The sequence below is a fragment of the Tamandua tetradactyla genome, chromosome 7 (genome assembly GCF_023851605.1).
Source record: "Tamandua tetradactyla isolate mTamTet1 chromosome 7, mTamTet1.pri, whole genome shotgun sequence".
NCBI lineage: Eukaryota > Metazoa > Chordata > Mammalia > Pilosa > Myrmecophagidae > Tamandua > Tamandua tetradactyla.
The window spans coordinates 116,115,405-116,403,762 of NC_135333.1; the positions used below are offsets into that span (position 1 = coordinate 116,115,405).

Here is a 288,358-nt window from a genome sequence, read left to right on the forward strand (position 1 = left end):
TAATGAAGGAATAAACCATCTAAAATTATAGAGGCTATTTATTTATTAAAAATCAGTAACAAACATTTTGGAACTGAAAAAACACTAAAGCGGTTGCTGTTGAAATAAAGAAAATATGGGGATGCTTACTATCTCCACTATTATTTAATATTGTTTGGAAGTTTCATCTAATGTATTAAATCTAGAAAGAAATAATCAGAATTAACATGGTAAAAAAGAGGAAATTTATTTTAATTAGTAGATTTTATGCTGATTAAATGATTACATTTGTAGAAAACCCAAAGAGCAAAACTAGTAGAATGATAAAAGAACTTGGGAAGGTGTTTAGATATAAAACAAATACAAGAAAAGTCTTAGCTTCTCTCCTTCTCAGAAAAACCCAGTTAGAAATGAAAATGGATAAATATATATTTTCTCCAATATTGGGGAAATGCGTGAGAACTTCTACATTTTGAAAAAAGTAGAATGATGAGGGGAGAACAGTGCAGTTCCAGATATTAAAACTGACTCCAGTTTTGGTGCCTGCCCATGCGAAAACAACCACCACCACAATAAAAAACTGACTCCAAAACTACTATAACTCGTTCATTTATTCAACAAATATTTTTGAGCACATCCCATGGAAAGCCCCTCTACCAGGCATTGGGAATATAGCAAAGAGAATAAAGTCCCCTTGGTTACGGAAGTCACAGTGTGATTTTGACATAGGAACAGGCAAATAGATTTCAATGGAACTAAGTAAAGTCTACACTATATGGCAAAACTCTCATTGGAATTCAGTGGGTGAAATGATGCTTCATTTAGTAAATGATACAGATATAATTGGCTTCATAACTAGAAGAAAATACTGTTAGTTTCTTACCTTACTGTTGTAGTTTGCTAGCTGCTGGAATGCAATATACCAGAATCAGAATGGCTTTTAAAATGGGGAATTTAATAAGTTGCTAGTTTACAGTTCTAAGGCCAAGAAAATGTCCCAATGAAAACAAGTCTATAGAAATGTCCAATCAAAGGCACCCAGGGAAAGATACCTTGGTTCAAGAAGGCCAGTAAAGGTCACAGTTTCTTTCTCATCTGGAAGGGCACATGGCGAACACAGTCAGAGTTTCTCTCTCAGCTGGAAGGGCACATGGCGGACATGGCATCATCTGCTAGCTTTCTCTCCTGGCTTCTGGTTTCATGAAGCTCCCCAGGAGGTGTTTTCCTTCTTCATCTCCAAAGGTCGCTGGCTCGTGGACTTTCCACTTTGTGGTGCTGCTCTTTCTGAATCTCCCATTCTCCAAAATGTTTCCTCTTTTATAGGACTCCAATAAACCAATCAAGACCCACCCAAATGGGTGGAGACATGTTGTCACCTAATCCAATTTAACAACCACTCTTGACAAAATCACGTCATCCAGGGAGATGATCTGATTACAGTTTCAAACATACAATATAGATTAGGGATTATTCTACCTTTATGAAATGGGGTTTTGATTAAAACATGACTTTTCTAGGGGGCATACTTCCTTTCAAACCAGCACACTAGCCTTATTCCAGATGATCTGAAAATCTAAACTCCCCCCTCCCCAAAAGTCTAGATGAACATTTAGGAGAATTTGCAAATGCTGTGGAGGGGCAAGAGGAGGAGAAAAGCTATCAAGAGAAAATAAAAAAAGAAAACAAGCATTTATGATTAACATAATTAAAAATTGTTTATGTCAAAAGATACTTATAAACTTCAAAAGATAGAAGACAAATTGGAAAATATTTTTTGCTGTGCATATAATATTGAGAGGGTTACTATCTTTTTTATATAAATAATTTCTATGAATGATAATAAAGGAAAAATAACCACCAAAAAATGGGCCAAGACTATGAAGAAGAAATTAATTGAAGAAAATTACAGATTGCTAATAGAAATATGGAAATTTCTACCCCATTACGGAAATGAAAATTAGCACCAACAAGGAGCCAATTTCCACTCATTATATTGACAAGAAATAGAAAATGTGAAATATGCGGGGAAATAGCCATTCATATTTTGTTGATGGGAATATGGATTGCTGTAACCTTTTTGGAAAATAAACTGACAATATCTATGAAAATTAAAAATGCATATATCATTTGACTTCACATTACCAGATATGAGAATCTATCCTATGGAAACAAAAACATACAAACATACATAAGGATGTATGTATGAAGATGTTTATCAAAGCTGTGTAGTAGCGAACATAAATATACTTAGATACATGCAATAAGAAAATGGAAACCAAAACTAAAAAGAAAATCCAGAAAATGCCTGTGTGTGTCTATTAAAAGGTTTGTATATGGCGCAATTGAATGTGGAGTGCTATGTAGCTGTTAAAAGAAGGAATTGGATGTCTGTTAATACCAAATTGCTAAATGAAAAAAAAAGTTATAGATAGCACACAGAGTAAAAGCTCATATTTGAAACAAAACAAAATCGCACATACATTTTCTTGGTATGATCTTAGAGAAAGGTGTGGAAAAATATATAAAAAATTATTCACATGTTTTACCCAGGAATTAGTATTAGAGAATGTGGAAGAATGAGAGATTATGACATTTTACTATTTGTGTCATGCTGATGTATTATAGCAGAGTGAGGAGTTTTTGTATTATCCTTTGCTGCCTCTTTAGTTCTAAAGAACATGGGAGGCATACTGGATATATTCAATAAGATTCTTGAATAAACTAACACATTATTTCTTAAATTAAAAGAAAATAAGAAAGCATATTGTATCAGACAATGAAGAAATGAGAGTAGAAATAACTCAAAAGAAATGTGGGGTTGGTGTGATGGTGGCTCAGTGGCAGTGTTCTCACCTGCCATGTTGGAGACCCGGGTTCAATTCCTGGTGCCCGCCCATGCGAAAAAAAAAAAAAAAAAAAAAAAAAAGAAATGTGGAGAGGGATTATTTGCAGAGATGAAAACTCTCTTCCCAGAGGAACTTGAGGGACTTTTAAGTTAGGAATAAAAAAGCACAGGGAAGAGCCGACCACAAGGGTGATTATAAGGGTAATTAAGCAAATAACTCCCCCCAAACAGCTGGGCCAGCCCTCCCTGCTCCCCTCCACTCATTTACAAAGTGGCTGGTTCAAGGGTTTGCTCCCAGGCCAAATGCGATGAGACCCCTGGTATAAGAGATCAGAGAGAGGTGGAGTAGGATATGATGCAACTCTGGATTTCCAAATTAGTCACAGATGGTCTTAGAGAGAAATGAGATATATTAAAGCCAGTCCCTTAGAGCAAAATCTTTCTGTTACCAGATTAGGGCCCTGGATTTTTTTTGCCCAAGGCATTCGAATGACTAATTTTTTAGAAGCTGGGATCTCAAATAGAGAGTTTATGCTAGGCATGAAACAGAAGAACAGATGGCCTGTCTGCCCCCAAATCCATCTCCCCGAACTGCAGTAATTCTGATAGTGTCATAGCATCAAAAGATGGGTAGGGTTAGGATAATGAGCACAGTGGCTCTAGGTGATGTAATTAGAGGTGATCTAATTATTGAGCATGTGCAGGTTGATGACATGCTTAGTCACAACATATGCAAGAAATGGCGACCTTAATTTGATGACGGGTATGATTTTTAGTATTGTAATGGAGTATAGTTCACTTATAGGTTGAAGCTTAAGCTATTGCGCATGTCAGGCAGGCCCGTTTTGATTACATCTAGCCTCGGTTACCAAGACAACTTTGGGATTGGGGTGGGTTAGTTCTGGGCTGACCCAAGGCCCTTCATTAATAACATTAGGGGCTGTCTTTAGTGATCACAAGACTCCAAAGTTGAAAAACCGGATAAAATGGGTACAAGTGAGAGTCAGTCATAATGTTTTCACAATCACAAGGGCACAAGATAAAAGCTGTACAATCTTTATCCGACGTCAAGGTCATTGGATGACAGTTCAAAGATTTCAGGCATTTCCCTCTGTCTACTCCAATATACCAGAAAGCAAAAAGCAATGTCTATATACTGATTCAGTAATTATAATCACCCCGTAAATCCTAACATCTTGGTTACAGTCTCACAATGCTTGCTTGCTTCCCACCCCACACTGTAAGGGAATTCTCTCTCTGTCCTGCACCCTCGTGCTCTTTAACTGTAGTTTCTCCAGGGCAGACAGTCCTGGGTGAATGCTGAAGGGCCCAATGACTGCAGCCTACGGCATTCAATTAAAAAAACCACAAAACTTCAAAAACTGTAATTCCTACCTTCAGAAAATATTGAGAGGATATTATGAACACAAATCAAAGGCCAATCATAAAAAATTCTTACAAATAAAAAACATCATGTGGAAAGAGAGTTCTGAGAAATGAGACTACAGATTACCAGGGCAGGGGTAGGGGTGGGGAGTGAGGATTTAATGATCAATTCGTCAGAGTTGCAGTTTGGGGTGATGGAAGAGTTTTGGTAATGGATGGTGGTGATGGAAGTATGACATTGTGAATTTATTTAACCTTACTGAATTGTATAATTGGAAGTGCCTAAAATAGAATTGTACAAAAGAGTGAATCCTAATATAAATGGTGGACTCTAATTAATAATATAACAAAAATATTTCATCATTTGTAACAAAGGTACCACACTAATGCAAGGGAAAGCTGTGTGTAGAGCGGGGAGGGAGGGATGTGGTATATGGACATTTGGTACTGCTACATGATTTTTTTGTAAACCAACAACTGTTTAATAAAAAAAATATGAAAGAAAAAGTTCTGAGTTATTGGAAGACGTGGTTGAAAAGTGAACTACTGACTTGGAAATCAAGATATGCTCCTATAACACAGACCAAAAAGACAAGGAAATAGATATTATGAAGATAAAGATAAGAGACATGAAGGATTGGTCCAAGAGATAAAATATTTATTTTAAAGAAGGTTAGGAGCATAAAACAAAAGTAATAGTTAAAAAAAAAAAGGAAAACTTTCAAAAATGTATATACACTTAATACTTCTAATTAAAACTGTCCACTGACAGTGGGAAGGAATGGTAAATAATGTCCACATATTTAGCTAAAATTTTTGAATTTTAGGGCTAAAGATAATAACTTACAAGTTTGTAGGAAAAAAACCTGCAAAGAAAAGCCAATAGGAATGGCGTAAGAATTATTATTATTATTATTATTTTTTACTTTTTTTTATTTACTCTTCATTTAAAATACATTAACTTTTAAAAATTTATTTATTAATTAAAAAATAAAGAAACAAAATAAAACAACATACATAATCAGTAATTCACAATATCATCACTTAGTTGCATATTCATCATTTCTTAGAATATTTGCATTAATTCAGAAAAAGAAATAAAAAGACAATAGAAAAAGAAATTAAACGAACACAGGAAAGAAAAAAAAAGATTATACCTACCATACCCCTTACCCCTCGCTGTCATTGATCACTAGCATTTAAACTAAATTTATTTTAGCATTTGTTCCCCCTATTATTTATTTTTATTCCATATGTTCTACTCTTTTGTTGACAAGGTAGATAAAAGGAGCATCAGACACAAGGTTTTCACAATCACACAGTCACATTGTGACAGCTGTATCATTATTCAATCATCCTCAAGAAACATGGCTACTGGAACACAGCTCAACATTTTCAGGCAGTTCCCTCCAGCCTCTCCATTACATCTTGAATAACAAGATGATATCTGCTTGATGCATAAGAATAACCAGGATAACCTCTCGACTCTGTCTGGAATCTCTCAGCCATTGACACTCCGTCTCATTTCCCTCTTTCCCCTCCTGGTCGAGAAGGTCCTCTCAATCCCTTGATGCTAAATCTCAGCTCATTCTAGGGTTTTTCTCAATCCCTTGATGCTGAGTCTCCATTCATTCCTAAAATATATTAACTTTTGGCATAAGAATTATTATCTACATGATGTAAAGCCAGTGGGCAAGGGGGCAGAAGTTACTTGATTTTGAAGAAAAAGAATTGAAAAACTGAATTTCTGTAGTTAGAAAATATTTTTAAATGAGGGCAAAATATAGGGCTCTGCAAATGCACCACTCATGTACCATTTCTGAATAAACTACTCTTAAGAGATGGAAAATTCAAGACAGAAGATGAAGTAGATTAAAATAAGTCACAGTTAAACTTAATAATAGTCATTGTTAATATTATATTTCATACAATTAGTAAAAACTGATTCTTAAAATAAAAGAATATATAGGACAAGAATTGAACGTCATTTGGAAGAAAATTGGGAGAGGGGATTAAAAATGTGATCCATACGGTTGATCAAGAAATAACAAACTGAGCTATAAGAGCTCAAAGGAATTTATTTGGGCGGGGGGGGGGCGGCGGCGGTTTTAGAATTGCAATTCCGGAGCATGGGTTCAGGTAGCAGCGATTGTGTCCTGTCTTGGCACTTCCAGATGAGGATTTTTAAAGAAAAGGAAGATTGCATAAGTCGTTTGTGATTGGTGGATACTCAAGGAGCTTCACGTCTCCTTCAGTTTACATAGTTTCCTGATTTCTTTATGTCGTGGTTTGTTTAAGGTGTCCAGATGTTCTTAGGGTCTTGAGGGACCTTGTTGCTTTAGGCTTTGCATAGTTTAGCAGTTTGTGATATCCGTCTGAGACATGCATGAGAGTAACTTCTTGAATGGTCTCTTGATTCCATTTTTTTTTTTTTTTTTTTTTTACGTGGGCAGGGACTGGGAACTCTTGATTTCATTTTAAATCTTAGCCATAGTAGCTCAATTTTCTATCTTTCCACAATATCTTATTTATTGTGAAGGGAGATTATAGTGATTAATTGTTGGTTCTTATAGAGAAAGACCTTTTTTATTAAAAAAGTAAATGTTAACAGTAGCAGAGTGTCTGTGGGATGCAGATTTTGACTGAGATTTCAGTTGCCTGTCCCATGTCTTTTCTCCTCTTCTTCCTCAGAAATAGAATTCTGGTTTATTCAGGCCAGCACTATGTCTGGCTAAAAGACCGTATTTTCCAGCCTCTCTAGCAGCTAGGAGTGCCCACGTCCTATGTTCTGGCTAATTAATCATGTCAGAGTGCTGCGGGGCAGTTCAGGGAAGCCTCCTTCAATGGGGCTCATTAACTGAGACATGCGTTTTTTCGCCCTTCTCCCCTCCTTCCTGTAGCATGGAATTTGGGCATCATGGTTGGAACTAGCCTTCAGAGAGGAAATTACTTTCTAAGAATGATAGCACAGAAGAGAGTGGGAGCCTGGATTCTTGATGACAGTAGAGACTCCATCTCAGCCCTGGAATTTTTTACTTGTGAGAATATATATTCCTATTTTAGGAATTCTGATTTACTTGGTGGATTTAAGTACTACCTGATCTACTCTATAAAAAAAATTGAAATGACAAGTAAAAACTCAATCCAGGAAAGGCGATTAAGTGAAAAATAAATACAAAAAGGAAGGGAAAGATGCAATATAAAAACATAGTAGATGGCAGAGTCAAATAGTATAATCCAGCTGCATATTTTTTATAAGAGATGCCCCGGCAATAAACGGATACAGCAAGGTTGAAAAATAAATGGATGGAGAAATATATATGGGCTAAATGCTAACCAAAAGAAAAGGTTAGCTATAGAAGTGTCTGACAAAGTAAAGGCCAAGAAACTAGAATAGTCACGAAGTTTTAGAAATCAAAACTGCCACGCACTGACACACACACACACAAAAATCTGATAAAAGTATAAGGTAAAAAACAACAAGCATGGTAGGGGGCGTTAGCATACCTCTCTCTCTCCCACACACACAGATATCACAAAAAACCACAGAGGATTTGAGTATCAAAAAAGCTCTGAAGAAGCTTTATTATGGTTTTGTACACAATGAACGAAGAATGAACATTATTTTCAACTTCCGTGGGGCCTTAAAACTGGGGCATCGATCAATCCTAGGTACTAAAGAAAATCTCTATAAATTCCTTAGGTTGAAAATTTACAGGCCACATTTTCCAATACAGTGCATTGTAAGTATAGTTCAAAACAAAACCATAGGCCCAGGTCCGCCCCGCTCGTTCCGGTCCGGGGGTCCATCCCTGCAGGTCCCCGCGCTCCGGGTTTTCGAGTCGCTGCAGCGCACCCGCCACACGCCTGTACCGCGGGTCTGGGGACTGGGGGCTGCGGGCGGGCGCCTTCAGGAAGCTGCGCCCCGGCCCAGTCTGCTCTGGGTGCGGAAATTTACAGACAGACATGAAGGGGTAACAACAGGAAATGGTGCTAGAAGAGTGGACTCAGCAATTTTGCACTAGAAGCTTTGGGAGATTTCATTTACTGTAGTCTTCCGGAGGTTGGGATAAAATTGAACGAATAAGGGGAGTTTGGTGCTTTGGAAAGTGGGAAAGCTGCTAGTGAACTTTATTCTCCTCTATCAAGAGAAGTAGCAGAATTAATGAAGCTCTTGCAGAAAATCCAAGACTTATTAACAAATCTTGTTGTGGAGGTGGTTGGTTGATCGAGATGACATGGAATAAATCCTTAGAGCTTGATGAACTAATGAGTGAAGAAGATATTAGAAATACATAAAATCTATTGAGGAGTGAAAATGGAACCCCTAAGTAACTAGTCTGAAACAACTTAATCCAGCAATATTTTGCATTATTAGTGGATAGAAATTTATAAAAGCAATTTTTAACTATATCAATAGGAAGACAGAAACTACTCGTTCTAGGAATGCTTTGAAAGAAAATACCCCTTAACTCTCTAATGATAGCAGATAAACACGATGTGCGTCTTTTCACACCATCCAATAAAATAGACTAGATCTAGTTATTATATTCAGAATTCATGAAATTGAGATAAAACTACTTGTTAAAATTATGTAATTCATGGGTAACATTGTTACCTTAAACCTTACATAATATTGTAACTTGCTTACATAATCCCTGGATTTGGGTCAAAATACTTAGTGATATTTTTATTGGAAATAGTTGGGAGTGGAGATAAGTTTTTGTTAGTTTACACTGTTAAGTGAGGAACAGTATTACACCACATTTGCTGGTGCTGTTTTCATACAGTGAGGCAACAGTGTCGCAGTAAAAGAAGAGACCCTTTAATAACAACAACAATAAAAAACTCAACTTCTCAAAAAAATAAATTTTTTTTTAACCATTTGGCGTTATAAAGAAAAGCAGTATCTAAATATCTCTTGGTCAAAGGGAAAACTGAGTGTTAAGTTCCTGGTGCTTTGGAAATTGATAACATAAATGCTTCACATCTTTACATGTGGGTTGCAACCAGTGTGGTTGAAGTCTTCATTTTTAGTGATTTTTATTGCAAAATCAGATGTATAGAAAGTAAGTGAACAAAGCATTTAACTTTAGAAACGAGAATATAAAAACCAAACGGACCTAAAGAAAGCAGGAGGGAATTAATAGATGTAAGAACAGAAATCATTTAAATAGAAAACCACAAACAGACGGAAATGTGGTTCTCAGAAGACCCCTCTTTCCTCGGAGACTTCTGCTGTGCCACCTGCTCACTCTCGGCGCCCAGGTTGGGTGGTGGAGAGCACAGACACGCGGGTGCCTTCGTCTGCACGGACCTTCCGGACCTTGGCTCACTAGCGACCCCTGCGGCCTGGCTGACCCTCCTCAGCGCTTCGTCTGCTCACCTCCCAGTCCCTCCCCTTGCTTGCTTTTTTAACTCTGGGATCACAGTCTTGTTTTCTGTCCCATTGTCCTTCCAACATCCCAGCTGATTTAAATTTTCTTGTGCCTCCCAGTTCTTTGACTTCCTCATGTCCAAGACGGTTAGCTTAATTGCCATGGTCACACAATAAACCCAATTCATTACCTAAATTTGCTCAATGTCTGAAATTTTACCTTCAAATATCCAGCCTCCCCCCACTTCCACAACCTCCTATTTCCCTAACTTTCTTGTGTGGATATTCCTTCATGCTGCTTTCTTCTCTGTATATATCGGCTACTCTTGTCTTTACAATTTTCCCTTTCTGCTTTAGATTTTATGCTCCATCACTTTTTGATCCAATGCACTTGACCCATTGAATGTGGAAGTTGTGGTTTGTTTGTGAAAAGTGAGTAACTGATTTTCCTCACTTTGTCATCGTTCTGTTGGGTGTGACCTCAGCAAAGTCACTAGCCGATCTATTGCAAACTAAATTCTTAAATCGGAGTCCTGAGAAGACATCAGGATTCCTGAAGAATCATCACACTTTGGGGAATGGGAGATAATCTGAGAGAAGTTTCCTGGAGGGAGAGGCCCGAGGAATGGGTAGTGTGGAACTTGGCAGTAGAGTGGGAATCCCGCAGGGGGGCCTTGAAAGATGGAAGGGTGAAGCAAACTACTGAATGGGCCAAAATAGCATAGTGGTCCTATTAGGGATTCTGAAACTGAACATTTACTTTACTTTAATTATTTCGGGGGATGGGGGATGAGGCCAGGTAGGAGGAGACTGGATGGGGGAAGTAAGTGCTGGGGCTGGAGTAGGGGTGCAGCACCATCTCCCGATTCCTCTTGTGATCCCAGGAACTCCAGGCAGCGATGGAATCCAGGTGGCTCTAACTTGCCACGTGGCCTAGATCCCTCCTGTCTTCAAGCCTGCTCCAGATTTACTTCTTACGAATATATATTTAACAAAGAAGGAAATGGCTTTATAACAGACATAGGCACAATTGGAGGGAGAGGTACTCAGCAAATTACCCCATCAGTACTCTGCTCAGGTAGGAAGAGACCAAGTTGCCACTTGGTTCCTTGCGTTCTTAGGGGGTCCTGGCGGCAGGGTGAGGGTGGAGGCTCCATTCAGTCAATTGGGCAGTCAATCCACTCCCTGTCTTGAGACCTTGAGAGCTCTCTGTGCCTGGCTTCAGGGCAGGAGGGGGCAGTGAGGAAATATGGACACACTAGAAGTCAGGGCACCCACTCAGGCTGACCTTCGAGGCTCTTCATAACCTGAAAAACTGTTTTCAGCCTCGTTTCCCACCTTTTGCCTTCAATCCACTCCATGTGCAGGACACAGCCAACTGTTCCTGAACATTCCAAGGAGGCTTCTTGCCCTCACTCACTACTCCCTCTTCCTGGAATGCTTTTTTCTACTTTTTCTCTTGTCAAAATCCTACCCATGGGCGGGCCACAGTGGCTCAGCAGGTAAGAATGCTTGCCTGCCATGCCCGAGGACCCGGGTTCAAATCCTGGTGCCTGCCCATGTTAAAAAAAAAAAAATCCTACCCATTGTTCAAGACCATACATAAAAAGCCATGTCCTCTGGGGATTCTCCAAGCCTCCCGGGCTTGGAGTTAAATATTTCTTCTTGGCACATTACACACTTCTCCAGCTCAGCACTGAGCTCTGAAATTACATGGTGTAGATACACGTGTGTTGACCTCTGTTGTGGACAGTGTGCTCCTTGAAGGCAGAAATTTTTGTGTACAAAACTGGCACATAGTAGGTGCTGAATAAGCATTTCTTGAAATGAAATAATTCTTGCTCATCTGTGTCCTGAGGGCTAATAGACATAAACGGAAAGTAAAATGGGCTGGGGCTGGAGGAGAAGAGTCTCAGGAGGGCTGGCAGAGACAGGGGAGAAGAACCCTTCTGTATGTAATGGGAAGAGACTTCCCCAAATTTAGATATATTGTATATGGGTAATGATTGAACAATGACTGATATGATTCCTGTTTTTTTTTGTATACCTTTAGGCCAGTAATTGGAAAAAGGCCATTGTATGTTTATAGGTGTGCATACATATGTGTGAGAGAGAGAGACAGGGACAGAGCACAGGGTGAAGTTTCAGGGAAGGGTAAAGGAAAGACCCTGAGCTGAAGTGGGCAGTCTTTCTTCAAGCCAGCACTGGCTGTGGCGGAGTATGTAAGCACTGTAAGCCCCTCTCCTAATCTTTGACTACATTACCTTCCATGGCAAGGGGGAATGAACATTGCAGGGAAAATTAAGGTTGCTAATCAGCTAACCTCAAGACAGAGAGATCCTCTCAGGTTATCTGGGTGGGCCCAGTGTAGTCACGAAGCCTCCTTGTAAGTGAAAGAGGGAGGCAGGAGAGTCAGAGTAGGAGCTGTGACGACGAAAGCAGAGCTTGGTGTGAGGCGATTGCTGGCTCTGAAGATGGAAAGGGGCTATCGGCCGACGAACACAGGCAGCCTCTAGAAGCTGGAAAAGGCACAGGGACAAATTCTCCTAGAGCCACCAGAAGGAATGCAGCTCTGCTGACACCTTGATTTTAGCCCTGTGAGACCCATTTCAGACATTTGAACTTTAAGATAATAAATCCGTGTTGTCACGAGTTAAGTGGTAAATTTTTTGGAGCCGTAACAGGACACTAATAAATACACCGAGGCAGGACTCTTGGCGGGCTGCTTTGTCCAGCTGCCCCAAAACCTAGGAAGATTCTTCTTCTAGTGCAAAACCTTAAGCAGTTCTGAGCTTTGAGCTAATATAGGAGGATAATTCTCTCCAGTCCCGATGAAGGTGGTGGTGGGAGGGGAGCACACTAATGGGGCGTGAGGGCAGTATCTGTGTAATCATGTAAATAACCAAGGGAGTTGATTAGGCCTCATGTATAAGGACGGACTATTATGGAGTGTCAGATTCCCACTTTCCCCGGGTGCAATTGATTGTGTGACATGGCCCGGGAAGATACCTTTTTACTTTGGGCCTCAAATCCTCATTTGGAAATGAGGGGGGATTTGATTCAGAGTGGCAGCTCTGACGGTCTCAGACTCTAGTCTTGTGTCTGACTTAGTCAGTGTCTCTCTTCAGCCGCCACTCTCTCCTAACCCCGGTCTGGGGCGTTCTCACTGACACCCAGAAAATCCGGAGACAGGCGTCCTGCCGGGAGGGCTGTGGGTGTGTGCCCTGCACAGGCTGACACCTTTTCTCAAACTGGCTCTTCTTTTGCTTGGAAAAATCCTCCTGTACAGAATAATTCCCACCAACGATATGTTTATTGCCACATTCTCCACACCCCAAGATACAATACTCCTGGGACACAGGCTGCCTCCAGCTGGAGGGGAAGGAAGAAAAGTGTGTGGGAGAAGGTCCCGCTTTGGATTCTTCAGCGTGTTGATCTGTGCTGAGAATTGTTTGCCATAGCCTGTTTGGAACAGCAGAGGGCGCTGTTAGACAGCTAAATTTTCATTTGTTAAAGAAATGGCTGTGCGAATTTCGTTTTTAATAATTCTGATAGTATTCAAAACTGATTGATATTAGTCTAGCTTGTGAAATACTCAAAATAAGAAGACAAGAATAGAATAATATAATGAACACCCATGTTAGTAGCCACTGCCCAGTTAGATCAAATCAACACTATGTGAATTTAATTTTTTAAAAATTAAACAGTTAAGAATCAAGAAATTTTTAATTCTTTCCCTTTCCCAGAACTAGCCACAATAATTAATTTAGTGTTATCCCTCCTGTGCATGCTTTTAGTTATCTTATTGCATAATCCGGCATCTATTAATATACTGTAAAGCATTGCTTTACTGATTTGATATTAATGGTTTCACACTTTCGTTTCATTCTGAAACTTGCTTTTTTCCCCTCTATGTTATATTTTAGAGATTTTATTTCTGGTGATAAATATACCTCTAGTTCTTCTTCTTCTTTTTTTAACACGTGCAGGCACCTGGAAATGAGTCTCCAGCATGGCAGGCGAGAACTCTGCCTGCTCAGCCACCGGGGCCCGCCCTTTAGTTCATTTTTAAAACCTGATGTCCGGTGTATCAATTGCACATCACCGACTTATTTATGTATTCCACTGTGTTAATGGATGTTTGGTTCTCCATTTCTTTCTTTATTAAAAGTACTACAAGGATAGCTTTGTTCATTTCTGCTTGGGAAGATGGGTTACACTTTGCCAAGTTGTTCTTCAAAACGTTTAAACTAAAGACTGCACCTGTTGGTTTCCGCGAGGGCTTGACTGTTTCCACTGCCCCAACGCTTGATCCTAACGGGTTTTAATGTTGCTGCAAATATGATGGACATGGAAATGGCTTCTCATTGTTTTAACGTTCGTTTCTGTAATCATCAAAGAGATTCAGTGTCTTTTGATATGTTTAGTGGTCATTAGCATTTCTTCTGTGCTCATTTTTCCATTGGATGACTTGCCTTTTGTTTTAACTCATTCGTTTGTTGGCGTTCTCTATAATACCCAGGCTGTTATTCTTTTGGTGTATGAGCTGCAGGTATTTTCTATGTCTGTGGCGTGTCTTTTGGATTTATTTATGGTGATTATTTGATGCCATTTTAAATTTTAATGTAGTCAGATGAATCAGGTTTTCTCTTTATGATTTGTGCTTTTAGAGTTTTAAGACTTCTGTATTCCTCTATGTCATAGAGCCAACCGTTTATTTTTTCAAAAGTTTTAAAAATTTTTCACATTTAAGCCTTTAATATATCTGGATTAAGGTTGGTATCTAATTTTGTTTTATTTTTCCATGTGGATAATCAAGTACCCTGGAACCATTGATTGAATAATTCATTCTTTCCTCAGTGACTTGCAATGACATCTCTGGATTATATCATATTTCCTTATATGTAAACATCTGTGCTTGAGAGCTCTGTTTTGTGACAATAGACCATAGTTTCTAAGCCGAGGCACTGCTGACATTTTGGCTTCAGTAATTCTTTGTTGTGGGGGTGTGTTAGTTTCATTAACAACAGACGTAACAAATTACCACAAACTTGGCTGCCTAAAACAACAAGGAGATCTATTCGCTCCCAGTTCTGGAGGCCACATGTTGAAAGTCATGATGTTGTCAGGGTTGGTTCCCTCTGGGGGTTTGGAGGAAGAGTATGTTCCAGGCTTTTCTCTTAGCTTCTGGGGTCTGACGGCACCCGTTGGTGTTCCTTCGCTTGTAGCTGCATAACTCCAGACTCTGCCTCTGTTCGCACATGGCCTTCTCCTCTCTGAGTCTCTATGTCTCAATTCTTCCTCTCCTTTTTCCGTATAAGGACATCATCCTAAATCGAGGATCATCTCCTCTCGAGATCCTTAACTTAATTACACCTCCAAAGACCTTATTTCCAAATAAGTTCCCAATTACAGATGCCTGATGTTAGGACTTGGATATATCTTCTGAGGGGACAAAACTCAACCCACTACAAGGAGCTAGAAATAGGATAATTAGGAGAGTCCCTGGCCTCTCCTTACTAGATGCCAGTAGCATCTTTCCAGACGTGAGAGTTAACAATTAAAATAGTCTCCAGAAATTGATGGGGGAGAAAATTGGCCTTAGTGGAGAATAACTGTGTTAGACTAATTGTCTATCTCTGTACGAGTACTATAGGATATCTCTTTCCCACCCATTTATTTTCAGAAATATGATCAGCCTGTAAAGAAGGATTTTATAAAGCTTAAACAGTAGCTAACTTTTCTTAGGTAAAGAAGGATTTTATAAAGCTTAGCAGTAGCTTATTTTTCCTGCTTAATTTAGCTATTTACATATATTTTAGCTTCTGAATAACAGAAATATCCAGCAAAAACACTTGTGTCATCTTATATTCACTGCTATACATTTGGTGTGAGTTGAAAAGAAAAGAATTATGGGCCCCATCAGGCTGAAGATAAACAATCCTGGCGCCAAGATTACTTGTTAAGATTACTTGTTGTAAAACTGTTAAGAAATGCTTATTGTAAAACTGTTCTTATCTGCTTTTTTGCAAAACAGCACCTGTGACCCATGCTCAACCCCCACCCCCCTCATCTTACCCCTTAAAAGGCTTTTGCAAACTCAAACGGGGGTCTCTCTGTTCCTGCGTGTTCAGGGAGCCCCACACACGTGTGGAAAATAAACCCCTTGCATGTTGCATGAGAGAGCGTCTCTTGGAGTCCTCCTTTGCGTGGCAAAACTCTCAGATTCTCAAATTCTTACATTTGGAGGTCCCACCGAGATCAGCTCTTCGTAAGGGGAGGCTCCAACAGCTCTTTCTCTCGGGGTAAGTGAGGCCTTTTTGTCTGAAGTGCGATCGCTTAGTCTGTCAGACTGGCAGTGACTGTCGGAGAGTCACGTGAGCACTCCCTGACCGCAACCGGCAGACGTGTCCAGGGGTTGCAGGTCACTCTCCCGAGGGACGCCTCGGGATTGGGGGACCTCCAGGGATGCCTGGAGGCTTCCTACAGGGCCGACTCTGATTCTGTTTCCCTTCTGAAGGGGGAAACTCGATCACAGTCATCAGGCCAGTCTGAGCTGTGTCTCTGAAACCGTGTAAACGTGGTGTGCCGGCTCTGTGTGTGTCTGTCTGTATTTGTGTGTTGGGAATTGTTTTTGTTTTACCGAAGATGGGTCAGGGAATGTCGACTCCACTTTCTCTGACCTTAAGACACTGGTCTGAGGTCAGGGAAAGAGGTCAGAATCTATCTCTTATTATAAAAAAAAAAAAGGCAAATGGCAGACCTTCTGCTCGGCCGAGTGGCCCTCTTTAATGTGGAATGGCCTCGGGAAGGAGCTTTTCATCTCCCCTTGATTCGGGCCGTCAAGTCAGTCATCTTCCACCCTGACCCGTATGGCCACCCGGACCAGCAGCCCTACATCATGGTTTGGCAGGACCTGTGTGAAAACCCACCTCCATGGGTAAAGCCGTTTCTTACTCCTCTTGGTCAACATGACTCTCCCTCTGTACTTCCAATCAAGGAGCCGGGTCCTTCTCAAGCTCCGAAACTCTATCCTTCTTTGCCTCCTGCAGTCCTACCAGAATCCCAATCGGATCTACTCCTCGACGCAGATCCTTCTTCCCCTCCTCCCTACCCTTCAGCTCCGGCACAGGACCTCCCTTCTCTCAGCTCACCTTCTCCCTCCTCTAGTTCTCTCTCCCCGCTCTCTTCCATTTCCTCTTCACAGGTTCACCAAGAGATGATCCCAGATGAACCAGGACCGGCACATAGTACACGAAGCAGACGAGCACTAAGCCCATCTGATGTGGCGGTCACTCTCCCCCTCAGACCGTATGGGCCTCCAGTGGATGATGGACACGGGGGAAAAATGCCCGCTCTACAATACTGGCCCTTTTCCTCCTTTGACTTATATAACTGGAAAAATAATAACCCTCCTTTTTCTGAGGCTCCCACTAGGCTGACTGGATTGGTGGAGTCCCTTATGTTCTCTCACCAGCCCACTTAAGATGATTGTCAACAACTCCTGGGGACTCTCTTCACCACAGAGGAGCGAGATCGGATCCTACTGGAAGCCAGGAAGCAAGTTCCTGGACAAGACGGGAGACCCACCCAACTCCAGCATGTCATCGACGATCGGTTCCCGCTGCGCCACCCTAATTGGGACCCGAACACCTCTGAAGGTAGGGAGCATCTGTCCATCTATCGCCAGACTCTAGTAGCGGGTCTCCGAGCAGCCGCACGCCGGCCCACCAATTTGGCCAAGGTAAGAGAGGTTGTTATTCAGGGAGCGGACGAATCGCCCTCAGTCTTTTTAGAAAAACTAATGAAAGCATACCATAGGTATACTCCCTTTGACCCTCAATCAGAGGATCAAAGAGCCTCAGTGGCCATGGCCTTTATCGGCCAATCAGCTCCAGACATTAGACGCAAGCTGCAGCGCTTAGACGGGTTGCAGGACCTAGCCTTGCGAGATTTAGTCAAAGAAGCTGAAAAAATGTTTTATAAGAGAGAAACAGAGGAAAAAGAACAAAGGAGAGAGAGAGAGAGAGAGAGGAAAAAGAGTTGATAAGAAAGAAAAGGAGAACGAAAGAATTAACAAAGATCCTGGCCACAGTAGTCGAAAGAAACACTGAAGGTAGAGGACGAGCTGGAGAAAATCCCTCGGGTCGGCGTTATCGTACCCCTCTTAGTCCAGACCAATGCGCCTACTGCAAAGAAACTGGGCACTGGGCCAAAAACTGTCCGAAAAAACGGAGGGGTACTAGGCCCCCAAATTGGCAACAGCCGGCCACATTGGCTCTAAAAAGTGAAGACTAGGGGAGTCAGGGCTCGGCACCCCTCCCTGAGCTCAGGGTAAAATTTAATGTGGAGGGGGTACCAATTAATTTTGAAGTCGACATAGGAGCAGTAGTGTCGGCCCTCCAAGAACCTATAGGCCCGCTCTCTACAAAAAGGTCCTTAGTGCGGGGAGCAAATGGCAGTCGCTACCGCGCCTGGACTACCAAAAGAACCATGGACCTGGGGAAGGGGAGGGTTCAACACTCCTTCCTAGTCATTCCTGAGTGCCCTGCCCCGCTTATGGGAAGAGACTTGTTAACTAAACTGAGGGCGAGAATCACCTTCAATCCTAAGGGGCCAAAGATGGAATTTTTAAACCCGCTAGTAAGCCAACCTGCAATAACTGCCCTCACCTTGCCAGTCGAGGAAGAATATCAGCTGTACGTAAAACCAGAACAGCTCTACAGTTCTATTCCTCAGGCCTGGCTTGAAGAATTCCCTAATTCCTGGGCAGAAGTTGCCGGGTTAGGGTTGGCAGTCAATCAGCCCCCAGTAGTAGTGACCCTAAAGCCCACCGCCTCTCCAATTCGGGTAAAACAATACTACTTAAGCAAGGAAGACCAGGAAGGAATCAAGCCCCATATAAAGAAATTCCTTGGCTTGGGAGTACTTAAGCCCTGTCAATCAGCCTGGAACACTCCCTTATTGCCGGTCAAAAAGCCAGGGACTAGAGACTATAGACCGGTGCAAGACTTACGGGAAATAAATAGCAGAGTGCAGAATATACATCCTACTGTGCCAAATCCCTATAACCTGCTCAGCACTCTCCATCCTGAAAAGACTTGGTATACTGTGCTTGATCTAAAAGATGCTTTCTTCTGCCTGCCCTTGCATAAGGACAGTCAACCCTTGTTCGCTTTCGAGTGGATCGATCCAGAGACGGGATCCTCGAACCAACTGACTTGGACACGCTTGCCCCAGGGGTTCAAAAACTCCCCCACCATTTGTGACGAAGCTCTTCATAAAGACTTAAGCTCCTTCGGAATTCAGCATCCCAGAGTCACCTTGCTACAATATGTGGACGACTTACTGTTGGCAGCAGACACTAAGGAGGACTGTGAGTATGGGACCCGAAAATTATTAAGTGAGCTAGCCACACTGGGGTACCGAGCCTTGGCCAAAAAGGCCCAAATCTGTAAAAGGGAAGTAATCTTCCTGGGATATACTCTTAAGAATGAAAAGCGATGGCTCACTGAGGCTAGAAAGAAAACTGTAACACAAATACCCCCGCCCACGACCCGAAAGCAGCTACGAGAGTTCTTAGGGACAGCGGGATTCTGCCGGTTATGGATCCCAAGGTTTGCAGCCCTTGCTGCCCCATTATACCCCTTGCTCAAAGGGAGCGCTGATTTCCAGTGGGGAATAGAACAGCAGGAAGCCTTCGACAGCATTAAGAAAGCGCTCCTGTCAGCTCCAGCTTTAACCCTCCCAGTCGTGAATAAACCTTTCACGCCCTACATAAAAGAAAGGAGAGGCGTGGCTAGAGGGGTCCTAACACAGGCTTTAGGCCCCTGGAGGAGACCGGTGGCCTATCTGTCCAAGCAATTAAATTCAGTTGCCAGTGGATGGCCACGCTGTCTCAAGGCCATCGCGGCAGCTGCCCTCCTGGCAAAAGACACAGACAAACTCACTCTAGGACAGAAGCTGACCGTAATAGCCCCTCACGCCCTGGAGAGCATAATCCGCCAGCCTCCAGATAGATGGATGTCAAATGCCAGAATTACCCACTATCACAGCATCCTCCTAGACAAAGACAGGGTGACTTTCGGGGCCCCGTCAGCTTTAAACCCCGCTACCCTGCTCCCGGACGAGACCGCGGGACCTGTGCTGCACACTTGCCAAGAGATATTAGCTGAAGAGACCGGCATCCGCAGAGACTTAAAAGATCAACCATTACCTAACTTGGAGGTAACCTGGTTTTCGGACGGAAGCAGTTTTCTCCAACACGGTAAGAGGCGAGCGGGAGCAGCGGTAGTCAGTGGGACAAAAATTATTTGGTCTTCTAGCCTCCTGGAGGGAACATCTGCCCCAAAAGCTGAACTAATTGCCCTCACAAAAGCTCTAGAATTAGCAAAAGAAAAGCGAGCGACTATCTATACAGATAGCCGTTATGCCTTTGCTACTGCCCACGTACATGGGGTAATTTACCAACAAAGAGGGCTATTAACCTCAGCTGGTAAAGAAATCAAACATGAAGAAGAAATTCTTAAACTCCTGGCAGCAGTCATGCTCCCCCCCCCCCAAAAAAAATTAGCCATTGTCCACTGTGCTAGCCACCAGAGAGGCTCGGACCCAATAACCATGGGTAATAAGCGAGCAGATGAAGAAGCAAAAGCGGCAGCATTAAGGGACCCTGTAAACTTGGTCCTAGTAACCAAAGAAAACCAGCAACCCCCTGAAACACTATCTGACATTACACCCCAAGGAAAATCAGAAGCCCTAGCTTACATACAGCAGGTCCACCAGCTCACTCACCTGGGGACAGGGAAACTACAGCAGCTCCTGCAAGACCAGAGGGAATTGTACCCTCTGGCAGCCTCAAAAAGGAAAGAACTGGCAGATCGCGTAGCCAGAAAATGTCAGGCGTGTCAAATTATAAACGCCTACCCCACAAAAGCACCTAACGGAAAAAGACTAAGGGGAACTCGACCTGGGCAGTTCTGGGAAGTCGACTTTACTGAAATTAAACCTGCAAAATATGGACTTAAATACTTACTAGTTTTTATAGACACCTTTTCAGGATGGGTTGAAGCCTACCCAACTAAGAGAGAAACGGCCCAGGTCATAATCAAGAAAATTACGGAAGAAATTTTTCCCCGGTTCGGTCTACCAAAGGTAATAGGGTCAGATAACGGACCCGCATTTGTAGCCCAGGTAAGTCAGGGTGTGGCCAGGATATTGGGGATTAATTGGAAATTGCATTGCGCATACAGACCCCAAAGCTCAGGACAGGTAAAAAAAAAAAAAAAAAAAAAAATGAACAGGACAATTAAAGAGACCCTAACCAAATTAGCTATAGAGACTGGCTTGAAAGATTGGACCATGCTCCTGCCTCATGCCCTGTTCAGAGCCAGAAATACCCCCTCTGCTCTCTTGTGTAATCTAACCCCTTATAAAATCTTATATGGAGCGCCAACTCTAGTCAAGGACATGTCCTCCATTCTAGAAATTAATAGTTCCCTTCATACCCCCTTGCTTGACAGGCTGTGAGCCTTAGAAAAAGCCCAGCGGTTCCTGTGGCGGCAGCTCTCCACCTCCTACCAGCCAGGAGACAACAGAACTCCGCATCAATATCAGGTGGGAGACTTCGTCTATGTCCGCCGCCACCAAGTACAGACTCTTAAACCTCGCTGGAAAGGACCGTATCAGGTACTCTTAACCACCCCCACCGCAGTCAAAGTCGATGGCATCGCATCCTGGATCCATGTGTCTCATCTCAAACCTGCGCCTTCGCCCTCTTAGTCCCAATGAAAACTGGAAAGGACTGACAATCCTCTCAAGCTGCGGGTTCGTAGGATTACTACTCCTTCTCCTCCCTCCCCCACGGGAACCCAATTCCAACCCGCATAAGCCTTAGAAATGAACAATATCCAGATGGGAAAATGGGAAGACTAGGGAGGGAGCAGGGGAGCCTTCGTTCCTGGTACCCCCTTGTAATCTTACCACTCTGGGGGTAACTGTCGCTGCCGGTATAGGCACAGGGACTGCTGCCATTGTACATAGCAATCAACAAACCAGTCAATTACAAGCCACGATAAATCAAGACTTAAAAGAAATAAAAAAATCTGTCTCAGCCCTTCAGAACTCTCTAACCTCCCTTTCAGAAATAATTCTGCAGAATAAGTGGGGACTTGGCTTACTTTTCCTTAAAGAGGGGAAACTATGTGCAGCTTTAAAAGAACAGTGTTGTTTCTATGCGGATCACTCTGGTGTTGTTAAAAAGTCCATGACAAAACTCAGAGAGCGCCTTTGTGAAAGACAAAAAGAGTGAGAGGCGCAACAGGGATGGTTTAAATCTTGGTTTACTAAGTCCCCCTGGTTAACGACGCTATTATCTGCTCTCGTTGGGCCTTTAATTGTGTTACTTTTAATAATAACTATAGGACCATGTATTCTAAATAAAATTATACAGTTTTTACAGGGGCAGATTAGAAATGTCAAATTAATGCTCATCAGACAACAGTACTCAGTATTAAATAACCCAGAAAATCTCTAAGATTAGAGATATGTACAAAAAGGAGTGGGGAATGTAAAGAAGGATTTTATAAAGCTTAAACAGTAGCTAACTTTTCTTAGGTAAAGAAGGATTTTATAAAGCTTAGCAGTAGCTTATTTTTCCTGCTTAATTTAGCTATTTACATATATTTTAGCTTCTGAATAACAGAAATATCCAGCAAAAACATTTGTGTCATCTTATATTCACTGCTATACATTTGGTGTGAGTTGAAAAGAAAAGAATTATGGGCCCCATCAGGTTGAAGATAAACAATCCTGGCCGCCAAGATTACTTGTTAAGATTACTTGTTGTAAAACTGTTAAGAAATGCTTATTGTAAAACTGTTCTTATCTGCTTTTTTGCAAAACAGCACCTGTGACCCATGCTCAACCCCCACCCCCCTCATCTTACCCCTTAAAAGGCTTTTGCAAACTCAAACGGGGGTCTCTCTGTTCCTGCGTGTTCAGGGAGCCCCACACACGTGTGGAAAATAAACCCCTTGCATGTTGCATGAGAGAACATCTCTTGGAGTCCTCCTTTGCGTGGCAAAACTCTCGGATTCTCAAATTCTTACAAGCCCAATAGAAAGAGGGCAAAGACTAAAAAAAAGGAAGTGAGGAGAAAGCACTGTAAATAGAAAACACAAAATAAGATGGTAGAAATACAGCTAGATATGTTAGTCACAAAATTCTAAAAAGATTATATTGAACAGTTGAAATGCTATAGACCTTTATACTTGTTACAAAATAAAAAGTTACTATGCTATTTAAAAGTCATGTCTAAAGTGTGATGACATAGGATGCTGAAAGTAAAGAGATGGAATTTATATCCCCAGAAAATCTATAGCAATGGAGATCTTAGATATAAAACACTATTAAGGTTTAATATCTAATATAATATATTATTACAGATAGTATCTATAATAGGGCTGCCATAACAAATTACCACACTTTAATCTGGTGTCTTAAATTTATTCTCTCACAGTTTTGGCAGCTAGAAGTCTGAAACCAAGGTGTCAACAGGGCCGTGTCCTCTCCTACGTCACAAGCAAAGAATCCTTCCTTGTGTCCTCTAGGTTCTGTTGTTTGTCAACCATCCTCAGTGTTGCTTGGCTTGTGGCAGTATAATGCCAATCTCTGCCTCTGTCTTCACATGACCTTCTTCCCTCTCTGTGTCTGTCTTTGTGTCTCTCTAACCAAATTCCCCTCTTCTTATAAGGTCACCAGTCATTGGATTTAGGTCCTTCCATATCCAATATAAACTCATCTTAATTTATCTGCAAATAACCTATTTTCAAATAAGGTCACATTCATAGGTACTATGGATTAGGATTTCAACATATTTTAGGGGACACAAGTCAACCTACAGCAAAATTAATGTGGGCTATTCCTTAAGGATGAAAGAAACAATTCACCAGGAAGATGTGGACTTTGAATTCACCAAATCACATGTATCACACAGTCTTAACAAAGTATGTTACGAAAGAAAATAAGAAAAGTGATAGAATTATAAGAAAAAAATCAGCAAATCCATCACCGTGTGGTAGATTTTAATTCAACTTTACATCATGCAGATAAACTGACTAGGATATAGATAATTTGAGCAACATTATTAATAAACTTGATCTAATAGATATGTACAGCATCTTTATTCCAACAATAAGAGAATTCTCAAGTACACGTGGAGCATTTACAAAGATTAATTATGCACTGGGCTACAAAACTAGTATCAACAACTTCTAAATTCAATACCACACAAAATACATTCCCTATAAATAATGCAATGCAGTTGGGAACCAGTAACAATAGCTAAAATCTTCCCATGCATTTGGCAATAGCCTGATCCTCCCTCATGTTTATATAATTCATGACTCAAGAATTTATTCATAGTAATTGGAAAATATTTAGAATCAAATTATGCTGAAAAATTTTTGGTAAATTTAAATTTAAATTTAATTTAAATTTGGTAAATTAAAACCTTATTGAATTTTCGTAAATTCAAGGGATATTTATAACTTAAAATACATATATTGGGAAAAAAGAAAGATAGAAAGTCATGAAGGGAAGTGTACAATTCATGAAGTTAGAAAAAGAACAGCATGGTAAACCAAGTGAAATAGAAGCAAAGAAACAATAGAGAATATTAGCTAAACCAAAAGCTCTTTCTTTGAAAAGTCTAAAAAAATATGTAAATCCCTGAATATTTTCAAGAAAGAAAAAGAGAAGACCTAAATAAACAAAAAATGAAAGACTGAACGATTCATAAAGGAATACTGCAAACATTTTTATGGTAATAATTTGAAAACTTAGAAAAAAAATATGCCAAAACTGACTTGAGAAGAAATAATAAACCTGAATAAACTTTTCATCCTAGAAAAAATCAAGTTGATAGTTTAAAAATTTTCTCATATATGACCCCTGGCAGGCTCAGGTAGTTTCACCGTTCTATCAAGTCTCTGAGGAAGACGGAATTCATTCTTCAGAAAAACTGAGAGGATGGTAAAAAAATATAATCTCTTTACTTATTTTACGAGGCTAAAATAATTATAATACCAAAACTAGGAAAAGATTTTATGAAAAAAGGAAATTATAGGTCAACCTCACTTATAAACATAGATGCAAAAGCTCTAAAAAAAATTTACTAATCTGAATCTAGTGAGAAATAAAAAAAGACATGATGATTTACACTCTATTTCAGGAATGCAAGAAATGTTTAAAATTGTAATATCTATCAATGTTAAATGATAATTAACTAAAGAAAAATAACATATGACTATCTCAAAAATTCAGAGAAAGGATTTGATGTAATTTAATAGGCGTTAGCAAAGTAGGAACATGTGAGGACACCTGTAATCTGATAAAGTTAATTAGCCCAAAATGAACTTCAAAGATCATACTTAATAGTGAATCATCAAAAAGATTTTCTTTAAAGTAGGGAACATGATTAGGATGTCAGTTGTCACAACTTGTATTTAACATTTATAGGAGGTCATAGTTAATGCAATTTGAAAAGAAAGAGAAATGCAGTATGAGTATATGACATGATTGCTTATAAAGAATATGTAAGAGAATCTATAAACTATTAGAACTAATAAGAAAATCCAACAAATTCGCTCTGTACAAGGTGAAAGGTATGTCCACAGTGGCCCAGTTCAGAAGAGACTAGCCCACCCTAATGCTTTGGAAGGTGATATTAAAGGATGACCTGACATTAGAAAGAAGTTCCCATCAGGTCTTCCCTGCCTGTCTGCACCAATCACCCCCTAGAAGATGCTTCCTTGCCTTGGTGGACTTGAGAAGTCGAGATACATGGGCAGAGGGATCTCCTGAGATTTCTCAATCCTACCTTCTAGGGGAACTCCGTGGCACCCACAGTAAGGATCAGCCTTGCCCTTCCTGATGAAGATAAGAGGAGCTAAAGACTATTTGGAATAATACAAAAGAAACCAGGAAGACTTCCCGAGTGCTTCTTCAAGCAAGAGAACAAGATACCACCAGTAGAGCAAGCAGCTACCTTTACCCTGGGCCAAGGGTATGGGCAGTGGGATCCTTAATTTTATGGGCAGTGGGATCCTTAAAAAATTATTGACAGAACAATGGAGACAGCAAATCCCAAAGAACCAATGAATACATGTGAGCTGCATCTTGGGGATCCTGTTGCCTTAATACAGAAATTAGATCCTGTGTTCCATAAATTGACAAGATGAAATGTATACCATTTATGGAGCCCTTCTCAGAGTGAGCAGACTATGGCCAGCTCATAGAGATTACGGACATAGAAGAGAACAGTTGAACCCCCTGAGGTGCTGCCCTCAGGGTAGCCATATGAGATCTGGATGATGGTTCTTGATATTTGGGGTCTGGTGGGGAAGATACAATTTCCCCTCTTTTCTTAGGCTGGACTTCCAAACCCTGGGATGAAAAGCCAAACTCAGGTCAGAAACAGCTGGTGACTGAAGAGTCCAGTGTGTGATATGTTTCCATTCACACGCCCCAAAATGAAACCCTGGCTTCCTCTGAGGAGGAGTGATAAGTTCCCAAATGGAAGCTGCTCAGTACCATCTCCCTGAGTCAAAAAAAACAAACATATTCTAGGCAGACATGGAATAGAGACAGGGAAAAATAAATAAGGAAGACTTGTACCAGACCCTGAACAGGCTGTTGACTTTCTTGGGAGATTCTTGGGCCTCCTTTAAGGTCATCTGGTTTATTTCTCTTCTCTCAGGAAGCTCTAGACTCACATAATAGCCATGGCTGAGACATTTCTAATTGAAAATTTTTTCAAAGAGAATGATACCTTCACTGGCTACCGCTGCCAGATTAGGGGAGCTTGGACATCAGAAAGTTCCCTTTAGTATACCTCAAGTCCATTCCAGTACAGTTGAAGTGTTTTTGGTTATCATGGCCATAGGTCAAAAGGGGAGTGGGAGAGAAGTGACATCACTCCAGACTACTCTATGTGGTTTTTCTCCTTCACCAATAAAAGTTCATGAAGAGGAGATCCCTAACAGATAGTGAAACTTACGTCTCTTCTCTTCCCACATATGTAAAAGGCTACTTGGAGATTGAGAAACTGGGGAAGCATTGAAAGAAACCAACTGCATTCTTCTTTAGCAGCAGCTGTAGTGGCAGCAGGATCAGCGTTCTCCAGGGCAGATGAAATTGTGCGAGGAGTATCTAAGACTCAGACATCCCTGTTCCTCTCCTAGAACAGAAATAACTTCCACCTAGAGCCTGAGTATTTCAGACTCAGACTAGTCTCCTCTTTCTGCCATCTCTGCCCTCACACACTCTTCCTTGCCCAGTTTAAACTTCCCTCAGCCCCCCCCCCCCATTCTGTATGTAGCTTCATCCTTGGCTCAGTCCAGGAAGAGAAGTAACTTGGGATTTTGAGTTCAGTGAGCTCCAATGCTGATGTGAAGGACACACTCCCAAGATGTGGAGGTGCAAGAAAGTTTCCATGAAGAGGAATAACTCAAGCTGAGGTATCTCTGGGGAGGTGAATGTCAGCCCATACCAGTCCTACCTTTAGTCCAGGTTCCATGCATCCTTCTTTTCAGAATCTTCTTTCTGAACTGGGTCTTAAACAATCCAATGAAATGAAAAGCCTATAAAATCTCTTCCAGCCATGCCAGGCTCAAGTCAGGATCTGGAGGGGAAGTGTTGCTGGCTATTGCCACTTTAAGACTAGAGCTAGACTCCTCCACACTGTGAGGATGGGAAGCACCATACACACATGCAGAGAAAGATGTTTCAATGAAGACTTGGGGGTGTGTCAGCCCCTCATGGCAGCACCATTATCTGTATGAGATTGAAAGGGGAATGAGCAGCTGAAATGGAGGTCAGACTCTCTCCATGAATAGAAACACACAGCCTCTCTCAAACCTTATGTATCCAAACCCCTCTGGTCTGGTATCCAAATGCCCAGGTAACTGCCTTCATGTCTAACCACCTGCAGGCATTGCCTGCAGATTTGGACACCTTGGTCTGAGTCCCTCCTCAGCTCCTCAATGTGGCATTTGCTGATTGGCATTTGTTTGAAGGTTGTGTGCAAAAGTGCCTTAGGTAGTTCCCCCCCCCCCCCCGCATACTTCCAATCAGTTCTTCCTAATCAGTGCTTAAACACCTTGATTTTAGAGATTTCTCAAGCACAAAAATTGGTTCCTGGCCTTATTCTTGGAATTTTCTTTTGTAGTGAGTAGGACATTCATTCTAGCTGCAAGAAGGAAGGCCATTGACCATGAAAATATGCAGGGATGTGAATGAGCCCACCCTCCTTCAGGCTGCCCAACTCCCTTCCACAAATTGGAGTTCAGATGTGCCAAGGCCAGGCTGACCATGTGCCGAGGATGCATAAGCAAACTCCATTTGCTCGGAAGAATGTTTGTGTGTGGGCCTTCACTACGGCAGAGGTGTCTTCAGGCTTGGGGATCCAGCCGCCTTCTGGACAAAGAAAGAGAGGAATTGAAGCCTATAATGTAGCCACAAAGGAGAGAAGAATATTAGAACAAAGGCAGTTTCCAGTTATCTGCACCAAAGCTCCAGGGCCAGAGTCTTGGATAGTCCAAAACTGGCAGGTCCTAAAATGGAACACTGACTTAAAAGAAAATCTCATTTGCTTTTCTATAGTAAACAAATCTCCCTCCCCACCCAAATCCTGATATCTTTCCTGATGAATTTGTAATGATATTAATGCAGAAGTGAAGCTGTCTTCCTTGGGTATACATTGTTTTATGGTAAAGGTTGGGGGTCTGAGACTCAGGCACTGGTCTAGAGGGGTGAATGAACTGCTTCCATTCAAGAGCTGGGGGTCCTTCATTATTTTTTTCTTAATGTTTTCGCATCCTTGGTATTGAGGGTCTCAAAGCCTCTCTTGCTATCCTCCCTGATCAATCTGAATTCATCCTGAAAGAGCACCATTTACGGTTGACATCATCTGTCAACTCAAGTCTCCAATCAAACCAACCAGGAAAGTGTGTGCCTACCCATGCTTTCTGCTTTCAAATTTTGCTTGACTTCCCTTAATCTGTAATCTTGTCTCAAATTGCTGTTGACAGTTATGAATCTACAATCTCAGCTGATCTGGATTGGTAAAATTGTTCCGCTTTTATAGTTAAGTGACTGAAGGCACAGAAATAAAAATGAGATGATGAAATAAATAAAATCACAGTTTTATTTATTAGTATTTTAGTAAGTATTTATTACCACTTTTATTAGTATTTATTAGTGCTTTTGAATTAAATTGAGGAATGTTTTATAATAATTGTGATGATATGTATGAGTCTGTTTTTATTTTAGGTATGGACTCATTTAAGATAAACTGTCATCTTAAAGTATCAGCATATTAAATTTGTGATTTTAATTAGAAGAGCAAGATTAAAAAAAAACTAAACAAATGTAAAACTTAGTGAATTATTGTGAGCAGACATCTTTGTAATCACCACCACCTGTCTATCACAGTTCCTTCCTCCTTCTAAAAGTAGGCACTATCCTGACTTCTGTAGTAATTCCTTCCTTGTGTTTCTTTATGATGTTATTTTCTTCTTTGTGTTTCTTAATGATGTTATCACCCAATGTGCAATCTTTAGGCACTAGAGTTTAGTCTTTCTCATTTTTAACATGTTATGTCCTCTTGGGACTCTTTTAATCTCTTCATCTCTGTTTATTCTGTGCACTTCATTTGTTGAAGAAACAGGCTCTTTGACTTGTGTAGTTTCTTATGTCTGGATTTGCTGATTGCATATTCATGGCACAGGGCAATATATTCCTCAGTCTTTTGCATTTCCTACAAATTGGCAGCTGTACTAAATGATCTGATGGGTTGTAAAAAGTGTAAGAATGATTTGTTAAATCTGCAAGTTTAAGCTTAATGCATTTGTAAGAAATACCTTTGTTTTGCTCGGTAGCATTTAAAAAAATTTTATTTTTGTTTTGTTTGTTATATTTATAAGACTCCTTTTTCGATAGTTTAAATGCTTGAGAAAATGAGATTTAGAAATACTCTTGTTATTACAAGACTATGGGTATTGGTCAGGATTGAGGTACTTGGAAATTTCATCTACTGCAGGCTGGTGTGGACATTGTGACAACCTCCTTGGAAAACTGTTTGATATTATCTGCTAAAGTTAAAGATATTCTTAATATATGACCTAGCAATCTCACTTCTAGGTATATCCCTACCATTGATGTGCACACATGTGCATTAAAAGACTTGTACAAGAATGCTCACAGGGATGTTATTTATAATAGTCCTACACTGGAAAAAATCCAAATGTCCAACAAGAGTACAAGGGACAGACAAATTATGATATATTTATAAAATGGAATACATGCAGCAATGACAATGAACAAATGACTGCCGCATGGAATAACATGGATGAAAATAGCAATTAGACAGACAATAGATGTCCCAACAGCAATAATGGAAAATAGAACACAGTGGAATAATGTCTTCAAAGTGATGAGAGAAAATAACTGTCAATTAAAAATTTCATATCCAAGGAGATCATTGAAGAATAGAGATGAAGTGAAGATAGTGTTCTCCCTTTATTGACTCAAGACTGCTGGGAACAAATATGTTTTCTGACAAAAATCAGGTTTATTGGCCTTTTGTACTGGATTAAAAATATTCTAGGGTATGGTGTGAAAAAGGCAACCCAAAATATAAGAATATAATAACGTTTAAAAGAAAAGGATTGAATGTGTCAGGCAAACACTGGTCAAAAACAACAACAACTGATAGCTATATTAATAACAAAAACATGGGAGACCTCATACCAGAGGAACAATGGGTGCCTCATCAAAGAAAGAAGATAAAGCTATTACAGGGGAAGAGTGGAGTTCAGGTGAAATTTAAATGAAGTGATGTTTTGATGGGTGCAAAGCAAAGCAGACTTTTGTAAAGGGGTTAGCCTCAGGTCTGGACTGCAAAGTGAACCCAGGGTCCTGTTTTCTTGGAAACAAGAAAGTTAAGAAGGTCTTGGAATGATGTGTCCAGAAATCTCTCACCTGAAGCTCTGCACCTGGATTGTAAATCGAGGTTGCTTCTGTGACTTAAAATGACTTAGAACTTCCAAGCAAGAGTGAAGTGATTCATTCTTGCTGATATGGTCTCCAAATAGCAAAATTTCTCTAAGGTTTTAGAGAACGAAATTTCTCAGTGGGTAAGACAGTAGTAGTCACTCAAAGGAAGGGCTTACAATGACACTTAACAGCTGCAGCTGTCGTTAGAAGTATTGTTTCCCGTTATCTTTGCAGCTTTATCTCTGTCTGTTATCCCAGATGGATGAATGGCAGGGCAGATTTTTACTCTCTCAACATTTTCAGACAAACAAAAGCTGAGAGCGCTTACTGGCAATAGCCCGAAAAGGAACTTCTAAATGATATGCTTTAGGAAGAAGAAAAACCATCCCAGATGGAATCACTGAGATGCAAGAAGAAATGGTAAGCAAAGGAATTGGGAAATATGTGGGCAAATCTAAAGAAACATTCATTTCATCCAATGTTGATGACTAATTTATGGGATAAAAATCAAGAAAGAATTAGAGCACTGGAAACAGTACTCTAAAATATTGGAGGGGTGATTGGAAAGAAAATTTCCAAGATCCTTGTATTGTTCAGAAGTAGTATAGAGATACAGATTAATTTTAGGCTCAAATGTGTAAGTTAAAAATTTAACGGTAAACACTAAGGGAATATAAAAGAGTGTCTAACTTCTAAAATTCAAAATAAGTAAATAGTATAAACACTCAACCAATTTAAATGAAGACAAGAAAGGAGAAATACCCCTAGAAATAGCAGCGCAAATAGAAAGCACATAATAAAATGGAAATAACTCCAAATATACCAGTAATCAAAATAAACAACAGAGATGGTCAGATTAGAATGCTGCTTAAAAAGGCCACCCAAAATATAAGGACATAAAAACCTTTAAGTAAAAGAATTGAAAACGACAGGCAAACACTGGTAGAAAGAAAACTAGATGGCTATGCTAACGTCAACAAAACAGATAGGACAGAGTGCTTTTCTTTTTGTATGCTGTAAGGCGGGGTCACATGTCATTATTTTTCCATGTGAGTGTTCCGTTATTGTGCACCATTTGTTGAATTTTTGTTTGTTTCTTTGTTTTGCTTGTTTATTTGTTTTTTTGGTAAGTGTGTGGACCAGGAATCGAACCCTGGTCTCCCACATGGCAGGCGAGAATTCTACTACCGAACTACCCTTGCACCCCCATAGTGCATTTTTAGAGATTAAAAAATCCCTATATAATGATGAACTGTTCATTGTAGCTAGTTGAAGTGGGCATGCATCTAATAATATAGCATTAAAATATCTAAAACATACTCTGCAGTGTTACAGAGTTAATGGCAAATCCATTAAAGCAAGTAAAACATTTTTCTCAGTAATTGATAGATCAAGCTGACAAGAGAAAAAAAAAAGTTCTGTTATAGATGATTTAACAACACAAATAAAGCTGAAACAGTCTCAGACAGTTTTTACCAGCAAATGCTACCCAAACATTGAGGGATTAGATAATTACAATATGTATGAACTACCAGAAAATAGATAAAGAGAACATATTTCCTAAATCATTTTATTAGTTAGTATAACCTTGATAACAAAACAAGACAATTCGTTATGAGAAAGGAAATTTACATAAAAATCTTATTTATGTTCATAGATGTTCATAATGTTCCTGTGGAGAACATTAGCAAACCAAAACTCAGTATAAAACAAGTGTAGCGTGACCATATCGAGTTGCACAAATTACTTAATATTAGATAATCTATTGTGTAATTCAGCTCATTAAACTATATAAAGGAGCCATTCCAACTTATTTTATGATGCCAGCATAACATTTATTAAAACAAAAACACTGAAAGGGGCATTAGAAGAAAGGAAAACAATGGATTAGTCTCTCTCTCAGGAATATGATTGTAGATGTCTTAAACAACATGTTAGCAAACAAAATGCAGGGATATACAAAAAAAAAAAGATAATACCTCATAACCAAGTTGGGGCTATTCAAATAATGCAAAGTTGATTTAACCTTAAAAAATCAAGCAATTGTTAAATAAACCTAGGAAAAAGTGTTCAGCCTCATTAAGCATTAGGGAAATGCAAAGCGAAACCTTGGTGAGTACCAATCTCCATCTCCCAAAGAGGAATAAAATTTGAAAAATATAGGGACAATTCTAAGTATAATAAAGACATGGAGGAAATAGAACTCTCATATACTGCTGGTGAGCATGTAATTTAATATAATCGCCTTGGAAAACTGTTTGGCAGAATCTATTAAAGCTGAATTAATGCAAGCTTCTTCTCTTGTAATTTCACACCTAGGTGTATAGCCAACAGAGACACTCAATATTTGCACCAAAGACATGTAGACAAAAAGCTTTTGGCCCCAGTATTCCCAATAGTCTCAAATGGAAATAACCTGAGTGTTTAGCTAAATACCATGGATAAATAAATGTGATATACTCCTAAGAAGGAAATTATACAGCAATAAGAATGAATAAACTACTGCTTCATACATGTGGTTGAATTTCATAAACATAATGTTGAGTGAAAGAAACCAGATGCAAAAGAGTACATACTGAGCATGTAAGTGCTCTGTAACTATTAACAGAAGTGATAGAAGCGAGGGTGGTGCTTACATTTAGGGGCATTGTGATTGATACATGGAAATGATTATGTGAGGTATGCTGAGCTGCTTGGGCTGTGCTGTGCTGAGCTCTCTTCTGACCTCTCTCTTTTATGCCTCCAGCTAATTAAATTAAATTAAATGTCACTCATTGTGGAAGGCACTCCCCTAAGCTGACTGTGGATATAATCAGCCATAGATGAATTTCACATGCTGATGATTACAGAACCTGGCCCCATCACCTGGCCAAGTTGACACCTGAACCTAGCTATCACAGTAAGTGCTTTGGGGTGCCACGAACTGTGCCCACATAAGACAATAAATATAATCAATAAATGCTGTTTGTCTTTTGAATACTCCACCAACCAGTCTGTTCCCTGTTCCTCTCGCTCTCCTCGGGCTTCCCTAATCCTGAGACACAACAATATTGAAAATTCCTTTTAAAATATGACTGCTCAATGGCAATGCGCCTGTCACCCAAGAGATCTGATAGAGATGTGTGACGAAATTCATGTTGTTTTCCTGCCTCCTTATTCAACATCTATTCTGCAGCCCATGGATCAAGGAGTCACTTCAGCTTTTAAGTCTTACTATTTCAGAAATACATTTTGTAAGGCTATAGCTGCCTTAGCTAGTCGTTCTTCTGATGGATCAGGACAATGTCAATTGAAACCCTTCTGGATAGGATTCACCGTACTAGATGCCATTAGGAATAGTAGTGATTCAAGGGAGGAGGTAAAATTAATTGAGAAAGTAGCAGTGGGGTTTGAGAGAATTGACTCCAATTTTGAAAGAAATTCTATTGTGGGGGCAATTTGAAATCAGGAATAGTACCACTCTTTAGACCACAGCAAGAGGAGCCCCTGCCCTGGGCCATCAGCTTTAGAGGACCCTACTCTCACCCTTCTCTGGTGATATCCCTCCTCATAAGGTGAGATAGTAAAGAGACTGTATTAGTCAGAGTTTTCTAGAGAAACAGGACCAACAGGAGATATCTGTAAATTTCACATTTACAAAAAGTTTCACACAACTGTGGGCATTGAGAATCCAAAATCAGTAGGGCAGGCCACGGGCTGGCAGCTCAAATGAAGGTCTTCATGGACTCCCCAGGAGAGGCTGGCTGGCTGAAGAGGAAACAGAGATTTTCTCTTCTGAATTCTCCTTAAAAGCCTCTGGGTGATTAGATTAAGCATCAGTCATCGCAGAAGACACTCCCCATAGCTGACTGTGATATAATCAGCTGTGGATGCAACCAGTGTGGTCATGATTTATGTTTATGAAATGTCCTCACAGCAGCAGATAGGCCAGTGCTTGCTTGACCAGACAACTGGACACCATCAGCTGACCAAGTTGACACAAGAATCTGACCATCACAGGGACTAAGGAGACAGACTTTCTTGGTGACTGTGATCACTTCTAGATCACACTCTAGGAAACTAGGACACTGATGTTCCCTCCCCAGAAGTTCCCAATCCCAGAGAACAGTCAACACAACTGAGATATGGTCCCCTAGGCTTATCTCAGGAGAAGAAGCTAAAGGGTAGATGGTTCAGGATGTGGTTGGAATGTGGACGTGTAGGCGGGATGTGTGCATGAGACCCTTTGAGATATAAGATGGAGGCAGAGATAGGAAAAAAAGGAAAGAGTAACATGTGGAATGCACTGCCGCTCCAGGCATTGTCACATTCTTCTGTGGAATGCTGAGGTGTCTGTAAATTATAAATAAGAACCCACCTTACAGGTTCATTATAAAGATGTAATTGTCAAGATAGGAGATTAGAACACATTTTACTAACACTTTGCCAATTTGATTGATAACATCCCATACCCCTCACCCTCCCTCTCATTGTTATTATCTCCAGGGTAGTTGCTTATTTATTCTTTTTCTCAGCTGTTCTCTTTCTTTTTTTTAATGTTTAGTGTCTCTTATAATGCTGATTTTTCCCAATGTTTGGTGATTTTTATTTGTTACATGACTTTGAATTTGAAAATCTGAGTTAACTTATTGTTTTATTATCTAATCTTTAACCAGTGAGTGTGGACAACTTCTCACTATAAGGCTCTGCATTCCTCTGGGGGTGAAAATAGATGAGTGGAGGGCAATGCCTTTGAACCCATTATCTCCACAATTGGCTGCTGTCCAATGTTTTGCACAGGAGGAAAAGAAGGAAGGTCAGTGGACCAAATGGTCTTTATGAAGTTCTTTATTGATCATATTAATATACTTAAAGTTTATGTTCCTTACATCCATTGACTTTGGTTTAGCATTTTCCCGTCACTCTTCTTTTTCTTAGCTCTGTACCAGATGCGAGTAGCTCTCACTGTTTCCTTTTTTCCCTGTTATTTTTTGCTTTCTATTTTTAAAAAAAAGACTCTTAAAAAATTATGTTGCACTTTTTCTGGATTCTCAAACTGTTATGCATCTGCTCTTGTTTCATTTATCTTTTATGTTTATTCCTTGGAGTTGGGTTGAGAAGGAGGGCAGATAGCTGTCCTCAATTTGCCCTCTTGATCCAATCTCTTTTATTGTTGTGCATTTCTAAATATTCTATAATTATAATTCTGATTTTCATTTAGTAGAGTATGTAGAAATTTCCAAGTGTATTTTTTGAATATTAAACAATCAAAATATGTCTATGTATTACCTGTATCACAAGACACCAAATAAAGAAATTAATAGCAGTGAAACATTATCTACCAAAATTCTGACTAGAGAGGGCTATTAAATGCACTATTATTAAAAAAAAAGAGTGAAAATACAAGATTTAGTTTAGAGAAAGAACAGCTAAATAAACTTTAGGAATTTAAGAAAAAGAAGTATAGAAGAAAAAATCATAGATTAGTAGAATATCATTAAACAGGAGAAAGAAGTGAATTCAGGTATATTTTAAAAAGACCAATAAAACATCATAAAAAAGGCAAGAGACAAAATCTAAAACTGGATATTAGATGTGATATAACCATAGTTAGGGAGCTTAAAATTATAAGATCACTGTTTGCTAATCCATTTAAAAATCTCCAGGCAATTAGTACTTTCAATGAAAATATAAAGGCTTGACATTTACTCTGAAGAATTATGAGTACAGATATACCTCAGAGGCTGGGGGTGAGCAGTGTGCAACCTCAGTGGAGGTTCTGCTTGGGGGCCCAATGGGTCTGGTGGCCTCCAGGCTACCACTTGGGATGATCTTGGCTGTGGGACTAGGTATTTCAGCTGTCCCTGCCCACAGTCAGAACAGAAATGCTTAGTGGTTGGTCATGAGTCAAGCGGCTGGTTATGGGGCACATGGCTAGGCGTGCCTCCTTGTCGCTCCCTCTCTATCTGTGCATGCCTGAGGGCTCCAGACCTCTGTAGGGAAAGGGGAGTAGTGTTGCGTTAGTCTCTGTGCTGGCTTGAAAGGATTATGTGCCCTAGAAAAGCCATGTTTTAACCCTGATTCAGTCTTGTGGGAGTACATTTCTTTTAATCCCTATTCAATAGTGTAGGTTGGAATCTTTTGATTAGATTATCTCCATGGAGATGTGTCTCACCCAACTGTGGATATTAACCTTGGATTAGAGGGAGATGTGACTCCACCTATTCCAGTGGAATTTGATTAGTTTACTGGAATCCTTTAAAAGGGGACATTTTGGAAAAGTTTGACGATTCCGAGAGAGCAGAGCAACAGAGCGAGTCACAAGAGCCACAGAGCCCACACAACCAGAGAACTTTGGAAATGAAGAAGGAAAATGCCCCTGGGAGAGCTTCATGAAACAAGAAGCCTGGAGAGTAAGCTAGTAGATGTCATCATTGTTCGCCATGTGCCTTCCCAGTTGAGAGACTCTGAACTTCATTGGCCTTTCTTGAGTGAAGGTAACCTCTTGATGGTACCTTAATTTGGACATTTTTATAGACTTGCTTTAATTTGGAGATTTTCACAACCTTAGCACTGCAAACTTGTTACTTATTAAATCCTCCTTTTAAAAAGTCATTCCATTTCTAATATATTGCATTCGGCAGCTAGAAAACTAGAACAGTCTCTTTCACTGGCCAGTCGTCAGACAGACTCTACCCTGTGTGTACTCCTTTTCCCAGAGGGAGGACCCCCAGTCTCTGCCAAAAAACCCTGGCACCCCCAGTGGCCTGTCTCAGGGGTTGGGAGCAGGCACTGCGCTCTGGCATAGGGAAAGCATGTCTGCTAGCTTCCAGGATCAGGCGCTCCCTGCTGTGGAACTGTGAGGGAAGCTCTCCCCTGCTAGCTGTGGAGGTAGGATGGAGTACAAGAGCGTTCCTCGCCGTCAGGACCCACACTTCCCTGCATACTGCTGCTTGTCTCTGGGGGAGTCATGACTAAGTACACTCACCCCGTTTTCTCCATCCCGATTTCTCTACTTTTCCCTCTCCCCTTATGCAGTGTAGAATATCCTTACTAGTCACTTGCAACCTGGAAATGCAATCCCAGTCATTTTTCTGTCCCTTGTCTCATTCCATGGAGCAGGGGTGAACTCAGCTTATCCTATTCTGCCATGCTCCTGGAAGCCTCCTATGCTATTTTTTAAAAAATAAGTTTATTGAGATATCATCATGCACCATACAGTCCATCCAAAATATATGATCGATGGCTTACAGTATCATCACGTAGATGTGCATTCCTCATCATTTTGAGAACATTTGCATCATTCCAGAAAAAGAAAAAAAGAAAAAGAAACCCCCCTCACGCATTCTATACCCATTAACCTGTGCTCTCATTGGCCATAGTATTGCAATCTACCCAAATTATTTTTTACCCCTTATCCCCTCTACTATTTATTTTTTTGTCCTTATTTTTTTTTTACTCATCTGTCCATACTCTGGATAAAGGAGGCATCAGCCACAGGAATACAGGCTACTGGAATACAGTTCAACAGTTTCAGGTACTTCCTTCGAGTCACTCCAATCACTATAACTTAAAAAGGGGTATCTATATAATGCATAAAAATAATCTCCAGGATACCTCTTGACTCTTTGAAATCTCTCAGCCACTGAAACTTTGTTATGTCTCATTTCTCTCCTCCCCCGTTTGGTCAAGAAGGCTTTCTTAATCCCCTGATCCTGGATTCTGTCTCATCCCTGGGAGTCATGCCCCACATAGCAGGAGGGCGGTGGGTTCACCTGCCAAGTTGTCTTAGAGACAGAGGCCACATCTGAGCAACAAAAGAGGTCATCTGGGGGATGATTTTAGGCATAATTATCAGTAGGCTTAACCTCTCTTTTGAGGAATAAATTCCACAGGGGCAAGCCCTAAGATTGAGGGTTCAGCCTATTGAATTGGTTGTCCCCACTGCTTGTGAGAATATCCAGATTTCCCAGATGGGGAAGATTAACATTTTCTCCCCTGTTCCCAAAAGTGAATGTGCAAATATTTTTTTGTTTTCTGCCCAAATTAGTCTTGGATATATCAGGGCATCACAATAAGCTGTACAAACCAACAAGATCTCATTTCTTATTCAAGATTTCATATAATTATGGTGTTTGAATAAACTGGTCAACAAATTTAATTAGGTAATTAAGTTAAATTAGATAATGTGCTACCAATATATAAATTTTGCACCAAATGAACATCTCTTCCTTTGTTCTTACACAGGAGTTGAAGTTTTAAAATACAGACCATATCATCCATATCAGCTTCATTCATATCTCTAGTTGAAATCTGATCACTTTTTCAACTTAACACTTGTTGTATGGGGTAAATACTGACTTTCATAGCTTCAGAGTTCGAATTCTCAGTTTCAGGCATCACATGTATACCGGGATTTTCAGGGAATGACCAGATTATACACAAATCGCTCAGCATCTCAGAATTGAGAAATAACAGTCACAACTCTGAAATAGATGTGACTGCTGCAAGAGCTTACAATCTAGACTCTTTACAATAGGTCCCAATATGACTTGACCCCATGCCCTCAACTTCAATTCTCCAAGTTTGTGTATTATAGTTAGTACACATGAGGGAGGCATGATAATGTCTTTTTGTTTCTGATATTTCATTCAGCTTACTCTCCTCAAGGTTTATTCACCTAGTTGTATGCCTCACAACTTCATTCCTTCTTGTAGCCGCTCAGTAGTCCATTGTATCTACATACCACAGTCTCCCCTTCCATCCCTCAGTTGTTGTACCCTTAGGTCACCTCCATTCCTTGCAAGTCAGGAACACTGTTGCCATAAACTCCAGTGTGCAAATGTCCATTCATGTTCTTGCTCTCAGTTCCTCCAAGTATATACCCAGCAATGGGGTTGCAGGATCTTATAGCAACCCCAGCCCTAGTTCCCGTGGAACCACCACAGAGCCCTCCAGAGGGACTTCAGCACTCTGCTTACCAACCAACAGTGAATCCATACATCTCTTTCTCCACATTTTCTCCAGCATTTATACCTATCTCTGTTCCTTTTTAAACAGTTTTATTCTCACACCACGTTACCCAATCTAAGTAAAACATCAGTGGTTCCCGGTATAATCACAAAGCCATGCCTTTGTTATCACCATCTGTATGAGGACATTCCACAAGGAATCCCATACCTCTCCCCCACTTATTGACGTTTGGTTTTGATGTATTGCTTTTGTTACATTCAATGCAAGAATATTACAATGTTACTGTTGACTAAAGACCCTAGCTTGCAATGGTTGTATTTTTTCCCTGTATACCATCCCATTTTCAAGACCTTGCAATGTTGATGTCATTTGTTTGCTGTCATACAAAAACACTCTTATATTTGTACATTTAATCACCATCATTTTCAGCCCTATAAGATCATTGGCAGGTAACTGAGTCAGATAGAATTACCAAGAACTCTGTTTTGAGGTAATTTTTCCTATTTTATTTCCTTTAGACTAAAAATCAAAGACAAGTATAGATAAGTTAGAACTGTGCATATGTATGGCCATGAACAATTTTTTTTTTTACTGAAGCACTCCAAGGCAGAGAGTGACCTTTTTTTGATGAAGAATTCAATATTTTAAACAAAAACAAAAGCAGAGATAAAGTTAAATTTTATTGTAAATTTTATATCACTCAATGAATCTTAATTCTATTTTTTCTCTTTAAAAAGACCTATTGATTCTTTTTCTCTAATAAACTAGAGGATATTAAATTAGAAATAAAAAGTGATAAAATATTTAATATCATCTCTCTCCTAAATCCAATGGCCAACATTTACTACCTGACTTTTCCACTATCCACAACCATAGAAAGAGACGAAAATATTTTTAAAAAAGGGATGAAAGGAGAGATGGAGGGTAGGTGAATTGTGAAGTATATTCTTAACTATTAACTAAATGTACATGGAGGATGAAGAATAAAGTCTGTATAAATATAGGGCATCAAACTGTCACTGCAGAAGGAATTGCCAGCCACAATATTTAATCACCCAGACAGCATCTGAATTTAGCTCCCACTCTGTCACCTATTCTTCCTTGCTGCATAATATGCATGAATCTATAGGAGGGATAGAGAAGGAAGGAAGGAAAGAAGGAAGGGAACTACAGTGAGATAGACATAACCATTGTTAGAAAATATTAATATTTTCAACAATTAAGGTGTGCAGTCAATTATGCCATGCATTTTAATACTCGGAGAAGAGAAATAAAGAGAAAAAAGAACTATGTGGGAAAACATAATTATATAAATCATTGGATAAGGGGGAATGTCAATAGGGAAGAAATAGAAAAGTAAATAATGTGGTGAACAGGAGGTCAAGGATCTCAGCTCATATATTGTAGGATATTTGATACCTACAGTAACCAGGTTATTCGTGAAACTCTAGGTATAAGACTGTAAGTAACAAATAACTTGGGTATTGTGAAGGAGAAGAAAAAGGCAACTGTTAGTTAAATTGCATATCAAAATTTTGAAATTTGTAAAATTTCAAAATTTAAAAGTGGATATTCTGCAGAGACAACTGGACTAAGGATTTTATAGAGTAGATGAGGAAAGTTGGCAATCAATAACTCAGATTTTTTTCTCTCAGAGTTATTTACATCTCAAATTTTCAGAAGTTCTCTTGACATTAAGACTATTTTCATCATGGGATAGGAAGTAGGGGCTGGAAGCATAAGGCACCATTTAACAGTTGTGAGTTGATCAATCTGTATTTACTTAGAGAGTTGGGAGGGTTTTGATAGGTCAGTAGAAAATTTGCAGTCATTCAGCATCTTTCATAAAATATATTTGAACAATATTGTAATGACCGATGTGAACTTAAATTAATTTGGCTAAACAAAACTACATCACCAAGAAAATGATTGATGATCAATAAACTGAAGATGATGTACATGGGAGTAATTTTGTGGTCAATTAATTGATTGTGAGAAAGCCATATACATTCACCCATTACTGGTTTAGTATTGAAACACTTGATACTGTTGAGATTTAATTCTTTTCTCCAATATCAAATTATTTCCTTGTGATTTTTTATTACATCAATTGATGGTATTATGAATTCATTACATTCAATTTGCATTCTTTTAAATCTTTTTAATTTTGTGTACAAAGATGTTTCAATTTGCTAAAGTTGCTGGAATGAAATATACCAGAAATGGGTTGGCTTTTACAATGGGGATTTAAAAGTTTACAAATTTACAATTCTAAGGCTGTGAAAATGTCCATTTAGACATCAACAGGATGATACCTTCTCTGAAGAAAGTCTGATGGCATGTGGAGCTCCCCTGTTACATGGGAAGGCACATAGCAGCATCTGCTGATCCTTCTTTCTGAGGTTTCATTGTTTTCAGGTTCTGGCTCCTTCAGTTTCTATGGGTCTTTGCTGGCTTCTCCTGGGGCATTTCTCTCTGCAAAATTTCTCAGCTTTTCTGTCTCTTATCTCTTCTTAATTATGAACTGTTAGCCAAGGATCCTCAGGTGTTCATGGAAGTCTATAATATCATGGCACATTCTTCTGGGAATTCCAGAGCACTGAATATAGAATTAGCTAAGATCATCTAGTAACATAATTTAAAAAAGAATAAAAGAAAAGATAAAGATGGAGAGAGAGAGAAGCGAGCAAAAGAGAAAAAGAGAAAGAAAAAGCTATGTTTTTTAAAAAATGTAGATGATAATATTGTCTGTGAAATATTTTTCTTCATTCTACTTATCACTTGCACGCAATTCCCTATTTATTGCCTGTCTTTTTTTCAGGATATTATCTCTGTGAGTCCAAAGACTTGATACCTAGAACAGTACATCACATAGTATGTGCTCAATAAACATTTGTGGGATGAATCAAGTAATGGCAGTTGCTTAAATGCATTCCTTTCCACTCCTTATACTTCACTCTTTTCTGTTGCAATATAGCACTATAGCACTGTTCAGGTACTCTAGTCTATATTAGGTCATAGAGGTGACTGTGGGAATCATTTTCTTGCACCTGATCCTATAGGAGTGCATTTAATGATTCTCTATTATTATGCTATTTTTAGATGATTTTTGTTGTATAGCCTTTCCTCCCCCATTCTAGGTTTCTAAGTTTGTGGAGTAAAATTTCATCAATCCAGGCTCCACTCCTTCTCTTATAACCTAGAGACACTGCTTCCTCCTAATGGTATTTCTTCCTAGGAGTTTAAAGGTGAATCCCTGACCACTAAGTAAAAGTGTTGAAGTTTGAAGCTATGATGTACCCCAGAAAAGCCGTGTCTTTTAATCTTCATTCAGTATTGCTGGGTGGGATCTTTTTTATTGTTTCCATGGAGATATGACTTACCCAGTTGTGGGTGATAACTGTTGCTTAGGTGGTTTCCATGGAGATGTGTCTCCACCCATTCAAGGTGGGTCACTTACTGGAACCCTTTAAGAGGGAGCCATTTTGGAAAGGGCCAACAGAGCTGACAGAGTCACACAGCTAGAGATCTTTGGAGATGCAGAAGGAAAATGTAGGGAAGTCTTATGGAACGAGAAGAGTAAGCTAGTGGATATTGTGCCTTCCCAGCTGACAGAGGTGTTCTGGACCCAGCGGCCTAATTAGTCCTAACTGGTTTACTGGAGTCTTTGAGGGAGTTGACAGAGAGAGAAAGAGTTCAGAGCTGACACAGATAGAGATGGTTGGAGATACAGAAAGGAAATGCCCCTGGGGAAGCCGTTTGAAACAAGAAGCCAAAAGACCAGCAGATACCAGCTAGTAAATTTCAAGCTGACAGAGGTGTTCCAGACTTTGGCCTTTCTTGAGTCAAGGTATCCTTTTCTGGATGCCTTAGTTTGGACATTTTTATGGTCTTAGAACTGTAAACTTGTAACTCAGTAAATCCCCTTTATAAAAGTCATTCCATTTCTGGCATATTGCATTCTGACACCATTAGCAAACTAAAACATAGAGATCTGAGTTTTTTCATTCTTTTGGATAAAGACAGTAACCAAGCATAAAGTCCCCCCCAATTACCAGAGAGATTTACAATCAAATAAATGTGACAAATTGTGCTGTCAAGTGCTCTTACTTGAGGACTCATTATGGTTTACCATGAGAACACATATATACCAGATATGTCTGCCTCACTGTATAAAAAGGTGAGTGTGGTAGGGAGCAGTCCCAGTGTGACCTGCAGACCTTAGTGCCCTGAGCATATCTAAATATTTACTGGAGACAGTTGACACTGGTGGGCATCTTTTATGATATCCAACTCACACCCTGGTGGTATATCTGTCCCTGGCTGGGAGAGAACAGGGTTCCTGCACCGTGGCAGCACATGAACACGAGAGAGGGCTGCTGTGTGTAGAACATCTCCCATGGATTGAGACCCACTGACTTTGGGGAACTGATACCCACTGTAAAACGTCTCCCCACAGAGCATTTGTGAGTCATTATTTTGCTGGTGACCCTGACATCTGTCTTGGAGTGGGATGATATCTCTTTAGGTGTCTCTCCTTATGACTAACAGTGAGATTTCTTTCTATGCTTGCAATCTCTTTAGTGGGTGGCTGGTCACATTCTGGCTTAATGCTTATTCATAATAAAACTGTTTTTTTTTCTTCTATTTTTGGTGAGAGATGTTATGGATTGGCATGAGATTTTGTTTTTATCTTTCCCCAACAGAGGTTTGTGTGTCCTTTGGAGAGAGGAAGCATGCATATGGAAAGTTGGGTGGCCAAAGGGACAGCCTGTGGTACAGACTGCAAGTTAGTCCTTAACGTCCATCTTCCCTTTTTCCTCAGGAGCAGAACCCTCAAGTGTTGGCAGGTCATTGGCTGCTGACCTAAAGACAATTTCCCAGCTGCTACTGCTGCTATTATGGCCGGAAGGCTAAGTTCTGGCCAAGAGTATGTGAATAGAAGTGTTCGTTGCCTCTGCCGGACGATGCCCTTAGATGGGAGAATGGGAGTGCCCTTCTTTTCCCTTTTCCTCTTCCCTCCTGGCCAGAAGGAGGACATGTTCACTGGAGATGGAAAGATATCTTCAACCAGGAGGTAATATAGAAACCACATGTTAAGGATGGACATGTAAAAAGACGGAAGGAACTTGTCCTGATAATTGTGGAGCCTCTGTTTACTCATAGGCTGCTTATGCTTAAGGGAGAGAAAATTAACGTTTGCATTTATTTGGGTTTTACATCACTTGCAGGTCGGGCTAATCCTAAGGAATACACATTTGCCCCCAAATTTATATAGTCAGAAAAAACCCCAGCTTAGGAAGTTTTTACTGACCAAACAGATACATAGCAGCAACAACGAGACAGAGGGACCAACTTGAAGAGGAGGCAATAAGGATAGGTGAAAGGAAAGACTTGAGTTATTAATTGGTTTCAGTTTGACCGTGGTGTTTCCTTGTCTCTCAGATACCGCTTTATTTGAGTGACAGCACACGGTATATTGCTTGGGGCCTTGGGGGTGGGGGTACGGTGGTCCTGCTCTGCAACTTGACGGCAATGACACAGCAGGCACGGGACCCTGGTAAGGGCTGATCCTCCCCCAATGCTCTACTATTCTTGAACATTTTCACCAATGATATCGGTCATTAGCGAGCTTTTCTTTTTTCAACATCAGGCATACCTCGCATTTACAAACTGGCAAAGTAGGTTGATGCAGTGTTATAGGGCTACACATAAATAATTGAAATGGTACATAAATGCCACATAAAAGTAAAGTATTTTAAATAAGTTTGCAAGTTATCGGTCCAGTTATGATACCGTGTAACAAAATACGATATTGGTCATTTTACTTATAGATGTGCCGATTTTCTTTGTGTATTAAAAGTACTCGACATGCAGTCCATTATTCAAGTGAAATTATTATACGACATTGAAAAGTCTAATGCTAAAAGAGTAATATCAGAAGCATTGGAATGTCATAAACATTTCAAATATATATATGGAGATCAAAACATGATAAAATCCTTTGTTTCAAATAAAATCTTACTCAGAAGTGTGGTATCAGTGAAGCCACAGGTTGAGCCCTTCCTGGTGGAAGCCCTGCTGGGTGGGTGACCCCGGGCCCTGCTCACACAGCCTTTTCCCCAGGCCCAGCCTGGGCTCCCTTGGGACCTCAGGGAAATGCCCAGGGCTGCAATTAGACACAAACTTTTGGGGTTCTCTGATCCCCTTTAACATATGGGGTGACTCCAACCCAGAGGACAAGTTATGCTTTTTGAATTTTTCTGAGATTTCTTCTTTATCCGTTAGGCAGTAAGAATCTTTACTGAAATTGGGAATTTCAGGGGCTCTTTGTGTCATGGCTAGGGCTTCAGTTAGACAATGCTTTTTATATTACTCTTGAATTTGTTTGGTGGGTTTACTAGAAGGAGCCTGCAAGTGGGAGTGGGGCAGAGAAGGGAGAGGAGAGGTTTTAAGGGAAGTGATGGGGTTATTATCCTGAGTAATCAGATGAGAAATTTCCTTCTTCTTTTCCTTCTTCCATCAAGCCATACTTTTCAAACAGCTTAAAAAAAAACCCTCATATATCATAATATGAGTATATGTAAAAGATTTATTTAACTCACTAATGGGGGCACTATCAGGATAGGAGAGAATGGGATATTTGATAGAGAAAAAGAAAAGCCTGTAATCAGCTTATAAAATTAGAACCAAAACTGGTTAACATCCTACAGGACAATAAATCCCCAAACGTTGGCATTATCTTTTCTGCTAGACAGAAAATCATTTGCAATTTACCAATATTTTTCAAATAAACAACTAACTTAGAGTCTGGCCCTAATCAATAATAAATAGCAAGCCAAGCAGTACTATAATCCCTAGAGAGTCTGATGACCATAGGTGGGCTTGTCACACAAAGTCATACTAGGAGTCTTTGTGCCTTATTTACAAGTTTTGGTTATTAATTCTTTTTTCTTTTTTAAAATTTTTTTATTTTTTCGCATGGTCAGGCACTGGGAATCGAACCCGGGTCTCTGGCATGGCAGGCGAGAACTCTGCCTGCTGAGCCACCATGGCCCACCCTATTAATTCTTAATACCCTTTTCTTCCTAATTTCCAAACTTCTTTAATTTCTTCCCTGCTTTTTTTCTTTTAAAACCTATAGTCCTTTTAAAAATTGTTACAGATTCTGTTCTTGGGGATAGAACAGTGAAAAAGACATTTACCGGACTCTAACACTTTTCTCCAGCTGGTAGGGCAGCTGTACCTGCCACCAGTCTGGCTTTGGAGGTGCGTGAGGACAGCCTACCCTCAGGGGTTTCGCTACGCCATTCATTTGATGGGGGTATTCTGACAGCTCTCGCCTGATGGAAGAGGGAGCAGGAGTGTTACTTGTCGCTGATGACACAGATCCACCCCCAGTGAGTGGAGTTTATAAATAGACAGATTTTGGCTGCTGAAGAGGAAGACTTTTGCTCCCACTAAATAGCAGTGAGCGCCCCATCTCTGAGAGTCCTCAGGGGAAGGTTGGGCAGCTTTCCTTCTGTTAGTTATGCTAGATGGATGATCTTTCCTTCAGTGCAGCTTACACCTTTTCTGATCTAGATGCAATATTTAGAGTATTTCTGTTGATTTAATGATTTGGCTAGGTGTCACTTCCCACCCTCAATGAAAGCTATGTTTGCTCAATGTAGTGGCATCTGTTCCTCGATAACTGGGCCTGGTTTAGGGATTGGACAAACCACAAAGTGTCAGCCTCTAGAATTAGACCTGCTTACTGGGTTGGGGACGTGCTGGGGAAAGGCCATCGTTTCAGGCTAGGAGAAGACATCTACTTTGATGGAAGAAGGTGGTATCCTAGTGTTTTCTTGACAGACATTAGTACCGGCCCAGGCAATGGTTGGTGGGAATGCAAAGCAGCTGGGGCAGCAGCCGTCAGGTAGAAGACATAAGACCGGGTGCTCAGGGATGCGTGACGCCTGGCCATCCAGCAGACAGACAGAGGTCATCAGGAAGATCCACTGGCAGGTAGCAGGGCCTGACTGCCCTCAGGAGTAGGGCTTCAAGCCCTCAGTTGAGTGCATGCCAAGATCAAAACTGCATTTTAGAACCTGGAGGCTGGGATTCTGCACAGGTGTGGGGGACCAGAACTAAAGAGACGAAGGCAAAAGTCCAAAGTGTACATCTGGGGCAATGCGAGGATGTGATCTTAGGAAAGGCAGAGATTGTTCCTGATCTCTGGGGGTGAGGTAAGGGACCAGAGTGGAAAACCCACAGAAGCAACCTGACAGCAGTAGGGTGCAGATTCAGAGCATTCTCTTAACCGTAAGGAGTGTGATAAAGTGGTGAAAGCTACATTCTGGAATCAGACAGATTTGGGTTCAAGTCCTGGCTTCCTCTCTTGTAACATAGGTGATACTGGGCAAGTGTTGTAACCTCCCATGGCTCCGATTTCTCTAGGGGCATGGGGGTAGTCCTATCAGTGTTGCCCCCAGCGTTGTTTTCCTTGTCATGTAGTTGAGTTGAAGTTTATAAGCAATAGTCACGTGGCTTTTTACACTCCTTGGGGTTTGAAGCCAACTGAAGTGAACCCAGAATAGCTAGATGGATGGAGATGGATGTAGCCACATTGTCTGATAGCGGCGGTTAGAGAAGGCAGCTGGACCTGTGGCTGAACCAGGCTTTCTCCTATTTCCGCACTGAATTAAAATCCCGGAGCCTACCCTGGGAAGGGGGAAGAGGAAACAAAGAGAGATCCCTTTGTGAGTGCAGGGAGATCTTGAAAATACTAGGCCCAGAAAGGAGTGAGCTGGATTCCTCATTCCTTCTCCAACCTCACCAGTGAAATGAGTCACTCCTCTCTGGGTGTGAGTGAATAGAGAGAGGAGCCCGACACCTGGAAGGCGTCTCTCCTGCCTCCGCCCTCTGGGGCGAGTGCTGGTAGTTCCTTTCCTGGTACACCTTCTCATGGTGACTTCTTCCACAGCCAAGGTTTCAGCTACTGATTAAAATCTCCAAATTTTGATTTCTAGCTCATGGCTCTTTCATGGACTTCAGATAAATTTATCCAGATATTTACTATGGCTTTTTCTTTTTGGTTCCTTTTTACCTCTATATTGAAAGGAATTTTCAAAATACATATCCTAAAGTGTATTCGTTTTCCACTCTTCCCTGCCCCTTTACATTCCCAGCTCCTCAGCATTAGTCCCTGTGCTTTTTACAAACAAGGAAGAGCTGTTACTCCATTTTGTTAGAATGCAATTACACAACAAAGAACTTCCAAAGTATCTCTTGTGACAGACAGAAGAATGGTGACAGTTGCTCACTGTTTTTCCCTTTTCAGCCAGTAATTCTGTTAATTACTCTGTGTTTGATTACTCTTTGAACAAATAACTGGAAGTCATGAGCCAAATATAATGGTTACAGTTGTGTGAATTTCCTCATTGCTTTTACAGTTTATAAAATCTTCAGCCAACTTCAAGATGTTATTAGCTGCCTGAGACCCAGAAATTTCTCTGAACGCAAGAAAAGCAGAGTAAGATGAATTTATTATGAACCCACCTTTCTTTCCAGGTTTCTGATACACTCTTGTAAGATCTGAAGCAGAATATTTAATAGCATCACTGCTTGCTAGAATATCAGAAATTCTCCAAATAGGGAAGTTAAATATTGTCCCCTTTCTCCCCATTCCCCCAAGGAGACTTTGCAAAAACTTCTTTATTCACTCTCCAAATCTCTCTGTGCAACCCACTTTTTGTTTATGTTTTAGCTTCAACAGACTCAAAACTATAAGGCAGAACTTATTCCTGTAAAGTCTGTAGGTGTGAAGTCTGATTAAGCAGAAACACAGTGTGTTTTTTCAATATGCCACAACGTGTTCCTCTATCACTTTTCTGTTTTATTCATATCCTTCATATGCTTTATTATGGCTTGATTGGTGCTAGAAGTACACACACACACACGCACACACACACACTCACACACACAACCTGATTTGTATGTGAGTGCAGATGTGTTTGATAAATACCTGAAATAGGGCTTACGTGATTTGGGTATTCTTCCTTTTCATTAAGTTTTGAAATGGAAGAGTTGACATACTGTTTGTAATCTCCTTATCTGAAGTGAAGTACTCCCAAGAGGAAATAGGATTTTTTATTTTCCACAAAAGACCTGTACATTATATGCAATTTAAAGAGTAAAAATTAAATATGATTGTTAAAGATGATTTTGTTTAATGTAATGCATGTTGGAACACCAAACAATTCTACCAATATTAATCTTGGTTATCTATCCTTTTATTACTATTATTTAAAACTTTTAAAAATGTTTGTTGGCTCGAAAGTGATAAAATAGTCTTTCTAAATTCATCTAGCTAATGCACTCTCTTCATATTTGTCAATCTGTTTATTGAACTGTTTGAAAGGTCTTACTTATTTTAATACCAAAAGGAATGGACTTCACAATCATTAATCCTTGCAGAATTTATTCTTTCAACAGAATGCTTATGTGAGAGCTGGCAACGTTTCTGAATGACATGGCTTGTGTGTGTTGTTGTTGTTAGGCTGACTAGCTATGACGGTATCTATGAGATAATTGTCTTTGTCCGTGCAGAGGTTCAGCAAAACCAGAAATTGATGCTGACATCGATATTTAGCTAAAGGTTGAGGCTGAAGTCAAAGTTGAAGAGCAGATTCAAGACAGACAGGGAGTTCTTAGTTTTTATAGATTCCATAAGCTTGTGTCTTCCTCCTGCTCTCCATTCCCAGTACTGAACACTTGGGAGTTTTGTAAGTCCTAAAGGCCTGTTTCAGGTATTTAACAGAAACGGATTACATATAAACTAAGTATGTCTCTTTTGAGCACTTCTTATGGTACATCATGTATATACCTCTATTCTCCTGGAATATTTAAAGTGCATTTCTCTGTCCCTTATTTGTGTTGGTCTTTCTGGAAAGGTGAAATAATGAGGCATTATTAATATACTATCATCCTTCTCCAGCCTTAGGGACCCTAAGGGGTATATGTGTACTGGAGAAGAAAAAGTAAAAGCCAAGTAATTCTTTATTATTACCCAGGCCTTTAGTGAAATACTCCAGTAAGCTGGGCAGGATTGCCTGGAAAACTCTTCATAGTTCATTGATTCAATAAAATATTATTGAATCCTGATAAATTTATGTACCGAGTATAATTTTATATGATGGAGATATAGGAGTTGTCAAGCACAACAATCAGATAAGTAAGGAGATTGATTCTATTCAAACTATAGTAACAGGGGGAGCAGCCCAGATGTAAAGATCGGAATGTCTCAGCAGGTGGTTTTGACCAGACTTTCACAGGGAGCAGTGAGCCGGTTGCAGATGTGGTGATTTGCACCTACAGTTGTTTTGCAAACGAGGAAGTCTCAGTCAGTTACTGTAGCAAGAAATGCTTTTCACTGTGGCTATCTAGCTTTAGAGGGACAGACTGTTCTAATCTTAGCTAATCAATCATGGGGTAAAGAAGGCAGAAGTTGTAGGTTCTGATCTGGCCTTGCCAGAAGTTCAGACAAAAGGGTAAAGGTTTGAGCTTGGCCTTGTTAGGAGGAACAAAATAAAGATCCTGCCCTCCTATAGATTACATTCCAGTGAGGGAAGAGAGACAGTAAAAAACACACAAGCAAATGTATAAATACGGCTAAGTGCTTTGAAGAAAGGCAGAGTTAGATTGAATGTGATGTTTTCTTTATGATGGTTTGACCAGGGTGGACTTCTCTGAGGAGGTGACATTTAAGAAGTGAGCTGAAGGAACTGAAGGAGCAGCCACGTGGGTATCTAGGCAGGAGGAGCAGCAGATGTAAAACACCTGAGGCAGAGCATGCTTGCCTGTGTGAGGAACACCTCCACTGTAGGTGGAGGGCGGTGAGCAAGAGGGAAAGTGAGGGTGGCTAAGAACAGAGAGGTGGCTGGAGGCCAGATCACAGGGGGCCCTTGTGCAAGGTGGGAAGGCATTGGAGGTTTTTAAAGTGGTTTCTTCCTAAGCCAAGGCCATCCGTTAAGGCCTCTGATGAAATATCACACCCAAGATAACCAGCATAAAATGATCAGTGACACTCACTAGCAAAGACCTGTTTAAATTGTATTTTTCTGTCTACTCCTCACTGGCTCCAGTTGGTGTCCTGGAATTCAACCAACCAGAACCATATTTCTCCTCTATGGGCAAGAGTGAAGAAGGGGGTGGGGAGTGTTTACCTTTATTTTTTTCTCCTGTTATCCCATTGAGTTTAACAAATGTATGGTCAAGCCCTTGAAGGAGTAATAGTTAACACTTATTGGTCACTCACTATGTGCCAAGTACTGTTACAACTTACGTTTTAAATTAGCTTAATCCTTACAATTACCCTCTGAGTTAGGCACTGTTATTAAATAATTTTCACAAGATTTTCCAGAGGCCAAATTGGGATTCAAACCTGGACAGCCTGCCTTTATAGCTTGTGCTCTTTACTGCTGTGCTGATTTCAAAGGAGCTAGTGCTGTGGAAAATCAGTCATATCAGGTATATATTCACTGAGATCAAAGCAATTGACTATATGTCTTCTTTGATGTTGCCAGAGAAGCTCATGAAATGTGTCAAGGTAGAACTTAATTCAGTTAATTCCAAGGCAATACAAATGAAAGTTCACCTTTGCCTGTTGTCTCTTTCTGATTTTATATTTAGATGTTGTCTTACTCGGGTCACTGCACAGTTCTACAATGACCACCAGATGGCAGTATAACCCAACTTAATACAATGTTAATTAAAATAAAAATACCTTCTGTCGAAAATTTTGTTTTACTCCCATTTCCATGTCTCCACACAAAAACAACATCTCTCAATTGAATATTTTGTCTCTTGTTCCCACAGAGAAATAAACTGTCAAGAATATTTTTTCTCTTTTTCTCCACTACAATCACATGAGTCCTTCCTGGGGGACTGGATGGCTTCCCTGGCAGCTGTGGTGTGGCCTGGAATTCCACTAGTTGTGTTTTCATTTTTCAGTACTTACGTCAAGAGCTTTTGGTAAAATACATCCAATTACCAGGGAAATAAAATGTTTCATTTTTCAAAGCATTGCATTGAAATCATTAACATTATCTCAAATCCCCAGGGATTTACTGAGGCCTCCTTTTCCCTTTGGGAGGGGCTATATATGGAACTTAAAATTCGGATTTTTCTCCTTTCCTCGGGTTCCAGGAACCCTGGCCTCTCAGTGCTGAGATGGTGGCCACCACCGTGATCTTACATCACCTACAGCCGAATTCCCCGTTCAACAGTGTCGGCTTCTCCATTTCCTGAAGATAAATGAGAAGGTCCTGACATTTATGACTGCTATCCTAGCCTCCAAGGATGTTTTTTAGACCAGGAAAACCTAAGAATACGTTGGCCAAGCCATCTTTCTGCTGAGCAGAGTTCCCTAGGGAGATAAAGTTGCAAGAGTCAAGAAAAGCAAAGCTACGAGACTTTTGGTCCATAATTGACATAGTCCCTCAAGTTCACACCAGTTTGCCCTTTACTTTCCTGCCTTAACTCTCTCTGTCTTGTAGATTCTTATTCTCTTGTAGGGCTGTAAGGAGAGGTTGTTCATGACCCGCCCAGTGTATGTTCAAATGCAGAGCAGCTTTTACCATCCTCATTTTCAGACTTCCCCGTCACACACTGAAGAACTCAGGATTGCGTCGGGGTCATCCTCTCTACTGAGTCTTGATGTCATCATCCAATGGCCCTACCTACCCCTATTCGTCCTCTTATAGCTTTTTAGCTACTTCACTCTGGGAGGGCCCAAGCCATATCCTTTATCCTTTGTTGTACACTTTTACAACTTGCTACTTTGTAACCAGTTATTAAAAGTTATTGAATTAGATTGGTTGCACTATTTGGCTCTGAATTAGACATATCCAGTAAACTGGGTTACACCAATAATCTTAAAAGTGGGGTACGTGCCCAGGGGCATCAGACAGTTACAGAAAGTTAAAAAAGAGTACATTTCCAGATCCTCAATTCCTAAATTTATTTAGAACCAGTCAGTAATTTATGAGACTGAGTGGTTTTCTTTTCCAATCTCTCCATTCACAATTACCCTACTTCTTTTCTTTAAGAAGGAAAAGCATATCTCTCATCCATGCCAAACAGATGCATTACACTGATGGGTAAAATGCCTTAGGAAATCAAACAGTGGTATATTTGAAATATTGTGCTAATGTTAGGAAAGTGGGTGACTCTAATGATTTATAACCACTCCTTTTCTAAATCAAGTGGTTTCTAAATCTTTGCTAACTGATAGATCATTACTTTTTTGATAATATATGATTAAGTGATGCTCTTAAATGTATGACATAAATGGAGTTCAAGAATTGAGTGACATTGCAAAAACAAAAGTTTTCCATTTCTATCAACTAATGTATTTGAAAACATTTTCTCAATGCTTATAGTTATAAACAGAAAAACTGGAAATAGTATTGGTGCTGAACTCTATATCAATAAGTAATATTCATCCTGGGATACACAAACTAATTGGGAAAAAGTTCCATCTGTGAGATGCATTTTTAATAATATAGTTCTGTTTGATATTTGTTAAAATTTATAATTTACTCATATTATTTTGATCAATAATGAATAAATAACAATTATAATAATAACTGAATTAGAAGTAAATTTTTAGCACTTAACAGCTTTACAGTTACAGGAAAAATTTAGATTATATGCATAATTTTGTTGCAGACGAATATAATATAGTAATCAATAAAAATTTCAAACATAAAATATATTAGGATAAAATTCTGTGGGGGCGTAGAATGTGTTGTTAATACAAGCTCAAGGAGAAAAAGGAATTTTGTAAAACATTTAACTTTAAAATATCTTGTCTTTTAAAAATGTGTGATGGTGGGTGTCAAATTGCCATGGCATTTAGACTCCATTGGATACATTTAAAAGAGTGAAATAGCAGTTCTATTTAAAATGTCAATATTATAATGTGCTGGAAGTTATATCCTTTGCAACTACCTAAACTTAAATGTCAATTAAAAAATGTGTGAGAACACTTGCAAATCCTTTAAAGGTGCTTGTGGACAAAATGTTTAGGGGTCACTGAGGTTGGATTCCCAGGCCCAGATGACCTCCTCCTTCCCTTGCCTTTCATGATTTCCCTTGCTCAGTATTTGCTGATGTCATGATTGCCTATATAGAAAAATCCCAAAGAATCTACAGTTGATTACAATTGGTAAATCACAATTTCTCTATTTGTAAAATCCAGATAATAATGTTAACCATTTTTTATGAGAATTAACTAGGATGCTGTGTGTGGTCCCCACGATGACACTGGGCTTTACTTTCTCAGCCCCCTGTAGCCAGGAAATAGGCTAGTGACACAGGCTCTGCCAATTCTAGAACTTTCACAAGACTTGAGTCTGGAGATGAGCGATATGTTAAAACAGGGGCTTTCATTTTGGGGCATATATTGGCTGCAGAAGAATACAGGTTAAAGGTGAGGGTGGCAGGCAACGGTTGCATGATTGAATTCTGATACAAAGGCACATTTTACTGGGAGCACTTGCAGTTGCATTTATTCACATTTTCACATTTAATGCTCAGCAGCTCTGATGGCAGTGGTGGTGGCTTTCTCACCACATCATCCCGTGGCAGAACTTTTGGCATTGTTCCTGGAAGCTTAGACTCCATGTGTTTCTCCAGACCTCCTAATGATTCTAGTAACTATCTGATAGTGTTTATGAAGCTACTTTTCTGCTTAAATTAGCTTTACACTAGGCTAAGGTTCAATAAAGGCACTCTGGCCATTATACAATTATTTTCACAGTTTTTCTTATCTTAGTCTTGCATGATTATTTTACATAATTCTATTAATTGTTCATAGGGAATATTGGATTTCTATTTCTCCCTAATTCATTTTACTCTAAATATTATTTTCATACTGTTTGATTTTCATTGTTTTTCTTAAGTTTTATTTTAATGATTATAAAATAGTGCAACATTTTGTTAAATCTATTTTATTGTGGGACGATTAGGTTATTTCCAGATTATGATTATTTTAAACCACTGCTGCTATGAACACATTGAATTTTTTTCCCCTTATTTTGAATCTACTTTTAGGATCATTCCCATGTGTGGATTTTGTGTCTAGTGCTATCTTGCTTTCCAAAATATTGTGCATCCTTTCGTAACATAATTTCTAAGCCATGGGATGTAGAATATTATCAGAGAATTTTATGTTGATTGCCTTAATTGTGTATTGAAGAAGTTCTGTGCGTTTGACAAGGCAAGTTTTATTGACCCTTTTCAGTCAATAAAACTGAGCCCTGCCTTAGTCTGTCATGTGTCCAGTTTTACCCTGTAGTAGCAGAGTTGGCACCACAACCCAACACTCTTCCTATTTCTTTTTTTTTAATTATTTTTTTTTTTTTTTTTTTTTTTTTTAAAGGAAAGACAGAGAGAAGGAAGGAAGGATAGAAGGAAGGAAGGAAGGAAGAAAGGGAAACATCTTTAAACATTTTCTTGTTTTATTGTAATTTGTTTCTTTGTTTTTGTTACATGGGCTGGGGCCGGGAATCGAACCGAGGTCCTCCGGCATAGCAGGCAAGCACTTTGCCCGCTGAGCCACCGCGGCCCGCCCTAATTATTTTTTTAATACCAAAAAAACCCCACCAAACACAGACATTCTTAATTTTTTTTTTTTTTTTTTAAAGGAAAGACAGAGAGAAGGAAGGAAGGATAGAAGGAAGGAAGGAAGGAAGAAAGGGAAACATTTTTAAACATTTTCTTGTTTTATTGTATTTTGTTTTTCCGTTTTTTGTTACATGGGCTGGGGCCGGGAATCGAACCGAGGTCCTCCGGCATAGCAGGCAAGCACTTTGCCCGCTGAGCCACCGCGGCCCGCCCACATTCTTAATTTTTGATCATTCCATTCTACATATATAATCAGTAATTCACAATATCATCACATAGTTGCATATTCATCATCATGATCATTTCTTGGAACATTTACATCTGTTCAGAAAAAGAAATAAAAAGAAAACAAAAAAATTCATATATACCATACCCCTTACCCCTCCCTTTCATTGATCACTAGCATTTCAAACTAAATTTATTTTAAAAATTTCCCCCTATTATTTATTTTTATTCCATATGTTCTACTCGTCTGTTGACAAGGTAGATAAAATGAGCATCAGACACAAGGTTTTCATAATCACACAGACTGTGAAAGCTACATCACTATACAATCATCATCAAGAAACAAGGCTACTGGAACACAGCTCTACATTTTCAGGCAGTTCCCTCCAGCCTCTCTGTTACACCTTAACTAACAAGGTGATATCTATTTAATGTGTAAGAAAACCTCTAGGATAACCTCTCGACTCTGGGATCTCTCAGCCATTGACACTTTATTTTGTCTCATTTCACTCTTTCCCCTTTTGGTCGAGATCTTCCTATTTCTGATGACTTTTATTTCCACTAAAGGTATATGACATTTTAATAAAATAAATGACATTTTAGCCAAAACATATGATTGGGCTTTTCATGAAGCTCTTACCAGGTTTGGGACACTGTTGTAAGCCATGGAACAGCGGACAAGGACAAAGTGAACCGAGTTCTTACCTTCGTGGACCTTCCTTTCCAGTGGGAGAGGCAGACAAGAGACAAAGACGAGAGTTTCAGAAGATTGTGTTCTTAAAGTCAAGGCAGCTTCCATTTTGATGTCTTCATGGGGCGATAGTTTGAAATTCCTAGGGATAATCCTAGTTAGATTGGTAACAATCTTGCTTTGAAAATGTACGTGTCATACACAGGAACAGTCGATCCCTAGTTAGAGGGGTGCCCTTTCTTTCCCTGAATGAGTCCAGTAAGGACACATATGTCTGAGCTACCCAAAGACTTCACTCACTTGTTTATTCTTTCATTTTTTAAGCTTGCTTTTTCATCCACCAAAACTTTTTGAAAAGTTACCACTTTTTAGACTTCGTGCTGAACGCTGTAGATAAAAACTAAAATAAGATCTAGTTCCTGCTTAAAGAGCTAAGAGATAAATGGATTTTGGGATGAAATTTGTCATTTCAGTCTTGTGCCATTATCTGACTATAGTTTCTGGTGTTAGAAATTAAGATTGTTTGCCTTATACATCCCTCATGGTTTTGTTCAATCATCCCTTGTTTTGCCAAAACGGAGACCTTATTTTAACCTAACTTCTAGGCAAGAACAGTGCATACTCAGTGTTGCGTCCTTTAGGTTATCTTGCACAGGACAACCCTGGCACAGAACTATCCTGCCCAAAATGTTGAGAGTGCTGAGGGTGAGAACTCCTGCCTAACACTCAGGGATTTGCATTTTGTTTTTAATGGGGTGGCCAAGAAAGGGCGCTAAGGAGATGGTACCCCATTCTGTAACCAGTACTGGGAGCTAAGAACCTCAAATAATCAGGGAAAGCTGTAGGGACTGTAAGGAGTAGTATGAGGAAGGTTGATCCCTGGACCACATACTGGGCCTACGTAGGACCAGGAAATAGCCACTCACTGGACGGAGCCCCATCCAGGTCATTTTCTCATTCACTCTTTCATTTCTCAATCTGTCCAAATGCAAGCTCAGGCTTAGGGAAGCTTGCCAACAAGTCTTCATCAGATCTTAGAAAGCAATTATGTCTACCGAATTCATGATTCATTTTGAATAATTCTGTCTCTCCCCCTCATTCTCTTCTGTTAAGTGGGCATCAGTGACATCAGAGAAGATGCCAGTTGGGTCTTGACATAGGAGTCTGGGAAAACTGTTGATAGCTTGTTAGGTACAGATCTGGAGAAATACAGTGGGGGAAAATGGCAAGTGAGGCAAAAGTTTGGGTTAAGGAAGGGAAGAGTAAGGAGAAAAATGATTGCCCTCAATACTCTGTCAGGCCCTCAGTGTTCTGTTCAGATGTTACCACATTTCTTTGGCCCCCCAATGTATAGTTTTTTATTTTTATTTTTATTTTATTTTTTGTTTTTTTATTAATTAACAGAAAAAAAAAAGAAATTAACCCAACATTTAGAAATCATACCATTCTACATATGCAATCAGTAATTCTTAGCATCATCACATAGATGCATGATCATCGTTTCTTAGTACATTTGCATCGGTTTAGAAGAACTAGCGACACACCAGACAAAGATATAGAATGTTAATATACATAAAAGAAATAAAAGTAATAATAATAGTAAAAACAAAAACAAAAACAAAAACAAACAAAAAAAACCCTATAGCTCAGATGCAGCTTCATTCAGTGTTTTAACATGATTACTTTACAATTAGGTATTATTGTACTGTCCATTTTTGAGTTTTTGTATCTAGTCCTGTTGCACAGTCTGTATCTCTTCAGCTCCAATTACCCATTATCTTACCCTGTTTCTACCTCCTGCTGGACTCTGTTACCAATGACATATTCCAAGTTTATTCTCTAATGTCGGTTCACATCAGTGGGACAATACAGTATTTGTCCTTTAGTTTTTGGCTGGACTCACTCAGCATAATGTTCTCTAGGTTCATCCATGTTATTACATGCTTCATAAGTTTATCCTGTCTTAAAGCTGCATAATATTCCATCGTATGTATATACCACAGTTTATTTAGCCATTCTTCTGTTGATGGACATTTTGGCTGTTTCCATCTCTTTGCAATTGTAAATAATGCTGCTATAAACATTGGTGTGCAAATGTCCGTTTGTGTCTTTGCCCTTAAGTCCTTTGAGTAAATACCCAGCAATGGTATTGCTGGGTCGTATGGCAATTCTATATTCAGCTTTTTGAGGAACCGCCAAACTGCCTTCCACAGTGGTTGCACCATTTAACATTCCCACCAACAGTGGATAAGTGTGCCTCTTTCTCCGCATCCTCTCCAGCACTTGTCATTTTCTGTTTTGTTGATAATGGCCATTCTGGTGGGTGTGAGATGATATCTCATTGTGGTTTTAATTTGCATTTCTCTAATGGCCAGGGACATTGAGCATCTCTTCATGTGCCTTTTGGCCATTTGTATTTCCTCTTCTGAGAGGTGTCTGTTCAAGTCTTTTTCCCATTTTGTAATTGGGTTGGCTGTCTTTTTGTTGTTGAGTTGAACAATGTCTTTATAAATTCTGGATACTAGACCTTTATCTGATATGTCGTTTCCAAATATTATCTCCCATTGTGTAGGCTGTCTTTCTACTTTCTTGATGAAGTTCTTTGATGCACAAAAGTGTTTAATTTTGAGGAGCTCCCATTTATTTATTTCCTTCTTCAGTGCTCTTGCTTTAGGTTTAAGGTCCATAAAACCGCCTCCAATTGTAAGTTTCGTAAGATATCTCCCTACATTTTCCTCTAACTGTTTTATGGTCTTAGACCTAATGTTTAGATCTTTGATCCATTTTGAGTTAACTTTTGTATAGGGTGTGAGATATGGGTCTTCTTTCATTCTTTTGCGTATGGATATCCAGTTCTCTAGGCACCATTTATTGAAGAGACTGTTCTGTCCCAGGTGAGTTGGCTTGACTGCCTTATCAAAGATCAAATGTCCATAGATGAGAGGGTCTATATCTGAGCATTCTATTCAATTCCATTGGTTGATATATCTATCTTTATGCCAATACCATGCTGTTTTGACCACTGTGGCTTCATAATATGCCTTAAAGTCAGGCAACGCAAGACCTCCAGCTTCGTTTTTTTTCCTCAAGATGTTTTTAGCAATTCGGGGCACCCTGCCCTTCCAGATAAATTTGCTTATTGGTTTTTCTATTTCTGAAAAATAAGTTGTTGGGATTTTGATTGGTATTGCATTGAATCTGTAGATCAATTTAGGTAGGATTGACATCTTAACTATATTTAGTCTTCCAATCCATGAACACGGTATGCCCTTCCATCTATTTAGGTCTTCTGTGATTTCTTTTAGCAGTTTTTTGTAGTTTTCTTTATATAGGTTTTTTGTCTCTTTAGTTAAATTTATTCCTAGGTATTTTATTCTTTTAGTTGCAATTATAAATGGGATTCATTTCTTGATTTCCCCCTCAGCTTGTTCATTACTAGTGTATAGAAATGCTACAGATTTTTGAATGTTGATCTTGTAACCTGCTACTTTGTTGTACTCATTTATTAGCTCTAGTAGTTTTGTTGTGGATTTTTCCAGGTTTTCGGCGTATAGTATCATATCGTCTGCAAACAGTGATAGTTTTACTTCTTCCTTTGCAATTTTGATGCCTTGTATTTCTTTTTCTTGTCTAATTGCTCTGGCTAGAACCTCCAACACAATGTTGAATAATAGTGGTGATAGTGGACATCCTTGTCTTGTTCCTGATCTTAGGGGGAAAGTTTTCAATTTTTCCCCATTGAGGATGATATTGGCTGTGGGTTTTTCATATATTCCCTCTATCATTTTAAGGAAGTTCCCTTGTATTCTTATCTTTTGAAGTTTTTTCAACAGGAAAGGATGTTGAATCTTGTCAAATGCCTTCTCTGCATCAATTGAGATGATCATGTGATTTTTCTGCTTTGATTTGTTGATATGGTGTATTACATTAATTGATTTTCTTATGTTGAACCATCCTTGCATACCTGGGATGAATCCTACTTGGTCATGATGTATAATTCTTTTAATGTGTTGTTGGATACGATTTGCTAGAATTTTATTGAGGATTTTTGCATCTATATTCATTAGAGAGACAATGTATAGTTTTGTGACTCAAAGGTGACTGTGACCCACTGCCTTTCTGGAAACTCACACGGGCTTGCCATCTCTGAAATCCTGTACCAGTTATACTCAGCATGATATAATTCACAACTAATTCTTTAAAATGTCTTTCCCATGTATAGGGAAGGTAAAATAAAAAATTTAAAATAAATTATAGGATAGGTTAATAAAGAAATCATTCAGTTTCATACAATCTATATCTACCTATTATGGCACTGAATGTCAGTGAGGCATTGTTGTCCACTTCCAAAGGGAATCTATTTTTCTTTTTCTTTTATTAGAGAAATTGTAGGTTTATAGCAAAATCATGCATAAAATATGGTTAATACTCCCCCGTTATTAAGAGTTTGCATTAGTGTGATATACTTGTTAAAATTGTTGAAAAATATTACTATATGTTACTATTAATTAGAGTCCAAAGCTTACATTAGGGTTCACTGTTTGTGCTTTACATTTCAATGATTTTAAAAAATTCTTTTTTTATTGTGAAATATACCATATATACATGGGGGGGGGACTAATATTGCATGCTATGGCTTATAGTTAACAGGAAGACATCAACAGTATCACACGTTACCAGGAGTAAATAATTGGAGGGGAGGGACAAAATATTAGAGGAAGTTTAATTCGATATTCGATGAGGCTGTGTTTATCGGTTGTCTCTTTAGACCAATGAAAACTGTCAAAAATTCAAGGTGTTGGTAATTGCACAACCAAGTAAGACATGATTTGTTTATTATGAACATTATCCGTGATGTCCAATGGATGGAGGGGGCCAAAGGGTACAATGAGAAGCCAATACATATATGTGTGTATATTCCATCATATATTCCACCATATATATATATGATGGAATACCAGGCAGCTACAGAAAGGAATGATGTTGTGAGGCATATAACAAACTGAATAAACCTTGGGGACAATGTATTGTCCAACAATTTACAAATACATTTTAATAAGTAGTTACAGAACAGATTTCAAAGTTTGGTATGGATTACCATGGCACATTTTCAGATTTTTCCTTCTTGCTGCTCCAGAACACTGGAAGCTAAAAGAAATATCATTATAATGATTTCGGTAGTCATGCTCATTTGTTTTTTTAAATCTTATCTTCTCTGTTATAGCATTTCCTTCTCCTTTGATCCTACTCCCATTCTATAGGGGTCTTTGGGCTATGCCCATTCTAACTTTTTCATGTTGAAAAGGGGTGACAATAATATAGAATAGTGGGATGGAATTAGTTGATATTCTTGGAGAGGCTGGCCCCTCTGGGTTTAAGGGCTTATCTGGCCTAGGAACCCTTTGAAGGATATAGGTTTCAGGAAAGTTAACTTAGTACATGAAACTTTTGTAGAATATTAGATAGAACCCTAGGTGTTCTTTAGGGTTAACAGGAATGATATTGGTGGGGATATGGCAAACCATGGCAATAGCAATATCTAGCTGAAGCTTGCATAAGAGCAGCCTCCAGAATAGTCGCTTGACTCCGTTTGACTGCTCAGCCACTGAAGCCTTATTTTGTTACATTTCTTTTCCCCTTTTAGGTCAGGAAGGCATTGTCAATTCCATGGTTTTAGGGACAGGCTCATTCCTGGGAGTCATGACCCATGTTGTCAGGAAGATTTTCACTCCTGAATGTCATGTCCCATGTAGGTGAGGAGGATAATGATTTTCCTTGCAGAATTGGGCTGAGAGAGAGAGAGAGAGAGAGAGAGAGAGAGAGAGAGAGAGAGAGAGAGAGAGAGAGAGAGAGAGAGAAGGAGGCCACATCTGAGCAGCAAAAGAGGTTTTCTGGAAGTAACTCTTGACATAATTACAGTTAGGCTTAGCTTCTCTGCTACAGAAATAAGTTTCATAAGTGCAAGCCTCGAGAACAAAAGCTTGGCCTATTAATTTCGGAGTCCTTCGTGTTTGAGAAGTACCAGGGGTTTCCCAGATGGAAAAATTTGATATTTCCACATTTTTCTCCTGTCTCTCAAGGAATTCTATCAACGCTTTTTAATTATCAGCCCACCATAGTTTGGGGTGCATCCGGGTATTACATTAAGCTATACCAAAATACAAGGCCTCATTTCTGTTCTAGGCTCCATGTGTTAAGGTTGTTTAAATGAGCTATCCAACAGGTTGATGTAGATTGTGTGTTACAGAAAATTTAGGTTCTAGACAAAATTAACTTCTCTGCCTTTGGCCTCATACAGTAGGTGAAGCTCTACAGTACATACACTATCATCTTTTGCCGTGTATTCTGATTTACCTTAGTCCCAACCAGATTGGTTTTTTTTTTTAAATCTCTACTTGAAGTCTGATCTCTTTTTTCAGTTACTATAACTGCTATTGTACGTAGCAAGGTTGACTTTCAGAGCTGCAGAACTCCAGCTCTGAATTTTAGGTATTCAAAGTTCCAGGGAAATACCAGCTGATACACATATCTCAGAATCTAGAAATCCATTTACAACTTTGGACTCATTATGGCTGCTGTAAGAGCTTGTCATCTAGTTTCTAATTCTAATAAGTCTTTTCTAAAAGAGACCATGGCACATTTGTTCTTTTGTTTCTGGATTATTTTGCACAATACATTGTCCCCAAGGTTTATTCAGTTTGTTATATGCCTCACAACATCATTCCTTTCTGTAGCTGCCTGGTATTCCATCATATATATAAGGTGGAATATATGATGGAATATACACACATATATGTATTGGCTTCTCATTGTACCCTTTGGCCCCCTCCATCCATTGGACATCACGGATAATGTTCATAATAAACAAATCATGTCTTACTTGGTTGTGCAATTACCAACACCTTGAATTTTTGACAGTTTTCATTGGTCTAAAGAGACAACCGATAAACACAGCCTCATCGAATATCGAATTAAACTTCCTCTAATATTTTGTCCCTCCCCTCCAATTATTTACTCCTGGTAACGTGTGATACTGTTGATGTCTTCCTGTTAACTATAAGCCATAGCATGCAATATTAGTCCCCCCCCCATGTCCCTCTATTATTATCTCTCTGTACAAGATCAAACCTTTGAAGGAGTTCATGTGAGAATTTATTTATAATAGTAGAGTCAATTGGTCAGGTACATGGCACTATATATCCCCTTTCAACCATATTCACCTTCAATATGGCAATGTTACTTATCACCCCACTAATTAACTACTATCACATCTATCTGTTCCCTTATATTTAAGTTCAACATCATTGGATAAACTTTCCTGTGTCTAGCTTCTGTGTACCCATAGTCTCCTATGTTCTGCAGTATAAATCTTTGAGATTCCCTTTACCAGACTCATAATAGTGAAATCATACAGTATCTATTCTTTTGTGTCTGATATTTCACTCAGCATTATGTTCTCAAGTTCGTACATGTTGTCTAATGCTTTGGGACCTCATTTCATCTTACTGCTGCATAATATTACATCACATGTATACACCCCATTTGGTTTATCTGCTCATCTGTTGATGGGCACTTGGATTGTTTCCATCTTTTGGCAGTTGTGAATAGTGCCACTATGAACATCGTTGTGCAAATATCTACTTTGTGTCACTGCTTTTGGCTCTTCTAGGTATATACCAAGTATTGGTATTGCCAGATCACAGGGCAACTTGATATTTAGTTTTCTGAGACCACCAAACTGTCTTCCACAGTGGCTGTACCATTATATATTCCCAACAGCAATTAATAAGTGTTCCAAAATTCTTCAACATTTGTAGTTTTCTGTTTGTTTAATAGCAGCCATTCTTAAAGGTGTGAGGTGATTTCTTATGATAGTCCTGATTTGCATTTCCCTTATAGCTAATGAACATAAGCATCTGTTCATGCATTTTTAAGCCATAGGTGTTTGCTTTTTGGAAAAATGCCTATTTATATCCTGTGCCCATTTTATAATTGCATTGTTTGTTTTTTTATTGTTGAGCTATATAATTTCTTTATATACAAACCTATATCTGATATTTGGTTTCCAAATATTTTCTTCCATTGAGTTGGCTGCCTCTTCACTTTTTTTTGACAAAGTCCTTTGAAGAACAGAAGCATTTGTTCTTGAGGAGCTCCCTATTATCACTTTTTCCTTTCATTGCTTGTGCTTTGGGTATAAAGTTTAAGAAGCTATCTCCTATTACTAGTTCTTGAAGATATTTCCTCATATTTTCTTCTAGGAGTTTTATGGTACTGGCTCTTATATTTATGTCTTTCATGCATTTTGAATTAATCTTTCATTCTTTTGCTATTGATATCCAGTTCTCCATGCTCATTTATTGAAATGAGTATTTTGTCCCAGTTCAGTGGACCTTGGGGCCTTATTGACGATCAATTGACCATATTTGGTGCTCCATCTCCATACTCTCGATTCAATTCCATTGGTCAATAGTTCTGCTTCATGCCAGTACTATGTAGTTTTGACCACTATGACTTTCTAGTAAGATTTAAGATCAGGAAGTCTTAGTCCTCCCACTTCATTCTTGTTTTGGATATGTGTAGCTATTTGAGGTCCCTTTCCCTTCTAAATAAATTTGATAACTAAGTTTTCTAAGTCTCCAAAATAGGTTGTTGGAATTTGGATTGGTATTATATTGAATCTGTAGGTCAGTTTGGGTAGAATTGACATCTTAATGACATTCAACCTTCCTATTCACGAGCATGGAATGTCTTTCCATCTATTTAGGTAGTCTTTGATTTCTTCTAGCAATGTTTTGTAGTTTTCTGTGTACAAGTCCTTGACACCCCCTGGTTGACCTCGTTACTAGATGCTTGATTCTTTTGGTTGCTATTTTGAATAGAAATTTTTTCTTAATTGTCTCCTTAATTACCTGTGCATAGAAACATTACTGATTTTTGCACATTAACGTTATATCCCTCCACTTTGCTTAATTTATTAGCTCAAGTAGCCTTGTCATAGATTTCCCAAGCATAGAATCATGCCATCTGCAAATAGTGAAAGTTTTACTTCTTCTTTTCCTATTTGGATGCCTTTTATTTCTTTCTCCTGCCTGATCACTCTAGCTAGTACTTTTAGTACAATGTTGAATAATAGTCGTGGCAATGGTGATCTTTGTTTGAGTCCTGATCTTAGAGGGAATGCTTTCTATCTCTCACCATTAAGTATGATACTGGCTATGGATTTTTCATATATGCACTTTACGATAGTGAGAAAGTTTCCTTCAGTTTCTACCTTTTGAAGTAATTTAATCAGAAAAGGATGCTGAATTTTATTGAATGCTTTTGCAGCATCAATCTAGATGATCATATGATTTATCCCTTTTGGTTTGTTAATGTGCTGCGTTTCATTGATAGATTTTCTTATGTGGAACCACCCTTGTATTCCTGGTATAAACCCCACTTGGCTGTGATACATAATCTTTAATGCATCTTTGGGTTCTATTTGCTAGTATTTTGTTGATAATTTTTGCATCGATGTTCAATAGCAGATTGGTCCATTGTTTTCCTTTCTTGTAGCTTCATTATCTGATTTTGGTATTAAAGTGATATTAGCTTCATAAAATGAGTTATGTAGTATTCTTTTTTCCTCAATTATTTGGAAGAGTTTGAGCAAGATTGGTGTCAGTTCTTGGAATGTTTGATAAAATCCCCTGTGAAGCCATCTGATCCTGGGCTTTCCTTTGTAGGAACTTTTTTTGATGAGTGATTGAATCTCTTGACTTGTAATTGGTTTGTTGAGATCTTCTTTTTCTTCTTGAATCAGTATAGGTTGCTCTGGTTTTTTTTTAAGAAACTTGTCCATTTCATCTAGGTTGTCTAGATTATTGGTGTGTATTTGTTCATTGTATCCTCCTATGATTTTTAAAATTTTTGCAAGATCCATTTCTGCAAGAACCCCCTCTCATTTCCAATTTTGTTTATTTGCATCCTCTCTGTTTTTCCTTTGTCAGCCTCACTAGGGGTCTATCAATGTATTAGCTTGTAAGCTGCCAGAATGTGATATACCAGAAAGGAGTGGCCTTTTATAAAGGGAATTTATTAAGTTGCAAGTTTATGGTTCTAAGCCTATAAAAATCCCCAAACTAAGGTATCCAAAGAAATATACCTTAATTCAAGGAAGGTCGATAGGTCAGGAACACCTCTGTCAGCTGGGTAGTTGCCTGGCTGGCATTTGCTGGTCCTCTGTTCCTGTAACACATTGCTCTTAGCCTTTCTTCATGTGGCGGTTCCTAACCTTGCTTCTCTAGGGCTGGCTTTCATCTCTTGGTTTCCCTTGGCTCCCTCCAGGTTCTGGCTTTCTTAACTTCCCATGGGGAGGCACAGAGCAGTGTCTGCTGGGTTCCAAGCATCTCCACATGTTGGCATCTGTGTCAGCTCTGCTCCAACGGCTCTGCTCTGTCAGCTCTTGTCATTTCTGTGGTTCTAATCCTCTCCAAAATGTTTCCTCTTTTGAAGGATTCCAGTTAATTAATCATGCCCCACCTAGAACAGGTGGAGTCACATCACCATGTAATCAAAAGGTCACACCTACAATCAGGCGCATCACATCTTCCATGGTGATAATCTAATTTGAAGTTTCCAACCTACAGTACTGAATCAGTAGTAAAAGAAACAGTTGCTTCCACAAAATTGGATCAAGATTAAAATATGGCTTTTCTGGGGTACATAATATTTTCAAACTGGCAAAATCTTATTGATTTCCTCAAAGAAAAACTTTTGGTTTTGTTGATTCTGTCTATTGTTCTCCAGTTCATTTATTTCTGCTTTAATCTTCGTCATTTCTTTTTATCTATTTACTTTGGGGCTAGTTTTCTGTTCTTTCTCTGATTTCTTCAAATGACCAGTTAAATCCTGAATTTTTACTTGTTCTTTTTTTAAATGCAGGCATTTAGGGTAATAGATTTCCATCTCAGCATTGCTGCATCTCATAAGTTCTGTTATGTTGTATTCTTATTTTCATTCATCTCTAGATATTTAGCAATTTCTATAGAAATTTCTTATTTGACCCACTAATTATTTAAGAGTGTTGTTTAATCTCTATGTATTTATGAAAGTTCTGGTTCTTTAGTGGTTATTAATTTCCAGCTTCATTCTGTTGTGGTCAGAGAAAGTGCTTTGTATAATTTCAATCTCGTTACGTTTATTAAGACTTATTTTGTATCGCAGCATATGATCTATCCTGGAGAATGTTCAATGAGCATTGGAGAAAAATGAATATCCTGGTGTTTTGGGGTGTAAGAGTTTAAATATATCTATTAGATCTAATTCATTTTCACGTTATTTAAGTTCTCTGTTTCCTTGTTGATTCTCTGTCTGGTTGTTCTATCTATGAAACAGAATGGTGTATTGAAGTCTTATTGTTGAAACACCTATAGCTCCCTTCAATTTTGCCAATGTTTGTCTCATGTATTTGGAACTCCTTGATTGGGAGTATAAGAATTTGTGAGTGTTATTTCTTCTTGGTGTATTGTCCTTTTTATTAATATATAGTGTCCTTCTTTGTCCCTCATGAGATCTTTACATTTAAGGTCTATTTTATCTGATATCATTATTGCTACTCCTTCTTTCTTTTGGTTACAGCTTGCATAGAACATCTATTTTTCATCTTTTCACTTTCAATCTATATTATCTTTGGGCGTAAGAGGTGTTTCTTCTAAGCAGCATATAGATGAATCATATTTGTAAATTCATTCTGCCTATCTGTATCTTTTAATTGGTGAGTTTAGTCTATTAACATTCAAAGTTATTACTGTAAAAACAGTTCTTGCATCTACCATCTTACCCTTTAGTTTTTATTTGTCAGATGTATACATATATTCTTTTCCCTCACTCTCTTTCTCTCTTTTTTTTTAGTGGCCAGGCACTGAGAATCGAGCCCAGGTCCCTAGCAGGGCAGGCGAGAATTCTGCCTGCTGAGATACTGTGGCCCACCCTTCCCCCTCTCTCTTTTTATCCTTCGAATTACCCATTCTACCTTACTGGTATTCTTCAATTCTGTGTCCTCTTCCAGACCTCCTTCTCCTGTCCTTTTTTTTTTTCAACCAGTAGAACTGCCTTTACTATTTCTTGTAGGGTAGGTCTCTTCCCCCCGCCCCAATTAAGTTTTTTTTAAAAAAATTTATAAATAAAACCAATCAACATACAATATGAACATTCTTTTTTTTTTCTTCACATGGTTGGATATTCATCATCATGATCATTTCTTAGAACATCTGCATCAATTCAGAAAAAGAAATAAAAAGAAAACAGAAAAAAATTCTTACATGCCATACCGCTTACCCCTCCCTTTCATTGATCACTAGCATTTCAATTTACTAAATTTATTTTACAATTGTTTCCCCTATTATTTATTTATTTTTAATCCATATGTTTTACTCATTTGTCCATAAGGTAGGTAAAAGGAGCATCAGACACAAGGTTTTCACAATCACACAGTCACATTATGAAAGCTATATCATTATACAATCATCTTCAAGAAACATGACTACTGGAACACAGCTCTACATTTTCAGGCAGTTCCCTCCAGCCTCTGTTACACCTTCACTAAACAGGTGATATCTATTTTATGCGTAAGAATAACCTCCAGGATAACCTCCTGACTGTGTTTGGAATCTCTCAGTCATTGACACTTTATTTTGTCTCATTTCTCTCTTCTCCCTTTTGGTCAAGATGGTTTTCTCAATCCCTTGGTGCTGAGTCTCAGCTCATTCTAGGATTTCTGTCTCATGTTGCCAGGAAGGTCCACACCCCTGGGAGTCATGTTAGGACAGGTCTCTTGTTGACTAGTTCTCTCAGTCTTTGTTTGTGTTTGAAGATTTTAATCTCTCCCTCTACCTCAAAGGACAACTTGGCTGAATAAAGAATTCTTGGCCGGAAGCCTTTTTCATTCAGGATTTTAAATATATCATACCACTGCCTTCTCACCTCCATGGTGTCTGCTGAGTAGTCAGAACTCAGTCTTATGTGGTTTCCCTTGTATGTAGTAGATTGCTTTTCTTGTGCAGCTCCCAGAACGTTCAGCTACTCTTCAACATTTGACAGCCTGATTAGTAGGTATCTTTGAGTAGGCCTTTTTGTATTTATTCTATTTAGAGTTCATTGGGCTTCTTTGATATGCACATTTATGTCTTTTGTAAGGGTTGGGAAGCCTTCTCTGATTATCTCTTCAATTAACCTTCTCTTCTTCTTCTGGAACACCAATGATTCTTTATCTTTGTACACTTTTTGTTGTCCATCATTTCTCTGAGATCCAAATCCAATTTTCCATCTTTATCACCATTTTATTCTTAAGTGTGCCTGCACTCAATTGTTTTGTCTTCTAGTTTATTTATTCTTTCTTCCGCCTCTTCAAATATGCTATTGTGTGTCTAGTATATTTTTAATTTGGTCTATAGTATCCTTCATCACTGTGAGATCTGCTATTTTTCTACTTTATCTTTCTAATTCTTCTTTATGCTCTTCTGGTGTCCTCCTGATATCCTTTATTTCTCATAAATATCCTTGGGTTGTTATTCCATAGTCTGTGTCCTCTCTGGTGTTTTGATTTGGCCATTTAGCTGGGCTGTTTCTGCCTGGATCCTCATGTACTGTGGGATTTTCTGTTGTATCTGGGGCATTTGATTATCTTAATAAGGTTATTTTGCAAATTGGTTCCTTTCACTCATCTGAAGTTTTGTATTTACTTGGGTTTGTGTTGAAGCTTCCCTTTTTACACTTGGTTTGTCTGTAATTTCCCAACAAACCAAGGCCTGGGTCTCATATAGGGTATGTGACTCTGTTAGGGATCGACTAAAAGCCAGGTAGCAAAGATGTGTGGGTGGTTGAGCAACACAGTCCCCACCGATCACATGGGAGACCTGGGTCTGACTCCCATCCCATGCACCAAAAAAAAAAAAAAAAAAAAAAAAAGGGAAAAAGGGAAGAAACAAAAATACTTGAGGGTCTATTAAAAACTAGGCAGAAAAGGATGCACAGATGGCTCAGCAGTAAAAAGTTTACTTGTCAAGTGGGAGACCTGAGTTTGACTCCTGGTCTATGCACCAGCAAAGACAAAAAAGAAAGATGGTGGCATGCAGCTCAGCTAACATCCTCAGCCCCATTTCCTCATCCATGCATACCTGAGATCCCAGGGCCTACATGGGTAAAAGGGAGTGGGACTGGGACACCACAAGCCCCCTTCACTGGCCTGCCATTGGGTGACCTGTGCTCCACGTCCCCCCTCCTTCCCGGGGGTGGACCCCCCAGTCTCTGCCAAAACCACCCATGGGGTGGAGATTAAGCACCATGCACTGACCCAACAGTCCCTGTGCACAGGAGGAGCCAGTCCACTGTCCTCTCAGTTCCCCCTGGGAACTACAGGCCACAGGGCCACAAGGGAAGATCTCCTGAGTCTGCTGTGGAAGTTGGTGAGAGTGGAGGAGCCTGCTGCTCCCTCAGGACCTGCACCCCACTGTGTGCCACTTGCTCTGATGGGCTTGTTGTTGAGGACACTCACTCCTCTCTCTCTGTCCTAGTGTCTCTGTTTCAACTACAGTCCTAGGTGTTTATTTTTTAATTTTTCAGACCCTTTTTTTTGCCATTCCATGGAGTTTGGGTGAAGTCAGCCCACCCTACTCCACTATCTTCCCAGAAGTCTGTTTCTATGATTAAAATTTTTTTATTCTAGTAATATATATATATATATATATACTCACACAACCTAAAATTTCCCCTTTTAACCACATTCAAATATATAATCCAGTGCTGTTAATTATGTTCACAATGTTATGCTACCATCACACTACCACCCCAACTTTTCCATTACCCTAAAGAAAACTCTGTGCAATTTAAGCATTAACTCTCCATTCTCTATCCTCTCCCAGAATCTTTGTAACTTATATTCTAGTTTCTGATTCTATGAATTTGCTTATTCTAATTATTCCAGCTCTTCTGCAAGTGATTCTTGCCCTGGATATGTGGAACAGTTTTAAAGATCACTCTTTTTGTATGCAATTGTTTTATTTCCAGGAGAAAGCCTCCTTTCCTCTGTTCCTTCTTCAGGAATCTTGATCTGTTCTCTTTGTTTTTGTATAGAATTTTCTCCCCAGCTCCCATGACTTGTTTAAATTCTCTCCTTTGTTCTGGGCCCATCTTGTCTAGCAGTAGTTCAGTCATCCTTGCCTCCCCCATTTTTTTCCCATAAATCTTTTTGCCTCCAGTTTTTTCCCCAATTAGGGTAGCCCACCCTGGGGAGTCAGATTTAGTCAACTCAGAAGGGACAGTTTTGCATTTAGGTGGTACAGTAAAAGACTAGATTGAGTGTGTGCACCTCTTGCCATTAGGCATTTCTGTTTGTGGCACTCTTCAGCTGCTTGTGTTCCACACTGAGTCTCTGCAGACTTGGGTCCCTCTGCCTGGATATGCATGGGGTTCTAATCCCTCGCTCTGAGTGGCTCTATTGTCTGCATGCACATCAGTAGGGACCTGGACTTTGCTTCCTCTGTGCGATTCCCAAGCTGCACAGGACTGAGTGACGGGGAGGAGTCTAGACTGGCGGGTGAGGAATGCAAACCTTCTACCTGATTTTGGTGTTCATTTTCCTCTTTCTTTGATTCAGCATTTGTAGAGTTCTTCTCTAGTCTGTATTGTAGTCCAGAGATCCAAGCAAGTGGGATTTGTCCCTTTATTAACTGATTCTGACTGGAGAATTTACCATGGGATGTCTTAATTTTGCCACATTGATGATATCATGCCAGAAAGTGGTTTCTTGAAATGGACTCTTCTTCTGGTGAAGGTGTTGTGAATATTATTTAAATGCCAAAAAATATCACGTCCACTTAATTGATAAAGCAGCTGTAGGGTTTGAAAGGATTGACTCCAATTTTGAAAGAAGTTCTACTCTGGGTAAAATGCTATCAGACAACATCTCATGATACAGAGAAATCTTTCATGAAAGGAAGCATCAACCAATGTGACAAAATTCATTGCCGTCTTATTTTAAGAACTACCACAGGCACCCCAACCTTTAGTAAGCACCACTCTGATCAATCAGCAGTAATCAACATTGAGGTAAGACTCTCCAGAAGCAAAAAAGAATTACCACTTGCTGAAGTCTCAGATGATGGTTAGTGTTTTTTTAAAAATAAAATATTTTCAACTTAAGGTATGCACATTTTTTAGACATAATGCCTATTCTAGTTTGCTAGCTGCCGGAATGCAATATACCAGAAACGGAATGACTTTAAAAGAGGGGTATTTAGTAAGTTGCTAGTTTACAGTTCTAAGGCCGAGAAAATGTCCCAGTTAAAACAAGTCTATAGACATGTCCAATTTAAGACATCCGGGGAAAGATACCTTGGTTCAAGAAGGCCAATGACATTCAACGTTTCTCTCTCAGCTGGAAGGGCACATGGCGAACATGGCGGCATCTGCTGGCTTTCACGTGGCTCTACCAAAAGGGACTATCTCCAAAATGTTTCCTCTTTTAAAGGATTCCAGTAAGCAACTCCATCTTCAATGGGTGGAGACACACCTCCAAGGAAATCATCTGTAAAAAGTTATCACCCACAATTGGGTGGGTCACATCTTCATGGAAACAATCAAAATGTTCCCACCCAGCAATATTGAATGAGGATCAAAGGACATGGTTTTTCTGGGGTCCACCACAGACTCAGATTGGCACAATGCCATTGCACACTTAATAGATGATACTATAACTTTTATATGCACTGGGAAACATAAAAATGTACAATTTGCCTATAGTAATAGTCACTTTTTGTGGTCGTCTGGAACTGAACTTGGAATATCTCTGAGGTATGGTTATATAGGTTCAGATTTTTATTTGGAGTTCTTTTTATTCTGCCTAGAGGGTCTAATCTAACATTTCTTCATATCCTACATTATGGGTCATGTTTTCCTATTTCAGTGTACACCTGATAATCTTTGATTTAATGCCAGGCATTCTAAATTTTGCCTTGTTTAGTGCTGGTTACTTTTTGTATTCTGATCCATATTCTTAAGTTTTTTTCCCCCTGGGATGCAGTTAAGTTACTTGGAAAGAGTTTGACCCTTTCTGGGTCTTTCTTTAATGATTTGTTAGGTAGGTCTGGAGCGATGCTCAGATGAGGCTTAATTATTCTCCTCTTCTGAGGTGAGATTATCCTGAATTTATAAAGTTGGATGTTAGGAACTGGTAATATTTTTGGCTCTGTGTAAGGGTGGGCACTAGTCCTCTCTTTACCTCCAGTCTTGTAATTTTCTTATACATGCATGCTGACCAAACTGTGCTCAATACTCGATTGCAAATGACTGCAAGATCTTTGGAGATCTCTCTTCATGTAGCTCTCTCTTCTTTGGTACTGTCCTGTGTAGTCTAGTTGCCTTGGCCTCCTCAAAGCTCAGTTTAGTCTTCTCAAGCCATAGAATTCTCTGGGCTCAGCCTGGGTTTCCCGTTCTAGAGCTACAGCCCAGAAATGCTTTCAAGGCAAAATATTGGAGCAAACATGAAGCTTGCATCAAATTTTTCCCACATCACTGCCCCTCTTGCCTGATTTCCAGGCAAATATCCATATGTATGATTTTATTTTTGTTGTTTCAGGAGGGAGGAAAAATATGGTCCTTGCTATTCTAACTTGGGAAAAAGTAGAAGTTTGTCGATTTAAATCTAAATTTCAATGATGTAAAATTAAATAAAAATAAAAATTCATGTCCTTAGTGGAACCAGCTAATTTTCAAGCCTCCATAGCCGCAGTCACTAGTGGCTACTATATTGGACAGTGCAGAATATAGAACATTTCAACACCTCAGGAAGTTCTATTGGAAAACGCTGTTACAGAGGATATTTCTTCCTCAGCAGAGCCCTTATTTGGCTGTGATGTGGATGCCCTATTTTGTTTTAGTAAATATTTATTCAGTTGTGTTTACTTAGTAGCTTGGTTGGCTGTTTCATCTTTCCTAAATGAAGGGCATTTTGGCTGTTGAATCTTGGTGCATAGATGGGGCTTATTCAATAAGTGTAGAGGGCTTAGAGAGGCCAGATGGGGTTTGTACCTCCTGTCTGTTCTCTATGAAGCACACTTCAGATCCACATGGCTTCTTTCCTCAACTCCAGGTCTTGTTCAAATGTCACTTTCTTACTAAGGCTTTATTTAGCCATCCGATCCAAAATTGGAGTCCCATCCCTTCATCTCCACACCTAACAGCAAAATCATACTTGTCTATATTATTTTCCGCTATAATGTTATTGTTATCTAACATACAATAGACTATATTTCTCACTTACTTGTCTTATTTATTGTTAGGCTTTCTCCATTAGAATGTAATCTTCATGAAGGTAAGTGTTTGTGTCTGTGTTTATTTACTTCTGTCCCTAAAGCGGCTTAGCACTGTGATCAGCACCTAACAATCAATGCTCAAAAGTATTTGTTGAATTAATGAACTGAAGAAGCACACAGGTTAACTAGCAAATGAAACTCAGAGTTTTTTCCCTCACCCCTTGAATCTGAAGTTTTACTCAAGAGTTGCACATATCCGGGAAGCTTAGATTTGGTCCTAGAGTTCAAAAGTAGGCTCACTCTGTACATCAGTGCCAAATATCCTCAATTACATGTACTGAAGGGAGGCAATTGCTGGAAAAAGTATGGTCTAGGTTAGTGGATTTACTGGGACTGTCCTGCTATTTCCTGTTTTATGTTATCATAGGGCCAAACAATCTGTAACCTTGACACTTCTAATGTCTATGAAGAAAGCACTTCAGACAGGAGTAAATCAGGAAGCTTGTTAGGAGATGTATCCACATCGTCAGAAGGGCTGGTTATTAAGTGCGACTCTACTTCACAAAGGCAAGGGGAAACTGGAATGGAAGTTGAAGACTATAAAACTTTTTAGTTGGAAATCTTTTCAATTGAAACTTGTCTCAGAGGCTAGGCTTTGCGACCCAGGAATGTTCCAAAGGGCCTCCTGGTGAGCTGTTGATTCTTTAGTGGTTGCTTTGAGCACCAACAGTTTCTGGATTTGTGAGTACAGGTTCTAGTCTGGCAGCTCCTGATTGGTGCACTGTGCCTATATAGTGTCAGGATCTTGTCTTGGAGCCAGGACCTGACTTCCTTCTGTGCGCTGAAGCTCTAGTTCACTTTCCTACCCGTCCTCTCTGCTCAGGCACTCAGCGTCATGAAGCTCTTGGCACTTCTGGTCTTGGTGGGAGTTTCCACTTTCCTGGTCTCTGGCCGTGAGTAAAAGTTTTTACCTGGGAAACAACAACAACAAAACAATTCTGGAGGACAGAAGATAAGGATGGATGGCTCCTCCAAACACACACACCATTTGCTTCCAGCTCCATTATTTCTTGTCCAGCTCTCTTTGGTTAACAACTCATAACAGAGATGACTAAACCTTTATAGTTTTCTTAATTTAACAAAGATCTTTTTGTCCTTAAACCTCCCGGTTAGCTGGTACACTCTCATGGAAACTGGCCAGATTCATTGCTTTCTGTTTCAGAAAATTCTGTTTAGGAATATAATCAAACTTTATTTTCAGGAAAACAAAAAGTATGATTCCATATTTATTTGTGCTTTTTTTCAATGGGGGGTGGGCTTCTCTATTTGTGATCCTACTCTCCCTTGTGTGTCAAGTACCAAGAAGTCCTTGCAATCCTCATATCCTCCCTTCCCTCTACCCCAGACGGTCTTCTCTTCACCTTCAACTATTTTTTTCTTTACTTTTTTTAGAGGATTTAACCATGGCTACTCCATCGGATTCCTCTACTACTGGTGAGTTGGAATCCGCTCTTCCTATCCTTCTGTAAAAAACCTTTGCTACCTCATATTCTTCTTGAAAAGTTAGCTTAACACTGGAAATAATTGGGCAGAGTTTGAGTATGGGGGTGGCATTTAATATGTTGAGTATGATATTCACATCCCATTGTTTTCTCATTTGCAATGACTTATGTAATCAACACTTTTAAAATATTTCCTTCTTCTGTGGGGAAATTCCAAGTAGTAAACTTCTAAGAAGAATTCAGGGAAATCCATGTTCCTGATTCTGAAGAACACAACTGAACATAGATAAGCTATTTATTTATTGATTCACTATTACAGAATATCAAGCCCTTGAGATGGAATAGTATGAAATGTGGGCTAATCACTCCTTGTTTCCAAGAAAGAGGACTGGGGGATATTGGCTGATACATTACCTGAGAATTTTGGTGAGATATACACCAATATTTCCTGGCTGCCATAATTTGAAGGGATGAATAAATAGCTGTTGTGTAAAGTGAGGACAGGTGGTTGCAGAATGAAGAATGGACTACAATTTTTGAATTTTATGTAAGGATAGAGGGCAATTGTATAAGCATTAGGACCACTTGACAGAGTGGAATAGAAGACAGGGAAGGGGTCAGGTATAACAAGGCTTCTATAGTTGTGTTCTCATGATGGCTCCCACCTCTTCTCAGACTGATGTTTCTTTTGCAGCTTGACTTGGAAGAGAATGTCCTTTGGCAGCCATTGTGGTTGACAGAGGTCCCAGTCAGTCTTAAGATTCTCTCACGGCATTTTGAGCTTTCCTTGGTGTGTGTGTTCTGCTGGGGTAGAGATTATGAGACTCTCTTTTCCTTCTTCACCAAGTTCCCCAGGTTTTAAGAGAACCAGCTCTAGTCAGAGGCCACAGGCACTGCATCAGGAGTCTCACATGCCAGCTGAGATCCAATTTTAAAAATCTTCTCTGTCCTGATGGGGAACCTCAAAAAGCATGACTGAAATGTGAGGTGTGGAATTGTCCAGAAATCGAGGCCATTCTATTGACAAGAGGGAATTGGGTTGAATCTTGCTATGTGTATGAAGCTCAAGCCTAAGACATAGGGCTTGATAATTCTCACCCATCTATGTCATGATCTCTTTGAACATGGAGTTATTGTTGGGGGGAATTTTGCTAATTTGTTTTGTTGTAAGGTTAGAACCAATATCTCCATCTCCTTCTAATGGGTCTTATAATTTCTGGGGAAAAAGGGACCTCAGTTGTTTGATAAATTGTGATAAATGTGACAGTGAAAAGTAGGAGATACCATTATCTTTATCTGACACCAATTTCCTTAATCTTTGTTTTCTTTTCCTTTAGAAATGCTCCCCTGATGCCAACTTCATACATGCTTCAATAAAACGTATTAATTCTGGGCAGGGTGTAGGCTGTATCTATAAAGGAAGGATTATAGACAAAGGAATGTATGTTGAGGGAAATTTGCTCAGAAATGTGTGGGACTAATTTCTGTTCCATGAAAAGAGGCAAATATCTCATCATGATCCTTTCTTTCTAATTTCACTCACCTGTTTTAGAGCCCTACATTTCTGCTGAAACTACTATGACTACTGCTGCTAAGACCACCACTGATGGTAAGATCCATGATGGAAGTAGGTTTTGTTATATACCTCCTGCGCTGTCTAGGTGTCCCTCTTTCATAGTGGGCTGTATACACTGTATGGGCAGGAGAAGGATGAGAAATATCCTGCTTTCTCCTTGCCTTCTAATATTGTTTGGTTTTCCATATCAAGTAGACAGAGAATAAACGAGCATAAGATAATGCAGTTCTGGGTCATCACTTAGATTTGTTTTCTTTTAGCATGCAATCTGACCTTCATTTTTGCAGAATTTACCAGAAAGTATAATATACCAGAAAGTATAGAAAGAAGTGCAACCTTGTGGCCATGTGCCTGTATGTGGTAGCTGTAATTTTCCATGTTTCCTTTGGTAAATTTTCAAAAAATTGGAAGTAACTTTATGGTGGGATTTTCTTGGGACTGAAAATAGACCAGATAAATTTGAAGGTAAGTAAGGGCATATATGGGATTATTTAAATTCATTTTGGTTTTCTATTCTACGTTTATTTATTGGTCCTTTTCTTATTTTCATATAGATTTATAACAAACATTTTTTGGGTCTAAGAATGGTCCAGGCATCATCTGAAATATTTCACACATAAAATGTAATTTTAATCTCACATCAACTTAAGGAAGTAGTAAATTTTGAAGAGGAGACAATGGTTGTATAGAGACAGTGAGTAATTGTCTTTGGGCACATGTAGACTAAGAATAAGAACCTGTGTATGAAATCAAGAGATCTAAGTTATGAAGAGCCTTTTGCCAACATTGCTTTATGCAACTTCAGATTTAGGGTATAGCTTGGCATCTGGATCAATAATCTGTTTCGGAGAGCCCAGGGTTGAAATTTTTGCTTCTCTTCTTTCTTAGAAGAAGACAGTCTTGCCTTGCATATTTTAGAAAAACTCTTAAATCCTGGGATCTTTCCCATTCAAAGTCTTTCAGTCTGTTTTAGGCTTAGGCTACCATCCAGGGTTGTATAGACCAAATGATCTTGGACAGGAGTGGATCACCCCAAGTACTGAGCTCCAGGAACTCTAAACCTCGATCCTTTGGCTCTGTATTCAGCGCCATTAGATGCTGTTGCTTTCTTGCAATCCCAAATAAGGAAGCCACATTCTTCTGTTTCCCATGAAAATTCATCAACAATATCATTTCTTTCTCTTGCAGGATTTTGGGAATGGCTTTACAAACTAATATTTTTTGATTGGTGAAATCACTGAGATGGCATCAAAACATGTACTGATTGGCCTTCTTGCCTTTGGCCATTCTGGGTCAGAATATGTCTGTATTTCATCCCAACTAATTGCCTACATTTCTCTTCATGTCTTCTATTCCCAGCAAGTGTATTTGCTTTCAAATAAAGAATGATCAGCAGCAACATCAAAATTTGTATTTGTTTCTTCTTATAAAACAATTCAGATAAGAGATGGAGGAAGATGAGGGAACAATCAGAATTAGGGTTGCCCTAACTAAGAAGAGGGGTCCTTGTCTATAGAAGGGCCTTAGTTGGATGTCTAATTCCTTAATGGCAGGGGAACATTTAACCAAGAAGAAGGAGGGGATGGAAAAGTGTATTATTAGAATATGATTTCAGGAAGCTTACCTGCCTATTCTTGGTACAAAGTAGTAAAGTTCTTGAGAAAAATTAAAGAATTTAAAGCCTAACAAAGGTCTTTGGAGGAAATAGTTTTAGACCTTGGCTAGGTGGCTAGATGAATTGATATGGATTATCAAGCAAAGGGAAAGACAATTCTAAATTTCATTTCTTCCCTTTTACTAGTTTCCTCATAAGAACAATACCTTCTTTAAAAGAAGGGGCAATGGAAAAGGAAGCAACTTTGAGAACAATTTTTCTTTTATGAATGTAAATCCCTTGGAATAAGGCAGGATTCTAAGATAGTTTCCCAATATTCTACCATTGCATAAACACACCTTCTACTTTTTTTGATCAAACAAATTTAGGCACTGCTGTGTAGTGATTTTGTTGATGTAATTAAGTTCCAAGTCAGTTGATCTTAAGATATATATTTATATTATTTTGGTGGGTCTAATATCATTACAACAGCCCTTAAAAAAAAGGGAGTTTTCTCTAATAAAACTCCATTCTCTAATAGTTTTCAAAAGAAGTTAAAGAAGCATTCAGTGGTGAGCTTCTTATGGGGTCACATGGCAAGAAGCTGCAGGCAGAGCTGAGAGCTCTCAGAAGGAAAACAGGGAACTCAACCCTACAACGGCAAGGAAATGAATTTTGCGAACAATCAGTGAGCATAAAAGAGGACACTGAGCTCTGGAGGGAAGAGCAGCACTGGCTAACATCTTGTTTTCAGCCCAGTGAGACTCTGAATAGGGCAGATCAGAAATAGATCACATTTCTGATCTATAGATACTAAAAGATGATAAATTTGTGTTATAAGCTGTTAAATTTGTGATATTTTGTTGCACAGCCATAGAAAATGAATACATCTCTCTGTGGCTGTAGTTCTAAATAGAGAGCAATTTTGTGCTCCATGAAATTGCCAGACTTTTGGGGAAGCTTGGAGTCATTTTTGTTTGTAATAACTTGGAATCTAGTGGCATCTAGTGGGTAGAAGCCAGGAGTGCTGCTAAACATCCTTTATGTACTGACAGTGACAAGCAACAAATAAAATGATCTGGGCCAAGATATCAATAGTGCTGAGGGTGAGAATACCTGTTATAGGGTTATCTGGACATATGTTCCATTTCAAGTTAAGTAATAAAGTTAAGGCTATTGACTATGCAGAAAATTAAGGCTATTGTTTATGCAAATCAGGTGATATCTGAGTATAGCAAATATTCCTTTAAAGAACTGAAATATTTTACAAAGAAAACCCAGCATAAATCTGGTGATCTACTACAAGTATGAGTTTTTAGAATTTACAATTTTTATGTTACATAGCTAATTTAAGATATGATGGGTGCAAGAGATCCTGGGTTGTCTACCAGTCCCCAAGGGATTGCTTATTTTAGTGATTAACCTGCGGCAGAAGGTGAAAATGAAAGCTCAGCAAACATATCCTGAAAAGGCTACTTGTTCTATTACATTTTCCAGCTACATGAAATTCTCCTGTAGAGATGGTAGACATGATGGGTACAAGGGTACTTGCTCTGGCTTTATGCTGATAATAATGATAGACAAAGGATAGGTTTAGTGATCCAAGGGTCCTCATGCAATCTTACTGTTGTGGGAAAATGAGGACATTCAGGAGACACTGACACAGACTTAGTTAATGTGCGTTCAGGATATTCAGGAGTCACTGACACAGGCTTAGTGTGCATTCTACCCAATGATGGAAAGAAGACACCATTCAAAAGAAAATGGGTAAGAGGGGAGAAATTAAAAGGCAGAGACAAGAAATAATAACTGATCCAACTGGCTGTTTAGTTAGATTTTGAAAGCAGTGTAAAAAAGAAGAATTCCACATTATTTCTGCCATTGAATTAATAGACTAGTGCCAATATTTGGGACGTAAAGTGGGGGAGTTGCTCTGGGTCCACCACACTTTTTCAAGACCCATGGTAAATTTTGTCTATCTATTGTAATCTAGAGAAATTTAAATATAGCTGCCAAATCAGAAGAGGCTTAGGTTTCCCTAGGTTAAATTTGTATTGGTAAAATATTATATTTCAGAAAATTGTAGGATTTATGGTAGTCTCTGAAGATTTGTCAATGCCCTTACTGACCATCATTTTTTTTTTTTAACCTTAGGACAAACATTGATCAAACATCGATCAAAATCCTTTTGAAATTGTAATGCACTGTATCTCAACAGAGAATTGTACTCTCCTCTATTCTGATTTCATTGGTACCGTAATAAAATAATGACAGCCATTAATCTTTGTCATACATCTATATCTGCCTGTCTATCTATCTATCACCTATCCACCTATTAAATATATTTTGGTGCCCTAATGTGCTTAGAAGGCTCTGTTCTAAGCTGCAGACTGTAGTCGTATCTTCAACGAAAAAGTCAGACTTTGAGCCTGAAATTCTACCTGGTACTTTAAACTGTTGAATTTAAAAAATAGACATTTTCATACAAACTTCTGAACTAACTTCTGTTAGGCAACTTTCACTATAAAACTGGGCTAATCAAAATTTTCAAGACTTTTTTTTTTTTAAACAGAAGCAGATGTTTCATTAAAGCAGATTTCTAACCTAGGAACTAGTAGAACAGGATTTAATTACAGTGGACTGAATGAACTGATGAGAGAAATGCTATTGAGTTTATGTTTGGATTACACATGTTGTTTTACTCCTCTATTTTCTGGATATGTGAATAAATCCTGTCTTTTTAATGCTCTGTGTAACCTATGACTCTTACCTGCTTTTCACTTAATGAAATATTTTTAAATTATATGATTCTCATTGATACACCCCAGAATTTAGAAACTAAATCTGTTAACTTTTCATACTAATATAGTTATTTTTGTAGGTTCATTAAGAAATTGTCATTTCTTGTTACTGGAACATAATTGGATGAACCAATTGTGTAACCAAGATCTTACCTGGAGTGTCATATTTGAGAACGATGCTCATTTAATTAGGTATTACAAGCCATTATTATTGAACAAAGGTTGAATTTTCTTATGGAACCAATGTATGTAAAACCCTTCTTAATAAACAAAGAAAACAGGTCTGGAATCTGGCTTATAGTTTCTCACTCTTATGGGTAGAAGGAGGGTCATTTCTGAAAAGAAAAGTAACTTTAGGAGCTTTTGGAGACATTGAGAGAAGAGGAGGTAATGTAGGTAAAATATGGTGGAGATACAGGTGAAATACGACAGATTTCTTGGGCATGGTTTCCCAACATTGAAAAATCAAATAATAGAGGCATTTAAAAGGCCTCTCTGAGATTCCTTGTGAAAACATTCAGAAAGAAGTTAATTGTATATTCACAGTTATTGTTCAATATTGTATAGATTAAGACTTGCAAACAAACTTAAGAGATATGGTTAAATAACACTTTTTCTGCACCTATGTAAATGATCAGCAAACCCAATGCGACTGTGCCACTTTTTGGAAAAAATATTTGAGATTTTTATGATCGAAGGTGACACTACCAGAAAAATTGAGGGCCGAAATGGCTGACAAACATCGGATATCCCATCTAATGAAACTTTCCAGTTTATTTGCATTTTTATCACATTGAACTACTTTACAACTTTATAAATTGTTGAAAACTGATAATGACCCAACTTATTTTTGTCCATGGACTGAAAATGAATTTTGCTTGGTGGAATGAAATTGATAATTGCCTTCTGGACGTTGATCAAGTTTATATCTATTTATAAATTCATTTCAGTGTTCCTGATTACCTATACATATTTATGTCCTTTGAATTCTCTACTGAGATGCTTGTAATGTTACTGGATCATCATTAATTAAAAAATTAGACACATGTTGAATTTGCATTTGCGTGTTTTATGATTTTGTCTTTAATTATAATTGATTATTAACAATAATAAAATCTCTCAAAAGTGGATTTTAACCCCATGGAGTGATGCAATCACACTCTTTCCACATAAGCACATCATATCAAGAGAGTAAGTCTTTCAGATTTGGTATTGATGATTAGCAAGCATTAAGAAAAACTCTGAGATTTATTTACTTCAAGAAATGGATTAGATTTCCTGCTCCACTGCAAAGTTTATCTATCCACCATGCTCGGATAATCTGGGTGTAAGAAGAACTACAGTGCCCTCTGACCTCTCAAATTCCAACTAGTCAATTGTAGCAATAACTCAGTTCATGGTTTTAGGCTATTAAAGAAATGCTACCAATGAATTGGTTAGGGTGGAGGTTGCTGAAGAGCAGATTCTCGGAACTCTGTGTTGCCATAAATCCAAATTAAAAATTGCCAAGACAGTTACCAGGTTATAATAGAATAATCTGCCCAGCATGTCACAGCTTAATATGCTCCTTTGAAAATGTCAGGTATGAATATAGATGGAGTTCATTAAAGGAAAGTAGTTATGGGATCTGAACAGATGTAAAGGAAGTGAATTTGGGAGCCTATTACAGACAATTCTCTGAGGTTTTCAGGAAGTCTTCTGGCACGATTATATGGAGTTGTATCTAAATGTTCAAATTTCATCAGTTTGCGAAGGCAACAGCAAATGTTGTAGCTACATCTGTACTAATTCTGCTGTGTCAAGCATTGTGAGAATTTTAAGTACTGTGTCAGGTAAAATAACATTCTTATGGGCTCATCCTCAGGAAAAATACAAAAATAGGGGCACTAGAGGGAGCTCTGTATTAGAAGACTGCCCACAAGTAGGCATGGAGAGGCCCCTAAGATTGAATTGATTTGTATAATCGAAAATGACTTTATTTATCAATAGTGGTAGGATCAGACTTGTATACTCAACTGGGAAGGACTATTAGATTTTCTAATCATCATAGTAGAATGACTAGTCCACATAATGGCAGGATGTAACTGGATGTTCTGGCGTTTATAGTTTGTATTTAATGGCCTGCTTACCAAGGATAAAAAGGGAATTTCTCTTTCCTGTATTCAAGCAGTTGGAATAAGACAAAGGAACAAGTGTATGCCATCTGTATTGAGGTTAGATGGTAGCAATACATAATGACACTTGAAAGCCAGTTTCTATAAAATTCTACATTATGATACTTAAGACAGTGTTTCCACAAAGCAGGTAGTATCCAGAATTTATGAACAAGGGTCTGTAGTTAGTACTACATTCTCTGGGAATTTGTGGTACAAGGGAAAATGTAATTTCTGTTGGAAAGGATAAAGACTTCAATAACCTTAAGTGATGTATGGCGTGTCAAAACTACTTTATCTTTGCCATAGTCATATGGCATAACAAATACTTTGTAAATTAACTGATAAAATTAAATGAAAATGCAACATCTAAGTGAGGATCCTCAGAATAAGAATATATCTTGGAAACTTGAGTAAAGTCTCAAGTTGTTGTAAAACCTATGGAAATTAATTGCCAGAAAAAGAAATAACTTCAGGGTTATAAAAGTCACCAACTTAATATCTCTATCAACATATATAACAAGGTTTAAATTGCTATGGGCAATGAAATAAAAGGAGTAATAATTTGGTAAAAGAATATAAAAAAGACCCAGCAGAAGACACCCAAGGGGAAGAGGTAGAAGTATTTCAGGGGGTTGAGGTCATGGGGAACCATGTGGTGGCAATTCATCCATCAGTTCTGTGCCCAAAGGTCGAGACAGCAATCCATGCAGCTTACCTGACAGTACAGAATCAGAGCAGGCTGCAGACACTGATGCCAGCGAATCTCATCACACTACTAACCATCATAGGCGGTCTCATAGACGAAGGACTGAGGAAGGTGCTGTTCTAATGGATGGAATGACCATAAAAATGTTAATGAAAATAAGATAGTCACAGTTGCAGATTACATGTCTGGAACTGAGTCTCAGAGATGACAAAGAAACCTCTCAAGGGAAACTTTTGGTAAAAACAAGAAAGAAAAGTGGCAAAAGATATGACTGAAGAGCATGGTCCCTCAGAAAAGACAATAAATGGCTTGACTTGTGCTTCTAGCCATGAAATTTCTAAGCTACAGCACTCTCCAGGAGAGGAAAAGATTAATACCTTAGAAGAAGAAAATACTCAAGAAGCAGCAGCCCTGAATGGAGTTTCATAAACTGAAGAAGTTATTATTTTACAGTTCTTTTATATTATATTTTACAATAGTGCTTGTACAAGCTTTCCAAAGATAGAATATGGATCACCAGTCTTTACATTGCATTTTCAGTTCCTCCATTTGGAATTCAGAAAGGGGAGGTATCCTGAAGATGTCATATGTTAAACATACTTTGATGCCTACAGTGTTATAAAATATTTTCATCAGATGTGCCTTTAGAATAGTATATGTAACATTAAAAAAAGTTGCAGGCTATAGGAAATGTTATTTTGTTTTCAAAATATAGCAGAGATGGGAGAAGTGGGTGGTGTCGGATCCCTAACCTAATATTCTTTATGAACGAATTAGCTGCTTTTGTTACACTTTTAATATGCAACCACTTCTTCACCTGAGGAAAACTAGAACAAAAAGTATAAAATATTTTGCATTGAGTTGCAATTTTCCATTAGTTTAGTCTGGAAGCTGGTGTTTTTTTTTTTTTTTTTTTTTTTACCAAAGTTTCTCCCATGACACCACTTCAATGTTTTATTTTGAAATGCAATATCAACTTAAAAACAAAACAAAGCAGTGCCAGGGTAGTTCAGAAGTAGAATTGTTGCCTGACTTGCGGGAGACCAGGGCTTGGTGGGTAATTGGAGCTGAAGGGATACAGACTGTGCAACAGGACTAGATATAAAAACTCAAAAATGGACAGCACAATAATACCTAATTGTAAAGTAATCATGTTAAAACACTGAATGAAGCTGCATCTGAGCTATAGGTTTTTGTTTTGTTTTGTTTTGTTTGTTTTTTTTACTATTATTGCTTTTATTTTTTTCTCTATATTAACATTCTATATCTTTTTCGGTTGTGTTGCTAGTTCTTCTAAACTGATGCAAATGTACTAAGAAACGATGATCATGCATCTATGTGGTCTGTTTTAATGTGTTTTTTAAATGTTGGGTATGTAGAGGAAAATCTGCAGACCACTGGAATACATTTGTTAAACTCATCTACAGGGACACGGGGTTATGATATTGGCAGTGACTGTTCTACATTGAAGCTTTGTTTGGTTTATTTATTAAGGTGTACAGTATTTAAAAATCAAATATAGCTTGACTTAAAACACTAAGCTGAATTAGTCATGTCCCTTCAGATATAATCTGAACTATAGAAAGGTTTATCATAGAAGGTTTATTCTGTATAAACTACATGTTAGTTTTCAATAGAATATCTTTGTAAAAAAATTTGGTTGTATGATGTGCAGTATGTTTTTGTATGCAGATAGTAAATAAACTTTGATCTTAAAAAAAAAAAGGCCAACCGAAGAATACAGTGACTATTGAAGAGCTCACCACAGAGAAGGAATTCCTTTTTCCCATTACTTGGTTCAAATCCTGGAGTCATCAGGGTCTTAGCCTTATTTTGCCATATAAAATATTGCAGAAAACTTTGTGAGGCAAATAAAGAAAAGATGCAATTGACTATAGGCACTTAAAGCAAAATCAAACCTATTATGGACATGTTAATAAAATTTGCTGAGGATGTGAAGTGTGGAATGAGCTGTCACAATATTCTATAGTTATGACTTGGTTGAAAAGAGAAAATCAATTAAACTAAAAGTTGTTTAATTGAAATAGTAAAAATAATTGATAAACTTTTACCAGAATGATCTGAAAGTGTGTGTGTGTGTATGTGTGTGTGTGAGAGAGAGAGTGACAGAGACAGAGATACAGAGACAGAGACAGAGAGAAGCAGAGACAGATAGCAAGTGACAGAGAGAGAAAGAATATAAGTTACCACTGTATAGAATGAAAGAAAAAGCATTATGACAATATTTAGACAGTCAATGAGGAATGAAGGGCTTCCAATTGACCAAGGTGGTAGCATAAGACACTCCAGGGTGCCAATCATCTACAGAATCTTTGAACAGCTAGCAAAAACTGGCAGAACCATCTTCCTCAAAACTCTGGTAATCAGTTAAAGGGTTGCAGTAACAAGGTGAGTGGCAAATCAAGAAAACACAGCTTTAAAAATGGTAGGAGGAACTCATGGCACCCTTGCTGGCTCCTCTATCACCTCCTCCTCAGGGTGATATGGAGCCAGCTTCTGCTCCCATGTGGGTTCTGGCCCTGTTCTGGAGGATTAACTCCCATGTGCATACTGGGGTGACTGTCTGTCAATAGCAATCTAGAATAGAAATCTGTAAGATTTCACAAGGCACTCATCTCTGGCTCATGCTCCCAGGACTTATCCTGCATGAAGAAGCAATTTGCAGGCAGTGAAATCAGTGCAAGAAACTGTTAAGTCAAAGATGCCAAGGTAAAATGTTACTGGCTTCAAGACACACAATAGAACACTCAGGATGGAAAGGAGTCCATTCATGGAGAGTAAAGGGAGCATGCAGATTCCTTTAAATGGGAGAATTACTAAGGCCACAAACTGAGCACAGCATGCAGACTCATAAAAGACAGAAGGGCTTTGCAGTTCACTTTCTCTTTGGACAGATCTTTTCGATAGGAAAAGGGCTAACCCTGAAGGAGAGCACAAGTCAACGCAGAACCAATTTACAAAGACTGCTAAAAGGATTTATTTATTTTGCATTTGTTTGTTTTTGTTAGCTCATGGCACTCAAAGGAGTATCTGTCATATTACTAGTGGATGCAAACTTTAGAAACAGACAGATCAGGGACTAAATCCCTGAGTTAACATTTAAAAATATTAAATATACAGTGTGCAACAAAAGATTACAACTCAAAGAAACAGGAAATTATGGCCCATCCAAAAGAACAAGATAAAAATCCAGAAATCATCAGTGAAGAAGACAAAACTTTAGACATTTTGGACAAAAACCTTAAAAATGTATAAAATAAAACATGGAGGAAGAACTTAAAGAGCATAAAGAAAATAATGAATGAACAATATGAAGCTCTCAATAAAGAAATAGATATTTTAAAAAGGAATTGAACAGAAATAGTAGACTTGAAGACCACAATAACTGAAATGTAAGTTCCCAAGAGGGTTTCAGCAGCAGATTGGAGCAGGCAGAAGAAAGAATCAATGAATTCAAAGACAAAACAATTGAAATGATTTAGGCTAAGGAATAGAAACAAAAAAGAAGTAAAAAGGAAACAAAGCCTAAGAGACCTGTGGGACAACATCGAATTTGCCAATATACACATTATGGGAGTCTCAGAAGGCAAGACAGAGAGAAAGAGGCAGAAGGAACATTTAAAGAAGCAATGGCAGTAAGCTTCCCAAATTTAATGACAGACATGAATATGCACATTCAAGAAGTTCATGTCCAGAGAGATAGTAATCAAATTGTCAAATGCCAAGGACAAAAGGAGAGTACTGAAAGCTCAAAGAGAAAGGTGAGAGGTTATGTAAAAAGGATTCTCAAGAAGATTAAGAGCTGATTTCTGATCAGAAACTATAGAGGCAAGAAGAGTAGGATGATATATTTAGAGTGCTTAAAGAAAAAACTTGCCAACCAAGAATTTAATATCCAAAAGAATTGTCTTTCAAAAAAGAGGGAGCAGTTAAGACATTCTTTGACGAATGTAAGCTGAAGGAGTTTGTTACCACTAGCCATATCCTACAAGCAATGCTAAGGGTTGCTCTTCAGTCCAAAAGGAGAGGACACTAGCTAGAGAATTGGAATGGCATAAAGAAATAAAGACCTGCACAGGGGTAGTTATAAATGCAAGTCTCTATTGTAATGTAATTTTGGGTATATTACTCTACTTTTTACTTCTTATAGGTTTGAAAATACAAATGCACAAAAGTTATAATAAACCCATGGTTTTGGATATATGATATATAGAGATATAATTTGTAACAAGTACAATGAAAAGGGAGATAAGAAGGGATATGGGAAGAGTGTATGCATGTGCTATTTAAGTTTCCATCAAATCAAACATGATTGTTATAGATTTAGGATGCTAAATTTAAGACCCATGATAACCATAAAGAAAGTATATGAAAACCACATATTGAAGGAAGTGAGAAGGGACTCAATATAAAACAATTAAAAAAATCATATGAATGTGAAAGTAGGCAATAATGGAAGAATTGGGGGACTACAAATATAGAAGACTTACAATGTCTAAAATAGCAAAATGGCAGAAGAAAGCCCTGCTTTATCAGTAGTTACATTAAATGTAAATGGATTAAGCCATCCAGTCAAAAGTCAGAGATGGGCAGAATGGAATAGAAAAACATGATCCAACTATATACTGTACATAAGAAATTCACCTTAAATTCAATAGACAAGTAGGTTGAAGTGAAAGAATGGATAAAAATATACACCAGGCACAGTAACCAAAGAGTGCTGGGGTAGTTCTACTAATACTAGATAAAATAGACTTTAAGTGTCTTTCTTTGTCGATTGAAATGAAAGGGTCAATTCAACAAGAAAATATAACAATAATAAATATATATGCATCTGATGGTAAAGCCCCCAAATACACGAAACAAATCTGACAGATTTGAAGGCAGGATAGATAGTTCTATATTAAAAGTAGGAAACTTCAGCACACCACTTTCAATAACAGATAGAACACCTAAACAGAAGATCACTGAAGAAAGAGAAGACCTAACAGACATATATAGAGCATTTCATCTAACAGCAGCAGAATACACATTCTACTGTACTGCAGCAGGGTTCATTCTCCAGGATAGACCATATTTTAGCTCACAAAAAGTCTGAATAAATAAAAAAATATTGGAATTATATAATGTAATTTCTTTAACCACAATGGAATGAAGCTAAAAGTCAATAACAGAGGGAGAAATGGAAAAATTCACAGACGTGGAAATTAGACAACACGTTCTTATGCAACCACAGGTCAAAGAGGAAATCACAATGGGAAATTAGAAAATATGTTGAGGCAAATTAAAATGAAAACACAACATACAAAAACTTATGGTATGCAGCAAAGGCAGTGCTAAGGGGAAATTTATAGCTTTAGGTGCCTAAAGTAATAAAGAAGAAGACTCTTTAATCAGAGACCTACCTCACAACTGGAGGACCTAGGAAAAGAAGAGCAAGTGACTAAACTCAAAGTGAGCAGAAGAAAGGAAATAACAAATATTTAGAATGGAGATAAATGAAATAGGGAATAAAAATAATATATGATATTAATGAAACCAAAAGTTGGTTCTTTGAAAAAAAGATTAATAAAATGAACAAACCTTTAGCTGGGCTGAGAGAGGAGAGAGAGAGAATACAAATAATATATAATGCAATACAAACAAATAAAATCAGTAATGAAAAGAGGCAGTTGCTACAAATTCCTACAGAAATAAAAAGGATCATAAGAGGATAGTATGAAGAGATGATATTAGGAGGAGAAAAATCCCTAAGACCTGCATTTACTTTTCCAAGCTCATTTATATTTCTGTAGCTATCTAGTGGGATGTTCTTTTTCACTTGGTAATGTTACATAACTAAGGCAAAATATTCTACTGGTAGCAGGAAGATAAGATCAGCTTATTACTGACAACTGAAGGTCAAAGAATAGGTATTTCATAATCATAATTCAAGGATTCTGAGACTTTTTAGAATTAATAATCCTTCTCTAAATTTTAGATACTACTGTGGAAAGGGTGTTATTTGACTTGAAAACAGTGGTTGCAAACTTCTGTGAGCAGATACCATTGGATGTTAGGCTAGCTAATCTATTGCAAGGAGTGAAGGAGGGAGTCCTGGTTTCAGGGAAGTCAAGTCTCAGGTTGAAATAGTGTTAGAATGTGCTAGCAGTTGTGCAATGTCAGCATGTTCCAGATGACTTGTCTCACAGGTAACTAAATTGTCTCAGGCACGTGTGGGTGACTAACATATATAGACAAGTTAGCTTTTACTTTAGTCTTGTGCAGATAAGTTGGCTTTTGTTTTAGACATGTATGGACAAGTTGCCTCTAGACCCCTGTCAATTCATTAAACAAGACTTACTGTGAGAGGGATAATTGCCCTAATCCTTCACCTGCTCACAAAGAGGATTCTTCTGAAGAGGAGGCCGTCTTTTCAGTACAAAAGACTTTAGATTAGCCTTATTGTTGTCCTGGCTGTATTAGCTAGGGTTCTCTAGAGAAACAGAATCAGCAGGAGATATCCATAGAGGTAAAATTTATACAAGTGTCTCACATAATTGTGAGAATGCAGAGTCCAAGGTCTGTAGGGCAGGCTGCAAGCTGGTAACTGATGAAGTTACTTAATGAACTCTCAGGAGAGGCTGGCGGGACAACTGTGAGGTTGCTAGAGTCCAAATCTGTAGGACAGGCTGTGAAGCTGGTGACTCCAATGAAGGATCTGGATGAACTTCACAGGAGAGGCTCACAAGCTGAAGCAGGAAGAGTGATTGTCTCTTCTGAATCCTCTTTAAAAGTCTTTCACTGATTAGATTAAGCATCACTCATTGCAGAAGACACCCCCCTTAGCTGATTACAAATGCAATCAGCTGTGGATACAGTTGACATAATCATGTTTTTTTTTAAACTTTTTTTTATTGTATAGTATAGCATATATACAAAGCAAAGAAATAAAAAAGCAATAGTTTTCAAAGCACTCTTCAACAAGGAGTTACAGGACAGATCCCAGAGTTTGTCATGAGCTACTACATGATCCTCTCATATTTTTACTTCTAGCTGCTCCAGAATATAGGAAGCTAAAGGGCTTAAATTTTTTTTATTGTCACAATTGACTTTTTTTCCTTCTTTTTTTGTGGAAAATAACATATATACAAAAAAAGCTATAAATTTCAAAGCACGGCACCATAGTTAGTTGTAGAACAGATTTCAGAGTTTGACATGGATTACAATTTCACAATTTTAGGTTTTGACTTCTAGCTGCTCTAAGATACTGGAGACTAAAAGAGATATCAATTTAATAATTCAGCATTAATTTCATTTGTTAAATCCTATCTTCTCTGTATTACTCCACCATCATCTTTGATCTCCATCCCTCTCTTTAGGGGTGTTTGGGCTATGATGATTCTAAATTTTTCATATTGGAAGGGTCTGTCACTAATATGGGTAAGGGAGATGGAACTATCCAATGTTCTGGAAAGGCTGGACTAGGTTTCAGGACTTACCTGGACCAGAGACCCATCTGGAGGTTGTAGGCTTCTGAAAGGTTACTCTAGTGCACGGAATCTTGTGGAATCTTATATATTGCCCTAGGTGTTCTTTAGGATTGGCTGGAATGATTCTGGTTGGGGGTTTGCAGGTTATGTTAGGTAGCAAGATCTAACTGAAGCTTGCGTAAGAGTAACTTCCAGAGTAGCCTCTCGACTCTATTTGAACTCTCTCTGCCACTGTTACTTTTATTACTTACATTTATTTCCACCCTTTTAGTCAGGATGAAATTGTTGATCCCACAGTTCCAGGGCAAGATTCATCACTGGGAATCATCTCGCACCTTCCCAGGGAGACTTTCACCCTTGGATGTCATGTCACATGTACGGGGGTGGGCAATGAGTTCACTTGCAGAGTTGGGCTTAGAGAGAGTGAGGCCACAAAAGAGGAACAAATGAGGTCCTCCAGAAGTAACTCTTAGGCATGCCTATAGGTAGTCTAAGCTTCTCCACTACCTACATAAGCTTCACAAGAGTCAGCCTCATGATTGAGGACATGGCCTATTGATTTGGGGGTCCCTAAAGTTTGACAAAGTAGCAGGGGATTCCCTGATGGTAAGGTTTAGTAGTTCCATATTCTTTCTCCCATCCCTCAGGGAACTTTGCAAATACTTTTTGATTGTCTGCTTAATATACTTTAGGATGTATCCAGGCATCAAAATAATCTATACAGGATTAAAAGGCCTCTTTCTTATTCTGTGCTCCCTGTGTTTCAATTGTTCAAATGAGCTATACAGATAGGTTGAATTAGATTATGCACTATGGAAATTTTCAGTTCCAGACTCAAATAAACCTTTCTTCCATTAGTCTCAAAGAGTATGTGTGGTTCTAAAATATAGACACTGTCTTCCTTACTCTTATGTTCTGAATTACTTTAACCCCAACCTGTTCAGTTTCATTCTGATCTCTAAATATCAGGTATTATAAATAAAACACACTCTGAAAATTATTTAATAATTACAACTCCGGACTTAATGTGCCTGCTCTAAAAGCTCACAATCTAGACCCTGTTTTCTTATAAGCATTTTATAAAGGTGACCATACCATTCTTGTTCTTTTGTTTCTGGCTTATTTTGTCTCACCAAGTGTCCCACATGTTCATTTACATCATTGCATGCCTCACGACTTTGTTCTTTTTTGCAGCAGCACAACCTTCATTTATAAGCATACATCATCGTTCGCCAATCTACTACTCAGTCAGTACATCCTTCAGCCACCTGCATTCATAGGGCATCATGTATCAGATCCAAAGTTCACATTTTGTTGATCTACTTGTCTGCTGACGGACATTTAGTTGTTTTCCATTTTTGATGATTGTGAATAATGCCGCTATGAACATCGATGTGCAAATGTCTGTTTGTGCCATTGCTTTCAGCTCTTCTGGGTACATACCAAGTAGTGCTATTGCTGGGTCTTAGGGCAGGTCCATATTTTGTTTCCCAAGGAACCTCCAAACAGACCTCCACAGTGGCTGCACCAATATACATTCCCACCAGCAGTGCACTAGTGTCCCAGTTTCTCCACGTATTCTCCAACATTTATAGTTTCCTATTTGTTTAATAGCAGCCATTCTTATAGGTGTGAGGTGGTATCTCATTGTAGTCTTAATCTGCATTTCCCTTATAGACAATGAAAATGAGCATCTCTTCATGTACTTTTGAGCCATCTGTATTTGCTCTTCCAAAAATTGCCTATTCATATCTTTAGCCCATTTTATAATTGGATTGTTTGCTCTTTTGTTGTTGAGTTGCATGATTTCTTTGCAAATACAAAGAAATCCTGTATATACCTGTATATACAGGAAGACAAATCTTTTGTGATTCATAATCACAATGACAATCAAACTGATATGTGGTTTCTAAATATTTTCTCCCATTGAGTTGGATGCCTGGTTACCTTTCTGACAAAGTTTTTTGAGTTGCAGAAGCATTTGATTTTGAGGAGTTCCCATTTATCTATTATTTCTTTTGTTGCTTGTTCTTTAGGTGTAAAGTTTAGGAAGCCACCTCCTATTACTAGGTCTTGAAGATGTTTCCCTACATTTTCTTCTAGAAGCTTAATGGTGCTAGTTCTTATGTTTAGATGTTTGATCCACTTTGAGTTAATTTTTGTGTAGGGTGTAAGATAGGGGCCCTCTTTCATCCTTTAGGCTATTAATATCCAGTTCTTTCATGTCCAATTATTGAAAACAGTATTTTGTCCCTGTTTAGAGGATTTGGGGGCTTTGGTAAAAAATCAGTTGACCATAGATTTGGTGGTCAATTTCTGCACTTTGGATTCAATTCCATTGGTCAATGCTTCTATCTTTGCACCAGTAACATGCTAGTTTGACCACTGTTGCTTTATAATAGGTATTAATTAATTATACAGGCAGGTACTGGGAATCAAACCCAAGTCTCTGGCATGGCAGGTGAGGACTCTGCATGCTGAGCCACTATGGCCTGCCCTATAATATTTTAAAGTCAAGGAGTGTTAATCCTTCCACTTCATTTTTCTTTTTCAGGATGCTTTTAGCTATTTGGGCTCCCTTTCCTTTCCAGATGAATTTGTTAATTAACTTTTCCAAATCTTCAAAGTAGGTTGTTGGAATTTTGATTGGTACTGTGTTGAACCTGAAGATCAATTTCAGGAAAATTGACATCTCAACTATATTGAGCCTTCCTATCCATGAGCAGGGAATGCTTTTCCACTTATTTAGATCTCCTCTGATTTCTTTTAGCAGTGTTATGTAGTTTTCTGTGTACAAGACCTTTACATCTCTAGTTAAGTTCATTCCTAAGTATTTGATTCTTTTGAATGTATTGAATTTGATTGCTATTTTGAATGTATTTTTTTTCCTTAACTGACTCCTCAGCTAGGTCATGGCTTGTATATGGAAATGTTACTGATTTTTGCACATGAATTTAATATATTGCCACCTTAATAAGCTGAATGTGCTTATTAGTTCAAGTAACTTTGCTGTAGATTTTTCAGGATCTTCCAGATATAGTTCATATCACCTGTAAATAATGAAAGTTTTGCTTCTTTGTTTCCAATTAGGATGCCTTTTATTTCTTTGTCTTGCCTGATTGCTCTAGCTAGAACTTCTAGCACAATGTTGAATATTAGTGCTGACAATGAGCATCCTTGTCTTGTACCTGATCTTAGGTGGAAGGCTTTCAGTCTCTCTGCATTGAGTACAATGCTGGCTTTCAGTTTTTCATATATTTCTTTTATCATATTGAGGTAGTTATCTTTGATTCCTATCTTTTGGAGTTTTTTCATCAGAAAAGGATGCTGAATTTTGTCGAGTGCTTTTTCAGCATTAATCGAGATGATCATGTGATTTTCCCCTTTTGATTTGTTAATGTGCTGTGTTACATTAATTGATTTTCTTGTGTTGAACCATCCTTGCATTCTTGGTATAAAACCCCATTTGGTCATGGCGTATAATTATTTTAATGTGTTGTTGGATTCAATTTGCTAATATTTTATTGGAATTTTTGCATCTATATTCATTAGGGAGATTGACATGTAGTTTTCCTTTCTAATAGCATCTTTATCTGGTTTTAGTATTAAAATGATAATAGCTTCATAAAATGAGATAGGTACTGTTCCTTTTTCCTCAACTTTTTGGAAAAGTCTGAGCAGAATTGGTGTTAGTTCTTTTTGGAATGTTTGATGAAATTCCCCTATGCAGTCATCTGGCCCTGGGCTTTTCTTTGTAGGAATATTTTTGATGACTGATTGACTCTTTACTAGTGATCAGTTTGTTGAGACCTTCTAATTCTTCCTGAGTCAGTGTAGCTTGTTTTTGTGTATCCAGGAATTTGTCCATTTCCTCTATGTTGTCTTGTTTCTTGGTGTATAGTTGTTCTTAGTATCCTTTTATGATTTCTTTTATTTCTTCAGGGGCTGTGGTAATTCACCCCTTCTCATTTCTGATTGTGTTTATTTGCATCCTCTCTCTTTTTTCTTTGCAGTCTTACTAGTGGCCCATCAGTTTTATTGATTTTTTCAAAGAACCAGCTTTTGGTTTTATTGATTCTTTCTATCATTCTTTTGTTCCCCCATTCATTTATCTTTGCTTTAATGTTTGTTATTTCTCTTCTTTGACTGGGCCATATTTTCAATTTTTTGAGCGTGATCCGTTATCTTCTGCTGGCGTCTGCGCATTTAGACAGATTTCCCTGGGTGTTGGATCCAAAAGTTTGGAAGATTTTTCTGTGAAATCTCTGGGTTCTGTTTTTCTTATCCTGCCCAGTAGGTGGCGCTCGTGGCACACGTTTGTCTGCAGGTCCCACCAGTAAAAGGTGCTGTGGGTCCTTTAACTTTGGAAAACTCTCACCGTCCGGGATGTTCGCTAGCCGAAGCACCTTGGAAGAGTGCCAGCCGGCCCGGGGTCCGAACGCGGGGAGGGTCGCTGGCCGCCGCAGCCCGGGAAAGCGCCCGTCCAAATTTCCTAGTCGGCCCGGGGCGCCAAGCGTGGTGGGAGGGCGCCAGCCACAGTGGCCCGCCCAGGCGAGTGCACCGTTCCCAGGGAGTCATGGGTTTGGAAGGGCCCCCCCCGTCACCGTTCTCCACGGCCTGGGGATTTCCGATCCAATTCTCTCAGTTGGTCCGGGCGGCCACGTGTGGTGTGGGTGCCAGCTGCCGCAGTTTGAGGGGACCGCTTGTGCAATTCTCCCAGCCGGCCCGGGAAGGGGGAAGGGAGTGACTCCGGCCGCTTGCTGCCCCGCCCGGTGAAGCCCGCGCCCCTCGGCGATCTCACCAGAGCAGGTTCTCTCAGCCAGCCAGCTGTTCCAGGATGGGGTACACTGTCTTTTTTTATCTCTGTCGTGGCTTTGGGAGCTGTTCTGTATCGTTTCTACTCCCCTAGTAGCTGTTCTGGAGGAGAAACTAAAATCCGCGTGTCTTACTAAGCTGCCATCTTCTCTGGAAGTCTTCTAAATTTATCCGCGTTACTGAGGAGGAGGAGGCAGTTGGAGCGCGGTGCAGCGGGGCGACGGCGGGGCTGGGTGGGTGCAACTAAGAGTCTTACGATAGGGAATTAACCCCATCACCAGCCCGGACACCGGCTTCAGCAGCCCAAAATTTATATTTTGACTAGTGCATTTCCTAATATAACTTATGTGGGCAGCTTAATCGAACACCATAGTACTTGGAACCTTGAGTAGGGCATCTATTTCTCTTCTTTATATTTGTTTTGGAGTTAGTTTGCTCTTTTTTCTCAATTTCCTCTAGGTTTGCTGTTAAGTACTCGATTTTGCACTTTCTTGTTTTTTAATATAGGAATTTAGGGCAATAAATTTCCCTCTCAGCACAGCCTTTGCTGCAACCCATAAATTCTGATAGGTTGTATTCTCATTTTCATTCCTCTCCAGATAGTTACTGATTTCTCTAGCAATTTCTTATTAGGCCCACTGGTTGTTTAAAAGTGGGTCATTTAATCTCTGTCTATTTGTGAATGCTTTTGTTCTTTGGTGGATATTGAGATCCAGCTTCATCCCATTGTGAACAGAGAAAGTGCTTTGAATAATTTCAAGGTTTTTAAATTTATAAAGACTTGTTTTTTGTGTCCCAGCATATGACCTATCCTGCAGAAAATTCCATGAGCACTAGTGAAGAATGTATATCCTTGTACTTTGGGGTGCAATGACCTATATATGTCTGTTAGGTGTAATTCATTTATCAAGTTATTTATCTTCTCTATTTCCTTATGATCTTCTGTCTGGTTGTTCTATCTATAGACGAGAGTGGTGTATTGAAGTCTCCTACTATTGTTGTGGAAACATCTATTGCTCCCTTCAGTTTTGCAATGTCTGTCTTTTGTACTTTGGAGCTCCTTGATTGGGAGCATAAACATTTATGATTTTATATATTCTTGGAAAATTGACTCTTTAATTAACACATAGTGTCCTTCTTTGTCTCTTATGATGTCTTTACATTTAAAGTCTATTTTGTCCAATATTAGTATAGCTACTCCTGCTTTCTTTAGGTTATAACTTGCATGGAAAATCTTTTTGATCCTTTCACTTTCAATCTATTTGTATCCTTGTGTTTAAGATGAATCTCTTACAAGCAGCATATAGCTGGATTATGTTTCTTAATCCATTCTGCCAATTTGTGTCTTTTAATTGGTAAATTTAATTCCTAAACATTCAAAGTTATTATAGAAAAGGCTTTTCTTGATTCCACCATCTTATCTTTTTAATTTTATTTGTCAGGCATATATATTCTTTTCCCTGTTTCTCTTTGTAAATTATTCTTAGTGGTACTCTTCAATTCTGTGCCATCCTCTAGATCTCCCTCTTCTGTTTTTTTTCAGCTGGTAGAATTCCTTTTAGTATTTCTTATAGGGCTGGTCTCTTATTGACAAATTCTTTCAAGACTTCTTTGTCTTTGAAAACTTTACTTTCTCCCTCCCTCAGTTTTGAAGGACAATTTGTCTGGGTAAGAATTCTCGGCTGGACGTCTTTCTCTTTCAGGATTTTGTATATATCATACCACTGCTTTCTTGCCTCCAGGGTACTAGTTGAGTAGTCTGAACTCAGTCTTATTTGGTTTCCCTTGTATGTAGTAGATTGCTTTTCCCTTGCAGCTTTCAGGATTTTCTACTTCTCTTCATCATTTGATAGACTGATTAGTATACGTCTTGGGGAACAATTATTTGGATTTATTTTGTTAGGAGTTCATTGAGCTGCTTTGACTTGTATATTTATGTCCTTTATGAAAGTTGATAATTTTTTCCCCATTATATCCTCAACTACTCTTCCTAGCCCTTTACTCCTCTCTTCTTTTGGGACACCAATGATTCTTGTATTTGTGTGCTTTGTTTTGTCTATCATTTTCCTGAGATCCAATACAATTTTTTCCTTCTTTTTTGCCATTTGCTGTTTTGAGTCTTTGAAATCAGTTATCCTGTCCTCCATATCTCTTATTCTTTCTTCTGTTTCTTTAAAACTGGTGTTGTGTGCCTCTAGTATGTTTTTTATTTGGTCAAAAGTCTTTAATCTCCATGATATCCACTATTTTTCTCTTTATTCTTTCAAATTCCTCTTTATGCTCTACTACTGTCTTCTCGATCTCCTTGATGTCTTTTGCTATCTCACTTATTTTATTAAGTAGTATTGTATGAACATCTTTGACTAGTTGTTTAAACATCTGTGTCTCCTTTGTTGTTTTAATTAGGTGATTAGGCACGGCTTTATCTGTCTGCATTGTGATATGCTTTGTGATCTTCTACTTTCTTTGTGGCATATAAATATCTTGATTGATTCATTTTGGAGTTGATTTCTTTCAGTAGTCTAAGGCCTTGTGTTTGCGGGATGGTTGTACAGCAGGAAGCAGGCTAAAGGGTTGGGCACTCAGTGCAGTGATTTCTTTCAGGGAAGGTAGTGCAGGTTGGAGATGTTATGTTAATGCTTGTGAATGTGGGCACCCAGTGTCTGGGGAGGATGTAGCTGTGCAGGTGCACCAGTCTGGGGGGCATAACCTTGGTGTGCACTGGTCTAAAGCATAGGGCCCTTTGTGTGTATGCATAGAGCTGTGGCAGTGGGTTGGCATTATGCCTTCACAGATTGGAGGAAATGTGATTCGGCTGCACAGGTCAGCACTTTCTCAGAGCTGTGAAGTGTGACTGAGGGCCGTGTGCATGCATGGTTCTAGGACTTCTGTAAAGTGTGGTTCCCAGAGCTGAACGAGATAATTGGCCATAAACTGATGTGCAGTGCTCAGGGCATGGGGTAAGGCTGTGCAACACTATGGGCAAGGGGGCAGGTGTAGCCTGGGTATGGAGGTTAGTGCCCACAGCCTTTATGTGCTGCAACAGCCTACAGGGAATAGGTAGGGGGAGGTAGTGCTCCAGAGGGGTGCCGGAGCGGTGGGTTGGGCTGCAGTTGGGGTGGGGGTTTGGGGCAGGTACATGCACTGGAGTCTGGTGGGGTGGGGGTGGGGCCTGGAGCATGGGAATAGGAGCAGGTGACAGGGTTTAGGTGCATGGGGTGTGGGGTGAGTCACCGGTTACTGGGCTGTGCTGGTGAGTGAAGTGTTCCCAAGGAATGCTGCCTGGCTTACTTCCTCATCCCCGGCTCCCATCCATGCACTCTTGCAGGCTCTGTGCCTCTGGATCAGGCTCCAGCTTTCTGCCTCTCAGTTCCTTGGCCTCTGCAATCAGGGTTGCCCTGATGTGGTGCAGGAGGCTCTCCCAGGTCAGCCACACTCCAGAATCACAGCCTCATTCACCGGCCTGTTCCTTCTTTAACTTTTTCATGGAGCAGGGATAATCTTGAGCTACTCTATTTGGCCATCTTCCTGGAAGTCCATAATCACGTTTTTTTTTTTTTTTAATACATGGGCAGGCACCGGGAAATGAACCTGGGTCTCCAGCATAGCAGAAGAGAACTCTGCCACTGAGTCACAGTGGCCCTAGCCCCATAATAATGTTTTAAGCCCAGGAAATGTCCTCATAGCAATAGACAGGCCAGCATTTGCCCAATCAGATGACCAGGCACCACCATCTGGTCAAGTTGACGGATAACCTGACCATGATAGTCCACCCCTTGTCAATTTGGCAGCTATACACCTCACCTTAAACCATACTTAATCTCTAAATAGAAAAAATAACAGACACATTTTTTTCCCTCTCCTAATACTCAACTGTCCCACATACAACTGGAAACACATTATATTTCCCCAGAATAGGGCGTAAGTCCTTGGGTAATATTCACTCTTAAACTTGATATCTTACAACTCAAATACTATAACATGAGCAAAACAGCATTATAGTCCTCAATTCTGCAACTGATCACATGGTCTTTGTTCATATTTATCACTATCTTCTTCCATTACCCATCCCATGTTCCCTTTACTGTCAGCAAGTGCTTCAGCTGGCCGTGGTTCTTTGCCTGGTTGGGTGACCCATGCCTTCATTCCTCAAGTTTCAGAGCCATTGGTAGTCCTGCCTGGATTGAGTTGTTGCAGTTTCCATTGATTTTAATCGCATGGTAGTACTAAAAGACACTATAGGAGATCTCCTATATTCCAGGAAAACTCTTCTTTACCTCCATTGTGTAGTTGCAGTCTTATTTCCCCCTGATAGTCAGGGTCAATCACCCCAGCCAATAAGGTTATCCCCTTCCTGGCTTGTTGATCCAGGGGCATGAGTAGCACAAAGTGATCAGATGGCAGTCTTAGATTCCAGTTGAATTGAATCATTGATGTTTCTTCTGGTGAAATCACCCCTGCTTCTGGAACTAAAACATGTAGATCAGCAGAGCTCAAGGTCACAGGGACATGAAGCAAAACTTTTCCTAGTGAATTGCTAGGGGTAATAGTGAGTGGTGCCACTCTCATTTCCACCCTTTGATTCCTGGACCTGTGAATCTTGGTTGTGGGAGAAGCAACACCATACAGTGAATGTTGATTTAGAGAATACACAACCTCCTGGAGAACATCACTCCAGCTCTGCAAGGTATTGCCACCTAGTTGGCACTGCAATTGAGTTTTTAAAAGGCCATTCCACCGTTCTATCAACTAGCTGCCTCTGGATGATGGGGAGCATGGTAAGACCTGAGAATTCCATGAGCATGTGCCCATTCCTGCACTTCATTTGCTGTGAAGTGTGTTCCTTGATACGAAGCAATGCTATGTGGAATACCATGATGATGGATAAGGCATTCTGTAAGCCCAAGGATGGTAGTTTTGGCAGAAGCATTGCATACAGGGAAAGCAAATCCATATCCAGAATGTGCATCTATTCCAGTTAGAACAAATCGCTGCCCTTTCCATGAACGGGGTGGTTCAATGTAATCAACCTGCCACCTTGTAGCTGGCTGGTCACCTCAGGGAATGGTGCCATATTGAAGGCTGAGTGTGGGTCTCTGCTGCTAGCAGATTGGTCACTCAACAATAGCTGCAGCCAGGTCAGCCTTGGTGAGTGGAAGTCCGTGTTGCTGGGCCCATGCATAGTCTCCATCCTTACCACCATGACCACTTTGTTCATGAGCCCATTAGGCAATGACAGGAGGTGCTTGGGAAAGAGGTTGACTGGTATTCACAGAACAGATCATCTTATCCACTTGATTATTAAAAACATCCTCTGCTGAAGTCACTCTCTGCTGTACATTCACACAGGACACAAATATCTTCATGTTTTAGCCCATTCAGAAAGGTCTACCCACATACCTCTTCCCCAGACCTCTTTGTCACCAAATTTCCAACTATGGTCTTTCCAAGTCCCTGACCATCCAGCCAAACCATTAGCAACAGCCCATGAGTCAGTTTACAAACACACCTTTGGCCAGTTCTCTTTCTAAGCAAAATGCACAACTAGGTGCCTTGCTTGAACTTCTGCCTACTGGGAGGATCTACCCTCACCACTGTCCTTCAGGGACATCCTGGAAAGGGGTTGTAGTACTACAGCTGTCCACTTTTGGGTGATAACTCTACATTGCGCAGAAGTATTTGTGAACCAGGCTCAAGTTTTCTCATCCTCAGTCACTTCACTGGAAGGAACTCCCCAAGAGGCCATAGCTCTGGTTTGGGAAAGAGAAGTTAATGTGGCAGGAGTGCAGACCATGGGCATTTGGGCCACTTTCTCATGTAACTTATTTGTCCCTTCAGGACCTGCTTGGGCCTATCTAGAATATAACACTTCCATTTTATGGTGGATTGCTGCTGTGGATGCCCAATTTTATGGTTGGGTGGGTCAGACAACACCCAGCTCATGTTAGGCAACTCAGGTCTCAGGGCAACTTGGTGGCCCTTGGTTAAGCACTCAGTCTCTACTAAGGCAAAGTAGCAGGCCAAAAGCTGTTTCTCAAAAGGAGAGTAGTTATCTGCAGCAGATGGTAAGGCTTTGCTCCAAAATCTTAGGTGTCTGGGTTGTGATTCTCCTATTGGGGCCTGCTATAGGCTCCAGACAACATTTCCATTTGTCACTGACACTTCCAGTTCCATTGGATCTCCTGGATCTGTGGTCCAAGTGGCAGAGCAGCTTGTACAGCAGGCTGGTCCTGTCGCAGAGCCTCATCTTGTTCAGATCTCCACTCTATAATAGCTGCTTTTTTGGTCACTCAGTAATGTGAGTAGCACACCCAAATGAGGAATACATTGTTACCAAAATCCAAAGAGACCAGCTAGGTATTGTGCCTCTTTTTTTGGTCATAGGAAGGGCCAAATGCAGCAACTTACCCTTCACCTTTGAAGGGATATCTCAACATGCCCCACACTACGGGACACCTAGACTGTTCACTGAGGTGGAGGGACACTGTATTTTTGTTGAATTTATCTCCCAAACTCTTACATGCAAATGCCTTACCAATAAGTCTTGAGTAGTTGCTACCTCTTGTTCACTAGGTCCAATCAACATACTATAATCAATATACTGGACCAGTGTGATGTCTTGAGGAAGGGAGAAACGATCAAGTTCCCTGCGGACAAGATTATGATATAAGACTGTAGAGTTGATATACCCCTGAGCTTCGACCATGAAAGTATATTGCTGACCTTGCCAGTCGAAGGCAAACTGTTTCTGGCAGTCCTTACTTAACAGCTATTGAGAAAAAATGTCTGCCAGATCAATAGCTGTATACCAGGTGCCAAGGGATGTATTGATTTGCTCAAATAATCATACCACATCCAAAATAGCAGCTGTAATTGTAGTTATCACCTGATTGAGCTTACAATAACCCATTGTCATCCTCCAAGCTCCATCTGTTTTCTGCACAGGCCAAATAAGAGAGTTGAATGGGGATATGGTGGGAATCTCCACCCCTGAATCCTTCAAGTAACTGCCTTAAGAATGGCAGTTATCTCTGACATCCCTCCAGGAATCTGGTATTGCTTCTGATTTGCTAGGTATGGGCAGTTCTTGTGACTTCTGTTTGGCCTTTCCTACCATAATAGCCCTCACTCCATGAGTTAGAGAGTCATTGTGGGGATTCTTCCAGTTGCTCAGTATGTCTATTCCAGTTGTGTATTCTAGAACTGGCTAAATAACTACAGAATGGGTTTGGGGACCCACTGTACCCACTGTGAGATGGACTTGAGCTAAAACTCCATCAACCACCTGACCTCCATAAGCCTGACCTCTGACTGGTGGACCAGAGTGACATTTTGTGTCCGTTGGAATTAATGTCACTTCTGAACCAGTGTCTAGTAATCCCCCAAATATTTGATCATTTCCTTTTCCCCAATGCACAGTTACCTTGGTTAAAAGGCTATCAGACTCCTTGGGGAAGGCTTGGAGGAAGAGAAGCAGTATAAATTTGTGGCAGTATAACAGGGTCCTCCCCCAAAGGGACCTGGCTTCCCCCTTGTTAAGGGGTCGGTAAACTGTCTCAAGTCTGGAAATTGATTAAGGGGCCATGACTCTCTGCTTTGTAATTCAAGTTATACTTCTTTTCACTTGACCTAGAACTATTTTGTTTATGCAGCTCAAACAAGAATTTGGTAGACGGCCCATCTGTTGTACTTCTAGGTGCCCCATGATACAGCTTTATATTCTTCCCACCATTATCCCATACCCTTAAAATCCATTGCCACACATATTCCCCTGATTTTTGTCCATATAAATCGGAAAACTGATGCAGTTCTTATGGAGTATAACATACCTTCTCATGGGTGACACTTTGCACCTCACCTTTTGGGGCCTGTTGGGACTTTAGTCTAGGCATAGGTCTGGAACAAATGAGGGGTGGTGGGGGTGGGTCATGAAAAGAATGAGAAGATCTTTCAAGCCATTTGTTTCAGGGCATTCATTTGTTTCATCTGATGAAACATGATTAATCACTCTAGGGCTATTCTGCTCAAGTGGAGGCTGGGTGGCCAAATTCAGGGCAGGCTGGAGGTGGGGTGGCTATTTCCTCAGGGCAGACTACTACAGGGTTATCTATAAAAGACTCAGCATGACCTAGGGTTTCAAACTTTCCACCGACATTATCAACGCATATGTCACCATCCCAGTTTTCAGGGTCCCACTCCTTTCCAATCAGTGCCCTAACTTTAATGTCAAAAAACATGCAAGATTGAGATTTCAGTTTGTATTGTAAAGTTGCTGCTCTAGCAATAAGATTCTGAGTCTGATTTTTGGAGATCACAAGTCTATGGCTACAGGAAATAAGATTTTTCTTCAGTGCACTCATAGAAGCATTTATATCTGTCATACATTGTCTGAGCTTCCCATTTGAAGGCTTCAGCTCATCCCTTTCCCTCATTAATGTATATAGCATATCTAACAACAACTAGCAAACATCTCTATACTTCCTATTTCCATAAAACTTTGTAAAGGTGTAAAAAAATTATACCCAAGAGCCTGGCTTCATACAAGTGAAGCATCAGAAGAATCCAATGGTGATATTTTGACTATCTCTTTTGCCAACTCACCTGATGGATTGGCAGTTTCATTCCGACTGTGGGAAACAGAGTACTTAGGGCCTCTGAGTCCCAGTCAGAGTAGTAAAAGAATCATAAGAACCCATTTTTAAGATTCTGTTTCTTAAGCACCACCCCACTCCTAGTACCAAGCTGTATTAGAAGGATTCTCTAGAGAAACAGTATCAGCAGGAGATGTCTGTAGATATAAAATTTATAAAAGTCTCTCATGTAATTGTGAGAATGTAGGGCAGGCTGCAAGCTGGTAACTACAAGGAAGTTCTGTAAAGAACTCTCAGGAGAGGCTGGTTGGGCAACCATGGACATGTAAGTGTCCAAGGTCTGTGGGGCAGGTTGCAAGTTGGTAACTCTGATGGAGTTACTTAACAAACTCTCAGGAGAGGTTGGCTAGACAACCATGGGATGGAAGAGTCCAAATCCATAGGGTAGGCTGTGAAACTGGCAACTCCAAAGAAGGGTCTGGATGAACTCCACAGGAGAGGCTCAATGGCTGAAGCAGGAATAGTGACCATCTCTTCTGAATCCTTAAAAGTCTTATGCTGATTTGATGGATAGGAATTTTCCTTTCCTTAGTTTACGTTCTATGAATGTATATTCCTTATTGCTACATTTCTATTCTTAATGTTTCTATTTATAACCATAAACACAGATAAATATATAGATGAGAATAAATAAATTGTTCAATAAATATGTAGATGACATTGGAAATGATATTTCCTATAGCATTGCCACTCCATTCTTTGATCTCTTTCCAATATAAATGCCAAACATTACATAGTGATATATCATAAAACTACTTCTAATGATAAATCACACGGCTATTTGATTAGCTTCTTCATCAGTTTTGATGAAAGTGAATAATTGGAAACCTCCTGATTTGCAAAAGATTACTTATCAAGTAGTTGACCCTTCAGTTTCTCATCACTAAAATAATTATTTTATAGATTACTTTGGGAGCCTTGGAGTTTTTATTTGATATGGTGAATGCGCTATAGTATGACTCAATTTCAGATGGGGGGGTTAAGTCTTCGGTAGATAGGGAGAAGGAACATTGTGAAAGTGTGACTAGGAAAGAAGAAGATGGAGGCACATTCTTAGTCATATCAACTTGAGGAACAAAAACATAAATGTTTGTTGAGGATCTAGAACTTGTCTTCCTTTAAGTCAGCAAGGCTAGTGGACTCCTTGAAAAGTCTTTGTATAAATTTAAAATTTCTGTTTTATCTGATTGCTATATCCATATAGAATAATCGGACATACTGGGCTCCACTATGTTCAACTTTGTAATGAGCTGTCTGTAGAGGGGTCAGTTTCTGCTTCTTCATGCTATAAGTTGTTCATAGGTTTACAGTGATATTGGGAGGTAGTAATGCAATAGAGTGAGGCTGGTGGAGATTTGGGAGTTTGATTCAGGTCACTACTGTCTTGAATCATGCAGACACATATGTCTAATTCTGGGGTCCAGTATCAGACTTTGGCTTTCATGCTGTGCTACACTAATTTATTCTCTGTCAGGAAAAAAATTGATATTTTTGTTTCCACCTTTATTCTTTTTATTTTAAAGTTTGTCTCCCCTAAATGCCTAGATTATAGTAGACTTCATTAGAGACAGTCTTTTCATCCTCTGTCCTCAGCAGTCAAATGAGTAGCCCTTTTCTTTCACTTTGGGCTGAGTTGGTGGTCCAGGTCAGAAAGTAGAGTAAGAATAGAAGATATGTGAAAGAGTCCTGGGGCATCCATAATCAGTGGACAGGGAGTGGACTATGGGTAGTAATAAACAAAGAAAGGTATATGATAGTGTGTCCAGAAACCAAGAACTTTGCTTTTAGGATCTTTAAGGGTGGAGAAAAGATGAAAAAGAGGCAAGCATGTTCCTCACCTGAGACCCCAAATATCCTACAAGTGGGGTTTAAATTCTGACCAAAGGTATCCCAAGCTGTACTGAATTGGAAGACATTTCAAGGCCTTGCTTAGGTTTGTGCTTCAGCAGTCAGGAGGTCTATTACCTTAGCAAGTCCTGATATCCTATTATCACTCTGATACCTTTATTTCCCTATTTTTAATATCTTGACAATAAACCAAGTGCTATGGTTAGGTTTATGTGTCAACTTGACAAGGTGATGGTGCCCAGTTGTCTGCAAGCACTGGCCTTTCTGCTGCTGTGAAGACATTTTGTGGACTTAAATCATCAATACATTGTTGCATCTATGGCTGATTACATGTGCAGTTGGCCAAGGGAAGTGTCTTCCACAATGAGTGACATTTAATCTAATCACTTGAAGGCTTTAAAGGAGAATTCAGAAGAGGGGATTTCTTCCTCCACTTCAGCCAGACAACCTCTCCTGTGGAATTCATTGAAGACTTTCATCGAAGTTGCCAAGTTTTTGCCTGCCGTATAAATTTGGACTTGTGGATCCCCACATGTGCATGAGACACTTTTATGAAATTTCACATTTACAGATATCTCCTATTGGTTCTGTTTCCCTAGAGAACCCTAACTACTACATCAAGTGATTTTATGAGCATTAAATGTTTTTACGTATATATTCTCTGTATAAAATAAAGTGCCATAGTAATATAAATGATTATAATAATTTATTAATATAATTTTTCACATTATTTCCTACACTCAGTGTTTCCAATACTTTTTGAAGTAGAATCTGCTTTGGCACCCAGGCTGCTTCCTGATCTACACACTCACAAGGAGTGTTAGCCCAGAAACATTGTGTGTTCTCAGAAAGAAGCAATATGTTCTTGTTTCAAGGGCAGCTTCAGTTTATTTTTGCTTTGCCCAGAATGGCAGTTCTACCAGTTCTGGGGTTCTTGGAACACATTTGGATAATTATATCTCCCTTGAGGTTGGGAACATTCTCTTACTTCCTGGATCTTGTCTCTTGTAGATCTTTTTTACTGTTGAGAAATATTCCATCTATGGATGTACCACAGTTTATCCACTAACCCATTGGAAGACATTAGGATTATTTCCATCTTTTGACTATCACAAATAAAACTACTATGAACATTTTGTACAGTATTTTTGTGACCCTTAATTTTCATTTCCCTAGGGAAAACATAAAAGAGTTGAATTAAGTTTGTGTTTAACTTTATAATAGGCTGCCAAACCAGAAAATCCGTATTTTAACAAAAATTACCATTTAATTTTTTTTGGGTGCATGGTCCAGGAATTGAACCCGGGTCTTCCACATGCAAGGTGAGCATTCTACCACTGAAACACCCATGCACCCAAAAATTACCATTTAATTTTGAACAGTTTTCATTTTATTGGAAAAATAGTGAAATCAAAGGGAAAATTTCAGAATTTATGTTAAAGTGAAAATTACACAATCCATATTATAAGTGGTGGGCACTTGTAAAATTTTAAACTACCCATTATTTTCTAAATAGTTTTTCTATATTTGGTATATATATATAATTGCAACCTTAAAAGAGGTTGGAATACAGTTTCCCAACCATCTTTGTTACCAAAGTGCAGGCTTTTGTGTTAAATTCTGCTGATTAGAAAAAGTTTCTAGAATTCCAGAATTCTGGAGAATTATGTGCTAACAAGCTCTCCATGGAGCCTCTATTTTCCTTATACTGGCTGCAGAAGCATCCAGCTTCCAAGGCTGGAAATAACAAATCCTTGTTATTTCTTTTTCAGGATTTTCTGTTTATTGGATGATGCCATCTACAAATAGGGAAAGTTTTACTGCTTCATTTAATTCGGATGCATTTTATTTCTTTTACCTGCCTATAATTGCTCTAGCCAGAACATCCAGTACCACGTCAAATATCAACAGTGCCAGTGGACATGCTTGTCCTGTTCCTGACCTTAGGGGGAACACGTTTAGTCTTTTGCCTTTGGGTATGATGTTAGCTGTAGGTTTTTCATATATGTCCTTTATCACGTTGAGGAAGTTTACTTCTCTTCCTAGTTTCCAGAGTTTTCATCAAGAAGTGTACTGGATTTTACCATATGCTTTTTCCGTGTCAACTGAGACGATCATCTGTTTTTTCCCCTTTGTTCTGTTAATGTAGTGTATATCATTAATTGATTTTCTCGTGTTGAACTGCCTCTGCGTACCTGAGATAAATCACACTTGATTATGATGTATAATTATTATCATGTGCAGTTGGATTAGGTTTGTTAGTATTTTGTTGAAGATGCTGGCTTTCTACCAGTGAAATATTGAAGAGGGACACAGGGAAGCTATAGACACAACTTTGCTGAGTTTCTATTAAGGAAGAAGTTCTGGAGTTATTGGGGCAAGGTTATTAATGGCTACACTGTGTGTGAAACTCCTACTTTTACTGGTGTGTGTTGTTTTGAGTGTAATTCTGTGAATATTTAGACTCCTGGGCCCATTAATTTATGAGAAAACAAACATCTTGTCCTTAAAAGCAATTGAGATCTTTTACCAGCTAATTCCTTTTACAAGACTACATTTTGCCTAAACACTCTTATTTTATCTCATAATTCACAATCATAGCCCTGGTCCCTATATTCTTCTTTTCTCATCCATAACCAAGTCAGTTCTTACTTTTAATAGCCCCGCACTTTATTCCTAAACTTTAAAATATTCTTCTGATTATGTTTTTTATTTTTATTTATTTATTTTTAAACACTTTTTAAATTGTGAAAAATATTTTTATACATTTTTAAAATTGTGAACAATATCATAGATACCAAAAAACAATGAATTTCCAAGTACATTTTAGCAAGTAGTTATACGACAAATTTCAAAGTTTGGTATGGGTTACAGTTCCACGATTTTTTATTTTTTCTTCTAGCTGCTCCAAGACATTGGAAACCAAAAGAAATATCAATATATTGATTCAGCTGTCATACTCATTTGTTAAATCTTATCTTCTCTATTATACTCTTCCTTCTCTTTTTTTTTGTGAAAAATAACACACACAAAAAAGCAATAAATTTCAAAGTACATTGCAACAATTAGTTGTAGAAGAGATTTCAGAGTTTGGTATGGGTTACAATTCTACAACTTTAGGTTTTTATTTCTAGCAGCTCTAAGGTACTAGAGACTAAAAGAAATCTGAATATACTGATTCAGCACTTATACTCATTGTTAAACCCGACCTTTCTGTGTAACTCCACTATCACTTTTGATCTTTCCCTCACTCTTTAGGAGTGTTTGGACCATAGCCATTCAAACTTTTTCATGTTGGAAGGGTCTGCCAATAATATGGGATACAGGGATGGAACTAGCTGATGTTCTAGAAAGACTGGTTCCTTTGCATTTCAGGACTTATCTGATCCAGGGACCCATCTAGAGGTTGTAGGTTTCTGGAAAGTTACCCTCATGCATGGAAACTTTGTAGAATCTTATATATAATGCTCTAGGTATTCTTTAGGATTGACAGGAATGGTTTGGTTAGGGTTTGGCAAGTTATGATAGGTGTCAATGTCTAACTGAAGCTTGCATAAGCACAACCTCCAGAGTAGCCTCTTGACTCTCTTTGAACTCTCTCAGTCATTGATACCTTGTTCATTACATTTCTTTTCCCCCTTTTGGTCAGGATGATGGTTGATCCCATGGTACCAGGGCCAGACTCATCCCTGGGGATCATTGCCCATACCACCAGAGAGACTTTCATCCCTGCATGCCATGTCCCATGTAGGGGGGAGGGCAGTGGTTTCACTTGTAGAGTTGGGCTTAGAGAGAGTGAGACTATATCCGAGCAACAAAAGAGGTCCTCCAGAGGTTACTCTTAGGCATACATATAGGTAAGCCAAGCTTCTCCACTATATATATAAGCTTCGTAAGAGCAAGCCTCAAGATCAAAGGCTTGGCCTATTGATTTGGATGCCCCTAATGTTTGACCCAGTATCCTGGGTTTCCCCAGTGGTAAAGTTTCATATTGCTTCTCTCATCCCTCAAGGGACTTTGCCAATACTTTTTTATTATCTGCCTAATATACTCTGGGATGTATCCAGGCATTACATTAAGGTATAAAGGTGAAAGGCTCTCATTCTTATTCTGGGCTCCCTTTGTTTGGATTGTTTAAATGATCTATCCAGACAGGTTGAGTTAGATTATGTGCTACTGAAAACTTAGGTTCGGACAAAATAAGCCTTTCTTCCTTCTGTCTCAAAGAGTAGATGAAGTTCTAAAATTCAGACAATGTATCTTGAATTACCTTAATCCTGATTTGATCAGCTTTGTTCTTACCTCTAAATACCAGGTTATACATATATAAAACAGGCACTCATAATCCAGAAATAACAATTACTATTCCAGACTAAATGTGATTGCGATAAGAGCTTACGGTTTCTGCTCCTGTTGTCTTATAAGTACTTTCCACATGAGATCATACAATATTTGCTCTTTTGTTTCTGGCTTATTTTGCCTCACTAAATGTCTCACACGTTCATTTACTTCGTTGAATGCCTCACAACTTCGTTCCTTTTAGTAGCAGTACAATGTTTGATCATAGGTATACACCATCGTTTAATCTACTTCTCAGTCAGTGCGTCTTTCAGCCACCTTCTGATTATGTTTTAAACTTTAAAAATGACTTTGTATTTCATTCATTCATTTGGCTAACTAACATTTATCAAGAACTTAATAAGTGCTGAGCAATGTTATAGATCCTGTGGAAGAAGTGTAAAACAAGTGCTCTTATAGCTTATACTGTTGAGGAAAGAAACAGAAAACGTACAAGCAAGAGGCAAACAAAAAAGGCAAATATTAGTTAGCAATGATTATTATGAAAGAAATAGAGTCAGGTTATGTGATTGTAATTTGGTATTTACCTTAGATCAGAAGCCAAGGAAGGGTCCCCTGACAAGATGATATTTAACTTGCGGTTAAGTGAAAATAATATATGAAAGAAATCACATGTATTGAAAATTCCTTTTCAAAACCTGATGCCATTGTGTTTGATGGACTCTTCTGTAGATGAGGAATAGATGTTCAGGTGGCTCCAGATGGTAGAGATCCTCCCAATGGTGGAGGGTAATGAAAAGGCATAATTTATACGAACAAAAAGAAGAACTTTTTACAATTACAGTCAACCAACCAAAGAAAAATTGTTTTAATAATGTGGTAAATACTTTATGCCTCTGGGTACTCCAGGAGATGCTCAGCAACTATCTTGGGACACACACTGGGGCCCATGCTTGGTTGTAATGTGGACATGGCATTTTTCACTTATGGTTCTTGGTTCAGAACCCTGATGGGCTCATTCTGTTTATGAATGTAAAATAGTCTCAACCATACATATATGAGAGAGGCAATGGTTTGTATAATATATGGTATATGGTTCTGCATAAGTCTGATTATTCCCTTTCAAGGAGATATAGGGCCATATAAGCCAGGCACTCAGCAATTTTAATGACAAGAAAGGGACAATACAAACAGGTGTAAATCAGGAAAATGGTTTATGAGATATTTTCATCTTGTAAGAAGCGCTGGTTATTATAATGCCATATCACACAAGCAAGAGGATATCTGGAAGAGAAGTTGTTACTTGGAAAATATTTAACTTGAGAAACTCTTGAATTGGAACCAGTATTTTAGTCAAGGGCTTGAAGCACATGAACTTTGTAAAAGGCCTCTGGCAGAACTGTTGACCCTATAGTCTGGGATCTGGGATCCTGAAGCTAGCAAGTGACTTCCTCCTAGATTCTGAATCTTTCCTTCTCGTGTTCCTGCCCGCTCTTCTTCATCATGGAGCTCTTAGCCCTTCTAGTATTGGTGGGAGTTTCTACTGTCTTGGTCTGTGGTCATAAGTATAGACTCTTACCTGAAAATATGGCTTGGAGAAGCTGTATACCAAGGTATCTACTCTGTGTAGAATTAGGTTTGCGGGTGCCTAGAGTGCTAGAATCTCCATTCCCTGGCTCCATTCTCAAGGTCAATCATTTCTGTAACTGATCATTGAAGATGGAGTTGACTTCAGCTTTATGCATTTCTTAATTCAATCAGATCCTTGCTCTGCTCTATGTTCCTGTTCAACTAGGGAAATCAGCTTCCTGATTCCAGTTTCAATAAAATCTGTTTAGCAAGAAAATAAGAGATTTATTTTAGGAAAGTCATAAGTATGAACCTTTGTGTAAGGCAAAGCATCTTAATTTGTCATGTCTACTTTTCTTCTTATTCTTTTAGAGGATAAAACAGCTGTGCCATTTGATCCCAGTCCTACTGGTGTGTCTGACTTATACTTCAAAGCTTTCCTGCACTGACCATTTTCCATTACCAGCCTCTTGTCACACAGTCAGCTTCAGTGGAAATTATTCATATTTGGAGGAGTCCTGAACAGAACCCTAGGCAATCCATATTCTGGATTCTAAAGCTCATGGTGGAACGCAAAAAATACGCTGCTTATGTATTTATATATGCACTTGTACATGTATTTATTTTCTATTTGCTTCTGCTTGGTGTCTTGAAACATCATAGATTTATTGTGGTACAGTTCTATAGATCAGAAGATCAACACAAATCTCACTGGATTAAAATCAAGGTGTGGACAGAACTGTGTTCCTTACTTGAGGCTCTGGAGTGAAACCATTTCCTTGATTTACCAGTTTCTAATAGCTGTCCATGTTCCTGGTTTGTTCCCCTTTTCCTCCATCTTCAAAGTGAGAAATTTTGCATCTCTTTGCTCATTATTCAAACTCACATTTCCTCTGACTCTCTATTGCCTCTTTCTTCCACTTTTAAGGACCTCTGTGATTACTCTGATTTCCCTGGATAATCCAGACTTATCTTTTCCTCCCAAGGATCTTTATTTAATCACATCTGCAAAGTCATTTTTTTCCCATGTAAGGTAAATTATTAATATATTTACAGGTTCTGAGGATTAGGGTACAAATATATTTTGGTGAGCATCTCAGAAATATAAATTATGACTAATAGCTCATTGTCATGGGTAATGAGGACAAAATAATGTGAGCTGGTATTGTGGCCTGAGAATTTTGGGGAGAAGCATGTTAAGTCTTTCTGGTTATAATTTGAAGAGCTTAACAGAGTGCTATTGTGTGAAGTGAAAGCAGTGGGTTCCAGAAGTTTGCACAAGGATGTAATTCCTGAAGGTGATGTATAGATGAGGGCAATTTATTGAGCATTAACACCAGATGGGAAGGTAGAATGTCACGTGAAAGAAGAGATCTTGTGTCTCTTGTAGTGGCATACCCCTGTTTTTCATCTTGACATCATTTCCTTACCTACTCTGGGAGGACAAGAAGTCCCAGACATATTTGAACCTTTCCCAAAGTGTCCTGCACATTCTATTATGTGTGTGTTGTCCTTTTGATCCTCTATTACTTAGATATTTGTTTCTTTTGGTCATTAGTGTTTGGGATCCAGTCAGACTTCATATGCTATGCCATTAGTCCTACCTTCCAGAGGGGGTCCAATTTAAAATTATTCTTTCTCCTAAATGGGGCCTGAAACAACATGGTTAGAGTGTATGCATGGAGGGGAGTGTTCAGTTATTCACTGTTGCTGTTCATCAGTAGCTCTCATATAGGATATAAGGAGGGATAATATGCCAAATTATCTTTGTACATCAGGTGAGTGATGGGACAATGTGTTCATATTTAGCATTGTAAGGATAATATTACTTTCTTCCATTCTGTCTAATGTGTAGCTAATTGCTGTAAAGACAGAGTCTCATTTAATGCAGAAAGTGAGAGAAACATGGCCTCATCAGGCCAGAACTTGGGGGAAAAGACTATATTGTACTGAAAGACAGGAGATATCATTTCTCTAACCTGAGGTATATTTAATCTTTATTCACTTTAATCTTTTTCCCTTTCTCTTACAGAATTTATTCCTTTCTTAACCATCATACAAACTAAAAGTGAAAAGTATTCAGTTATAGGTTATGCTGTGGGGTATCCCCAGACTATTAGGCTGCTAAGAATTTTCTTATGCCTCTGGGAAGTAGTTCCTGTGAATTCTATGTCATGTGTGTGTTATGCTCATGCAGGGACATACCAACTTTTTTGATCCTCCAGAGTTTTGGGATTTGTGTCCTTTGGCTATACATGCACTGGCTCTTAATACTTTGATCTTTTGTGTTCATGTCTGGGACAATATATTTGCCTGTCTATTCTATTAACGTAGTTGCATTTGGAGAGATATCCCAGATTTTTGTGTCTCGTCAAGGTTAGAGCTAAGAAGGGAGAGACAAGAGGAAGTGGTCGGATAGACCAGGTTGAAAGTATGATGGAACCGATGACAGATTTCCAGAGTTCAATTCAGACTGAGAATGTATGAGCGAGCCTGGCGGGGACAAATTTCATTCCCTGAAGAAGAGTCAAGTGCTCCATTTTAATTTCAACAGCCTCTGCAGACAGCTCCTGTGCTCCGTCTAACATGACTACTGCTGCTACTGCTATCACCAATAGTAATTGGTGACACCCCATTCCAATTTTTTTTTTTTAAATTTGGGTCCCAGCATCCCTGGGTTTCTTATCCCCATGTTAACTTATAATTTTGGGGGTAAGGAGAGTGATATGCATAGAAAAGTGCTGTTTTGTCACCACTTTCTATTTCTTTTGGTTTTCCAAAGCCAACAACAGATAAAGATAGCAGAGGAGCCAAGAGATTGTAGCTTTTTGGTTATCAATTTCATTTGCATGGCTCTTGGTATATTGATATATCATAAAGGATATTTCATCTCATCGGTAGAAACATTGCTGATTTAAGGAAATTACATTCCATGTCTTCTTTGATCCCACTGAAATAGTTGCATTTGAAATTTGTTATTCCCCTTGTTGATTCCGAGTAAGGAAACAACATTATAATTTCTTTTGTAAAAACCTCTTGACAATAAGATTTCTCCTTTGCAGATTTAATGACATTTTTTAACCTTTCCCTGTTAAGTTAGAGACATCACTAAGATGGAATCAGCCACATGCCTAGACTGGACCTTTTGCAATTTCTCCAGTGGGATCAGAATGTGCCTTTGTTTAATTTCATTCAACTGCTTATGACGCTGCAAATCTCTCTCCCACTCTCAGGTAGTGTATTTTACTTTCAAATAAAGAATAATCATAAGGAACATTAAAACTAGATTTTTTTTTTACATTGTTAAAGGAAATAGAAGACCCAGTAACAAGCCACAATCATTTGTTAAGTGCTAATTTCTCAGTTACACCTCCTCCTTTTCATTTGATCTTTCTCTTAATCTTCAGGGATATCTGGACAATGACCATTTTAACTTTGTGCTGGAAAGGGATGTCAACCTTTTGGGGCAATGAAACTGGTTGATGTTCTTGGAGAGACTGGTACCTATGGGTTTCAGGGCTTATCTGGCATAGGATCAGTCTGGAAGCCTTAAATTTCTGAGAAAATTAACTTACTGTGAAAAGCTCCTCCACATAGAGGGTAGGTTATTTTCTGATTTGGCTACAGAAAGAGGCCACATATGAGCAACACAAGAGCCCAGCACACTCCCTAGGGTTTTCAAGAATACTATTGGTTAGGGCTTGGCATACTGCGGTATTCTGCAACATCTGGCTAAAGCTTGCATAAAAGTAACCTTCAGAATGAATTCTCGACTCTATTTGAAATCCCTTTGCCACTGAAACTTCCCTTTGTTCCAATTCTTTTCCCCCTTTTGGTCAAGAAGGCATTCACAATCCTGTGATACCAGGGTCAGGCTCAACTCTAGGAGTCATGTTCCATGTTGCCTGGGAGTCATGCCCCACATAGGGGTAAGTGTAGTGAGTTTATTTGCAGAGTTGGCTTAACGAGAGACACCATTCTGAGCAACAAAAGAGTCTCTGTGGGGGTGACTCAGGCATAATTGCGTGCAGACCTAGCGTTGCCTTTGCAGAAATAAATTTTGTAAGAGAAAGCCTAAAGATCAAGGGTGTGGCTTATTAGACTGGGAGTCCCTAATGCCTGAGAGAATATCAGAAATTCCCCAGGTGGAGAAGTTTAATAGTTCTACTTTTTTTTGTCCCTCAAGGGGACTTTGCAAATAATATTTTATTTTCTGTTCCAAATACTCTAGAATGTATCTGGGTATTGCATTAACCTGTACCAAATAATATCTTATTCCTTATATTAGGTTACAGGTAAAACCTCAGGAGTAGATGTGACTGCTGTAAAAGGTTACAATCTAGGAATTTCTGGCATTCACATTACATGTATGTTGGCATCTGTTTTAGTTTGCTAAAACTGCTGGAATGCATTATACCAGAAATGGAATGGCTTTTATAAAGGGAATTTATTAAGTTGCAAATTTATAGTTCTAAGGCCCTGAAAATGTCTCTCTCCTTGACAGAGACGTTCTGTTTTTTAAGGGTTGGTTGTAATTATAAACACAGCCCACTGTGAATGGAGGCATTGAAAACAATCCAGCTGCTTCTAGAACACTGCCTTAATGCCTACTTGAGGAGGGTAGGGAAACCCAAGGGGTGAAAGCTATGAACAGATACTCTGCTTTTTTTTGCATGGGCAGGCACCAGGAATCAAATCCAGGTCTTCCGCATGGCAGGCGAGAACTCTGCCACTGAGTCACTGCTGCACCACCCCTCTATTTTTAAGAGCAAGAAAAATGAAAAGTAAATATTTTCAATTCTTCCCCAGTATAGGAATAGAGTAAAACTCATTACAACCAAACATGGTAGTTTTTAATTCAAATAATATTTTCTTTTCTGGCTTTCTTGCATTTGAAAACCCACTAGCTCCAGGGGCTACATTACATTTCGGGACCCTGGTGGTTAAGAAGGGGACAGATAACACCTGAGATCTTGAGGCCAAGATTTTCAATCCCCTTTTCAGTCAGCTCCCGTCAGATGTGGGAAGAGCTATACACTCTCTGTCTGCCCTGGGAAGCCAGGTACATGCAGACACCATGGGCACACGGTTCCCTTACTTTGAGGGAAGGGTCTGCAGACATTAAAGCTGACCCTTCAAGATTTCTGGCTTACGGCAGGCAAGAGAAGGCCCTCACTCTCCATTTCTACTTGTCTCCTTTCCCTACCCTGTTCCCCTCCCCCTGAGGGTCAAATACTTATGCAGACTAGGAGACAAATTAATGGAGAAGCTCTGGACTGTCTTTAACTTCAAAACAAATTAAAAACACCACACACAAACCACCTTTGAAGTGAGAAAAAAGGACCATGATAAACCAATATGCTCCATAATACCAGCTGAGGAGGAAAACAGGGTGGAAAAGAGATGAAGGTTTTAAGTCGACTTTTCTCAGGAAGCCACTAGATGGGACCACTCCCCTCCCATCCCTGTGACAAAATGCACCAGGGGCCAGGGGCTGGAAGGCAGAGTCCTACACGCCCTCACCTCCTCTAACAGAAGCTAAACAACGAAGACGTCACACTCCCCAGCCCCTCTCCTTTTTGTGTGTATATATGAAGAAACAGAAACAGTTGTTCTTTCAGACATTCCAACAAAAACAGACATTTTTGCATAAAGAAAATACCGATTCACTTAATTATTTTCTTTTATTATTGGCATCAGCTAGGCTCTGTGTGGCATTAAACATCATGCACTGAGAGACAGAAGAGAAAAAGGATGAAAAAAATGGATAAAGGATGGGAAATAGGAGCAAGAAAATTGTATTAAAACTTTTAATTTATAGATAATTTTTGGCATTTTTATATCTAACCCACCCCCACTCCCCACCCCCTAAATTTCCAACCAAAGTGAGAGGGTCACCAGGGTGCCAGGTGTTCTGAGCTCCCTCACAGGCTGCTGTTAGAAGAAGCTTGTGGGGTTACGTCTTTGGTACGTGTTGTAAAAATTTCACTTTCTTTACATAATCTCTTGTTTCTTAACTGTTGGGATTCACAGGGGTGACTCAGTGAAACATGTCTTTCTGCCCTGGGCAGGTCCTTTCCACCAGTTGGAGTATGAATTGTGCATGACATGGATAAAGTCTTTCCGAATGAATGAATCCCAGCTCTACATCCCCCTGGGGATCAAAGTCACGTAGGTCTGGACGTCTGTAGGTTGCTGTGACACCTGTTCTATGCTTTCAAGGAAGAGCTGCTGGTTTCTGGAGACGATGTAGACCTGTGATAATGTATCAACTATTCAAGCAATTGAACTTGACCCCCCAGAGGAAATGCTTTCCAGCCCCATTTGGGAGCACACTGAAGTACTGTCATTTCCAAACTTGGCAAAGAGCCAGAAATCCCCAGGCACGCTTTCACTCTCTCGGATAAGAAACGCTCACCCTCGCCGCCCCCTGCCGCGCCCCCACCCCCACCCCGCCCTTCACGCAGGCCTTTGCTAAGCACTTCTGCCTGTACTCTGGGGATTTTGACAAAAACCACGGATGTGTTTTCAGTTCTATGTGATTCTTGGGTGCGGACCCCGCTGCTGCTTCCGGACGGCAGCGTCTGCTCCTGCTGCCGTCGTCTCTACCGCCAGGTGGCCGAAGCCCCACAGCCGCTTAGCTTCCCCATTTGTTCCTTTAAAATAATGACCTCTTACTGTAGTATCTCTAAGTTGTAATTGTTTTCATAGGTTTGCTTAACATTTTTATACATTGTTTTCTTTTAGTTGCTTTGAAGTCATTTTGTGTTAAATCCAACATCTTTGGACACTCTGAGTCAGTATTTTTGAAACTTTTTTCTGTGAATATGGTTTATCCTTTACAGTATTTTATGTTCACACTTTTACTGTACTTACATGTATCATATTTTTTGTTGGAAACTAGACATGTTAAAATATTAATGATAATATTAAAAATATATTTTAGCAACACTGGGTTCTTTGTATTTTTCCTGTTGAAGATTGTTTTAGTGCTGTGCTTTTGTTTGTTTATTTAGTTAGGAACTTGCCTAGAATCAACCTGTGAAGTTTTTCTCTCCATTGTGTGTGGTTGATGATGTCTCTTGTAAGTTTTCTTTTTATAATTTTTATTTTTGCTTTTAAGCCTGATTGTGTTGCAATCACTCATGTGTTTGCTTAGCCCAGTGGTCTGTTGGGCAGGTGTTGTTCTAAAAGGCTCTGTACCAGTAAGTCATGCGTCCTTTGTTGGGGGATCCCTGTCTGTGAAAAGGAGCATATTCAAAGTTCAGCCCTCAGTCTAGTAGAGTTAGTAGGCCTCCAGTATCTCACCACCAGGTTGTCACTTCTATTGACAATGCTGCTTGTCATGGGCATCACCTGTCCGTCTTAATTAAGAATGTCCCCCTGGATTACAACACCACAGATGACAGTTCTCTTGGCCTTCCCTGTCATGGCAGAACCTCTGTACTGACCAAACATGGTTGGTGAAATAGGCGCATCCCAAGAAGAATGACACATTATGAATGTTCTTCCCTGAAGTTCAGCAGTTTTTGAACTGTAAATGCTTGTCAGATTTTTGTATACCCACATACAATTTTCTAGAGTGCTGAAATAGTTGTTTTAGTAAAGGTCGCCCAGCTTTATAGTTCTTTTAGGAGAAGGAGAATTTGTAGACGTTTTCTCTCATCCTCATATTCTTCGGCATCAGGATATGGTCTTCTGGTGCTTTGTTGACCTAAGTTTTAAAGCAGATGCTTTAAAACCCAGGTTTTAAAGGCCTGGTTAATTTCTGCCTGCCTTGGTCCAATCCAGATCCAGCAAAGCCCATTTATTTAAGCACAGTCTATTGCTTCTTCAGCACTATTAGAGCAGAGTTGTATAACTGCCAAAGAGACCATTTGGTCTGCAAAGCTGAAAATATTTATTATCTAGCCCATTCCAGAAACAAGTTTGCTGTCCCCTCCTGTAAGATGTTCCTGGGCCCAGAGAAATGCTTAGAGTCTAAGAGCAGTGGGCAGCTGAGGTGGAAGAGGCTGTGGCTATTCCCCCACCCACAGCCAGTCTTCTCAAAGGAAGAAGTCACCATTCGTCTCTTAATGCACTAGAAGGAGACCCTTTTCCCAACCAGCTTATAGGTCTACGAATGAATAGGGCTTATTGCTAGACCAAGAGTGTTAACTATCAATTCTCTTTCTTGTGAATACCAAGAAAACATGCTCACATAAATACATTGATGAAAACAATTTCCTTGTTGCAAAGTTACTTAATTCTTTATCTCCCTCCAAATCATGTATTGAGAATCTAATAGAGATTTTCAGTGATTTATAATCTTACAGTTAACAGTTTTTACTAAACAAAAAGTGTAAACGACTTAAGCTGTAAAAAAGGTTTACGTTACACAGTGAGGAGCTATTCACTTTTTCACCACAATACTTTGGATTGTCGTTTGGTGCTCTGGAGGTTTAATCTTACTAGGGCCAATACATTATAGTAAGCTTCAGTTTCAGATGGCTGAGAGCTATGTCTTTTTTTTTCTTTTCTTTAATTTGTATAAAGGCGGAAGGGAAATTTTTGAAAAGTGAAGTAGGAATGGAAAACACATAGGCAAATTCTTGGTCAGATGAGCTTTGGGAAATAAGTCATTCAGATGTTGAGGATCTGAGAATTGTGTTTCTAAAAGGATGTATATCACCGAGGCACTGGAAACTCTTCATGCCCCTCTAAGAGTGAGCATTTCCCAATTTAAAGGCTTCTTATGAGAACATTTGATAGAATTACAAGTCATGCTTGGATGAGCTCCATGCCTATTGGTAATGAGCTGGACAAAGAGGAAGCAATTTTCTGTCTTTGTCTATGCTGTAAGTTGCTCTGGAGTTTATCTCTATGGTGGTAGGTGGTCATGGTGTGGAGGAGAAGAATGGCTTAGAATAGTGCAGGGCTGATAAAATTCACCACTGCATTGAATTGTGTAGATCCATCAGCATAATTCTGGGCTCTAATTATCAGACCCACTCAAGGATATGAAAGACAGTTTAGTTTCTCACAGTAAGACATTAGATACATTGGCTTCCATCTTTCTTCTTCTTCTTTTTTTTTGTATGCTGTCTGCTGGGGGTCACATTTCAGTCTTTTTCCATGTGAGTATCTTGTTACTGCAGCACCATTGGTTGAATCTTTTTTTTTTTTTTTGGAAGTGCATGGGCCAGGAATTGAGTGTGGGTTTTCTGCAATGGCAGGCGAGAATTCTACCACTGAACTCCCCTTGCACCTCCCTTTATTCTATTTTTCATTTAAAAACGGTTCAGAATGACCTTTTAAATCTTAGTAATAATATACCTCATTAAAGAAAGGCCTAGTATTTTCTACTCTTGGTTCTCCAGAGTATCCCTTCTTTCATAGAGATCTGAGCTTGTGCCAAGGAAATAGGTTGAGAATAAAAGGCAATGGAGAAGTTCAAAAGGATATGAATTATGGGCAGCATCGAAGAAGGATGGCTATAAAATACCGCGCCCAGATACACAGATTTAGCTCTTAGAATTTTTTCATGTGAAGAGCAGGTAAAAGAGAGACAAGCCCATTTCTTGACTTTTTGACCCCAAATTACATGAGGGAGGGAGGGGTTCTGTTCTAACCTAATTACCTTAGCTGAACTGTAAATAAATTTTAAGTCTTGTAAATAATTTTTAAGTCTTGTTTTGCTTTGCGTTTCAGTCATGAGGTTTATGTCATTTATAGACTTTTTATTCTGATACCACTTATTAGTGCCCCAATTTTTCAGTTGAGCTATTTTCAACTAGACAATAATAATAACATTAGCTTTTTTCTGTAAATGAAAAAGTGTGTGTATAGAATTTATTTCAAAAATAAAATACACGACAAATGTGAAAGGTATAATTATATTATTGTTATAGCTTATCAGTTTATTATTTCCTACTTTCAATTCTCTATTACTTCACCAAAGAAAATCTGCCCTGGCACCCAGCGTACTTCCTGATCTGCACACTCACAAGGAGTGCGAGCACAGAAACACTGCATTCTCAGAAAGGAACGGCACGTTCTTGCTCCAAACGTGGCTGCAGTTTGTTCTCACCTTGCCCAACACAGCAGTTCTGCCAGTTTTGAGGGTTCTGACACACATTTGTTTAGTTGCATCCATATCTTTGGGAAAGAAAGTCGTTTTTATGTCCCAGGCCCCATCTTCCGTAGATCTGGGTTTCAGCAGTCCCTTTGAGAAGTTTCCCTTAATTGGTATTGTAACTTCTCAATCTCTGGAAGTGTCCTTTAATTTAAATTTCCCACTTGCTGTCTTACTCTTTGTTTGAGTTAAAGTTTTAGAGGAGATTTTGTCATAAGTTTCCTGTCCCTTATGAGACATCCCTGTGCATAATAAAGGGGCATTGATGCAACTTTTTTTCTCATAATCAATTTTGCCTAACCTGGCCTTTTGTCTCTGAACTTCAATAGCTGCTATTGTTTGTATCAAACAAGTCTTCTTGTTTTTAAATTATTTTTTTTGTAGAGAAGTTGTAGGTTTATAGAAAAATCATGTGGAAAGTACAGAGTTCCCCTATTCCCGTCCCCAGTAACCACCCACTATAGTTTGTATCACAAAAATTATCTTTTAATAAGATATTACTAAACAATTTTTAATACTTTTCTGTTTTAAGAATATAATGAATTTAAGGAAAATGATAAGATTTTGTTATAAAGTAAATGATTGCACAACCAGATATTACCTGTGTGAATCTTGCCACATTCACAAATGCCCTTCACCTCCTTTGAAAAGATTTTGTATATTTGGACAAATTTTCAGTTTCCCCAGTTCAGAAGATGGAATGCAGTTGTCTAATCTCCCTTACAGAAAAGGCACAGCCTTGTGAACTGAACTCTGGCAAGCCCCGTCATATTTGTTCTGGATATGAGTGATATTTGACTAGGCTCTGCATTTTCTAGGCATATACCAGCTACTAAAATAGCTAGTGTTCAAAACTGGGTAATGTTTGTAAGACTGAATTCTAATCGAGAAGTACATTTCATTTGTTGTTACTGTTTTTACAATTCGTGGAACTGTATTGGAGACATCAGTGAATCTGTTGTCAGTTTTCGCATCAAACCAGTGTTGCAGCATTCTATGGCATTGTTCCTACAATCTTATATTTTATGTCTTTCTTTGGATCTCTAATGGTTTTAGGAACTAACTTCTTGTCTTTAGTAAGTTATTCTTCTGCTTATGTTATTTTTTATAGCAATCCTGATCAAGACACAATAATTTTTGCACTATTTTACATAAGTATTTTTTGTCTACATGCCTGTGTTCTTTTCAATCTTGTAATAACTGTGTTGAGAAAAAATTTCACTAATATTCTGCCAGTTGCTTTAGGTGAATATTTCTTCCATACTATGATACGGCTTTCAGGGTAGTTTTTTTTTTTTTTATTAATTAAAATAAATTAACTAACACAACATTTAGAAATCATTTCATTCTACATATACAATCAGTAATTCTTAATATCATCACATAGATGCATATTCATCATTTCTTAGTACATTTGCATCGATTTAGAAAAAGAGATAGAAAGACAACAGAAAAAGAAATAAAATGATAATAGAGAGAAAAAATTAAAAAAATTAAAAAAAAATAATAAAAAACTATACCTCAGATGCAGCTTCATTCAGTGTTTTAACATAATTACATTACAATTAGGTAGTATTGTGCTGTCTATTTCTGAGTTTTTGTATCCAATCTTGTTGCACAGTCTGTATCCCTTCAGCTCCCATTACCCATTATCTTACCCTATTTCTATCTCCTGATGGTCTCTGTTACCAATGACATATTCCAAGTTTATTCTCTAATGTCAGTTCACATCAGTGGAACCATACAGTATTTGTCCTTTAGTTTTTGGCTAGTCTCACTCAGCATAATGTTCTCTAGGTCCATCCATGTTATTACATGCTTCATAAGTTTATTCTGTCTTAAAGCTGCATAATATTCCATCGTATGTATATACCACAGTTTGTTTAGCCACTCGTCTGTTGATGGACATTTTGGCTGTTTCCATCTCTTTGCAATTGTAAATAATGCTGCTATAAACATTGGTGTGCAAATGTCCGTTTGTGTCTTTGCCCTTAAGTCCTCTGAGTAGATGCCTAGCAATGGTATTGCTGGGTCGTATGGCAATTCTATATTCAGCTTTTTGAGGAACCATCAAACTGCCTTCCACAGTGGTTGCACCGTTTGACATTCCCACCAACAGTGGATAAGTGTGCCTCTTTCTCCGCATCCTCTCCAGCACTTGTCATTTTCTGTTTTGTTGATAATGGCCATTCTGGTGGGTATGAGGTGATATCTCATTGTGGTTTTGATTTGCATTTCTTTAATGGCCAGGGACATTGAACATCTCTTCATGTGCCTTTTGGCCATTTGTATTTCCTCTTCTGAGAGGTGTCTGTTTAAGTCTTTTTCCCATTTTGTAATTGGATTGGCTGTCTTTTTGTTGTTGAGTTGAACAATCTCTTTATAAATTCTGGATACTAGACCTTTATCTGATATGTCATTTCCAAATATTGTCTCCCATTGTGTAGGCTGTCTTTCTACTTTCTTGATGAAGTTCTTTGATGCACAAAAGTGTTTAATTTTGAGGAGCTCCCATTTCTTTCTTTCTTTCTTCAGTGCTCTTGCTTTAGGTTTAAGGTCCATAAAACCGCCTCCAATTGTAAGATTCATAAGATATCTCCCTACATTTTCCTCTAACTGTTTTATGGTCTTAGACCTAATGTTTAGATCTTTGATCCATTTTGAGTTAACTTTTGTATAGGGTGTGAGATACGGGTTCTCTTTCATTCTTTTGCATATGAATATCCAGTTCTCTAGGCATCATTTATTGAAGAGACTGTTCTGTCCCAGGTGAGTTGGCTTGACTGCCTTATCAAAGATCAAATGTCCATAGAAGAGAGGGTCTATATCTGAGCACTCTATTCGATTCCATTGGTCGATATATCTATCTTTATGCCAGTACCATGCTGTTTTGACCACTGTGGCTTCATAATATGCCTTAAAGTCCGGCAGCGTGAGACCTCCCGCTTCGTTTTTTTTCTTCAAGATACTTTTAGCAATTTGGGGCACCCTGCCCTTCCAGATAAATTTGCTTATTGGGTTTTCTATTTCTGAAAAATAAGTTGTTGGGATTTTGATTGGTATTGTGTTGAATCTGTAAATCAATTTAGGTAGAATTGACATCTTAACTCTATTTAGTCTTCCAATCCATGAACATGGTATGCCCTTCCATCTGTTTAGGTCTTCTGTGATTTCTTTTAATAGTTCTTTGTGGTTTTCTTTGTATAGGTCTTTTGTCTCTTTAGTTAAATTTATTCCTAAGTATTTTATTCTTTTAGTTGCAATTATAAATGGAATTCATTTCTTGATTTCCCCCTCAGCTTGTTCATTGTTATCAGGGTAGTTTTAAAATATTAAACATATTCCATCATTTAATCAATCCAATTTTATCTTAGTACCTTCTGTTTATGTTCTGGCTTTGCTTATTTAAAGTAATGTAGCAACACAGCTCTTTGGGTATAACCTGGTCATTACCTGGAACTTTGGGCATGACACCTGAGACACAGAGCTAGAGTTCTGTAGCTATGAAAGTCAGCATTACTCCATACAACAACTGTTGAAAACACTGAAAAAGTGATCAGACTTCAATTAAAGATGTGAATGAAGCTGATCTTGGTAGGACTAAGGTATATCAGTCTAGAGGGTAAAAACTTCACCTTCTGTGTAAGACCAAAAGGCCCTCATTCTTGGGGCTTGCCCTTATGAAATTTATTACTGCAAGGAAACGCTAAGCTTACTGGTGATTATGCCTAAGAGTCACACTCAGAGAACCTCTTTTGTTGCTCAGATGTGGCCTCTGTCTGAGCCAACTCCGCAGGTGAACTTACTACGTGGGACATGATTCCAAGGGTGTAAATCTCCCTGGCAACGTGGGACATGATTCCTGGGGATGAACCTGACCCTGACATCGTGGGAATGAGAGAGCTTTCTTGAACAAAAGGGGGAAGAGAAATGACTCAAAATAATGTTTTATGTGGCTGAGAGATTTCAAATAGGGTGGAGAAGACTTTCTGTAGGTTATTCTTATGCAGTATATGGATATCCTTTTTCATTTTTTTTTTGTAAATTAGAGTAGCTAGAGGGAGATATCTGAAACTGTTGAACTGTAATCCAATAGCCTTGATTCTTGAAGATGATTGAATAACTATAAAGCTTTTAAGTGTGAACGTGTGAGTGTGAAAATCTTGTGTCTGACACTCCCTTTATCTAGTGTATGGACAGATAAGCAAGAAAAAAGGACAAAAACTAAATAAACAATAGGGGGTATGGGGTTATGGGGTGTTTTGGGTATTCTGTTTTACTTTTATTTTTATGGTTTTTGGAGTAATGAAAATGTTAAAAAATCTGTTGTAATGATGAATGCACAGCTTTACAATGATGCCGTGAACCACTGATTGTACACTTTAGATGATTCTATTTCAATAAAAACTCAGAAAAAGAAAAAATAAAGAAATGCATCAATAAATACTTTTATACACTAGCTTTTCTCTCCCTTTAAATCTATTCTTAGGATCCTACCTATGTGTGGCTTTTGAATCACTTACTGTGTTGTTTCCCAAAATATTTTTCTATATACAACCACAAAGAATATTTATCCTAGAAAAGATTCTTAGGACAAAGAACATTTTTGGAGAAGTCAGATGCCCATTACCTTACTTATTTATAGAAAAAAACATTCTGTGCCTAAAATCAGTAGATTATATTGAACAGGTTCCATTGATAAAACTGAGACCCAAATTCATCTGTGGTATGTCCAGTTTTACTGTGCTAGTTGCAAAGCTGGCACCAGAATTTCATGTAGCCAACATGCCTGAGATTTTTAAATCTGTCTAAATGATCTTATACATATTGGGCTGTTCAGTAATTCATTTAACTAATATTCATTAAGGACCCATATATACTGGAAATCATATTCTGTATTTTCTCCTGCAGCAAATAAAAATAAATTACAGTTTCTCATAAAACTTGCTATCCTGTGGGATAGAGAAAAAAAGAAACACTTAAAAGAGAAGTGAGAGAATTTTTTTCCCGACTGTGTCCTTATAATTTCAATGATTGTGTGAATTAGTAGAGTCTCCCTCCTGACACCAGAAAGGCGGAGTATCTAAAAATATCACTCCCTATAATAATATCTCAGAATATCCTTAATTATATTGGTGATCAACTTTTCCACCCTACCTTTAAAGTAATAACTTCTTTGTACTTTTCTGTTGGCCTACGAGAGAGGCAGTCGATCTCCCCTCACCCCTTGCCCCGAATGACTCTAACATGTTGCTCCGAATTAAATCTGAGTGAAACTGAAATCTTCCATCATCAACTCACTCACTCATTCTTTCATCTCATTAATCCATTTGATAGAAATTTTTGAGCACTTCCTGCACAGAACTTACTACAATAGCTAACAACAGAGATAAACAAGGCAGGGACCCTGCATGTGAAGAACAAAGAGATAAATCAATTTTTTTCTTTAACTTTTTGTTTTGAAATAATTTCAAACCTACAGGATAGTTGCAAAAATAATTCAAAATCCATACAGAAAACACTAACATACTCTTCTTTCGATTCCCAGATCCACCAATCATAACATTTTGCCACATTTGCCATATCATTCAATTTATCCATACATCTCTCCATTTACCAATCCATTCATCTACATGTGCATTTATTTATTTTCTGAATATTTGAATGTAGGTTGCATATTTCATGTTCCTTGGACATCATACTTACATGGCACTTCCTAAGAACAAGTATATTCCATTCTTTGTAATTACCTGTTTACATTTGCTAAAGCTTCCAGAAATATAATATACCAGAAAAGGGTTGGCTTTTACAGTGGGGACTTAGTATACAAATGTACAGTTCTAAGTCCATGAAAATGTCACAGATTAATATATCAACAGGACGATACCTTCTCTGAGAAAGGTCGATGGCATCTGGCCTGTCACATGGGAAGGCACCTGGCCAGCATCTGCTGATCCTTTTCTCTCGGGTTTCGTTGTTTTCAGGTCTGGCTCTTTCACTTTCTGTGGGTCTTTGCTTGCTTCTCCCAGGGCTTTTCTTGCCAAGCCTCTGGATATTTCTTTCTCTGTGAACTCTCCGGGCGTTTCTCTCTAAGTTGAAGACATTTAACATTGATATAAGCTGTACAGTCTATATAAGCTTAACATTGATATAAGTTGTACTTTTTTTCATATGTCCCAATAACGTCCTTTTGAGCCTTTTCTCATGAATTGACTTTTTTAGAAGATGTTTCTTTTAAATCATAATACCTCTCTATGGCTTAAAATGTCATGAATTTAAGAATATGTACTTGTCTTATTTATCTCCTCATGTTATTATAAACATTAATTTTACTAAATTACACTTGTGCTCTGCCATATAGCAAGAACAGTGCATTAAAGTTCACACAGCTTAATTTCAAGGTTTAGAGGGGTGGGAAATCCCAGACAGGTCAGCACAATCCTAAAAAACTTGCCTGAGGTTTCTTTATGATCATCTTCCTTCAGTGGACCCATGGTTGAATAGGTGGTGCTCAAATAAGAAACTACATTTAGATAACAGCACATTGTTTTCTTCCTTATTTAAAAAAATTAATAGTGGAATTATGTCACAGATTCTGGCCACACTAAAGTACATAATTTCAGTCATTACAAAGGCATGACAATTGCACATGCGTGTGTGTGTGTGTGTCTACAGTGGAAAAAGATCTGTTATATTTTTAAAGTTATAATTAGCTAATGATATATATTTGTTACTTACAGTGGTGCCATTACTATTCTGGTTTCTAATAGAGAATGGTCACATGTGACTCTTCACCCCACTTGATCCTTCAGAGATACAAGGGAGAGCTGGCACTTTTTGCGCCCTTGTTGAAATGTGGGCACATGCACGTGTGTTTGGGTGTGGTTGATATATATGTAAATTTTAATACATAAGGATTTAATAACACTTTAATTTACAAAGTATCTTATCATACTTTACTAATATAACCTGTATAGTATTAGATTAGTAAAGTATGATAAGATACTTTGTAAATTAATATAACATTGCATTGAAATGTGTGAATTTTTGTCATGCATTGCTTTGCCTATGGGTCTGCAGCCTTGGTTACGCTTTTAGGTGTGGAATAGAGGTACGTATGGGATAGACTGCAATGTCCTGAAATGATTTTTATTGCCATAATCAGAGGGCTGATGAGAGACGAAATTAACACCTAGAATTTCCCATAGATATTTTGAAAGTTAGCTTTCTAACTACAAAGTTACAGAAAGCACTGTCCACATGACTGTTTTCACTTTGAACACCATCTGCAAGTTTGGGGGGTGGTTCCCAAAACCACCCATCAGGTTTAATAATTCAGTAGAGAACTCAAAGAAACCACTGAAATTTCTTATCTTCATAATTGTTGTTAACTAAGGGGAATGAATTCTGATTAAATCAGAGGGGAAGCATGGGGCAGAGTCCAGGAAAAGTTCCGAGTGCAGAGCTTCCATTGCCCTCTCCCTGTGGAGTCATGGATGTTGTTACTTTCTGGCATCAGTGTGAGACAACACGCAAAGTCTTGCTAAGCAGGAAACTCATCAGATCCTTGGTGACCAGAGACCTTGTTTGGGCTCTTTCACACAACCAGTCAACTGCCCATATGTCTGATCTCAGTCTCCAACCTCTTAGAAACTTGAACTGATAGCACGTCCCCCCCCAACTTAAATCACAAGGTGGGGTGTCTCAAACACCCAGTCTAAATCACATTGGTGTTCTCTGACTAGTCAGGGTCCCAGGAACACAAGGACAGTCCTGTCAGGTATGACATTCCAGGGTTTTACAGAATGCCTCACAGAAGGGTCAGATTTCCTTTTTGACAAGTTTAAATTCATTACTACATATTTATTAATTGGGTACCTGAAATGGAAGCGGTTGAATAAATTGATTCTTCAAAAATCTTCACCCTCTTTCTTTTCCTTCTTCCATTTTGCCTCCTCATTCGACCCTTATTTTTTCATTCCTTTTCTACTTCTTATGTTTATTAATATGCTTAGTTTAAGAGAGGTGCTCGGGAAACACAAAGAATAAACTACTAATTAGAGAAGGGTTTGATGTAACTGGTGTATCACAGGCAATGAGGGAGAAGGGAGGGCACAAAACTGAACCACCACTGTCTGCAAGTAATATTACCATATTGAAGATGAACAAGATTGAAAGGGGTTGTATAGACCTATGCGTCCCACTGGTTAACACTAGAAATATAAATAAGTTCTTGCAAGAACTACTTCAAAGGTATGATTCATGTACAAAGAGTGTTTAAGTCCAGGATACAGGCGGAAAACTCTTGAATGCTGTGGGCTGTTTAAAAGGAAAACATCAGCACTACCACAGCAAAAGCAGAGGTAAATAACATGGGGAGGGAGAAGAGTTAAGAGGAGGTTTAGCTTTTCTATTTGGTGAGGATGTGTTTATTGGTTATCTTTCTCTTGGGAACAATGAAATTATTTAAAATTGAGAGTGTTGAGAGATTGTGGACTTTGGGTATTATACATGATACCTAATGAATGCAGGTGGCTGAAGGATGCACTGACTGAGGAGAAGATTGGTGAATGATGGTGCATACATATGATCAAATGTTGTGCTGCTACAAAAAGGAATGAAGTTGTGAGACATGCAACGATGTAAATAAATGTGTGGGACATTTGGTGGGGCAAAATAAACTAGAAACAAAAGAACAACTATGGTATGATCTCCTTTAGAAAAATGCTTATAAGGAAACAGAGGCCTAGAATGTAAGCTTTTATAGCAGACACATTTAGTCTAAAGAATTACCACATTTAGTCTGGAGTGGTATTATAATTTCTGAATTTCGAAAAGCTGTTATATATATATAACATATATAACATATATCTAACACATATATAATGTGTTATATATGTTATATAACACACATATAACATATATATGTTATAACATATATATAGCTGGATTTCAAGAAGCTGTTATATATATATGTAATATCCTGATATTTAGAGATAAGAACGAAATTGATCATGTTAGGGTTAAAGTAATTCAGAACATGGGATAAGGAAGATGTTATTTGTATTTTAGAACCATACATACTCTTTGAGACTAAAGGAAGAAAGGTTTATTTGGTCTGGAACCTAAATTTTCTGTAGTACATAATTTAACTCAAGCTCTCTGTATAACTCATATAAATAATTGAAACACAGGGAGCCCAGAATAAGAAAGAGGTCCTTTAATCCTATATAGCTTAATGTAATGCCTGGTCACATCCTAGAGTATATTAAGCAGATAATCCAAAAGTATTGGTAAAGTTTCTTGAGGGATGGGGAAAAAATATGAACTATTAAACTTTACCACCAGGGAATCCCCTGATACTGTGTCAAACTTTAGGGACACCCAAATCAATAGGTCAAGCCCTTGATCTTGAAGCTTACTCTTGTGAAGTTTATATACGTAGTGGAGAAGCTTAGACTACCTATAGGCATGCCTAAGAATTACTTCTGGAGGACCTCTTTTGTTGCTCAGATGTGATGCTCACTCTCTCTAAGCCCAACTCTGCAAGTCAAATCTTTGCCATCTCCACTAGGTGGGACATGACATCCAAGGGTGAACATCTCCCTGGATGAATCCAGACCTGGCACTGTGGAATCAATAACTCCATCCTGACCAAAAGGGGGGGAAAGAAGTATAATTAATAAAGTATCAGTGGCAGAGAGAGGAGGTTGCTCTTACACAGCTTCGCGTAGACCTTGCTACCTATCATAACCTGCGAACCCTGAGCCAGGACCATTCCAGCCAATCCTAAATAACACTAGGGCAATATATAAGATTCCACAAGGATTCCATACACGAGAATAAGTTTCCAGAAACCTACAACCTCCAGATGGGTCCCTGGTCCAGATATATCCTGAAACCTAGCTCAACCTCTCCAGAACTTCATATAGGTCCATCTCCTTACCCCATATTAGTGACAGACCCTTCCAATATCAAAAATTTAGAATTGCCATAGCCCAAATAACCCCAAAGAGAGGTATGGAAAGATCAAAGATGATGGTGAATTATACATAGAAGATGGGGCTTAACAAATGAATATGAATCCTGAATCATTAAGTTGAGATCTCCTTTAGTCTCCAGTATCTCAGAGCAGCTAGAAGTAAAAACCTAAATTTGTGAAATTTTAGCCCATGTCAAAGTCTGAAATCTGTTCTACAACTAATTGTGGTGCTGTGCTTTGAAATGTATAGCTTTTCCATATATATGTTATTGTTCACAAAAAAGGAGAAAAAAGTCATTTGTGATGATAAAAAAGTTTTCAAGCCCTTTAGTCTCCTATATTTTAGAGCAGCTAGAAGGAAAAATATGAGAGGATCTTATGTTAGCCCATGACAAACTCTGGGATCTGTCCTGTAACCACTTGTTGAAGAGTGCTTTGAAAACTATTGCTTTTTTTTTTTATTTCCTTGCTTTGTATGTATGTTATACTACACAATAAACAAAGTGAAAAAAATATCCCACCCATGTTAAACTGTATTCTAGTAGCCATGATTCTTAAAGATTGTTGTATAAGTATAAAATTTTTACAATACGACCATGCAATTGTGAAAACCTTGCATCAGATGCTCCTTTTATCCAGGGCATATACAGATGAATAAAAAAATGACAAAAAATTAAATAAATAAATAATAGGGTTACAAGGGGTTAAAAAAATTGGTAGATGGAAGTATTAGTGGTGGATGTGAGGGAAGCATAAAGGACATGGGATATATGAGTTTTTTCTTTTTCCTTTTCATTTCTTTTTCTGGAGTGATACAGATGTTCTAAAAATGATTGCAGTGATGAATACACAATTATGTGACGATATTGTGAGCTATTGATTGTATATTTTGGATGGACTGTATGTGTGTGAAGATATCTAAGCAAAATTATTAAAAAAAAAAGATCCCGCTCAGCAATATTGAATCAGGATTAAAGAACATGTCTTTTCTGGGGTACATGATAGTTTCAAACCAACACAGAGGACTTTCCTGAAGAGGTGACATTTAAGCTGAGATTGAATAAAAATGAGGTATGACAGAATTCATGTGTACTGAAAAATAGTAGAAGCATGCTGTGTCTATATATTGCGCTGTGTGCACCCATTCAGATTTTTAATGAGGTACAGTCACTTTGCAGTGTTCAGTTCACCTTAGTTCTTCTGATGAGAGAACAAGGTGAGATTTTACCTTTCGTCCTAACATAAAATCTCATTGGGTGTCCCCTCACCCAAGGATTTCCCTTTACTTCTATTCTTACTTGAATACTCTGTATCAGATCCCACAGTTAGGCTTTCTCCCTTTAAACAGCTTTGGAACTCAGCCATGCATCTTTGCTCCTCTCCAGGCCAGGTCTGCTGCAGGGTCTTCCAATTTCTATGTCCTGTGTGGTGTGGAAGGAGGGGTGTTGAACTTGATTATTTGCGATGACTTCTTTCTAAGACTTCTCTTCACAGTTGGACTTCTTCTAAGGTTTTCTCTACTTTCCAATTCAAATCCTTATAGATAATGAGGAAAGCATTTGAATAGGCATGTCATGGAGGAAGCTATTCAAAAATTCATGCAAGCACAGGGAATCTTATCAGTTATCTAGCAAATGCAAATCTATAGAATGAATATTGCCCTTGGCCTTTCAGATTGACCAATATTAAGATTGAGATCACATTTAGTGTTCACAATGGTGCTTGAAAAAATGTGGGCTCTTACTTTGCTATAGCAAATATTAACTACCATAGAACTTCAGCAAAGCAATCGGTTATATCCATTAAAATGAAAATTATATATATTAATTGACTCACAAAACTTACTTTTGTCAATGTATCATGCATACATAAAATTTTTAGTAGTGAAGGATATATAAAAATGTATAGCACTTGCTGAATGACTTGTTGCATGCAGAACTTGAATATGACCTGAATTCACCAAACCAGGAAAGGCCAAATACACTATGATATATTCAAAACCATGGAATATATACAGCTATTGAAAAGAATGAAATAGGTCTCCAGCACTGAACTAAACCAGATTTTGAAAATATAGTATTGGATGTCCAACGAAGAATCTTTGAAAATATGGAATCATAGAAATAATGATAACATTTATACATCTGAAATATATGTACACATGTAAGATGGTAGAAACACGTGCAAATTTATGGAAGCATGTAAATCAGAGTTAACTGTGGGTATGTTAGTGTTGCAATGAAAGTATGAAACATAAGGCTTGGAGGAACAGGGATATAACACCCCAGTTTCAACCCTCCAAGAAATGAAAAATGAAAAATATAAAAATGCTGTATGAATTAGCACTTACTTAGAGATAAATATAAACATTAATGCCCATTCTCACCTCCACCCCAGCCTTTGGTAATCTGTATTCTATTTTTTATTTTATAAATTTGCATATTATAATTATTTTATTTAAGTTACCCCATACACTATTTTCCCTTTTCTTTGTGGTTTATTTTACTCAGATGATATCTTAAAGGTACATCCATGTTATTGAATGCATCAGACCTTCCTTCGTTTTTATGGCTAAATAACATACCACTGTAAGTGTGTACTACATTTTGCTTATCTATTCATCTATTCATGGAAAAAACTTGAAATCCAGGGGCCTTCCACTGAGCGAACTTTCTAGGAACCAGTGGTGTGGGTCATGTAGAGATATCCTTTTTACAACGAAGGATAAATGGCTGCATCTAACCCTTCTTATTAACAAAAAGAGGCACAACATTTAGTGGGCCTCTTTGGATTTTTGACATAACATATTTCTCATTGCTACTGCAGCCCATTGATCAAAAGACCTAAAAGCTAGTAGTATTCAGTAGGGCCCAGAGGAAGAGAAGACTCTGTGCTAACATGTAAGTTGGTCTGCCACTTGAACCGTATTATCCATCATGCTTGAAATGACTCTGGAGGATAGTGCGAGAGGCTGTTTGCAGTCTTAGACAGGCTCCTGTAAGTAAAAAGCGTGGCAGAACTTTAGGATTTTGGAACAGGATCCTGCCATCCATTGTTGATACTACTTTTCTTTAGAGAAATATTCTTGGGTTAATTACTGGGCCTTAGTAGAGACCGAAGACAACCACTGACCACCAAGTTACAATGATACCATTAAGAATTGGATGTTGTGTGAAGATACCATGCAACAAAGTTGGACATGCACTGCAGAACTTTATTATCAAGTGTAAGTGGTGTACATGAAATTGGGCTTGAGCTGGCCCTGAAGGCACAAGTAAGTTACACGAGGAAGTGGCCTAAATTCCCATGGCTCCCACTTCTGCTATGTTACCTTCACTCTCTGGGTCCAAAAATGTGGTTTCATATGAGTTCCCTAAAACACTTGTGTAATCCAATTCCTTGCAATTACACTCTTAATATGTGTGTCCTACTAGGTCTGTTTTTCGAGTTCAACTTTGTAAGACAGCATATAATTGGGTCATGTTTTTTTAAATTCATTTTGCCAATCACTGACATTAGACTGGAGAATTTAATTTAATCCCTTTACATTTAAAGTAATAACTGATAATATGGGACATTCTACCATTTTGTTATTTCTACTTTTTAAGTCATACTATTTTCCTTGCAATTCATCCATTACCATTAGTTTTCATATTTATTTGACTTGTGTTGTACCATTGAGGCAGGCTAGAATAGGCCACCCAGGGGCCAAGGGCATCAGTCTAGGCACAGAACAAAAGGGTTAAGTCAGCTTTGGGACTTCAGTAGAAACTACAGCACTATAGGAAATGGCTTAACCTCAAGGAGCTGAACATCGGACGTTGGAGACTTTTACTCTGTTTCTCAGAAACAGCTGAAACAAACAGAAAGAGGAAGAAAGGAGAGGTTAAGCAAGAAGGGGGATTTGGAATTTTCCACACCTAGCTTTAGCCTAATAGCATTAATAACAAGCCAGCTTATAAAAGTACAATAGGCTAGCTTACTTGAGAATGTCTCTCCCTTGAGTGGGTCCATGATAATCTTTGTCCACCATATAGTATACAGTCAATATATTTTCTTGTTTGCTGCTATTTGTTTTCTTGTCCACAAATTCTTTCCCATGATGAGATCTCGAGCCTGGAACAGGGCTAACCCCTCATGTCAGCCAAGCACAAGCAACACCATATCCTTCTCTGCCTTTATACGTTGTAGATATTTTCTTTGTTATGATCACAAATCTATAACCATGGCATTAGTTGTTACCACTGTAACTTCATTCATTTGCCAAACACTATTTCTATACCCCTCTGTCACAACCTCACCTTTTTTGTAGTCTTCATTATAAATTACATCTTTATACATGCTGCATCCAAAATCATGGATTTAATGCTGCATCTTTTGCATTAGCTTTTAGAGCCTAAACAGCAGGTTTAGGTTTTCCAACAGCAGATTAGAGTTAGGAGAAGAAAAAATTTTCAGTGAACTTGAAGACAAGACAATTGAAATAATGCAGCCTGAAAAGCAGAAAGAAAAAAGAATGGGGAAAAAAAGAGTGAATAGAGTGTAATAGACCTTGTGACACCATCAAGAAATCCATATACTCATTATAGGAGTTTCAGAAGAGGAGAAGGAAGGGAGAAACCTTTAAGGTATAAAAATGTATAGTTACATACAAAAAAATATAATACAATACTGGCATTTATAATTAACCATTTGGTTATCTTTACAGGGATTTTTATTTCTTTATGCTGCTTCAATCTATTGTGTATTGTTTTCCTTTCAATCTGAAGACCTCCCTTTAGCATTGTTTGTAGGCTAGGTCTAGTGGGATCAAACTCCCTAGGCTTTTGTTTCCCTGGGACTGTCTTAAGCTCTCATTTTGAAAGACAGTCTTGTTGTCTTTTTGATAGGCAATTTTTTTTTTCATTCACTTTAAATATTTCTTCCACTGATTCTTGCCTCAATGGTTTCTGATAAAAAGTTGGCTTAATCTTATTTACTTAATCTTATTTATGCAGGATTCCCATATAAATGACATGTTGTTTTCTCTTGCAGCTTTCAGAACTCTTTTCTTTCATGGCATTTGATAGTTTTACTTTAAACTATCAGAGTGCAGTTCTCTTCAACTTTATTCTGTTTGAGGTTCGTTGGGTTACTTAAATGCGCATATTCATGTCTTTCTTTAATTGTGGGTAGTTTTCTGCCAATATTTCTTTGCCTACTTCATCTAACACTTTCTTTACTTTCCTTCTGGGATTCTCATAATGCATATATTGGTATTGATGGTGTGGGGTAGGTCTGCTACTGATCTGTTAGGCGGTGTTCAGGTTGTTTCATTCCTTTTTTTTTCTACACAAGTGAATATTTATTTAGAATGAGAAGAGAAATCACAACAAATTGCATATTTTTAAAAGTTGACAAGTACCACAAAATACCCAGAATTGGTTAATTTCTAGTCACACCCAAATGTTACTCTTTTCCCTACATTTTAAACTGCATACACTTCTATTGCTTCTTTATATGACAATGATTTGATAATATATTTATATAGAGAGAGACCAGAAAGATAATTCAGTATTTTCCTGGCATGGTGGATTATAGTTGACATTTATTATTTGATGGTTTAGAAAATTCATTTCTTTCAGTTCACAATTTATTATTGGCAATGCCATAAAAATTTTTAGGTTTTGTTGTCAAATTGGGGAAACAATCTTGTTCAAGTTTCTTTCATATATGCATTGTAAATTTTTGGCGCCTTTCAAATGTCCCTGTGTGGGGACAAGTCTCGTCAAACTGACTATACTCATTAGCCAGTTGGCCTTCAAAAACATCAATATAAATGGTATAGTAAGAGTTTTATATTACCTTCATTGATGTCAGTAACTTGTGTCATCATAAAAAATTTAAACATAGGAATTCTGATAAATTGGGTGTTGTACAATTTCTATCAAAAAGAAAAGAAGGTGTGGTACATTTATAATTGTATGCACTGTGCTACTGAGTATATTGCCAACAGGACAAAACTTGTTTTGAATGGCTGTCAATAAGTATGGAATCCTCTGCTTCCATTTTTGCATGTCTGATGATTAGAAGACTTTTCTTCAGACTAGCTTCTGCTCTTATTTCAAGCCTTGATTTTCCTCCGCTCCCACATACTCCTGCTGACAGGTGCTATAGGACACGTTTATGTCTTTATTTGACCTCCGGCCTCACAATACTGAGTGAGTCAGCATGGTGGGTGGGGAAGAGTATCCCAGGAATCTATTCCTTCTTTGGGGTGACAAGCTGTAACTCAACTATGTATAGAAGTGACTGTTAATCATATGGATATATCCCAAATGGAGAATATGCCCAACTAAACTTCCCTTCAGCTGGACCTCAAAATTACCTGTGGCCACCCCAATGCCATCTAACATGAGGGGAAACGTGAAAGGGGAAGTCTAAGTGGAAATGGACAGAACTTTTAACTGATCTTACTTTTTCAAACTTTACAATAACCAATGACTTTGTGAACATATGGCTAAGGTCTTGGTAGGGTCCTGCATGTGAGTGAAGATCTTGAAGCTTGAGATTCATTTCCTTCGTGGTAAATGCATCTCTGCCCTTACCAGAACATGTAACCAAGGGCAGTTAAAATGAAGAGGTATGTACAGAACTGGAACTATGCAATTTAGGAAAGGCTTACATGTGTAATTACTTCTACTGTCTCCCTTGTGCAACTGACATTCCATTCCTTTTTATTTATGCAACTCAGCCTAGATTATTTCAACTGTCTTACTTTCAAGTTCACTGGCTTTTTTTTTTCTTCTGTGATCATCAATCTTCTTTTTTTTCAATTATTGTGGGCTTCAATACCTGTCTTTTTCTTTAGTTCCTTTTTATAATCTCTTTGTTGATATTCCATTTTATTTATATTGTTTTTCTGATATATTTTCATTCTCTCTGTGTGTTTTCCTTTATCTTTTTTGTTTTTAATTTATTTATTAATAAAAAAATAATGAAACAAAATAAAACAACATACATAATCAGTAATTCACAATATCATCACTTAGTTGCATATTCATCATTTCTTAGAACATCTGCATTAATTCAGAAAAAGAAATAAAAAGACAATAGAAAAAGAAATAAAACGAACACAGGAAAGAAAAAAAGATTATACCTACCATATCCCTTACCCTTTGCTTCCATTGATCACTAGCATTTCAAACTAAATTTATTTTAGCATTTGTTCCCCCTATTATTTGTTTTTATTCCATATGTTCTACTCCTTTGTTGACAAGGTAGATAAAAGGAGCATCAGACACGAGGTTTTCACAATCACACAGTCACATTGTGACAGCTGTGTCGTTATCCAATCATCCTCAAGAAACATGGCTACTGGAATACAGCTCTACATTTTCAGGCAGTTCTCTCCAGCCTCTCCATTACATCTTGAATAACAAGATGATATCTGCTTGATGCATAAGAATAACCTTCAGGATAACCTCTCGACTCTGGAATCTCTCAGCCATTGACACTTTGTCTCATTTCCCTCTTCCCCCTTTTGGTCGAGAAGTTTTTCTCAATCCTTTGATGCTAAGTCTCAGCTCATTCTAGGGTTTTTCTCAAACCCTTGATTGTGAGCCTCCGTTCATTCCAAGATCTCTGTCCCACGTTGCCAGGAAGGTCCACACCCCTGGGAGTCATGTCCCATATAGAGAGGGGTAGGGTGGTGAGACTGCTCGTTGTGTTGGCTGGAGAGAGAGGCCACATCTGAGCAACAAAAGAGGCTCTCTTGGGGGTGACTCTTGGTCTTAAATTTTAAGTAGACTTGACCTATCCTTTGTGGGGTTAAATTTCATATGAACAAACCCCCAAGACTGAGGGCTCTGCCTATAGCTTTGGTTGTCCACACCTGGGGAAGTTGAATTTCTCCCTGTTCTCACCACTCCCCTAAGGGGGCTTTGCAGGTACTTTTCCACTCACTAATTGAATCACTCTGGGATTCATCAGGGCATCCATCACTCTGGAAAAACCAGCAAAATCTCATGTCCTACCTGAGATTCCAAGTACTTATGGCATTCAATCAAACTATCTACATAAGTTATATACAAAATATAAATTTTGTAACAAATAAACATTTTTTGCTTTAGTCTCATACAGAAGGTGGCATTTTAAAATATTAATTACCATCTATTTTCAGTACCCTGCAATAATGACATTCATTTGCTCTTCCTCATGCAAAAACACTTTTAAAATTGTACCTTGTATATTTCACTATTATTATACACTCTAGGCATTTCGAGATTATATCATCTCAGTCTTTAACATCTATCTTTCTTTCTGATTTCATTTATGGCCCCAGCCTTCCTCCCTCTACCATTCTCACATGTAGCTTCATTCAGTGTTTTAACATAATTATACTACAGTTAGGTAGTATTGTGCTGTACATTTCTGAGTTTTTGTATCCAATCCTGTTGCACAGTCTGCATTCCTTCAGCTCCAATTACCCATTATCTTACCCTATTTCTATCTCCTGATGGTCTCTGTTATGAACAAAATATTCCAAGTTTATTCACCAATGTCAGTTCATATCAATGAGACCATACAGTATTTGTCCTTTAGTTTTGGCTAGTCTCACTCAGCATAATGTTCTCAAGGTCCATCCATGTTGTTACATGCTTCATAAGTTTATTCTGTCTTAAAGCTGCATAATATTCCATCGTATGTATATACCACAGTTTGTTTAGCCACTCGTCTGTTGATGGACATTTTGGCTGTTTCCATCTCCTTGCAAATGTAAATAATGCTGTTATAAACATTGGTGTGCAAATGTCCGTTTGTGTCTTTGCCCTTAAGTCCTCTGAGTAGATACCTAGCAATGGTATTGCTAGGTCATATGGCAATTCTATATTCAGCTTTTTGAGGAAATGCCAAACTGCCCGCCACAGTGGTTGCAACATTTGACATTCCCACCGACAGTGAATAAGTGTGCCTCTTTCTCTACATTCTCTCCAGCACTTGTCATTTTCTGTTTTGTTGATAATGGCCATTCTGGTGGGCGTGAGATGATATCTCATTGTGGTTTTGATTTGCATTTCTCTAATGGCCACAGGTGTTGAGCGTCTCTTCATGTGCCTTTTGGCCATTTGTATTTCCTCTTCTGGTAGGTGTCTGTTCAAGTCTTTTTCCCATTTTGTAATTGGGTTGGCTGTCTTTTTGTTGTTGAGTTGAACAATCTCTTTATAAATTCTGGATACTAGACCTTTATCTGATATGTCGTTTCCAAATATTGTCTCCCATTGTGTAGGCTGTCTTTCTACTTTCTTGATGAAGTTCTTTGATGCACAAAAGTGTTTAATTTTGAGGAGCTCCCATTTATTTATTTCTTTCTTCAGTGCTCTTGCTTTAGGTGTAAGGTCTACAAAACCACCTCCAATTATAAGATTTATAAGATATTTCTCTACATTTTCCTCTAACTGTTTTATGGTCTTAGACCTGATGTTTAGATCTTTATTCCATTTTGAGTGAGATACGGGTCCTCTTTCATTCTTTTGCATATGGATATCCAGTTCTTTAGGTACCATTTATTGAAGAGACTGTTCTGTCCCAGGTGAGTTGGCTTGACTGCCTTATCAAAGATCAAATGTCCATAGATGAGAGGGTCTATATCTGAGCACTCTATTCGATTCCATTGGTTGATGTATCTATCTTTATGCCAGTACCATGCTGTTTTGACCACTGTGGCTTCATATTATGCCTTAAAGTCCGGCAGCGTGAGACCTCCAGCTTCATTTTATTCCCTCAAGATACTTTTAGCAATTCAGGGCACACTGCCCTTCCAGATAAATTTACTTATTGGTTTTTCTATTTCTGAAAAGTAAGTTGTTGGGATTTTGATTGGTATTGCATTGAATCTGTAAATCAATTTAGGTCGAATTGACATCTTAACTATATTTAGTTTTCCAATCCATGAACACGGTATGCCCTTCCATCTATTTAGGTCTTCTATGATTTCTTTTAATAGTTTCTTGTAGTTTTCTTTGTATAGGTCTTTTGTCTCTTTAGTTAAATTTATTCCTAAGTATTTTATTCTTCTTGCTGCAATTGCAAATGGAATTCATTTCTTGATTTCCCCCTCAGATTGTTCATTACTAGTGTATAGAAACACTACAGATTTTTGAATGTTGTTCTTGTAACCTGCCACTTTGCTGTACTCGTTCATTAGCTCTAGTAGTTTTGCTGTGGATTTTTCAGGGTTTTTGACATATAGTATTATATCATCTGCAAACAGTGATTGTTTTACTTCTTCCTTTCCAATTTTGATGCCTTTTATTTCTTTTTCTTGTCTAATTGCTCTGGCTAGAACTTCCAACACGATGTTGAATAACAGTGGTGATAGTGGATATCCTTGTCTTGTTCCTGATCTTAGGGGGAAAGTTTTCAATTTTTCCCCATTGAGGATGATATTAGCTGGTTTTTCATATATTCCCTTTATCATTTTAAGGAAGTTCCCTTGTATTCCAATCCTTTGAAGTGTTTTCAACAGGAAAGGATGTTGAATCTTGTCAAATGCCTTCTCTGCATCAATTGAGATGATCATGTGATTTTTCTGCTTTGATTTGTTGATATGGTGTATTACATTAATTGATTTTCTTATGTTGAACCATCCTTGCATACCTGGGATGAATCCTAACTTGGTCATGATGTATAATTCTTTTAATGTGTTGTTGGATTCGATTTACTAGAATTTTGTTGAGGATTTTTGCATGTATATTCATTAGAGGGATTGGTCTGTAGTTTTCTTTTTTTGTAATATCTTTGCCTGGTTTTGGTATGAGGGTGATGTTGGCTTCATAGAATGAATTAGGTAGCTTTCCCTCCACTTCAATTTTTTTGAAGAGTTTGAGGAAAGTTGGTACTATTTCTTTCTGGAATGTTTGGTAGAGTTCACCTGTGAAGCCGTCTGGTCCTGGACTTTTCTTTTTGGGAAGCTTTTGAATGACTGATTCAATTTCTTTACTTGTGTTTGCTTTGTTGATGTCGTCTATTTCTTCTTGAGTCAAAGTTGGTTGCTCATGCCTTTCTAGGAAGTTGTTCATTTCATCTACATTGTTGTATTTATTAGCATAAAGTTGTTCATAGTATCCTGTTATTACCTCCTTTATTTCTGTGAGGTCAGTGGTTGTGTCTTCTCTCCCATTTCTGATCTTATTTATTTGCATCCTCACTCTTCTTCTTTTTGTCAATCTTGCTAAGGGCCCATCAATCTTATTGATTTTCTCATAGAACCAACTTCTGGTTTTATTGATTTTCTCAATTGTTTCATGTTCTCAATTTCATTTATTTCTGCTCTAATCTTTGTTATTTCTTTCCTTTTGTTTTCTTTGGGGTTAGTTTGCTGTTCTTTATTCATTTCTTCCAAGTGGACAGTTAATTCCTGAATTTTTGCCCTTTCTTTTGATATAGGCATTTAGGGCAATAAATTTCCCTCTTAGCATTGCCTTTGCTGCATCCCATAAGTTTTGATATGTTGTGTTTTCATTTTCATTTGCCTCAAGATATTTACTGATTTCTCTTGTAATTTCTTCCTTGACCCACTGGTTGTTTAAGAGTGTGTTGTTGAGTCTCCATGTATTTGTGAATTTTCTGTTGCTCTACCTTTTATTGATTTCCAACTTCATTCCTTTATGATCTTTTTGTTCATTCCTTGCCTTCTTCATGTCCTCCCTCAATTCATTGATTTGGTTTTTGATGAAGTTTTCCATTTCTGTTCATATATTCAGAATTAGTTGTCTCAGCACCTGTATCTCATTTGAACTATTGGTTTGTTCCTTTGACTGAGCCATATCTTCAATTTTCCTGATGTGATTTGTTATTTTTTGCTGGAGTCTAGACATTTAATTACCTTAATTAGTTTGTTCTGGAGATTGCTTTCACTTATCTTACCTAGGGTTTTCTTGCTAGATGAGTTTGTTGTCTATCTATTCATTGACCTTCAGTTCAGCTTTTTCTGGGCCTCTAACTTAAGTTTTGTTTAACAGAGGGTAATTTTTCAGTTCTTGTTTACTTGTTTCTTGTCCTGCTTGTAAGGTGCCTTTTCCCTCCCCACCCTTAGGAGGGTCTACATAGGTATTACAGACTCCAGCCAGGTTTTCCCGGACTAAGCTGGCCTCCTTTGGGGGGAAGGAATCACCTTACCAGTTTTCCCTGAGTGTGAGACCCAGCAGGTTGAAAAATTTTCCTGTGAAGTCTCTGGGCTCTGTTTTTCTTATCCTGCCCAGTATGTGACACTTGTCTGTCTGCGGGTCCCACCAGCAAAAGATGTTGTGGCTCCTTTAACTTTGGAAGGCTCTCCTTGCTGGGAGCATGGTGGAGACAGAGGAAAGGTTGTAGGCTGGTTTTAATGGCTTCAAATTGTGAAGCCCTGGGGTCTGAATTCCTTGAGAGAGGGATTCCACTTGAGTTGCGTTTCACCCCTCCCATGGGGAAGGTTCAGGTGGGAGACAGCCCTGAAAGCAGCCTGTTTCTGCGTATGCTTGGGCTGTTGCAGTCTGTGTAATCTCGCCGCTGAATCCAGAGGCAGCCAAGCCTCTGTAGAAACAGCCACAGAAGGCTCTGTTTCATTCCCTTTCCTCTTTTTTGGTTAGCCCAATAGGTGACCTCCGCCTTGACCAGTTTTGCCTGAGCTGGGGGCCTGTTTTTAGTAGTCAGAGTTTGTTTATTAATGCCACTATTGGTGTTTGGTTGGACTCAGTCTCTGCTACTATTAGAGTTTCTTTCCTTTCCCTCTGGGAAGCCGCATGTGTGGGAGGGGCGCCAGGTGCCACCGCCGCAGCTTGGGGAACTGCGCGTGGCTTGGGGAACCACGTGTGGCTTGGGGAACTCACTGTTCCGGAGACTCGCAGCTGGTCCAGCTGGTCCAGACTGGGGTACGCTGTGTGTCCGGTCACTGTCGTGTCTCCGGGAGCTGTTCTGTACTGTTTCTGGTTATTTAGTAATTGCTCTGGAGGACGAACTAAAATGCACGCACATTACTAAGCATCATCTTGGCCTCATTTATGATCTGAGAAAGTGTTTTGTATGATTTCAATCTTTTTAAATTTGTTGAGACTTGCTTTGTGACCCAGCATGTGGTCTATCTTTGAGAATGATCCATGAGCACTTGAGAAAAAGGTGTATCCTGCTATTGTGGAGTGTAATGTCCTATAAATGTCTGTTAAGTCTAGCTCATTTATTGTAATATTCAAATTCTCTGTTTCTTTATAGATCCTCTGTCTAGATGTTCTGTCCATTGATGAAAGTGGGGAATTGAAGTCTCCAACTTCAATTATGGTAGTTGTGTCTATTTCCCTTTTCAGTGTTTGCCTCGTATTTTGGGGCATTCTGGTTCGGTGCATAAATATTTATGATTGTTATGTCTTCATGTTGAATTGTTCCTTTTATTAGTACATGGTATCCTTCTTTGTCTCTTTTAACTGTTTTACATTTGAAATCTAATTTGTTGGATATTAGTATAGCTACTCCTGCTCTATTCTGGTTGTTATTTGCATAGAATATCTTTTCCTAACCTTTCACTTTCAACCTATGTTTATCTTTGGGTCTAAGATATGTTTTGTGCAGACAGCATATAGACGTTTTTAAATCCATTCTGCCAGTCTATGTCTTTTGATTGGGGAGTTCAATCCATTAACATTTAGTGTTATTACTATATGTGTAGTACTTTCTTCTACCATTTTGCCTTTTGTATTTTATATGTCATACCTAATTTTCCTTCTTTCTACACTCTTCTCCACACCTCTCTCTTCTGTCTTTTCATATCCGTCTCTAGTGCTCCCTTTAGTATTTCTTGCAGAGCTGGTCTCTTGGTCACAAATTCTCTCAGTGATTTTTTTGCCTGAAAATGTTTTAATTTCTCCCTCATTTTTGAAGTACAATTTTGCTGGGTATAGAATTCTTGTTTGGCAGTTTTTCTGTTTAAGTAATTTAAAAATATCATCCCACTGTCTTCTTGCTGCCATGGTTTCTGCTGAGAATTATACACATAGTCCTATTGGGTTTCCCTTGTATGTGATTGCTTTTCTCTTGCTGCTTTCAAGATCCTCTCTTTCTCTTTGACCTCTGACATTCTGACTAGCAAGTATCTTGGAGAACGCCTATTTGGGTCTATTCTCTTTGGGGTGCGCTGCACTTCTTGGATCTGTAATTTTAGGTCTTTCATAAGAGTTGGGGTATTTTCAGTGATAATTTCTTCCATTAGTTTTTCTCCTCCTTTTCCCTTCTCTTCTTCTTCTGGGACACCCACAACACGTATATTTGTGTGCTTCATATTATTCAGTTCCCTGATCCCCTGTTCAAATTTTTCCATTCTTTTCCCTGTAGTTTCTGTTTCTTTTTGGAATTCAGATGTCCCATCCTCCAATTCACTAATTCTAGCTTCTGTCTCTTTAAATCTACCATTGTAGGTATCCATTGTTTTTTCTATCTTTTCTACTTTGTCCTTCACTACCATAAGTTCTGTGATTTGTTTTTTCAGTTTTTCTATTTCTTCTTTTTTTTCAGCCCATGTCTTCTTCATGTCCTCCCTCAATTTATTGATTTGGTTTTTGAACAGGTTTTCCATTTCTGTTCATATATTCAGCATCAGTTGTCTCAGCTCCTGTATTTCATGTGAATTATTGGTTTGTTCCTTTGACTGGGCCATATCTTCAATTTTCTGAGCATGATCCATTATCTTCTGCTGGCGTCTGGGCATTTAATCAGATTTCCCTGGGTGTGGGACCCAGCAGGTTGAAAGATTTTTCTGTGAAATCTCTGGGCTCTGTTTTTCTTATCCTGCCCAGTAGGGGGCGCTGATGGCACTCGTCTGTCTGCGGGTCCCACCAGTAAAAGATGCTGTGGCTCCTTTAACTTTGGAAAACTCTTGCTGTAGGGGCAGGTCACCAGCCGAAGCGGCTTGGGGGAGTGCCAATCCGAATCTCCCAGCCGGCCCAGGGATCCGTGTGTGGGGAGGGTCGTTGGCCTCCGCGGCTTGGGGGAGTGCCTGTCCAAATTTCCAAGCCGGCCTGGGGGCACCAAGTGTGGTGGTGGGGGGGCACCGGCCTCCGCGGTTGGGGGATCACCTGTCCAAATTTCCCAGCCAGCCCGGGGCACCAAGTGTGGCAGGGGGGGTGCCGGCCGCCGCGGCTTGGGGAAGTGCCTATCCACCATTCCCAGCCAGACCGGGAAGCCACGTGTTTGGAAGGGACCCCGGTTCTTGATCCCCTTTATATCATAAGCCACCCCATTTATTTTATTTAGTAGAGAAATGAATGTCTGTGATTAGTTGTTCCAAAGTCTGTGTCTCCTCTGGTGTTTAATTTGGTCATTAGGTTGGACTATATCTGTCTGCATCTTGATATTCTTAGTGATCCTATGTTATCTTTGAGGCATGTAAATATTGTGATTGGTTTAGTTTGGAAGCTGATTTCTTTTAGTACTCTAAAGCTTTGTAGTTGCAGGATGGATGTGGAGCAGTTTATGGGTGGGGGGCTAGGCACTGTGGTGTGGTGATGCATTGCAGCATAGGTATAGACAGGTTGGGAATGATATTCTGGTGCCTGAGGTCATGGTGTGTGGGCTGCAGGGTTGTGGAGGTATGGCGTGCGGGCTTTGGCTATTGGGTGTAGCTCAGACAGATCGTGGTACACAAGATCCGGGTGCAGAATGGGGGACACGAGGTAAAACACTACTGAGGTGGGTGGGGAGATTGTATGGATGTGTGGGGCTGGTGTGGGGTTAGGATGTGCATGGGTACATGGAATATGGGGGTCGTGGTTATCAGGGTGTAGGGTAAGTGGCTCAGATTTTGGGGTCTGAGGGTGTCAGGGCAAAGGTTTGTCCTTGTACAGGGAGAGGGGTACAGCCCTGGAGAGAGATGTGGGAGTGTGTAGGGGTGGGCACAGGTCACAGGGGTTGCAGGGATGAGGGTTGCGGTGATGGTGGTGGTGTCTGGTGTGTGGTATCTTGGCAAGGATGCACAGTTGTGGAGGGTGTTGGAGCAGGTGTGCAGGGGTGTGCAGGGAGGAGGCTATGTAACACAGAAGTGCATGTGAGGACATGCCAGGTGCAGGGACAGGGCGCTTGTGCAGAGGTGGTAGTGGGACAAGTGTGTACATTTGCAGGACAGGGGGTTGGGGTGCTGGGGTCAAGACATCTGTGCACAAATGCATGGGTGCCAGGCATGGGTAGGATGTGGCTGTACGGGTGCACAGGTCTGGGGGATGGGGACCTTGTATGCGCCGATCTAGGGGTAGGGCCCTTGTAGGCTGGGTTGCACTTGCATGGGCTGGGGGCATATGTGACCTGGCTGTGCAAGTCAGCGCTTGCAGAGAGCTGGGGGTCCTGACTGGGAGCTGTATGCGTATGAGGATCTGGGAAGGCTGTAAACTAATAAACACGTGTGGAGAGCTCAGGGGGGCAGGGTGGGGTTGCACAACTGTATGGGCTGAGGGTGTAGCTTGGGTATGAATTTAAGCACCTTCAGCACTGGCGACTGCCTGCAGTGGGCAGGGAGGGGGAGGGGGGTCTTGGGAGGGGCAGGGCCACACTGTGCTCGGCTGAAGAGGTGGGTTGGGCTGGGGCAGGTGTGCGGGGCAGGGCGTTTGGAGAGCAGGGAGGGGCAGAATGAGTGATAGGCATTCAAGAGGGTGGGGTGTGGGGTGAGTCACGGGTCACCAGACTGCACTGGTGGGGATAGCATGTTCAAGGAACATGTCTTGGCTCACTACCTAGTCCACATTTCCATCCATGTCATAAATTTTACATTGAACACAGTTCCTATAGTCCTCTGTTTCCCTCTCTAACTGCCTTTTGTCGTCCTTGAATGTATTACATTATTATACATTCTGTGTCCTGAGGGTTCCAGGCTTTCATTTGGAAAGGGGTGCATTAGGCTGTTTGCACCAGCCAGATGGTCTCTTATTCTCTGTCTCAATTTTTCATCTTTTGCAACCAGGGCCTCTCTGTGTGGTCTAGAAGACCCTCCAGGTCACTTACACCCTGGCATCAGAATCTCAGTTGCCTTCCCTTCCCTTCTCTAGCTGTCCCTTGGGGCAGGGGTAAACTTGACCTATCCTATTCTGCCATCTTCCCGGAACTGGCAGTGGGTTTTTTTTTTTTTTGCCGATTCTGATCTTAAGATTTCAGGTTTTTACATTTGAGAATATTAACTATGAAGTTTCTATACATGCCTGTTGGTTCTAGTTCATTCGTTGCATTGCTCAAATCTCCTGTTTTCTATGGTGCTTCACTCTACATGATCTATTATTATTGACGGTGATGTATGGAATTCCCTACTATTTATGTAGAACTGTATACTTCTCCTTTAAATTTTGTCTACATCTGTTAGGTGAATGCATATAATTAGTATATGTCCTTTTAAAATTGATATTGAGTACTATCAATCTATAGTCTATCCTTGTTCCTTGTAACCATCTTTGTCTAAAATACTACTTTACCATTTATTAGTATGGCTATCATCACTGTTTTCTTTTGGTTACTATTTTATGGAATTTCCCCCATTCTTTCACTTTCAATCTACATGTGTCTTGAATTTAATGTGAGTCTCTTGTAAACAACACAGTTGGGTCATGTTATTTTTCCCATTCTGCCATCCTCCACCTTTCACTGGGCAGATTAATACTGTCACATGTACAGTGGCAACTGACAATATGGGATTTTCTTCTGCTGTTTGTTCATTTAATCTCCACGACTTACATCTCTTTCCTTTAAGTTACTCCAGGACTATCTACTTCTTTATTTACTTGATTGTTTGTAGTTTACTATTTGGAGTCCCTTCCCATTCTCTTCAGTATATGTTTGTGTGTATTTTCATAGTGGTTTATATGCAGCTTAGATTTAATAACCGATATGAATAGCAAATACAAATTGTGTGATATGACATTAATTTAAATTTTATGTGAACACAGTTCCTATAGTCCTCTGTCTCCCTCCCTAACTGCCTTTTGTTGTCACTGAATGTATTACATCATTATATATTGTGTGTCTAAAATTTTGCATTTGCATATTGGAACATTTTAGGTATAAAAAGTGGATTTACATATCAAAAGTATAACACAGTATACTACAGGCATTTATAATTATCCATTAGTTTAGTCTTACTGAAGATTTTTAAATTTTTATGTTGTTTTGATCTACTGTTGAGTGCTCTTTCCTTTCAAGCTGAACAACTTCCTTTTTCATTGCATATAGGGTTGGTCTGTTTTCCCAAACTCCCTCAGAATTTGTTTATTTGGGAATGACTATGGCCTTCTAGGAATATAAGTTTTGGTGGACTTTTTTTTTCATTCAGTACTTTAAGTATTTCTTCTCTTGTTTTTGTGTGTTATTGGTTTGTGATGAGATATTTGCACTTAATCTCTTTGGGACTCCCATGTAAACAACATGTTTTTACTCTTGCAGCTTACAGAAATCACTTTGCTCATGGCATTTGAAGTTTTGACTATAAAGTGCCAAGGTTCAGTTTTCTCCAACCTTATTCTGCTTGGGCTTCATTTGGTTTCTCCAATGTCCATATTTATGTCTTTTATCAATTTTTTTTTGCCATTATATCTTTGTCCACTTCCTCTTCTACTTTTTCATCTTCTTTTCCTTTGGGATTCCCATATGCATATATTGGTATACATTATATTGTGAGATTATTTGTGCTACTGGTGTGTTAGGCTCTGTCAAGTTTATTCAACTCCTCCTTGTTTCTGCAATTTAGACTGGAATATTACAATGATCTTGTCTTTGAGTTCTTTTTTTCCCTCTCTATTCTGAATTTTTTTAAATGTAATTTTTTGAGATTTATTCATATACCATATAATCATCCAAAGTATACAATTAATAATTTCACAGGATCATCATATCACTGTGTATTCATAATCACATTTGGTTTTTGAATATTTTATTTTGTCCATAAACAGTGAAAATAATAATAAAGTAAAAGTAAAAAAGGAACACCCAAAACATTCCATACCTCCTGTCCCCCCATTATATTTCTTTTTTGTATTTATTCATTTCCTTACTCATCTGTCTTTGCACTGGATAAAAGGAGTGTCAGTTACATGGTTTTCACAATCACACGATCAGACCATAAAAGCTATATAGTTATACCATCATCTTCAAGAATCAAGGCTACTGTATTACAATTCTATGGTTTCAAGCATTTCCCTCTAGCTACTTCAATGCACCCCAAACTGAAGTAGGATATCTCTATAATGTACAAGAATCACCTCCACAATGACCTCTCAACTTTATTTGAAATTTCAGCCATTGAAACTTTATTTTGTTTCATTTCTCTTCTCTCTTTAGGTCAAGGAGTCTTTCTCAATTCCATAACACTAGTGCCAGGCTCATTCCCATGAGACAGGTACCACATTATCAGGGAGATTTGCACTCTGGGAGTCATGTCTCATGTAGGGTAGGATGGCACTGTGGAGTTAGCTTAGAGGGATAGGCCACATCTGAACAACAACAGAGTTTCCTGGTGACTCCTACATAATTATAAGGAACTTTATCTTCTCTTTTGCAAGAATAAGTTTTGTAACGACAAGCCCCAAGATCAAGGGCTTTGCTTAGTAAATTGGTAGTCCCCAATGCTTGTGAGAATATCAGTCTTTCCCAGGGGGTGAAGTTTAATATTTCCACATTTCCAAGATCTTCAAGGGGTCTTTGCAAATGCTTTTTAATCTTCTTCCCAGATTACACTGGGATTTATCAGGGCGTCAGACTATCTGTACAAACCAACAAATTCTCCCTCCCTATTCAAGGCTTCACGTAATTAAGGTGTTTGAATAAACTGACTATAAAAGTTAAACTAGATAGTGTGCTACAGAAAATACAAACTTTGCACCAAATAATAATCTATTCTTTTTGTCTCACCCAGAATGTGAAGTTGTAAAATATAGTGAATATTATTCTTTACTCTTTAGTCATATTTACCTTAGTCCTAATGATATCAGCTTCATTCGTATCTCTTATTGATGTATGATCTCTTTTTCAGATTTTTCCAACAGCTGTTGTATGGAGTAATGCTCATTTTCAGAGCTGCGGAATTCTAGCTCTGAGTCTCATGTGTCACACAGATACCCAACTTTCCATGGAATGACCAGGTTATATACAAATAGCGCAGTTTCTCAGAATTTCAAAATAAAAGTTACAACCTAAGAATAGACATGACTGCTGTAATAGCTTATATTTAGGAGCATTTACAATAAGCCTTCACCTGAGGTTGTAGTTTGCTAGCTGCTGGAATGCAATATACCAGAAACAGAATGGCTCTCAAAGGAGGAATTTATTAAGTTGCAAGTTTCTAAATTCTAAGGCCATGAAAATGTTCAAATAAAAGCAAGTCTATAGAAATGTCCAATCTAAGGCATCCAGGGACAGGATACTTTGGTTCAAGAAGGCCAATGACATTCAGGGTTTCTCTCTCAACTGGAAAGGCACATGGCAAACATAGCAAATGTGGCAGTGTCCACTAACTTTCTTTCCTGGCTTCTTGTTTTGTGAAGCTGCCCTGGGGGTATTTTCCTTCTTCATCTCCAAAGGTGTCTGGCTGGGCAGGCTCTGCAGCTCTGCAGCTCTTTCCAAAATGTTTCCTATTAAAGGGCTCCAGTAAGCAACTCCACCTTGAATGAGCAGAGACCCACCTCTATGGAAATCATCAAATCCAAAGTTACCACCCACAATTGGGTGAGTCACATCTCTATGGATAATTTAAAAACCCCCACCCAGCAATACTGGTGGGACATCGCTATGCATTAACCCCCACAATCTATATGAGGACATTTGCATTTCTTCTGCAAAGAAGGAAGAGGGAAAAAAAGACAAATAAATAAAAAAAGTAAAAAAATAAAAGGAGGTACAACAACACCAAGAGTCTATACCTCTCCTTTACATCACCTTCTTGTTGACATTGACCTTTGGTATATTGCCTTTGTTACACTTAATGGAAACATATCACAATGCTACTGTTAAATATAGACCGTAGTTTACACTGATTGTAGTGTTTCCATGTACTGTTCCACTTTCAACACCTTGCACTGATGACATTCACTTGCTCTCCCTCATGTAAAAACTTTCTATTTGCACATTTAATCACCATTATTGTCCACTCTAGGGTTCACTAGGTTATACTGTCTCAATTCTTATTGTCTACTTTCCTTCTGGTGTCATATGTGCCCCTAGCCTTCCTCTTTCAATCATGCTCACACTCAGCTTTGTTCAGTTTACTTATAACATTGTGCTACCATCAGATACTATTGTGCTATCCGTTTTTTGATCTTTAAAATCAGTCCTGTTTAACTTACTGTACTCCTTCAGCATCAAATGCCCAATCTCTACCTCCTTTCTAACACCTAAGAAACTGTGTTCTCAACTTTAACTATCAAAGTTCACTCATTAATGTTGGTTAATATTAGTGAAACCATACTAATTTTTGTCTTTTGTATTTGTCTTTTTGGTCTTGGCTAACTGTACTCATATAATATTCTCATTTCATTGATATTTTTGCATGCATCATGACTTTATTTTGATATATCATAACTTATGTTTTTTCTCTCTTTTTACCCTTACTGATAGTCTCCATATTTACACTCTTTGCAGACTTCTCTCTCTCCTGCTTTTTCCTATGTGTCTGTAGTGCTCCTTTTAGTATTTCTTTGTAGAGCAATTCTCTTGCTCACAAACTTTCTTAGTGTCTGTTTGTCTGAAAGTATTTAAAACTCTCCCTCATTTTTGAGGGCCGATTTTGTCAGATACAGAATTCATGGTTGGTAATTTGTCTCTTCCATAAATTCCATTTTAAATATAATATACCACTGCCTTCTTGCCTCCATGGTTTCTGCTGTACATAGACTTATTAAGCTTCCCTTTTATGTGATGAATCACTTTTCTCTTACAGCATTCAGAATTCGTTCTTTCTCCATGACATTTGCTAATCTGATTAGTAACAGTATTGGGGTAGGCTCTTCTCAGATATGATCACCCCCAATCAGATTTTCCCAAACCTGGTAGGCCCAGGTCTCAGGAGGTGGGTGTAATCAGTATCACATTTTCCTGAGGATATAACCCAGAGGTTGCATGACTTTTCTGTGGTGCCTCTAGACTCTGTTATTTTCCTATCCTGCCCAGCAGGTGGCTCTTGTCAGCCCAGTTAGACTGGCATACTTTGTGTGTGGGTCAGGTCATGGATGTTTTCCAAACAGTTTTTCTAGACAGTTCCTGGCTATTTATTAGCTGCTCTAGAGAACAAACTAAATTCCACAACTCTCAATGCTTCCATCTTGCCAACCTCTCCAATCTGCTTTTTTTTTTTTTTTTAATTTATTTTTTATTATCAAACCCAAACAACATACAAACATGAACTTTCTTACTTCCGGTCCAATCTGCTTTTGAAACCCTCTTAGGAATTATTTTATTTCAGTTATTGTTGTTTTCAACCTGTGCTTCTCTTTTGGATTCCTTTTTAAAATTTCTGTCTCTTTTTATAGATGCTAATTTTGTGCATTTATCATTTTTATGCTATATTTTCATTCTCTTCCAGTGCTTTCCTTTTTTACAGGTTGCAGATCAATTATTGAATGCGTTTGCCTGGTATGTACATAGAACATCTGATCTTCTTCATTGATTGATTCTGTAGCACTATTCTGTTCCTTTGGATGGCTGTCCATATCCTGTTCTTTGCTTGACTCAAATTCTTTTGTGTGAAAATTGTACATTTTTGTTTTTATATTTTAACTCTGTTATTTGTACAGTGTCCTCTCTGTTTCTTAAGTTCGTTTCCAACTAGTGATGTGATAGAATTTTCTGTGAGTTATGAGTAACAAAAACATCCTAGAGCAAAAATGTCCTTCAAACTCTTAAAATTGGGCCTGTGTTGATTAGTGCTTTCCTTTAGAGATAGTCCACATATCAAGTAGATCAGGATGACTCTAAAGTGCCATGTGTCCTCCCTGTATTTAATGAATCTGTCTCTAATGTCATGGACATGAGGATCATCATATGAAGTCTCCTGATTAAAAGGATCTGAAAGGCACCTTTAATAACATGAGAATAGACTCTCCACCCCAATGGTTTTCTATTGTGTGTCTTGAATCCAGTAGTCCACTTTTTCAGGCTGCTTTCATTTGATTGTTTCTTACAGTGCTTTAGTTCATGGCACCTTGCTTTGCCTTATAGGGCAAGTTAGCCAGAGATAACTGGCACCAACATACAAGCAGTAAGAAGTACTGGCACCAAACATACAAGCACTGCTGTAGCCAAGTAAGGTTTAAGGACCAGGTATACAAGCTGAGAGCACAATGTGGCAGCATAAGACTGTAGAAAGAGGGTGTGGTATGGCATCTCATGGGATGTGATGATCTTCCTCTTATTTTTCCCGTTTATTATAGAAGTTGTGTGTTTACAGAACAATCATGCATAGAATACAAGATTCTGATACATCACCCTGCCACATCTCCTTGCATTGGTGTAGAACATTTTATAATTGTTGTTAGCATAATTGTATTATTGTACTATTAACTAAGGTCCATAGTTTAAATTAACATTGACTATATGATATAGTTCCAAGGATTTTAATAAGTTAATATAATGTTACCAACATACAATTTATCATTTCTTCTTTTAATCATATTCAGATATAAAATTCAGTTCTTTTAATTGCGTTAAGGATATTGTTCTACCCTCATCACCATCAATAATCCAATATGTTTTCATTATTCCAAGTAGGAACATTGCACTATTTAAGATTTAACTTTCAATTCAGTATCCCTGCTCTGTACCCTAGTATTCTATGTTCTATATCCTGACTCTATGATTTTGATTATTCTTATTGCTTAAAATAGTGAGATCATATGATATTAGTCCTTTGTATCTCGCATATTTCTTTTAACATGATATCTTACAGGATCATCAATGTTTTGGCCTGTTTCAGATAACATTCCTTTTTATAGCTGAATAACATTCCATTATACATACATACTACACTTTATTTTTCCATTCATCAGTTGATGGACATGGGTTGCATTCATCTTTTGGCAGTTGTGAATAATACTTCTATGATCATTGATGTGAAAATATCTTTCAGAGTCCCTGCTTTCATTTCTTTCAGGTATATTCCAAGTAGTAGGATTGCTGGGTCATATGATATTTCTATTCTTAGACCTTTGATGAACTGGTAAAAGGTCTTCCACAGTGACTGCAACATTTTACATTGCCACCAGCAATGAAAGATTGCTCACATTTCTCCATATCTTCTATTTTGGATATTTTCTATTTTATTCCTATCAGTCATTCTAATGGTTTGAACCAGTATCTCAATGTGGTTTTGATTTGCATTTCTCTGATATGTGATGATGTTGAGCACAGTTTCTTGTGCTTTATGGTCATTTATAGTTCTTTGTTGGAGAAATATCTGGTCAAGCTTTTTGCTCATTAATAAATTTGTTTATTTGTTTTTTTGCTGGTAAGTTGAAGGAGTTTTTTTAAATATATTTTGCATATTAAACATTTTTCAGATATGTGGTTACCAAATATTGTCTCTGGTCATATATGTTTTCATTTTACTTTCATGATAAAGTCCTTTGAGATGCAAAAGATTTCACTTTTTGAGGTTCCATTTTTCTATTATTTCTGTTGTTGCTTGGGCTTTGGGTGTAATGTCTAAGAAACCATTGTCTCACATGAGGTTTGAAAGATGATTCCTGAAGATTTCTTCTTGGAGTTTTAGAGTTCTAGCTCTTATATTTATATTTTTGATCCATTTTGAGTTAATTTTTGTACCTGGTTATGATGTAGGGGCTTTCTTCTTCTTTTCCTTTTTATTTTTTTGCACATACAGATCCAGGTTTCCCAACACCAGTTGTTGAAGAGACTATTCTTTCTTAATTTATTGTTTGTCTTTGCCATCAAATGAATGTAAAAAATTGATTCACCATATATGTGAGGTTGCTTCTGAACTCTCAATTCAGTTCCATTCGTCTATATATCTGTCTTTGTGTCACTACTATAGTGTTTTGATTACTGTGGCTTGGTAATAAATTTTAAGATTGGGAATTGTGAGTCCTCCAACTTCATTCTTGTTTTTCAAAATGGTTTTATCTGTTTGGGGCTCCTTACCTACCCATATAAATGTGATGTTTGTCTTTTTCATTTCTGCAAGGAAGGTTTTGGAATTTTGATTAAGATTGAATTGAGTTTACAGATTTTATTGAATAGGATTGACATCTTAATGAAGTTTGGGCTTCTAGTCCATGAATGTGGAATGTGTTTCCCTTTGTTGAGGTCTTCTTTGATTTCTTAGATATTGACTCTTAGATATTTGATTATTTTATTTCCTACTCTGAAGGGATTTTTTCCTTGATTTCTGCTTCCAATTGTTCATTGCTTGTATATGGAATTATTACTGTATTTTTGGCATTGATATTGCATCCTTCCACTTTGTTGAATTCATTTATTAGCTCTTGGAACTTTATGTGGATTTTCCAGTATTTTCTGTATATAGGATCATATCATCTGGAAATAGGGTAAGTTTTACTTCTTCCTTTCCATTTTGGGTGTCTTTTATTTATTTTCCTTTCTTATTGCCTCTAGCAAGAATTTCCAGTACAATATTTACTAACAGTGGTGAGAATGGGCATTCTTGTCTTGTACCTGATCTTAGAAGGAAGGCTTTCATCCTTATCCATTATGTTGGATGTTAACTGTGGGATTTTCATATATGCCTTTTATTATGTTGAAGAAGTTTACTTCTATCCCAGTACTCTATTTGTTTTAATCAAGAGGGGGTGCTGGATTTTATCCAATGCCATTTGCATGTCAATTGAGATGATCATGTGTTTTTTTTACTACATCATGTTAATGGTATGTATTTCATTAGTTGATTTTTTTATGTTGAAGGAACCTTTCATACCAGGGATAAATCCCACTTGAACTCTTTTAATATGCTATTGGATTCTATTTGCTAGTATTTTGTTATGGATATTTACATCCATAGTCATAAGAAACACTGGCTCTCATTATCTTTTCTTGGGGCATATTCATCTTCTTTAGTATGAAGGTATGTTGACCTCATGGAATGAATTATGGAGTATTCAATTGATTTGAACCTTCTCTTCAATTTTTTTTTTTACATAAAAAATGAAGAATTTAGATGAAGGTCTTCTTGGAGTGTTTGGTTGAGTTCACTTGTCTAGCCATCTGGTGCTGGGCTTTTCCTTGTTTGGAAGTTTTTGATTGTTGATGCAATCTCTTAATTTGTTCTCACAAACAAATCTATTAATTTGTTTGTGAGTGCTTTAATTTGTTTTTGAGTCAATGAAGTTACTTTGTGTATTTCTAGGAATTTGTTCATTTCATCTAGGTTACTTTATTAATGGTGTACAGTTATTGATATTATCCCACAGCTAACATCTAACATTATAGTTTCAAATTTCAGTGGTGTTAGCAGTAATACTCCACTTTTCATTTCTGATTTTAATTATTTGTAACCGCTATTTTTTTTGTCAGTGTAGCTAAAGTTTTGCTAATTTTATTGATCTTTTCAAAGAACCAACTATTTTTGTTGTTGTTTTTTACATGCGCAGACACCAGGAATTGAACCCTGATCTCCAGCATGGCAAGTGAGAATTCTGCCACTGAGCCACCAGTGCCCCCAACTTTTGATTTTGTTGATTCTCTTATTTTTTCTCTATCTTATTTGTCTCCACTCTAATTTTTGTTATTTACTCCCTTCAGCTCACTTGGGGTTAATTTGCTCCTCTTTTCTTGTTCTTTCATTTTGAGGTTATCTCTGAGTAGGAATCTTTCTTTTTTTTGTAATGTAAACATTTAGGGTGATAAATTTCCCTCTCAGAATTTCCTTTGCTGCACCCACGTTTTAATATGTTGTATTTTCATTTTATTTCCCCCAAGATACTAATTTGTCTACTGATTTCCAGTCCAATCTATTCATTGTAAATAGTGCCCTGTTTAATTTCATATATTTGTGTATTTTCCATTTCTCCCTCTGTTATTGGTTCCTAGCTTCATTCCATTATGGTTGAAGAATATGAATTGTGTGATCTCAGTATTTTTCAGTTTACTGAGACTTGTATTGTGACCTGGCAAGTGATCTATCCTGGAAAATGATCCATGTGCATTTCAGAAATATATGCATTCTGTTTTTGTTGGGTGAACATATTCTATATGTGTCTGTTAGGTCTAGATGATTTTCTGGAGAATCATTCAAATCTTTTATCTCCTTACTGATCTCCTGCCTAGATAATTGTGTAATAATTTATCCATTATTTTGAGTGACATATTAAAATGTCCTACTATTGCTATAGAATCATGATTTCTCCATGCAAATATGCCAGTATTTGCTTCATATATTTTGGGGATCTCCTGTTAGATGTATATATAATTGATAATTGTTACATCTTCTTGTTGTTTTGTCCTATTTATCAATACATAACAACCATCACTGTCCCTTTAACATTTTTTGACTTAATGTCTATTTTAGCTGATATTGTATAGCTGCTGAGCTCTCTTTTGTTTACTACTTGCATGCTTTACTTTTTTCCATCCTTTCATTTTCTACCTTCTTCCATCTTTGAATTTAAAGTGAGTCTTTGCAGACAGGATATATTTGTATCATACTTCTAAAAAATCCATTCTGCCCATCTCTGCCTTTTGACTGAATACTTTAATCCATTTACATGTAATGTCAATATTGATAATACAGAACTTTCTCCTGGCATTTTACTCCTTGTAGTTTATAGAACATTTTTTGCCCCTCACTTCCATTAAAGCTGACTTTTGTAATTATTTGCTTTTTTGTGTTGCCCCATATTGAGTGACTTTTCATTTCCATGTGGATATATTTTTCGTCTATTTTTTGTGTTTACTATTGTGTTAAAATTTAACAACCTATGTACATATAGCACTGTTTTTGGTTTGATACCAACTTAAGTTTTAATAGCATGCGCAAATAATTTTCCTTTGCCCTTTCTCCCACACCATATTCTTGTACTAGTTACCACTTATATCTTTGTACATTGAATGTTCATAACCATAGAGATATCATTACTATTTTCATAATTCAAAGCAGTTCATTAAATAGTGTGTATTGCAATATTTTAGGCTTTAATAGTCACCATCACTTCATTACTCATTTCCCATGTACAAATTTACACAAATAATGAAGAGCCACTTAATTTTAGTTCATTACAGAAAATCTGATGTGTATGGGTAGTGAGAAATTTAATTCCTTTCTACAGACTGAGTAAAGGATCTGGTTACAAATTAGTGACTTTCTCCACTTTTATATCATCAGTAGCAAGGCAGTGTTCTGTAGTAATTCCATGAGAAATTCCTTACATCTACCAATTCTAAAAATACTCACTGAAATATCATTACTTTTTATGCATTTGCATTTTAACATCTGCAAGAAGTTACAAATGGAGTTACACACTGTGCTAACTTGAAACTGTTATGCACCCCTGAAAAGTCCTGTTCTTTAATCCTGATTTAATATTTTATGGTGGGATCTGTTTGATTGGATTGGTTCTATGGAGATGTGACCCACCCAGTTGTGGGTAAGACTTTTTGATTGGATTGTTTCTATGAAAATGTGATGCACCGAATTATGGGTGTGACCTTTTGATTAGATGGCATTTTTACTCTGCCCATTCAAGGTAGGTCTTGATTAATTTACTGGAGACATTTAAAAGAGGAGATGTTGTGGAGAAAGATGAGAACCAACAGAGATGTAGACATTTCGAGGTGCTTGGAGTGCTGACAGAGAGCAGATGGATACACACGGACATTTGGGGATGCAGATCACAGCAGACACTGTCATTCCCATGAGAAGCTAAGCAAGCCAGAACCTAGAGTTGTGTCTGGAAGGAGATAAGTGAAGGCCCACAGATGCTTAGAGAGGAAACCTCTGGCATCAGAAGCTGGAAGTATGGAAACAGGAACAAAGAACAGCAGATGCTGGACGCATGCCTTCTCATGTGACAGATATTGGCCTTTCTTGAATCAAGGTATCTTTCTTTGGATGCCTTAGTTTGAATACTTGTATAGTCTTAGAACTGTAAACTTGTAGCCTAATAAATTCCATTTTTAAAGGCCATTCCATTTTTGGTATATGTCATTCTGGCGGCATTTAGCAAACCAAAACTCACACTAAACAACACACTACAATAATACTGGCGTTTATATTTACCCAAATGGTTACCTTTATCACGAGGCTTATTTCTTTTATGCTACTTTGAACAAGTGTTTAGTGTCCTTTCATTTCAGGATGAGGAACTCCCTTTCACTTTTCCTTTAGGGCAGTTATGGTGGTAATGAACTCCTTCAGCTTTTATTTATATGAATATGCCTTAATCTATCCCTCATCTATGAAAAGATGTCCCATCAGACATAAAATCTTGGCTTGAGGTTGTTTTCTTCCAACTCTTTAAGTATTTCAGACCACTAACTTCTCGCTTCCATTGTTTTTTATGAGAAATAGGCACTCAATCTAATTGGATCTGCCTTGTACATAATACATTGCTTTTCTATTATATCTTTCAGAAATATCTCATCTCTGTCTTTTGCATTTGATAGAGTGATTAATATAGGCAGGGTGTATTTTCTTCATGTTTATCCTGCTTTGTCTTCTCTGGGTTTCTTGATGTGCCTTTCATGTGTTTTGCTATGTTTGAGAAGTTTTCTGTTATGATTTATTTGAATACTCTTTCTGTCCCCTTCTTCTTCCTTCTTCTGGGAATAACAATGCACTTGATGGTGTCCCAATGGTATCTTAGGCTATTTTCATTTTTAATCATTCTTTTTTTCTTTCTGCACCTCAGTCTGACTAATTTCAAGTGTCGTGTCTTCAAGTTCACTGGTTCTTGAAACATTCTGGGGCATTTTTCATTTCAGTTACTGTGGTCTTCAATTCCAGTGGTCTGGTTCCTTTTTAAGTTTCCACTCTTTTAAGATTCACATATTGGTATTTCATTGCTTTCCTGATACCCTTTTGTTCATTATTTGTATTTTCCTTCATCTCCTTAAGCATTTTTAAGCCCATTAAAAAATGAGCTTTCTTTGGTATGTCACAGTAAGGTCAAGGCTAGGATTGGGAAAGATAAGAGGGAAGGGGACAGGACATGCCAGGGTGAAGGGAGGACAGTATAGATGTCAGCTTTGCAGAGATGAATTCAGAATAAGGAATGCAGTTATGAGCATGGGTGGTGCAGATTTTGTTCCTTGGGAAAGAGTCACTGTGTCACCTAGAATCTTCTCCCTCATTTCAGCTGCACCTGCTTATATCACCACTGTGGCTCCTACTATCACCTCTGCTGCAGGACTGTTGCTGCTACTACCTCTCATTTAGTTAGATAACCACATTCTGTGTTTCCTTTATCTGTCTGTTGGACTCTTAAGGTTCCCTGTTTCAACTGCAGAATACTTTGGTGGGGAGATGCTGGTAATAGGACAAGAAGCATGAAAAAAGCTGTTTTTTTTTTCTCATTGCTCTCTCATTCATTGTGGTTTGCCAAAGCTTGTTAGCAGACAAAACAGCACAGGAACTTTGACGTTTTGTCTTCTTGGTAACCAAATTGTTCATATGTTTTTTTTTTTTGCATGTAATATTTATTTTTAAATATTTGCATATAATAAAAGATACTTCATCTTTAGCAGTAATATCACTGGAAAGACCTCAATAAAAGAAGTATGTATTGCTTTGCTACAATCAGCAAATTTATTTTCTCCTTTGAAAAGCCTATATAATGGAAAATAGCTTCATTTTGATACTCCCTTAGTTTCTTAAGAGGGACTTTTTAAGGGTTCTTAAGGTTATTTCTGGTAGTGTTATTCATGGAGAGTCAGTCCAGTTTTCATAATCTTGCTTAGTTATCCCTGAGCTTCAATGTTCATATGCATTATTCCAGAATTTGTTGAGCTGAATATATATTGTGATTGTGTTATGTGTCCACACAAAAACATAATTTTAAATTGCAGCACCTCCGTGAAGTAGAAAATGTAATAAGTAATGATAATCATTTCTTTCAATATTGTATATAAGAAAATGGGTTTAATTATTTTTCATTCCTCTCCTATTTCTTACATTGAGTGTACGTTTTGTTTATCCTTTGTGAGAAGTTCTTAGGAAACAAAGAATAAGCTACTAATTAGAGATGAATTTGATATAACTTGGGTATCACAGGTAATGTGGGAGAAGTGTGGGCACCAAACTGAACCACTTGGGCTCAAGCAAGGATCCCCAGGAAGGAAGAAGCCTGAGTGAAAGTAGAAGGACAGATTGCAGTCAGTTAGGAGTAGATGACATGATTCAGCTTAAACTCTAGGCACAAAAACAGATCCAGAATGGTGGGACCATACATAGATTTGACCTATTTTTCTGTCCTAACTGTAAATTCTAGTTTAAGAAGGAGTCTTCTCAGATCATGGTGCATATATGACCTCATTGGTGTGTGCATGGAGAATTACAGATTGAAGAACTGGATGAGAGTCATGGGATTAAAAAATACACTTGTTGGTATTTCCAGGTAGTAATAGAAGAAAGAAACTTAAAAATAGGAAATGATAGAGGAATTGTTGAATTTTGGAAAATTTTTCTTCTTCCCCATTTTAAAAGTTTTTTATATCAAAGATTTTTCCCCAGCTAAAATCGTAGACTTTGGGAATGTTATATACTCTTTGAAATCTTACCTAGAAGGGGAACCAAGGATAAAATGTTCTATACCATAGCCAGTCATAGGGAATCAGAATTCCAAGATCCTGAATTTGTTGGAATTTTAAGAAGCACCTTGAAGGAGAGTTATTCCATGACGTACACAGTGGTCGTGACTTGGACCTGAGATGGGGACCTTAAATTTAATCTTGGAAAGAGATTGATTTATGTTTCCTAGTTCTCATTTCTGTCTCTCAAGCTCAAGGAAAGATTGATGTAGGCCAAGGCATCAAGCAATGGGAAACCTGCTACTCAGTCTTCAGGTGACCTTAACAGGTCATGACTGCATTCATATAGTTTTGTCTACCTAGTCATAGTCTACCACTGTCAAAACTAGGCAGATGGGTACCAGAGGAAATATTAGCAAAGAACAGTGGGAAACACTGGCAGTTTGCAAAATATATGATTTGAGTTGTAAAATTGGGAAGATAAAAGGCAGTTGAGGGTTATGTCTGTTTAGAGGAGAAAATCAGCATGAAAGTCACTTTTCAGAATACACCTTGAGTTCTCTTTCCACATCCTAAAACTTTCCAGTGTCCCTATTCTCTTCTTACCCCATTTCTTTCACCTTATTTGATTACTTTTTCTATCTTTTTCTTTGGTAGCAAGGTGAGAACCCTGATTTCCAACTGTTTAGGAGACTCACAGTAGCTTATCTTCTTTTAAGTGCTGTGACATCTACAATATCATAAAATTTTCATTTCAATAAGTAAAATATTTTTCTATTTATTTATTGAGATTATAAAATAAAACTAAGGTAAATTATAAGATCTAGCCAGAAAAGTAGATAATTTATTCTATTTAACACCAATTTATTTCATCCATTATGATATGTTGTATCTGGGAGGCTGTGTTATCCATTCCCAGAGAGAAATCATTTTCTTGAAAGAAGGATACAATTGAAGACCAAAGTTATTTTATTGTGTTTATTTCTTTTTCTTATTGGATCACCTTAACTTCAAATGGAATATGATTCAAATAGACTACTGAGAGTTTACCTGCATCCTTCTTTTTTTTTTTTTACTTCTTCCCAGGGTTCTATCGCAGGTAATGAACATATTCTTCTATGTTATATTCTAGAAACTTTTTTGTTTTGCCACCACATTGATATCTTAAATTTGCCTGAAATTGATTTTCATGTGTGCAGAGATGGAAAAGTTCAATTTCATTTTTTTTCCACGTAGAAATCAATTCAACTCAGCACAATCCACATAAGCATTGTTTCTGCATCATCACCTTTGTGGTCAAACACACACAGATGTACGCACACATATATATTTATTTACATATATAATTGACCATTCCTGGAGTCTCCATTATGTTCCATTAATTATTTAACTATTCTGGCAGCAGTATCACACTGACTTAATTATTGTAGCTTTATATTAGTCCTTAATATCTGCTAGAACAAGTCTTTCCCCTCTGGTTTTCTCTAAACATTCTTGTTCCTCTTGATGCTTTGCTGTTTTACATGTTTTTTAGAAATAGCTTATTATTTGCTACAAAATATTTTTAGAGGTTTTTACTAGCTTGGTTGACAGAATAGATCAATTTGGGCAGAATTAGGCAGATTTTTTCTTTTTTCAGTACTGAGTTTTCCAATTCATGAATATGCTCCACTTCTCAATGCATTTTGACTGTCTTTATTTATACTTCTTTAGTTTAATAATTTTCTCTGTAGATGAGTTCCACGTATTTTCCAGTTTTCGCACTTCATTGTGAATACTTGGCATCATCAGTCTTTTAATTTTCAGTCATTCTAATGACAGTATAGTTTAGTCTCATTGTTGCCTTAATTTAATTTCCTCTGATAAATAAGAAATTTCATGACCTTTTCGTGTATTTGTCCATTATTTGGATATTTTCTTTTGTGAAGTCTTATTCAAAGCTTTCCCCAATGGTTCTATTTGATTGTCTATTTTTTTCTTGACTGGATACTAGTTGTTTTTGATTATATTTATTATAAATATTTACTACCATTCTGTGGGTTTGTTTTTAATTCTCTGAATGATCCTTTGAATCAGGGGTCAGCAAATTTTTTTTCTTAAGATTCTGGTTAATAAATATTTAAGCCTTTAGATTATAAGGTATCATGGCAACTTCCTAATTCTGTTATTGTAACCCTTAGGCAGTCATAGATCACATTTGAATGAATGAGTGCTCTGTGCTCCAAGAAAATTTTATTTGTATCAACAGGAGGCTGATTTTAGACCTGTAGTTTGCTGAATTCCATTTTTGAAAACTGAAAATTCTTTTATGTATTATAGTCTTTTGCATCAATCTTTTACTTCATTATTAGCATTTACTGTGTTCTACTTAAGAAATATTTTCATCATATTCCTAAGCTATTTTCTGATATTTCTAGAATTTATACTTTTTACATTATGCATTTATATAGCTACACATGTGGAAAATATTATTTGCATAGTGTATTATATGCTGTCAGTGTCCACTTTTGTCTATATGAATATCCAAATTTTCCTAAGGTATTCATTTAAAAGTTCATTTTCCCCTCCAGGTTTGTTGGAAATTGTATCACTGTATATTTGTGATTTTTTTTTCTGGACTCTTTATTCTGCTCTAGTTTATTATTTTCCTATCCTTGCCTCAACAACACTGTTTAATTAGTATACCTCTATAATACATCTCTATATGTTAGTGTAATTTCTGAATCATTGTTCTTCTTAGATTTTCCTGTGTATACTTGTCCATTTGAAGGTCCCTATGTATTAATTTTCTGTTGCTGTGTAAAAAAGTGCACCACAACACAAAACAACACACATTTGTTATCTCACAGTTTTGTAGATGAGGGGATGGCATTTCTGGGATCTCAAACAGGGCCTCACAGAGACTCACCATGTCAGCTGACTATGTTGTCATCTGGAGCCTGAGGTTGTCTTTCTCTTTGAATCTTATTCCTGTCACCATCACAATTCAGCTGGTTATGAATATAGAGCTAAGGTCTTCATTGACTTTTTGGCAGTTGACTAGAGGTTGTTCTTAGCGTCTTGTGACTTCTCTGTTCCTTCCATGTGTCCTGCTCTACTTTCAAATACAGAAAGAGGGTGTTTAGTCCTCCTCATGCCTCAAAAATTTCTGATATCTTTAATATTAGCAAAAAGCAATCTTTCCTCTTTTAAGGGTTTATGTGATAAGAAGAAGCCCAATTGGATAATCTCCTTATTTTAAGACCATATGACATAACAAGCAGGATTTGATGTGTCAATCCTTGGGAACTGAGATATTCTGCCTACCACAGCTCATATTTCAGCCTCCAAAGTTTTGTGTCTTTCCTGTTCCAAACTGCCAAAGACTCTTCCCTCCTCCCATGGTTCCAAAGTATCTCATTCCATTTCATCATGAATTAAAAGCCCAAGAACTCACCACTTCTAAGGTCCCCAATCTCATCATCGAAATTATCTAAATGAGCTGCAGATGAGACTCCCAGGTATACTTGCTCTCCACTTGTGAACCTATGAAACAAAAGAAATAATTAATCTGCCCCACTTATAATAGTGGGGCGAACATAGGAGAATAAGTATAGGCATTTTTGTTCAAAAAAGAAAAATGGAAGATAAAGGCAAGTGCAAAACTGTCTTGAAACCCAGTTGGAGGAAATCCCTTATATTTCAAGTGCTGGGAATTACTTTTGGTGGGTTTCTGAGGGTTTTGGTTCAGCTCTCTGCATTATCCTTCTTTTTAATGAAAGGTTATTTATGGTTGCAGCTGAATAATAAAATCAGCCTGGTCCCTTCAAGTAGAGTTTGATTCTTCTCTCATTTTTTTCTCTTGTTTCCTATCTCTCTCATTTTGAAAGCAGCCTTTTTTGTATGCAGTTTTTGATGGGCAAATCTTTTTCCATTCAGTGCTTTAAACATTTCTTCCATTTCTTCTTGCCCCAGTGATTACCAACAAGAAATTGGCAGTTAATCTTATTGGGGTTCCCATGTATATGACGTGCTTTTTTCTTGCGACCTTCAGGACTCTTTTCTTTCATGGCATTTGACAGTTTCACTACAAAATGTCAGAGTGGGTTTCACTTCAACTTTTCTTTGGTTTGGTTCATTGGGTTACTTGAATGTGCATATTCATGACTTTCATACATTTCGGTGTCCCGACCCGCAGGACAGTCAACGGGGTCCGCCACCTGCTGAGGGAAGAATGGCTATGGGACAGAGAGACGCAAGAAGGACAGCAAGACAGGATTCTGATCAAGCTGCAAAAGTTTATTGAGGAGGCTGGGTATATATACCCTAGAAGGAGAGGGGGTGGCTAGTACGGACGGTGGTGATCTGGGATTGGTGGCTGCTGTTGCTAGGGCAGAGGGCAGATGTACGGTTAGTACTTTTGGCGCGAACTTTAGGCGCCAACTACTATTACTTCCATGAAGAAGGCTGATTATAGTTTAGGCTGTTCTTTGTTTCAGCCCTGGCAGCCATGTTGCATGTTTCCGGCATCACTGAGGGTGGATTTTATATATGCTACCTTGATTGTCCCCAACATTTTGGGAAGTTTCCTGCCATTATTTTTTTGCCCACTTCTTCTGCCACTTACTCTTTTTCTTTTCCTTCTGGGATTCACATTAAAGCATATATCTTTATGCTTGATGGTGTTAAGTAGGTTTGCTACAGATCAGTTTCTTTCACTCCTTTTTGGTTAGGCTCTGTTCAGTTTGTTTCACTCCTTTTTGTTTTTGCAACTCAGCCTGGATAATTTCATTTGTCTTATCTTTGGATTCTGTCTTTTTCTTCTATGATCTCCATTCTTCTTTTGAGTCTCTAGTGTTTTAAAGATTCAGTTATTACAGTTTTCAACCACTGTATTTCTGCTTAGTTCCCTTTCATAATTTATATTTCCTTGTTGAGATTCTCATTTTGTTTATTTATTGTTTTCCCATATTTTTTCAATCACTTTCTGTCTTTTCCTTTAACAATTTGAACATACTGGAGAACAATATGAAAAGTCTTTGTCTGTATGCACATACAACATCAAATCTGCATCATCTTTTTACTTTGGATGGCTTCTCATTTCCTATTTTTCATCCGTCTTGTAATCTCTTTGCACACTGTTCATTTTTATTTTTGTGTGTTAATCCTGGAATTTATTCCCTATGCTATCTGTTACTTAAGTTTATATTTAGCTAGTGATGTGATAGAGATTTTTTCCTGAGTGTTAGGATCTAAGAAAAGCAGCCTAAGCAAAGTGTCATTCAAACTCCTTGCACATCCGCTCTGTGTTGGCTAGTGCTCTCTGTCACAGTAGGTCCTCCTCCCAACAAAATCAGCCTGAATCCAAGTTGCTGTGTCCTCTGTGCCTTTTCTAAGCATGTGTTCTGTAATGGACATGAGGGCAATCATATGATTTCTTTTTAAAATACAAGTGAATGACCTTTCTAGTCCCATTGGAATAGACTTTTCTCCCATCCTTGTATTCTATCACATGACTTGAAGCCAGTAATCCTTTTCTGCAAGCTCCTTCTATTAGATTGGTCCTAACTTTGCTTTAGCTCATGGCAACTTGACTTGGTCTGCAGGAAAAGTTCTGGCAGTAAAGCCAGGGATAATTTTCCTGGTTCATGCTTCATGCTGCTACCAGATAGATTGGCACCGACAGCAGGCACCTAAGTATGCATCTAAGAGTTACTCTGCTCCCACTGGAAAAGGACCAGGGACCCATACTGAGAGTACAAACTGCAGCATAACATATAGGAGCAGGATTGGGTAGGGTACAGCATGGTTGTCACGAGATTCCCTTTGTTTGTTTAAGTTATATTTTCTTGATGCAATGAACTCTTTGTTACCGCAGGCTTTTAACACTTTTCTGGAGATCTGTGAAAGATAACTCTGGCCATTGTTACTAGATGTTTAAGTATTCTGTGGGAGTATGGGTCTGTGGGCACTCTACACCTTCAACTACGTCAAGGGGCCAGAAATTTTTTTTGTACTCTGCCTGGAATACACATTCCTTACGAAGTAGAGAATTGATAAGATCATGAATATAACCCCTGTTGCCATTTTCCTTCTGCCTACATGTCTTCATGAATGACAGCTCTGTACAAGGTGGCAGAATTGAGGTTAGTTATGATAGGGTAGACTAGCTGCTTTTCTAAGGTTCAGTACTACAGTCCCTGAAACTTCATCTACCCTTTTCCATTCACATGAGGGGGCCTATCCAGTACCATTTGGCATATCCAGTTGGTACTGCTGCTTTATGGACACTCATGTGAAAACGGAGATAAATGATCTTTCTATGGGTAGTAGAAATTTTATAATATGGGATGTTATCAGAGGCATTATATGTGTGTTGAGAAATCCTTTTTAATAATTACAGCTATTCATCTGAAGAGAAAGCATTTTTAGAATGCAGTGAATGTTCCATCATTTTAATTATGACAGAGATGTTCTGTGTCTCCCTGAACCCCAATCAAGGTCCACCCTTGTTTGGGATTTGGATATAGATCTTTCACTCTTGTGTTTATAGCTTGTTGTGTTTATCTAACAGCTTGGGTACATGTTTCCTTAATATTCTAATGACTGAGTAGTTGATTGTCAAAGTGAGTACTCTGTGACACTTTATTCAATTATCACAGGGGCTAGTATGATGAAATATTATCATTTGTTAGGACTTGCTTTTTGCTTCTCCGTGAGATACAATTGTCAAAGCTGTCACATGATTCATTCCACAGCTCCTTCAAACCTTTATTTAAATAAGTCCTCAATAAGACCTCCTTTGGCCCTGTGCTGGTTTGAAAGGATGTATGTACCCTAGAAAAGACATGTTTTAATCCTAATTCCATTTTGTAAAGGCAGCTGTTTCTTCTAATCCCTATTCAGTACAATATGTTTGAAACTGTAATTAGATCATCTCCCTGGAGATGTGACTCAGTCAAGAATGGTTGTTAAACTGGATTAGGTGGGGATGTGTCTCCACCCATTCAGGTGGGTCTTGATTAGTTTACTGGAATCATATAAAAGAGGAAACATTTTGGAGAATGAAGGAGATTTCAGAGAGAGCAGAATAGAACAACATTGCCACGAGAAGCAGAGAGTCCACCAGCCAGCGACCTTGGAGATGAGGAAGGAAAATGCCTCCAGGGGAGCTTCATGAAACAGGAAGTCAGGAGAGAAAGCTAATAGATGAGGCTATGTTTGCTATGTGTCTTTCCAGATGAGGGAGAAACCCTGACTGTGCTCGCCATGTGCCTTCTCACTGGAGAGAGAAACTCTGAACTTCATCGACCTTCCTGAATCAAAGTATCTTTCCCTGGGTGCCTTAAATGGGACATTTCTATAGATTTGTTTTCATTGGGACATTTTCTCAGCCTTAGAACTGTAAACTAGCAACTTATTAAATTCCCCATTTTAAAAGTTATTTCATTTCTGGTATATTGCATTCCAGCAGCTAGCAAACTAGACCAATGTTCAATAATAGTGGTGACAGTAGGTTTCGTTTTTTTTTTTTTTAAAGTTTTTAATTGTAAAATATAACATGTACACATAGCAAAGAAAGGAAAAAAGCAATAGCTTTCAAAGCACACTTCAACAAGTAGTTACAGGACAGATAACAGTGTGTGTCCTGGGCTACCATACCATCATCTCAGATTTTTCCTTCTAGCTTCTCCAGAACATTGGAGGCCAGAAGGAATATATATATTTTTATCATAACATTTTTTCTTCTTTTGAGAAAAATAACATATACAAAAAACCAATAAATTTCAAAGCGCCACACCATAGCAGCTGCACCATTATATATTCTCACCAGCAGCGCATAATGGCCCAATTTTTCTACATCCTCTCCAACAGTCGTAGTTTGTGTTTGTTTAACAGTAGCTGTTCTTATAGGTGTGATGTGGCATCTCATTGTAGTCTTGATCTGCATTTCTCTTATAGCCAATGAAAATAAGCATCTCTTCATATACTTTTAAGCCATCTGTATTTGTTCTTCAAAAATGCTTATTCATATCTTTAGCTCATTTTATAATTGGGTTGTTTGCTCTTTTGTTATTAAATTGTATGATTTCTTTATGTATACAAGCTATCAAGCCTTTGTCCGATATGTATTTCCAAAAACTTTCTCCCTTTGAGTTGGCTGCCTGTTCACCTCTTTGATAGTCTTCTGAGGCGCAGAAACATTTGATTTTGAGGAGTTCCCACTTATCTAGGCTTGTGCTTTGGGTGTAACGTTTAGGGAGCTACCTCCTATTACTAGGTCTTGAATATGTTTCCCTACATTTTCTTCTAAAAGCTTTATGGTGCTAATTCTTATATTTAGATATTTTATCTACTTTGAGTTAATTTTCATATAGGGTGTGAGGTAAGTGTCCTCTTTCATTCTTTTGGCTATTGATATCCAGCTCTCCCATGATCATTTATTGAAAAGACTATTTTGTCCCAGTTCAGTGGATTTGGGGGCCTTGTCAAAAATCAGCTGACTATAGATTTGGTGGTCTATTTCTGCACTCTCGACTTGATTCAATGTTAATATTTCTATCTTTGTGCCAGTACCATTCTGTTTTGACCCCTGTGGCTTTATAGTAAGTTTTTAAATCAGGAAGTATTAATCCTCCTACTTCATTCTTCTTTTTTAGGATTCTTTTAGTTATTCAGGTCCCTTTCCCTTCCAGATGAATTTGGTAACTAGTTTTTCCAGGTCTACAAATAGGTTGTTGGATTTTGACTGGTACTGCATTGATTCTGTATATCAGTTCTGGTAGAATTGACATCTTAGCTCTATTTAACCTTCTTATTCATGAGCAAGGAATGCCTTTCCACATATTTAGATCTTTGATTTCTTTTAGCAATGTTGTCTAATTATCTTTGTGCAAGTCCTTTACATCCTTAGTTAAGTTCATTTCTAGTACCTGATTATTTTAGTTGCTATTTTGTATGGGATTTTTTCCTTCACTGACTCCTCAGTTAGGTCATTGCTTGTGTATAGAAACAGTACTGATTTTTGTACATTAAACCTATATCCTGTCACCTTGCTGAATTAATTTAACTCAAGTAACGTTGTTGTACATTTCTCAGGATTTTCCAAGTGTAGTATATACTGTAAATAAAGTTTTACTTATTTCTTTCCAATTTGGATGCCTTTTATTTCTTTGTCTTGCCTGATTGCTCTAACTAGAACTTCTAGTACAATGTTGAAAATAGTGTTGACTGTGGGCATCCTTGTCTTGTTCCCAATCTTAGGGGGGAAAGCTTTCAGTCTCTTTAAATTGAGTACTATGCTGGCTATCATTTTTTCATACATGTCCCTTTATCATATTGAGGAAGTTACCTTTGATTCATATCTTTTGAAGTGTTTTTATCAGAAAGACTTTTGAATTTTGTCATGCTTTTTCAGCAAATGAAATGATCATTTGATTTTTCCCTTTTGATTTGTTAATGTGCTGGATTACATTAATTGATTTTCTTATGTTGAATCATCCTTGCATTCCTGGTATAAATCCTACTTGGTCATGATATACAATTTTTTAAATGTGCTGTTGGATTTGATTTGCCAGTATTTGGTTGAGAATTTTTGCATGTATGTTCATTAGGGAGATTGGCCTGTAGTTTTCCTTTCTTATAGCATCTTTACCCAATTTTGGTATTAAAATGATGTTAGCTCTATAAAATGAATTAGGTAGTATTCCTTTTCTCTCAATTTTCTGGAGAAGTTTGAGCAGGATTGGTATTAGTTCTTTTTGGAATGTTTGATAAAATACCCCTGTGAAGCCATCTGGCCCTGAGCTTTTCTTTATAGGAAGGCTTTTGATGACTGATTGAATCTCTTTACTTGTGATTGGTTTGTTGAGATCTTTTATCTCTTCCTGAGTCTGTGTAGCTTATTTATGTGTTATCAGGAATTTATCCATTTAATCTAAATTGTGTAGTTTGTTGCCATATAGTTGTTTATAGAATTGTCTTTAGATTTCTTTCATTTCTTCAATGTCTGTGGTAATGACCTCCCTCTCACTTCTGATTTTATTTACATCCTTTCTCTGTTTTTCTTTGTCAGGATTGCTCATCATATACCATCAATTTTATTGATTTTCTCAAAGAATCCACTTAAAATTTTTGCTCTATTGTTCTTCCATTCATTTAACTCTGGTTTAATCTTTGTTATTTCTCTCCTTCTGTTTGCTTTGGGGTTAGTTTGTATTGTTTCTCAAGTTCCTTTAGGTAAGCAGTTAAGTCCTTGATTTTTGCTTTTTCTTGTTTTTTAATATAGGCATTTAGGGCAATAAATTTCCCTCTCAACACAGCTTTTGCTGCATCCCATAAGTTCTGATATGTTGTATTCTCATTTTCATTTGTCTCTAGATACCTACTGATTTGTCTAGCAATTTCTTCTTTGATGCACTGGTTGTTTAAGAGTGTGCTATTTAGTCTCCGTATATACGTGAAAATTCTCATTCTTTGGTGGTTATTGATATCCAGATTCATTGCATTGTGATCAGAGAAGGCACTTTGAATAATTTCAATATCTATAAAGACCTGTTTTGTGTCTGAGTATATGCTCTATCCTGGAGAATGTTCCATGAGCACTAGAGAAGAATGTATATCCTGGTGTTTTGGGGTGTAATGACCTATATATGTCTTTTAGGTTTAATTCATTTATCATTTATTGTTTAACTTCTCTATTTCCTGGTTGATCCTCTTTCTGGTTGTTGTATCTATAGAGGAGGGTGTTGTATTGAAGCCTCCACTATTGTTGTTGAAACATCTATTGCTCCCTTCAGTTTTGCCAATTTCTGCCTCATGTACTTTGGAGCTCCTTGATTTGGGAACATAAACATTTATGATTGTTATTTCTTCCTGGTGAATTGTCCCTTTGGTTAAAGTGCCCTTCTTTGTCTCTTATGATGTTTTTACATTTGAAGTCTATTTTTTTCCTGATATTTGTATAGCTACTCCTGCTTTCTTCTGGTTACAACTTGCATGAGACATCTTTTTTCATCCTTTCACTTTCAAACTATTTGTATCCTTGTATCAAGATGAATCACTTGTAAGTAGCACATAGCTGGATTATATTTCTTAATCCATTCTGGCAATCTGTCTTGTTTAATTGGTAAGTTTAGTTTCTTAACATTCGAAGTTATTACTGAAAAAGCATTTCTTGAATTGACTATCCTATCTTTGGATTTTGTTCATCAAGTCTATATATTTTTGTTCCTCCTCTTTCTTTTTATACTTTAAGCTAAGCTTACTGTTACTCTTTAGTTCTATGCCTTTCTCCAGACCAACTTCTCTTGTCCTTTATTTCAATTGGTAGAAGTCCTTTTAGTATTTCTTATAGAGCCAGTCTCTTGTTGACAAATTCTTTCAGGTTTTGTTTGACTGTGAATATTTTAATCTCTCCCTCAGTTTTGAAGGACAATTTGGCTGGTCTATCAGCTAGGGTTCTCTAGACAAACAGAATCACGTAAGAAATATCCATACACATAAAATTTATAAAAGTGTCTCATGTAACCATGAGAAAGTAGAATCTAAGTCTGTAGGGTAGGCCACAAGCTGTGAACTCCGATGAAGTTCCTCAGTGAGCTCTCAGGAGAGGCTGGCTGGATAACAGTAGGAATGGAAGAGTCCAAAATCCATAGGGCAGGCTGTGAAGCTGACAACTCCAATGAGGGGCCTGGATGAACTCCACAGGAGGAGCTCGCTGGCTGAAGCAGGAAGAGAAACTGTCTCTTCTGAATCCTCTTTAAATGGCTTCCAGCGATTAGATTAAGCATCACTCATTGCAGAAGACACTCCCCTTGGCTGTTATGAATGCAACCAGCTGTGGATGCAGCTGGCATAATCATGATTTAAGTCTACAAAATGTCCTCATACCAACAGTCAGGCCAGCACTTGCCCAATAAGACAAAAGGGCTCCACCACCTGGCCAAGTTGACACATGAATGTGACCATAACAGTCCATCTCTTGTCAACTTGGTGGCTATACACATGTCCTTAAACTGTACTTAATCTCTAAATAGAAAACATAATAGACACATTTTTCCTCACCTAACAATACTCAACTGTCCCGTGTAAACTGGAAACACATTAATTTCTCCCAAAATAGGGTACAAGTCTTAGGGTAATATTCATTCTTAAACTTGACATCTTACAACTTAAATACAATAACATGAACAAAACAGCATTATAGTTCTCATTTCTGTAACAGATCATGTGGTCGTAGTTCATATTTATCACTACTTTCTTTCACTACCCATTCCACATTTCCCTTACCCTCAGCAAGCACTTCAGCTTGCCATGGTTCTTTGCCTGGTGGGATGACCCAAACTTCCATTCCTGAAGTTTGAGAGCCATTGGTAGTCCTGCCTGGATTGGGTTGTTGCAGTTTTCCATTGATTTTAATCACAGGGCATGGTAGTACTTAAAGATGCCCTAAGGATCTCCTATATTCTGGGAAAACTTTTCCTTACCTCCATTATGTATTTACAGTCCTATTTCCCCCTGACAGTCAGGGTCAATCATCCAAGCCAATAAAGTAATCCCCTTCTTGGCTTATTGATCCAGGGGTACAAGTAGCTGAAAGTGACCAGGTGGCCGCCTTAGTATTCAGTTCAATGGAATCATTGTTGTTTTTCTTGGTGGAAGCACCACACTTCTGGAATTAAAACCTCAAGACCAGAATTGCTCAGGGTCATAGGAGGTTCCTGGACCCATGGATCCTGGCTATGGGAGAAATAGCACCATACAGTGGATGCTGATTCAGAGCATACACAGCCTCTTGGAGAACATTATCCCAGCCCTGCAATATATTTTCACCTGATTGGCACATAATTGAGTTTTCAACAGGCCATTCCACCATTCCGTCAATCCAGCTACCTCTGAATGATGGGGAACATGGTAAGACCAGAGAATTCCATGATCATGTGCCCATTTCTGCATGTCGTTTGCTGTGAAGTGTATTCCTTGATCAGAAGCAATGCTGTATGGAGTACCATGATGATGGATAAGGCATTCTGTAAGTCCACAGATGGTAGTTTTGGCAGAAGCATTGTGTGTAGGAAAAGCAAACTGGTATCCAGAGTGTGTGTCTATTCCAGTTAGAACAAATCTCTGCCCCTTCCATGAAGGGAGTGGTCCAGTGTAATCAACCTGCCACCATGTAGCCAGCTGGTCACTTCAGGGAATGATGCCATATCGGGGCTGAGTGTAGGTCTCTGTTGCTGGAGGATTGAGCACACAGCAGTGGCTGTAGCCAAGTCAGCCTTGGTGAGTTGAAGTCCATGTTGCTGAGTTCATGAATAACCTCCATCCTTACCACCATGACCACTTTGTTCATGAGCCCATTGGTCAATGACAGGAATTGCTGGGGAAAGAGGCTGACTGGAATCCACAGAGCGGGTCATCTTATCTGCTTGATTATTAAAACCTTCCCCTGCTGGAGTCGCCCCCCTGCTGTGTATTCATATGGGACACAAACATCTTCATGTTTTTAGCCCACCCAGAAAGGTCTATCCACATACCTCTTCCCCAGACCTCTTTGTCACCAATTTTCCAATTATGGTCTTTTCAAGTCCCTGACCATCTAGCCAAACCATTAGTAACAGCCTATGAGTCGGTATACAAATGCACTTCCAAGCAAAATGAACAACCAGTTGCATTGCTTGAAGTTCTGCACACTGGGAGGATTCACCCTCACTACTGTCCTTCAGCGACATCCTGGAAAGGGGTTGTACTGCTGCTTTGTTCACTTTTGGAAGGTACCTGCATATTGTGCCAAGCCATCTGTAAACCAGGTCCGAGTTTTCTCTTCCTCTGTTAATTCACTGTATGGAGCTCCCCAAGAAGCCATAGCTCTGGTCTGGGAAAGAGAAGTTAATGTGGCAGGAGTGAAGACTATGGGCATTTGGGCCACTTCCTCATGTAACTTACTTGTGCCTTCAGGACCTGCTCTGGCCCTGTCTCATATATACCACTTCCATTTTATGATGGAGTGCTGCTGTGCATGTACAACTTTATGACTAGGTGGGTCAGACAACACCCAGCTCATAAGTACCTCAAGTCTCATGGTAACTTGGTGGCCCATCATTAAGCATTCAGTCTCTACTAAGGCCCAGTGGCAAGCCAAAAGATGTTTCTCAAAAGGAGAGCAGTTATCTGCAGCAGATGGTAAGGCTTTGTTCCAAAATCCTAAGGTTCTGCATTGTGATTCTCCTATAAGGGCCTGCCAAAGGCTCCACACAGCATCTTTATTTACCACTTACACTTCTAGCACAGTGAATCAGCTGGATCATATGGTCCAAGTGGCAAAACAACTTGTACAGCAGCCTGGACCTGTCACAGAGCCTCCTCTTGTTCAGGTACCCCCTCAAAATTAGCTGCTTTTCTGGTCACTTCATAAATGGGCCAGATTAGCACACTCAAATAAGGGATATGTTGCTCTTTTTTGGCCATAAGAAGGTCCAGATGCAGCAACTTATCCTTCACCTTAGAAGGGATATCTTGACATGCCCCACACCACTAGACACCTAGAAATTTCACTGAGGCAGAAGGCCCCTGTATTTTTGTTGGATTCATCTCCCATCCTCTGACACACAAATGCCTTGCCAATAAGTCTGCAGTAGTTGCTACTTCTTGCTCATTAGGTCCTGAAGGGTTAAGGAATTAAGAGAAGGACAAACTTGACCTGAGGATGACCTGCAAGTGGGTGCCTCAGGCAAAGAAACTGCAAAGAGTTCCTTGAACTGCTTGAGAATAAGGAGTTCTGCATGCTGGGCTATAAATAAGGCTGGCTATCTTGCTTCAAGACTGTAACAAAACAAGTCTCAAGGCTCACTTGCAGGTCATCCTCAGGTCATGTTTGTCCTTCTCTTAATTCCTTAACCCTTCAAGGTCCAATCAATCTGATATCATCAACTCATCAACATAATGGACCAGTGTGATGTCTTGTGGGAGGGAGAAATAATCAAGATACCTGTGGACAAGAGTATGACATAAGACTGGAAATTTGATATACTCTTGAGGCAGGACAGTGAAAGTATATTGCTGACCTTGTTATCTGAAAGTAAACTTTTCTGGTGGTCCTTACTAACAGCTATATTGAGAAAAAAAATTGCCAGATCAATAGCTGCATAGCAGGTACCAGGGGGATATATTGATTTGCTCAAACAATGATACCACATCCAGGACAGCAGCTGCAATTGGAGTTACCACCTGGTTGCTTATGATAATCCACTGTGATTGTGTGAGACCCATCTGTTTTCTGCACAGGCCAAATAGGAGAGTTGAATGGGGATGTGGTGGGAATCACCACCCCTGCATCCTTCAAGTCCTTAAGAATGGCAGTAATCTGTGCAATCCCTCCAGGAATCTGGCATTGCTTCTGATTTACTATTTTACTTGGTAGGGGCAGTTCTAGTGGCCTCCACTTGGCCTTTCCCACTGCATGAGTTAGAGAGTCAATGTGGGGATCCTGCTAGCTGCTCAGTATGTTTATTCCAATTATGCATTCTGGAACTGAGGAAATAACTACAGAATGGGTCCAGGGACCCACTGGACCCACTGTGAGATGGACTTGAGCTAAAATTCCATCAATCACCTGAGTTCTATAAGCCTCCACTCTAACTGGTGGGCCAGGGTGATGTTTTGTGTTGGCTGGAATTAATGTCACTTCTGAACCAGTGCCTAATAATCCCTGAAATATCTGATCATTTCCTTTTCCCCAGTGCAGTTACTGTGGTAAAAGGCCATTGGTCTCTTTGGGGAAGACTTGGAGGAAGATTAAAGTATAAATTTCTGGCAATGTTACTGGGTCCTCCCCCAAAGGGACCTGGCCTCCCCTGCATTCAAGGGGCTCTGGGTCTATAAACTGCTTCAACTCTGGAAATTGACTAGGGGGCCATGACTCTCTGTTTTGTTATTTAAGTTAGACTTCCGTTCAGTTGACCTAGAACACTTTTGTTTATACAGCTCAAACAAGAATTTAGTAGACTGCCCATCTGTTGTACTTCTAGGTACCCAATGTTCTACTAGCCAATGCCACAAGTCTCTGTGAGCAGATTATTTTGACTCCTGCTTTGAGTCTGCTATCTATTATGATAGTCATGTCCACCTTTTCTTTGGTGATTAAGTGCTGCCATCTAACTTCTGTCAATTTGGGATCTGGTCATCCCTATTGTGTTTAAGGATTCCAGCACAGTGACAGCAGTTCCCACAGAAATATCTGACCTACAGAAAAGGGCAACTACAGAGCTCTTCAGGGGTGATGGTGCTAGTCTCACAAATTTATTTCTCACAGTTTCAGTAAAAGGTGCATCCTCTGGACATTCCTGGGGTGAAGGAGCAGGCTTTCCATGATAAAACCATTCTAACATTCCAATATCTCTAAGCCTCTGGATCCCCTCATCTACATTATACCAGGGTAGTTATGGAATTTCATCCTCAGGTAATGTCACCCAACTTTTGATCCATATTTAAGCCAACCATCTAAACGAACTATTAATGCCTTTTCTAACCCCTCCAGCTATAACATTGAATGCAGAATCTCTACTTACTGGGCCCATATAAATAAATTCAGCCTGATCAATCATTATGTTCCCCCCACCATTATCCTACACCCTTAAAATACATTGTCACACATATTCCCCTGATTTCTGTCTATATAAATTGGAAAATTCGTGCAGCTTTTTTAGAGTATAATGTATCTCATCATGGATAATACTTTGTACCTCACCTTTAGGGGCCTGTTGGGAGTTTAGTCTAGTTATAGATCTGGAAGAAATGAGGGTTGGTGGGGGTGAGTCATGAAAAGAATTAGAAGTATCTTCCAAGTCATTTGGTTCAAGGCATTTATTTGCAGTTTCATCTAGTGAAATATGAAACATGATTAATCACTCTAGGGCTAATCCATTTAGGTGGAGGTTGGGTGGCCAACTCCACAGGGCACGCTGGAGGTTGGGCAGCTATGTGAATGTGTAAGGTCATAGGGGTTGCTAGGACAAGGGTCGCAGGGTAGTGAGGTTGGTTGGTTGTGTTGGGTGGGCAGTGCCTAGGTATGGATAAGCAGGTGTGGAGAAGTTGGAGCAGGTGTCCATGCATGTGCAGGGCTGGGCTATGTAGAACAGATGAGCACCTGAGCACCTGCCAGATGCAGGAGCAGGCTTGTGCTGGTGTGGGGGAAGTGAGACAAGTGTGTACGTTTGTGGGGCAGGGAATCAGGGTGCAGGGGTCAAGACATCACTGCATGAATGTGTGGGCGACAGGCAAAGGGAAAGATGTGGCTGTGCGGGTGCGTAGGCCTGGGGGATGTGAACCTGTTGTATGTTGATCTAGGGGATATGGCATGCTCAGAGTTCAGGGCCAGCTGTCTGGATTACACTTGCATGGGATGGAGGTTGGTGTGCCCCAAATGCCCAGGTCAGTGCTTGCCCAGAGCTCTGGGGTGTGACCGGGTGCCTTGTACGTGTGCAGATCAGGGAGGGCCTTAAACTAATGTACACAGGTGTAGGGCTCATGGGGGGGCAGGGTGTGGTTGTGCTCAACTGTAGGGGCTGGAAGTGGGTGTAGGCTGGGTAGGAAGGTAAATACCTGCAGTCTTTATGTGCTAGTGACCACCTGCAGTGGGCAGCGAGAGGGTGGTGGGTCTTGGGAGAGGCAGGGCAAAACAGCATCTGTGGCAGAACAGACGGATTGGGCTGGTATAGGTGTGTGCATGCTTGGGATGGGGGTGATTGGAGAGTGGGAGGGGCAGGGCAGGTGACAGCATTCAAGTGAGTGGGGTGTGGGGTGAGTTGCGGGTTGTGGTGCTGCACTGGTGAGGGTAGCTCATTCAAGTAACTCAGCTTAGCTTACTTCCTAGTCCTGGTCTCCTAGTCCATTTATTCCTGAGGGCTCCCAGCTTTCATTTGGAAAGGAATGTCTTAGGCTATTTGCACCAGCAAGATGGTCTCCTGTTCTCTGCATCTCAGTTCTTCCAGTTTTCGTAACCAGTGCCTCCCTATGTAGTGTAGAAGACACTCCCAGGTCACTTACACTTTAGAATCACCATCTCACTTGCTTCTCATCCCTTTTCTAGCTGTTCATTGGAGCAGGGGTGAACTCAACCTATCCTACTCTGCCATCTTCTGGAGCCAACTCTGGATTTCTTTCACTGATTCTGATCTTAAGCTTTCAGTCTTTCACATTTGAGGATGATGTTAACTGTGAAGTTTTCTATATATGTCTGTTGGTTCTAGTTCAAATCTTCTTGCTCTTCAACTTGCATTTTTTTAAATTACATTTTTTTGAGATTTATTAATATACCATATAATCATCAAAAGTACACAACTAGTGGTTCACAGTATCATCATATCACTGTGTATCATCATCACATTAAATTTTTGAATATTTTAATTTCTCCATAAGCAATGAAAATAACAAAAGTCAAAAAAGAACACCCCAAACATTCGATATATCCTGTCCTCCCATTATGATTCTTTTTTGTCTTTATTTTCTTACTCATCTGTCTTTGCAGTGAATAAAGGGATTGTCTGTCACAAGGTTTTCACAATTACATGATCAGACCATAAAAGCCATACAGTTATACAATCATCTTTAAGAATCAAGGCTACTGTATTACAGTTCAATGGTTTCAGGCATTTCCCTCTAGTTATTTCAATGCACCCAATATTGAAATAGGATATCTCCATAATGCATAAGAATAACCTCCACAATGACCTCTCCAGCATACTTGAAATCTCAGCCATTGAAACCTTATTTTGTTTCATTTCTCTTGTCTAGAACTCTCCCTCCTGCTTTTTTCTGTCTGTAGTGCTCCTTTTAGTATTTCTTATAGATCAGTTCTCTTGCTCACAAACTTTTTCAGCATCTATCTGAAAGTGTTTAAGACTCTCCAGCATTTCTGAAGGCCAATTTTGTCTGATATAGAATTCATGGCTTATGGTTTTTCTTTTCCATACATTCCATCTTAAATATAGCATACCTCTGTCTTCTTGCCTGCATGGTTTTTGCTGAAAAATCTGTACATAGACTTGTTGAGCTTCTCTTTTATATGATAGATAAATTTTCTCTTGCTGCTTTCAGAATTCTCTTTCTCTTTTACATGTGACAATCTGATTAGTAAGTCCATTGGAGTAGGCCTATTTGGATCTATGCTGTTTGGTGTATGCTGCAGTTCTTAGATAAGTAATTTTATGTTTTTCTTAAGAGATGGGGAATTTTCAGTGATTATTTCCTCCATTATTCTTTCTGTACCATTTCCCTTTTCTTCTTCTTCTGGGATACCTATAACACATATATTCATGTGCTTCTTGCAGTCATCCAACTCCTGAAACCTTGCTAATATTTTTCAATTCTTTCTCCTATCTGTTCTTTCATATGAAGGATTTCAGATGTCCTGTCCTCTACTTCACTAATCCTTTCTTTTGCTTCTTCAAATCTGTTGTTGTAATTTTCCATTGTGTTTTACACCTTTTCTATTTTTCCTTTCATTTCCATTAGATCTGCCATTTGTGTTTTCAAGCTTTTCATCTCTTCTATGAAGAGATGACTTCTTGCCCAAAGTCTTCTTTACATCCTTCTTCTTTTTTTTTTTCCATATCTTCCTTCAATTCATTGTTTTGATTTTTGAATTGATTTAACATTCTTGTTAAAACATGTTTACATAGTTGCTTCAAATCTTCTATCTCATTTAAAGTTTTAGTTTGTTCCTTTGACTGGGTCTTATCTTCATTTTTTCCCGGTAGGACTCTTAATTTTTGTGTTGTTGTCAAGGCATCTGATTTCCTTCCTTAGTTTATTCTGGAGGTTGTTTTCACTCTTTTACTAAAGTTTTGTTGTTGGCGGGCTTTGTTCTCTCTTCTCTGGCATTTATTACAACTTATTCTAGATGTCTAGCATAGCTTGTATTTAATTGATCAGAATTTTTCAACTCTTGATTTTCTGATTCTTGCCCTCTTTATTAGGGAAATTTTTCTGAGGATATGATCAGATATGATCAACCCCAATTGGATTTTCCTGAACCAGACAGGACCAGGTTTCAGAAGCAGGGTGTAATTAGTATCATGAGACCCTGAGGTTGGATGATTTTTCTCTGGATCCTCTAGACTCTGTTCTTTTCTTGTCCTGCCCAGCAGGTGGTGCTTGTCAGCCCAGTTCCAGACTGGTGGACTTTGTATGTGTGTCAGGTCGTGGATATTCCCCAAATAGTTGTCCCAACAGTTCCTGGGTATTTACTAGCTGCTCTAGAGGAAAAACAAATTTCACGGTTCTCAATGCTTCCATCTTGCCAACCTCTCCAATCTCTTTTTACTTTACTTTTTGTTTTTTGAATGGGCAGGCACCGGGAATTGAACCCAGGTCTCTAACATGGCAGGCAAAAACTCTGCCTTCTCAGTCACCAAGGCCCACCTCTTCCAATCTCTTTTGAAATCCTCTTAGGAATCATTTTATTTCAATCTCTGTATTTTCTTCTGGATTCCTTTTAAACATTTCTATCTCTTTTTATAGATTCTCATTTTGTGTTTTCCTTTAGCTCTTTGAACAAGTTGCAAGTCAACTTTTGAAAGCCTTTGCCTGGTATGTACATACAATATCTGATCTTCTTCACTGATTGATTCTGCAGTACTATTTTGTTCCTTTGAATGGCTATTTCCTTTTCTTTCTTTGACCTAATTTTTTTTGTTTGAAAACTGTATGTTTTTATTTTTTATGTTTTAACTCTGTTGTTTGTACAGTGTGCTGTCTGTTTCTTAAGTTTGTTTCCAGCTAGTGATGTGATAGAATTTTCTGTGAGGGCTAGTGTAACAAAAATATCCAAGGGCAAAAATGTTCTTCATGCTCTTTGAAAATTGGCCTGTGTTGATTAGTACTCTCCTATAGAGATAGTTCTCAAATCAAGAAGATCAGCATGAATCTAAAGTGCTTTGTGTCCTCTCTGTCTATAATGAACATGTTGCTAATGTTGTGGACATCAGGGTCATCATGCGAAGCCTCCCTATTAAAAGGATCTGAAAGGCACCTGTAATGCCATTAAAACAGATTTCCCACCCCATTGGTTTTCTGTGTACATCTTGAAGCCAGTAGTCCATTTTTGCAGGCTGCTTCCATTTGATGGTTTCTTATAGTGCTTTAGTTCATGGCATCTTGCTTTGCCCTATAGAGCAAGTTCTGAAAAGTGAGCCAGAAATAATTTTCTTGTTTAAGCCCTTCAAGATCTCACAAGAAGTATTGGCACCAACATACAAGCACTGCTGTAGGCAAGTACGGTTTAAGATCCAGGTACCCAAGCTGAGAGGACAATGTGGCAGCATAAGACTGAAGACAATGGGTGGGGTTTGGTATTGCATGGGTGTCTTGAACTTTCTCTTGTTTTTCTCCCATTTATTGGAGAAGTTGTGGGTTTATAGAACAATTATGCATAAAATACAAGATTCTGATAAAACACCCCACTACTATCTCCTTGCATTGGTATGGAACTTTTTACAATTGTTAATAGCATAATTTTATTATTGAACTATTAACTAAATTCCTTGATTTAAATTAGCATTGACTATGTAATATAGTTCCAAAGATTTTAATAATTTTTATAATGTTATCATATATACAATTTGCATTTCTGCTTTTAATCATATTCAGATATAAAATTCAGTTTTTAAATTGCACTCAGGATATTGTTCTACCATCATCACCATCCATAATCCAATACATTTCAAATAGGTACATCGTGCTATTTAAGACTTAATTTTCAATTCTATATCCCTGCTCTGTCCCCTGGTATTCTGTATTCTAGATTCTGACTGTATGATCTTGATTATTCTCACTGTTTCAAATAGTGAGATCATATAATATTAGTCCTTTTGTACCTGGCATATTTCTAACATGATATCTTACAGAGTCATCAAAGCTTTTGCCTGTTTCAGACCTCATTCCTTTTTATAGCTGAATAACATTCCATTATAGGTGCATACCACATGTTATTTTTCCATTCATCAGTTGATGGACATGGGTTGCTTTCATCTTTTGACAATTGTGAATAATGGTGCTATTGTCATTGATGTGAAAATATCTTCTAGAGTCCTGCTTTTATTTCTTTTGGATATATTCCAAGTAGTAGGCTTGCTGGGTCATATGGTATTTGTAAACACTTTGATGAACTGGTAAAAGGTCTTCCACAGTGACTGCACCATTTTACATTGCTCCAGCAATGAAAGATTGCTCATATACTCCATATCTTCTCTAATGTTTGTTATTATCTATTTTATTCATATTAGCCATTCTAATGGTGAACCAGTATCTCAGTGTGGTTTTGATTTGCATTTCCCTGATATGTAATGATTTTGAGCACATTATCTTGTGCTTCATAGTCATTTTGTCTGGTCAAGTCTTTTGCCCATTAATCAATTTGATTATTTGTCTTTTTGCTGGTAAGTTGAAGGATTTCTTTATATATTTTGGATATTAAATGTTTTTCAGATATGTGGTTTCCAAGTATTGTCTCTGGTTGTATATGTTGTCATTTTATTTTCATGACAAAGTCCTTTGAGGCATAAAGGCTTTTTCTTTTCGAGGTCTCATTTATCTATTATTTCTGTTGGTACTTGTGCTTTGGGTGTAATGTCTTAGAAACCATTGCCTCATCCAAGATCTGAAAGATGATTTCTGAAGATTTCTTCTTGGGGTTTTACAGTTCTAGTTCTTCTATTTATATCTTTGACCCATTTTGAGTTAATTTTTGTACCTGGTATGAGGTAGGGTCTTTTTTTTTTTTGCACATAGAGATCCAGGTTTCCAAGAATCATTTGATGAAGAGACTATTATTTCCTAATTGGTGGTATTTGTCCCATGTAAAGAATCCATTGGTGATATATGTGAGGTTCCTTTTGAACTCTCAATTCAATTCCATTGGCTTATATATCTGTCTTTGTGTCACTGCTATAGTGTTTTTTAAATTTCCTTTTCTTTTTTATTTTTTTTGCACAGGCAGGCAGCAGGAATCGAACCCGGGTCTCTGGCACGGCAGGCAAAAACTCTGCCTCCTGAGCCACCATGGCCCACTCCCTATGGTGTTTTGATTATTGTGGTTTGGTAATAAATTTTAAGATTGGAAATTGTGAGTTCTCCAACTTCCATCTTGTTTTTCAAAATGATTTTAACCATTTGGGACTCATTACCCACCCATATAAATGTAGTATTTGTCTTTTTCATTTCTGGAAGGAAGGTTGTTGGAATTTTGATTGAAATTGCATTGTCTACACATTTTATTGAGTAGGATTGACATCTTAATGAAATTTGGGCTTCCAGTTCATGAACATGGAATTTCTTTCCTTTATTGAGGTCTTTGATTTTTTTTTAGCAATATTTTGTAGTTTTCTGTGTAGAAATCCTTTACAACTTCGATTAGATTTATTCCTAGATATTTGACTCTCTTACTTCCTATTGTGAAGGGATCTTTTCCCCTGATTTCCTCTTCTAATAGCTTATTGCTTTTATATAGAATCACTACTGTATTTTTGGCATTGATATTTTATCCTGCTAGTTTGCTGAATTCATTTATTAGCTCTCAAACTTTACTTGGATTTTTCAGTATTCTGTATGTAGGATCATGTCATCTAGAAATAGGGCAAGTTCTACTTCTTCCTTTCCAGTTTTATTCATTTTTCTTTCCTAATAGCTCTGGTAAGAATTTCCAGTACAATATTTACTGACAGTGGTGAGAGTGGGCATCCTTGTTTTATGCCTGATCTTAGAGGGAAAGCTTTTATCCTTTATCCATTATGTAGGATGGTAGCTGTGAGCTTTTCATATATATCTTCTATCATGTTGAGGAAATTTTCTTCTATACCCTGTCCTCTGCATGTTTTTATCAAGAGAAGGTGTTGGATTTTATCCAGTATCTTTTGCAAGTCAATTGAGATTATCATGTTTTTTCTTTTTAATACATCAGGTTAATGTGATGTATTACATTAGTTGATTTTTTATGTTGAAGGAACCTTTTATACCAGGGATAAATCCCACTTGATCATGGTGTGTAACACTTTTAATATGCTATTAGATCTGTTTGCTAGCATTTTGTTGCAAATATTTGCATCCATAGTCATAAGAGATACTGGCTCTCATTATCTTTTCTGGAGGCATATTCATCTTCTTCAGTATGAAGGTCATGCTGGCTTCATGGAATGAATTACAGAGTATTCCCTTGTCTTCACTTTTTTGAATAGATTTTGAATAATTTAGATGTAAGTCTTCTTGGAATGTCTGGTTGAGTTCAACATTTCCAGCCATGTTAGGGTTTTCCTTGTTCAGAAGTTTTTGACTATTGATGGAATCTCTTTACTAGTAATTTGTGAGAACTTCAGTTTGTTTTTTAGTCAATGTAGGTCATTTGTGTATTTCTAGGAATTTGTTCATGTCATCTAGGTTAACTAATCTATGATGTACGGTTATTCATATTATCTTCTTATAGTCTTTTAACTTCCCTGAGGTCAGTAGAATGTTCTCCTTTTCATTTCTGAATTTAATTATTTGTAACCTCCATGTTTTTTTGTCAGTCTAGCTAAAGTTTTGCAATTTTTTAGATCTTTTTACAGAACAAACTTTTGTTGATTCCCTTTATTTTTTTTTCTATTTTGTTTGTCTTCACTCTAATCTTTCTTATATACTTCCTTCAACTCATTTTGCATTAATTTGCTCCTCTTTTCTAGATCTTTCAGTTTTGAGGTTAGCTTTCTGAATTGGAATCTTTCTTTCTTTTTTTTTTTTTTGTAATGTAAGCATTTAGGAATATAAATTGCCCCCTCAGGATTTCCTTTGCTGCATCTATGTTTTGATATGTTATATTTTTCATTTTATTTTCCCTCAAGATACTACCTAATTTCTTTCCTGATTTCCAGTTCAACCTATTCATTGTATGAAAATACCTTGTTTAATTTCATATATTTGTGTATTTTCCATTTCTCCCTTTATTATTGGTTTCTAGCTTCATTCTATTATGGTTGAAGAATTTGAATTGTGTGATCTCAATATTTTTCAGCTTATTGAGACTTGCATTGTGACCTGGCAAATGATCTATCCTGAAAAATGATCCATGTGCACTCCAGAAATATATGCATTCTGTTTTCGTTGGGTGAAATACTCTATATGTGTCTTTTAGATTGGAATGGTTTTCTAGAGTATCATTTAAATCTTTTATTTCCTTATTGATCTTCTGCTTAGATAATCACATAGTAATTTATCCATTATTTTGAGTGACATGATAAAGTCTCATACTATTGCTATAGAACCATGATATCTCCATGCAAATATTACAGTATTTGCTTCATATATTTTGGGCATTTCCTGATAGATGCATATATAATTGATAATTATTACATCTTCTTGCTGTTTTGCCCTATTTATCAATATATAGTGACCATCACTGTCAATTTAACATTTTTTGACTTAATGTCTATTTTAGCTGATATTAGTATAGCTACTGTGCTCTTTTTTGTTTACTACTTGCATGATTTATTTTCTCCCATCCTTTCATTTTTAACCTTCTTGAATCTTTGTATTTAAAGTGAGGTTTTGCAGACAGACTATATTTGTGTTATACTTAAAAAAATGCATTCTGCCCATCTCTGTCTTTTGACTGAATACTTTATATCATTTACATTTAATGCCACTACTGATAATATAGACATTTGTTCTGGCATTTTAGTCTTTGTAATCTGTTTAACTTTTGTACCTTCACTTCCATTAAAGCCAACTTTTGTAATTATTTGCTTTTTTATGTTGCCTCATATTGAGGGACTTTTAATTTCTATATGGATATATTTTTCATCTATTTTTTTGTGTTTACCATTGTGTTAAAATTTAAAATCCTATACATATAACAGTGTTTTTGGTTTGCTACCAACTTAACTTTTAATAACATACACAAATAATTTTTCTTTGCCTTTCTCCCAAACCTATTCTTAAACTAGTTACTATTTCTATCTTTGTACACTGAATGTATGTAACCATAGAGATGTCATTACTTTTTTCATAATTCAAAGCAGTTCATTAAATAGTGTGTATTGCAATATTTTAGGCACCAATAGTCACTGTGATCTCATTTCCTTTTGTTTCTCATGGACAATTTTACACAAATAATGAAAAGCTACCGAGTTTTATTTCATTGCAGCAAAATAAAACTTGTATGGGTAGTGAGAAATTTAATCCCTCTCTACAGACTGAATTAAAGGATTTGCTTACAAATTACACTTTCTCCATTTTTATATCATCAGGAGTAAGACAGTGTTCTGTAGTAATTCTGCAGGAAATGCCTTACACCTACTAATTCCAAAAATACTTACTGAAATATCATTACTTTATATGCACTTGCATTTTAGCACCTGCAGGAAGCACCAAGTGGAGGTACACACTGTGCTAGTTTGAAAGTGTTATTGAACCCCCCAAAAAGCTCTGTTCTTTAATCCTAATTTAATATTTTATGTGGGATCTGTTTGATTGGATTAGTTCTATGGAGATGTGACACACCCAGTTGTGGGTGAGATGCTTTTGATTGGATTGTCTTTATGGAAATGTGACACAGAATTATGAGTGTGACCTTTTGATTAGATGGAGATGTGACTCTGCCCATTTAAGGTGGGTCTTGATTAGTTACTAGAGATCTTTAAAAAAGGAAACATTGTGGAGAAAGGTGACAGTCAACAGACATTTGGAGATGCTTCCAGTGCTGACAGCAAGCAGATGGCTAGACATGGACAGTTGGGGATGCAGAGTACAACAGACACTCTCATATGCATTCTCATGAGAAGCCAAGCAACCCAGAACCCAGAGTTGTGTCCCGGTGGAGGTACATAAAGGCCCACAGATGCTTAGGGAGGAAACCTCTGGCATCAGAACCTGGAAGCAGTGGAACCGAAACAAGGAACAGCTGATGCTCGACATGTGCCTTCCCATGTGACAGACATCGTCCTTTCTTGAGTCAAGGTATCTTTCTCTAGATGCCTTAGTTTGGATATTTTTATAGCCTTAGAACTGTAACCTTGTAACTTCATAAATTCCATTTTTAAAAAGCCACTTCATTTTTGGTATATTGAATTCTGGCAGCATGTAACAAACTAAAACACACATAAACAATACCGTACAATAATACTGGCATTTATATTTACCCAAATGGTTACCTTTATTAGAGGGCTTTATTTCTTTTATGCTACTTTGAACAACTATCTAGTGTCTTTTCCTTTCAGTCTGAAGAACTCCCTTTCACATTTCCTTTAGGGCAATTATGGCGATAATAAACTTCTTCAGCTTTCGTTTATGAGTATGTCTTAATCTCTCCCTCATTTATGAAAGGATGCAATTCTTGTTTCTTGTGAAAGAGTCATGGTCTCATCTAGAATTTTCTCATTTCAGCTGCCCCTGCACTACCACTTTGGCTCCTACCACAGCCTCAGCTGCCAGGACTGTTACTGCTACCATCACTCAATTTAGTTAGATATCTGCATTCTGTGTTTCCTTTATCTGTTGGACTCTTAAGGTTCCCTGTTTTAACTGTAGAATATTTTAGTGTGGGGATGTTGGTCATATACTATGAGGCAATGAGGAAAGCCCTGTTTTCTTTTCATTGCTTTCTCATTCCTTGTGGTTTGCCAAAGCTTATGAGCAGAGTAGAGAGCAGAGGAACTTGGATGTTTTGTCTTCTGGGCAACCAAATTGCTTATACGGTTTTAAAAAGTGTCTGCATATAATAAAGTATATTTCATTTTTAGCAGTAATATCACTGGAAAGACCCCAAATAAGGCAAGTATGTATTGCTTTCAGCAAATTTATTTTCTTGAAAAGCCTATATAATGGATAATAGCTTCATTCTGATGCTCCATTAGGCTCTTAAGAGAGACTTTTTAAGGGTTCTTAAGGTTATTTCTGGTATTGTTGTAATTTGTGTAGAGTCAGAACATTTTCCTATTCTTGTTTTATTATTCCTGGGCTTCAACTTTCATATGCATCATTACAGAATTTGTTGAACTGAATATATTGTGATTGTGTTACGCATTCCACATAAAAACATAATTTTAAATTTATGTGTTGTAAATTTCTACCTCTATGAAGTAGAAAATGTAATGATAAATAATGATAATCATTTCCTTGAATAAACCCTTGAACATGGGTTTAGGTTGGAACTCATATAATATTAATTCCATTGTGACTTTTCAAATTCTGCTTCCCACTATGTCAGTGGCTGGATCTTTACCTAAAATCTGAATTCATGGAGTTGTACTGAGCAGCTCATGGCTGAGAAAATGGCCTCTTTTCCTTTGTCAGATAAAGGAAATGCCTTCTGCCCTATTGCATAAGAAATGCATCCTTGTCTCATTCCTGTTCAGTCCACAGCTTTCAGGCTGCCTGGTTACACATCCAGCACATTTGCTTCTAAACTTTTTGACAGCATTTGGTTGTTGAGGATCTTTCCTCTAATCTCAATTCTAGGAACCTAACCCTAGATCCCTTAGATTCCATTGAATCAGTGCCTTTTGACACCTGTTATTCTCTTTGTAGAATAACAATCTTCTATGGAAACAATCTTCTGATTCTTTTGTCACCCTCTTGACAATGTGTTTTTTTATTTTGCAGATATATTTACATGGCTTCAGACTTTGCATAAACTCTTTCCCTGAGCTTGACTCAGCCATATGCCTAGACTGGACCCTCAGGAGTTTCTCCAGCTGATCCAGAATGTGCCCTCATTTTATTTCCTCTGTTTACCATGCCCCAAACATCTTTCCCGTTCTCAATCATTTTGTCGCTTTCAACTAAAAAATAATCATAAGCAGCAACTAAAATTGAATGTTGTTTCTTTTTTTCAAATTAATAAAAGAAATCAAACATGCATGGCTGAGATTTTGAAATTTACATCCTTGGACGGATTACTGAGATTAATGACATCATCAAGTACTTGGAGAATATTTGGATAATGACTCTCACTACATTTCAACTCAATTCACCTTTCAACCTGTGCAGTCAATTGATAGTTCTTGGACATTACCTGTGAATTATCGTGAACTTCATCAGGTGGTGAATGCAACTGCAGCTCCTGTACCAGATGTGGTTTCATTGATTAAGCAAATCTATACATTTCTAAGTATGTAACATGCAGCTGTTGATTTACTAATGCCTTTTTACATTGTCTGTTACCAATGACCACAGGAACTGTTTGTTTTTGGCTGGCAAATCCAGTTATATGCCATTATTCTCCACCACTTGTTGCCTTCTTATATATAAGAATCATGCTGATGCATTGGCTGATATTGTGCACATTGCATGTAACGGAGAATAAGTAGAAGTACTTTAGATATATTCATAACATAGATGTGCATGTGTTGGTTGAAAATACATCCAACAAATTTCAGGGTCCTTCACTGCGGTGAAATTTCTAGGTCCCAGTGGCATAGGTCATGTTGGGATACCTCTTCTAAGGTGAAGGATAAGTGGTTCCATCTAGGTTTTCCCATAATCAAAAAGGAGGCACCAGATCTCCTATTGATATGGCAACTTCTCACTCTCTGGAATTGTTCTTTAATTTATATTCCTCGCTTGGTCCCTTACCGTAAGCTTGATTGAGTGCTTTTACCATGAGTTTTCTGTTTCTTGTGAAATTTCCCTCAGAACATAACAGAGTGGGGCTTTGATTTAACTTTCTTTAATTATCAAATTTTCCCCACCTGACCTTTTGTTTCTGAACTCCAGTAGCTGCTATTGTCTGTGTCACATAAGCCATCTTGTTTCTAAATTGTTTTTTTAGGAGGTTGTAGAGTTGCAGAAAAATCATACAGAATGTATAGAGTTCCCATAAACCACCTCCCCATTATTTACACTATGCATAAGTGTGGTACATTTGTTATTATAATTGTACAAACTATAGTCCATAATTTACATTAGGTTTCACTGCTTATGTTAAACAATCCTATGGTTTTTCTTTTTAAAATTTTAATCTAATAATATATACACAACCCCGAATTTCTCCTTCTCACCACATCACTTTCATAGTGTTGTGTTACTGTCTCTGCCATCCATTACAAAACTATTCCGTCACCTCAAACAGAAATTCTGTACCAGTTAAGCATTAAGTTCCCATTTCCTCCCCCTACCCCAGCCCCTGGTAAACTTTATTCTAGTTTCTCTGTCAATGAATTTGCATATTGTAATTATTTCATATCAGGGGGGTCATACTACATTTGTTCTTTTCTGTCTAATTTATTTTATTCGCTCACCATGATTTGACTCTTTAATGATCAATTTTGGCCAATCTGTTTTTATGTCTGTGAACACCAGTAGCCACTTTTGTTTGTATCACATAGGTTGTCTTATAATGAAATATTGTTAAATGATTTCTAATACTGTTCTTTTGAAAAAATTTAATGAAATTAAAGAAAAATTATAAGATTTTGTTATATAATAAATAATTGCAAAACCGGACATTGTGATAAACACTTGCAAGATTCATAAATGCCCATCACCTACTTTGAATGGCTTTGTATATTTGGGCCAATATCCACTTTCCCCAAATCAGAGGTTGGAATGTAGATTTCCAATCTACCTTACAGACAAGAAACAGTTTTGGGAACTGAACTCTAGCAATTCCCATCATGTTGGTTCTGGACATGAGTAATATTTGACTAGGCTCTGCATGTTCTGGGCATATATTAGTTATTGAAACATCCAGTGTTTAAGGTTGAGCAATGTTTGTAGGACTGAATTCTGATCAGCTGTACATTTCACTGGCTGCAATTGCTCTTACTGTTATTGCAATTCATGGAACTTAGTGTTTGGAGTCATTAGTGGATCTGGTATCATTTTTCTCATCAAACCAGTCTTGTGACATTTTACGGCATTGTTCTATAACTACATGCTTTATGTTTTCACATTTGATTTATTTCACTCAACATGATTTGATTCTTTCTTTCATAATCAATTTTGTCCAAAATGGCCTTTTGCCTCTGAAATCCAGTAGCGACTATAGTTTGCATCATATAAAATATCTTTTAATAAGATATTACTAAATAATTTTTAATACTTTTCCTTTTTAAGAATATTATAAATTTAAGGAAAATGAAAAGATTTTGTTATAAAATAAATCATTGCACAAGCAGATATTACCTGTGTGAATCTTGCCAGATTCACAAATACCCATCATGTCCTTTGAACAGATTTTGTATATTTGGGCAAATTTCCAGTTTCCTCAGTTCAGAGGACGAAATGCAGTTGTCTAATCTCCCTTACAGAAAAGGCACAGCTTGTGGACTGGACTCTGGCAATCCCCGTCATGCTTGTTTTGGATATTAGTGATATTTGACTAGGCGCTGCATTTTCTGGGCATATACTAGTGACTAAAATAGCCAGTGTTTAAGACTGGACAATGTTTGTAAGACTGAATTCTGATCCAGAAGTACATTTCACTTGCTGCAGTTGCTGTTACTGTTTTTGCAGTTCGTGGAATTTTGTATTTGGAGACATCAGTGGATATAGTGTCAGTTTTCTCATCAAACTAGTCTTGTGGCATTTTATGGCATTGTCCTATAACCTTATATTGCATGTCTTTCTTTACCCTTTTAATGATTTTAGGCACTACCTTCTTGCTTTAGCAAGTTATTTTTCTGCTTATGTTAGTTTTTAGTAACAACCCTGAACAAGACTCAATAATTTCTGCATTATTTTACACAATTATTTCTTCTCTACACTTCTGTGTGCTTTTCAATCTTGAAGAAGTGTGTAGAGATACCTAGGACAAAGAAAATTTTTGGAAAGGTCAGATGCCTATTACCTTACTTATTTACCAGAAAACATTGTGTACCTCTAAGTGGTAGATTTTATTGTACCAGTTCAATTGATAAAACTGAGGTCAAATTCATGTGTGATATGTCCTTTCACTATGTTAGGTCAAAGTTGGCACCAGAATTCCATGCAGCTGACATTCCAGAAGATACATTTAAAATATACATTGGTTTATATATTTTAAATTTATTTAAATGAAAAATATATTTTATATTTTGTGGAAATTTGTGAGGAAATAGTGGTTTTATTAGGACAATATTTTGGGAAGCATCATGGTAAGTTAAACCGAAGCCATGCATAGGTAATATTCTAAGAATAAATATAAAGGAAAAGAAAAGTTAATACATAAAATTACTTATTGCTGCACTGATTTAAAGATTATTAATAATTTATTAAATGATGGAATATAATAAAAATTATATATTTCATATTTAATTATAAAATAATTATAATATATGTAAAATATAGATATTTTTAAATCTATAAATTTTACTGAAGGTTTAAATGATCTTTTACCCCATTAGATGATTGGGCTGTTTGGTAATTCAATTGCCAAATGTTCAGTAAGGACCCATATGTGCTGGACAACATATTCTATATTTTTCTACAACATAAACAAGAAAAAGAACAAAATGGAGTTTAACCCTTCATAAAGCTTGCCTTCTAGTTGGAGGGAGAAAAGAAACACTTACAAAAAGAAGTGAGATATTTTTCTTAATTGTGCCCTTATAACTCTTATAATTATGTGAATTAGTAGAGTTTCCAACCTGATGCCAATGAGGTGGAGTTTCTCAAATATCACTCCCCATAATAATATTACAGAATATCCTTAATTATATTGATGATATACTTCTTTACTTTATGTTAAGATATTAATAGCTTCCTTCTATTTCCCAGTCACATGAGAGATCCAGTCCATCCCCCTTACCTGTATAACTTCACTCCTAATTTAATCTTAGAAACTGACATCTTCATTCATTAACTCACTCACTCATTAATTCAATAGATATTTTTGAAAATCCCCAGTACAAAAGTATCCAAATACAATAAATGAGAACCTACATTTAAATAACTGTACATTATTTCTTCATTATTTTTTAAAATTAGTAATGGAGTCATGTCACAGTTTCTGGCCACAAAAGGGCTTCTTTCCCAACAAAGGTACTTATCATTTACCTACCCAGAGTACATGAGTGTCTATGTCTCAAAGCCATTAGGTTTGTAAAGTTGTAATTAGCTAAAGATATCTATTTATTCATTATAGTACTCCTATCTTATTCTCATTTCTTATACAGAACAGTCATGTGAACCCTCACCCCCACTTGGTTCACTTGTAGTCCATCAGAGAAACAGTGAAGTTGGCAGCCTCAGAGCCTTTGTAGGAATCTGGACACATGCACGTGCATTTGGATATGGTTCAAACATATGAAAATTCTAAAACAAAAGGATTCAATAACACTTTAATTTACAAAGTATCTTACCATACCTTCCTAATGTAATCTGGCTATATATTAAAAAAAAAGTTTGATAGTCTGTGAATTGAACCTAGGGCTCCCGCACAGGAGACGAGTATTTTACCACTGAACCACCCATGCATCCTGAATCATGGAACTTCTAGTAACGCATCCAAACATGTTGTTTTGCATGCAGAGCTAGAGCCTTAGCCATGCCTTGAAGTATGGAATAAGGGTATGTATGGAATAAAATCAATGTACGGAAATGACTTTTATTGCCATAATCAGAGGGCCTCTGAGAGGAGAAATTGACTGTCCTGAATTTACAAGGAACACAACCCACAAGACTGCTTCACTTGAACACTATCTGCAAGTTTGAGGGGTTCCCAAAACCACCCATCAGTTTGAATAATTCAGTGGAGGGCTTGAAGAACCCACTGATATTTATTATATTCATGCTTATAATCTACTAGAGGTAATGAATACAGATTAAAACAGGCAAAGGATAGGAAGCATGAGGCAGAGTCCAAGAAAAGTTCCAAAGTCAGAGCTTCCATTGTTCTCTCCCTATGGCATCATGGATGTTGCTGTTTTTGGCATCGCTGTGTGACAGTACACAAAAAATATTACTAACCAGGGAAGCTCACCTGATCCTTGGTGACTAGAGTCGTTATTTGGGCAAAGTCACACAGACCAGGTTGACTCGCCTCATGTCTGATCTCAGTCTGCAGCATCCTGGAAAATAGAATTGATAGCACATGTCCCCCCCCACCCCACTTAAATAACAAGGTGGGGTTCTCAACCCCCCAGTCTAAATCATACTGTTCCTCTGAGCAGCTGGGCTTCCAGGAATATAAGGATGGTCCTGCTAGGTATGATATTCCATTGGCTTTGAGATTACTTCACAGAAAGTTTAGGTTTCTTTTGTAGCAAGGTTAAATTCTTTACTACATATGTATTAATTTAATACCTGAAATGGAAGCAGTTGAATAAATTGATGTTGTAAAAAATCTTCATCCTCTTTCCTTCCCTTCTTTCTTTTTGCCTTCTCATTCAACCACTATTTTTTCATTCTTTTCCTATTTCCTATGTTTATTGTATGTTTAGTTTCTCTTTTGTGAGAAGTTCTTAGGAAACAAAGAATAAACTACAAATCAGAGATGAGTTTGATGTAACTGGGTATCACAGGTAACGTGGGAGAAGAGTGGGCACCAAATTAAACCACTTGGGCTCAAGCAAGGATCCCCGAAGGGGAGATGACTGAGTGAAAGTAGAAGGACAGATTGCAGTCAAGTGAGAGTTGATGAAATGACTAAGTTTAAGCCTTGGGCACAAAAACAGATCCAGAATGGTGAGGGCATACATGGATTTGACCTATTATTCTGTTTAAGGAGGAGTCTTCTCAGACCATGGAGCATATATGACCTCATTGGTGTGTGGATGGGGAATTACAGATTGAAGAACTGGATGAGAGTCATGGGGTTAAAAAATATGCTCATTGGTATTTCCAGGTAGAAGAAAGAAACTTAAAAATAGGAAATGATATGGGAAATGTAGAAATTTGGAAAATTTTTCTTCCTCTTCCCCACTAAAAATGTTTTTAATATCAAAGATTTTTCCCCAGCTAAAATCTTAGACTTTGGGAGCTTTATATACTCTTTGAAAATCTTACCTAGAAGGGGAGCCAAGGATAGGATGTTCCACACCATAGCCAGTCATGGGGAATCAGAATTCCAAGATCCTGGAATTTTTTGGAATTTTAAGAAGCACCTTGAGGGAAACTTATTCCCTGACCCACACAATGGGCCTGCATTGGGCCTGAGATGGGGTCCTTAAATTTAATCTTGGAAGGAGACTGATTTATGTTTCCTAGTTCTCATTTCTGTCTCTCAAGCTCAAGGAAAGATGGGTGTAGGCCCAAGGCATCAAGCAATGGGAAGCCTGCCATTCAGTCTTCAGGTGAACTTAGCAGGTCATGACTATGATCATGCAGTTTTGTTCCTAGTCATAGTCTACCACCGTCAAAAGCGGGCAGATGGGTACCAGAGGAAGCATTAGCAAAGGAAAGTGGGAAATACTGGCAGTTTGCAAAGTTCATGATTTGAGGTGTATAATATAAGGATAAAAGGCAGTTGAGGGTTATCTCCATTTTAGGGGAGAAAATCATCATGGAGGTCATTTTTAAGGTTACACCTTGGTTCTCTTTCGGCATCCTAAAACTTTTCCTGTGTTCCCTTCCTGAAAGACATTATGTTTTCATTGTCTTTCTTTGATCTTACTTGGTTACCTTTTCTCTCCTTTTTTTTTTTTTTTTGGTAGCAGGTTGGGAGCTCTTATTTTCTATTGTTCAGGAGAGTCACAGTAACGTATCTTCCTTTAAACAGCTTTTGAAATAGCCCACTCCATTCCAGTCCAGGTCTGCTGCAGGTCTCCCATCTTCTGTATCTTGAATAGTGAGGAAAGAGGTGTCTGGTTTTGAACTTGATAATTTGATGCCTCTTTCTAAGACCTCTCTTCAGAGTTGGGCTTCTTTGAAGTTTCTTTTGCAGAACCTAGCTTCTCATTCAAAAATGCTTCAAATTTGTTTGTGCCCAGATCACTGGGGTCAGGATTGTGATTTTATTTTAAATTTTGGGATTAAGAAGTAGTTAAACTTTGCATGAAAAAAATAACAGAGTTATTCATTTAAGTGTCTCTAATCACATTTTTTCTAATTAATTAACCCAGAGTTATAACAAAGAATATATCACTAATTGATTAAAGTATAGCATATTTTGCATGGCAAATATATTACACATAGCTTTAAGACAAGTTATCACATTATAAATCTTTGTCATTTTTATGATGGAGAAAATGTTAATATTTGCCATAAGTCCTCAAATATATAATAACCACAATGTCTATAGTTGCTGAAGGAAAGCATTTGAATAAGCAAATGTTGGAAAAGGATATTCAAATGGTCAGTAACCTCAGGAAATCTTATCAGTAATCAAGGAAATGCAAATCAATAAAATGAATATTGTTCTTGTCATCTCAGACTGGCCAATATTAAGATTGAGATGACTTTTACTACTCAAAGAAGTGGTTGAAAAAATGTGGGCTTTTACTTTTCTATAGCAAATATTAATTATCATAGAAGTGTGGCAAAGCAATTTGATTATAGCTATTAACATGGAAATTATGCAAATTATTAGACTTCAAAACTTTGGCAATGTATTATGCCGATATAAAATCTTTAGTAGTTGTGGGTACCTGAGAAAGTATATCCCTTCTTGCATGGTTTGTTGTATGCAGAGACTGAACTTGATCTGAATTTACCAAACCAGGGGAAGGTCCAATACTCTATGATATATCCAAACCCATGGAATATAATGCAGCTATTGAAAAGAATGAAATAGGTTCATAGCAGTCAGCTAAACCAGATTTATAAATACAGTATTGAATGCCCAAACAAGAAATTTAGGACCTAATAATATAAATTATGTAACTTTTTGTATAATATACCTATTATATATGCATATGGATATATGTATTTGCAAATGATGCTAGAAACTTGGGCAAATAAATGGACACATTAAAATACCCACAGAGTCATCAGTGAGTATTGTAGTGCTGGCAGTGATCGTATGAATCATTAGGCTTGGAGGAACAGGGATATAATACCCTGGTTTCAACTCTCCCCAAAAATGAAAAACATAAAAATGTCATATAAATTAGATTTTAATTAGTTAAAAAGTATTAAATGCACACTTATCCATATGCAAAACATTTTTCTAAGACCATGCAGTGGTTTTCTTTTTGTCATGGAAGTTCTATTACTCCTACTTTAAATTCTCCTTTATACTTATTTTGTTTTACAATGAAAAGTTAAAAGGCATGTTGAGAAAGCTTTACAAATGCATTCTGGATTTAATTTGACTTTTTCTGAATGGGACAAACTTATTTTTCTATCTCTTTTCTTACTCTGGGGCACATATAAACTATGAATGTGCTGCATTTATTCAGTTTGCCCCAAAGGGATCTATTATACTTACTTATTATTATACAAAATATAAGATAAAAATATTAAAATTTTCTGATATAAAAAAGCAATGTAGGGTGGTGTAACAGTGTCTCAATGGCAGAATACTCACCCGCCATGCCTAAGACTTGGGTACGATTCTTGGTGTCTGCCCATGCAAAAAAAAAAGTACCTGCTTTTATAGCAATATCTAAAATGTATGATGTTGCTCATTTAATAGAAAATTGTGCTTTATTTTAATTTGATTTTTTCCTACCAATTTAATTTGATTTGAATTTGGTAGTGCTAAAATGAATATTTGAAGCATGTTATTGTTATAAAATTGCAATACCTATGAAAAATAAAGCCTGTGGTTTCAACCATTACTTTGAAACCAGATGTAGAGATGGATGAAAGTTGAGCTGTTCTGGTCGAAGCATGGGTTGGGAGCTTGGAGTCTTGCCTACTCAGATTCCATCCTGGAACTTGAGTGCCGAAGCATTTTGGACTTCAATTTTACGCTTAATCATTCTTTCCCCAGCAAGGAAATCTTTGCCTTACTTCTATCTGAGAGGTCTCATTACCTTTCATTTGCTAAGCACAGCAGCAGGCACACTAAATAAGTAACCATCTTCTGGGTGACACTTGAATTTTGTGTTCAGTTTTGTAATGGGGGAAGTGAGTGGGTGGGCTGCTGGGTTTATTCCTTACTGCATATACTCAGCGAATATCTTCCATTTATGTGTCATTTTTTTCTTTACCTCCTTTTAATCTGTTTATCTTTCCTGTACTTTCCAGAATACACCAACACAGAGGCACATACACACACACACAAACATTTATTTTACAGTTTTATGGCCTTATTAAAAAATTTCTTCCGGTAACATATGTACAACCTAATAGTTCTCATTTTGTGCACCTTCGATGTATACTTCATCGTGTTAATCGCATTGATAATGTTGTGCCAGCATGACCACCATTCATTACCAATATTTTCCATCGTGACAAATAGGAATTTTGTACCCATTAAACATGACCATTCCCTTCCTTCACCACAGCCTCTGCTAACCTGCATTCCATTTTCTGACATTATACATTTGCATATTACAATCATTTCATTTAACCAAGCTCATGCAATATTTTTTCTTTGGGGTCCAGCTTATTATTCTCAACATGATTTCTTCAAGGTACATCCCTGTTATCACATGCATCAGAACATCATTCACTTTTGTGGTTGAATAATATTCCATTGATGTATATACCACATTAGGCTTATTCATTCTTCTATTCTTGAGCAAAAATCCAACAAAAATTCAAGGGCCTTCCAACTCATAAAATTTTGAAGGACCCATGGTGTTGGTCATGTAGAGAAATGCCTTCTGTGGCAAAGGATAAGTGTTTGTTTTTAATCACTCCTACTAATAAAAAAAGAGTTCAACACTTAGTAGTTCTCTCTGATTTTTGAGATAACATATTCCTCAATTGGGTGTGCTACTCCTGCTCATTTATCAAAAGACCTAAAAGCTCTAACTCAGTGGTCCCAGAGGAAGAGAGGGCTCTGCAACAGGTCTGTGCTCATGTGCAAGTTGTTCTGCCGCTTGAGCCATACCATCCATCATGATCAATGGTGCTCAGAGCGACTCTGGGAGATAGTGAGAGATGCTGTTTGCAGACTTTTGCAAGCAGCTGTGGTGAAAAACAGCAGGTTTTTAGGATTTTAGGGGAGGACCCTGTCATCCTTTGTTGATAAGTACTTTCTTTTAGAGAAACAGCCTTTGGCAAGTTACTTGGCCTTAGCAGAGACTGAACGTTTAGTCATGGACTGTATTAGTTAGGGTTCTCTAGAGAAACAGAATCAACAGGGAACACTTGCAAATATAAAATTTATGAAAGTGTCTCACGTGACCGTAGGAATGCAGAGTCCAAAATCCACAGGGCAGGCTACGAAGCTGATGACTCCAATGGATGGCCTGGATGAACTCCACAGGAGAGGCTTACCAGCCAAAGCAGGAATGCAACCTATCTCCTCTGAGTCCTCCTTAAAAGGCTTCCCATGATTGCATTTAGCATCACTAATTGCAGAAGACACTCCTCTTTGGCTGATCACAAATGGAATCAGCTGTGGATGTAGCTAACGTGATCATAACCTAATCCTATGAAATGTCCTCATTGCAACAGACAGGCCAGTGCTTACCCAATCAGACGAACAGGTACCACAACTTGGCCAAGTTGACACCTGTCCCTAACCATGACATGGACCACAATGAGACCTGAGCTTCTTCTCAAGATCTGTGTGTTGTGTGAAGGCACCAAGCAACAAAGTTGGTCATACACTGCAGGACTCAATTATGCATTGTAGGAGGTATAAATGAGATCGGGCTTGAGAAGGCCCTCATGGCACAAGTAGGTCGCATGAGGAAATGGCCCAAATTCCCATCGCTCCTTATTCTGCCAATTTGCATTCATGCTCCCAGTGAAGTACGTTGCTTTGTGGGAAGTTCCCTAAAACATTTGTGTGATCCAATTTTTTATAATTAATCTCTTAATACGTGTCTCCTCTAGCTCTGTTCTTTCAGGTTGTACTTTGTATACCCCATATATTTGGGACATGTTTTTTTTTTTTTTTATCCATTCTGCTATTCACTACATTAGACTGGAATATATATTCCCGTATATTTAAAATAACTACTGACAATATGGGAGATTCTTCTATCATTTTTAAATTTTGTCTAAATCATATCATTTCCCCTCAATTCTTCCATTAACTGTAATTTTCATATTTGTTCACTTTTCTATGGTAGTGTATCCTTCTGTCAATATAAGTTTTGGATCTTATCTTTGTCAATATCATAGGGCTAAAATTTAATGTTCTGTCTATAATATCACTTTTGTTTTCATATCAATTTAACATCATTCACTTGCCAAATACTGTCTGTATGCTCTGTCACAAGCCCTCCTTTTTGTATTTCTTTTTACAAATGGTATCTTCATATATACTGTGCCCGAAATCATAGATTAATCATTTTGTTCTTTGCATTTGCTTATAGAAATTTTAAGGTGTACAAAGTTACTTACATACAACAAAATATAATACAATATGCTGGCATTTATTTACCCATTGGGTTATATTCACTGGAGATTTTCATTTGTTTATATTGCTTCAATCTATTGTTTATTATCCTTTCTTTCAATCTGAGGACTTCTCTTTAACCTTGTTTGTAAGCTTTGTATAGTGGAAGCAAACTCCTTAGGCTTTTGTTTGTTTGGGAATATCTCAATCTTTCTCATTTTGAAATGAGCCTTTTTGGTATACAATTTTTTCTATTCAGTACTTTAAATATTTCTTTCACTGTTTCTTGTCCCAATGGTTTCTAATAAAAAATTGGCAGTTAATCTTATTGGGGTTCTCATGTGTATGACATGATGCTTTTTCCTTGTAACTTTCAGAACTCTTTTCCTTTATAGCATTTGACAGTTTGAGTATAAAATGTGGGTGTATTTCACTTCAACTTTATTCTGTTTTCATTCATTGGATTTCTTGAATGTGCGTATTCATGTCTTTCATTCATTTGGGAAAGTTTTCTGCCATTATTTATTTGCCCACTTCTTCTGCCACCTTCTCTCTTCTTTTTCTTTGGGATTGATATAAAGCATTTATTTTATGCTTGATGGTGTTAGGTAGGTTTGCTACAGATCTATTAGGTTCTGTTCAGTTTGTTTCACTCCTTTTTGTTTCTGCAACTCAGCCTGGATAATTTCATTGTCTTATCTTTTAATTCTGTCCTTTTCTTCTACGATATCCATTCTTCTTTTGAGTCTCCAAGTGTTCTTAAATTTTACTTATTATGGTTTTCTACCACAGTACTTCTGTTTAATTCCATTTTATAATTTTTTCTCTTTGTTGCGATTCTCATTTTATTTATTGTTTTCCTATATCTTCACAACCTCTTTCTGTCTTTTCCTATAACAATTTGAACATACTGAATATCCAATTTGAAAAGTTATCTGGTATGTACATACAATATAAAATCTTCCTCATTGATGATTTCTGTAAGATTATCTTTTAATTTGGATTGCTTGCCATTTCCTATTTCTTGTTTGATTTATAATTTATTTGCACACTGTTCGTTTTTATATGTAAGTCTTAATGCTGGAATTTTTTTCCCTATAGTGTCTGTTCCTTATGTTTGTATCTAGCTAGTGATTTGATAGAGATTTTTTTGAAAGCTGGAATCTAAAAAAATCAGCCTAAGCAGAAGTGAAACTAAAACACCTTGAATATTGTCTCCATGTTTAGTACTCTAAGTCACAGTAGATTCTTATCCCAACAAGAACAGCCCGAATCCAAGTTGCTGTGTCCTTTCTGTCATTTCTGAGCATGTGCCCTGTCATGGACATGAGGGTGGGCATATGAATTCTTTTAAACATTTATATGAACGACCCCCTAATCCCACTAAAATAGACTTTACTCATTTTATGTTCTCCTGTATGTCTAGACTCTAGTAATCCTTTTCTTCAAGCTCCTTCTATTTCATGTTGCTAACGTTGCTCTAGCTCATGTCAAGTTGACTTGGTCTGCTGGATAATTTCTGGCAGGAAAGCCAGGGATAATTTTCCTGGTTGGTGATTCATGCTGCCACCAGATAGATCAGCTCTGATACACTGGCAGTGAAGTCTGCATGCAGGAATGACTCTGTTCTGTCTGGAACAGGACCAGGGACCCACACTGAAAGTAAGCAGCAGTACAACATACAGGAGCAGGGCTGGGTAGGATACAGCACGGTTGTCATGAGATTTCCTTTGTTTTTTTAAACTATATTTTCTTGATGCAATGAACTTCTTGTTACTGCAACTCTCTAGTACTTTTCTGGATATCTGTGGAAGATAATCTCTGCCCATCGTCACTAGACGATTAAGTGTTCTGTGGGAGTAGGGGTTCAGGAGCATCCTACATTTCTAACTAAGTACATCAAGATGCCAGAATGTTTTTTTTTTTTGTTTGTTTTACATGGGCAGGCACCAGGAATCGAACCCGGGTCCTCGGGCATGGCAGGCAAGCACTCCTACCTGCTGAGCCACCGTGGCCTGCCCACCAGAATGTTTTTGAACTCTGTGTGGGATACACATTTCCTACAAAGTAGAAAATTGATAGTTTAGGATTATAATTCGTGCTTCCATTTCTCCTTCTGCCTACATGTCACCATGAACAACAACTCTGTACATAGTGGCAGAGTTGAGATTAGTTAAGATAGGGTAGACCAGCTGCTTTCCTCAGGTTAAGTAACACAGTTTTTGTAAATCCATCCACCCTTTTCCATTTACATGAGGGGCCTACCCATGACATCTTGGCATATCCAGTTCCTATTGTTGCTTTATAGACTTTCATATGAAAGTGGAGATAAATGACCTTTCTGTAGGTAGCAGATCTATCTACCTACAGATAGATATGATTTATATCTCTCTTTATAAATCATATCTATCTACCTACAGATTGATATGATTTCTAAAGATATAAAGCATATCTTTAATATGGAATGTTATTAAAGGCAATATTTGTACATTAAGAAATCCTTTTTAATGATTACTATTATTCACCTGAAGAGAACTCATTTTTAGAATGCAGTGAACACTCCATCATTTTTGTTATTACAAAGATATTCTGTGTCTCCCTGGAACTGGTCAAGGTCACCCTTGTTTGGGATTTGGATGTAGATCTTTCACTCCTGTGTTTATAGCTTGTTGTGTTTCCTTAAGAGCTTGGGCGCATGGTTCCTTAATATTCTTATGACTGAGTAGTTGATTGTCAAAGTGAGCGCCCTGTGACACTTTACTCAATTACTGCAGGGGCTGGCATGATGGAATATTATCATGTTTTAGGACTTGCTTTTGCTTCTCCATGAGATACAATTGCAATGCTATCACATGGTTCATTTAACATCTCCTTCAAATCTTTGTTCAAGTATGGCCTCAAAAAGGCCTCCTTTGGCCCCATTTCTTAAACAAAGGTATCCATGCTACTATCTCTGAAAACACTCTTTATCTTTCCCTGTGCAATTTTTCTTTTTAGATATACTCTGCTGCCTCAGATGTTATACATTGTAATCACAAGGTATTTTTTCCTTACGGTATATTTCCATGAATAGGATGCCTGCATTGCGAATATTGAGTATATATTCACTGCCCCTTCTCTCATGCCTAGCAACGTGTAAGACACATGATGTTATTCAATATTTATGTTGAATAATAACATCACTCATTGAAGGTATGGAAAGCTAATACTATTATTTCAGATTCCTCCTTTACTCTGAATCTTTAAATAAGAATTGCTTAAATCAGAGAGGTCATTTGGGTCCTTGGGGTCATTGGGCGACTTGTTATGTACATAAATGTCAATTATCCTCAACTACATGCAGAGGAGGGAGGCAGGGACCTGAGGAATGTACAGCATGACTTAACAGTGATGCTTCTGGGATTGGCCTTCACACTCTGATTATTTCCTTCCGAGTAGAGTCATGACTCGCAAGCTTGCAGCTTACAATTCCTATTGTCTATGAGAGGGTAAATGCCACATAAGTAAATCAGTCAAGCAGGTTAGTTATAAGGCATCTCCAGATGATCACCAATTATAGTGCTTCTCTACCTCATAAGTTAAGAGGCATCCAGAAAGACAGTGTTGCTTGGAAAATATTTCCTTAGGAAAATTCTTAAATTGAAACTTGTCTCAAAGCCACCGGCTTGAATCTCATGACCTTTTCAATGTGCCTCTGGCTGAATTTTTGAATGTCCAGTGGTTTCTCTGAGCACCACCTGTTCCTGGCATTAACAAACCGGATTCTGGTCTGGCAGCTCCTGAGTGGTGCGCTGTGCCTATATAGAGACAGTGCCTGGGATGTGGGAGTCATCGCCTCACCTCCACCTGGGCTTTAAGCTTTCCTGCTTGTGCTCCTGCTCTGCCCTTCATCACAATGAAGCTCCAGGCACTCCTGGTACTCATTGGAGTTTCCACCATCCTTGTCTCTGCTCGTAAGTGAAGGCTCTTCTCTTAAAACAACGTTTCGAGGAAGAATACATCAGGTGCTTGGTGAAGTTTCCTATTGGGCTGTGGATGTGTAGGCAGAATGCTGACACTTCCAGGTTACAGTTCCATGCTCAGGGCCCATCACTGATCTAACTGCACAGTCAAAATGGACTTGCCACTATCCTTATGGTTTCCTATTTAAGTCAGATGCCTTCTCTACTCTATGCTCACAGTCAGACAGCGAGTGCAGTAAGAATCCAACCTCATTGTTGTCAGGGTTTGAAAAATCTGTTTTGAAATGTAACCAAAATTATTTTTTTGTGAAAGCAAAAATAAAACCATATCAGCTCATTTAAAGGATATGTAGGATTTTGCCTTTTCTGTGGAACTGTTCCCTCTCAAATTGTGGACCACAGACTAAAAGTCTTTCAAATGTGCAAGTCTATTTTCCATATTCTCTTCTCCCTCCATATCCAAGCTGGTCTTTATCAGAAACCTAACTTTATGTTCTTTCTCTTCCAGAGAATACAACAAATGCTCCATCCACTACTGGTGAGTGTGCGCCTGCACTTCATGTTCTTCCTAAAGTGACTGTTTTCCATTCTCAGACACTTGCCAAAGTGTCAGCCACCATAGGGAATTTTTAAGACAAAAGGAATTCCAGGAAAAATGTGATGGGGCATTATCCTGATTTAAATGTTTACTTTAAGCATAGAATATGTGCTTAATTCTTTAAATATTATTGGAGAGTATATAACCTTTGAGATGGCTTTACATCAATAGTGAAATATGCACTCATTCCTTTCCAGCATATTAATCTAATATGAAATTCATCCTATTCTCAATAGGAAAACACTTCCTCTTTTTCTCCTCTTCTGTAGAATTCCTCCTTCTACAATCATTCTACATATTGTAGTAGAAAATATTCAGTCATGGGTTATTCTGTGGAAGGATGGCAGTTCCAGGTTGCTAGGGATGTTCTATTTGCCCTGAGATTGAGAAATGAAGTTGATGGGGCTTCCTTGCTCCTTCCTCAGATAAAGAGTCTGTGTTTTGCTCTATCAGTTTTCATGTAATTGGAGATAAATCTCAGATATTACCTGTCCCAGGAAAGTCAGGACTAGGCTTGGAAAAATCATTACGGGAGGGGACAAGAGATGTCCACAGTGAAGGGATGACAGAGTGGATGGCAGCTTTGCAGACAGGAGTGCAGATCCAAGCACGGGTGGGACTGATCTTGTTCTTTGAGAAGGTGTCAGTATCTCACCTGGAATTTATCTTCCTAATTTCAGCTGCCCCTGCAGTGACCACCGTTGCGGCTCCTTCCACCAGCTCTGCTGCCACGACTCGTGCTGCTACATTCACTACACCTCGTAAGCACCCCCCCATTCTCAGTGTTTCCTTTATCTGCCTCCTGGACTCCTAAAACTCACTCTTTTACTGTAGAATATTTTGGGATGGAGGATGGTGGTCTTAGAATATAAAGCAATGAGGGAAACCCTCTTTGTTCCCCTTGTTTTATCATATTTTTGTGGATTACTGAAGCTTGTTAGCAGATTAGAGAGGGGAAGAACTTGGATGCTGTGTCTTCTGGGCAGCCACATCACTTACATTGTTTTTCAAATATTGGCATAGAATAAGGGATCCTTCTTTCTGGTAGTAATGTGGAGTAGAAGGATCTCAAATAGGGCAACTCTGTGTCGAAGTAAGTGTGTTGGTTTGTTCTAAACAGCAAATTTCTTTTCTGCTTTGGAAAAGCTCAATGGTGCAAAATAGCTTCATATTGTGGGATCTAAAGGGTGACTGTTGAAGTGTTCTTAAGATTATTTTGCTAATATTGAAATTCACAGAATGTCAGTATAGTTTTCCTATTGTTATTATGTTATCCCTCTGCTTCAACTTTCATATCCATCATTAAAACTTTGTTGAGTTGAGTTTATATTGGGATTCTGTTTTAAGTTCCACATCAAAATATAATTTTGAATTTATAGGAAGTAGAAAGTTTAAAGATAAGAAAATAAGTAATGGAAACTTTTATTTTAATATATGGGATATAAGAAAAAGGATTTGGGTTTGTATGCATGCAACTTTATTTGACGTTATCTTTTCCAAAATTTATTTATACTCTATTATTGTCAGGATCATTTCCTGGAACTTGACATGGAGGTTTACTGAGCTTCCCATGGCTGAGATGATGCATTATTTTCCCTATTCAGAGGAAGGGTGCATTGCTTTCTATCCTATTGCTTAAGAAATTATTCCTTGTTTCATTTCTCCTCAATCTCCAACTTTAAGTCTGCCTAGGCCCCATTGCACAGCAGCAGCTTCTAAACTTTTGGTCTGACTTTGATTGCAGTGTATCTTTCCTTTGATATTAATTCCAGAAACAACACCTGGACCCCTTTGATTCCATTGAATCAGTGCCTTTTGACATTTCTGTCTCCTCTTGTAGATGCTGGGATTCTTTTCTTCTCACCCTCCTGATAATAAATTTTTTATTTTGCAGATCTACTTTCATGGTGCCAGACATTGTGTGGATAATTTTATGAGATGGGATCGACTTTATGCGTAGCCTGGACCATTAGCAATTTCTCCAAGTGCCTCAGATTGTGCCCTCATTTTATTTCATCTGATTGCCTGCCATGGCCCCAACATCTCTCCCATTCTTAATCATGTTTTCTCCTTTCAAATAAAGAATAATCATGTGCAGCAGTTAAAGTTGGATGTTCTTTCTTTCTTTCTTTCTTTTTTTTTCAAATAGTAGAAAAGTGTACAAGCATGGTTATGGCTGATATTTTGAAACTTGGAGAATTATTTGGAATTCCATGAACTTTTTAGGGAAGTTTGGGAACTAAATAATCTATGGGTATAAAAATGTTGTTACATGTGATGATCAGGTTTATATGTAACTTGGATTGCCTGGAGTCCTCGGTTATCAGACTATAATCTAGGTGTTTAGTTCTTTAATTTCTTTCTGCAATATCTTATAATTTCCATTCAGAATATTTTATTTTTGGTTAAATTTTTCCTACATCTTGGATTCTTTAGGTGCTATAGTAAATGAAATCACCTTCTTGAATTCAACTTCTGATGCTTCAATGTTAGAATACCACTCATTTTCTGTCTTTTGATCTTTCACCCCGCCACTTTGCTGAAGTTGTCCATTCATCATGAGAGTTTTGTTTTGGAATTTTCAGGATTTTCTTTACATAGGATCATGTCATTAAAATTTGGGAAAATGTTACTTTTTTGTTTCCAATTTGAATACCCTTAATTTCTCTTTCTTGCTTAATTGCACTTGCTACACTTTAACAATACTGATGACTCTGGGTTTTATTTTTTTAAAACTATTTTTACTATGTAACACAGTATATACACAAAACAAAGAAAGAAATAAAGAGTAGTTTTGAGAGCACTCTTCCACAACTAGTTGCAGAACAGATCCCAGAGTGTGTCATGGACTACCGTAACATTCTCTCAGATTTTCCCTTCTACCTGCTCCAGAAGGTAGCAGGAGGCTAGAAGGAACATATATATATATATATATATGTATTTATCATCACTTTTTTTCCTTTTTGTGAAAAATAACATAAATGCAGAAAAGCAGTAAGTTTCAAAACTCAGTATAACAATTTGTCTTAGACCAGATTTCAGAGTGTAGTGTGGGTTACAATTTCACAATTTTAGGTTCTTATTTTGGCTTCTCTAAGATACTGCAGGTTAAAAGAAATATCAATATAATGATTCATCAATCGTACTGTTTTGTTATAACTTACCTTCTCTGTGTAACTCCACATTCACCTTTGAACTTTCTCCCCCTATTTAGGGTTATTTGGGCTATGCATATTCTAACACTTTCATGTTGGAAGGGACTGTCAATAATATGGGGTAGGGAGATGGAACTAACTGGTGTTCTGGAGAGGTTGTCCTCTCTAGTTTTCAGGATGGGTCCAGGGACCCATCTGGAGGTTATAGGTTTCTGGAAAGCTACCCTAGTACATGGAACCTTTGCAGAATCTTATATATTATCCTAGGTGTTCTTTAGGATTGGCTGGCATGGTTTTGGTTAGGGCTTGAGAAATTATGATCAGTAGAAATGTTGAACTGAAGCTTGTGTAAGAGAGACCTCCAGAACCCCTTGACTCTATCTGAACTCTGTCATCCACTGATACCTTATCTGTTACACTTCTTTTCCCTCTTTCGGTCAGGATGGCGTTGTTGATCCCATAGTGCCAGGCCCAGACCCATATCTGGGAGCTTTCTTCCATGACGCCAGGGAGACTCTCAAGCCCTGGATGTCATGTCCCGCATAAGGGGGAGAGCAATGATTTCACTTGCAGAGTTGGGCTTAGAGAGAGAGAGGTCACATCTGAGTAACAAAAGAGGTCCTGTAGAAGTAATTCTTAGGCATACCTATTGGTAGGCTAAGCTTCTCCACTACGTACATAAGCTTCATAAGAGCAAGTCTCAAGATCAAGGTCTTGGCCTGTTGATTTGGGTGTCCCTAATGTTTGACACAGTGAGGCAAAATAAGCCAGAGATGAAGGAAGTATTAATGTATGGTCTCCCTTAGAAAATGTTTAGATTGTAAGCTCTTATAGTAGACAAATTTAGTCCAAATGGGGTAATTGTTATTTCTGAATTTTGAGGGCCTGTTTTATATGTCTATAACCTGGTATTCAGAGATAAGAATGAAGGTGATCATGTCGGGATTAAAGTAATTCAGAACACAGGGGTAAGGAATACATTGTCTATATTTTAGAGCTGCACCTACTCTTTGAGACCAAAGAAGAATGGTCTATTTTGTCCAGAGCTTAAATTTTCTGTAGCACATAATGTTACTCAACCTGTTTGGTAAGCTCATTGAACAAGTGAAACACAAGGAACCAGAATAAGAATGAGGACCTTTAATCCTGCATAGCTTAATGTAATGCCTGGGTACATCCTAGAATATGGTATGCACATAATCAAAAAGTGTAGGAAGATTTTTGATGACTGATTGAATCTCTGTATTTCTGATTAGTTTATTCAGATCTTCTATTTCTTCCTGATCCAGTGCAGCTTGCGTGTTTCCAGGAGTTTGGCCATTTCATTTAAGTTGTGTGGTTTGTTGCCATATAGCTGTTCATAGTATCTATGATTTGCTTTATTTTTTCAGGGTCTGTGGTAACGACCCCCCTCTCCTTTCTGATTTTATTTATTTGTAGCCTCTCTCTGTTTTTCTGTCTGCCTTGGAAGTGGCCCACCGATTTTATTATGTCAAAGAAACAACTTTTCGTTCTATTGATTCTTTGTGTTGTTCTTTTGTTTTCCCATAAATTTAACTGTACTGTAATCTTTGTTATCTCTCTCCTGTTTGCTTTGGGGTTAGTTTGCTGTTCTTTTTCAAGTTCCTCCAGGTGAGCAGTTAAGTCCTTGAGGTTTGCTCTTTCTTGTTTTTTAATATAGGCAATAAATTTCCCTCTCATCACAGCCTTTTCTGTATCCCATAAATTCTGATATGTTGTATTCTTGTTTTCATCTGTCTCCACATAGGTACTAATTTCTCTAGCAGTTTGTCTTTGACTCAATGGGTGTTTAAGAGTGTGTTACTTAACTCCATATATTTGTGAAAGTTCTCGTTCTTTAGGTTATTGATATCCAGCTTCATTCCATTATGATCAGAGAAGATGATTTGAGTTGGCTCCATGTTTTTAAATTTATAAAGACATGTTTTGTGCTCCAGTATATGCTCTATCCTGGAGAATGTTCCATGAACACTAGAGAAGAACGCATATTCTGGTGTTTTCGTGTGTAATATCCTATATATGTCTGTCAGGCCTAATTCATTTATCAAGTTGGTTAACTTCTCTATTTCTATTTTGATCCTCTGTCTGGCTGTTCTATGTATTGAAGTCTCCTACTACTATTGTTGAAACATCTATCACTTCCTTCAGTTTTGCCAATGCCTGTCTCATATATTTTGGAGCTCCTTGATTGGGAGCATAAACATTTATAATTGTTATTTCTTCCTGGTGAATTGCCCATTTCATTAATATATAGTGTCCTTCTTTGTCTCTTATGATGTCTTTATATCTAAAGTCATTTTGTCCAGTACCAGTAGAAAGCTGATCCTGCTTTCTTTTGGTTACAACTTGCGTGGAACATCATTTTCCATCTTTTGACTTTCAATCTATTTGTATCCTTGTGTCTAAAATGAATCTCTTGTAAGCAGTGTATAGCTGGATTATATTTTTTAATCCTTTCTGCCACTGTATATTTTTTAATTGGCAAATTCATTCCCTTAACATTCAAAGGTATTACTCAAAAAGTATTTCTTGAATTCACCATCCTGTCCTTTAGATTTTGTTTGTGAGGTCTATATATTATCTCTCTATCTCTTTTTATCCTTTAGTTACTCTCTCAGACTTTGTTTATTTGGGAATGTTCTAATCTCACTCTAGGTTTTGAAAGAGAGCCTTCTTGGAGTACACATTTTGGGGGACATTTTTTTTTCATTTAGTACTTTAAATATTCCTGCCCTTGCTTTTTTGTTTTCATGGTTTCTGATGAGATATTTGCATGTAATGTCACTCAGACTCCCATGTAAACAGCACGTTGTTTTACTCTTGCAGCTGACAGAACTCACTTTGTTCATGGTATTTGATGCTTTCACTATAATGGTCCAGGGTTCAGGTTTCAGGTTTCTTCAACTTTATTCTGTTTGGGCTTCATTTGCTTTCACCAATGTCTATATTTATGTCTTTTATGAACTTTGGGCATTTCTTGCCATTATTCCTTTGCCCCCCTCATTTTGTACTTTTTACCCTTTCCTTCTCGGATTCCCATAGTTCATATGTTGGTATGCATGATATTGTGGGATTATTTGTGCTACTGCTGTGTTAGGCTGTTTATTGAATTCCGTTGTGTTTCTGCAACTCAGCCTGGATTATTTCAATGGTCTTATCTTTGAGTACACTGCGTTTTTTTCTTGCTCTCCAATCTGCAGTATTTTAAAGTGCAATTTTTTTGAGATTTATTCATGTATCATATAATCATCCAAAGTATACAATCAGTGGTTCACAGTTTCATCATATCCCTGTGTATTCATTATCACAGTCAATTTTTGAATATTTTAATTACTTCCTAATCAATGAATATAATAATAAAATCAAAGTAAAAAAGGAAAACGCAAAACATTTCATACAGTCTTTCATCCCCATTTTATATATATTTTTGTCCTTATTTCTTACTCATCTATCTTTGCAGTGGATAAAGGAAGTGTCAGTCACCAGGTTTTCACAATCAAATGATCAGACTAGAAAAACTGTAGCTATGCAATCATCTTCAAGAATCAAAGGTACAGTATTAGAGTTGAAAGGTTTCAGGCATTTCCCTTTAGCTACTTTAATGCATCAAAAATTGAAGTAGACCTACTCTATAATGCATAAGATTGACTTCCACAATGTCCTCTCAACTCTACCTGAATTCTCAGCCATTGAAACTTTATTTTGTTTCATTTCTCTTTCCCCTTTTGGTCAAGAAGTCCTTCTCAATTCCATAATGCCAGGGCCAGGTTCATTTGCATGAGACAGGTACCATGTTTTCAGGGATGTTTGCACCCCTGGGGGTCATGTCCAACGTAGGGGAGAAGAGCACTGCAGTGTTGGCTTAGAGAGATAGGCCACATTTAGTAACAAAAGATTTATCTGGGGGTGATTCACAGGCATAATTGTAAGTAGTTTTATCTCCTCCTTTGCAGGAATAAATTTCATAGTGGTAAGCCCCCAAATCAAAGACTTTGCCTACTGAATTGGTGGTTTCCAATGCTTGTGAGAATATCAGTCATCCTCACCTGGGGAAGTTTAATTTTTCCACATTTTCCCCAGACCCTCAGGGGAGCTATACAAATACTATTTAATCCTCTGCCCACATTACTCTGGGATGTATCTGGGCATCACACTATCCTGTAGAAATCAACAAGTTCTCCCTCCCTATTCAAGTTTTCATGTAATTATGGCTCTCAAATAAACTGATTCTAAAAATTAAATTAGATAATGTGCTACAGAAAATGCAAATTTTGCATCAAATAATAATCTTTTCCTTTGGATCTTACCCAGAATATGAAGTTGTAAAATACTCAGTATCAGTCTTTACCCATTAGTCTTATTTTCCTTAGTCCTAATGATATGTGTGGGGTAATGCTGATCTTCAGAGCTGTAGAATTCTATCTCTGAGTCTCAAGTGTCAACAGCTACTCCCATTCCAAGGAACAACCAGGTTATATACAAATAGCTCAATTTCTCAGAAGTTAGAAATAACAATAACAACTCAGAAATAGACATGACTGTTGTAAGAGCATACAATCCATGAACACATATATAAACTTTCCCCTGATAACCTATGCTCTCCAGTTCAATTTTCAGGGACTGTACATTGCAGTTAATTGATATTAATGGGCGTTGTAATGTCTATGTTTTTTTCCTGTCTTTTTCCACCCAAAATACTGCCCTCAAAGTTCATTCACTTAGTTGTATGCCTCACAACTTTATTCTTTCTCAGTATTCCATTGGTGGATATACGAAAGTTTACCCTTCCTGTCCTCACTGATGTACCCCTAGACCACCTGCATCCATTGAAGTCATGAATACTGCCACCATGAACACCATGTGAAAATGTCCATTTCTGTCCCTACTTTCAGTTCTTCTGGACAGATAATTAACACTGGGGTTGCAGGATCATATGGCAATGCTATGCTTAGCTCCCTGTGAAGCCACCATGGTACCTTCCAGAGGGTACTTCCCTACCAATTGGGAAGACATAGATCTCTTTCTCCACATTTTCTAGCAGACATGTATCTTTCCATTTATTTTTAAAAAGTTGTATTCATACACCATGCCTACGATAAGTAAACAATCAAGGTTCAAATGACATAATTATGCATTAACCCACAGTCTCTTTGAGGACATTCCATTTCTTCTGCTAAGAAAGGAGAGGGAAAAATGGCAAAGCAAAGATAAAAAATAAAATAAAATAAAAGAAGGTACAACAGCAATACCAAGAGTCCCATAGTTCTCCCGAATATCTCCCTCTTGTTGACATTGACCTTTGGTATATTGCCTTTGTTACACTTAATGGAAACATGTCAAAATGTTACTGTTAGCTATAGACCTTACTTTGCATTGATTATATGTCCATCCATTTTCAACACGTTGCACTGTTGACCTTCACTTGTTCTTTCTCACCAAACACTTTCTATCTGTCATTTAATCACCATTATTATCCACTCTAGGTTTCACTATGTTATACAGTTTCAGTCTTTGTCTCTCTTTCCTTCTGGTGTCACCCATGCCCCTAGCCTTCCTCTTTCAATCATGCTCACACTTAGCTTTGTTCAGTCTACTTCCAATATTGTGCTACACTCAGAGAGTATCGTGCTATCATCAGATAGTATTGTGCTATCCATTTCTGGATCTTTAAAAACAATCCTGTTGTACATTCTTTACTCCTTCAGCACCAAATACCCAATCTCTACCCTCTTTTTAACTTCTAAGAAACTGTGTCCTGAGCTTTAACACTCAAAATTCACCCATTAATGTTAGCTAATATTAGTGGAACATATAGTATTTGTTTTTGCTCCTGGCTAAGTTTATTCAGCATCATATTCTCAATTTTCATCCACATTTTTGCATGGATCATGACTTAATTTTGATCTATCATAACTTACATTTTTTTCGCTCTTTTTGCCCTTACTGTTTGTCTTCATCTCCACACTTTTGCCCATACCTCTCTCTCTTGCCTTTTCCTATCTGTTTTGGGGCTCCTTTTAGTATTTCTTGTAGAGCAGATCTCTTGCTCCCAAACTTTCTTAGTGCTTGCTTATCTGAAAGTATTTTAAACACGCCCTCATTTTTGAAGGCCAATTTTGCCTTATATAGAATTCATTGTTGGTAGTTTGTCTCTTCCATATATTCCATCTTAAATATAGCATACCACTGTCTTCTTACTGAGAAATCTGTATATGGACTTATTGAGATTCTGTTTTATGTGATGGGCCACTCTTTTCTTGATGCTTTCAGAATTCTTTCTTTTTGACATTTGACAATCTGATTAGTTAGTGCATTGAAGTAGGTCTATTTGGATGTATGCTGTTCTGTGTTTGGTGCAGTTCTTAGAAAAGTAATTTAGGTTTTTCTCAAGAGATGGGAAATTTTCAGTGATTATTTCCTCCATTATTCTTTCTTCCCCCTTACCCTAGTCTTATTCCTCTAAGATACCTATAACACATGCATTCATGTGTGTGTTGCTGTCTTTCAGTTTCCTGAGACAAAATATTATTTTTGAATTCTTTCCCCTACCTGTTCTTTTGTACATAGCATTTTAGATGTGCTGTCCTCTAGTTCAATAATTCTTTCTTTTGCTCCTTCAAATCTGCTATTGTAATTCTCCATTGTGTTTTTCATCTCTTCTATTTTGCTTTTCATTCACATTAGTTCTGCCATTTGTGTTTTCAAGTCTTTGAGTTCTTTTGTAAGTTTTTCCAAGTCTTTTTTATGCCCTTCATCTCTTTTCCATAACTCCCTTCAACTCATTGATTTCATTTTTAAGTTGACTTAACATGCTTGCTTCAACATATTTATATAGTTGCTTCAACTCTTCCATCTCATTTAAAATTTTAGTTTGTTCCTTTGACTGGGCCTTTTCTTCATTTTTCCTGGTAGGTCTCTTAATTTTTGCTGGTGTCTTGACTGGGCCTTTTCTTCATTTTTCCTGGTAGGTCTCTTAATTTTTGCTGGTGTCTAAGCATCTGATTTCCTTCATTAATTTTTCTGAAGGGGTTCTCTCTTTTACCTAGGGTTTTCTCATTAGTGGGCTTTGTTCTTTCTTCTTTGGCATTCAGTACAGCTTATTCTAGACCTCTAGCATAGCTTCTGTTTAACTGATCAGAATTCTTCAACTTTTGATTTTCTGGTTCCTGCCCTCTCTATGTGGAAATTTTTTTGAAGAGGTTTTCCTCAGATATGATCAACCCCAATCAGATTTTCCTGAACCAGGTAGGCCCAGATTTCAGGAGGAGGTTGTAATCAGTATCATATTTCCCTGCAGATGAGTCCCAGAGGTTGAATGACTTTCCAGTGGATCCTTTAGACCCTGTTCTTTTCTCATCCTTCCCAGCAGGTGGTGCTTTTCAGACCAGTTCCAGAGTGGCATACTTTGTGTGTGTGTAGGTGTTGGATGTTCACCAAATAGTTGTTCTTCACAGTTCCTGGCTATTTACTAGCTGCTTTAGAGGGCAAGCAAATTCCATGACTCTCAATGATTCCATCTTGCCAAACTCTCCAATCTGCCTTTGAAACACTCTTGTGAATCCATTTATTTCAGTTATTGCTGTTATTGCTGTTTTTAACCTCTGTCCTTCCTTTGACTTCCTTTTTAAAATTTCTATCTCTTTTTATATATTCTCCTTTTGTGCATTTATCTATTTCCTGATATCTTTTCATTCTCTGTCAGTGTTTTCCTTTAGCTCTTTGCACAGGTTGCAAATCAATTTTTGGAAACCTTTGCCTGGTATGTACATACAATGTCTGATCTTCAAGGATTGATTCTGTAGCACATTTTTTCTCTTTGGATAGCTCTCTATTGCTTGTTCTTTGTGTGACCTAAATTCTTTTGTTCGAAAATTGTATGCTTTTGTTTTTATGGTTTAACTCTGTTATTTGTATCTGGTGCTCTCTCTTTCTAAAGTTTGTTTCCATCTAGTGATGTGATAGAATTTTCCTTGAATGACAGAGGATGAAAATATCTTAGAACAAAAATGTCCTACAAACTCTTTGTCAATTCAGCCTTGTTGACTAGTGCTGTCCTTTAGATATCGTCTTTATACCAAGTAGATCAGCATGAATCTAAAGTGCTTTGTGTCCTCTCTGTATTTAATGAGTATATTTCTAATGTCCTGGACACAAGGGTCATCATGGGAAGTCTCCCTTTTAAAAGGATCTGAACGGCACCTGTAGTACCATCAAAATAGACTTCTCACCGTGTTGGTTTTCTATTGTATGTCTTGAAGCCAGTTGTCCATTTTTTTTCAAGCTGCTTCCATTTGATTGTTTCTAATACTGCTTTAGTCCATGGCACCTTGCTTTACACTGTAGGGCAAGTCCTGGAAGGTGAGTCAGAGAACATTTTCCTCCTTCAGCCCTTCAGGATTCCCCAAGAAGTGTTTGCACCAACATACAAGCACTGCTGTAGGCAAATAGGGTTTAAGGAACAGGAAACCAATCTGAGAGCACCATGTGGCAGCATAAACCTGGAGAAAGTGGTGGGGTATGGGATTTCATGAATATCACAAACTTCCACTTGTTCTTCCTCTGTTTGTTAGAGAAGTTATGGGTTTTCATAACAATCACCCCACCACTATCTCCTTGCATTGGTGTGGAACATTTTACAATTGTTCATTGCATATTTTCATAATTGTATTACTAAATAATGTCCATGGTTTAAATTAGCATTGACTGTTTGTGTTATGTAGTTCAAGGATTTTAATAATTTTTATAAGGTTATCCATATGTACCATTAATCATTTCTGCTTTCAATCACATTCAGATATAACATTCAATGCTTTTAATTGCATTCAGGATATTGTTCTACCATTATCACCATGTGTAACCCAATACATTTTTCTCATTCCCAGTAAGAACACTGTACTGTTTAAGACAACTTTCAATTCAATATCACAGCTCTGTCCCCTGGTATTCTATAGTTTGTATTCTGTCTCTGTGATTTTCCAGTTTATGAACATGGAATGCGTATCCCTTTGCTGAGGTCTTCTTTTGATTTCTTTTAAGCAATATTTTGCATTTTTTGGGTGTAAGTCCTTTACAGTCTTGATTAGATTTATTCTTAGGTATTTGACTCTTTGACTTCAGTTTGTGTGGGGAATTTTTTTTCTTGATTTATTCTTCCAATTTTTCATTGTTTTCATATAGAATCACTACTGTATTTTTAACATTGATATTTTATCCTGCTACTTTGCTGAGTTCACTCATTAGCTCTTGAAAGTATATGTGCATTTTTCATTATTTTCTGTATATAGGATCATATCATATGGAAATAGGGTAAATTTTACTTCTTTCTTTCCATATTTGAGTGCCTTTTATTTATTTTTCTTTCATAATAGCTCTGGCAATAATGCCCCATACAGTATTGATTACTAGTGGTGAGAGTGGGCATCCTTGTCTTTTGCCTGATCTTAGAGTGGCAGCTTTCATCTTTTATCCATTATGTAGGATGTAAGCTGTGGGATTTTCATATATGTTTTTTATCATGTTGAAGAAGTTTCCTTTTATTCTAAGTGCTCTACTTATTTTTATCAAGAAGGGGTGTTGAGTTTTAGCCAATGAATTTTGCATGTTAGTTGAGATGATCGTGTGTTTTTTCTCTTTATCATGTTAATGTGATGTTAAATTAGCTGATTTTTTTTACATTGAAGGAACCTTTCATGCCAGGGATAATTCCTACTTGATCATAGTGTTTAACTCTATTAATATGCTATTGGATTCTGTTAGCTAGTATTTTGTTGTGGATGATTACATCCACAGTCATAAGAGACCATCACTGGTTTTCATTATCATTTTTGGAGCATATTCATCTTCTTTGGTATCATGGTGATGTTGGTTTCATGGAATGAATTGCAGAGTATTCCCTTCTCTTCAATTTTTTGTATAGTTGAATTTTTTGGTTAAAGTTTCTAGGAATGTTTTCGGTTCAAGTCTCTTGCCATCTGGTGTTGGTCTTTTCCTTGTTTGGAAGTTTTTGATTATTGATGGAATCTCTTTATTAGTAATTTGTTTGTGAGAACTTCAATTTGTTTTTAGTCAATGTAGATAGTTTGTGTTTTTCTAAGAATGTGTCAATTTCATCTAGGTTAATTAGTCAATGGTGTCCAGTTACTCATGTTATCTTCTCATAGTGTTCAAATTTCAGTGGGGCAGTCAAATTGTTCCCTTTTTCATTTCTAATTTTTATTTTTTGTATCCTCTTTTTTTTTTTTTTTTTGGCACTCTACCTAAAGGTTTCCCAATTTTATGGATGTTTTCAAAGAACCAAATTTTGATTTTGTTGGTTCTCTTTACTTATTGTTTTCTATTGCATTTGTTGTCATTCTAATCTTTGTTATTTACTCCTTCAGCTCACTTTTGGGTAATTTGTTCTTTTTTAATTAGTTCTTCCAGTTTTGAGGCTAGGTTTTGATTTAGAATCTTTCCATTTTGTAATGTAAGTATTTAGTGCCATAAATTTCCGTATCAGGATTTCCTTTGCTGTATCCACATTTTGATATGTTGTATTTTTATTTTATTTCTCCCCAAGGTAATTCCTAATTTCTCTTCAGATTTCCAGTTCAACATATTCATTGTATGATAGTACCTTGTTTAACTTCATATATTTGCGTGTTTTCCTCTATTATTGGTTCCTAGCTTCATTCTATTATGGTTGAGGAATATGAATTTTGCATCCTCAACATTTTTTAGTTTATTGAGACTTGTATTGTGATCTGACATATGATCTATCCTGGAAAATTATCCTAGGGAACTCCAGAAACATAGGCATTCTGTTTTTTGTTGGGTGAAATATTCTATATGTGTCTTTTAGAGATAGATGGTTTTCTAGAGTATCATTCAAATCTTCTGTTTTCTTATTGATCCACTGCCTAAATGATCATATAATAATTTATTCTTTATTTTGAGTGGCATATTAAAGTCTCCTATTGCTCTAGAACTGTGATTTCTACATGGAAATCTGTCAGTATTTGCTTCATATATTTTGGGAATCCCCTGTGAGATGCATAAATAATTGATAATTGTTACATCTTGTTGTTTTGTCCTATTTATCAATGTATAATGACAATCACTGTCACTGTAATCTTTTTGTTTTTGTTTTTTTTTACTTATCGTCTATTTTAGCTGATATAAGAATAGCTACTGGGCTTGCTTTCATTTACTATGTGCATGGTTACTTTTTTTCATCCTTTCATTTTCTTACATATTTGAATGTAAGTGAGTCTTTTGAAGACAGCATATATTTGTGTTACACATTTAAATTTTTAAAAAAATTTTATTAATAAAACCAATCAACATACAATATGAACATACTTTTTTTCTTTTTTTCATTACATAGTTGTATATTCATCATCAGGATCATTTCTTAGAACATTAGCATCATTTCAGAAAAAGAAATAAAAGAAAACAGAAAAAGTTTCATTCATAACATACCCCTTACCCCTCCCTTTCATTGATCACTAGCATTTCAGTCTTCTAAATTTATTTAACATTTGTTCCCCGTATTATTTATTTATTTATTTATTTATTTATTTATTTATTTATTTATTTTTTTAAAGGAAAGACAGAGAGAAGGAAGGAAGGATAGAAGGAAGGAAGGAAGGAAGAAAGGGAAACATTTTTTTTAAACATTTTCTTGTTTTATTGTATTCTGTTTCTCCGTTTTTGTTACATGGGCTGGGGCCGGGAATCGAACCGAGGTCCTCCGGCATAGCAGGCAAGCACTTTGCCCGCTGAGCCACCGCGGCCCGCCCTATTTATTTATTTTTAATCCATATGTTTTACTCATCTGTCCATAAGGTAGACAAAAGAAGCATCAGACACAAGCTTTTCATAATTACACAGTCACATTGTGAAAGGTATATCATTATACAATCATTTTCCAGAAACATGGCTACTGGAACACAGCTCTACATTTTCAGGCAGCTCCCTCCAGCCTCTCTGTTATGCCTTAACTCAAAAGATGATATCTATTTAATGCATAAGAATAACCTCCAAGATAACCTCTTGACTCTGTTTTGAATCTCTCAGGCATTGACACTTTATTTTTCCTCACTTCTCGCTTTCCCCTTTGGTCAAGAAGATTTTCTCAATCCCTTGGTGCTGAGTCCCAGCTCATTCTAGGATTCTGTCCCATGTAACCAGAAAGGTCCATAGCCCTGGGAATCACGTCCTAGGTAAAGAGGGGGAGGGCGGTGAGTTTGCTTGTCATGTTGGCTGGGAGAGAGAGGCCAAGTCTGAGCAAGAAAGAGGTTCTCTTGGGGGTGACTCCTAGGCCTAATTTTAAGTAGGCTTAGTCTATCCTTTGCAGGGTTAGGTTTCATATGAACAACCCACAAGATTGGGGGCTCAGCCTATTGCTTTGGTTATCCCCACTGCTTGTGAGAATATCAAGAATTCTTCAACTGGGAGGTTGAATTTTCCCCCTTTCTCACCTTTCCCCCAATGGGACTTTGCAAGTACTTTTTAATTCACTGTTCAAATCCTTCTGGGATTTATTGAGGCATCACTCTGGACAAACCTATAAAATCTCACGCCCTACTCAAGGTTCATGTACTTATGGTGTTCAATTAAGCTGTCCACATAAGTTACATTATGAAATGCACTAGTTAAAATATAAATTTTGTAACAAATAAACATTTTTTGCTTTAGTCTCACACATAAGTGAAAGTTTTGAAACATTAATTACCACCTATTTTCAACACCCTGCAGTATTGACATTCCTTTGTTCTTCCTCATGCAAAAACATTTTTAAATTTGTACATTTGGTCATTATCATAATACACTCTAGGCATTCCTAGCTTATACAGTCTGAGTCTTTATCATATATCTTTCCTTCTGATTTCCTTAGTGTCCCCAGACCTCCTTCTTCTATCATTCTCACATTCAATTTCATTCAGTGTTTTAACATTATTGTATTACAGTTAGGTAGTATTGTGCTATCCATTTCTGAATTTTTACAATGTATATCCCTTCAGTTCCAAATACACAGTATCTACCCTATTCCTATCTTCTGATGACCTCTGTTCTTAACTGAAGTTATCTAAATTCATTCATTAGTGTTTGTTCATATCAGTGAGACCATACAGTATTTGTCCTTCTGTATCTGGCTAATCTCACTCAGTATAACATCCTCAAGGTCCATCCATGTTGTTACATACTTCATAACTTTATTCTGTCTTACAGCTGCATAATATTCCATCTTATGTATATACCACAGCTTGTTTAGCCATCCTTCTGTTGGTGGACAATTTGGCTGTTTCTATCTCTTGGCAATTGTAAATAATGCTGCTATAATTATTGGTGTGCAAATGTTTATTTGTGTCTTTGTTCTCATGTCCTCTGAGTAGATACTTAGCAGTGGTATTGCCAGGTCATATGGCAATGCTACACTTAGCTTTTTGAGGAATTGTCAAACTGCCTTCCACAGCAGTTGTACCATTTGACACCTCCACCAATTGTGGATACGCGTGCCTCTTGCTCCACATCTTCTCCAGCACTTGCCATTTTCTGTTTTATTGATAATGACTATCCTGGTGGGTGTGAGATGATATCTCATTGTGTTTTTGATTTGCATTTCCCTAATAGCCAGGGAAGTTGAGCATCTTTTCATGTGCCATTTGGCCATTTGTATTTTCTCTTCTGAGAAGTGTCTATTCAAGTCTTTTGCCCATTTTGTAATTGGGTTGTCTGTCTTTGTGTTGTTGAGTTGACTAATCCTTTATATATTGCTGATACTAGACCTTTATTGGATATATTGTTTCCAAATCTTGTCTCCTATTGTGTAGGCGGTCTTTTTACTTTCTTGACGAAGATCTTTGATTCACAAAAGTGTTTAATTTTGAGGAGTTCCCATTTTTTTCTTTCTTTCTTCAGTGCTGGTGCTTTGGGTGTAAGTTCTAGGAAACCACCTCCTATTATAAGATTTATAAGATATTTCCCTATATTTCCTTCTAACAGTTTTATGTGTGTTATACTTTTAAAAATCCACACTGCCCATCTCTGCCTTTTGAGGGAATACTTTAAACCATTTACATTTAATGTCACTACTGATCATGCAGAACTTTCTTCTGGCATTTTAGTCCCTTGAATTTATACAACGTTTTTGTCCCACCCTTCCATTAAAGCCGACTTCTGTAATTATTTGTTCTTTTGTGTAGCATCCTATTGAGAGACTTTTCATTTGTATGTCAATATATTTTTCACCTATTTATTTGGGTATATCATTGTGTTAAAATTTAACATCCTATATATGTAACAGTGTTTTGGTTTGATACTGAGTTAACTCTTAATAGCATGCACAAATAATTTACCTTTACCCCCTTTTCCCACACCTTATACTCGCTTTAGTTACTAATTATATCTTGTACATTGAATGTCCATGACCATAGAGATATCATTACTTTTTTCATAATTCAAAAAAGTTTATTAAATTGATGTGTATTTCTATATTTGGGGCACTAATAGTCACCATGATCTTGTTACCTGTTATTTCTCATGTACAATTTTACATAAAGAGGGAAGAGCTACTTAATATCATTTCATAGTGGCAAAATCCGACTTGTATGCATGGTGAGGAAATGCCTTACACCTACCAATTCCAGAAATACTCACTGAAATATCATTACTTTATGTGCATTTGCATTTTAGCACCTGCAGGAAGTAACAAGTGGAGCTACATACTGTGCTAGTTTGAAACTGTTTTGCACCCGTGTAAAGCCCTGTTTTAAAATCCTGATTTAATATTTTATGGTTGGATCTGTTTGATCTACAGAGATGTGACACACCCAGTTGTGTATGAGACCTTTTGATTGGAACCAGGAACAAGAAACCACAGATGCCCAACACATACCTCCCAGGTGACAGATCTCGGCCTCACTTGAGTCAAGTATCTTTTTCTGGATGCCTTAGTTTGGATACTTTTATAGCTTTAGAACTGTACCCTTGTAATTTAATAAATTCCGTTTTTAAAAAGTCACTCTATTTTTGGTATGCAGCATTTAGTAGACCAAAACACACACAGTGAAGAAAACACTACAATAATTTTGGCAGTTATAGTTACCCAGATGGTGACCTATATCACAGGGCTTTATTTCTTTTATGCCACTTTGAACAACTCTCTAGTATCCTTTTCTTTCCATCTGAAGAATTCCCTTTCACATTTTCTTTGGGCAATTCTGGTGGTAATGCACTTCAGCTGTTGTTCATATGACTATGTCTTAATCTCTCCCTCATTTATGAAAGGAAGTTTCACCCGATATAAAGTCTTGGCTTGTGGTTCTTTTCTTTCAACTCCTTAAGTATTTCAAACCACTGTATCTTTGCCTCTATGATTTCTTATGAGAAATAGGCACTCAATCTAACTGGATTTTCCTTGTACATAACACATTGCTTTTCTCTTATATCTTTCAGAAATATCTCATCTGTTTTTCTTTGCAAGAGGTCCCCCAGAAATAACTCTTAGGCACACCTGTAGGTAGTCTAAGCTTCTCTATGGCCTATATAAGTTTCACCAGCCTCAGGATCAAAGCATGGCCTAGTGATTTGGGGATCCCAAATTTTGACACAGTATCAGGGGATTCTCTGATGTTAAGGTTTAATAGTTTCATAGTCTTTCTCCCATCCCTCAATGAACTTTGCCAATACTTTTTGATTATCTGCTTTATATACTGTAGGATGTGTCCAGGCATTACAGCAATCAGTACAGGATTAAAGGACCTCTTTTTTATTCTGGGATCCCTGTATTTTGATTATTCGAAAGAGCTATACAAATAGGTTGAATTAGATTACATGCAACAGAAAATTTCAGTTCCAGAGCAAATAAATCTTTCTTCCTTTGGTCTCAATGAGTATGTGTGGTTCTGAAACATTGACACTGTCTTCCTTACCCCTGCATTCTGTACTACTTTAGTCCCAACTTGATTGGCTTCATTCTTATCTCTAAACACAGACACACAGACACACACACACACACGCACACACACACGCACATGCACACACACAGCAGCTTCTCAAAATTCAGAAACAATAATTATCACCTTAGACTTAATGTGTCTACTATAAAAGCTTACAATCTAGACCTCTGTTTTCTTATAAGCATTTTCTAAAGGAGACCATGCCATTGTTGTTCTTTTGTTTCCGGCTTATTTTGCCTCATCAAATGTCCCACATGTTCATTGACATCGTTGTATGCCTCATGCCTTTGTTCCTTTTTACAGTATCACAACCTTTGTTCATAAGTATACACACTCATTTGCCAATTCACTTCTCAGTCAGTGCATCCTTCACCCACCTGCATTCATCAGGCATCATGTAGAGTGCCCAAAGTTCACAGTCTGTTGGCATTGTTAATTTTAGATAATTTAATTATTTTCAAGAGAAAGAGACCCAATACACACACCCTTACCAAATCGGAAATCTAAACTCTTAACTCTTGTCCCTCCCCCCATTATTTACATCTGCTCTTGTTGTATTAGTGCTAATGTTTTCCTTTTAAACATAGAGCATAGCATGCAATAGCAGTTTTCCCCCTGTATCCTGGACTTAAACACTGTTTGTACATGAATCACATTTTTGAAGAAATCCTTGCAAGACCTAATTTATATTTCTATTGTTAATCAGTGGGACACGTAGGTCTATACAACGCCTTTCAGTCTTGTTCTTCTTCAATATGATATTATTACTTATAGACACAGTAGAGAACCACCTTCACTTCTATATATTCCATTACACTGGAGTGCAACCTCTTTAGCTAACTGTTACTCATCTCTAATTTCTATGTACCTCTAAGTTCCCAATATTCAGTATTATAGCCTCTGCTTATACCTTTGTGATGGTCATAAAAGTGGAATCATACAGTGTTTGTCCTTCCGTGTCTGGCTTATTTCACTCAGCATTATGTCATGTGTTTCAGGGAGTCATTTTGTCTTACTGCTGTGTAATATTCCATCATATGCACAAACCACATTTTGTTGATCCACTCATCTATTGATGGGCATTTGGTTTGTCCCCACTTTTTGGCAATTGTGAATAATGCTTCTGTGAACATTGGTGTGCAAATGTCTGTTTGTGTCATTGCTTTCAGCTCTTCAGGGTCTATACCAAGAAGAGCTATTGCTGGGTCATAGGGCAACTTGACATTTAGTTTCCTAAGGAACTGCCAAATAGTCTTCCATAGTGGCTGCACTATTATGCATTCCCTTCCACAGTGGATATGTTCCCCAATTTTCCATATCCTCTCCAACATTGATAGTTTCCTATAATTTAATAGCTGCCATTCTTATAGGTATGAGGTGGTATCTCATTGTAGTCTTGATCTGCATTTCCCTTATAGCCAATGAAAATGAGCATCTGTCCACGTGCTTTTGAGCCATCTGTATTTGCTCTTCAGAAAAATGCCTATTCATATCTTCAGCCCATTCTATAATTGGGTTGTTTATTCTTTTGTTGTTGAGTTTTTTTTTGAGGAGTTCCCATTTATCTGTATTTTCTTTTTGTTTTGATTTTTAACTTTTTATTGTATAATATAGCATATACAAAGCAAAGAAATAAAAATGAAATAATTTTCAAAGCACTCTTCAACAAGTAGTTACAAGACAGATCACAGAGTTTGGGCTACCATATGATTCTCTCATATTTTTCCTAGCTGTGCCATAATGTAGGGGGCTAGAGGGCTTAAATATTTTTCTATTGTCACAATCACCTTTTTTCTTTCTTTTTTTTGTTAAAAATGTTGTATATACCAAAAAAAACCCTATAAATCTCAAGGTACAGCACCACAATTAGTTGTAGAACACATTTCAGAGTTTGACATGGGTTACAATTCCACAATTCTGGGTTTTTACTTCTATCTGTTCCTCAATACTGGAGACTGAGAGAGATATCAATTCAATGATTTAGTATTCACATTCATTTGTTAAATCCTATCTTCTCTGTGTAATTCCACCATTATCTTTGATTTTTCCATCCCTCTTTTAGCTCTCTTTAGGGGTGTTAGAGCTATGGCAATTTAAAACTTTTCATATTGGAAGGGTATATCACTATATCTTTATTTTCTTTTGTTGCTTGTGCTTTGGGTGTAAACTTTAGGAAGCTACCTCCTATTACTAGGTCTTCAAAATGTTTACCTACACTTTCTTTTAGAAGCTTTATGGTGTTCTTATATTTAGGTGTCTGATCCACTTTAAATTAATTTTTGTGCAGGGTGTAAGATAGTGGTCGTTTTTCATTTTTTTGCCTATTGATATCCAGTTTTTCCATGTCCAATTATTGAAAAGACTATTTTGTCCTAGTTCAGAGGATTTGGGGGCCTTGTCAAAAATCCCATGACCATAGATTTGGTGGTCTATTTCTGCATTCTCGATTCAATTTCATTGGTCAATGGTTCTATCTTTGTGCCAGTACCATCCTGTTTCAACCACTGTGGTTTTATAAAATAAGTTTTAAAGTCAGGGAGTGTTAATTCTCCCATTTTTGTCTTCTTTTAAGGATGCTTTTAACCAGATGAATTTGGTCATTAGCTTTTTCAAGTCTTCAAAGTCAGTTGTTGGAATTTTGGTTGGTACTGTGTTGAATCTGTAGATCAACTTGGGTAGAATTAACATTTTAACTATATTTAGCCTTCCTGTCCATGAGCAAGGAATGTCTTTCCACCTATTTAGATCTCCTTTGATTTCTTGAAGTAATGTTATGTAGTTTTCTGTGTATGAGCCCTTTATGACCCTAGTTAAGTTCATTCTTAGGTACTTTATTCTTTTAGTTGCTATTTTGCATGAAATGTTTTCCTTAACACTCCTCAGTTAGGTCATTGCTTGTGTAGAGAAATGTTACTGATTTTTGCACATTAACTTTATATCCCACCACCTTGCTGAATTTTTTTATTAGCTCAAATAACTTTGCTGCAGATTTCTCAGGATTTTCCAAATATAATATCATGTCATCTGCAATAATGAAAGTTTTGCTTCTTCCTTTCCAATTTGATGTGTTTTACTTCTTTGTCCTGCCTGATTGTTCTAGCCAAAGCTGCTAGCACAGTGTTGAATAATACTGGTGGCAGTGGTCATCTTGTCTCATTCCTCATCTTAGGGGGAAACTTTCAGTCTCTTTCCAGTGAGTACAATGCTGGCTATCAGTTTTTCATATATTCCCTTTATTGTATCGAGATAGTTACGTTTGATTGAAGTCTTTTTTTTTATCAGAAATGGATGTTGAATTTTGTCAAATGCTTTCTCAGCATCAATCGAGGTGATCATGTGATTTTTCCCTTTCAATCTCTTCATGTGCTCTATTACATTAATTGATATTCTTGCGTTGAACCATCCTTGCATTCCTGGTATAAACCCCACCTGGTCATGGTGTGTATTCTTTTAATGTGTTGTCATCTTAGATTTGCTAAAATTTTGTTGAGAATTTTTGCATGTATGTTCATTAAGGAGATTGGCCTGTAGTTTCCCTTTCTTATAGCATCTTTACATGGTTTTGGTACTAAAATGATATTAGCTTCATAAAATGAGTTAGGTAAAGTTCCTTTTTCTTCATTTTTTTTGAAAAGTTTGAGCAATATTGATGTTAGTTCCATTTGGAATGTTTGGTAAAATTCCCCTGTGAAGTCATCTGGCCCTGGGCTTTTCTTCGTGGGAATATTTTTGATGACTAATTGAATCTCTTTACTTGTAATTGGTTTGCTGAGATCTTCTATTTTTTCTTGAGTTAGTGCAGCTTGTTGTGTGTTTCCAGGAATATATCCATTTCATCTACATTGCCTAGTTTGTTCACATATAGTTGTTCATAGTATCTTCTTATGATTTCTTTCATTTCTTCAGTGTCAGTGGTTATGCACCCCTTCTCATTTCTGATTTTGTTTAATGCATCCTCTCTCTTTTTTTTCAATTTTATTGATTTTCTCAAAGTATCAACTTTTGGTTTTTTTGATTTTTTCTATTGTCCTTTTGTTCTTCCATTCATTTATCTCTGTTTTAATCTTTGTTATTTCTCTTCTTCTATTTGCCTTGGGGTTAGTTTGCTGTTTTTTTCTCAAGATCCTCCAGGTGAGATGTTAAGTCCTCAAGTTTTGTTCTTTCTTCTTCTTCTTCTTCTTTTGCTTTGTTTTCAGTTTCTGGCATGGCCAGGCTCCGCAAATCAAAGACTGGTCTCTGACATGGCAGGTGGTAACTCTGCCACCGAGCCACTGCTGCCCCCCCCTCTTTCTTGTTTCTCAATATATGCATTTAGGGCAATAAGTTTTCCTCTCATCACAGTCTTTCCTGCATCCCATAAGTTCTGAGAAGTTGTATTCTCATTTTCCTTCATCTCCAGTTAGTTACTGATTTTCTAGCAATTTCTTCTTTGACCCAATGGTTGTTACAAGAGTGTGTCATTTAATCTCCACATATTTATTTATGTTCTCGTTCTTTGGTAGTTACTGAAATCTGGCTTCTTTCCATTGGTTTCAGAGAAGTGGCTTTGAATAATTTCAATGTTTAAAATTTATAAAGACCTGTTTTGTGTTCCAACATATGATCTATCCTGAAGAATATTCCATGAGCACATGTGTTTGAGATGCAATGGCCTATATATGTCTGTTAGACCTAATTCATTTATCAAGTTAATTAACTTCTTTATTTCCTTGTTGATCTTCTGTCTGGTTGTTGTATCTATAGAGGAGAGTGGTGTATTGAAGTCTCCTGCTATTATTGTTGTAACATCTATCACTCCCTTCCGTTTTGCCAATATCTGTCTCATGTACTTTGGAGCTTCTTGATTGGGAGCATAAACATTTACATTTGTTCCATCTACTTGGTGAGTTGTTCCATTAGTTAATATATAGTGTAATTCTTTGTCTTTTATGATGTCTTTACATTTAAAGTCTATTTTGTCTGGTATTTGTAGAAAGCTGCTTTCTTTCAGTTAGAAGTTGCATGGAAAATATTTTTCATTCTTTCACTTTCAATCTATTTGTATCCTTATCTCTAAGATGAGTCTCTTGTAAGCAACATGTAGATGGATTATATTTCTTAATCCATTCTGCCAATGTTTACCTTTTAATTGGTAAGTTTAGTTTGTTAACATTCAAAGTTATTACTGAAAGGGATTCTTGAATTCATCATCTTATCTTTTGGATTTTATTTGTCATATCTATATATTCTTTTACCTCTTTCTCTTTTTATCCTTTAAGGTACCCTTACTTGTACTCTTCAATTCTATGCCCTCCTCCAGTCTTCCTTATCCTGTCTTGTTTTTGTTGTTGTTGTTGTTTTATTGTTGACAAATTCTTTCAGGACTGGTTTGTCTGTGAAAACTGTAATCTCTCCTTCATTTTGGCTGGGTATAGAATTCTTGGCTGGACGTTTTTTTCTTTGTGGATGTTAAATATATCATACCACTGCCTTCTCACCTCCAATGTGCTAGTTGAATAGTCTGACCTCAGTCCTATGTGGTTTCCTTTGTATGTAATAGATTGTTTTTCTCTTGCTCCTTCAGAATTTTCTGCTTCTCTTCAACATTTGACAGACCGATATGTATGTGTCTTGTGGAAGGTGTATTTGGATTTATTGTGTTTGGGTTCCTAGGGTTTCTTTGACTTGTATATTTATGCCCTTTATAGTGCTGGTAAGTTTTCCCCCATTATATCCTCAACTACTCTTCCTAGCCCTTTAGTCCTTTCTTCTCCTTCTGGGACACCAATGATTCTTCTATTTGTTCACTTTGTTTTGTGTATCATTTCCCTAAGCTTGATTTAAAAATATTCCATCTTTATTGCCATTTGTTGTTTTGAGTGTTTGAAGTCAATTATCCTATCATCTATATTGCTTTTTCTTTCCTCCATCTCTTCAAGTATGCTGTTGTGTGCATCTAGTAAGTATTTTTTTTTTTTTTTTGGTCAACAGAATCTTTAATCTGTGTAACATCTGCTATTTTTCTTTCAAATTCCTCATTATGGTGTTCTACTGTCTTCTTGATCTCCGTTATGTAATTTTCCATCCCACTTATTTTATTAAGCAGAGTTATATGAACATCTTCACTTTGTTGTTGTAATATCTGTGTCTCCTCTGGTGTTTTAATTTGGTCACTAGGGCTATATCTGTCTGCATTGTGGTATGCTTAGTGATCATCTGTTGTTTTCATCACATGTAAATATTTTGATGGATTTACTTTGGGAGTTGATTTCTTTCAGTAGTCCAATGCCTTGTGTTTGTGGGATGGGTGTGCAGTAGGGTTCGGTGTATAGGGTGGGGCACAACAGTGCAGTGATACATTTTAGGGCAGATATAGGCACAGGTTGGGGATGTTATGCAGTTGCATGTGAACGTGGGCTCCTAGCAGCCAGGGAGCATGTAGCAGTGTCTGCAGGGTACAACCATGGTGTGTGTTGTTCTAAGGCACAGGGCCCTTTGTATACATGTGTAGAGCTGTTGCAGCAGATGGCTGTCATTCCGTCATGAATTTGGGGGTAGATATGACCCAGCTGTGCAGGCCAGTGCTTTCTCAGACCTGGGAAATGTGAGTGAGGTCCATGCATATGTGGGGGTCCTGGACTGCCTTAAGTGATGTTCCCAGAAGTGAAGGATATGACTGGGGGCCTGTGCACATGCTTGGGTCTAGAAGTGCCATAAACTGAAGCACAGAGCTGAGGTGGCAGGGTGAGGTTGTGTAAAACTATGGGCATTGGGTGGGAGGGGGTAGCCTGGGTATCAAGGGTAGTGCCTGTAGCTTTTATGTGCTGGTAACAGCCTGCAAGGAACAGGGATGGGGAGGAAGTGCTAGGGAGGAGCGCAGGAGAAGAAGGTTGGTCTGCACTTGGGGTGTGAGTGTGGGGCAGGCACACGTGCTGGGGTCTTGCAGGTGGAGCACTTGGAGCATTGGGAATGGGAACAGGTAATGGGGTTCCGGTTCGTGTGGTGTGGGGTGAGTTGTGGTCAAGGGCTGCATTGGGGAGGATAGTGCATTCAAGGAACGTGGCCTGGCTTACTTCCTATTCCTGATCTCCCTGTCCAGGCGCTCTCACAGGCTCCGCACTGACACCAGCTGTCTGCTTCTCAGATCCTCAGCCTCTGCAATGACGGCCACCCCACGTGGTGCAGAAGGCTCTTCCAGGTCAGATGCACTATTGAATTGCCATCCCAGTCGCACTAGCATTTCTACTCTAACTTTCTGTGGAGGAGGGCTGAATATGAGCTATTCTATTTGACTGTCTTCCTGGAACTTCTCAAATCCATTTAATCTTAATGCTTTTAGGTCATTTCCTGACTTTGCTTCTTTAAATTAATGCTGCAAGATGTCCTGTTGTGTACTAGCTTTTCTCTTCCTTTAAATTTATTCTTAGGATATTACCTATGCAGGGTTGTTGTATGGCTTACCATGTTGCTTCCCCAATTGTTGTCCTAATACAACCACTCCTTGCTCTCAAATTTCCAGACCTAGGACCAAGAAAATTTTTGTAGAAATCAGATTCCTATTACCTTTATTATTTCTAAGAAAAACAATTGTGTGACTGAGTTTTTATTGTACTAGTTCAATTGATAGAAATGAAATCCCAATTCATGTGTGCTATGTCATTTTACTATGTTAGTTCAAAGCTTGTGCCAGAATCTCATGCAGCTGATATTCCTGATATATTTAAATCTATAAATTTTACTGAATGTTTAAATGATCTTTTTTACCTATTAGATGATTGGGCTGTTCAGTAATTCAGTTATCAAATGTATAGTAAGGACCCTATGGGCTGGATAACATTTTCCATAATTTTTCTACAACAAAAATAAAGCAAAATATAGTTTAACCCCTCATAAAGCTGGCCTTCTAGTTGAAGAAATAACTGTGCCCTTAAAACTCTTATAATGATGTGAATCACCTGATGCTGGTGAGATGAAGAATCTCAAATATCACTCCCTATAACAATATGTCAGAATATCCTGAAGTGTATTGATGATGTACTTCTCCACTTTTTATGAAGACATTAAAAATTCCCTTCTACTTCCCAGCCACCCATGAGAGATCCAGTCCATCCCTGGTGCCTGTATAACTCCAGCATTTCACCCCTGTTTGAGTTTTAGGAACTAAGATATTCATTCTTTAACTCACTCACTCTATCATTCTAATCATTCATTCAATAGATAATTTTGAGAATTCTCAAAACAAAAGTATCCAAATAAAATAATAAATAGAAAACACATTTAAAGAACAGTACGTTATTTTCTCTTTATTTTTTAAAATGAGTAATGGAGTTGTGTCATAGTTTCTGGCCACAAAAGGGTATAATTTTAGAGAATATTTCTATCTAGGGAAACTCACCAGATCCTTGGTGACTAGAGACCTTATTTGGACTCTGTCACATAATCAGAATGACTCCCCAGTCGGATCTCAGTCTACAGCCTGCTGGAAAGTCAAATTGAGAGCACACGTCTCCCCCACCTAAATAACAAAGTGGGGTGTCTCAAGTCCTCAGTCTAAATCACACTGTTGCTCTCTGGGTAGCTGGGCTCCCAGGAATACAAGGACACTCCTCTTAGGTATGCTATTCCAATGGCTTTGAGATAATATCACAGAAAGGTCAGATTTCTATTGTAGGAACATTAAATCCTTTACTACATATGTATTAATTGCACATCTGAAATGGAAGCAGTTGAATAAACTGATGTTTTAAAAATATTCATTGTCCTTCCTTTCCTTCTTTCTTTTTGCCTTCTCATTCGACCATTTTTTTCATTGCTTTCTTGTTTCATATGTTTATTGCTATATTTACTTTATCCTTTGTGAGAAGTCCTTAACAAACAAAGAATAAACTACTAATCAGAGATGAGTTTGATGTAACTGGAATATAACAGGTAATGTGTGAGAAAAGTGGGCACCAAATTAAACTACTTGGGCTCAAGCAAGAATCCCTAGAAGGGGAGTTGCTTGAGGAAAGTAGAAGGATAGATTGCAGTCAATTGTGAGTAGATGAAACCATTCAGCTTAAGCTCTGGGCACAAAAACAGATCCAGAATGGTGGGAACATACATGGATTTGACCTATTTTTCTGTCCTAGCTTTAAGATCTAGTTTAAGGAGGTCTAGTTTAAGGAGGAGTCTTCCCAGATCATGGAGCACATATGATCTCGTTGGTGTGTGGATGGGGAATTGCAGATTGAAGAACCAATGAGAGTCATGGGGTTAAAAAATATACTCATTGGGATATCCAGGTAGTAATAGAAAAACAAATTTAAAAATAGGAAGTGGTATAGGAAATGTAGAATTTTGGAGAATCTTCTTCCTCTTGATTGCTTTAAACTTTTAAAAAACTTTTTTTATATCAACGATTTTTCCCTAGCTAAAATCTTTGACTTTGGAACTTTTCATGTTATTTTAAAATCTTACCTAGAAGCGGAGCCAAGAATCGGGTACTCCACACCATAGTCAGTCATGGGGAATCAGAATCCCAAGAGCGTGGGTATTTGTAGGATTTATAGAAAGCACCTTGAGGGAGACTTATGCCCTGACCCACACAGTGGGCCTGTCTTGGGCCTGAGATGGGGTCCTTATATTTAATCCGGAAGGAGATTGATTTATGTTTCTGAGTTCTCATTTCTAACTCTCAAGTGCAAGAAAAGACTGATGTAGGCCAAGGCTTTGAGCGGTGGGAAGCCTGCCACTCAGTCTTCAGGTGACCTTCGCAGGTCATGACTGCATCCTACAGTTGTGTTCCCAGTCATAGTCCACCACTGTCAAAACTAGGCAGATGGGTATCAGAGGAAATATTGGCAAAGGACAGTGGGAAACACTGGCAGTTTGCTAAGGTCATGATTTGAGGTGTATAATGTGAAGATAAGGGTATGGCCATTTGGAGGGGATAACACATGGAAGTCATTTTTCAGGACACATCTTGAGTTCCCTTTTGCATCCTAAAGCTTTTTCTCTGTGCTCCGCCTGAAGATACCTTTTATTTTCACTGCATTTCTTTCACTTTATTTAGTTACTTTTTCTTTCTTTTTTGTTTTTGGTAGCTAGGTGGGAACTCTGAATTCCTATTATTCAGGAGACTTCCAGTGGCTTATCTTCCTTTAAGTGATGCGGCAACTACAATATATTTCATATAATTTCCATCTCAATAAGTGAACTATCTTTCTATTTATTTATTTGGATTATAAAATAAAATTAAGGTAAATGATAAGATATAGCCATAGAATTAGATAACTTATTTTATTTAACATGAATTTATTTCATCCATCATGCTATGTTGTATCTGGAAGGCTGCGTTATCCATTTTCAGAGAGAAATCATTTTCTTGAAAGAAAAATACAGTTGGGGACCAAAGTTATTTCATTGTGTTTATTTCTTTTTCTCATTGGGTCACCTCAAGTTCAAATGGAATGTGATTCAGATAGACTGCTGGGAGGTTCTTCTCCTTAGTGTTACCAACATCCTTTCTTTTTTCTTCCTTCCCAGGGTTTCATTGCAGGTAATGAGTATATCCTCCTATATTATATTCTAGAAGCTTATCTTGTTTTGCCATTCTATTGACATCTGAAATTCACCTGCAATTGACTTTCTGTTTGCAAAGTTGGAAAATTTTAATTTCATTTTGGTCCATGTAGAAATTAAGTCAACACAGCACAATAAACATTGTTTCCTGACTGTTCTGTATCCTCACCTTTGTGGTTATACACACACACACAGATGTACGCACACATATATATTTATTAATACACGTAATAGACCATTCATGGAGTCTCCTTTATGTTCCAGTAATTATTTAACTATTTTTGCACCAGTACCATACTGACTCAATGATTGCAGCTTTATATTAAGCCTTAATATCTGCTACATCAAGCCCTTCCCCTCTGGTTTTCACTAAACACCCTTGCACTTCTTGATTTCTTGACTTTTTACATATATTTCAGAAATAGGTTATCATTTGCTACAAAAATGTCTTCATAGGTTTTTACTAGTTTTATCTTGACAGAATAGATCAATTTGGGCAGAATTGGAAAGAATTTTTCTCTTTTCAGTACCCAGTCTTCCAATTCAGGAATATGCTCTATTTCTCAATTTATTCTGGCTCTCTTTATTTATACTCCTTTAGTTTAATAGTCTTCTCTGTACATGAGTTCCACATATTTTTCCAATTTTCACACTACATTGTTAATACTTGGTATCATCAGTCTTTTAATTTTCAGTCATTCTAATGACAGTATATGTTAGTCTCATTGCTGCCTTAATTTAATTTTCTCTGATAAATAAGAAGTTTGAGCACCTTTTCATGTATTTGTTCATTTTTTGAATATTCTCTTTTGTAAAACCTAATTCAAGACTTTCCCCAATGGTTCTATTTGATTGTCTATCTTTTTCTTGACTGGGTACTAGTCCTAAAATTTCTATTTATTATAAATAACTACTTCCTTTGGTGGATAGTTTTTTTACTCCCTGAAAGATTTCATTTATTTATTTATCTATTTGTTATTTATTTGTTGATTTTGCCTGGGCAAGCATTGGGGAGTGAACCTGGGTCTCCGACAGGGCAGGTGAAAACACTGCCTGCTGAACCACTGTGGTTCTCCCCTGGATGATGTTTTGATCAGGGGTCAAGAAACTATTTTCTTGAGGTCTGATTAATAAATATTTTAGATATTTGGATTATAAATTCTGTGTGGCTACTTCCCAATTCTGTTATTGTAGCACTGAAGCAGCCAGAGATCACATTTGAATGAATGCTTGGTCTGTGCTTCAAGAAAACTTGAGTTGCATCAACAGGAGACTGATTTTAGAGCTGTAGTTTTCTGAATCTTATCTTGGAAACATGAAAAGTCTTTTATTTTTTATTGTCTAATGCGTTAATATTTTACTTCATTATTAGTGTTTAAGGTGTCTTATTTAAGAAATATTTCCATCTTATTCCTGAGCTATTTTCTGACAATGTGTAGAATTTTTACCTTTTCACATATTACAGACTATACATGTGGAAAATATGTTTTGGGTGGTATAGGTATGCTGTCAGTATTCATTTTTGTCTATGTGAATATTCAAATTTTCCTAAAGATTTCATTTTAAAGTTCATTTTCTCCCCCAGAGTTCTTGGAAACTGTATCACTTTATATTTATGAATTTTCCCAGGATTCTTTATTCTGCCCTGGTTTATTATTTATCCATCTTTGCCTCCACAACACTGTTAAATTAATATCTTTATAATACATCTCTATATGTTAGTAAATTTCTGAATCTTTGTTCTTCTTAAAGATTTTCTTGTGTATATTTGTCCATTTGAAGGTCTCTTTGTATTAATTTTCTGTAGCCATCTAAATAATGTCACCAGTACACAAAACCATGCACATCTCTTATCACACAGTTCTGTAGATCAAGGGATGGCATTTCTGGGATCTCTGAAGGTTCTCACAGAGATGCATGGTGTCAGCAGACTATGTTGTCATGTGGAGCCTGAGGTCCTCTTTCTCTTTGTATCTTATCCTGTCACCATCAGAATTCAGTTGCTAATGGAAATAGGTCTAAGATCTCCATTTACTTGTTGGCTGTTGGCTAGAGATTGTTCTTGTGTCTTCTCTCTGTTCCTTCCATGTGTCCTGCTTACTTTCAAAGACATCAAGAGTGTGTTGAATCTTCCCTATAGTTCAAAACATTCTGATTTCTTCAACATTAGAAAAAACCAATCTTTCATCTTTTCAGGGTCTGCATGATAACATGAGGCTCACTTGGATAAAATGTCCATCTTAAGGACATACACATAACAATCCGGGTTTGATGTGAATCATCCCTGGGAACTGAAATATTCTGCCTACCACAGTCCATATTCCAGCCTCCAAAGTTTTGTGTCTTTCCTATTCCAAAATGCAAAAGACTTTCCCATTCTCCCGTGGTTCCAAAGGATCTCATTCCATTTCAGTATGAACTAAAAGTCCAAGAACTCACTGCCTCTAAAGTCCCCAATCTCATCTAAATCATCTAAATGAGTTGCAGAGGAGATTCCCAGGCACACTCCTTCTCCTTTTCTGAACCTCTGGAACTACAGGAAAAATCTGTCCCAACGTATAATAGTGGGGCAGACATAGGAGAATAGTTATAGAGGTTCTTGTTCAAAAAGGGAAAATGGAAGGTAAAACCAAATCCAAAACTGTCTTGAAAGCCAGCTGGACAAATTTCATTATATTTCAAGTGCTGGGAATTATCTTTGATGGCTCTCTGAGGGTTTTGACTCAGCTCTCTGCATTATCCTTCTTTTTAATGAAAGGTTATTCATGTTTGCAGTGGAATAAATTTATCAGTTTCCTCCCTTCAATTAGAGCTTGAGTCTTCTTCCATTTTTACTCTCATTCCCTTTCAGTCTAAAATGGCAATGTTTCTGCTGCTAGAAATCTTTCAGTAACAGTGTGCGTCTTTTGTGGATATCGTGAGGATTCACTTCATTGGCAAGAGAAGACAAGACAGTCTCTGATCTCTGCAAGATAATCCATTCTTTACCTTTAATCATGGCTGAAGGGGCTGTGGTCAATGGATCTAAAATGACCTCTATCAGAAGTTGATGAGATCTATGAGAAACTCATTTAATTTCTTGGTAGGGCCTTTCATGTGAATGAATGCCCTGGTCTTTTGATTTTTCTGAAATTTCAGTACATAGTTTTACCGTCTCACATTTACCTTTTACTCTGTACATACTCTAGGAGGAATCTTTAATCTTAGTGTCTTCTGCCATGTGGATATGCTAAGTTTACAATATCATCAGTTCTTGGTTTTTATTACTTTAACATTTCTTCCTCAATCTATACACCACTCTAGCATTTTACTATAAGCGAAGAAGAAAATTTGTACCTTTAACACCTTGCTTAGAGTACTTCTCAGCTAAGTATATAATTTCATCATTTGCAAGGTCTACTTTCTGTAAAACTGGAGGAGACAATTTCACTATGATTTCTGCCATTGCAGAACAAAATCCTCCATTTTCCAGTTTCCAGAAATATATTCCTTACTTTCTTGTCAGCACTCAGCAGCAGCCTTTTTTGTATGCATATTTTTACCAACAGTCTGTTCAAGGTGATTTAGGCTCTTTCTGTCATGCTCCTCAAAATTCTCCCAGTCTGTGTTTACTCCCTAAATGCAAATTTACTCTCATATTTTCAATCATTTGTTTCAGTAATATCCCACTTCCAGGTACTCAAATTCATGTTTGTTCTCTTTTGATACCACCTGGAGAAATCTCTCTTCCAAAGGCTCCACAATTAGAGCAGATCTAATTATATTATCTCCCTCCCCTAAGGGTAATTGTGCCACAAAGTTAAAATACAACATAATTTCAGGCTTCCTATTCCATCATATCCTTAGGTGTGTTTAGGGTAGTACATTTTGGTAGCCCTCGTAGAAATACTGTCAACCACTCCCTTGGAGTTTATTATCTCCTAAATAGTTCCAAAAATAAGCAGGCCACTCTTGCATTAGAGTTTCCTCAAATCCATAAATCAATTTGGAGAGAATTGGTATCTTTACAGTATTGGGTTTTCCATGTTGTTATGGTGTTTTATCCTCCAATTTTAGGTCTGAATTCCCATTGGATATCTTGAACATCTTTCTTTAGATGGATTTATAAGTATTATATTTTGATATGGAATTATTAGGAACATATTTAATCCCTTATGCCATCCTTTGCCAAGAATGCTGAACAGATTCACAGTAGTGCCAGAGGAAAAATTTCAGAATACCGAGTAGTTACTCAAAACATTTTATGGATAAATATTGTCATGATACGAAATAAACTCCCAGATCCAGCAAGTGTGAGGCTCAAACTGTGGTTGAGTAAGTGTGGAATGGAATACATATTAGAAAGAACACCATCCTTGAAAGAGAATAAGTGCTGATCCGACTGCCGATTGCAGAAGAAAAAATTGATTCACGATCTGGCAGGAATAGGCACCCACCTGAAAAATGGTGGTGGGTGATCAGAAAACAAAAAGCCCCGATATTTATCTAACCCACAGTCCACTTCCCTGTTTCTCTGTTGATTGTATACTCCAGAGGTTACAGCCTATCTGGATAATCTAACTAATTCAAATTTCCAGTGAAATGTTCCCACTTTTGATTATACTTTTTATTTCAATGACTCTGGCCATTACTTATTGAAACTTGTTTCTACCAGTTTGGAGCCAATTCAAGGCTTACATGAGGGTGCTCTCCATTCCTGACTGTAGCATGAATTGTTCTACAGCCTTTTCCTATGCCATCTTGTGTGAAAGCTAAACTTAATTTTCTTACAAATACTCCCTCTTTCTTTTTGAACTTTTTTAGTTTTTACATTTTGCTCTTTCTTTAAAATTGACAAGAGCCTCTATGCATTTTCCATCATTGGGAACATTATTTAGGGGGCATAAAGTGTTTTGCTTCTACTATATAGGGATTTGCTTGGTTGATGTAGCCTCATGAGTGTTTGAACTGACCCTTGGGCACATCTGATAATAAAGTGCCCAAGTACTGTGAGTACCGCAGCTAGGATGATTAAAGAGGTTACCATGGACAGTGCCACTCCTTTCCATTTCCTAGACTGTTAATGTAACCAGTAACAGATGAAGTTCACATGCCTTTGGCTCAGTTCCACAGGAAAAGAACTAGGCACCTTCACCTGGCCAAATTGACACCTGAACCTAACTAATTGGTTGCTGATTACATCTGCAGTGGGCTAGGAGGTGTGCCTGCTGCAATGAATGATGTTTGATTTAATTGACTGGATGCTTAAATCAGAGAGCTCAATGTAGCTCAGCCCAAACAGCTCAGCATACCTCATTTTAGCACTCCCAGCTCAGCCCAGGCCTTTGGAGATGCAGAAAGGAATCACTCCGGGAAAAGTTGTTTACAAGACCCCATTATATTTTTGGGCTACGGGACTATCAGGGTCCATTCCTGAATATTTCCATACTTGGCCGTTCAACTTTTCAGTTAAGCAGAGGGAGTATTGTTTAAATTCATTTCTTAAAAAAACAAAGCATAATACCCAAAAAGATTTTTCTGGAAAGGATGTATCTTTAATTTAACTGAGAATCCCCTGTGCCTCTTTAATCAACCCAACTCTCCTTGGCTCAGCTACTTGCCTAAATAAATTAGAAAGCAGGCATCTTTTCTCTTACCTCAAATAATGCCAACATTATTTCTCAGAAGTAGTTGGCAGGTCCTGTTAGGAGACACCACAACCCTCCTAGGAGTCCAATTCCTGCACTGACACTTTCATCAAGACTGAACTCCTACAGGAAAATATTTCCACATCAAGATCATTTTATTCATCCATTTGCTTCACTCTTTTTAGTAGCAAGACTGCAATTCTTGCATTTGGCAAAGGGATTAGTTATCGAAAAATCCAGACTTTGCATCAAGTGGTCACCTACCACTTTGAAATAGTTGTATTTCAAAGAGACAAAACTAGAAAATTACCAGAATGTAAGTAACTTTGGTTAGCTTCTACAAGTTTCTTCTAAGGACTAAAAATAGCTCTTAAACTGGATAGTTTAAGCTGTCTTTACCTTGAGCCATCTCAAAGGTTTTATTTAAGCTCTGAGATTTGGACACAGCCAATTTTATCCCCTTCATAGTGAGGCCTTAAAGATCTCACACAAAGCCAATCCTCACTGGCCCATATTTTGGCCAGGATCTATCAGGTGGCACGAAGCTTTCTTTTGTGCAAATGTACATTTTTCTTTCCCTTCATTTGCCAATGTTCCAACCTTCTCCCTGTGGATCATCAGGGGAATGTTCCCAGGGGAGGGTATTTTATAGGTACCCCCTCCCTTTTTCCTCAGCCGGCCAACTGCATCTACCCATTCCGAGTCTTGATTGGTTTCCTTTGTTTCAGGACCATTTCACTTAATCCAACTCTGGCCCTTTCTCTTAAGGCAGAAGGGATCTTGGATTGTAACTCCTCACTTGCTTACCACCGGGCTCATAGAATTCATCCTGACCACCAAGACAATACTGAATAGCCTTTTTTCTTACCTTGGTCTGTGCACAGATTTGCCTGGTTCCTGTGAGGCAAATATCCCTCCTTTCTTCTTTACAACTGGTATATGTAAGTGTCCTGTCTCAGGTCTTTCTGGCTGCCAGAGATGGGCCCCCAATGGTGGAGTCTGAGACCACTTAATCAGTGGGGCACACGTCCCCGTCATCCTCCCTGGGGTTTCTACTCTGAAGTCTTGAATCCCAGATGAGCCCCCAAATTATAGAAAGAACACTACTTGAAAGAGAATAAGCACTCACCTGATTGTGGAGAAGAAAAGAATTTATTTCACGATCTTGCAAGAAGGGGTGCCCACCCGAAAAATGGTGGTCGTCAAGCTGAGCAACTAAAAGCTCTGATATTTATTTAACCTGCAAGTCCCTCCCCTGTTTCTCCACTGATTGAATAGTCCAGAGGTTATGGCCTATCTGGATTATCTAACTAATTCAATTTTCAGGTGGAAGGTTCCCACTTTTGATTACGCTTTTTATTTCAATGACTCTGGCTGTTACTTATTTAGACTTGTTTCTACCTGTTTGGCCCCAAATCTAGGCTTAGATCAGAGGTGGTCTCCTCTTGTCTGCAGTGTGAGTTGTTCTGCAGCCCTTTCCTGCACCATTTTGTGTGAAAGCTAAACTTAATTTTCTTTCAGTATAGACGAGTGGGGGAAGGAGGACCCCTCGGTTGAAGGGTGATTGTGGATCTGACTCAGAAGGATGTTGACCCAAGTGCTCAGGGAGGAGACTCTCATAGTATATGCATTTTGAGAATTCCATGAAAGAATTTTTAGAACCTGAGAATGTGCAACTGCACACATTATCTAATTAATATAATATTGATAAAGTTTGAAATTGGGTAAGGGAAAATGTGAAATATGTAAACCTGAAATATGAAATCTGAAATGATATTCAGAGTGATATGTAGACAGAGAAAGGAAGATGTTCAAACTTAGAAATATAAAAAGAAAGAAAATGATATGGGTGTGAGACATTGTGTGTATGCCCTGAGAGAGCAAAATAAATATATAGCTAAGAGAAAAATGAAAAAATCGGGAGATAACCATTAGAAATATGGTAACTTTAATTGTTTAGATTCATGGAGAAGCAGTTAGTTCATTGAGTGATTTTTAGCTGGCAGCGGGCCCCCAAAAGTAGTGCAAAGTCGTATATTGGTAGAGAATGAACAAATAAGTGTGTTCAGTCTGGCTTGGGAAAAGAATGTGAATGAAGTGAAGGATTGGAGGGAGTTTTCTCCAAGTTGTAACAGCCAACATCAGAGACAGTTTGGTTTGGAGATACAATTTCTGCCAAGGTAATACTGAACCAGGGCAAATGGAAGCTCTGGAAAATATCCCAGCTTCTCTTAATAGGAAGTGCTTATGGGACACGCTACGGAGAGTTGAGTGATGACTGTGCTTCACTTGAGTGTGAAGGTCTTACCTTCACCTATAGGTGCATGCCGCTTTATGCATACCTCTATTTCTATTCAGATTCATCTGCATATTCGATCCTTAGGACAATAAAACGTTTCTGTACCTAAACACATTTGGGATCCTTCTTGGCTAATTGTCATTGGACACCTGCCTGCCTCACTCCTCTTTTTCTATTTTATCTCAGAATTCACAATCACATTCCTGTCTTCAGGAAAACAGCTTAGAGTCATATGCTTTCTCCGCAGCACTTGAAAAAATTGTTTCCATATGTCTTAAGCTAATTTGTATTTCATTAATGCTTGCTTAACTAACATGTATCAATATATTATAAACCCATAGCAAATTTATAGGACTTGTGGAATAGTGTTGAAGAAAGCATACACTTCACTCTTCTAGAGTTTATATAACTGAAAATGGAGGCAGAAAACCACCAAGAAAACATCAATGAAAGAAAGAACAAATAAAATGTCAGGAAGTGAAGAGAATTACAATAAAATTATACTGAAGTGAATGAAGATGCCTCAGGAGTTAGTTTCAATTAGAAACCATTGTGGGCTTTCTTGAAGAGGTGATATTTAAGTTGAGATTTAATGAAAATAATGCAAAACAGAAGCCACGTGTATTGAAAAATGGTGGAAGCATGCTGTGTCTGAATTTTGTGCTCGGTGCACACATTCCAATAATTAATGCTAAACAGCCACTCTATAGCCTCCAGTGCAACTTACCTCCTCGAATGTGAGAATAAGGTGAAATCTTACCTTTTGTCCTAACACAGAATCCCATTGGGTTTCATCTCACCAAAAGTCTTCCTTATGTTCCTTATATTTTTGTATACTCTGTAACACATCCCACCATTAGCCTTTCTCCCTTCATCAGCTTTTGAAGTAGCCATATGCTCCCACCCCACACCAGTCTAGTTCTGCTGCAGGGTCTTCCATCTTCTGAGTCCTGAATAGTGAGGAAGGAGGGGTCTGAGCTGAACCTTATTATCTTATGCCTCTTTCTTAGACCTCTCTTCAGAGTTGGGCTTCTTTTAAGGTTTGCTCCCAGGACCTAGATTCCCATTCAAATATGCTTCAAATTTGTTTGTGCCCATATGACTAGGGTCAGAATTGTGATCTTTGTTTCAAGTCTTGGGATCAGGATGAGATTGAATTTTGCATGAAACAATATTAAAGTGTCTCTAGTCACATGTTTTTTCTAATAATTAACCCCGAGTTATAACAAAGAATGTGTCGCTAATTGAGTAAACTGTAACATATTTTGCAAGACAAATATATTGCACATGGTTTTAAAAGACAAGTGTCAGGTTAGAAATCTTTGTGATTTCTATGATGGAGAAAATGTTAATATTTGCTCTCAGTCCTCAAATATAAAATAACAGCAGCACTAACGTTACGGAGGGAAAGCATTTGAATAAGCAAATGATGGAAGAGGATATTCAAATTGTCAGTAACCTCAGGAAATCTAATCAGTATCAAAGAAATGCAAATCAATGGAATGAATATTGCTCTTGACGTCTCAGACTGGCGAATATTAAGATTGAGATGACCTTAGTGCTCACAGAGGTGGTTGAAAAAATGCGAGCTCTTCCTTGTCTATAGCAAATATTAATTATCATAGAAGTTTGGGAATGCAAGTTGATTATAGCTATTAAATTGGAAATTATACATATTATTTGACTTTAAAAAGCTCACTTTAGCAATGTATCATGCAGATATAAAATCTTTAGTAGTTATGGGTACTTAAGAAAAGGTATAGCACTTGTTGCATGGTTTGCTGTATGTAGAAATTAAATAAGACCTGAATTCACCAAAACAGGGAAAGATCCCGTACCCTATGATATATCCAAACCCATGGAATATAATACAGCTATTGAAAAGAATGAAATAGGTTCATAGCAGTGAGCTAAACAGGATTTATAAAATATAGGTATTGGATGCTATCAAACAAGAAACTTATTACATAATACTATAAAATACTATAATATTTTATATAATATATATATTATATATACATATGTATATATGTATTTGCAAATGGTGCTTAAAATTTGGGCAGATTTATGGAAGCATGTAAACTGGAGTCAGCAGTGGGTATTCTAGGGCTGGCAGGGATTTTATGACACTTTAGACTTAGAGGAACAGGGATAAAATACCCTGGTTTCAACTCTGCCCCACCCCAAAATATATATACACATAAATAAATGCCATATGAATCAGGTCTTAATTACATAAACCTATTAAATGCTCACTTATCTACATGTATAAAATTTTCTAAAAATATGCAGTGGTTGTCTTTTGTCATGAAAGTTCTGATGATTTCTACTTTCTTCAAATTCTCGCTTATACTATTTTGCTTTACAATGAGAAGCTAAGAGGATTAGAGGAAATTTTGGAAAGCATTCAGGATTTAATTAGACTCTCTATGAATGGAAAAATATTTTTCCCTTTTTTCTTAGTAGGAATAAATGTTCTGGGGTACATATAAACTATAAATGTATGTATTCAGCTTGGGTCTATAGGAATCTATTATACTTACATATTACTATATAAAATATGAGGTTAAAATTTTGAATTTTCTGATGTAAAAAAAGCAATGTGTCTAGCTTTATATCAATATTCAAATTGTGTGATATTGCTCATTTAAAGGAAGAATTGTGCTTTATGTTAATTTCAAATTTTTCTACCACTTTGAAATTGGTAGTGCTAAAATGAATATTTGAAGCACTTCATTGTTATAAAATTAGGATATCTATGGAAAATAAAGCCTGCAATAAATTACAACATCCATGGGAAATAGAGCTTATGGTTTCAACTATTACTTTGAAACCAGATGCAGAGATGGACAGATGTTGAACTGTTCTGGTTGAAGCGTGGGTTGGGAGCTTGGAATCTTGCTTACTCAGATTTCATCACTCCATCCTGGAACTTGAGAGCCAAAACGTTTTGCACTTCAATTTTACACTTAATCATTCTTTCCCCAGCAAGGAAATCTTTGCCTTACCTCTATCTGAGAGGTCTTACTACCTTTCATTTGCCAAAGACAGTGGAAGACACACTAAATAAGTAACCGTCTTCTGGGTGACACTTGAATTTGGTGCCCAATTTTGTTAAGGGGGGAAGTGAGTGAGTGGGCTACTGGGTTTATTGCTTACTGCATATACTCAGAGAACATCCTTAATTCACGTGTTGTTTCTTCTTTACCTCCTTATAATGTGTTTATCTTTCTTTGTCTAGAATACGTGTGTGTGCGTGCGCACACACATACACATTTTATAGTTTATGGGTTTATTAAAAAATTTATTCTGGTCACCTATATATAACCTCATAGTTCTCATTTTATGCACTTTTTTTTTTTTAACATGGGCAGGTACCGGAATCGAACCCGGGTCTGTCGCATGGCAGGCAAGAACTCTGTCACTTAGCCACCTAGGCCCACTCCATTTTATGCCCTAACCCTAACCCTAACCCACAATGCCCATCATTCAGTTCAAATATTTTCCATCATAAGAAATAGGAATTCTGTACCAATTAAACATTACCATTCCCTTCCTTCAGCACAGCGCCTGCTAATCTATATTCCATTTTCTGATATTATACGTTTGCATGTTATAATCATTTCATTTAACCAAGCTCACGCAATATTTTCACTTTGGGGTCAGGCTTATTATATTCAACTTGATGCCTTCAAGGTACATCCATGTTATCACATGCATAAGATTTTCACGAGATTTTTTGTTTTTTGAAATGTGCAGGCTCCAGGTATCGAACCTGGGTCTCTGGCATAGTAGGAGAGAATTTTCCCCCTGAGCCACCATTGCAGCACCCCCATCGTCGCACTGCTCCCTTCATTCATTTTTATGGTTGAATAATATTCCATTGTATGTATATACCACATTAATTTTATGCATTCGTCTATTCTGGGACAAAAGTCCAACATACATTCAGGGGCCTTCCAAATCGCATAATTGTAGGGACCAGTGGTATGGTTCATGCAGAGATATGATTTCTATGGCAAAGTATAAGTGGTTGCTTTTTAACCAGTTCTACTAATAAAAAAAGAGTTGAGCATTTAGTAGCCCTCTCTGCTTTTTGAAATAATGTACTGCTCATTTGGATGTCCTACCCTGCCCATTTATCAAAAGACTTAAAAGCTCTAACTCAGTGGTCCCAGAGGAAGAGAGGGCTCTGCAACAGGTCTGTGCTCATGTGCAAGTTGTTCTGCCACTTGAGCGTACCATCCATCATGATCAACGGTGCTCAAAGTGACTCTGGGAGATCGTGAGAGATGCTGTTTGCAGCCTTTGGCAAGCCGCCGTGGTGAAAAGCAGCAGGTGTTTAGGATTTTAGACAAGGGCCCTGCCATTCTTTGTTGATAACTACTTTCCTTTAGAGAAACAGCCTTTGGCAAGTTACTGGACCTTAGCAGAGACTGAACACTCAGTCATGGGCCATCAACTTACCATGAGACCTGAGCTTCTTTTCAAGGACTGGATGTTGTGTGAAGGCACCAAGCAACACAGTTGGTCATACACTGCAGGACGCCATTGTGAAATGTAAGTGGTGTAAATGAGATTGGGTTTGAGCAGGCCTTGGGTTACATGGGGAAGTGGCCCAAATTCCCGTTGCTCCCTATCCTGCCACACTACCTTCACTCTCCCAGCCAAATATATAGCTTTGTGAGAAATTCCCTAAAACCTTTGTGTAATCCAAGCTTTTAAAATTAACATGTTAGTATGTATTTCTTACTAGTATTGCTTTTTCAAATTGAAATTTGTAAACCCCATATAATTGGGGCATGATTTTTTTTTTCCCACCCATTCTGCTAATCCCTGACATTAGACAGGAGCATTTATTCCCTTATATTTAAAGGGATATCTGATGATGTGGGAGAAACTTCTACCATTTTGTTATTCTGTCTAAGTCATATCACTTTTCACTCAATTTTTCCATTATGTGTAATTTTTATATTCATTTGACTTTTTCGATAGTACCGAATACTTCTCTCAACATAAGTTTTAGATATTATCTTTGTCAATATCATAGGGCTAAAATTTGATATTCTATATCTATAACTATCACATTTGTTTTGATGCCAATTTCACATCATTCACCGGCCAAACACTGTGTCTAGTACTCCTCTGTCACAAGCCCTCCTTTTTAAATTCCTCATTGCAAATTACATCTTCATGAAGAAGTGGCCCAAATTCCCATCGCTCCTTATCCTGCCAGATTGTATTCATGCTCCCAGCAAAATACATTGCTTTGTGGGAAATTCCCTAAAACATTTGTGTAATTCAATTTTTTATACTTAATCTCTTAATATGTGTCTCCTACTAGCTCTGTTCTTTCAGGTTGTACCTTGTAAACCCCATATAATTGGGACATGATTTTTTTTTAATCCATTCTGCTATTCACTACATTAGACTGGAGCATGTATTCCCTTATATTTAAAATAACTACTGATACTATGGGAGATTCTTCTACCACTTTTTAATTTTGTATAAATCATATCATTTCCCCTCAATTTTTCCATTAGCTGTAATTTTCATATTTATTCACTTTTCTATGGTAGTGTATCCTTCCCTCAATATAAGTTTTGGATATTATCTTTGTCAATATCATACGGCTAAAATTATAATATCACATTTGTTTATTATAATATCACATTTGTTTTAATATCAGTTTAACATTGTTAACCTGCTAAACACTGTTTGTATACTCTGCCACAAGCCCTCCTTTTTTGTATTCCTCTTTACAAATGATGTCTTCATATATACTGTGTCCAAAATCATAGATTAATCATTTTGTTCTTCGCATTTGCTCATAGAAATTTTAAGGTGTACAAAGTTACTTACATAAAACAAAATATAATACAATATGTGGATATTTATTTACCCATTGGGTCACGTCACTGGAGATTTTCCTTTCTTTATATTGCTTCAAGCTTTTGTCTATCACCCTTTCTTTCAATCCGAAGATCTCTCTTTAGCCTTGTATGTAAGCTTGGTCTAGTGGAAGCAAACTCCTTAGGCTTTTGTTTGTTTGGGAATATCTCAATCTTTCTCATTTTGAAATGAGCCTTTTCGCATACAATTTTTTTCCATTCAGTACTTTAAATATTTCTTCCACTGCTTCTTATCCCAATGGTTTCTAATAAAAAATTGGCAGTTAATCTTATTGGGGTTCCCATGTGTATGACATGATGCTTTTTCCTTATATCTTTCAGAACTCTTTTCTTCTATGGCATTTGACAGTTTAAAATGTGAGTGTATTTCACTTCAACTTTATTCTGTTTTCATTCATTGGGTTTCTTGAATGTGCATGCTCATGTCTTTCATTCATTTTGGGATGTTTTCTGCCATCATTTCTTTGCCGACTTCTTCTGCCACTTTCTCTTTTTCTTTCTCTTCTGGGATTCATATAAAGCATATATTTTCATGCTCGAACGGTGTTAGGTAGATTTGCTACAGATCTATTAGGCTCTGTTCAGTTTGTTTCACTGTTTTTTGTTTCTGCAACTCAGCCTGGATAGTTTCATTGTCTTATCTTTGAATTCTGTCCTTTCCTTATCTGATATCCATTCTTCTTTTGAACCTGTCAGTGTTCTTAAATTTCACTTATTATGGTTTTCAACCACTGTACTTCTGTTTAATTCCATTTTATAATTTTTCTCTTTGTTGCGATTCTCATTTTATTTATTGTTTTCCTGTATCTTCACAACCTCTTTCTGTCTTTTCTTATAACAATTTGAACATATTGAAAATCCAAATTGAAAAGTCGTTGTGTGGTAGGTACATGCAACATCAAATCTCCCTCATTGATGTTTTTTGTAAGATTATCTTTTAATTTGGATTTCTTGCCATTTCCTATTTCTTGTTTGATTTATAATTTTTTTGCACACTGTTCATTTATATTTTTATGTCTTAATGCTGGAATTTATTCCCTGTAGTGTCTGTACCTTATGTATGGATCTAGCTAGCGATTTGATAGAGATTTTTTTTGAAAGTTGGAATCTACAAAATCAGCCTAAGCAAAAGTGAAATTAAAACAACTTGTACATTGTCTCTGTGTTGACTAGTGCTCTAAGTCACCGTAGATCCTTTTCCCAACAAGATCAGCCTGAATCCAAGTCGCTGTGTCCTTTCTGTCATTTCTGAGCATGTGTCCTGTCATGGACGTGAGGGTGGGCATATGAATTCTTTTAAACATTTATATGAACGACCCCTCTAATACCGCTGAAATAGACTTTACTCCCATTTTATGTTCTTCTGTATGTTTAGACTCCTGTAATCCTTTTCTTCAAGCTCCTTCTATTTCATGTTGCTAAAATTGCTCTAGGTTATGACAAGTTGACTTGGTCTGCTGGAAAATTTCTGGCAGGAAAGCCAGGGATAATTTTCCTATTGGTGATTCATGCTGCCAGCAGCTAGATCAGCTCTGATACGCCGGCCGTGAAGTCTGCATGCAGGAGTGACTGTACTCTGTCTGGAACAGGACCAGGGACCCACACTGAAAGCATAAGCAGCAGTAGAATATGCAGGAGCAGGGCAGGGTAGGGTACAGCAGGTTTGTCATGAGAGTCCTTTTGTTTTTTTAAACTATATTTTCTTGATGCAATGAACTCTTTGTTACCGCAATTCTCTAATACTTTTCTGGAGATCTGTGGAAGATAAACTCTGCCCATCGTTACTAGCTGTTTAGGTATTCTGTGGGAGTATGGGCCCAGGAGCATCCTACACCTCTAAGTACATCAAGAGGCCACAATGTTTTTGAACTCTGTGTGGAATACACATTTCCTGTAAAGGAGAAAATTGATAAGGTTATGAATATAATCTGTGCTTCCATTTTTCCTTCTGCCTACATGTCACCATGAACGACAACTCTGTACATAGTGGGAGAGATGAGGTTAGTTATGATAGGGTAGACCAACTACTTTTCCTAAAGTTAAGTAACACTGTAAGTCCGTCTATCCTTTTCTATTTACATGAGGGGTCAATCCATGACATCGTGGCATATCCAGTTCCTACTGTTGCTTTATAGACTTTCATTTGAAAGTGGAGATAAATGATCTTTCTATAGGTAGCAGATCTATCTGCTATACCTACCTACCATATAGGTAGACCTGCTTTATAAAGACACAAAGCATATCTTTAATATGGGATGTTATCAAAGGCAATATTTGTATGTTACGAAATCCTTTTAACGATTGTTGCTATTCACCTGAAGAGAATGCATTTTTAGAATGCAGTGAACACTCCATCATTTTAGTTATGACAGATATTGTCTGTCTCCCTGGAACGCTGGTCAAGGTCACCCTTGTTTGGGATTTGTATGTAGATCTTGCACTCCTGTGTTTATAGTTGTTGTGTTTCCTTAAGAGCTTGGGTGCATGGTTCCTTAATATTCTAATGACTGAGCAGTTGATGTCAAAGTGAATGCCCTGTGACACTTTACTCAATTACTGCAGGGGCTAGCATGATGGCATATTATCATGTCTTAGGACTTGCTTTTGCTTCTCCGTGAGATACAACTGCAATGTTATCACATGGTTCATTTAACAGCTCCTTCAAATCTTTGTTCAAATATGGCCTCAAAAAGGCCTTCTTTGGCCCCATTACTTCAACAAAGATCTCCATACTCCTGTCTCTGAAAACACTCTTTATCTTTCCTTGTGCAATTTTTCTTTATAGATATACTCTGTTGCATCAGATGTTATACATTGTAATCACAAGGCATTTTTTCCTCATGGTATATTTCCAAGAATAGGATGCCTGCATTGCGAATATTGAGTATATATTCACTGCCCCTTCTCTCATGCCTAGCAATGTGCAAGAGACATGATATTATTCAATATTTGTGTTGAATAATAAACTCATTCATTGAATGTATGGAAAACTAATACTATTATTTCAGATTGCTCCTTTACTCTGAATCTTTAAATAAGAATTGCTTAAATCAGAGAGGTCATTTGGGTCCTTGGGGTCATTGTGCGACTTGTTATTTACATAAATGTCAGTTGTCCTCAACTACATGCAGAGGAGGGAGACAGGGACCTGAGGAATGTATAGCATGACTTAACAGTGATGCTTCTGGGATTGGTCTTCACACTCTGATTATTTCCTTCTGAGTAGAGTCATGACCTTCAAGCTTGCAGCTTATAATTCCTATTGTCTATGAGAGGGTAAATGCCACATAAGTAAATCAGTCAAGCAGGTTATAAGGCATCTCCAGATGATCACCAATTATAGTACTGCTCTACCCCATAAGGTTAAGAGGCATCCAGAAAGAGTGTTGCTTGAAAAATTTTTCCTTAGGAAAATTCTTAAAATGAAACATGTCTCAAAGCCACCGACATGAATCTCATGACCTTTCAATGTGCCTCTGGCTGAATATTTGAATATCCAGGGGTTTCTCTGAGCTCCACCACTTCCTGGTATTAACAAACCGGATTCTGGTCTGGCAGCTCCTGTGTGGTGCGCTCTGCCTATATAGAGACAGTGCCTGGGATGTGGGAGTCATCGCCTCACCTCCACCTGGGCTTTAAGCTTTCCTGCTTGTGCTCCTGCTCTGCCCTTCATCACAATGAAGCTCCGGGCACTCCTGGTACTCATTGGAGTTTCCACCATCCTTGTCTCTGCTCGTAAGTGAAGGCTCTTCTCTTAAAACAACGTTTTGAGGAAGACGACATCAGGTGCTTGGTGAAGTTTCCTATTGGGCTGTGGATGTGTAGGCAGAATGCTGACACTTCCAGGTTACAGATCCATGCTCAGGGCCCATCGCTGATCTAACTGCACAGTCAAAATGGACTTGACACCATCCTTATGGTTTCCTATTTAAGTGAGACACCTTCTCTACTCTATGCTCGCAGTCAGACAGCGAGTGCAGTGGGAATCCAACCTCATTGTTGTCAGTGTTAGAAAAATCTGTATTGAAATGTAACCAAAGTTATTTTTCGTGAAAGCAAAAATGAAACCATTTCAGTTCATTTAAAGGATATGTAGGATTTTATCTTTTCTGTGGTACTTTTCCCTCTCACATTGTGGGCTACAGACTAAAGGTCCTTCAAATGTGCAAGTCTATTTTCCATATTCTCTTCTCCCTCCATATCCAAGCTGGTCTTTAACAGAAACCTAACTTTATGTTCTTTCTCTTTCAGAGGACACAACAGATGCTCCATCCACTACTGGTGAGTGTGCGCCTGCACTTCATTTCCTTCCCAAAGTGACTGTTTTCCACTCTCAGCCGCTTGCCCAAGTGTCAGCCACCATTGGGAATTTCTAAGATGAAAGGAATCCAGGACAAATGTGAAGGGGCATTTTCCTGATTTTATTGTTCATTTGAAGCAAAGAAAATGTGCCTAATTCTTAAATATTATTTGAGAGAATATAACCTTTGAGATGGATTTACATCAATAGTTAATATATGCATTCATTCTTTTCCAGCATAAAGTAAATTTAAATGTGACAAATTATGATAGTTTGAGATTTGAAAGACACATATATTGTGTTTTTCGTACCATAATATGGAGGGCTTCAAAGAAATTTATTGTGTGGATTGCGGTCAGTGAATCTCAGAATGAAGGAGGATGCAATGCCTAAGCAGTCAACAAGATGAGCTAAAGAGCTATGGGAGGTGGGATGTGGGAAATGTCATTGGAAGGAAACGGGGTCCTGTATTCTCTTGTAATTGTATATTTACCTTATTTTAGGCATATTGTTTCTACTCTAAGATGCAAAAACCAAATTCGTGGCTGGGGGATGCTACTCATTCTTTCCTAACTAAAGCTGTGCTGTTCATCCTGTGCCTTCAGTGTTTGTGTGTGTGTGTGTGTGTGTGTGTGTGTGTGTGTGTGTGTGAGTGCGCACGCGCGTGTGTGTGTGTTTGCTAAACCTAGCAGCAGGCACACTAAATAAGTAACCATCTTCTGGGTGACACTTGACTTTTGTGTCCAGTTTTGTTATGGGGAAGTGAGTGGGTGGGCTGCTGGGTTTATTCCTTACTGCATGTACTCAGTGGACATCTTTCATTTATGTGTCGTTTTTTTCTTTACCTCCTTGTAATCTGTTTAACTTTCCTGTACGCTACAGAATATACCAACACACAGACACAGACATAACACACACACATACACACATACACACATACACACAAACATTTATTTTACAGGTTTATGGGCTTATTAAAAAATTTATTCTGGAAACATATGTACAACCTAATTGTTCTCATTTTATGCACTTTCAACTTTATACTTTATCGTGTTAATTGCACTGATAGTGTTGTACCAGCATGACCACCATTCATTACCAATATTTTCCATCATGACAAATAGGAATTCTGTACCCATTAAACATGACCATTTCCTACCTTCACCATAGCCCTAGCTAACCTGCATTCCATTTATTGATAATATACATTTGCATATATTATTATCAGTTCATTTCCAAGCTCATACAATATTTTTCCCTTGGGGTCCGTCTTATTTTACTCAACATTATTTCTTTAATGTACATCCCTGTTATCACATGCATCAGAACTTCATTCACTTTTATGGTTGAATAATATTCCATTGATGTCTATAGCACATTAGGTTTATTCATACATCTATTCTTGGGCAAAAATCCAACAAAAATTCAAGGGCATTCCAACTCACAAAATTTTGAAGAACCAGTGGTGTTGGTCAGGTAGAGAAATGCCTTCTGTGGCAAAGGATAGGTGTTTGTTATTAATCACTCCTATTAATAGAAAAAGAGTCCAACACTTAGTAGGCCTCTCTGATTTTTGAAATAACATATTCCTCATTTGTGCGTGCTACTCCTGCCCATTTATCAAAAGAGCTAAAAACTCTAAATCACTGGTTCCAGAGGAAGAGAGGGCTCTGCAACAGGTCTGTGCTCATGTGCAAGTTGTTCTGCTACTTAAGCATATCATCCATCATGATCAATGGTGCTCAAAGTGGCTCTGCGAGACAGTGAGAGATGCTGCTTACAGCCTTTGGCAAGCCGCCATGGTGAAAAACAGCAGGTTTTTAGGATTTTAGAAAAGGACCCTGTCATCCTTTGCTGATAAGTATTTTCTTTTAGGGAAACAGCCTTTGGCAAGTTACTGGACTTTAGCAGAGCCTGAACACTTAGTCATGGACTACCAAGTTACCAGGAGACCTCAGCTTATTCTCAAGATCTGTGTGTTGCGTGAAGGCACCAAACAACAAAGTTGGTCATACACTGCAGGACTCAATTATGCATTGTAGGAGGTATAAATGAGATTGGGCTTGAGAAGGCCCTCATGGCACAAGTAGGTCGCATGAGGAAGTGGCCCAAATTCCCATCGCTCCTTATTCTGCCAGATTGCGTTCATGCTCCCAGCGAAATACATTGCTTTGTGGGAGATTCCCTAAAACATTTGTGTGATCCAATTTTTATAATTAATCTGCTAATATGTGTCTCCTATGAGCTCTGTTCTTTCAGGTTGTACTTTGTAAACCCCCTGTAATTGCGACATGCTTTTTTTGGTTTTATCCATTCTGCTTTTCACTGCATTAGACTGGAGCATATATTTCCTTATATTTAAAATAAACACTGACATATGGGAGATTCTTCTACCACTTTTTAATTTTGTCTAAATCATATAATTTCCCCTCAGTTCTTCTATTAACTGTAATTTTCATATTTATTCACTTTTCTATGATACTGTATCCTTCTCTCAATATAAATTTTGGATATTATCTCTTATCAATATAATAGGGATAAAATTTAATATTCCATGTCTATATATCACATTTGTTTTCATATAAACTTAACATCGTTCACTTGCCAAACACTGTCCGTATGCTCTGCCACAAGCCCTCCTTTTTGTATTGCTCTTTACAAATGATATGTTCATATATACTGTGCCCAAAATCATAGATTAATCATTTTGTTCTTTGCATTTGCTTATAGAAATTTTAAGGTGTACAAAGTTGCTTACAAACAACAAAATATAGTACAATATGCTGGTATTTATTTACCCATTGTGTTATCTTCACTGGAGATTTTCATTTCTTTATATTGCTTCAATCTATTTTCTATCATCCTTTCTTTCAATCCGAAGACTTCTCTTTAGCCTTGTTTGTAAGCTTCGTCTAGTGGAAGCAAACTCCTTAGGCTTTTGTTTGTTTGGGAATATCTCAATCTTTCTCATTTTGAAATGGGCCTTTTGGCATACATTTTTTTCCCATTCAGTACTTTAAATATTTCTTCCATTACTTCTTTTCCCAAAGGTTTCTAATAAAAAATTGGCTGTTAATCTTATTGGGATTCCCATGTGCATGACATGATGCTTTTTCCTTATATCTTTCAGAACTCTTTTCCTTCATGGCATTTGACAGTTTGAGTATAAAATGTGGGTGTATTTCACTTCAACCTTATTCTGTTTTCTTTCATTGGGTTTCTTGAATGTGCGTATTCATGTTTTTCATTCATTTGGGGAAGTTTTCTGCCATTATTTCTTTGCCCACTTCTTCTGCCACCTTCTCTCTTTCTTTCCCTTCTGGGATTCATATAAAGTATATATTTTTATGCTTGATGGTGTTAGGGAGGTTTGCTACAGATCTATTAGGCTCTGTTCAGTTTTTTTCACTATTTTGTTTCTACAACTGAGCCTGGATAGTTTCATTGTTTTATCTTTGAATTCTATCCTTTCCTTATATGATATCCATTCTTCTTTTGAACCTGTCAGTGTTCTTAAATTTCACTTATTATGGTTTTCAACCACTGTACTTCTGTTTAATTCCATTTTATAATTTCTTTCTCTTTGTTGCGATTCTCATTTTATTTATCGTTTTCCTATATCTTCACAACCTCTTTCTGTCTTTTCCTATAACAATTTGAACCTATTGAAAATCCAATTTGAAAAGTCGTTGTGTGGTAGGTACATGCAACATCAAATGTTCCTCATTGATGTTTTCTGTAAGATTATCTTTTAATTTGGATGTCTTGCCATTTCCTATTTCTTGTTTGATTTATAATTTATTTGCACACTGTTCATTTTTATTTTTATGTCTTAATGCTGGAATTTATTCCCTGTAGTGTCTGTACCTTATGTTTGCATCTAGCTAGCGATTTGATAGAGATTTTTTTTGAAAGTTGGAATCTAACAAAATCAGCCTAAGCAAAAGTGAAATTAAAACACCTTGTACATTGTCTCCGTGTTCACTAGTGCTCTAAGTCACAGTAGATCCTTCTCCCAACAAGATCAGCCTGAATCCAAGTTGCTGTGTCCTTTCTGTCATTTCTGAGCATGTGCCCTGTCATATGAATTCTTTTAAACATTTATATGAACGACCCCTCTAATACCGCTGAAGTAGGCTTTACTCCCATTTTATGTTCTTCTGTATGTCTAGACTCCTGTAATCCTTTTCTTCAAGCTCCTTCTATTTCATGTTGCTAACATTGCTCTAGGTTATGACAAGTTGACTTGGTCTGCTGGAAAATTTCTGGTAGGAAAGCCAGGGATAATTTTCCTATCGGTGATTCATGCTGCCAGCAGCTAGATCAGCTCTGATACGCCGGCCGTGAAGTCTGCATGCAGGAGTGACTGTACTCTGTCTGGAACAGGACCAGGGACCCACACTGAAAGCACAAGCAGCAGTAGAATATGCAGGAGCAGGGCAGGGTAGGGTACAGCAGGTTTGTCATGAGAGTCCTTTTGTTTTTTTAAACTATATTTTCTTGATGCAATGAACTCTTTGTTACCGCATTTCTCTAATACTTTTCTGGAGATCTGTGGAAGATAAACTGTGCCCATCGTTACTAGCTGTTTAGGTATTCTGTGGGAGTATGGGCCCAGGAGCATCCTACACCTCTAAGTACATCAAGAGGCCACAATGTTTTTGAACTCTGTGTGGAATACACATTTCCTGTAAAGGAGAAAATTGATAAGGTTATGAATATAATCTGTGCTTCCATTTTTCCTTCTGCCTACATGTCACCATGAACGACAACTCTGTACATAGTGGGAGAGATGAGGTTAGTTATGATAGGGTAGACCAACTACTTTTCCTAAAGTTAAGTAACACTGTAAGTCCGTCTATCCTTTTCTATTTACATGAGGGGTCAATCCATGACATCTTGGCATATCCAGTTCCTACTGTTGCTTTATAGACTTTCATTTGAAAGTGGAGATAAATGATCTTTCTATAGGTAGCAGATCTATCTGCTATACCTACCTACCATATAGGTAGATCTGCTTTATAAAGATATAAAGCATATCTTTAATATGGGATGTTATCAAAGGCAATATTTGTATGTTACGAAATCCTTTTAACGATTGTTGCTATTCACCTGAAGAGAATGCATTTTTAGAATGCAGTGAACACTCCATCATTTTAGTTATGACAGATATTGTCTGTCTCCCTGGAACGCTGGTCAAGGTCACCCTTGTTTGGGATTTGTATGTAGATCTTGCACTCCTGTGTTTATAGTTGTTGTGTTTCCTTAAGAGCTTGGGTGCATGGTTCCTTAATATTCTAATGACTGAGCAGTTGATGTCAAAGTGAATGCCCTGTGACACTTTACTCAGTTACTGCAGGGGCTGGCATGATGGCATATTATCATGTCTTAGGACTTGCTTTTGCTTCTCCGTGAGATACAACTGCAATGTTATCACATGGTTCATTTAACAGCTCCTTCAAATCTTTGTTCAAATATGGCCTCAAAAAAGGCCTCCTTTGGCCCCATTACTTCAACAAAGATCTCCATACTCCTGTCTCTGAAAACACTCTTTATCTTTCCTTGTGCAATTTTTCTTTATAGATATACTCTGTTGCATCAGATGTTATACATTGTAATCACAAGGCATTTTTTCCTCATGGTATATTTCCAAGAATAGGATGCCTGCATTGCGAATATTGAGTATATATTCACTGCCCCTTCTCTCATGCCTAGCAATGTGCAAGAGACATGATATTATTCAATATTTGTGTTGAATAATAAACTCATTCATTGAATGTATGGAAAACTAATACTATTATTTCAGATTGCTCCTTTACTCTGAATCTTTAAATAAGAATTGCTTAAATCAGAGAGGTCATTTGGGTCCTTGGGGTCATTGTGCGACTTGTTATTTACATAAATGTCAGTTGTCCTCAACTACATGCAGAGGAGGGAGACAGGGACCTTAGGACTGTACAGCATGACTTAACACTGATGCTTCTGGGATTGGCCTTCACACTCTGATTATTTCCTTCTGAGTAGAGTCATGACTTTCAAGCTTGCAGCTTACAATTTCTATTGTCTATGAGAAGGTAAATGCCACATAAATTAATCAGTCAAGCAGGTTATAAGGCATCTCCAGATGATCACCAATTATAGTGCTGCTCTACGCTATAAGGTTAAGAGGCATCTAGAAAGAAAGTGTTGCTTGGAAAATATTTCCTTAGGAAAATTCTTAAACTGAAACTTGTCTCAAAGCCACCAGCTTGAAACTCGTGACCTTTTCAATGTGTCTCTGGCTGAAATTTTGAATGTCCAGTGGTTTCTCTGAGCTCCACCTGTTCCTGGCATTAACAAACCGGATTCTGGTCTGGCATCTCCTGTGTGGTGCCCTCTGCCTTATAGTGACCGTATCTAGGATGTGGGAGTCATCGCCTCACCTCCACCTGGGCTTTAAGCTTTCCTGCTTGTGCTCCTGCTCTGCCCTTCATCACAATGAAGCTCCGGGCACTCCTGGTACTCATTGGAGTTTCCACCATCCTTGTCTCTGCTCGTAAGTGAAGGCTCTTCTCTTAAAACAACGTTTTGAGGAAGAATACATCAGGTGCTTGGTGAAGTTTCCTATTGGGCTGTGGATGTGTAGGCAGAATGCTGACACTTCCAGGTTACAGATCCATGCTCAGGGCCCATCGCTGATCTAACTGCACAGTCAAAATGGACTTGACACCATCCTTATGGTTTCCTATTTAAGTGAGATGCCTTCTCTGCTCTATGCTCACTGTCAGACAGCGAGTGCAGTAAGAATCCAACCTCATTGTTGTCAGTGTTAGAAAAATCTGTATTGAAATGTAACCAAAGTTATTTTTTGTGAAAGCAAAAATGAAACCATTTCAGTTCATTTAAAGGATGTGTAGGATTTTGTCTTTTCTGTGGTTCTGTTCCCTCTCACATTGTGGACTACAGACTAAATGTCCTTCAAATGTGCAAGTCTATTTTCCATATTCTCTTCTCCCTCTATTTCCAAGCTGGTCTTTATCAGAAACCTAACTTTATGTTCTTTCTCTTTCAGAGGACACATCAGATGCTCCATCCACTACTGGTGAGTGAGTGCCTGCACTTCATGTCCTTTCCGAAGTGACTGTTTTCCACTCTCAGCCGCTTGCCCAAGTGTCAGCCACCATTGGGAATTTCTAAGATGAGAGGAATTCCAGGAAAAATGTGAAGGGGCATTATCCTGATTTAAATGTTCACTTTAAGCATAGAAAATGTGCTTAATTCTTTAAATGTTATTAGAGAGTATATAACCTTTGAGATGGATTTACATCAATAGTGAAATATGAATTCATTCTTTTACAGCATAAAATATATTAACATGTGACATTTTGATAGCATGAGAATTTTGAAATGCACACACTTTGTCTTTTTCTTACCATAATGTGGAGGGCTTAAAAGAAATTTATTGTGTGAATTGAGGTCAGTTAGTCTCAGGAAAAAAGGGGATGTAATCCCTAAGCAGTCATAAAGATGAAGATATTTAAATTAGCATAAAGAGCCATGGAAGATGGGCTGTGGGAAATGTCATTAGAAGGAAACAGGGTCCTATATTTTTTCTTGTAATCATATATTTACCTTATTTTAGGTGTATTGTTTCTACTCTAAAATGCAAAAACCAAGTTCGTGCCTGGAAGGTGCTACTCATTCTTTTCCTAACTAAAGCTGTTTTCTTCATCCTGTGCCTTGAGTGTGTGTGTGTTTGCGTGTGTATGCGTGTACGTGTGTTTGACTGTGAGGGTACATTTGGCACTCATGCTGAAATTTTGAGGGCCTCTTCTTTTATCCTCTTCAGTTTGGAATTTTTCCCATTTGGACATAATTTCCCTGATGAGTCTGTTATCACACACTGTGTCATAAGTTCTACCTGCCCCATGGGGTCCACTTTTAAATATATATCCCCACCTGAATGAGGCCCGAGACAGAATTTGTAGAGTGTAAGTATGGAGGTGAAGTAATCCAGTTATTGACAGTTTCTGCGACTGTTGCTCTTTATCAGGAGCTCTCTTACGAGTTATAAGGACAGCGAATTCTTGTAGCTTTACGCGAAGTGCACTTTGAAGTTGGCATGTGTGCTGGAGACACTGTTCAGTTTTATTAGTGCAAGGCTAGCATCCAATTTCCCCATAACATCTCACATATCTCTTGCAATTATTGCTGTGAAGATGGAGCCTCAGTGAATGGAAATGGTGAGACAAGTGTGTCTGCGTTAGTCCAGAACCTTAGGGAAGGGATTTCATCACAATGAACAGCAGATACAACTCATCTAATATGAAATTCATCTTATTCTCAATAGGAAAACACTTCATCTTTTTCTCTTCTTCTGTAGAATTCCTCCCTCTACAAACACTCTACATGTTGTAGTAAAAAATATTCAGTCATGAGTTATTCTGTGGAGGGATGTCAGTTCCAGGTTGGTAGGGATGTTCTATTTGCCCTGAGATTGAGAAATCAAGTTGATCGGGCTTCTCTGCTCATTCCTCAGATGAAAAGTCTGCGTTCTGTTCTATCAGTTTTGATGCAATTGGAAAAAAGCCTCAGATATTACCTGTCCCAGTAAAGTCATGACTAGGCTTGGAAAAATCATTAGGGAAGGGGACAAGAGATGTCCACGGTGAAGGGATGACAGAATGGATGGCAGCTTTGCAGACATGAATTCAGACCTAGGAATGCAGTTCCAAGCATGGGTGGGACTGATCTTGTTCCTTGAGAAAGAGTCAGTATATCACCTGGAATTTTTCTTCCTAATCTCAGCTGCCCCGGCAGAGAACACTACTGCGGCGCCTTCCATCAGCTCTGCTGCCACGACTCGTGCTGCTAAAACGACTCATGCTACTAAACCAACTCGACATCGTAAGCGCCCCCCATTCTTAATGTTTCCTTCATCTGCCTCTTGGGATCCTAAAATTCATTCTTTTACTGTAGAATATTTTGGGGTGGAGGACAGTGGTCTTAGAATATAAAGCAATGAGAAAACCCCCCCTTTGCTCTCATTGTTTTCTCTCTTATTTTTTTTGTGGATTGCTGACGCTTGTTAGCAGATTAGAGAGGGGAGGAACTTGGATGCTGTGTCTTTTGGGCAACCACATCACTTAACATTGCTTTCAAATGTTGGCTTATAATCAAAGATCCTTCTTCTTGGTAGTAATGTGGAATGAAAGGTCCTCAAATAGGGCAACTTTGTGTCAAAGTAAGTGCGCTGGTTTGTTCTAAACAGCAAATTTCTTTTCTGCTTTGGAAAAGCTCAGTGGTGCAAAATGGCTTCACATTGTGGGACCTAAAGGGTGACTGTTTAAGTGCTCTTAAGATTATATTTGCTAATGTTGAAATTCATAGAATGTCAGTATAGTTTTCTTATTGCTGTTTTGTTATCCCTCTGCTTCAACTTTCATATCCATTATTAAAACTTCGTTGAGTCGAATTATATTGGGATTCTTTTTTAAATTTACATCAAAATACAATTTTGAATTTATAGTACCTATATGAAGTAGAAAGTTTAAAGATAAGAATATAAGTCATGGAAAATTTTATTTTAATATATGGGATATAAGTAAAGGGATTTGGGTTTGTACTCATGCAACTTTAATTGATGGTATCTTTTCCAAATTTATTTATACTCTATTATTGTCAGGATCATTGCCAGGAATTTGATACATGGAGCTTTACTGAGCATCCCATGGCTGAGAAGATGCATTATTTTCCCTATTCAGAGGAAGGGTGGATTGCTTTCTGTCCTATTGCATGGGAAATTTTTTCTTGTCTCATTTCTCTTCTATCTCCAGCTTTCAGTCTGCCTAGGCCCTTTTGCAGAGCAGCAACTTCTAGAATTTTGGACAGACTTCGATTGCAGTGTATCTCTCCTCTAATATTAATTCTAGAAACAGCACCTGGACCCCTTTGATTCCATTGAATAGTGCCTTTTGACATTTGTGTCTTCTCTTTTAGATTCTAAGATTCTTTTCTTCTCACCCCCTTGACAATAATTTTTTTATTTTGCAGATCATTTCCACGGCGCCGGACACCATGAATAACTTCAGGAGAAGGGATCAACTTTATGTGTAGACTGGACCATGAGCAATTTCTCGAAGTGCCTCAAAATGTGCACTCATTTTATTTCATCTGATTGCCTGCCATGGCCCCAACATCTCCCCCATTCTTAATCATGTTACCTCCTTTCAAATAAAGAATAATCATGTGCAGCAGTTAAAATTGGATGTTGCTTCCTTTTTTTTTTTCCAAATAGGAAAGTGAACAAGCATGGTTATGACTGATATTTTGAAAGTTGGAAAATTAATTGGAATTCCATGGACTGTTTAGGGAAGCTGGGGAACCAAATAATCTATGAGTATAAAAATGTTGTTACATGTGATGATCAGGTTTATGTTTAACTTGGATTGCCTGGAGTCCTTGGTTTCCATACTATAATCTAGGTGTTTACTTCTTTAATTTCTTTCTACATTGTCTTGTAATTTCCATGTAAAATACATTATTCCTGGTTAAATTTTTCCTAGGTCTTGGATTCTTTAGGTGCTATTGTAAATGGAATTACATTCTTGAATTCCACTTCTGATGCTTCATTGTTAGAATGCCACTCATTTTCTGTGTTTTGATCTTTCACCCTGCCAATTTGCTGAAGTTGTTCATGAATCATTAGAGTTGGCTTGGAACTTTTAGTATTTTCTTTATGTATGATCATATCATTAGAAATTAGGAAAAATATTGCCTTTTTTATTTCCAGTTTGAATACCCTTATTTCTCTTCCTTGCTTAATTGTACTTGCTAGACTTTAATACTACTGATGACTGTAGGTTTATTATTTTTTGAATCTATTCTTACTATATAACACATTATACGTAGAAAGCAAAGAAAGAAGTAAACAGTAGTTTTCAGAGCACTCTTCAACAAAGAATTACTGGACAGATCCCAGTGTGTCATGGACTACTGTAACATGCTCTCAGATTTGTCCTTCTATCAGCTCTGGAACACTGGAGGCTAGAAGGAATATTTATATATTTTTATCATCACCTTTTCTTTCTTGTGAAAAATAACATAAATGCAGAAAAGCAATAAATTTCAAGCTCAGTGCAACAATTAGTTGTAGATCAGATTTCAGGGTGTGGTGTTGGTTACAATTGAACAATTTTAGGTTCTTAGTTTTGGCTGCTCTAAGATACTGGAGGTTAAAAGAAACATCAATTTAATGATTCATCATAGTACTGGTTTCTTGTAACCTACCTTCTCTGTGTAACTCCACCATCACCTTTGAACTTTCTCCCCCTATTTAGGATTATTTGGGCTTTGTGCGCATTCTACCACTTTCCTGCTGGAAGGGGCTGCCAATAATATGGGGTCGGAGATGGAACTAGCTGATGTTCCGAAGAGATTGGCCCCTCTAGGTTTCAGAATGGGTCCAGGGACCCATCTGGAGGTTATAGATCTGAAAAGCTACCCTAGTGCATGGAAACTTTGTGGAATCTTATATATTATCCTAGGTGTTCTTTGTGATTGGCTGAAATGGTTTTGGTTGGGGTTGGTGAAGTTATGATAAGTAGAAATGTTGAACTGAAGCTTGCGTAAGAGTGACCTCCAGAGCTCCTCAACTCTATCTGAACTTTGTCAGCCACTGATACCTTATTTGTTACACTTCTTTTCCCCCTTTTGGTCAGGATGGCATTGTTGGTTGCACAGTGCCAGGCCCAGACTCATATCTGGGAGTCATCTCCTATGCTGCCAGGGAGTCTCTCACCCCTGGACGTCATGGCCCACATAGGGGGCAGAGCGATGATTTCACTTGCAAAGTTGGGCTTAGAGAGAGTGAGGTCACATCTGAGTAACAAAAGAGGTCCTCTAAAGTAATTCTTAGGCATACCCATAGGTAGGCTAAGCTTCTCCACTCCCTACAGAAGTTTCATAAGAGCAAGTCTCAAGATCAAGGTCTTGGCCTATTGATTTGGGTGTCCCTAATGTTTGACACAGTGAGGAAAAATAAGCCAGAAACGAAAGTATTATTGTATGGTTTCCCTTAAAAAATGCTTGGATTGTAAGCTCTTACGTAGACAAATTTAGTCCAAATGGGGTAATTATTATTTCTGAATTTTGAGGGCCTGTTTTGTATATGTGTAACCTGGTATGCAGACATAAGAATGAAGGTGGTCATGTCGGGATTAAAGTAATTCAGAGCACAGGGGTAAGGAATACATTGTCTATGTATAGCTTTTTCTTCTTGGTCTCCAATCTGCATATAGACAGGTATAGAACCTCACTCACTCTTTGAGGCCAAAAGGACAAAGGTTTATTTTGTTCAGAACTTGAATTTTCTGTAGCACGCAATGTAAAAAATCAACCTGTTTGGTAAGCTCATTGAACAAGTGAAACACAAAGAACCAGAATAAGAATGAGGACTTTTAATCCTGTATAGCTTAATGTAATGCCTGGGTACATCCTAGAATATAGTATGCACATGAACAAAAAGTGTAGGAAGATTTTTGATGATTGACTGAATCTATTTACTTCTGATTAGTTTGTTCAGATCTTCTACTTCTTCTTGATCCAGTGCAACTTTTGTGTTTGCAGGAGTTTGTCCATTTCATCTAAGTTGTGTGGTTTGTTGCAATATAGTTGTTCATAGTATCTATGATTTGCTTTATTTCTTCAGGGTCTGTGGTAGCGACTCCCCTCTCATTTCTGATTTTTTTCCTTTGCATCCTCTCTCTGTTTTTCTTGGTCATCTTGCTAGTGGCCCATCGCTTTTATTATGTCAAAGAAACGACTTTTTGTTTTACTGATTTTTTTCTCTTGTTCTTTTGTTTTCCCATAAATTTAACTGTACGTTCATCTTTGTTATCTCTCTCCTTCTGTTTGCTTTGGGGTTGGCTTGCTGTTCTTTTTCAAGTTCTTCCAGGTGAGCAGTTAAGTCCTTGAGGTTTACTCTTCCTTGTTTTTTAATATAGGTGATAAATTTCATCTCATCACAGCCTTTTCTGTATCCCATAAATTCTGATATGCTGTTTTCTTCTTTTCCTCTGTCTCCGCATAGGTACTAATTTCTCTAGCAGTTTGTCTTTGACACAATGGGTGTTTAAGAGTGTGTCACTTAACTCCATATATTTGTGAAAGTTCTTGTTCTTTGTGGTTGTTGATATCCAGCTTCATCCCATTGTGATCAGAGAAGGTGCTTTGAATTATTTCCATGTTTTTTAATTTATAAAGATGTGTTTTGTGCCCCATTATATGCTCTATCCTGGAAAATGTTCCATGAACACTAGAGAAGAATGCATATCCTGGTGTTTTCGAGTGCAATGTCCTATATATGTCTGTTAGGTCTAATGTATTTATCAATTTCTTTAACTTCTCTATTTCTATTTTGACTCTCTGTCTGACTGTTCTTTGTAATCAAGTCTCCTACTATTATTGTTGAAACATCTATCACAGCCATCAGTTTTGCCAATCCTGTCTCATGTATTTTAGAGCTCCTTGACTGGAAGTATAAACATTTATAATTGTTATTTCTTCCGGGTGAATTGTCCATTTCATTCATTATAGTGTCCTTCTTTTTCTCTTATGATGTCTTTATATCTAAAGACTATTTGTCTGGTATCAGTAGAAAGCTGATCCTGCTTTCTTTGGTTACAACTTGCATGGAACATCATTTTCCATCTTTTGACTTTTAGTCTTTTTGTATCCTTGTGTCTAAGATGAATCTCTTGTAAGCATCATATAGCTGGATTATATTTCTTAATCCATTCTGCCACTGTGTATCTTTTAATTGGTAAATTCAGTCCCTCAACATTCAAAGGTATTACTGAAAAGGTATTGAATCCACCATCCTATTCTTTAAATTTTGTTTGTCAGGTCTATATACTTTTTTATCTCCTTCTCTTTTATCCATTAGTTACTCCCTCAGACTTTGTTTATTTGGGAATGTTCTAATCTTGCTCTAGTCTTTGAAAGACAGCCTTTTTGGAGTACACTTTTCAGTGGACATTTTTTTTCTTTCAGTACTTTAAATATTTCTGCTCTTGCTTTTTTGTTTTTGTGGTTTCTGATGAGATATTTGCATGTAATGTCATTCAGACTCCCATGTAAACAACATGTTGTCTTACTCTTGTGGCTGACAGAACTTGCTTTGCTCATGGCATTTGATGCTTTGAATATAATGTGCCAGGGTTCTGGTTTCTTCAATTTTCTTCTGTTTGGGCTTCATTTGCTTTCACCAACGACGTATTTATGTCTTTTATGAACTTTGGGTATTTTTTGCCATCATTCCTTTGCCCACCTCATTTTCTACTTTCTTTCCTTTCCTTCTGGGATTCCCATAGTGCATATATTGGTATATAGGAATTTGTGAGAATATTTTTGCTGCTGGTGTGTTAGACTGTGTTAAGTTTATTCAATTCAGTTTTGTTTCTGCAACTCAGCCTGAATTAATTCAATGGTCTTATCTTTGAGTTCACTGCTTTTACTTCTTGGTCTCCAATCTGCATTTTTTAAAGTAGCAATTGTTTTGAGATTTATTCATGTACCATATAATGTACCAAAGTATAGAGTCAGTGGTTCACAGTATCATCATATCTCTGTGTAATCATCTTCTCGGTCAATTTTTGAATATTTTAATTACTTCCTAAACTGTGAGAATAATAATAAAATAATATAGCCTTTTGCCCCCATTTTGTTTCTTTTTTTGTCCTAATTTTCTTACTCATCTGTCTTTGCAGTGGGTAAAGGGAGTGTCAGTCACCACTCCCTTTCACAATCACATGATCAGACTAGAAAAGCTGTGTAGCTATGCCATCATCTTCAAGAACCAAATCTACTGTATTACAGTTGAGTGGTTTCAGGCAGTTCCCTCTAGGTACTTCAATGCATCAATAATTGGAAGTAGGCTATCTCTATACTGTATTAGAAAGACTTCCACAATGACTTCTAAACTCTTCTTGAATTCTCAGCCACTGAAACTTTATTTTGTTTCATTTCTCTTCCCCCTTTTGGTCAAGAAGTCCTTCTCAATTCCATAATGCCAGAGCCAGGCACATTTGCCTGAGACAGATGCCATGTTTTCAGGGATATTTGCACCCCTGGGAGTCAAGTGCATCATAGGGGATTAGAGCACTGCGGTGTTAGTTTAGCGAGATAGGCCACATTGAGCAACAAAAGTGTTTTCTGGTTGTGATTCACAGGTACAATTGTATGTAGCTTTATCTTCTTCTTTGCAGGAATAGGTTTCATAATGGCAAGCCCCAAGATCAAGGGCTTTGCCTACTAAATTCGTGCTTCCAATGCTCATGAGAATATCAGTCATCCTCAGCGGAGGGAGTTTGTTATTTTCACATTTTCCCCAGACACTCTAGGGAGGTATACAAATACTTTTTCATTCTCTGCCCTGATTACTCTGGGATTTATCTGGGTATCACACTATCCGGTAGAAATCATTCCTATTCAGTTTTCTTGTAATTATGACTATAAAAATTAATTATATAAACTGACTATAAAAATTAAATTAGATAATATGCTACAGAAAATACAAATTTTGCACCAAATAATAATCTCTTCCTTTGGTCTCACCCAGAATATGAAGTTGTAAAATACAGCCAATATCAGTCTTTACCCCTTAGTTTTATTTTCCTTAGTCCTAATGACATCAGCTTCATTCTATTTTCTAATTGATAATGAACAATCTTTATCAGATTTTTTCACCCTTTGCTGTATGGGGTAATGCTGATTTTCAGAGCTGTGGAATTCTATCTTTGAGTCTCAGGTGTCACACAGCTACTCGACGTTCCAAGGAACAACCAAATTTTACACAAATAGCTCAGTTTCTCAGAATTTAGAAATAACAATTACAACTCAAGAATAGACATGACTGCTGTAAGAGCATACAATCCAGGAACACATATATAAGCCTGCCCCTGATAACCTATGCTCTCCAGTTTAATTTTCAGGGACTGTACATTGCAGTTAGTTGCTATTAGCGGGGCATTATGATATTTACGTCTTTGTTCCTGTCTTATTTCACTCAAAATACCGTCCTCAAAGTTCATTCACTTAGTTGCATGCCTCACAGTCTTATTCCTTCTCAGTATTCCATTGACGGATCCACCAAAGTTCACCCTTCCTGTCCTCACTGATGTACCCCTAGGCTGCTTCCGTCCATTAAAGTCATGAATACTGCCACCATGAACACCATGTGAAAATGTCCATTACTGTCCCTACTTTCAGTTCTTCAGGATAGATACATAATACTGGGGTTGAAGGATCATATGGCAACACTATACTTAGCTCCCTGTGAAGTCCCTATGGTACCCTCCAGAGGGTACTTCCCTACCAATTCGAAGACATAGATCTCTCTCTCCACATTTTCTACCAGACATGTATCTTTTCATTTATTTTTAAAAAGTTGTATTCATACACCATGCCAACCATAAGTAAATAATCAATGTCTTATTGTATAGTGGCATAATTATGAATGAACTCAAATCTATGTGAGGACATTCCATTTACTCTGCAAAGACAGGAGAGCAAAAATGACAGCCAAAAGATAAAAAATAAAGTGAAAGGAGGTACAATAGCAATACCAAGAGTCCCATACTTCTCCCACATATCTCCCTCTTGTTGACATTGACCTTTGGCATATTGCCTTTACTACACTTAATGGAAACATATCACAATGTTACTCTTAAGTACAGACCTTAGTTTGCATTGATTACAGATTTTCCATGGAACATCCCATTTTCAATACCTTGCACTGTTGGTCTTCACTTGTTCTCTCTCGCCGAACACTCTCTTTCTGTACAATTAATCACCATTATTATCCACTCTAGGTTTCACGAAATTATACAGTTTCAGTCTTTATTGTCTATCTTTCCTTCTAGTGTCACGCATGCCCCTAGCCTTCCTCTTTCAGTCATGCTCACACTCAGCTTTGTTCAGTCTACTTACAATATTGTGCTACCATCAGATAGTATTGTGCTATTCATTTCTGGATCTTTTAAAACAATCCTGTTGAACATTCTGCACTCTATCAGCACCAAATACCCAATCTCTACCCTCTTTGTAACTCCTAAGAAACTATGTCTCAACTTTAACTCTCAAAATTCACTCATTAACGTTAGTTAATATTAGTGAAACCATAGAGCATTTGTTCTTTTGCTCCTGGCTAAGTTTACTCAGCATCATATTCTCAAATTTCATCCACATTTTTTCATGGATCATGACTTAATTTTGATATACCATAAACTTATGTTTTCTCTCTCTTTTTGCTCTTACTGTTAGTCTTCATCTCTATGCTTTTGTCCACCCTCTCTCTCCTGCCTTTTCCTATAGGTGGTGGTGCTCCTTGTAGTATTTCTCATAGAGCAGATCTCTTGCTCGCAAACTTTCTCAGTGTTTGTTTATCTGAAAGTATTTTAAACTCTTCCTCATATTTGAGGGCCAGTTTTGCCTTATTAGAATTTGTTGTTGGTAGTTTGTCTCTTCCATATATTCCAACTTAAATATAACATACCACTGTCTTCTTACTGAGAAATCTGTATATAGACTTATAGAGCTTCCGTTTTATGTGATGGATCACTTTTTTCTTGAAGCTTTCAGAATTCTTTCTCTTTGACATTTAACAACCTGATTAGTGAGTGCATAAAATTAGGTCTATTTGGATGTATGCTTTTCGGTGTTTGTTGCAGTTCTTAGATAAGTAATTTTAGTAATTCAGTAATTCAGTACAACTTATTCTAGATCTCTAGTATAGCTTCTGTTTAATTGATCAGAATTCTTCAACTCTTGACTTTCTGGTTCCTGCCTTCTCTATGTGGAAGCTTTTTTTGAGGATATTTTACTCAGATATGATCAACCCCAATCAGTTTTTCCTGAACCAGGTAGGCCCAGGTTTCTGGAGGAGATTGCAATCAGTATCACATTTTCTTGAGGATGAGACCCAGAAGTTGATTGATTTTCTGGTTAAGCCTTTAGACCCTGTCCTTTTTTCATCCTTCCCAGCAGGTGGTGCTTGTCAGACCAGTTCCAGAGTGGTGTACTCTGTGTATGTGTAGGTGTTAGATGTTCACCAAATAATTGTTCTTGACAGTTCCTGGCTACTTATTACTTGCTTTAGAGGACAAACAAATTCCACGACTCTCAATGATTCCACCTTGCCAACCACTCCAATCTGCTTTTGAAACACTCTTATGAGTCAATTTATTTCAGTTATTGTTGTTTTTAACCTCTGTCTTTCTTTTGAGTTCTGTTTTGAAACTTCTCTCTCTTTTTATATACTCTACTTTTGTGCCTTTATCTTTTTCCTGATATCCTTTAATTCTCTGCCAGTGTTTTCATTAAGCTCTTTGAACAGGTTTAAATCAATTTTTTTTTCTTTTTCACATGGGCAGTCACCTGGAATGAAACCCAGGTCCTCTGGCATGGCAGACGAGCATTCTTGCCTGCTGAGCCACCGTGGCCCACCATGCAAATCAATTTTTGAAAGCCTTTGCCTGGTATGTACATACAATATCTGATCTTCATGGATTGATTCTGTAGCACCATTTTTTTCTTTGTATAGCCCTCCATTTCCTGTTCTTTGTTTGTCCTGAATTCTTTTCCTTGAAAACTGTATGTTTTTGTTTTTATGTTAAGTCTGTTATTTGTACCCTGGGCTCTCCGTTTCTAAAGCTTGTTTCCCTCTAGTGATGTGATAGAATTTTCCTTGAATGCCGAAGGAAGAGAATATTTAGAGCAAAAATGCCCTTGAAACTCTTTGTAAATTGGGCCTGTGTTGACTAATGCTGATCTTTAGAGATAGTCTTTATACCAAGTAGATCAGCATGAATCTAAAGTGCTTTGTGTCCTCTCTGTACCTAAAATTTAATGTACATAAAACACATTTAATGAATGTATTTCTAATGTCTTGGACACATGGGTCATTATGTGAAGTCTACTTTTTAAAAGGATCTGAGCAGCACCTGTAATATCATCAAAATAGGCTTCTCACCACATTGGTTTTCTATTGTATGTCTTGAAGCCAGTCGTCCCTTTTTTTTCAAGCTGTTTCCATTTGATTGTTTCTTACACTGCTTCGGTTCATGAAATCTTTCTTTACCCTATAGGGCAAGTTCTGGAAGGTGAGCAAGAGAAAATTTTTCTCCTTCATGCCTTCAGAATTCCACAAGAAATATTGGCACCGACATACAAGCACTGCTGTAGGCAAATAGGGTTTACGGACCAGGGACCCAACCTGAGAGCACCATGTGGCAGCATAAACCTGGAGAAGGTGGTGGGGCATGGGATTGCATGAATATCACAAACTTCCTCTTGTTATTCTTCCCTTTGTTAGAGAAGATATGGGTTTTCACAACTATCACCCCACCACTAACTCCTTGCATTGGTGTCGAACTTTTTACAATTTTCAATTGCATATTTTTATAATTGTACTATTACATAAAGTCCATGGTTTAAATTAGCATTGACTGTTTGTGTTATGTACTTCGAAGGATTTTAATAATTTTTATAAGGTTACCCATATGTACCATCAATCATTTCTGCTTTCAGTCACATTCAGATATAACATTCAATGCTTTTAATTGCATTCAGGATATTGTTCTAACATCATCACCATGTATAGCCCAGTACATTTTTCTCATTCCAAGTAGAAACATTGTACTATTTAAGACAACTTTCAATTCAATATCCCAGCTCTGTCCCCTGGTATTCTATAGTCTATATTCTGACTCTATAATTTTGATTATCCTTATTGTTTCAAATAGTGAGATCATACAATAGTAGTCCTATTGCATCTGGCATATTTCTTTTGACAAGATATCTTACAGGGTCATCAAAGTTTTCACCCATTTCAGACTTCATTCCTTTTTATAGCTGAATAATATTCCATTATGTGTACATACAACATTTTATTTTTGCATTCATCAGTTGATGGGCATGGGTTGCTTTCATCTTTTGGCAATTGCGAATAATGCTGCTATGATCCTTGATATGAAAATATCTTTTAGAGTCCCTGCTTTCATTTCCTTTGAGTATATTCCAAGTAGTAGGATTCCTGGGTGTGCTGGTTTGAAAGGAGTTATGTACCCTAGAAAAGCCATGTTTTAATCCTGATCAATCTTGTGAGATCCATGGTTTCTTCTAATCTCTTTTCAGCAACACAGGTTGGAAACTTGATTACATCATCTCCATGGAAATGTGACTCAATCAATGGTGGGTATTAAATTGGATTAGATGGAGACATGTCTCCACCCATTTGATGTGGGTCTTGATTCGTTTCCTGGAATCCTATAAAAGAGGGGACATAGTGGAGAGTGTTCCTTTTGAGAATGGGGAGAGAGCTGCAGAACCATGATGGAATGATGAGAGGACCACAGAGTTCACCAGCCAGTGACCTTTTGAGATGAAGTAGGAGAATGCCGCTGGGGAGCTCCATGAAGCAAGAGGCCTGGAGAGGAAGCTCACAGACATCAGCATGTTCTCCACATGCTCTTCCAGTTGAGAGAGAAACCTGAACCTCATCAGCCTTTTGAACCAAGGTGTCTTTCCCTGGATGCCTTAGATCAGACATTCCTATGATGCTTTAATTTTGACATTTTCATGACTTAAAATCTTTTAACTTGTAACTTATTAAATTCCCCCATTTAAAAGCCATTCTGTTTCTGCTATATTGCATTCCCACAGCTTTCAAAGTAGAACCCTGGGTCATATGGTATTTCTATTCTTAGCCCTTCGATAAACTGGTAGAAGGTTTTCCAGTGACTACACCATTTTACATTGCCAGCAATGAAGGATTGCTCATATTTCTCCACATCTTCTCCAATGCTTGTTATTTTCTCTTTTATTCACATCGGCCATTCTAATGGTTTGAACCACTATCTCAATGTGGTTTTGATTTGCTTTTCCCTGATAGGTAATGATGTTGAGTATATTTTCTTGTGCTTTATGGTCATTTATATATCTTTGCTGGAGAGATGTCTCCACAATTTTTTTTTGGAGTTTTATAATTCTAGCTCTTCTATGTATATTTCTGATCCTTTTTTATTTAATTTTTCTCCATTAATCAATTTGATTATTTGTCTTTTTGCTGGTAAGTAAAAGAATTTTCTTATATATTTTGGTTATTAAATGTTTTTCAGATATGTGGTTTCTAAACATTGCCTCTGGTTGTGTATGTTGTCATTTCATTTTTTAAGTTAACTTTTGCACCACGTATGAGGTAGGGGTTTTCCTCTTTTTCATTTTTTAAAAAATTTTAATTTTGTGCATAGTGTTCCATGTTTCCCAGTACCATTTGAGGAAGAGACTATTCTTTCCTAATTGATGGTCTTTGCCCCATCTAAAACTCCACTGGCCATATAAGTGAGGTTGCTTCTGAACTCTCAATTCCATTCCAGTGGCTTATGTGTCTGTCTTTGTCTCACTACTGTAGTGTTTTGATTACTATTTTTTTCCACATGGGCAGGCACCGGGAAATGAACCCAGTTCTCTGGCATTGCAGGCAAGAACTCTGCCACTGAACCACGATAGCCCATCTTGTAATATGGGCAATTAAAAAGTAAAAATTAGAAAATTAAAATTAAATTATTTTAAGATTGGGAATTGTGAATCCTCCAACTTTGTTCTTGTTTTTCAAAATAGTTTTAGGCATTTGGGACTTCTTACCCATCCACATATATGTGATGTTTGTCTTTTTCATTTCTGCAAGGGAGGTTTTGGAGTTGTGATTGAGATTGCATTGAGTCTACAAATTTATAGGATTGACATCTTAAAGAAATTTGGGCTTTCAGTCCATGAATATAGAATGTGTATCCCTTTACTGAGGTGTTCCTTTTATTTCTTTTAATCAATATTTTGCATTTTTTGTGTAGAAATCCTTTATAATCTTGATTAGATATTCTTAGATACTTGACTCTTTTACTTCAGATTGTATGGGGAAACTTTTTTCTGGATTTATTCTTCCAGTTGTTCATTGTTTGCATGTAGAATCTCTACTGTATTTTTAGTATTGATATTTTATCCTGCTACTTTGCTGAATTCATTTATTAGCTCTTGAAAGTATGTGTGCATTTTTCATTATTTTCTGTATATAGGATATGTCATATGGAAATAGGGTAAACTTTACTTCTTTCTTTCCAATTTTGGGTGCCTTTTATTTATTTTTCTTTCCTTATAGCTCTGGCAGGAATGTCCAGCACAATATTGATTTGCAGTCATGAGCGGGCATCCTTGTCTTATACCTGATCTTAGAGTGGCCGATTTCATCTTTTATCCACTATGTAGGGTGTTAGCTGTGGGATTTTCATATATGCTTTCTATCATGTTGAAGAAGTTTCCCTTTATTCCCAGTGCTCTACTTATTTTATCAAGAGGGGTGTTGGGTTTTATCCAACGAATTTTGTGTGTTAGTTGAGATGATCATGTGTTTTTTCTCTACATTGTGTTAATGTGATATTAAATTAGTTTTTTTTTTTTTTTTTTTTACTTTGAAGAAACCCTTCATGCCAGGGATAAGTCCCACTTGATCATGGTGTTTAACTCTTTTAATACGCTATTGGATTCTGTTTCGTAGCATTTTGTTGTGGATATTTGCATCCATAGCCATAAAGGACATTGGTTTTCATTATCATTTTGGGGGCATATTCAACTTCTTTGGCATCATGATGATGTTGGCTTCATGGAATGAGTTGTAGAGTATTCCCTTCTCTTCAATTTTTTGTATAGTTGAATGTTTTGGTTAAAATTTCTTGGAATGTTTGGTCAAGTCCCCACTCTTGCCATCTTGTTTGGAAGTTTTTGATCATTGTAGTAATCTCTTTATTAGTAATTCGTTTGTGGGAACTTCAATTTGCTTTCGAGTCAACATGGATAGTTTGTGTTTTTCTAAGAATGTGTCAATTTCATCTAGGTTAATTAGTCAATGGTGTCCTATTATTCATGTTATCTTCTCATAGGTTTAAATTTCAGTGGGGACAGTCATAATGTTCCCCTTTTCTTTCTAATTTTTTTTTGGTCTCCTCCCTGTTTTTAAGGGGCACTCTACCTATAGGTTTACCAATTTTATGGATGCTCTCAAAGAACCGAATTTTTATTTTGTTGGTCCTCTTTATCTATTTTTTTCTATTGCATTTGTCTCCATTCTAATCTTTGTTATTTACTCCTTCAGCTCACTTTGGGGCAATTTATTCTTTTTTTTTATTTAGTTCTTCCAGTTTTGAGGCTAGGTTTTTGATTTTGAATCGTTCTCTTTTTGTAATGTAAGAATTTAGTGCCATAAATTTCCCTCTCAGGATCTCCTTTGCTGCATCCACATTTTGATATGTTGTATTTTTATTTTATTTCCCTTCAAGGTAATTCCTAATCTCTCTCCTGATTCCCAGTTTAACATATTCATTCTATTATAGTACCTTGTTTAACTTCATATATTTGTGTCTTTTCCTCTGTTATTGGTTTCTAGCTTCATTCCGTTATGGTTGGAGAATATGAATTTTGTGGCTCAATATTTTTTAATTTATTGAGATTTGTATTGTGACCTGAATATGATGTATCCTGCATAATGATTCTTGTGCACTCCAGAAACATAGGCATTCTGATTTTGCTGGATGAAATATTCTATATGTGTCTTTTAGATCTAGATGGTTTTCTAGAGTATCATTCCAATCTTTTGTTTTCTTATTGATCTGCTGCCTAAATGATCATACAATAATTTATCCATTATTTTGAGTGGAGTATCAAAGTCTCCTACTATTGCCTTAGAACCGTGATTTCTACATGGAAATCTGTCAGTATTTGCTTCAAATATCTTAGGAATCCCCTGTTAGAACCATATATAATTGATAGTTGTTATTTCTTGTCATTTTGTCCTGTTTATCAATGTGTAATGACAACCACTGTCACTGGAATTTTTTTTTTTTTTTTTACATATCGTCTATTTTAGCTGATATTAGCATAGCTCCTAAGCTTGCTTTCATTTACTAAGTGCATGGTTAATTTTTTTCATCTTTCATTTTCTTGCATGTTTGAATGTAAAGTGAGTCTTTTGAATACAGCACATATTTGTGTTATACTATTTAAATCTTTTATTAATAAAAACAATCAACGTATAATAGAAACATTATTTTTTTCTGTTTTTCATCACGTAGTTGTATATCCATCATCAAGATCATTTCTTAGAACATTTGTATCATTTCAGAAAGGTAAATAAAAGAAAACAGAAAAAATTTCATTCATACCACCCCCCTTATCCCTCCCTTTCATTGATCACCAGCATTTCAATCTACTAAATTTATTTTAACATTTGTTCTCCCTATTATTTATTTATATTTAATCCAAATGTTTTACTCATCTGTCCATATGGTAGCAAAAGAACATCAGACACAAGGTTTTCACAATCACACAGTCACATTGTGAAAGCTATATCATTATACAATCATCTTCCAGGAACATGGCTACTGGAACACAGCTCTACATTTTCAGGCAGCTCCCTGCAGCCTCTCTGTAATGCCTTAACTAAAAAGGTCATACCTATTTAATGTGTAAGAATAACCTCCAGGATAACCTCTCGACTCTGTTTGAAATTTCTCAGCCATTGACACTTTATTTTGTCTCATTTCTCTCTTCCCCCTTTGTCGAGAAGGTTTTCTCAATCCTTTAGTGCTGCATCACAGCTCATTCTAGGATTCTGTCCCATGTTACCAGAAAGGTCCATACCCCTGGGAATCATGTCCTATGTAGAGAGGGCAGGGGAGTGAGTTGGCTTGAGTGTTGTCTGAGACAGAGAGGCCACATCTGAGCAACAAAAGAGGTTCTCTTGTGGGTGACTCTTATGCCTAATTTTAAGTAGGCTTAGTCTATGCTCTGTAGGGTTAAGTTTCCTATGAACAGACCCCAAGATTGGGGGCGCAGTCTATTATTTTAGTTGTCCCCACTGCTTGTGAGACTATCAAGCATTCTCCACTTGGGGAAGTTGAATTTTCCCTTTTCTCACCATTCCCCCCAAGGGGAGTTTGCAAGTACTTTTTTATCCACCGTTCAAATTCTTCTGGGATTTATCAAGGCATCACTCTGGACAAACCTGCAAAATCTCATGCCCTACTCAAGGTTCCATGTACTTATGGTGTTCAGTTAAGCTGTCCACATATGCTATATTAGGAAATGCACTAACTAAAGTTTAAATTTTGTACCAAATAAACAGCTTTTGCTTTAGTCTCACACATAAGTTAAAGTTTTAATATATTAATTATCATCTATTTTCAACACCCTGCAGTATTGACATTCCTTTGTTCTTCCTCATGCAAAAGCATTTTTAAATTTGTATATTTAGTCACTATCATTATACACTCCAGGCATTTCTACATTATACCATCTCAGTCCTTATTGTATATTGTTCCTTCTGATTTCCTTTGTGCTCCCAGGCCTCCTTCCTCTATCATTCTTACATTCAGTTTCATTCAGTGTTTTGACATTATTACATTACAGTTAGGTAGTATGGTTTTAGCCATTTCTGAATTTTTACAATCAGTCCAGTTGCACAATCTGTATCCCTTTAGTTCCGATTAGCCAGTATCTACCCTACTTTTATCTTCTGATGATCTCTGTTCTTAACTGAAATTATCCAATTTCATTCATTAATGTTAGATCATATCAGTGAGACCACGCAGTATTTGTCCTTTTGTTTTTGACTAATCTCACTCAGCATAATGTCCTCAGGTGCATCCATGTTGTTACATACTTCATAACTTTATTTTGTCTTACAGCTGCAAAATATTCCATTGTATGTGTATAGCACTGTTTGTTTAGCCACTTGTCTATTGATGGACAATTGGGCTGTTTCCATCTCTTGGTAATCGTAAATAATGCTGCTATAAATATTGGTGTGAAAATGTGTTTGTGTCTTTGCCCTCATGTCCTCTGAGTAGATACCTAGCAGTGGTATTGATGGGTCATATGGCAATTCTATGCTTAGCTTCTTGAGGAACCACCAAACTGCCATCCACAATGATTGTACCATTTGACATTCCCACCAACAATGGATAAGTGTGCCTCTTTCTCCACATCCTATCCAGCACTTGTCGTTTTCTGTTTTATTGATAATGGCCATCCTGGTGTGTGTAAGGTGATATCTCATTGTATTTTTGATTTGCATTTCCTTAATATCCAGGAAAGTTGGGCATCTTTTCATGTGCCATTTGGCCAGTTGTATGTCCTATTCTGAGAAGTGTCTGTTCAAGTCTTTTGCCCACTTTGCAATTGGGTTTTCTGCCCTTGTGTTGTTGACTTGAACAATCTATTTATACATTCCAGATACTAGACCTTTACCTGATATATCATTTCCAAAGAGTGTCTCCCATTGTGTAGGTGCTCTTTTTACTTTCTTGATGATGTTCTTTGATGCACAAAAGTGTTTAATTTTGAGGAGTTCCCATTTCATTCTTTCTTTCTTCAACACTTGTGCTTTGGGTGTAAGGTCTAGGAAACCACCTCCGATTATAATATTTTATAGATATTTCCCTACATTTCCTTCTAACAGTTTTATTTGTGTTATACTTTTAAAAATCCATACTTCCCATCTCTGCTTTGAGGAAATACTTTAATCCATTTACATTTAATGTCAGTAGTGACTATGCAGAACTTTTTTCTGGTATTTTAGTCCCTCGAATTTATATAACACTTTTGTCCCACATTTCCATTAAAGCCGACTTTTGTAACTATTTGGTTTTTTTATTTGTAGTATCCTATTGAGAGACTTTTCATCTCTATGTGGATATGTTTTTCATCTAATTATTTGTGTACAGCATTGTGTTCAAATTTAACATCCTATGTATATAACAGTGTTTTTGGTTTGATACCAACTTAACTTTTAATAGCATGCAAAAATAATTTTCCTTTATCCCCCTTTCCCACACCTTATTCTCATTTTAGTTTCTACTTACAGCTTCGTATACAGAATGTCCATGACCATAGAGATATCATTACTTTTTTCATAATTTAAGAGTTCATTAAATTGACATGTATTTGTATATTTGAGGCACTAATAATCACCATGATTTCATTACCTGCTATTTCTCATGTACAATTTTACATAAAGAATGAAGAGCTACTTAATTTCATTTCATACTGGGAGAATCCAACTTGTATGCATGGTGAGGAAATGCCTTACACCTACCAATTCCACAAATACTCACTGAAATATCATTACTTTATATGCATTTGCATTTTAGCACCTGCAGGAAGAAACAAGTGGAGTTACATACCCTGCTAGTTTGAAACTGTTATGCACCCCTGAAAAGCCCTGTTTTTAAATCCTGACTTAATATTTTATGGTCGGGTCAGTTTGATCTACGGAGATGTGACACACCCAGTTGTGTGTGAGACCTTTTGATTGGAACCATGAACAAGAAACCACAGATGCCCAACACATGCCTTCCCATGTGACAAATCTCGGCTTCACTTGAGTCAAGTATCTTTCTCTGGATGCTTTAGTTTGGATACTTTTACAGCCTTAGAACTGTACCTTGGCAATTTAATAAATTCCATTTTTAAAAAGCCACTCCATTTTTGGTATATTGCATTCTGGCAGCATTTAGCAAACCAAAACACACACAGTAAAGAAAACACTACAATAATACTGGCATTTATATTTACCCAGATGGTGCCCTATATCACAGGGCTTTATTTCTTTTATGCCACTTTGGACAAGTGTCTAGTATCCATTTCTTTAGCCTGAAGAGCTCCCTTTCACATTTTCTTTGGGCAACTCTGGTAGTAATGTACTTCAGCTTTTGTTTATATGAGTATGTCTTAATCTCTCCCTCATTTATGAAAGGAGGTTTCACCCGATACAAAATCTTGGCTCGTCGTTCTTTTCTTTCAATGCTTTAAGTATTTCAAGCCACAGTGTACTTTTGCCTTTATTATTTCGTATGAGAAATAAGCACTCAATCTAACTGGGTTTTCCTAATACATAACACATTGCTTTTCTCTTTATCTTTCAAAAATATCTCATCTCTTTGTCCTTTGCATTTGAGAGAGTGATTAATAAAGGCAAGATGTATTTTTCTTCATATTTATCCTGTTTTATATTTTCTGGGCTTCTTTGATGTGTTATTTTCATGTCTTTTGCTAAGTTTGAGAAGTTTTCTGTTATGATTTCTTTGAATATTCCTTTGGCCCTTTACTTCTTCCTTCTCCTTCTGTGAATCCCATAATGTGAAAAATAGTACAACTGATTATGTCCCAATGGTGTCTTAGGTTATTTTCTTTTTTTTACATGGGCAGGCACCGGGAATCGAACCCGGGTCCTCGGGCATGGCAGGCAAGCACTCTTACCTGCTGAGCCACCGTGGCCCGCTCTATTTTCATTTTTAATCATTGTTTTTCTTTTGGCACCTCAGCCTGACTAATTTCAAGTGTCTTGTTTTCATGTTCACTGGTTCTTTCTTCCATCACTTTCAAATCCTTTTGAAATATTCCAGGACATTTTTCATTTCAGTTACTGTGCTTCTCCATTCCAGGGGTCTGGTTCTGTTCTAAAATTTCTAGCTCTTTTTGAAGACTCACATAGTGGTTCTTCATGTTTCCCTAATAAACGTGTATTCACTGTTGGTATTTTTCTTCATCTCCTTAAGTTTTAAAGCTCATTAAAAAAAATTAGGAAAGATAAGGGTGAACATGATGGGACATGGCCAGGGTGAACGGATAACAAAATACACGTCAGCTTTTCAGAGATTAATTAAAAATGAGGAATGCAGTTCCAAGCCTGGGTGGTGCAAGTTTTGTTCCTTGGAAAAGAGTCACTGTGTCACCTAGAATTTTCTTGCTCATTTCAGCTGCCCCTTCACAGACAACATCTGTTGCTCCTACGACCACCTCTGCTGTCAGGACTGCTGCTGCTGCTACCTGTCATTTAGTTAGATAACCACATTCTGTGTTCCTTTTATCTGTCTGCTGGGCTCTTCAGGTTCTGTGTTTTAACTGTAGAAAATTTTGGTGTGGGGATGTTGGTCATATAGTTTGAAGCAATGAGAAAAGCCCTTTTTTCGTCTCACTGCTTTCTCAGTCTTTGTGGTTTTCTAAAGCTTGTTAGCAGATTAGAAAGCAGAGGAACTTGGATGTTTTGTTTTCTTGGCAACCAAATTGCTGATATGGTTTTTAAAATATTTGCATATAATAAAGGATACTTCATCTTTAGCAGTAATTTCACTTGAAAGACCCCAAATAAAGTAAATATGTATTGCTTTGCTATGAACAGAAAATCTATTTTTTCCTTTGAAAAGCCTATATAATGGGAAATAGCTTCATGTTGATGCTCCCTTGGGCTCTTAAAAGAGACTTTTTAAGGGTTCTTAAGGTTATTTCTGTTAATGTTGTAGTTTATGGAGGGTCAGTACAATT

At 37.8% G+C, this 288,358-nt stretch overlaps 2 long non-coding RNA genes across 3 annotated transcripts; both read left to right on the forward strand.

Annotated features, from left to right (window-relative positions):
• The first annotated feature begins 20,345 nt into the window (after positions 1-20,345).
• LOC143689995 (uncharacterized) lies at positions 20,346-213,119 on the forward strand. Of its 2 annotated transcripts, none has more exons than XR_013178985.1 (4): positions 20,346-21,413; positions 211,063-211,092; positions 211,833-211,913; positions 213,047-213,119. It is a non-coding gene; the product is annotated as an uncharacterized LOC143689995 (long non-coding RNA). The 2 variants fall into 2 exon arrangements; XR_013178986.1 differs by lacking the exon at positions 20,346-21,413 and adding an exon at positions 210,433-210,545.
• LOC143689996 (uncharacterized) lies at positions 48,930-79,946 on the forward strand. Its single transcript, XR_013178987.1, has 4 exons — positions 48,930-49,110; positions 76,929-76,970; positions 78,531-78,587; positions 79,743-79,946. It is a non-coding gene; the product is annotated as an uncharacterized LOC143689996 (long non-coding RNA).
• Positions 213,120-288,358: the final 75,239 nt, after the last annotated feature.